Source organism: Musca domestica, unplaced genomic scaffold (assembly GCF_030504385.1).
Source record: "Musca domestica strain aabys unplaced genomic scaffold, Musca_domestica.polishedcontigs.V.1.1 6, whole genome shotgun sequence".
Classification (NCBI taxonomy): Eukaryota; Metazoa; Arthropoda; class Insecta; order Diptera; family Muscidae; genus Musca; species Musca domestica.
This window is the reverse complement of record NW_026712363.1, coordinates 11,064,418-11,352,775: the sequence shown is the minus strand read 5'-3', so window position 1 is coordinate 11,352,775 and position 288,358 is coordinate 11,064,418. Positions and strand designations below refer to the sequence as shown.

At 34.3% G+C, this 288,358-nt stretch overlaps 9 protein-coding genes and 2 long non-coding RNA genes across 12 annotated transcripts in view; 7 read left to right on the top strand and 4 right to left on the bottom strand.

Moving 5' to 3' along the window:
* The first annotated feature begins 15,673 nt into the window (after positions 1-15,673).
* On the top strand, positions 15,674-18,432 carry LOC131805646 (uncharacterized). The gene is made up of 4 exons (XR_009343739.1): positions 15,674-16,052; positions 16,117-16,205; positions 16,286-16,630; positions 17,185-18,432. It is a non-coding gene; the product is annotated as an uncharacterized LOC131805646 (long non-coding RNA).
* An 838-nt stretch (positions 18,433-19,270) lies between these two features.
* Positions 19,271-19,884, top strand: LOC131805722 (uncharacterized). Its single transcript, XM_059129271.1, has 2 exons — positions 19,271-19,775; positions 19,874-19,884. The coding sequence occupies exons 1-2, from the start codon at positions 19,271-19,273 to the stop codon at positions 19,882-19,884; spliced, it is 516 nt and encodes a 171-aa protein (XP_058985254.1).
* A 7,122-nt stretch (positions 19,885-27,006) lies between these two features.
* On the bottom strand, positions 27,007-33,974 carry LOC131805721 (uncharacterized). The gene is made up of 2 exons (XM_059129270.1): positions 32,819-33,974; positions 27,007-28,134 (listed from the first exon to the last, which is right to left on the bottom strand). The coding sequence occupies exon 2, from the start codon at positions 28,132-28,134 to the stop codon at positions 27,007-27,009; it is 1,128 nt and encodes a 375-aa protein (XP_058985253.1). The 5' UTR covers positions 32,819-33,974.
* Positions 33,975-70,438: 36,464 nt separating this feature from the next.
* On the top strand, positions 70,439-195,128 carry LOC101896528 (MOB kinase activator-like 2). Of its 2 annotated transcripts, none has more exons than XM_059129080.1 (5): positions 70,439-71,234; positions 121,934-123,471; positions 186,498-186,658; positions 193,444-193,540; positions 193,611-195,128. In XM_059129080.1, exons 2-5 carry the CDS (start codon positions 122,168-122,170, stop codon positions 194,623-194,625), a joined length of 2,577 nt encoding a protein of 858 aa, XP_058985063.1. In that variant the 5' UTR covers positions 70,439-71,234; positions 121,934-122,167; the 3' UTR covers positions 194,626-195,128. The 2 variants fall into 2 exon arrangements, with proteins under 2 accessions (XP_058985063.1, XP_058985064.1); XM_059129081.1 differs by having other exon boundaries at positions 121,916-123,471.
* Positions 140,694-142,224, top strand: LOC101896883 (uncharacterized). Its single transcript, XM_059129083.1, has 2 exons — positions 140,694-141,345; positions 141,574-142,224. The coding sequence occupies exons 1-2, from the start codon at positions 141,208-141,210 to the stop codon at positions 142,147-142,149; spliced, it is 714 nt and encodes a 237-aa protein (XP_058985066.1). The 5' UTR covers positions 140,694-141,207; the 3' UTR covers positions 142,150-142,224.
* An 18,236-nt stretch (positions 195,129-213,364) lies between the features above and the next one.
* LOC101897410 (aminopeptidase N) lies at positions 213,365-219,805 on the top strand. Its single transcript, XM_005184018.4, has 2 exons — positions 213,365-213,878; positions 216,906-219,805. Exon 2 carries the CDS (start codon positions 216,920-216,922, stop codon positions 219,722-219,724), a length of 2,805 nt encoding a protein of 934 aa, XP_005184075.2. The 5' UTR covers positions 213,365-213,878; positions 216,906-216,919; the 3' UTR covers positions 219,725-219,805.
* Positions 219,806-233,253: 13,448 nt separating this feature from the next.
* LOC101897230 (glutamyl aminopeptidase-like) lies at positions 233,254-236,212 on the bottom strand. The gene has a single exon (XM_005184017.4). It carries the CDS (start codon positions 236,094-236,096, stop codon positions 233,304-233,306), a length of 2,793 nt encoding a protein of 930 aa, XP_005184074.3. The 5' UTR covers positions 236,097-236,212; the 3' UTR covers positions 233,254-233,303.
* Positions 236,213-237,763: 1,551 nt separating this feature from the next.
* LOC131805720 (uncharacterized) lies at positions 237,764-240,555 on the top strand. The gene is made up of 9 exons (XM_059129269.1): positions 237,764-237,799; positions 238,244-238,439; positions 238,838-239,037; positions 239,104-239,225; positions 239,288-239,484; positions 239,544-239,758; positions 239,825-239,975; positions 240,033-240,136; positions 240,207-240,555. The coding sequence occupies exons 1-9, from the start codon at positions 237,764-237,766 to the stop codon at positions 240,540-240,542; spliced, it is 1,557 nt and encodes a 518-aa protein (XP_058985252.1). The 3' UTR covers positions 240,543-240,555.
* A 7,221-nt stretch (positions 240,556-247,776) lies between these two features.
* Positions 247,777-252,269, bottom strand: LOC101897053 (aminopeptidase N). Its single transcript, XM_005184016.4, has 2 exons — positions 252,113-252,269; positions 247,777-252,052 (listed from the first exon to the last, which is right to left on the bottom strand). The coding sequence occupies exons 1-2, from the start codon at positions 252,115-252,117 to the stop codon at positions 249,253-249,255; spliced, it is 2,805 nt and encodes a 934-aa protein (XP_005184073.3). The 5' UTR covers positions 252,118-252,269; the 3' UTR covers positions 247,777-249,252.
* Positions 252,270-280,781: 28,512 nt separating this feature from the next.
* Positions 280,782-288,358, bottom strand: part of LOC101895419 (protein charybde) — a 10,498-nt gene continuing 2,921 nt past the window's right edge. The window contains exons 3-5 of the mRNA XM_059129267.1: positions 286,316-286,426; positions 286,180-286,250; positions 280,782-281,347 (exon numbers count right to left, since the gene is read on the bottom strand). Of these exons, the coding sequence (XP_058985250.1) occupies positions 281,325-281,347; positions 286,180-286,250; positions 286,316-286,426 (205 nt within the window). The 3' untranslated portion in view covers positions 280,782-281,324. The remainder of the gene's footprint in view (positions 281,348-286,179; positions 286,251-286,315; positions 286,427-288,358) is intronic.
* Positions 287,644-288,263, top strand: LOC131805645 (uncharacterized). Its single transcript, XR_009343738.1, has 2 exons — positions 287,644-287,878; positions 287,938-288,263. It is a non-coding gene; the product is annotated as an uncharacterized LOC131805645 (long non-coding RNA).

Below are 288,358 nucleotides of genomic sequence, written 5' to 3'. Positions count from 1 at the left end.
CACCAGCAGCGGAGAAGAGAGAAGATAATTCGAAGGATGTTGGAATTGCTGCAGAATATTCTGTTGCAGACAAATGAATATTCAATGAAATGTTCGTCATTTCAAAATGGGCTGGCGGGGCTGTCTGTTGTGGCTCACGTTCGTTAGTTCCATAGTTCTTTCTCATTCACAAGTTTTGTTTTAAGATTTCGCGTATATGACAGCACGTAATCAGGGAATGCAAGTAACATCCACAACGCAGGTCCAACACCTATAAACTGGAGGAAAACAGCGCGAACACCAACAACAACAAGTAGTATTGCCAACACCATTATTGCCCCTTACATTGGCCTTGTTGCATATTTTCATATTGCAACTCATTGCTGCGCCATCCATCGTTTTGTGTTGATTTGACTCACTCATGCTGTCACTCGTTGGCTCACTGTCTAAGTGGCTGACTAGTGCGAACCAGGCAAACAGCCAGCCAGTCATACTCCTCTACACTTCGACACTACCAACTATTATTAGCTTTTATTGTAATTGTAACATTTGTTTTTGTTCGTTCCTCATTTTTTTTTGCCAAGGCAAGCTCACAATAAAGGAACGTCAAAGACATGGGCTTAATGCTTACCACACATCTGTGCTCGTGTGCTTACCACCCTCCTTAAGGGTATGTATTGGGGCCAAGTGTTGGAGCACAGTGGCTCAAAATGGAAATAAAGCTTATATTTGGTTCGAGTTATCTTAATTCTTATGAAACTATAGCACGAAATTAACATCAGATTCCATTCAACATCTCAATATTTCTATCAACACACGATCTGTTATAAAGATAGTAGAGATCGGACTATTCCATTTGGTACCTCCTCCACAAAGGGACAACGTTTTGAATGACCAAAACGATCATAAAATCCGAAATAAGCATCCACTTCTCTTCAAATTACACACATTGCAATATTTTTATTAAACCAAGGTCTGGTGTGAAGATGGGATGTATCGGTGCACTTCTTCTGGTACCTCATTCACAAATGGTCAAAATTTTGAAAAACCATGAAGCTCATAAAGCACGAATTAACATCCAATTCCATTTAGACTTGGCACATCTCAATATTTCCATCGACACAAGATTTTTTATAAAGATGGGAGGGATCGGATTATTATTATTCTTTTGGAACCTTCCCCGCATAGGTCTCAAGATTTTGAAAAATAAAACGCTCTAAGAAAGCGAAAAAAGCATCCAACTCTTTTCAAATTCCACACATCCAAATATATGCCAATCCCTTCTGGTATCTCAGCCGGGTCACAATTTCCAATACTTAAATCTGTCATAACTTGCGAAACCAGTCGGCGATTCTTTACAACTTGCTATATCTAAATATTTTTCTCAACCAGAACTCTGGTATTTATCGAAATTTATGATTTCGCATAAAATTGGATATAAATGTTAGATTCTCTTGTAATTTTGCAAATAATAATGGAATAATTCGGGTCGCTATATCTTGTACCTCTGGTACATTTCACATTTTCCAAGAATTTGCACATATTTCATATAAATTATAGGAAGTAGCATGGTACAGTGAAGAGAAGGTAGGTCAACTTTGAAAAAATTGCAAGTATAGAGGCTTGGCTTGTAATGTCAGAATTACTACCAAAACAATAAAAAAGCAAACAACTTGTTGCATTGATTTTGAATAAATAATTTAAAACAGCGAAAACTGAATGAATGGTCAAAATTTCTTTTCAATATCATGTTCTATATATCTCTTATGGTTTATTTCGCGACAAAAACTGTAGATTTTGTCGATGCATTCGTTGCAATAAGCATTTTGAAAACACCCGAATTTGAATATTTTCTGAACAATTTGTTATTATTGAAAAGAAGACACACACATAAGCAAATAAAGTTGACATATTAAGCCAGAAAAATAAAAAAAATTAAATTATATGGTAGTTCTGCCCTACCTTGAATTCATTGTACCATGGGAAGTAGTATTTAGTCCAAATCTGGCACGTTGTAATATTTATATCCGTCTTAGGGCAGATACGAATTGCTCAATATTGGTTTGAATAATCATAACTTAAGGCTGGGTGTAACATCTGTCGGCAAAACCGACTGATGCTATTTCACTTGTTCTATACCACTCGAGTATACTTTGACCGTTTTCGAGTTAAATTCGCTCGAAATTGGTCAGATTCTACTCTTGCCGAGTACTTCTTTGTTTGTATGTATGTGTATTTTTTGGACCCACTGCCGGCAACGAAACTAAAACAAATAACTTGAAGGGCATGGTCGGCAAACCAATCCAACCAATAAAACATATGATGACCCGTTGCTTCTGCTGTGGTTCTTTTCCTGGCTCTTGAAAACAATCTCACTCAGTCAACAGCAACAACAAAACTTGCTTGCTTTCCTAAAAAAATCCACTCTAATCCACTTAAATGTCATAGTCTAATGTTTCTTAACTTAAATCTCTAATTTTTTAATGTTTCAAACAGGAGAAAATTTCGCTCTCGTCCATATAAAAGAAATGAGTGGAGAGTAAAATTCAGATAAAAGTCGTACTTTTATAATAATCCCGCTCGCGAGTAAAAACACGACTGGCACGAACGATAACGTAAGATAATCCTTGTTAATGTCAGATACAGATCTGACATGTGACCTGCCACATAGATCTGATGTGACCTGCCACATAGATGTCTTGGAGCGCTTTATTGCAGCTGATTTATTTTAATATATATTTAATAAATTCCATCGATCATAATTACAATTCGCCACATTCAGTTGAAATGTCATTCCAACTTTCTTTCAAATGCGATTTTCTGCCCACAGTGCAGTATTTGTGTGTCCGTTTTATTATTACCAACAATGCATGCTGCTGCCTCCTCCTCCTCCTGATGCTTATTTTACTATTTTTGCAATATTGCTGCTGCTTTTGTTGTTGTTGTTGCTGCTGCCAGTTCTTGTCATCATCGTCGTTTGCCCCCATCACAGTTCTCTAGTTATTTTTCAAGTCATTCACATGGCTTCAGTTGCAATTTGACATTCTTGGCTAGTGCATGGTTTTGGGCCAGAAACAAAAAATAATAATCGTTTATTAAAAAAAAAAAAAGAAAACACAACAACAGCATAAACATGAAACAAATCCGTAGTTCCTCCGAGTGATATACAAAAATAGTGTTAAGGATATACAAAAAATAGAACGAAAACTAACTGCAATTTTTTGACAAGCTTTCGTGAGTTGTACAACAGAGCGTCGTAGAGTAGCGAGTTTATGTGCTTTGAAATTTTGTATTTCCGCCATGAATTGGGCCATATCAAATTTAACCGGAAGTAATCGCGTTAGTCGCGCTATACTCGTACGTTATTCACAAGTTCCTTTGGCTGAGGCCGAGTCAACACCGCAAACACCTTCGTCGTCGTCTTCCTCGAAGAGCCACGAGACCTCATCATCTTCCTTTGCTGCAACATTTTTGCATGCATCACGACATGTTCCTGGTCGCGCAGTACCGCGCGGCGGCCACAACAATGGCCACCACAACAACAACAATAATCATCATACCAATGCAGCAGCAACATCATCGGCTGCAACTGCGGCCGCTGCCGCTCAAATATCCTTGCCGTTGGATGTTGAAGAAACAGTAACCTGTTTTTGTAGGTAATTACAAGAAATTCAATATCGAAAGTAGGATGAACGAAGAGGAAGAAAGAAATGCACAACAAAGCAACAAAATACAAACGAATTGTTTTCGTATCCTTACAACAACTATCGACCTGTTGTTGTTCAATGATGTTGACGGTTGGTTCGTCGGCTGGTGGGACGCGCGGAATTCGGGAAAAAGTGGCAGCCTGTGGCTGTGAAGGATAATTAATTTTGCAAAGTAGATTAATAACTTTTTAAGTCATGTACGGGTTGTTTCTCATTTCTTTCGGGGCTGGGATTTGTAATTTCTTGGCTGAAAAAGAAATACGTGCATTTCTGGGGCGGTAAGAGAATTAATTACTGCATTTAAGGGATTTTCGTTTCGAAATGTTAAATTAAAAAATTATGCATGAGGATTGCATAAATTAATTATAAGTTTTCACATGTCTGGAATGAATTTTATTTCATAATAAAATAAAATAAATGATACTAAATTAATAATAAAAATCAAAAAAAAAAAAAAAAAAAAAAAATTATACAAAATATGGTTATTTAAATCACCATTTTTTATAGTTTTTTTTTGTATATGGCCGAAAAGTGTATGTCTTAGTCGAGAGAAATTGGCAAAATAATTATATATAAAACAAATGTTAACAAATGCCAGAATAGCAATGTAAGCATGTTGTTCGAAATATTTCTGGCCCAATATCCCGTATTTTTTGACAGTTTCTAGGCTCTAGTTTAAATATACTTTAAAGTAATCTACCCACAGAGAACTGACATTAAAAATTACAGCAGATATGGTTGGATACTGGGCCGTTACCGAACCGGAAAGGCTACATCAAAAAGGATTGAATTTACATAGCTTTCTTTGGAGGATTTAAACTACCCACTGAAAGTTCGTAATGTATAAAAACTGCCCACTTGGTTGGAAGTTTTAACCGAAACCTTCAAAATACCAAAAATCAGAAGACACCTGAGGCGTTTGAATAAAAATAAACCTACTTTGAATATTTTTGAGAGGAGTAGATCTACCCACAGAGAATCCAAAAGTATTTAATTTTACTGGTTTGGTTGAAGATTTTCAACAAACCAACAAAACTATGAGTGAGGTTATACTAAAAAGTGGTCCTACTTTAAATATACATTTGAGAGGAGTAGATCTACCAACAGAGAACCCTAAAAATTTAAAAAAAAACTCGTAGTAACACTATAATAGGGGGATATACCAAAAAAACCACCCTGATGATTAATACGAGCGGAGAGCGACCATCGGCTGTTATGGCGGCCCACACCATCACCTTGGCCGGCGCTTGAGTTCTGGTGACCAACCGAAGGTGCACATTTTATGCTGACCTCTTTGGCAAATAAACACGATCATTTTGTTTGTTTGCAAACTGCTGGACAACGAATGTTTTCTCATCGAAGAAAACCAAATTCGGCAGTTCACCACTTTGGGCCAACTTCGAAGCAACTCTATAGCTCTTTTGAGTCTATTTTCTTTCTGTTGCGGTGTAATTTCTTGCATTTGTTGGAATTTCAATGGCTTTACCCTGAGCTCATTTTTCAATATTTTCCGAATGGAATATTGCGATATGTTCAGCTCACAAGTCATTTTTCGGCAACTGAGACGTGGGTTTCGATCAAGTCGCTTCTTTACTTTTTCGAACCATTTCTGCTAAATTTTGCTTTTTTCTTCCGTCCATTTCCTTGAACTACGGGCTACGCTAACAGTATCAACGAGCGATGCACGAAAAACTTTTTTCTGGAAAATCCTCGCCAAAATGCTTTTATACGCTTGTAAACAATATAATGAGCTGTCACTGGAATAATTTTAACAGCTTTCGGACGAATGGCTTAGAAATGACAGCAGTCTGAAATTGGTTGTAGTTTTTTCATCTCATCCTGTATATGTTGTGGTCTCACCAAGAAAGATACCTATTCATTTGGTCTTGACCTGATAATGTATGGGTCCGAAATCGGTCCAAAAATAGACAAAGTTCTTTTTCCAATATTTTAGCTTCTAAAGGAAAGGAGTGGAGTGCGCATATAGTGGAGTGTCTCAAACATGGTGTAGCTCAAAAAATCCTGAGAGAGAGGGTTAAATTCCAACAGGCATCAACTGTTGACAATTTTAGACAACCATTTTTTAGATGCCGTTACATGTTAAGTAGCTGGTATATCTTAAATGGGTAAAAATGTAGATAATTAAAACGGTAATTTTTAAAATTCCAATAATGAACAATTTAGCTAACATGGAGCTGGTATTCCGGCTTTGGAGACATACGGATTTATGCGGATGGAATTCTTTTTTTATACTGGTCGAATATCATAATAAAATTGCTGTTTTTTTTCTATAGATATTTAAGATGTCGTGGTCGGCCTCGTCTGCTCATAAAATTATTCGGAGTTCATAATTACTGGTAATATTATTGAACTTTTTCGATTAAATTCTCTGGAACCTTAAATCCATCCATTTTCACATTGTCTAAATTTTACGTCAGCTTTAAACCGTGTATTCCCCCCATAATTTTATTTATTTTCAAATCTTGCTCAACTATGTGCCACCGACTGAAATTTTCAACATAGAATCGAATAAACATTTACTCGAAAGAGAGAAAAAATCATTCAATGCGATAAAAAAAAACAATCATTAAAATTTATTGAGGATTTAAACATAAAAAAACTGGATACACAAAGATATAAATTACAGCAAAAAATTAGCAATAAAATTGGCTTTATTTCTCATTCTCTGCCACATGTTGTCATAAAATGTCAAGCCTGTTTCGCCCTTCGCGCTTTCGCATAAATGTCATTACAATGTTATTTTGAAGTAGTCTTTGGCTTTTTGCTGACATTATGACATTTTAATTTAACAATCATTGATTGACAATTGTTGAGATGGAGCGAAAAGTGCAAAACGAATTATGAAAAAATACAATCCCTATCCATTTCAAATGACATGGCGCAATGATGTGGACTTCCTGGTTATCTAAAATATAACTAGTAGTCATAATTGAGAATTAATTAAATAGCCTTTGTTGATATATTTAAATTTGTTAACATTAAATGACTTGAAAATAATATATTTAACGAATAAAAGCGTTAAGACCCCTAAGGATTGAATTGTAAAGAAAGGAGAAAATGAAAAAAAAAACGTCTATTATGAAGAGGTAAAAATGTCGATTTTTAACAGTTTTTGTTTAAAAATAAATGTAATATGTACGTGTTTTTTAGGATGGGCGTCCGAAATCATTTTGGGTTTCATTTGCAATTCCGATTCTTCCACCACAGCTTGTCCTTGTGCTTTTTAATGGTTCTAAACCAGGCCTCGATTGGTTTCTTTGTTGAGCTGTTGACTTTGTCCATGCTTCAAATTCAGATTTAATTTAAGACTTAGCCATAGTTCCATGAGATACCTTCCACAAATATGTCTCTAAAATTTTCTTTCAATTTGACATTTTTGAGACTTTTGTGAACAATTACATTATAGTATTATAACTATAATTTAATATTTTAATGACAAAGGAAAATCTGTTCGTGTTAAATTTTTAAAATGATTGCGAAATAAGAGAAAACAACCGACTCTTTGTGTTATGGTGGAGAGAAATTTCAAATAAAACCAGTGAAGAACGTCTTAAAGTCGGGCGGCCCTACACCACTTTGCACAGCTTCACATAATAAAAAGTTTTTATGAGGAAGTTGTGAATATTAAATCAGATCAACTATGATTATAGTTATAATTTGAAGTCCAAAGGAACTAATATATGAGATGAATATCTTACTCTGAATCAATTTCTACTAAATTTGCCGAGGCATTTGTGCCTTTTCAATTCGGACTTGTATTACCCATTTGGTGCACAATTAACTTGAAAAATCGGATAAAGATATATATGGGAGCTATATCCAAATCTGAACCGATCTCGAGAATATTTGGCATAGTTGTATCTCAGCTGTATTTCATATATTTCCCCGATTGTGGAGAACAAATAAAACAAATCTGTGTAACAATAATTATGGGAGCTATAGCTATATTTGAACTGATTTTCATCAAATTTGACATACTTGTTTCTAGACTCGATTTGGTCGTAGATACCAAATTCCATCCCATTTGGGCCAGTATTATGCGCTTGGTGCACAATAAAAGGCAAATCTGAATCGATCTCGGTAATATTTAGTAAAAACGTTTCTTAGTTTTATTTGATATATTTTCCCAAATATCGTTGTTACAGAGTGCATATTGCGGCAGCGGAGGACAAAAAAATGTTGTTTACAAAAATACATGGACAGACGGAAGGACATGCATATATCGACTTAGAATATGATTCTATGCAGATCATCAAAATGAACTATGGGTCCCTCTCGTTTTCTTTGTAGATTTTAAATCTCTATAACTGGGGAAAAAAATCCTTCAAACTCTAGGGAGGTGCAAAATAATATTCTTTTCAATATTATTGATTGCTTTTGATGGCCAGGTGGTATATTGACAATTCAAGATAATAAATTATGGCAGGTATAAAAAGTTTGTCCCAATAGAACTTAATTGATTTTTTACTTGTTTTTTTTATTTAGAAAAATAACAAAAATATAAATCAATACTTCGCTTTTTATAACCTCCGATATATTATGGAGGTTATATTAAGCTAACCATTCCGTTTTTAACACCTCGAAGTAAACATTTATATAAAACAGTATAAAATTCTGTGTCGATTTAGCGATGTCCTTCCGTTTTTGGAAATCATTTTAGATTCCGAACGAAATGAAGTAGGTTGATCAAATTTTAGTCATGTTATTTCTGCAGGACTTCTGGTATTGAAAGTGGGCTACATTTTCCCAAGTTATACATAAAAGTACCGGCAGGTCTTTTAGTAGTTTTAGTCAAGATTTAAATCCGGATTTGCTGTGAATTGGCATTTAGTGTTCCCATTGTGTGGGAATCTTCCTTACATATAACTGTGTATTTAGGTCAAAGTTTTAGTAGAGTCCCCATATAAATGTCTGGAGGCATTCGGTATTTTGATGATTTGTGTAACACTTTCCACCAGAATTGTTTCAAGTTCGGAACTGGAGGTTCGTAATGGATACTACCTCCTTTGACAGAAAATTGTCTTGCCTTCGTATAGCCCCCATATAACGGCAACTCCCGATATTAGGTAGTTTGATGATTTTAGCGACATTATTCACCGGAATTGTTTCAAATTCGGTAGTTCGTAAGTTCGTAAAGGATACTACAGCCTATGACAGAAAATTGTCTGTGCAGGTCCACGTCTTCGTATTGCCCAATATAACAGTACCTTCCGATATTTGGTATTTTGATGATTTAAGCGACGTTATTCACCGATTTTTTTCAAGTTTCGCATTTGAATATTTTAATGGCTTATTCGGTATTTTATTTTTAAGATTCGGTATTTTTAAGATTTTAACAGAATTTTTAACGTATTTTATTTTTTTGAAAATTGCCAAATTCGTTCCAAATGGTGGAGGGTATTCAAAATTCGACCTGGCCGTACTTACATGTTTTTACTTGTTTTTTTTATTATTGGAAGCATGCAATGTCTCGTTAGTGTTAAAGGGTCCTCACCGACCAAAATGTAAATATCAATGTAATAAATCACTTTTCTTAACGAAATTCACAAAATCAAATTACATGGTCACTTTACTTTCTTTTCCGGGGGATTAAAGTGATTCAAACTGAGTGCTCGATTCCAACCGTTGTGCAGCCATTTGTGCAGACCAAACAAAACGAATGCGTCAAGAAAAATTGAGTCAGTAAGCGGACATACACAGTTATGTCACAGTTATGTTTAGGATCTTTGCATTTCTCTGAACCCCATCTTAGACGGTTGGAAAGCAATGTCTTGATATTGATACAAACGGGAAATGGCAGAATTTTGGCCCACTGAAAATCAGACGGCGAGGATCCTCAAAATCGCAGTCAAATATAACCCCAATTGAGTTGAGCTACGCTATTCAGTTTTTTTGTTTAGTAAAAAAATATCGGGGCGCTCCTTGTTCATAAGTTTTAACATTTGTATTTACTTTTAATTATTCAGGTTTATATAGTCGATTTTTATTCCATCACATCATATTCTCCACCACTGTGTCGTTTCTTTATAAAAATCGCCTCGAACTACAAATTTTCAAATTTCTTGTTCGAGCAAGGAAGCTCCTGAAAATGTTGGAATAAAACCAACGACATGTTGAGTGAAAAGTGATATTAACTAAGAAAAACTCTTGACCGATAATAACCGGTTTATGTACCAAATCCCAAAGGGAAAGCATTTCTGATTTTAATATTACATCAATTAGGGTTTGTTTTCTAATTCAAAAAACGTAGCAGCAAAAGGTCATAAAATTAGATTTGCACTTAATAACAGTTTTGACAACATATAATTGTTTTAGACCCAAAAGACATTTTTTTTTCTAGCTACTACTACACCCCGACAGATTTTCATTTCTCTACGGCTTTAAGTGAGGTACAATTTCCAGCAAGTTTCTTGAATTCAATTTATTTCTACACACAAACTTGTGTTTGATTTCATTTTTGACCTCATGACCATCATCATCATCTTCTCTGTACATAAAAATGCTCCCCAGGGAATAAGCCTTGTACAACTACTGACATTTGGCTTTAGGCCACAGTTTCAAATTATGCATCATTCTTTGCTAGACAAGTAGCGTTAATACAGCAAATAACTCCAGTAGCACAGCAGCCTCAGCGCACCAAGTACATTAAAAATACTTTCCGGAAGCACTATAAAAGTGACCAACAGCAGCATACACCCGTTCTCTGCGCCCATAGGAGGAGAGAAACGTTTATCTTCAATATCATTCCAAGTGTATTTGAAAGCTATAAAAATGTTCATTATTCACATAAGAAATGAGTGAACAACAACGTAATTTTTTCTTCCATGGATGTTTTCTTTAACTTATTTTTCGTAACATGCATAGCTAGCTGACTGGGCTGTGATACCCTTCCGCTTTTGGGTATTTCCCTTGCAGACTTGGTCAAAAATGTTGTGTGTGTTAGATGTTGGCTAATAGAATGTTATTTATATGTATGTATGCACATATATACTCTCTGCCCAATTCCTTTGTGGCCTACTAAAAGCCAAGGAAATTTCTTGCCCCCCCACATCCATAGCTACAGCATGTATCCTTGCCCATGATGTTTTGTTTGTGTCCATTTCGTCGTTATGTTTATGGCTTCTTGGAACTTAACTGGACTGCTGAAATGAATGTAAATGCGAAAGGAATTGAAACGATGCATGCAGAGATAGTTTAACACAATCATAAACATACACAAAAAACGGAAAAATGGAAGAAGAAAAGAAAAAAAAGAACGATGACTACGAAGGAGGACACTATGCATGCTGCTGATGGGCATTTGTACACAAGGTCCTGGGAGGATGCAAAATAGGGTAAACACCAGCACCAACAACAATAACTGCAAACAAATATACAATGCCACCAAGAAAAGGAGTATAAACCAAGACAAGACTAGAAGGGTCATCTTCTTCAGAGTTACCGTTTTCGAATAATTCAGTTATAAAATGGATGTATTAGGTACAGAGACAATAGCTTCTGACACAGGTTTGAGGATCTAGTAAATTTTTTGCAACTTTCTACTAGAAAAAATGTGGATAAGGAAAAACCAGTAAAAAAGTCGAATGGTCAGGCGGGGCTAATTTTATGATACCCCACACCTCTCTGCATATTTAGTAGAGCTTCTTCATATAACAAATAATCTAAAATTTAGGAAAGGCATGTCTGTGCTGTATTTCATATATTTCCCCAAATATCGTTGTTACAGAGTGCATATTATGGCTGCGGAGGACAAAAATATCAAATCAGATGAATATGGCAAAGACCTAAAATGGTAAAGACTAGACAAAATGCATTCTGAGTAGATGGTTTGTGTCTATACTACCTAGAATAACAGTTCATGACAGGAGCAAGTTAATATAAAAACCACATTTATGGAGAAAAATGACAAATAAAAGTTTGAAAATTCCAAAAATAGGATTTCAAAATTCTATTCCATCGACTTTCACAATTAATTACATATTTCCTAAGCGGTTTAAATCGCTTGACATTGCTAACTATGTTGTTATCATATCATAACAACAGAGGTATTTTCACAGGGTTGCCATATTTTGACTCTGTCTTGTCCCATCTTTATACTTCTATGTCTTTGAATATGGGAGCTATAGCTAAATCTGATATCCGATCAAATTTGGCATACTTATTTCCATGCTTAATTCGGTTGTATGTGCAAAAATTCATACTATTTGGGCTGATATTACAATAAAAGGCAAATCGGACGGATGAGATAAAAAAAACTGCAAGAAAGCCAAACGCCATAATTTTTATTTTTTTTAATTTTATTGAATAAGAGCTGAAAATGTCGGAAATAGAATCAAATTTTAGAATAAGTTTAGATTTGTTCGAATTGGTCACCTTTGGCACGAATTATGGCCTTCAGACGGCCAATGAAACTGTCACACGCTGCCTGAATGTTGCTCTGCGGTATATTGGTCTATTCTCTGCGAAGCGCTTGCTTGAGGTGATCGACACTTTGGTATTTTTAGTGCCAACCTTGCTTTCCAAAATACTCCAGACACAATATTCCAAAGGATTGGTATCCCGAGATTTTGGTGGCTATTGTGCGATGGAAATGAAGCGAGGAACCTCATTTTGTAAACATTCTAGGATGGCTTGTGCATTCATGTTGTAATGTCAAAGGTATGCGGCCAAAAGTTTTGCATGCCCAAGGCTTGATTACACCCTCCAGAATATTTTCGCGATAATATTCGGCATTCATTCTGATGCCACGGTCGATTAATACGAGCGGAGAGCGACCATCGGCTGTTGTGGCGGCCCACACCATCACCATGACCGGCGCTTGAGTTCTGGTGAAATCTTTGGCAAGTAAACACGATAATTTTGCTTGTTTACAAACTGCTGGACAACGAATGTTTTCTCATCGGAGAAAACCAAATTCGACAGTTCACAACTTTCGGCCAATCGAAGCAACTCTTTAGGTCTTTTGAGTCTAATTTCTTTCTGTTGCGGTGTTCTTGCACTTTTTGTAATTTCAATGGCTTTACCCCGAGCTCATTTTTTCAATATTTGCCGAATGGAATATTGCGATATGTTCAGCTCACGAGCCATTTTTCGACCACTGCGACGCGGGTTTCAATCCAGTCGCTTCTTTACTTTTCGAACCATTTCTGCTGATGTTGCTGTTTTCTTCCGTCCACTTCCTTGACTTCGGGCTTACCAGTATCACGGTATCACACAAACGATTTATTCACATTGTAATGCTGGAGTGCTCTAAACATAGCCAGTTGTAGTTTTCCAGCCAAATACAGGGTTGCCGATTTTCGACGGACCCACCTGGCAACGCCATAACTTTTGACAGAGATGTCACATCGCTTAATGACATACCGCGTTTGAAGCGTCAGTCCAAGCAGATTTTTACCATGAACCAATACAAGCCGCGCGAGCGCGTGAAAACTCAACGTGCTTTTAAAACATTAAAAAATGTGAGAAGTGCGCCTTCTAAGAACACCATTAAGCGTTTATACGAAAAATTTTCGACTGGTAAGACTCTTTCTAATCCGAAGAGGCCATATAAAAGTCGACCAAGACGATCGGCCGAGAATATCGCTGCCGTACGAGCCAGTGTTGAGAGGTCCCCAAGAACATCCCAAAAACGCCGTTCTCAGCAGTTGGGCATGGCTCGGTCCACTTTACAACGGATTATTCGCATTGATTTGCATTTGTTCCCGTTCAAAATTCAATTGACGCAAAGAATGTTGCCTGCGGACAAACCTCGTCGATTGGAATTGCCCAAAGAGCGCAAAGGTCCGTCGAATATGGGCAACCCTGTATAAAGAAATCACACTATCACGCTTGAATTCCATCACGAATAACTTTTTTTCAGGAGAATTCTCACCAAAATGCTTTTGTACGCTTGTTAACAATGTCGGATGAGTAGCTTAGAAATGACAGCAGTCTGAAGTTGGTTGCTGTATTTTCAATATGAATTCACTATTTGGTACAGCCCTATTTTGCGAATTTTTCTAATATCCGGTTCCTGACCCGATCTGGGATGTAATTCGTTATTTTTTGGATCCCGTTGGATGTAAATTCATCCTATGAAATATGTTTGTTGTTTTTTTTTATAGTGGTGGTGTTCATATTGAGGAGTTTCTCGCAAAAATATACATTAGTGTTTACAGATTTGTGTAATGTACCTATAGATAGAGGTATATTAAATTTATTTTTACGTGTCTGTAAAATATTATATTATGGAGTGGCCAATCTACGAGCTTTATCCTCTTTGGGTACAGTGTATAAATTTTGTGAATCTTAGCAGCAGTTATACACAAATCGCGTTAGAGTGTGTGCGTGTGTGATTGTTGTAGGCAAATCAATTAAGGGGTAACTTGGTAGACAAAATTCGCCGTAAGTTTATTTGTGTGTTAGTGCCATTGTAAATGTAAACAATGTAACAGCTGTTAGTTTCAGGTTTTCTTCTTCTCTTTTTCCTTTTCCAATATACAAAACTACTGAGAGAATTTTTTGTTTACTTGGCATTACTGTTATTTTTTCACAAGTGTACTCTCTATCTCTCTGTTCTTCTCTGTGTACAAATTCTCATTCTCTTAATTCCAATCACTTTGGCAGTCAGCTGTTCTGTTACTGTGCTGCGAACGCTGGCAGCGCAGCAAACGCAATGCCAATGTTTTTCATCTTGTCCAACCCCCCATTGGTGTGTGTTGTTATTCAGAAACAGCTGATTTTTTGCCTTTAACTTACTTTACTGAACATCTGTTGGAATTTATTTTGTTGTGCACACCACCAAATGGCTGGCAAACGAATAACCAGAGAAATCTGGCTAGAGAAAAAAGAGTAAACGAAAAATAGAGAAAAAGAGACACCGAAACCAACGTGACCAATATTTCGTACACACACAAAATGATGGTGTGGGAGAGTTTGATATAAAATCTGTATTTATGTGTGTATGTGTGCGGCTGTGAAAATTATTGATTGATTTTATGGAGGAAAGAAAAAACCGAAGATGATTTATTTTTATTTATTTTTTTTTAATATAATTTATCTTCTCATTCTCCTTTAGGGAGACTGAAGTGAGATTTAGACTTTTATTTGCGGAAAAAACTTTGACTAAAAAAAAGACGTTTGGTGTGGTTTGAAATTATAACTTGCTTTCTTTATTTTTCACTGGCTTATATACTAAAATTCTGTTTATTGCTGCATTTTCGTTGTCGGAAATGCAGCAGAAAAGAAAATACAGTTTTAGGCTAATATTAATATTTAAGTAAACAATTCTTTGGAAATTTGTCTGGAATAAAATGTTGAATTGCATATCAATATTTTAATAAACAATTCTTACAAATAAAGTATTAATGAATATTTATTCTTTGGAAATTTATTTTATAAAAATGCTGGATTTGCATATTAATATTTTGGTAAACAATTCTTTGGAATAATAAAATGTGGAACGATTCTCATTAAGGGAATAACGGGAGACACTATCGTTGAGGGGAATTAGTAGTTGATACTATAACACCCCCACCCTTAGTTTGAGGCTCCGACGAAATTATATTATCTTTGCCGGATTGTTTATAATAGTTTGGTTTTTTAATTGTACATTTGGAACATAGGTTTGTTTATTCTTAAAGAGATATATAAATATAATTAAGATACATATTGATGTACCGATTAAAATATCTATACTATAGCCAATTATTTTTGAGTTTTTATCTGTATATAGTACTTGTTTCAGTGTTTCCTCGTATTCTATTTGTTTTAGATATAAATTTTCAAGTTTTATGTCTGCAAGTGTTGTGTTACTGGTATCTTTAATTTTTGTTGTAAGGTTAGGTAGGATAAACTTGTCTTGTATTTTTATTTTAAAATTCGTAAAGGTTTTGTTTAACGTGTTTACTTCACAATTTTCGAATTTGATTAAGTAATTTCCTGAAATTTTTAATTTATCTTTGTTACAATTATGTGTAGTGGCGCTTGCCCTACTGGATTGTTTCTTCATTCTTTTGTTTTTTTTTGGAATTAAAACCAAACTTAAAAATACCTACTGTAACGTATTTTGAAATGCCACCTGGATATGAAGTTGTTATAAGGCAACACTTTATCCATAAGCGCATTCGTTTCTCGCTACTATTTGTGTGCTACATTTTTACTCAAATACTGGAATTAACTCGCTAGCATTTGTAATTGCCGAGGGTTCAAGCTGATAAAGATTAGATAGAATCGTCCATTTTGTCATCTAACCCTTAAGAGGAAGAATATAGTTCATCCAAAAATTTCTAAAAATAACCTTGTTCACCTTCAGAAAGTCATTAAATCAGTTCAAGTTGCGGTTATAATTTTGGTTGTGTGACTGTAAGAAAATCTAAATTTGCAAATATTATTAAATAATATTTATCAAAGCATACAATTTATTTAGTGGCCACATAATTTTATGCATTTGGATGATAGCCTTTGAATCTCTTTAACAATTACCCTATGGAATAAAATCCATAGTCAAAGAGGAAGGTAAATCAAACATTATTTCCTAAAAGTTCTAAGAAACCCTATTTAGTTTCTCTCCTCAATCATTTATTTCTTTCTACTAGACTCGCATTTGATTACAACAATTGTTTTGTGAAGGAAGAGATCTTATTGAACAAAAGCTTTTGTTCTCACAAAACACATTTTTCGGCCTCACATATTCCCAAACCGCAACGCAGCGTCAGTGTGATTATTAACTTTTACTCCAACAGCGTCGATTACATCAAGACGGGCAAATGCCCTGTGTCAATCAATAACCAGAAATATGGGAGAAATGTGAAATTTGATGTATTATTACAAACTGCTTTGTTTTCAAGATATGAAGAAAAAACCAATTTCGGCACGAATCGGGATATATTCAACCAGATCAGCTAGATATCACCTTGTGAATCTGGTGGAAGTTTTTTATGGTAGGATCAAATGTGTAAAGAGATCAGTTATCAAACATAAATCATAAGCAATTAATTTGTTTTAAAACGAAAACTTCAAATCAAACAATATTAATAGTGTTATACCCCAGTGATTAAGAAAAATTACGCGAGATTATTTGTCTACCACATCAGTAAAAATAATTAGAATATAATTTTAAAGTGATTGTGATTCTTTAAATATTCATATTTAATTATATTTTATATTTATAAAATCAAAAGTTTAATTTATTGGTTTGTTAAGTGATACAGTTATAATCCATCAAAGATCATCATCTACATCAATTACCACATGTTTTTTTTTCACTTACATGGTCTAATGATCATTACTAAAATTATTCCATTCTTCTTTATTACATGGTGTAAGTGATGTAGAAGATAGTCTTTGATGAGACAGAAAAACGCTGGTCATGATTAATTGAGAACCATTCAGGGACGACTCTCATTATCAACATCAATATTCAGCAACCGATCTCGAACACATTCTCATTTATTCTAAATCACATACTGTTAACTTAACATGCCTCTCTTGCCAGCATAACATCATCATTAACATTACCCTGTAAAGGTCAGTAATTACACCCTGAATTCGCCGAAAGTACTTTCTGCGTGGGAGCCACAAAATGACCAAGTAAGTTTTTATTATCATTTTTGTTTTGATTACATACTATGAACAACTGTTGGTATCATGGAGGTATCGTCAAAGAAATAAAGCAAAAGAATACACCAATTGAGTTCTTTGGCTTCTATCTATCTCTGCTACATTATTTACATTTTTGTTTTCTGTTTTTTTTTATTTTTGTGATCGGGTTTGAAAGTGATACCCTGAAGAAGGTTTTGTTGATTGATGAAAGTCATAATCAGTTCGACTCAACTATCTTTGGGATCATAATATTTTGAGTTGCTGTGTAAGAAGTTGATAAGCAATAATAGTAACTGGTTCAAACATAAACAGCTTTTGGATTTATATTATAAAAAATTACGTTTCTTATTCTAAATTGTTTATTTAGTTTTTGCATGCATAATTGATAGATATTATTTTTTCCATTGTTAGAACAAATACTTATATTGAGCTCATCGCAATGCAAGTTACATTTTTGGCGTTCGCAAATGTGTACTTTCATAAATCTAAGTTACAATTTAATTTTATTTTTAATTTGAAACTCTAGTTATGATTAAGGTTAAGGATTCTGTTTTTTTTTTTTGTTTTTGTAAAATCCTTTAATATGAAAATAAAATTAATTATGAATTCTGAGTAGATCACTTTTTTTTAACTTTTTGATTTCCCCGTATAAAGTTGCTTGCTTCATGAGGTCCTGGGGGTCACTAAAATGTCTTTTATCTCCGTTTGGATTAGTTATTAATGTGACCATGGTTGGGAGGGCGCAAGAGCACATCAACAGCTGTAGCTCTGGATCATTTGTAGTGTCGTCTTTCTCACTCATCAGTTTGTCTCCTACCTTTTTACTTCCTCTCCTTCCCCTTTGGGAAATATCTAGCTCTATTTTAATTTTTATCACCAAATTGTATCTTCGAGTTTAGAAATCATGGTGTATCTTTTCGTTCAATCATTAACAAGTACACTCGAAGAAAAATTTTAGTGCACGCAATTTGTTTTATGTATTTATTATGTTCAGTGGATTTACAAACATGACAGTAGATGAACCCAACCCCACCGGCGAGCTAATAAGGCCGTGTATCTGCGTGCCACTGTCACAAAAAGTTTGTTGTCAACATCAGCCACAATAATTCAACCGTTATATGTTACATAATAAATAAAATGGCGCCCAACGTGGGGCCCGAACATCAATATACTATCAAAAAAATCTATCATTTAGAGTGCAGTTCTTGTACCTAAAACCCATGTTCGGCCTCAAACTATTTTCAATATACTTTTTTATGTCTGTTTACTATCTTTCCTTATCTTTTAGCTTTTCCTTTCCAAGAAAATTTTTCAAATTAATTGGATTTTGTTTTTGGTCCCAGATATCCTCTAACAACCAATAATTAGAAAATTTTCGTCTATATTTGTTTTTGGAATTTCTTGTTTGTACTAGTTTGCATCTTTTGGAATACGGATTCTGGGTATTACCATAAACTAGATCTGGCCAAGATATAAAACAAGTCAATCAGAATTCTCTCTTGTATACTTCCGTGGATTTATAGAAGCGTTGACCTATACCACGGAGTAATAAATATCACCTGTTCTGTATTTTTTTCTTATTCTATAAACTTTAAATGATCGATCTTTGGTAGCAAGCACTTTTATTATGGGGAAGAATCAAAAAGTTATAAATAAATTGAAAATTTTGGCCATCCGATTTTCCTACAACAAATAAATTACATTAACTTATTTAAACTTATTAAATTATTATCAAATTCAGTATTCATTTTGCTATCGTTTGAAATCTTTGAAACTCAATTTCGAAACTATTGTTGAACACCGAAATTTTATTTTGTTCTTTTTCCATTGGATCTGAAATACATAATCATATTCCACTATTACGGGATCTTTTGGCGTAATATCATTCGAATCCGAAATTTTGATTATTCTGTTTTGGTTCTTAGGGATTTACATACTTATATCCTTTCCGTTGTTGTATTGGTTCGAAAGCTTCGAAAATGTCCTTAGAATCTGCTCTGGGTGAATTTAACAATGAGGTCTCCGACAATCCTGCATGTGGGGTATGCGGACAGAGTTTCTCTGATGCCGCTCAGGGTAGACGTACCAATTGTGGACATTGCTTTCACAAGTCGTGCTTAGAAAAGTGCCTAAAGTTGAGACCATACTGTCCAACGTGCAACACACGCCTATTTAGTGAACCACCCCCAACACCCTCAGGTGCGAAAACTAGATCTCAATCTAAGCAATCAGCTAGTGCTCAGCATGCGCCTAAAGCTTCAGGTAGCACTGCGATATCCCAAAGTGGATCTAGTGGTGCTGTCGGTGGATCTAGTGGTGCTGTCGGTGGATCTAGTGGTGCCTGTGGTGGTAGTGATCATGCTAGTGTAGATCCCGACAGTCTTACAGAGATGATAATGAGTAGAGTTGCAGCTCAGCAAATGCAATTGTTTTCTGCCTTTAGTAGTCAAGTGGCCAAGCTTGTGCAAACGAACATTGAAGCTGGTTTGTCTCGCTTAAGCGTTCAGGAACCACATAGAACACCTACGACATCGCATGCTCATACTCAATACACTCCTCCTCAAATTCCTCCTGTTGATCAGCTCGCACTTAGGGATTTGTTAGGTATTCCGGTTTACAACTCTGGGAATCCAACTAGGTCGAATAGTATTCGGAGAGATCCATTAGCAGAGACCACTCTGTCAAACGTGTCATCCTCTTCGGATCTAACCTCTAGGCCCGATAAGGTACTCCATATAATAACCAACTGGAAGCTGAAATTTTCGGGTAGTTCCAGCGGGTTATCAATAGAAAATTTCATTTACCGCGTCGAGGCTCTTACGGTGCAGACGTTGCAGGGCAACTACGATCTTTTATGTAGAAATGCCAGCCTCCTGTTCGATGGTAAAGCGGCAGATTGGTTCTGGCGATACCATCGTTCAGTGAGAAATCTATCTTGGCAAGATTTATGTAGTGGCTTAAGGAAGCAATATGGAGATTCACGAACTGACGTGGATATTCGTGAATTAATTCGCGACAGAAAGCAGAGGAATAGCGAGAATTTTGATACTTTTTACGAATCTGTCGTGGAGCTGACAGATCGTCTTAAAGAGCCACTTACTGAAGACACCCTTGTTGAGATCCTCAGAAGAAATTTGCTGCCTGAGATCCAGCATGAAATCTTGAATCTCAAGATTTCATCCCTTCAGGATTTAAGAGATATATGCCGGAGACGGGAATTCTTTTTACAGGATATACGTCGAAAGCATGGCTCCTTTGTTTCAAAACCCCCTGTATTTTCCAAAAGAGTCTCCGAGGTTAACGAAGTTGTAGATCAGGATGAGGTTAATCAATCCATACATGGAGGCGAGGAGATCTTTGCTTTCGGCTTGGTCTGCTGGAACTGCAGAAAGGAGGGTCACCGCTATCAGGATTGTTTGTCCAACAGAACCATATTCTGTTATGGATGCGGCACCCCCGATGTTTATAAACCCAACTGTAGGAAATGCAGTTCAAAAAACGAGAGAGTAGGTGCACATCTGAGTGCACAGAATCAAGGGAAGGTTCAGGAATTGGACCTCGAATAAATATTTTAAAAAGGCATGCCTTTAATAATCCCGAATCCGATATAGATTCAAAAACACCCACTTTAGATACAGACATACCTAATACCAATAAGTTCGTTATAAAACCACTACATATACGTTTACGAGAATACTACAAGGCAAGAGATAGAATATTTGGGGAAAATGTCAGAACTTCGAGATCGGCAGAGCGGATGAGGTCCTTCTGGAAGAGTGTGCGTAATATGAGGAAACAATTCGTGAGTTCGGTGTTCGATAGACCCTCAGATGTTCGTCCTTACGCTGAGGTTACCTTGTTCGGAAGAAAAATGTTAGGGCTAATGGACACAGGAGCCTCTTTAAGTTGCCTTGGTGGCAAAGCAGCTGAAGAGTTTCTACGTTCTGGTAAACCATTTAAAAGAATCAGTTCTATTGTGAGAACTGCAGATGGAAGTAGCCAGGAGGTTGTAGGTTTTATTAAAGAGAACATAACTTTTAAGGGCATTGACAAGTTGATCACTATTTTCATAATTCCCAGTCTGGATAAAGAATTGTTTTTGGGTGTAGATTTTTGGGAGTTATTTGATTTGCTTCCCAAAGGTTTAGTGAAGGGTAATTACCTTTCCGACAACTTGTCATATGTCTCCACTGTATCCACTAAAGTTTCACTTTCACCTATTGAACTTCAACGTCTCGAACAGGTTGTAAGATTGTTTCCTTCATTTTCCAAGGAAGGACTTGGCAGGACTAGTGTTTTGTGCCATTCAATTGACACTGGTTCTGTCAAGCCCATTAAACAAAGACATTTCCCTGTGTCACCTGCAGTTGAAAAACTGATTTATAGCGAATTAGACAGGATGTTGGAACTAGGCGTTATTGAGGAATCCAATAGCCCTTGGTCCTCACCTGTTGTCCTCCATCGCAAACCCGGAAAGAACCGTCTTTGCTTGGACAGCCGTAAACTTAACTCCGTCACAGTGGGTGATGCTTACCCGCTGCCACACATTGACGGCATACTCAGTAGACTGCCCAAAGCTAGTTTTATTACCGCCTTGGACCTCAAAGATGCCTTTTGGCAGATTCCTCTTGACCAACAATCGAAAGAAAAGACAGCATTCACCGTTCCTGGGAGGCCGCTGTATCACTATACAGTGATGCCATTCGGGCTTTGTAATGCCCCACAAACTATGTCCAGATTAATGGACAGAGTGATACCCCCGGCTCTCAGGACGGAGGTGTTTGTTTATTTGGACGATTTGCTGGTAGTTTCGGAATCATTTGAGAGGCATCTTGAGGTTCTAAGGTTGGTTGCTCAGAGGATCAGAGAGTCAGGTTTGACTATTAATATTGAAAAATCTAATTTCTGCGTTGAAGAGGTAAAATATCTTGGACACCTGGTAGGAGGTGGCGTTATACGGACGGATCCTGAAAAGGTATCCGCTATTTCTGAGTTCCCGGTACCTCGATCTATTAAGCAGGTCCGTCGATTTTTGGGTATGACGGGTTGGTACCGGAAATTTATCCGGGGCTACGCTACTATTGCCACACCCTTAACTGACCTAACTAAAACTAAGCGCAAATTTGTATGGTCCGAAGAGGCCCAAACCGCCTTTGAGACTTTAAAGACCCACTTGAGCACCGCTCCAGTTCTACATAGTCCAAACTTCTCACAGCCGTTCTTTATACACTGTGATGCAAGTAGAACTGGTATAGGAGGTGTTTTGGTGCAGAAAGATGCGGAGGGTGAAGAGGTTCCTATCGCCTTTATGTCGAAGAAGCTCAATCAAGCCCAACGTAATTACTCTGTCACCGAACAAGAATGCTTGGCAGCAATGCTGAGCATCAAGAAGTTTAGAGCTTATGTTGAGGGGCATGAGTTCACTGTCATCACTGACCATGCGTCTTTGAAGTGGCTCATGTCCCAGACGGACTTAAGCACACGGCTAGCTCGGTGGGCCCTAAAGCTTCAGGGGTATAAGTTTAAAATTGAACATAGGCGTGGCAATCTTAATGTAGTACCGGATACTCTCTCCAGGGCCAATTCTGATGACCTGTCTGAGCTGGAGATAGGTAGTTTGTTTTCCTTAGAAGACCAGTCCGGAATGTTCGTGGACTTAAATTCAGCTTGTTTCAAATCTAAAGAGTATTCCCAGCTTCTAAAAAAAATAGAGGAGAATTCGTCACAAATACCGGATTTAAAAGTCATTGATGGTTATGTTTATCGGCGAACCGAGCATGCCTCTGGCGACCAAACCGTTGATGATTTATGCTGGAAACTTTGGATTCCGAAGGATCTTGTTCCCGAGGTCCTGCGTAGGGCTCATGATGACCCTTTGGCATCTCACGGTGGTATAAACAAAACACTGTGCCGGATTAGGAAGTTTTATTTTTGGCCAAACCTAGTAGTTGACGTACGAGATTACGTCAACAATTGTGAGATATGCAAGTCCTCAAAGCACCCGAACACTTCTCTTAGACCACCAATGGGGAAGACAACCGAAACCCAACGCTTTTTCCAAAAAATTTACGTTGACTTTCTGGGACCATATCCTAGGTCCCGTTCTGGCAACATTGGGATCTTTGTCGTTCTTGACCACTTTTCGAAGTTCCCTTACCTCAAGGCCGTTAAGAAATTCTCGTCGGATATTGTGGTACAGTACCTAGAGCAGGATTTATTTCATACTTTTGGCGTTCCAGAGTTGTTGGTATCGGATAATGGGTCGCAATTTCGCTCTCATCACTTTGGCCAGTTTTTAAAACGTTACGGGGTACGGCATATATTTACAGCATCACATGCTCCGCAGGCTAACGCCTCGGAGCGTGTCAATAGATCAATACTATCTGCCATAAAATCATATATTCATACGGATCAGAAGAACTGGGACGAACTGTTAAGTAGCATTGCTTGTTCCCTAAGATCTTCTAATCACGCTGCCATCGGAACCTCTCCATACTACCTAGCCTTTGGCCAGTCAATGGTGACGAATGCCTCGACGTACCCTTTATTACGCCAGCTGGAGGTACTTGAAGATAGGTCAGTTCGATTTGACAAAAACGATTCTCTTGCCTTAATGGGTGACCGTGCCAGGAAGCATATGCAAAAACAACATGAGCGTAATGAGCGGACTTATAATCTCCGATCACGGGAGGTGTCCTACAGAGAAGGCCAAGAAGTTTTCCGACGCAACTTCAAGCAAAGTAACTTCGCCCAAGGTTTTAACTCGAAGTTGGCGCCTACTTTTATAAAGGCCAGAGTTCGGCGTAAAATCGGAAACTGTAATTACGAGCTGGAAGATTTGAGCGGTAATTTAATAGGAGTCTACCACGCTAAGGATATACGCCAATGAGTCCTCTTTAAGGGCAAGCGGAATCAGCTTTGTTGGACAAGTCTATTCCCCAAAGTCTGATCTTGCCAGGGGGGTGTTGTAGTGGCGCTTGCCCTACTGGATTGTTTCTTCATTCTTTTGTTTTTTTTTGGAATTAAAACCAAACTTAAAAATACCTACTGTAACGTATTTTGAAATGCCACCTGGATATGAAGTTGTTATAAGGCAACACTTTATCCATAAGCGCATTCGTTTCTCGCTACTATTTGTGTGCTACATTTTTACTCAAATACTGGAATTAACTCGCTAGCATTTGTAATTGCCGAGGGTTCAAGCTGATAAAGATTAGATAGAATCGTCCATTTTGTCATCTAACCCTTAAGAGGAAGAATATAGTTCATCCAAAAATTTCTAAAAATAACCTTGTTCACCTTCAGAAAGTCATTAAATCAGTTCAAGTTGCGGTTATAATTTTGGTTGTGTGACTGTAAGAAAATCTAAATTTGCAAATATTATTAAATAATATTTATCAAAGCATACAATTTATTTAGTGGCCACATAATTTTATGCATTTGGATGATAGCCTTTGAATCTCTTTAACAATTACCCTATGGAATAAAATCCATAGTCAAAGAGGAAGGTAAATCAAACATTATTTCCTAAAAGTTCTAAGAAACCCTATTTAGTTTCTCTCCTCAATCATTTATTTCTTTCTACTAGACTCGCATTTGATTACAACAATTGTTTTGTGAAGGAAGAGATCTTATTGAACAAAAGCTTTTGTTCTCACAAAACACATTTTTCGGCCTCACATATTCCCAAACCGCAACGCAGCGTCAGTGTGATTATTAACTTTTACTCCAACAGCGTCGATTACATCAAGACGGGCAAATGCCCTGTGTCAATCAATAACCAGAAATATGGGAGAAATGTGAAATTTGATGTATTATTACAAACTGCTTTGTTTTCAAGATATGAAGAAAAAACCAATTTCGGCACGAATCGGGATATATTCAACCAGATCAGCTAGATATCACCTTGTGAATCTGGTGGAAGTTTTTTATGGTAGGATCAAATGTGTAAAGAGATCAGTTATCAAACATAAATCATAAGCAAGTAATTTGTTTTAAAACGAAAACTTCAAATCAAACAATATTAATAGTGTTATACCCCAGTGATTAAGAAAAATTACGCGAGATTATTTGTCTACCACATCAGTAAAAATAATTAGAATATAATTTTAAAGTGATTGTGATTCTTTAAATATTCATATTTAATTATATTTTATATTTATAAAATCAAAAGTTTAATTTATTGGTTTGTTAAGTGATACAGTTATAATCCATCAAAGATCATCATCTACATCAATTACCACATGTTTTTTTTTCACTTACATGGTCTAATGATCATTACTAAAATTATTCCATTCTTCTTTATTACATGGTGTAAGTGATGTAGAAGATAGTCTTTGATGAGACAGAAAAACGCTGGTCATGATTAATTGAGAACCATTCAGGGACGACTCTCATTATCAACATCAATATTCAGCAACCGATCTCGAACACATTCTCATTTATTCTAAATCACATACTGTTAACTTAACATGCCTCTCTTGCCAGCATAACATCATCATTAACATTACCCTGTAAAGGTCAGTAATTACACCCTGAATTCGCCGAAAGTACTTTCTGCGTGGGAGCCACAAAATGACCAAGTAAGTTTTTATTATCATTTTTGTTTTGATTACATACTATGAACAACTGTTGGTATCATGGAGGTATCGTCAAAGAAATAAAGCAAAAGAATACACCAATTGAGTTCTTTGGCTTCTATCTATCTCTGCTACATTATTTACATTTTTGTTTTCTGTTTTTTTTTATTTTTGTGATCGGGTTTGAAAGTGATACCCTGAAGAAGGTTTTGTTGATTGATGAAAGTCATAATCAGTTCGACTCAACTATCTTTGGGATCATAATATTTTGAGTTGCTGTGTAAGAAGTTGATAAGCAATAATAGTAACTGGTTCAAACATAAACAGCTTTTGGATTTATATTATAAAAAATTACGTTTCTTATTCTAAATTGTTTATTTAGTTTTTGCATGCATAATTGATAGATATTATTTTTTCCATTGTTAGAACAAATACTTATATTGAGCTCATCGCAATGCAAGTTACATTTTTGGCGTTCGCAAATGTGTACTTTCATAAATCTAAGTTACAATTTAATTTTATTTTTAATTTGAAACTCTAGTTATGATTAAGGTTAAGGATTCTGTTTTTTTTTTTTGTTTTTGTAAAATCCTTTAATATGAAAATAAAATTAATTATGAATTCTGAGTAGATCACTTTTTTTTAACTTTTTGATTTCCCCGTATAAAGTTGCTTGCTTCATGAGGTCCTGGGGGTCACTAAAATGTCTTTTATCTCCGTTTGGATTAGTTATTAATGTGACCATGGTTGGGAGGGCGCAAGAGCACATCAACAGCTGTAGCTCTGGATCATTTGTAGTGTCGTCTTTCTCACTCATCAGTTTGTCTCCTACCTTTTTACTTCCTCTCCTTCCCCTTTGGGAAATATCTAGCTCTATTTTAATTTTTATCACCAAATTGTATCTTCGAGTTTAGAAATCATGGTGTATCTTTTCGTTCAATCATTAACAAGTACACTCGAAGAAAAATTTTAGTGCACGCAATTTGTTTTATGTATTTATTATGTTCAGTGGATTTACAAACATGACAGTAGATGAACCCAACCCCACCGGCGAGCTAATAAGGCCGTGTATCTGCGTGCCACTGTCACAAAAAGTTTGTTGTCAACATCAGCCACAATAATTCAACCGTTATATGTTACATATGTGATATCGTACTGTTAAAGTGTTTAAGGATTAATACTCCTGGAATTATTTCGCTAATTTCTTGTGTATTTAATGTTTGCGTTTTGCAATTAGCTTCTTCAAAGTTTAGTATATTGTTCAAACAATTATCATTAATTTTTATAAGATTTCTTTTTAGGTTATCTTTAATATACGTGCTATAAATATTTCTTTCTAAATCTATAAGAACATCAGAATGATTAACCATTATGGATTTATTATTTTTGTCAGGAATGGGTACGAATGTTACCTTGGATAGTGAATCTTGGGAATATTGTGGTATAGAGAGAATTATTATAACGTTCCCTTCATTACGTGCTATGGCTACTTTTATATTGGTATAGCTGTCAAAGCTTGTGATTAAATCGAGTTCTGTTTGGGTGAGAATATCTGTGGGAATTATTCCCAGTTTCCCGGAGAAAATAATCTGTCCTATGTCGTCTACGTGATGCCGTAGGAGTGAGATGTCGTTGTTAATCTGGTATATGTGTTCTATAAATGTTATCTCGTCCTCTATCGTTGAAATTTTATTCCCTATAATATTCTTGAATTTGACTAAGTAGTCCCCGATAATGTTTTGCTGATAGTTTATATGGTTAGTTATGTTCTGGATTTGGGAGTTCATGACATTGTTTATATAAGTTAGTTTGTTCATTTTGTTAGTTAAGTTTTCTTCGTTCGAATGTAGAGATTTGAGAGCTTCAGTTATTTGTTCTTCATCATCGCTGTCCATTGTACCTGCAATCATTTTTAAGCCTTTTCCTATAATGTTTAAGAGTGCCCGTTTCTTTCTAAAATGTGGGTTAAGATTTTCTATTTTCGCTTTTAGTAGCATAAAGTTCTTGTTTATTGTACTGATTAATGTTTTTGATTCGCTACTGGATGTCTTTAGGGTGTCAATGTTGGTTTTAATTATCTCCATAGTTCGTTCGAATTCTGTAGTGTTTATTATGTGCAGTACTTTTATGTAGTGTTCTACGGTATTGGTCTCTCCTGTTTTTATCGGTATGTAACCATTATTGTTCGATAAGTCTTGTATGTCGAGGGTTTGGGCCTTGGTTGCTGTAGTAAATGCAACCATTATTATGATCCAGTTAATCATCTGAAAGGGGATGGTAATTATCTAGATTTTGCTTTAATTTTTGGGTTATTCTTGTCTTGATATTTCTTTTGAGGTCTTATATGTGCTTTGTAATATTTATGCCCTGTTTTTGTGTTTTCAATATGATCTTCATCGACTTTCTTAGATTCTATCTTTCTGTACCTCCTATGATTTTTACCCCCTCGAATTTCTCTTATATAGTTTGTACCTTCCTCTATCACTATATCGGTTCTATTTTTGTTAAGTTTATTAATATAGTTATTTTTCTTCTTTAATATTAGATCATGTATTTCGGGATATTTATCCTCATATACTTTGCCATTTATAAAGTCTATAGGTTTGATTTGTGTGGTGCTATGAATAGTATTATTATAAAATCCAATGATACGTGATATTTTTTCCTCTGTCGTTTCGTCTTTGGATTGTTCGTCATGTCGTAGTAATCTTAAGTGTTCGTTCAATGTATTGTGAAGTCGTTCGATATCTGCGTTGGATGTATGGTTACTGTTTGATGTGTAGTGTATATTAATGTTCTCTTTCCTTAAATATTCTTGAATCGGAATGGCTTTAAATCCTAACTCGTTGTCGACAACAATTTTTTCTATTCTTCCAAATGTGCTGGTATATTGCATTAATTTTGATTTAAACTCTATCCATGATCTTCCATTAATTTTGTATGCTGTGGCGTGTTTTGAAAATTTGTCAATTATAGTTAAGTAAAGTTGTTTCTCTAGTGTATAGAAAACGTCTAAGTGTAATATTTCTCTGGGTTTTGTGGGTGTTTCCGTTAGTTTGTAGGGTAGTCTAGGTGGTCTTCTGTCATACTTTTCCAATGTGCATATTTCGCAATTGTTAATGAACTGGGTTATCCTTAATTTAAGTTTGGGGTTATAAATTTTTGTTTTTAGTTCCTCGAACACTACCTGAATTCCTCTGTGATTTTTGCTTAGATGTTCTTCCTCAATTATGTTTGTTAGTTGGAGTTCGTCTTCTATATCGTCTAGTTTCTTAAAAGTCCTGATTAATTTGAATCCGTTATTATTTGAAAAGAATTCCCTACAAGTGTCTCTGAAAGTGTCGTAAAATTCATTGTCTATCAGAACTGCATTTATTTGTGTTGGGTGACAGTGGGTTTTTAAAATCATAATTGCATACTCTTTATCTAGTTCTTTTATTGTTACAGTTTTTCTAATATTCTGAAAGATGTTTTCGGTTTTTATCCTTGCTGATCCGGAATGAATTTTTTTTACGATGAGTTGGTTTTTAAATAAATTTATAGGTGAATCGCTCTCTTTAAGAATGGGTTGGATGTTTTCTAATGAATTGATCTCAACAATTTTATTTTCGATCCTTGATAATGCATCTGCATTACTGTTTTTTGTTCCCTTTTTGTATTTAATCTCATAATCGAATTCTGACAACTTGAGCCTCCATCTGACTAGTTTTGAGTTGGGTTCTTTAATCGAAAAGAGCCATGTTAGCGGTTTGTGATCTGTCTCGATTATGAACTTGCGTCCGAAAAGGTATGGGCGAAAGTATTTTGTGGCCCAAATAATTGCTAGAAGTTCTTTTTCTATCGTACTGTAATTGATCTCGTGATCATTTAGGGTACGACTAGCATAGCAAATCGGGTGGTTATCTTGAGATAGTATCGCTCCAAGGGCAAAATTACTAGCGTCTGTTGTTAGGGTGAATTTCTTAGTAAAGTCGGGGTAAGCGAGGATTGGGTCGTGTATTAGTAAGTTTCTTAGCGTATTAAAGCTTTCCTGATATTCTGGATTGGATATGTTTATTTTGGCATCCTTTTTAAGACACTTTGTCATGGGTTTAGCTATTAGCGAATAATCTTTTATAAATTTTCGATAATAACCAGTTAACCCTAGGAACTGTTTAATTTGTTTGGGTGATTTGGGGATGGGGAAGTTAACTATGCACTCGATTTTTTTTGGGTTAGGTTTTATACCTTCTAATGTCACGACATGGCCAAGGAATTCAGTTTCCTTTTTTAAAAATTCCGATTTGTCCAATTGGACCTTGAGGTTGGCTTCTTGCAAACGGTTAAAAACAAGTTTTAATGAATTTATGTGTTCCTGCAGTGAGGTGGAAAATATTATCACATCGTCTAGATAAACCAGACAGATTTTGTTGATATAGTCTCTAAGGACGTAGTTCATCAACCTTTGGAATGTCGCTGGGGCTGTCTTTAGCCCAAACGGCATTCGTAAAAACTCGTAATGGCCTCCTTCTACACTGAAGGCAGTTTTATGGATGTCCTCCTCTTCGATTTCAATCTGATGAAATCCTTTTGCGAGGTCAAGTGTTGTAAAATACTGGCATCTTCCCAGTTTGTCGAGTATTTCGTCAATGTTAGGTATGGGGTACTTATCATCGATTGTAACTTCATTTAATTTACGGTAATCAATGACAAGTCTCCATTTGTTCTTCCCACTTGCATCGGCTTTTTTTGGCACAATCCAAATAGGGGCAGAATAAGGCGAATTGCTATGCCTTATTATATTATTTTGCAACATTTCTTGTATCTGTCCTTCGACTTCTCTTTTATGTATGTAAGGATATCTATAGGATTTACTAATTATTGGAACATTGTTTGTTGTCCGAATTTTATGCTTTATAACGTTGGTAAAACTCAATCGAGTATTTTCTTGGAAGAAGATTGAAGAGTATTTTTTTATTAGCTGTAAGAGACATCTTTTCTCTTCAGAATTAAGGTGTTGTGTCCTAATTTGTTGTTCCAAGCTATGATATTGCTTCATATCCTTGGTATCATCGCCTACCTTCTGCGTGGGCATGATTTTACTTAAATTTTTGTTATATTGTTCTTCAAAAAATATTGGTTTGTCATTTGTTTCTTCTCTATTTTCGCTATTTTTATTGTCAAAAAGTATTGACATGTCCTGTCCGTTTATTTGTATGGAATTGTTTTTATAATTTATGCAAGTATTGTATGTTTTAAGTATATCGTTGCCTAGTAATCCATCATAGTGATTGTGAAATTTTAAAACATAAAACTCTAACGCATTATTAGTTATATTAAATTCTTGAAATGCTGGAATTACTGCCTTTTCTGTTATGGTAACTTGGTGTTGGAGAGTTTTAATAACAAGAGGTTTTATTTGGTGTATCCATTTCGGATGACAAATTCCTGGATTAATAATTGAATTAGTGGCTCCAGTATCCACTATCAGTCTCAAATGACCTAACTTGGTTTTTACCATTATATATGGTAATTGCCTGTCGAGGCTCTGTCCCGAAAATTTTCGGCTGTGCCTATTTCCATGGGTTCAGGCTGATTTCTAGTGTTTTGTCTGTTTGCATGGAAAGGGTTTTGGAAATTTCCTTCGTGGTTTGGGAATGGTTGTTGGTAATTTCTTCCTTGGTTTATGAATTGTGGTTGGTGATTTCTTCCTTGATTTGCGAATGGTGGTTGGTGATTTCTTCCTTGGTTTGGGAATGGTTGTTGGTAATTTCTTCCTTGGTTTGGGAATGGTTGTTGGTAATTTCTTCCTTGGTTTGGGAATGGTTGTTGGTAATTTCTTCCTTGGTTTACGAATGGTTGTTGGTAATTTCTTCGTTTACTAGATTGTGCATTGGTCTGTGCTCTATTTTCATTGTTTCCGGTGTATGCGTAGCCGGCTTGAAATAATATGTCCATGGCCTGTTCCAAGTCTCCTGGGTTCCTACAGAGCAGGATGGATTTCATAGGCTCTGGAATTTTGCTTTTAAAAATGTTTAAAGCGGTGCGTTTATTATTAATCGCACTTTGCCTAGTTGCTTCACCTTCTCCTAGTATAACTACCAGTTTGTTGTTTAGTCTGTGCAATTTGTCCTTTACGTCATTATAGAAGTCTAGTGTGTTCGTCCTGAAAGTCACACTCCTTAGTTCGTCGAAAAGTTCTTCACTAGAACGTCTGTCCCCAAAATTGTTTTGCAACATGTTTTTTATGTCAGTCCATGAAATCGCGTGGCAGTTTATCTCAATTGCCTGCCTAGCTTTTCCTTTGAGTTTGGACTTTATAATGTCGGAGAAAAGTAATTGGGACAATTCGTCGTATGTGCGTAAGTGTGGGTAAATTCGGTCAACGAGGGTAGTAAAAGTCTGTAAGTTTTTTGAATCCCCATAGAACTCCGGTAAGTTGTTTAAGTATTTTAGCGGGTCTATGATTAGTCTATTAATCTGATTTTCGGCCTGTTCTGCCATTTTAGTTATTTATTTTCCTTTATATTTTGGGTTATAGTCCTGTTTAGTTTTTTTTTTTTTTTTTTTTTTTTTTTTTTTTTTTTGTTTATCTACGTCTAAAATATTGTCTGAGTTTCTTTCTAAAAATGCGTCTGTTTCTGCTACTTCTTATGTCACGAATGTAATGTTCTGTTCTTTCGTCAGTCAGGTATCCATCATTCGATTCAATCCCTGAGTCAAGTTCTAATGCTGTCGACCCGTTATTAGAGTTTCTTGGTATGTATTCAAAGTCTGATGGGTACTCTGATAATGAGTCACTATCGCTCATTGAAATGGGAAAGAGGGAGGAGAGGAAAAAAAAAAAATTTCAACAATTGCTTGTAGGGAATTATTTTCCTACACGATTTTTTCACAAAGGTATGTTAAATATTTTCTTATAAAATATACAAGTTATTCTTAATTATAGATTTCTAGAGATAGTCTTACTTTGTAATTTGGTTGTTGGTGCTAAGGATTGCAGGTTTACTTTCTTCTTAGTAGTAGGGTCTTCCACGGTGCAGTTCTCGGCATGAACTGTTCCTTATTGGTTTGTTGGTAATGTTATTTCTTTACAATATTGCTCCAATAGTTGCTGTTGTTTTATTACTTCTCCTTGTTGTTGTTTGCTTGTATTAGACCCGTATTTTAAATTTTATTTTGTTTTGTTGTTGTATTGGTTTCTTGTTTTTTGTTTAATATAGTTTTAATCAGTCTTTATATTATGGTTGTTGTTTTTTTTGAAGTTTATAATCCACTGAAGGAATATCCTTTTTTTTTTTCACTAGGTTTCCTTCTGACACAAGGATGTTCACCAAAAGGATAGATCTTTATATCCTTTCTGGTTCCACTAATATTTTTTTTAGTCACAGGGATATTTCTTAATATCCTTTTTTTTTTTTTTTTTTTTCACTAGGTTTCCTTCTGACACAAGGATGTTCACCAAAAGGATAGATCTTTATATCCTTTCTGGTTCCACTAATATTTTTTTAGTCACAGGGATATTTCTTAATATCCTTTTTATTTTTTTCCTTCATAAAATTTGTGTATCCTTTAATCTTATAAAGGATATTTCGAATACCGCACTAAGGATTAAAATCCTAGTTCTATCGCGCACAATAAAATCTGTTTTATTATTTTTATACGTTGGATAGGACTTTGCGGTATCCTACCGACTGCGCCACTTTTATTTGCGGAAAAAACTTTGACTAAAAAAAAGACGTTTGGTGTGGTTTGAAATTATAACTTGCTTTCTTTATTTTTCACTGGCTTATATACTAAAATTCTGTTTATTGCTGCATTTTCGTTGTCGGAAATGCAGCAGAAAAGAAAATACAGTTTTAGGCTAATATTAATATTTAAGTAAACAATTCTTTGGAAATTTGTCTGGAATAAAATGTTGAATTGCATATCAATATTTTAATAAACAATTCTTACAAATAAAGTATTAATGAATATTTATTCTTTGGAAATTTATTTTATAAAAATGCTGGATTTGCATATTAATATTTTGGTAAACAATTCTTTGGAATAATAAAATGTGGAACGATTCTCATTAAGGGAATAACGGGAGACACTATCGTTGAGGGGAATTAGTAGTTGATACTATAACAATTTAGCATCAATCAATTGCTATTTGGTCATCGCCATTTGTGGTTTCCCATTTCTCTTCTTAATGGAGTTTTTCTTTTCAAGGTTTATTAGTTTAAACGTCAATTACGTGTTTTAATGGATTTTTTAAGATTTAAATGGGATATTGTATAAACATTAATAGTTATTTAATAAACGGAGCAAAGTGTCGATTTTCTGGAATAAATTGATACCAAGAGAACTAAGAGCACTACTCTGAATACAAAGATGGAAATACGGGACCATTTTAATCCGCAAATTATTCAAATCTGGATACAAGTTCAAAACAAAAATAAAAATGTATTTGAAAGACTGAGAATAACTTATTTACGCCAGGCATGGCCTTCTAAAGACTCTGACGCATATGACTTAAAATGTTTTCATATGGTATGAAGATGGTAGAGATCGGACCATTTATTTTGGTGACACCCGCACATAGGGTTCAAGATTTGAAAAATAAAACGCTCCATGAACGCGAAATAAGCATTCAACTCTCAACATACAAACATTTTTGATATCACAAGGTCTGTTGTGAAGGTAATATATATCTTCGAACCCCTTCTGGTTCCTCATCCACAAAGGGTCACAATTTTCAAAATTTTTATCTGTAAACAATATTGTCCAAAACTGGCAGCTCGCAATATTTATATCATATTCATTTAGTACCATTACCAAATGGACAATATTGGGCCATCCCTTCGGAATCTATTCCATAGAGGGTCAAAAATATGAATAATTATAACACAAGTCAAAGCATATTTAAATAATCGAACATTGGCTGAGGGTATACATCTGTTGGCTAAACCGACTGATACTTTTTAACTTGTTTTTGTACAGATATATATTAATTGATCAACTCCGAATATTTTAAAACGGAACGGGTTTTGTCAAAGGGTCTAACACCGTTATTCCAATGATATACATTTTAGATGTATTAGGTAATATACAGGGTGAGATAAAAAACTGCAACAAAGTCAAACGCCATGGTTTTTTCATGACCTTCAAACGGCCAATGAAACCGTCACACGCTGCCCGAATGTTGCTTTGCGGTATTTTGGCCCATTCCCGACTAAGCGCTTGGTTAAGGTACTAGACACGTTGGTATTTTTTAGTGCCAACCTTGCTTTCCAAAATACACCAGACACAAGAGAGAGATTTTGGTGGTCATAATGGTGGAAATAAAGCGTGGAACCTCATTTTGTAACCATTCTTGGGTGGCGCGTGCTGAGTGCGATGGTGCTGAGTCCTGTTGGAATGTTTAAGGTCTGCAGCCAAAATGTTTGCGTGCCCAAGGCTTTAATACACCCTCTAAAATATTTTCGCGATAATATTTGACATGTATTTTGATGCCACGGTCGATTAATACGAACGGAAACCGACCATTGGCTGTTATGGCGGCCCACACCATCACCATGGCCGGCGCTTGAGTTCTGGTGACCAACCGAAGGAGCACATTTTCAGCTTACCACTATGGCAAGAAAACACGATAATTTTGTTTGTTTACAAAGTGCTGGACAACGAATGTTTTCTCATCGGAGAAAACCAAATTCGGCAGTTCACCACTTTCGGCCAAGCGAAGCAACTTTTTAGCCCTTTTGAGTCTATTTTCTTTCTATTGCTTTACCCCGATCTGATTTTTCAATATTTGCCGAATGGAATATTGCGATATCTTCAGCTCACGAGCCATTTTTCGGCCACTAAGACGCGGGTTTCGATCTAGTCGCTTCGTTACTTTTCGAACCATTTCTGCTGATGTTGCTGTTTTCTTCCGTCCATTTCCTTGACGTCGGGCTTCGCTACAAGTATCACGGTAACGAGCGATGGTACGAAACACAAACGATTTATTCACATTATAATGCTGGAGTGCTCTAAAGATAGCCACTTGTGGTTTTCCGGGCAAATATAAAGAAATCACACTATCACGCTTGAATTCCATCACGAATAAGTTTTTTTCCGGAAAATTCTCACCAAAATACTTTTGTACGCTTGTAAACAATATAATGAGCTGTCACTGGAATAATTTTAACAGCTGTCGGACGAGTGGCTTAGAAATGACAGTTGGTTGCAGTTGTTGCATCTCACCCTGTACACACTCAGTAGGCACACTAAAGAGGGCATAACGAATCCGTAGTGTAGGCTCGTTGTACCAACATAGAACATTCATTTCATTTTGTATTTCAAAATTCATGGCTACATATTTTACCACATTAGCCATTTAAACATTATCTTGTGTTCATAAAATATTTATGAGAGTGATAAACAATTTACTGTGGGATGGACCATTTAAAAAAATGTATGTGTACGCTGCAAATTTATCAGTGTAAACACCTGTTTCCTTCCGTCCTTCTTACGAATTACAGCTAGGTATTTGTATGAAAGACAACAACAGATAAATATTCGTCTTCTTCAATGGAAATTAAGTCAAATGTTATCTACGTTGTCAATGGATTTCCTTCTAAATGTCTCAAGGCCAGTGAAGACAACCGTCATTCTCGAGCATTTGCTTCTATGTACAAATTTTCCATTTTGCTGTGATAACAACGCGGGCATCTCTAGGAGATGCTGATTTGTGTGTGTGAATGAGGAGTACACGTGTCCTCTCCTTCTCTGTATCGTCGATGCTGGTAGTAGTTTAAAACAAAACAACTCTGTAATTTAATTCATTGCTCACACTTTTTTAAAAAACACACCGCCACTGCTGTTGTGGTAAAGCGGTGTAAAATTGCTCGCTATAAAATTGGTATTAACATTAATCTCTTTCCGTAATGGATTTTATTTGTTTGTCTTCCGATGTGAACACATCCCTACACATGTACAAAGCGTACATATGTATGTATATTAACTGGGTGTGTACGTCCGTGTATGAGTGTACCTGTATGCCAAAATGGACGTGATGTTATTGTTGCTGAAGTTGTTGTTTTATTGTTCTTGCGTTGTTTTTTATGTTCAGATCAATGACAGTGGCGTGATTTAAGTAGGGCTTGCAAATTTCACCATCCGGTGAAAATAACAAACAAATGAATAAAAGTTTTTGAGGTTGTACCCAACGAAACTTCAGAATATTTATGAGGAATTACAAAGTCCTTAATATTATTGAAATTAAAATAGGGTCTAAAGGTCTAATTGGGCCGAATTTCAGAAATAATTTGATAGTTACACGTTTTGCATTATTATGTCAACATTTTCAAGATGCATTACCAGGAGGTCAAGATAATGGCAGCGATATACTCAATACATTACCAGTAAGCTAAAAAGTAATGATAAATAAATAATAACTTACTTTTATCGTAGCAAGTAATGAATGAGTAACGGCAGCAGAGAGAGAGAGAGAAAGCATGTTCGACTATAAAACCTTAGGCCACTGATTTGAATCTCCGCGCCAGCAGAATAAGGAAATACATATTCTTTAACTACGATTTATGTTTGTAACAGTGGCTTTAACACGATATGTCCAAATACACACTACTACTATCAAAACAAAATGGAGTTTAAGATTTTCATCTATGAACAGATTGTATCACTACCTATAAAATCGGCCTTTTAAATAAACGACTATGACAAGAATTGATATAATTGTAATCATACCATAGAGAGCTTTACATTGACACCTATATTGTTTGAAATTTGGCAATCCCGGTAATTATGGATCTTAAACTTTAAAATTCTAAACTAGCGTAAGTTATCTAGACTACGTTCGATCGGTTATATCTATGAATACACTCCACCATTTGGAAAGTAAGTTTTTTTATTGAAAATACCGTATATGATTGACTACAATTTTTAAAATTCCGCAAATCGGAAGTTATAAAAACGTGGACCGATATAACCTATTTTTAATTCAATACAATATGCGCATGATCCACATTTAAGTCATTTAAGGGATCGACCCTTTAAGAGTTAGATTGATTATCACACAGAAATCTCTTCTATCTGAATGTAGATCAATTCAGCGTCTGTCACCTGCTGCGTAAATATTCAATCTTCTCTATTGTTTCCTCGAAGAGATACAATGATAAACATATTGTCTCCTCAATAAAAAAATTACCAAAAATTAAAAAAAAAATACTGTAGTTTTCGTCCATATCTTGTTAAGAGATAGAAGACGTATTGTTCCAATCAGGCCTCCAGAAAACTCGCTCGAATTTGCACAATGAGTGAAACTCTCTCGAGTTCGAGCGAGCAGAAAAACAGTTGAGCAAACTAAAATTTTCAATGTCGCTGAAATATAAGCATATTTTCCTCGTTTTTGAGATTCTACTCTTGCCGAGCACTCTTTTAGTTTTTTCATACCTTCTTTGTTTTTCTATGTATGTGTATGTTTCTGTACAAGATCGCCCTCCTCTTCTCCCCTCTCACCTCTGTACACAGCAACATCAAACCCCGTTTGCTGCTACACACAAATCAGATAACAAAATATTTTTATACTCTCCACCGATATTCCGTATTTTCATGTAGCCAAATTTTTCAACGGAATTGTCTTAAAATGCACAAAAGGATTTCCTTGTGAGTACATTACCCCCTCGAAGTTACTTGTTTATATAGATCTACTATATCGTATCACCCTATACACCAAGGAATTCTTTGTGAGACTTAAACCCTGGAATTGAATTTTCGATATGGGTCTACGATATCGTATATCGCCATGTAACGGTACCCCTGATATTCGGTATTTTATTATTCAGTATTTTATTATTTTATTCGGTATTTTGATGACTACAGTCAAATTTTTCAATAGAATTGTCTTCAAGTCCACAAAAGGAGATCCTTGTGAGTGCATTACCCCCTTGAAAAGAATTGTCTATATAGGTCCAAGAATCGTTATCCCCCATGTAACGGTGCCTCCCGATATTCGGCATGTGGATAATTATAGCCAAATGTTTCAATGAAATTGTCTGAAAATCCACACAAGGAGTTCCTTCGGAGATGATCTGTTTAACAGGTTTTTAGGTTTACGGCTGTCGAAAAGTTGTAAACGTCATATGCTTGTATAAAACGTAGAAAAAGTATAAAACTTCTAAAATACTGTAATATCCCACATAATGCATCCCAAGTTGGTTGATAAACGTTTGAGTTGTATTATTGAAACCACGCTGATCTTCATTAGGATAGTTTCCTTGTGTAAGTCGTCACAATCTGGCAAAGTTACTGCAGAGAGCATAAAACCTCGAGCTGGAGGTTTGTTCCAAAGACATTAACTGTGAAAATTGTGCAAATTGCATATTGACTTTTAATGTCTCGATCAGGCAAGAGATGGCCGACGACATGCCAAGAATGCATTAGAAAATGTACAGAAATATGTTATGCTGATGTCGCGAAATGGCGTTAAATTGCGGAGAAAAGCAGAGAAAGAGACAACAACGTATTCCAGAGCATTTGGGGGATTGTACCTTTAATCGATAAAAATCTGAGAACATCCTTTTAAAGTATCCGTTATGTTACATTATAACATAAAGATATGCCACGATATAGTGTCATAACATATTTTTCCACTACCGAAATAATGGTACAAAGTACTCTATATTTACACTGGATCTAACATTGAAATGCGCAAAGTTTAGAGGCAAATTACGAGCCACTCCTGTATGAAAACGGTTCCACTATAATTTTTTTTAGGGTCCATTTTTAGAACATTTAAGGGCATGCAAGTCCCCTCTTTTTGATACTACGAATACAAAGGGTATACAAAAATTAATGGTCATTTGATCTTAGTGAATCTCCATCTGTAAGGTAAACCCTATAGATTGCTGACGCACGTAGTGAGGTCAATCAAAATAAAACAAAAGAATAGGAAGAGGAAGGGCAAAGTAAAGAATGAAAAAAAAACTACTAACGAACTCAAGAAGAACAAGACTAAAACAAACAAATGCCGACAAACTGAAGTTTGACTGCATCATCATCATCATCGCCGCCATCCTCGGCAGAAATGAAAAATGAAAATTGTTTTAAATGATAGCAAATCGCAATTATGATGAATGGCACAATGGAATGGTGAAACAAAAAAAAAAAAGAAAAAGAATACAAATAAAAGAAGAATGAACGAGCGAGCGAACGAACCTACCAAGCAACAAACTAACAACGTAACCCAATGGACGGATGGCTGGAAGTGCATGGTGCATGGCAGGCACGGAAGATTGAATGAATGAATATAGGAATGAAAACGGCAAAATGAAATTTATCTGATGGCACCAGAGTTCCGACATCGGCACCATCACCACTGAGATAATAACGAATGAATTGATGAACAGTTATCTTCGTCAGCTCTTAACATTTTCTCGTTCTCGATGACTGCTGCCGACTACTATTCACCAGTTATCTTTTATATATTTTTCTATATTTTTTTTGCTTTGCTTTTTTAGTTTAGCCAGCCCAACCACTCAGTCAGTCGGCATCACAGGCCGCCTGAGATCGACCAGCCATTTGTTTGCTTTTGCCGTTGTTCTAATGATTCGATTCCAACTTTGTTGGAATTGTTGTGACGTCGTTTGTTGATAATGATTTAACAGGTACAGAGAAGGCAGGGAAATTGTTAGTCCCAACCTCCATCTTAATGAACAATTCACTGGCATTAAATGTTATTTTCACACAATTTAACGAGGAAACAGCAGACGAACGGACGGACGAACAGAACGAGTTGTCATTGCAAAAAGCCTGCAATTTTTCTTATATGATCGATCAGTTGTTGTTGTTGCTGGCTACTGCTGCCGTTGTTCGAATAATTACTAATATTAATTGTTTTAAATTAAATTTTAAAAATACAAACTTTCTAAATACCCACCAGTCACGAATGGCAACAAAACAACTTTCTAAGTTTCATGCGTAGAACATAAATGAATTGTGGTTGTTGCCTTGAAGAACGATGGATGATAGGGAAGTTAGATTAATTTCTAATTTCTGGGACACTTAACAATAATCTGAATTTGTTAATGGATGTTGAAAAATATCTGCGTAGTATTTAAACATGCTTTTATATAATTAAGTCGATTTTGTAAACAATGTTACTACTAGCAAAATATTGCAGAAATGGTTCGAAAAGTAAAGAAGTGACTTGATCGAAATCCGCGTCGCAGTGGCCGAAAAATGGCTCGTGAGCTGTACATATCGCAATATTCCGTTAGGCAAATATTGAAAAATGAGCTCGGGGTAAAGCCATTTAAATACCAAAAAGTGCAAGAACTTACACCGCGCCATAAAGAAAATAGACTTAAAAGAGCTAAAGAGTTGCTACGCTTGAGCGAAAGTGGCGAACTGCCGAATTTGCTTTTCTCCGATGAGAAAACATTTGTTGTCCAGCAGTTTGTAAACAAACAAAATAATCATGTTTACTTGCCAATGAGGTCAGCTGAAAATGTGCACCTTCGGTTGGCCGCCAGAACTCAAGCCAAGTTGTGCCGTCATAGCTGCCGATAATCGACCGTGACATCAGAATAAATGCCGAATATTATCGCAAAAATATTTTGGATGGTGTATTAAAGCCTTGGGCACGCAAACCTTTTGGCCGCAGACCTTTGACATTCAAACAGGACTCAGCAACATCGCACCCAGGACGCGCCACCCAAGTATGGTTATAAAATTAGGTTCCTCGCTTCATTTCCAGCGCACAATGGCCACCAAAAACTCCGGATACCAATCCGATGGACTATTGTGTCTGGATGATTTTGAAAGCAAGGTTGGCACTAAAAAATACCAAAGTGTCGATCACCTCAAGCAAGCGCTTCGCCGGGAATGGGCCGAAATGCCGCAGAGCAACATTCGGGCAGCGTGTGAAGTACCCATTAGGATCTTCCAGTACGATATTTAAAACGATTCCGTTGAATAATGTTGCTGAAATCATCAAAATACCGATTATCGGGAGGTACCGTTATATGGGGGCTATACAAAGACTGGACCTGCATACAAACATTTTTGCCTGTAATGAACTTCAAATACTAAATTTAAAATAATTCCGGTAAATAATGTCGCTAAAATCATGGAAATACTGAATATCGGGAGGTACCGTTATATGGGGGGATATACAAAGACTGGACCTGCATACAAACATTTTTGTCATAAGCTGTAGTGTCTATAACGAACTTCAAATACGAAATTTGAAATATTTCCAGTAAATAATGTCTCTAAAATCATGAAAATATCGAATATCGGGAGGTACCGTTATATGGAGGCTATACGAAGATCTTTACCTGCATACAACATTTTTTGTCATAGGTTGTAGTACCCATTAGGATCTTCCAGTACGATATTTAAAACGATTCCGGCGAATAATGTTGCTGAAATCATCAAAATACCGATTATCGGGAGGTACCGTTATATGGGGGCTATACATAGACTGGACCTGCATACAAACATTTTTGTCATAGGCTGTCGTACATATAACGAACTACAAATACGAAATTTAAAATAATGTATGCAAAATTTTAGCCTTCTATCTCAATTCGTTCGAAAGATAGCGTGATTACAACAGACAGACGGACGGACATCGGTGGCGTTTGTCATTGTTGCAGTTTTTTTTTATATCACCCTGTATTAGATTATCACACTGGTAAGGAAAGGTAGTCGGGGTCGACTATATGATATGAACTTCCATAACAAAAAAAGACTATATTGGGAATTTATTTAAATTAAAATAATAAACCTGGAATATGTCGAAGATATTTATGGGAGCTATATCTATATCCAAATCTGAACCGAAATCGATAAAGTATTTCTGAGCTCTATTAAATATCTGACATCAAATAGCATTGTTGTACAGTGCATATTACGAAAGTGAGGGATTTAAACATCAAATCGAATGAAACATACATAGCCGATTTTCACCAAATTTGAAGTACTTGTTTCTATACTGAATTCAGTCGAATGTGCCAAAATTCGGGTCATTTGGGCAGATATTGGCCAATTGATGCACAATTAAACCTAAATCGGTTGAAGATATATATAGGAGCTATATCTAAATTTAAACCGATTCTCACCAATTTCAATGGGTCAAACAAATATTTGCAAAATTTCATCTCAATCGGATAATAAATGCGACCTGCATTTTGTTCACAATAATACACGGACGGACGGACTGACATGCATACTCGAAAAATCGACTAAGAAAGTGATTCTATGAAGATCCTCAAAAGTAACTATGGGTCTATCTCGCTTCCTTCTCCACATCACAAACAAATGCACAAAGACATAATACCCTTACCACTATGTGGTGCAGGGTATAAAAATTGGAGCATCAATTATCAGGCAAATTATTTAAGGCACTACTATACGTCTAAAATGCAAGAATTCCAAGGCATCTCAATCCAAAAATTTCCTAAAACGTGGAAGAGGGGAGATATAAACTTTCGAAACGCCAAACACGTATTTTCTATTTTTAACTTTTTACTCTACTTTTTCCTCTAAATATTTTATGTGTTGCACTGTGTTATAAGCAGACCTACGAAAAAGTCGCTCGAATTCGAGCGTGTGATCTCCTTTGACCAAAAAAAAAAAAAAAAAAAAAGAGCAAACTTTATTTTTTTTTGGTTTCGGTTGACTGATTGCGAACATGATTCGTTAGTTTTAGAGTGCGAGTAAATTCGTTTGAAAACGAGCAGATTCTATTCTACTCTTCTAATCTGTTCTACTTTTACTCTACTCTGACTCGGGGGTACTATACAAAATAAAAGAGTCCCGCTCGCGAGCAAGTATCACTTCCGAGTACATATCAATTTTCGTTTGTGGTTATAAACGCCTAGAAAGCGATATCATAACAAATTTTTTTAAATCAGTGCAGACATATATCGGGGACATATTGTCCACGTAACCACTATCCCAAATTTTCAACAAATTAAGTTATGACTGCAATCCGCAGCCATGGTTGTGCTCCCAGTTTAATATCCCAGTTGGTTGAAATAAATAAAAAACAACAGCAAAAGAGGAATATTTGCCGATTACACAGAATATCAACAACGTTATTGGTTCGTTTAATCCGCTAACCACTGAATAAGTTAAAACAACAAAAACAAAGCTTAACTGTGTAAACGGAAATAATTGTTTCTTAACTTCCTTTGTAAATTGTGCAAAAAAAAACACAAATGTAAAGGTAAAGGCAAAACGAAAGGACTAAAATTGAATTCAAGCACAACAGCTTCATCGATACGGGATACAGATTACCAACAACAAAAAAACATAACCAAACCAAACTAAATGAAACAAGTGTAATTTCCTACCACCTTCGTAAACTTTACCTCCTGCTGCTGTTGTTCAAATTACTCCATTTTGCCTTTGGCTTGTAATTCCTAAACCAAATCAAAAGGGGTTGTGTGTGTATTTCCCCTATTTGCTTCCGTTTGTTAGTTTTTTATTTTTGTTTTATCGAGTCTGCAGGTGTTCCCATGCACTTCTTATATTTGATCTACATATTAGAGAATTGTACAAACAATTCCGGTTTTTTGTAACATCTTCTGGTTGTCTCTTCCTGGTTTAACCAGCGCCAGCATACATTGGTCTGGTAGTTCGGTTCGTTTATGTCAATGACAAGGCTTTGATTGTTTAATTTTTTTCTCATTTTATTTTATTCTGTTCTATTCCTCTTTTGTGTGCCATTCTGTATTCTATGCTGGTTGTTACCTCTAAATTGCATGGTTAGTTTAGAGTGTGTTGGTTCTATGCGATTTTTTTATATTTTTATTGTCTTTGATTGTGCCTGATTTTGCATAATTGTTTTCCATTAAATATCTTTGCCAATATCAATTTAGTTTCATTACTCTTTTTTTTGTCTTTCAAAATCAGCTCTCGAACTTTGCTTCTTCCTGTCCATTGTTGTTGGGTACGATGTTAGTACATTGTCATAGAACATTACAAATTCAGATAGATCAAATCTAATACAGTGATACTAAGAATAATTGATGTTTAAAATTCATAGGGATAATATTGCTATCCACAATATTTTCTATAGAAAAGATTGTTATTCACAAGGTGTTCAATGGAAAATATTGCTATTCACAATGTTCTTATGGAAATATACCTCTCCACAACATTTTCTCTAGGTACTATTGTTATCCACACTATTTTCTATAGAAAATATTGTTATCCACCGATTTTTCTCTAGGAAATATTGTTATACGCATGATTTACTATAAAAAATATTGTTATCCGTAAGATTTCCTATAGAAAATATTGTTATCCGCAGGATAACGGATAACAACATTTTCTATAGAAAGGATTATTATCCGCAACATTTTCTATTGTTATCCGCAAGGATTTCTATAGAAAATATTGTTATCCCCAAGATTTTCTATAGAAAATATTGTTATCCCCAAGATTTTCTATAGAAAATATTGTTATCCGCAAGATTTTCTGTAGAAAAATATTGTTATCCGCAAGATTTTCTGTAGAAAATATTGTTATCCGCAAGATTTTCCGTAAAAAATATTGTTATCCGCAAGATTTTCTGTAGAAAATATTGTTATCCTCAAGATTTTCTAAAGAATATATTGTTATCCGCAAGATTTTCTATAGAAAATATTATTATCCGCTACATTATCTATAGAAAAGAATATTATCCGCAACATTTTCTATTGTTTTCCGCAAGATTTTCTATTGAGAATATTGTTTTCCGCAAGATTTTCTATAGAAAATATTGTTTTCTGCAAGATTTTCTATAGAAAATATTGTAATCCGCAAGATTTTCTATAGAAAATATTGTAATCCGCAAGATTTTCTATAGAAAATATTGTAATCCGCAAGATTTTCTATAGAAAATATTGTTATCCGCAAGATTTTGTATAGAAAATATTGTTATCCGCAAGATTTTGTATAGAAAATATTGTTATCCGCAAGATTTTCTATAGAAAATATTGTTTTCCGCAAGATTTTCTATAGAAAACATTGTTATCCGCAAGATTTTCTATAGAAAAGATTGTAATCCGCAGGATTTTCTTTAGAAAATCTTGTTATCCGCAGGATTTTCTTTAGAAAATCTTGTTATCCGCAAGATTTTCTAACGAAAATATTGTTATCCGAAAATATTGTCATCCGCAAGATTTTCTAACGAAAATATTGCTATCCGCAAGATTTTCTATAGAAAAAATTGTTATCCGCAAGATTTTCTATAGAAAATATTGTTATCCGCAAGATTTTCTAAGAAAATATTGTTATCCGCAAGATTTTCTATAGAAAATATTTTAATCCGCAAGATTTTCTATGGAAAATATTTTTATCCGCAAGATTTTCTATAGAAGAGTTTCTATAGAAAATATTGTTATCCGCAAGATTTTCCATAGAAAATATTATTATCCACAACATGTTCTATGGAAGATCTTGTTATCCACAACTTTTTTCAAGGAAAATCTAGTTATCCACAATATTTTCTATGGAAAATCTTGTTATCCACAACATTTTCTATAGCAACTGCAATAATCCACTGGAATAATCCACTATAATAATACTGTTGTATTTTAGAGCTTTTCTCCCCGAACATGTATCTCCATTGCGCAGCAGTTGTGTTGTTTTCCTCGGCTACCTTTACCCCTTGAATACTGCGTGTAGCGAGCAGCATTTGGTTGCTGTTTCGATCAATGCCACAACGGCAAACATCGTTGCCACTCCCTCACTTCATTTAAAATGCACATGAAATTAACCTTTTTTATTGTTTAAAATTTTATCATAGCATTTAGCGTTATTATGTGTTCTGTTCATCAATGGCATCGCCTGCGTCATGGTCATCGAACGAAAGACAAAGCCCAAAAGAGTTTGGATTAAACAAAAAAGAATGGTGGCGTTATATCGTTGCCCACCGGAGTTGAACCAAGTTATTGTTCTCAACGCCCTCATTATATATCCTCCCTCTCCTCTCTGTCTCTCTCTCTCTTCAGAAGGCCACCAACTTTTACAATGTTTTACCCACTCTCCTTCGTTGAACTTCCTTTGGCATTTCCTTTCGAAATTTGTTCTTTTTGATTTCCTTGAACTTCCCGTGCTGCTTACTTGGAGAACACGTTTTTTTGTTTTCTTCTTCTTCGTTGTCATGCCTTCCGCTTTTTGGTGTTACTTCCTGAAAAACTAAAACAATTTCGTTTCTTAACTTGCAATTCAACTTCAAATCAATTACGTGCTGGAGATGGAGATGTTGGTGTTCCAGCCAAAACGACGACAATGAGCGTCGATACTCGTTGTAACGTGAGAAGTATAAAATTTGCTCAAGTTCCTGCTGAAGGACATGACTGTCGTCGTCTTCGTCGTAAACTCTGTTAGGATTGTTGCTGTAACGGAAAGTATGTGTCAGTGTGTCTTTCTTGTTTTTTTTTTTTTGTTTGCTTTCAATGACGGTGATATCGATTATTGGATCTCTGCTTAAATAATAGTGTCCGGAGAAGTTTATCAATAAACAGTTTGCATAATTTTCCGTGGCTGTTTCAGGAACTTGTAAAGAACAGGAAAGAATAAGTAAATGTAGGATTTGTTGGATAAAAATAAAAGGATAACTTTCAAATGCAATGTTGAAAATTAAATATTTGCTTGAAAGGATTTCAGAGACTCTTGGGGAATACTATATTTTATAGAGATAAATTGATTTTGTGGATAACAGAACATTTTCTATAGAAAATGTTGCGGATAACAGAACATTTTCTATAGAAAATGTTGCGGATGACAGAACATTTTCTATAGAAAATGTTGCGGATAACAGAACGTTTCTATAGAAAATGTTGCGGATAACAGAACATTTTCTATAGAAAATGTTGCGGATAACAGGATTTTCTATAGAAAATGTTGTGGATAGCAGGATTTTCCTGCTGTCCTGTTATCCACAAAATTGTATATAGAAAATTTCAGAATTTTCTATAGAAAATGTTGTGGATAACAGGATTTTCTATAGAAAATGTTGTGGATAACTGGAGTTTCTATAGAAAATGTTGTGGACAACAGGATTTTCTATAGAAAATGTTGTGGATAGCAGGATTTTCTACAGAAAATGTTGTGGATAGCAGGATTTTCTATAGAATATGTTGTGGATAACAGGATTTTCTATAGAAAATGTTGTGGATAACAGGATTTTCTATAGAAAATGTTGTGGATAACAGGATTTTCTATATAAAATGTTGTGAATAACAGGATTTTCTATAGAAAATGTTGTGGATAACAGGATTTTTTGTAGAAAATGTTGTGGATAACAGGATTTTCTGTAGAAAATGTTGTGGATAACAGGATTTTCTGTAGAAAATGTTGTGGATAACAGGATTTTCTGTAGAAAATGTTGTGGATAACAGGATTTTCTATAGAAAATGTTGTGGATAACAGGATTTTCTGTAGAAAATGTTGTGGATAACGGAATTTTCTGTAGAAAATGTTGTGGATAACAATATTTCTTAGAGACAATGTTGCGGATAACAGGAGAAAATATTCTTATCTGCAAGATTTTCTATAGAAAATATTCTTAACCACAACATTTTCTATAGAAAATCCTAATATCCACAACAATTTCTATAGAAAATCCTGTTATCCATAACATTTTCCATAAAAAACCCTGTTATCCGCAACATTTTTATAGAAAATGTGCTGTTATCCACAAAATTTTTTTGCGGATAACAATATTTTCTACAGAAAATTTTGCGAATAACAATATTCTCTATAGAAAATTTTGTGGATAACAATATTTTCTATAAAAAATATTGCGGATAACAATATAATACAATATAATTTTGTGGATAACAGAATTTTCTATTTTTTTGTCGATAACAGGATTCTCTACAGAAAATGTTGCGGATAAACTTATTTTCTATAGAAAATCTTACGGATAACAATACTTTCTGAAGAAAATGTTGTGGATAACAATATTTTGTATAGAAAATCTTGCGGATAACAATATTTTCTATAGAAAATGTAGCGACAACAATATTTTCTATAGAAAATGTAGCGGACAACAATATTTTCTATAGAAAATGTAGCGGACAACAATATAGAAAATCTTGCGGGTAAGCATATTTTCCATAGAAAATCTTGCGGAAAACCATATTTCCTATAGAAAGTCTGGCGGAAAACGATATTTTCTATGGAAAGTCTTGCGGATAACCATATTTTCTATAGAAAATCTTGCGGATAACCACATTTTCTATAGAAAATCTTGCGGATAACCATATTTTCTATAGAAAGTCTGGCGGAAAACCATATTTTCTATGGAAAGTCTTGCGGATAACCATATTTTCTATAGAAAGTCTGGCGGAAAACCATATTTTCTATGGAAAGTCTTGCGGATAACCATATTTTCTATAGAAAATCTTGAGGATAAGAATATTTTCTATCGAAAATCTTGTGGATAAGACTATTGTCTATAGAAGTGTTGTTTGAATAAAATGTTCACTTTTTTTGAACAGCAATAGAAATTCTAGCGAATTAAAATGTTTTCTATTGAAAATATTGTGAATAACAAGATTTTCCTATAAATTCGGCACATAAAAATATTCCACGTGCGTTTGTGGAAATAAGAGACATTTTTGAAACATCCTTGATCTTTTAGAAACTTTAATGCCACATTCTAAATGCATATCCTTGACATTACCATGTCCATGCTCAAATTCACACCTTGTTGTGTGTATATGACAGACAAACAGCATATCCATACCTATAAGTTCCTCGAATATCAAACACCACAAACATTTTGCGTCTATACAGTTTTTGCACATATTTTTGGAAAATGAATTTTTGTTCCAAGGACAATGCAAATATTTGTCATCATGATGAGTTGAATGTTTGATGCTTTAAGTGACCATTTAACCTTGTTCTCCTTGGATAAATACACAAAACATCCAAAGGCTTAATAATACTGTTTTTTTTTTTTGGTTCATCATGCTGTTAATAAATAACTCCTTAAATATTTACTCTGCAGTAGGTCTTTGTTGCTGCTGCTGTTGTTGTTGTTGTTGGCAGTATAATTCAAACTTGGCCTTTACAAAACGATGCGTTAACACTTTATTTACTTTAGTTTTAATTGAAGTTTATTTATGTTTCAGACAAAAGACTCACGCACTAAAAGATAGCCAGGCATCTCTTCCTCCTTTGGCATTAAATGCAGGAATGGAATGTTGTTCAGTGAGGATTGTGGATGATGGCGGTACATGGAGCCAGGGGGTCAGTGGCATAGTGTAAAACTTGCTGGCATTCCTGATGGAATTCCTTATGTTTATAATTGCAAACAAACACAAATACACATACAGATACAGATACATTTTTCCACAATTTATGTAACCCTATTCCATTACTTGCAAGACTTCGGAACAGCTGTTGTAATTGGTATTCATTAGCCAGTTTTTGTCCCTTTATTTCATTGCTTTACTCTTTATTTTTTGCTTTCATGTTTGTTCTCTCTTTCTCTGTGTTGTCCATCCCCCATGGATTTGTTGCATTTTGTTAGTTTTTCTCTTTCCTGGTAGGGGTCAGTCAGTCAATATTTTGTAGAGAACGGCAGGTGTCTTGACAGGTTCAATACCAACCATACCCCGAGGAAGAAGAGTGAGGCCTACAAATATTGTTTTTTTTCTTCTGCTTCTTACAAACATTACACACATTCATACAATGTATGTATGTGCAGTGTAGTACTAATTGCTCACTTGCTTACCTTGCCTACCTCGCTTTGTTCCATTTTGCTCCCATGACGTATGGCGTGCCTCATATCACACCAATGCGGCAATTGTTTTTTGGTTGTTGCTGCTGCTACATTCATGCCACAGAGCAAAACGGATGGACTGGACCGTAGCGCGGACCACTGACGGTGTATTTGTTTCTCGTTGTTGTTGTTTTTTGGTTTTGGCCCTGTTTTGGGTGTTTTTATTGTTTTGGCTTATTTCTTTCATTCAGGTATTTGTTGTTGCATCTTTGTTTCGGTGAAAGAGACCGTGACCGTTTGTATTGAATTTTCTATTTGAGCAAAGAGTGTTCGTACATATATACGTATGGGGATTTTCAGATATTAGTTATTTTTCCGTCTCTACACAACTCCCTATTGATAGGAAAACAGTGGTTGTAAAATTTTGAAGAAAATATAGTCTTTCTTTAAAAATCAAAATTTATTTACTTTTAAAATATAAAATTTCACTATTATAATACTTGCAAATGGATCTCTAAACACTGTTATCATTTACAAACTATATCGAAATACCACGGTCTCAATTTATTCAGATTCGTAGGACTATACATTTTAAGCCATAAGCTATAGCCTTAGCCATATGGCTACAGAGGGTATATATCATTTAATAAGGCCAAAACGTGTTTCATCGAAATAATATTTTAGACCATACGTCTCTTTGGACCAAATCCGTTTCAGGACATTTGGAGTCGATCTAGCTATGTTCGTCCGTCCGTCCGTCTGTCTGTCTGGTTGGTTCGAACAATAACTCTCGAAGGGAGCATCCGATTTGGTACATCATAATATTGTTATCAAACTTAGATCGAGTTCGGAGATGGGCAATATCGGTTCACTCCTTCCGGTCCCTCCGCCAAAAAAATTGGAATTTTCAAAAAAAAAAAAAAAAAAAAATACTGCCCAGAATGGTAAAGGATAATCCGATGTTGCTCTAACTTTGAATATATCGGTCCACTCCTTCTGGTACCTTCTCCACAAAGGGTCAACATTTTGGATATCCATGAAGTTCACAAAACGCGAAATTAACATCCAACTCCTTTAAACTGGGCACATATCAATATTTTCATAAACATAAGATTTGACAAAAGTGTGGTAGAGATCGGACCATTCCTTCTGGTCCCCTTCAAAGGGGAAAACAAAATGATGAAACAAAATGATCATTAAATCCCCCAGAAAGGGTCGAAGTTTGAAATAACAAAAACAATCATAACATCTGAAATAAGAATCTGGTTCTTTTCAAATTACACATATCACAATATTTTTTTTAACTCAAATTCTGGTGTGAAAATGGAATATATCGGTCCACTCTTTCTGGTTCCTCCCCCACAAAGGGTCAACATATTAAATATCCATGAAGCTCATAAAGCACGAAATTAACATCCGATTCCATTCAGACTTGGTATATCTCAATATTTCTATCAGCACAAGATCCGCTATAAAGATGGTGAAGATCGGACCAATCTTTCTGGTACCTCCCCCACAAAGGGTTAACATTTTGAATAAACAAAATGATCATAATATCCCAAATAAGCATCCGGTTCTCTTCAAATTACACACATCACAATATTTTTATTAGCCCAAGGTATGGTGTGAAGATAGGAAATGTCGGCGCATTATCTCTGGTACCTTACCCTACAAAGGGTCAAAGTTTTGAGTATCCATGAAGCTCATAAAACGCGAAAATAACGTCCGATTCCATTCAGACTTGATACATCTCAATATTTTAATCAACACATAATCTGTTATAAAGTTGGTAGAGATCCGACCATTCCTTCTGGTACCTCGCCTACAAAGGGTCAAAGTGTTGATTAATCAAAACTATCATAAAATCCGAAAAAAAAAATTTGAAACACAAACACAAAAGAAAGCGAATTAAGCAATCGAATCCATCCATCCATCTCCTCAAATCTCCCACACACAAACATTTTTTCTATCACAAGGTCTGTTGTGAAGATGATATACATCTGCCAATCCCTTCTGGTACCTCACCTACAAAGGGTCACAATTTCCAATACATATATCTGTCATAACTTGCGGAACAAGTCGGCGATTCTTTAACAACTTGCTATATCTTAATATTTCTCTTAAATCGGAATTTATGATTTCGCATAAAATTGGATACAATTGTTCGATTTACTTCAAATTATATTATATTTTTATCTGTTTTAGAGGAAGTATGAAAATCGGTTCGCTATATCTGTTTCCTCACGCATATTTCCACATTTTCCAAAAAATTGCAGTTTCATTACATTTGGAGTCGATCTAGCGTTGTCCGTCCGTATGTCTGTCTGCCTAGTGCGCTCTTGAAGAGAGTATCCGATTTTGTTAAACTTGGTACATCGTAATATTATTATCAAAGTTAGATCGAGTTCGGAGATGGGCAATGTCCATCCCCTCCTTCCTGTATCTCCCCACAAAAAATCGAAACTTTGAAAAAAAAATTGTATGCACATAAAGAGACAGTATAATCAGATTTTGCGTCAACTTTGCAAATCCTAATATATGCGTCAGTGCTAGATCAGGTGCGAAAATGGATCATATCGGTCCACTCCATCAAGTGCCTCCCCCACAAAGGGTCAACATTTTGAAAAATTATAACACTTATAAATGTGTTATAAAAGTGTGATCGTCTTCAACTTTCATACATCCCAATATTTTTATTGAGCCACAGTCTGGTGTTAAGATAGTCCATAGGTCCACTCCTTCTGGTAACTCCCCCACAAAAGGTCGAAATTTCCAAAAAAATATTTTACTGCACAGAAAGTGACAGGATCCGATTTTGCTCCAACTTTGCAAATTCTAATATTTCCATCAGTGCTACGTTAGGTGCGATAATATCGGTCCACTCCATCAAGTAACTCCTCTACAAAGGGTCAAAGTTTTGAATAATAATAACTCTTATAAAATATGATGTAAGAGTCCGATTGTCTTTAAATGACACTGTTCACAATATTATTATTACCCCAAGGTCTGGTGTGAAGATAGGATATATCGGTCCACTCCTTCTGGTACCTCCCCTACAAAGGGTTAAAAATTAGAATATCACTTTGCAATATTTATATCACATTTATTTAGGTCCAATTCGAAATGGACAATATTGGACCATTCCTTCGGAACCTACTCCATAGAGGGTTAACAATTTCAATAATCATAACAGAAGTCAAAATATATTTAAATCGAAATCGAACATTGGCTGAGGGTATACATCTGTTGGTAAAACCGACGGATACTTTTTAACTTGTTTTTACCAAATTTAATGGAATTCGGTATGATTCTAAGTGTGTACTTCCAAAACCACCGTCTTATATCGCGCATATTTTCCAACTTTGATTTGGCCCATCTAACATATACAACATCGAATACCCTCATTACGAATTCCAGATTTCCAGCGCTATATCTTCCCCCAAATACCAAATTTAATACAATTTAGCACATTCAAGTTATATCAATGACTATAACCAATCCAATCTATCCCATTAATATATTTAACGGTACTAATTGTATTAAGGTACTAATTGTATTGATTAGGAAGCGTATAATAATGTTTAGCTCCTATATTTTTTTATAAAAAAAAATCAATCAATTTTTTTTCACCTGCCAACATCACTGTGAACACCTTACCTGCCGTTGTAAAAAGCTTTTTCTAGCTATAAATTTCTACGTGATTACACCGTCCAACTTGGCTAGTCTGCCGGCCGGCTCTTTGACTATTCGACTAAATGACTATTTGCCTTCATCGCCACTTGGCTACTTTTTGTCTAGTGTGGTGCGGTTCGCATCACATCGCTTTAGTTCTTAACAATTCTCAGTGGGCCTGAACTTTAGCGTAATATTCTTATTTTTCGGCCTTTCTGCTTTCCATTTTTTGTAGCTCTTGGAGCAACAACAGCAGCAGCGGTATTTAATGGCTATTTGTAATTTACTTCCATGCGTTGTGGTGTGTTGTACATGCGAATGCGCTGAGAATACAAAAGAAAAATGATTTATGAAGTTGTCGTAGCATGATGAAACCAAGAATAAAGCATAGCAAAGAAAAAAGAAAAGAAAACCAAGAAACGGGAAGAAGATTCTCTTGGTGGTAATAGTCATTCAGTTAGTCGGTATGGCAGGAGCAGCAGCAGTTATAATTGGTATATGGCCGACCATGAAGTCGTCGTTTTTATATATCTAAGTTATGACTCAAGCAGGCCCGCTAGATAGCATTCTGTCCCGACCGACTGCCAAGTGAGTAAGTTAGATTTCTTGCTGATGATTTGCCACCCATGTACGTACGTTCCATAAATTGTCTGGCTGTCTCTCTGTGTGTCTGCTTCGGCTCTGTGATCTGTAATTACACATGAAGCGGGATTTGAATGCGTTTGTGCGGTTAATTTTGAACTTTGTATGGCTGTAATAATGTACGCAAGATCAAATAGAAGAAATAAAAAACTCATTTTATCGGGAAACCCCACTGGCCATAAAGAAGAGTTTTCTTCTATGATTTTTTATTTATTCTCATTTGTCTCTAATGATATTTTCATATCAAGTAGGCGATTCTTTGCACTATTCATTTACTCTAAATTAGATTTTGAGGCGGAAAGAAACCATCACAACACAATAATGCATTCGAATGTAGGAAGTTTTGCTGATGCTGTAACACACATTAAGAATGGTCATTAATGCCTCGGGTCATCTTTGGAGGAAGATGGAAACAAGAAACGATATTATGCAATAAACAATGTGGCGGTAGACAGGTCATGGGTGGTATATTCCTTGAAAGTCGGTAGATCGCTAGATGTATGGGAGTGGAACCAATAATTAATTACGTTAGCATTAATTAATTGTGTGTTTTGATAGGAAAATTCCACAAAAAAATAAATCTATTCTTAAATTTTTAAAAAAAAAATACTTGCGTAAAAACATATGGTTTTTGGAATTTGTGTTTTAATTTTTATCTCCTACACCACATACAGGGTGAAATAAAAAATTGCAACAAAGTCAAACGCCATAATTTTTACATTTATTTTATTATATTGAATGAAAGCAAAAAATGTCGGAAAGAGCATCAATGAAACCGTCACCCGCTGCCCGAATGTTGCTGTGGGGTATTATGGCTCCTTCCTGACGAATCTCTTGCTTGCTTTCCAAAATTCTCCAGGCACAATAGTCCAACGGATTGGTATCCAAAGATTTTGGCGGCCATTCTTAGGTGGCGCGTGATGAGTGCGATGGTGCTGAGTCCTGTTGGAATGTCCAAGGTCTGCGGCCAAAATACGCGATAATATTCGGCATTAATTCTGATGCAACGGTCCATTAATACGAGTCTTTGTACATTTGTTTGTAACATAGAGAAGGAAGTGAGATAGACCCATAGCTACTTTTGAGAATCTTTATAGAATCCCTTTCTGAGTCGATTAATGCGAGGTAGTCGGTCTGTTTGTCCATGTATTTTTGTGAACAAAATGCAGGTCGCATTTATAATCCGATTGAGATGAATTTTTGACCCAGTTATTTGGCTCAAGGACGAATCTTATTGAAATTGGTAAGAGTCGGTTCAAATTAAAATATAGCTCCCATATATATCTTTATCCGATTTCAGGTTTATTGTGCACCAAATGGCAAATATCAGCCCAAATGGGCTTCATTTTGGTGTTTCGACGGAATTCAGCCTAAAAGAAAGTACATAAAATTTGGTGAAAATCAGTTCAGATATAGCTATAGCTCCCTTATATACGTTTCATCCGATCTGGGGTGTTAAGTCCCTCACATGCGTAATATGCACTCCACAAGAATGATATAATATAAAATAATGGGATGTGAGAAATATAAAGAGAACAGGATGCTCATTTCGGCTTTTATAATCGTTTTGGTAATTCCAAACTTTGACTCTTTGTGGGGGACGTACCAGAAGGAATGTTCCGGTCTCTACCATCTCTTTAACATATCTTGTGTTGATTGAAATATTGAGATGGGGCGAGTTTAGATGGAATCGGATGTTAATTTTGTGTTTTATGAGCTTCATTGATATGCAAAATTTTGACCCTTTGTGGGGGAGGTACCAGAAGGAGTGGATTTTGCACAGTTAGATCAAAATTAGATAGTACTTTCTCCTTCTGTACAGTTAAATATTTTCTTTGAATATTTCCACTTTTTGTGGGAGATGTACCAGGAGAAGTGGACCGATATTTTCCATCTCCGAACTCGATCTATGTTTGATAATTAAGTTACGATGTACCAAGTTTGGACTAAATCGGATGCTCCCTTCGAGAGTTGTTGTGCGCACCACCAGCCAGACTGACGGACGGACATCGCTAGATCGACTTCAAATATCCTGAAACGAATTTGGTCCAAAAAGACCTGGGGTCTTAATCCGTTATTTCGATGAGACACGTTTTGGCCGTATCAAATGATATGTAGCCATATGGCTGAGGGTATACAAATTGTTTGTTAATCGACTCTTAAAATTTGTAAAAATCTATTATTAAGCCTTTCAGAGCTGTCATGATATGCATATGTTATATCTCTCTGGTTTTATTTCCTTAAAGAATCTTAGAAAATTAATATTTCCTTCTTTATATTAATTAATTATTTTCATATACTTTCTCTCTCTCTCTCTCTTTCATTTAGGTAAGTGTTTTTCACCAGGCTTAGTTTGACTCCATGAATTACAGCGGCTGATTGTTGTAAGTATTTAGTTATGCCACATAGGCACGTTTAATGCCTCGTTACCATGCACAAGGATAATGGAGAAAATATTTCCTCAAATCAAGGTTAGCAAAGACTCATTAAGAGAAAAATTAGAACAATTTTCCTCCAAGACATTCAAATGAATTTCAATAAAAAAATAACACGACCGCACACAATATATAAGTAATCAACATAATCTTCAAGGACTTTTCTGTTTGGCATACTCTCTCTCTCTCAAGCCTGTACCAGCCAAGTGTGTGTGGATAATGTGCTGCACCACATTTTAATGAAATATTTAAGAAATCTCAAAAACTGCAGAACTTCTTCCGTGATTTCCCTGCTGCATCTTATTCATATTTAATTCATTTCATTTTCATTTCGAAACGAAGAACTTCACTGCACTGCAATAAAGTTGGATATAATGAAAGTCCTTTTTGAAAAGGAAGGAAGTTTTGCCCGCAAGGAAAGTAAGAAGGTGAAATGATTCATTAAAATGCATAAGAGGCCGTTCCATTTTCATTTCTTGCGGAATTTGGCAAACGATTCTATTTCGAGTTGATGGTCAAACGATGAGAACGATAAATGCATTTTCCGTGTACCATTCATCGTGAAGTGAAATCCTTCCAATTTACTCGCAAAGAAAAGTGTTTTAAGTAATTAATCTTCTTCCAAAAATGGATAGTTTATTGTCTCCATAATGACCTAGAAGAGAAAACTTAAATTAACAAGAGATTATCTTGGGATTTCCAATTTAATCACTTCACTTCTACGACAACGCCAACAATAACAACAACTCTGGGGCGAAGGACGTTTCTACGTTACTTTCTTTAAATGAGTGATGAACCTGTAATGCTGTTGTCGTCGTCATTTGTTCTGTTGCCAAATGCTTACCAAAATGCGAGCTGCAGAAAGAAGCCATTTGACATAATTAAAAATATAAAAGAAAATTTTAATTAAAAAGTCAATTAAAGATGGCTTAAAACATTTCGTTGCTTTGTTCGAAATGTTTATCATCCTGGGATGTATTTAAGTAAGTCATACGCTGCTATGATTTGTTCAGATATTTTTTTATTATAAATTCATGAAATTGTTGAATCGCTCTGTTTGAAAGGCAAATCCTTGCCCTAAGTCAAAATAAATTACTTTGGTTTAAGTTGAACATCTGTGCAAAAATGCCAAAATTTCAGGAAGTTAATAATAATCTGGATTTTATTTTTATCCAGTAAGGCAAGTATTTGAATAGGCCATAAACTATTAAATATATATTTTATTTTAAATAACAAGCAATTAAAAGTATCTTTATTCACAATGTGCGATTTATTATTGTCTAACAAAATTTCAAAAGCTTATATATGATAAGTATAAATGCAGCTACCCTCTAATACCCCATTTCGAAGAAACTTGCAAAATGTAAAAAAGAAATCGTTGAAAGATGCTATTTTAATTTTTAAAATTCGGACCTTCACAGCCAAATATCAGGTAGAAAGTGTGGTTTCCATTACGAACTCCAATTACCAAATTTAAGAAATTTCTTGAATTTGTATGAGCAATTTTCCGTCATAGGAATTATTACCCGTTGCGAACTCCAAACTCCAAGTTTGAAATAATTCGGTCGAAAGTGCGACACAAATCATCAAAATGCCGAATACCTGGAGGTACAGTTATATGGGTCATACACAAAAACGTGGACCTCTGTAGCCCATTACGTGCCAGATAAGGCGGCGCCTATTACGAACACCAAACACCAAGTTTGACATAATTCTGTTGAAAAACTTAGCTGAAATGCTTAGAATACCGAATATCGGGAGGTACAATAATATGGGTACTAAAGGAAAAAGTGGTCCTAAAAAGATAAACAAAAAGACAAACTTCAAATGCTATATTATAAGCTATTCCGCAGGAAACTGAGGCTAAAATGATTAAAATGTGGAATATCTGAAGGTACAGTTGTACCTGCAGGGACTATACCAAAACTTGGATCTATATAGACATTTCTATGCAAGCAAGTCTACCTGATGGGAACACAAAATGTAAACTGCAAATAAGTTGTTGGTAGACCGGAAAAGTTGCTATCTTCTAGGACATTTTTAAGGCTTGTTTCGTGTCTGAGTCCGAGAAGAGAGGTAGGTAGCAGTAACCTATATTTCCAAAGCTAGGAATCCGAGACACATATTGTCCAAGGAGTACAAAGCGATTAGATATTCTTCCTTTCTGATGTTGATGACTTTAAAAAGGTTACTGGACCTGTTAATACGCTTAAATCTAAATACCCTTATGCACGTGTATGGCAAAGTGGGACAGCGGAGATTGAATACATTGAAAAAATTCCATTGGAAAACTCCAACTCTACGTCGACAGCTTTTCTTGATATACAGGGTGAGATAAAAAAAAAACTGCAACAAAGTCAAACGCAAATAATTTTTACATATTTTTTACATTTTATTGAATGAAAGCAAAAAATTTCGGAAATAGCATTAAATATTAGAATAAGTTTAGATTTGTTCAAATTGGTCACCTTCGGCACGAATTATGGCCTTCAAACGGCCAATGAAACCGTCACACGCTGCCCGAATGTTGATCTGCGGTATTTTGGCCCATTCCGGTCGAAGCGCAAGCTTGAGATGATCGACACTTTGGTATTTTTTTGCCAACCTTGCTTTCCAAAATACTCCAGACACAATAGTCCAAAGGATTGGTATCCGGAGATTTTGGTGGCCATTGTGCGCTGGAAATGAAGCGAGGAACCTTATTTTATAACCATTCTTGGGTGGCGCGTGCTGAGTGCGATGGTGCTGAGTCCTGTTGGAATGTCCAAGGTCTGCGGCCAAAATGATTGCGTGCACGAGGCTTTAATAAACTCTCCAGAATCTTTTCGAGATAATATCCGGATTTTTTTCTAATGCCACGGTCGATTAATACGAGCGGTGAGCGACCATCGGCTGTTATGGCGGCTGACACCATCACCATTGCCGGCGCTTGAGTTCTTCAGTTCGAATTCGGCAGTTCACCACTTTCGGCCAAGCGAAGCAACACTTTAGCTCTTTTGAGTCTATTTTCTTTCTGTTGCGGTGTAAGTTCTTTCACTTTTTTGGAATTTCAATGGCTCTACCCCGAGCTCATTTTGAATATTTGCCGAATGGAATATTACGATATGTTCAGCTCACGAGCTATTTGTGGGCCACTGCGACGCGTATTTTGATAAAGTCGCTTCGTTACTTTTCGAACCCTTTCTGCTGATGTTGCTGTTTTCTTCCGTCCAATTCCTTGACGTCGGGCTACGCTACCAGTATCAGGGTAAAGAGCGATGGTACGAGACACAAAAGATTTATTCACATTTAAATGGTGGAGTACTCTAACCATAGCCACTTGTGGTTTTCCAACCAAATATAAAGAGATCCCGCTTGAATTCCATCATGAATAACTTTTTTTCTAGAAAATTGCTCACCAAAATACTTTTGTACGCTTGTAAACAATATAAAGAGCTGGCACTGGAATAATTTTAACAGCTATCGGACGAGTGGTTTAGAATAACAGCAGCCTGAAGTAGGTTGCAGTTTTTTCATCTCACCCTGTAGATGGAGCTTTCGACAATGTGAAACTCGAGTCGATCCATGATGCTCTCTACGCCTCTGGTATTTCTTCTAAACTAATTGAATGGATTGATAGAATGCTAAAATCAATCCAAGATTGCGAGTGGGTTCCATAAGAAAACTGTCAGAAGGGGCAGTGGTTCTCTCACTCCTGCTTTGGCTTTTGAACTAAGTAAAAGTAGTCGTCTAATGCCAATGACGTAGTGGTGATGAATGGTAAATTTTTTCCATATATTTCAGACCTAATGCTACTAGTGAATTAGGTCCAGTTGTCTACTTGGGACTATGACCATGGTCCAGGAGCAAACCCTGCAAAGACTGAACAAGTTCTATTCATACAAATGCGAAAAGTGGATAAGTTCTCGCTGCCATTACTGAATGGAGTAACCCTGGATACTTCTTTCCTAATTTAAATTAAATTCAGTTCCTTCCCCAAAAAGGTTTGCCTCGAGATATGGGCTTTCTAGGAATATGTACCACTACCAACTTCATTGCAGCCACATGATTGTCAAAAAACTCTACCAGATATTTTCGGGAGCTTTCGAACAAGTGTTTTTGACACAGGAAGAAACAGTGCCAATCATTTCGGTTTGCACCCAACCAGCAAAAAATACAATTTTTCATATCAAAAATACCAAGAACTTCAGAAAATCTGTTTTTAGACACATAGGACGAATGTAGCCCCCCAACAATCATTCTCTTCAATGTCCAGTGGTTTCCTTGCAGAAGAATCAATCAGTAAAGGACGAATACAGAAATGCATTTCGGAACCATTTCCGTTGGTGCCCACCCAAAAGTCAGCAAAAAAGTCAAATTTTTATATTAAATGTATCAAAAATGTCAGAAAGGCTGGTTTTAGGCACATAGGACGAATGTAGCCCCGCAACAATCATTCTTGTCAGTGTTTCCAGGGATTTCCTTGCAGAAGACCCCATAAAGAAATGTAGGAAACCCCTTTGACTACACGGTTTTATTGAGTTTCCGATTCATTCTCAAGTGTCAAAGCTTGTCTTTCAGATATTTCCAGATGGCACACTTCGATAGATCCAAATCAATTTGAAACTTCATTAGTAAATTTGTATTAACAAAATATTCTTCGTTTCGACCTTGTTTCTTAGAGATTTTTTTTCGAATGTTATCTCATTAGGTTCTCTACCTGCACAATATTTACCATAATGACCTACACTTTAAATGATGAGAAACGCCTTTTCACAAAGTTGGAATCTCAAAGAAACTTGTTACATGCGATCATATAGAACAAATGAGGTAATAATGGCAGCAATCAAAATAAACGACCACCTAAATGATCTGTCTATTTCGAGGTTGTTGCTTTCTTTCTTTGTTTTTTTTTTTTTTCATCTCAAATTCCCACAACATTTACCCAACTAATTCACTGACAAAATGCAATCTGAGCCTTGTGTGGGGCGAAAGAGATTCAAACTGTAAACATGGCCTATTCTTTGTTATCGTTGCCCAAAAATAGAAGCGATTCCCAAGAACAACAACATCTTTACTTCTTCAAGTGTATTCAAAATTAGGTAAGGCTCCAAAAACATGATCCACAAGCAGGTGTAGAGAACAACAACAAGTTTGGTCCGTTTGTCAAACGCTAAACGCAACGGGATAGCTTTAACCAGTTTGAAAAAGAAGAATGAAATAAGAAAACACGATGACACACAAAACAAATCGAGATATCCCCCAGCCACCAAAATATTACAAATACCACCAGCAACAATAATAACAACAATGACATGAGAGATTGTTGTCAAACAACAACAATACCAAAATCGGAAAAAACAACAACAACTTGTAGGAGATCTCCACAAATAGGAATAACAAACTACACAATCTCCATGAGATAGGTCATCATCATCGCCATCGCCATCACCGTCATCATCTGGAATCATTTCAAGTTTGCAACGAAACACAATTAGAAGGAACAAACTCCCCATATAATCCTCGCTTGCATTCGAAGACGAAGATAGACTCTCTTCATAACAAAGATGTTAAGTCGTTTGTCTCAGTTTTTGTCCATTCGTTGAAGAGCATTATCTACCAGCAGTGACATATATTTTAGAGGGGGCTATCAAATTCAATAGTGGGTATTAGGTCACAATGGAAATAAAAGAAGTAATCTGATTATGTCCAACTTATGACAAATTGACTTCGAAACAAGTGTCACTGAGTTCGGGTTGCAATCTAAGGTACAATCAAGCGAAGAGCTTTGTAGATACAAGAGCATACGTTTAGACCTTCTTTGAATGGTAGTCCTGCTACCGATCATGTTTCTTTAGAAGACCTATAGAAGATCTTGTATACAGAAGAGGATTGTGAGACAGTTGAATGTCTTCGACCTATAAGAGAGACAATTAGGAGTTATTCTATGAATAGAATTCTTCCAAAAGATCTTGGATATATACGGTTGTAAGAAGACCTGCACCACCCTGTAAATTTAAAAGACTTGTTAAAGGTGTAGGGTAACATCTAATCAAGTTAAAAAGTACATACTCCAATTCATTTCGATCGATATATTTTATACCCTCAGCCATATGCCTGGAGAGGGTATATATCATTTGATACGACCAAAACGTGCCTCATCGAAATAACGGTTTTGGACCCTATGTCTCTTTGGACCGAAACCATTTCAGTATATTTGGAGTCAATCTAGGAATGTCCGCCCGTCTGTCTGTCTGGCTGGCTGGTGCGCACGATAACTCTTTAAGGGAGTATCCGGTTGGGTCCAAACTTGGTACTTCGTAATATTATTGTCAAACTTAGATCGATTTCGGAGAAGGGAAATATCGGTCCAATCCTTCTGGTACATCCCCAAAAAAGGCCGAAATATATATATATATAAGGTTCGATATATATATATATATATATATGTAAATGTTCGATTTCCTTCAAATTTTGGACATATCATTTTTAGATGAATTATGAAAATGGAATACTTCGGTCCGCTATATCTGTTACCTCACGCATATTTCCACATTTTCCAAAAAAGTATAGGAAAAAAATTTCACAAAATATTTCTTGAAAATATTAGCTAATGGATTTTTGGACATTTCATTCTGAAGTGGTTTACCTCTTTGTTATAAGCTATGAAATTGACGTCCTTGCCTTGAATGACCTTCACATGAAATTCTCAGACCCTTCTTCAATTGACCAAATATTTGTTTTATTGTCAGACATAAAAGTACCTGTCTATTTATTTTTCAATGGTTATCAACTTGTCTGTCAATACTCAAAACCCCAACCAACTATCGGCGGTTCTGTGACACCTCCTTTATCACTACCACCACCACCACAACCACTATAATTCACATTAACATTTTTATTAGATTCTTTACAGAAAAGAATTTCCATTTAATTATAATTTATTTATGTACAGACAATTGTCGGTGTACGACAATACGACGACGTTGACGACACCGACGACAAGAATATTATTTGATAATTTTATGACATTTTCTACACCCTCTTCTGGGGCTGTGTTTGGACATGTGTTTGTTTGGGTGTGCGTGCGTCTGGGTTTGCGTTACAACAAACGGCGTCTATAACGGTAATTCAATTAAATTTTCATATCCTCTTGAAGGAAGGAACAAATGCCGGTTTTAGATATCTATATGTATGTTTTCGAGACTTATATTTTCCGTTTGCTTTTGCAAGGATTTCTTAAACCCAAAATTCATTCTCTCTCTCGCTCGCTCACTCTAACACAATCATTCTCGCATAAAACATTTAATATTCTCATTAGAACACCTAGTATCCTCATTTACCACCAAATTTATTTTTTTTTCTTTCCCAAATTGTGTTTGCCTCGTTCATACCCACGAAACATGCAAAGGAATAATCAACCACAAATGCAACAACAACAAACAAGGACATGAGCTTATGCGGTAGTAGGGTAGTCAGGTGGTGGTTAAATGGTAAGGGTGTCCTTCTAAAATAAATTTAGTGCCCAAAATATTTGATTTACAATTTCCTTGCTGAAATTACCTGAAACGTTTGAAGCCGTCGGAGGTTGTTATTTTAATTAAAAATAAAATATGTTAATGGCTATTGTTCTAAAACTAGTTTGGTTTTCATAAATTTGAAGACTTGTCAAAATGTCTTCCTTATAAGCAAATGCCAGGCGAGATTCAATTTTGTGGGTTGTTCTGCTTAAATTAGAAACAAGAACGTAGAGATTGGCCGCATACAGGTATTTTTATCCATAAAAGACCTCCAAAACATCATGATGTGTATAGAATATTATCTGTGTTTTGTGCAAAGATCCCAACAATGCAAAAGGGCATAGTTTGCTCAATTTTTTGGAAAACTTTTAACAGATTTTCTAAATATATTCTAAGAATGTCTTCGTGTATGACTCATATTTTTAAGTTTCTCTGGGGGTGTTCCGTAAAAACTAGTCTATATTCTTATATAAGGCGAAATTGGGGAGCGTTCACCTAAGCCTGAAAGTTCATTAACAAAAATTGTTCGATCGGACCGAATTATGTAACCCGAAATCACTATGTAACTATATATACTAGTTAGAACTCCTGAACTCAACTGGTAGCACTTTAATGGGTTTATGGTAAAGAATGAATTTCCTAACAAAGCAAAGGACCTTCAGGGCGTTAGCTGAACCGCCTTTAGGTTTTCTACGAATAAAATTAATTTTTAGTATCAGGTGACATAATTATCGCTCGTTACCGTGATACTGGTAGCATAGCTCGACGTCACGGAAGTGGACGGAGAAAAACAGCAACATTCAAACTTCGCAACAACTTCGAAAAGTGAAGAAGCGACTTGATCGAAACCCGCGTCGAAGTGGCCTACAAATGGCTCATGAGTTGAACATATCGCAATATTCCATTCGGCAAATATTGAAAAATGAGCTGCCATTGAAATTCCAAAAATTACAAGAACTTACACCGCAACAGAAAGAAAATCGACCCAAAGGAGCTAAAGAGTTGCTTCGCTTGGCCGAATGTGGTGAACTACCGAATTTGGGTTTCTCCGATTAGAAAACATTCGTTGTCCAGCAGTTTGTAAAAAAAAAAAAAAAGATCGTGTTTACTTGCCAAAGAGGTCAGCTGAAAATGTGCACCTCCGGTTGGCCACCAAAACTCAAGCACCGGCCATGATGATGTGTGGTCCGCCATAACAGCCGCTGGTCGCTCTCCGCTCGTATTAATCGAACGTGGCATCAGAGTGAATGCCGAATATATTATCGCGAAAATATTCTAAATGGCGTATAAAAGCCTTGGCCACGCAAACATTTTGGCCGCAGACTTTGGACATTCAAACAGAACTCAGCACGCGTCACCCAAGAATGGTTACAAAATGAGGTTACTAGCTTAATTTCCAGCACACAATGACAACCAAAATCTCCGGATACCAATCCGCTGGACTATTGTGTCTGGAGTATTTTGGAAAGCAAGGTTGGTACTAAAAACCCAAAGTGTCGAACACCTCAAACAAGCGCTTCGCCGGGAATGGGCCAAAATACCGCAGAGCAACATTCCGGCAGCGTGTGGCGGTTTCGTTTGAAGGCCAAAATTCGTGACCAATTCGAACAAATCTAAACTTATTCTTAAATTTGATGTTATTTCCAACATTTTGGATTTCATTCAATAAAATTAAAAAAAGTGTAAAAATTATGGCGTTTGACTTTGTTGCAGTTTTTTATCACCCGCCGATTGTTCTTACACTCACATGCGCATACAAATCAGAAAACAAAACAAACACTATTTTTAACTAACTCTTAGAAAAATCTCTTCCTCTATTTCGAGCATTTCGACTCCCACAGTAATTTTTAAATAGGAGTATCTCGGGAGCTCTAATAGAGTGGAGAGTGAACTTCGTGAAAAGTTCATCCTCTTCAAATCTGAGTTTTGAAACATATGTCGCTGGATTTTTAGTAAGGATGTGGTTTTTATAATGGTGGATTATCGGGGAACACAATGCACCCAAGCTCAGTCACATGTTCATGATCAGTAACCGAATATCGCAATGCCGGTAGTCAATGGTTGACGCACTAATCACATCAGAAAATACGCAGAAATGCATTTGATATATACACAACATGATAAAAATAGCCATTGTCAAAGTTTTAACTGCACTCCAACCAGCACCGGAAACTTACACTACATCAATATCTTTGGCTTATAGGGATAGAGTGGATAGTGCAGGTTTCTAGGCATTAAAATTATACATATCTGGTATTGAAAGTGTATTGCCAAACTTTTTTTTTTGCATTAGAAACTAACCTAACCCTACTAATGGCCCGAGTTCGTAATTTATGTTATAATTTCCCCTTTTTGAATCACTATTTCTACTCCCTTAGCCTCTTGCTCTAATAACCATGGCTACAACGTATGCATGATTGTGTTTCTTGGCTTCTCAAACTATTCTCCACTATTAAAATGCACCTAACATAGCCGAGAGAATGTTTGTTGGTCACAAACATGACGTTAATAATAGTTGTGTTTGATTTCTAATAGGGGGACGGACGGACCTTCTGTCATCTATCGAATCGACTACAAATGTGGTTTGCGTTGTTGTTGCTGCTGTTGGGGACAACACATGTGCTAACGAAGTAAAAAAATGTATTAATAAAAACTAAAATTGTGAACAAACAACAGAAGTTGACAACAGCAGCCACGACAAGGCATCAAAAGGGAAATGATGTTGGCTGGTTAGTTGGCTGTTTGGCTTTATTGTTGTTGTTGTTGTTATAGAGAGGATGGCCAAGTTCGTTCTCATGTAGTAGGTACCGACATAGTTTATGATGGCTCCATGTGGACCACATTATAGATTCTAATCACGTAGTGATTGCCTCGGAAAAAAACCTCAAAAGTTTCCTTGCCATGAGAAAGAAAAAATATATATTGACAGCGAAGCCAATGTTCGATTTCGATCATGGTGAAATTAAATGAAGAGAAAAAACACCAACAACATTAAATCATGGATAGAATTATGTTAATAAATTGAAAAAAAGGCTATGTCATCATCGTCAAATGGTGCAGTTGTCAACTAACACACATACACACACTCTCTGAGAAATCCTCAAACCTGCCCCCATATCCAATGACAAGTGTGTTTGGCAACAAAGAACATGTGATGAAATTCAAAATCATATGGTTGGTTGTTGTGGGAGAATCGATGATACTAAGAGTTTATTGCTCTCTATTTTGGTAGGGGCTTTTTTGCCAATAGAGAACTAAAGAGAAGTAACTCAGACTTAGTTTTGTTGTTTTTAGGTTATTCAAAATCATATGTTTTGTAGTTTCCAAACTGGGAGAGAGCCAACAGTTTGTGTTGCCAACCATGCTCTCTTCAATATGAATGTTGCCAGATTTAATGGTTTCATTTTGGTTTTGGTTGAAGTCGTTGTTCCGGATTTGCATTTAAACACGCTACGATTTCGAGTTTTCAAGTTTTTTAACTCCAAAAAGAAGACATGATATTTCTTAATTTTTGTCTTCTTTTGCCGACGATGAGTTTCGAACTCAAAATTTTTTATTTTGTAGACGGACGCGGACTATCTGTACTGACGTTACTCATTACTCAGTAATAAACCAATAAAGTTAAAAAGTATCAGTCGGTGTTGCATTCAGATTTATACCCTCAGCCAATGTTCGATTATTTAAATATATTTTGACTTCTATTATGAGATATGTGATAATTTTTAGAACCCTTGAACCCAATGTGGGAGAGGTGACCGAAAAAATGGTTCGATCTAAACAATCTTTATAACAGATTATGTGTTGATGGAAATCTGAATGAAATCGGATTTTAATTTCGTGTTGGGGGGTACCAGAAGGAGTGGGCCGATATATTCCTTCTTCACACCAGACTTTGAGTTAACAAAATTATTGTGATGTGTGTAATTTGAAGAAAATACATCACATTTAACAAGAGTTCGAATTATTCAAAATTTTGACACTTTTCGCACCTGACCTAGCACTTATGCAAATATTAAGATTTGCAAAGTTGGAGCAACGTCGCAGTGCCCTATCTGTGCAGTAAATATTTTTTTTTTAAATGTCGACCTTTTGTGGAGGAGGTACCAGAAGGAGTTCACCGATATTGTCCACTTTCGAACTCGATCTAAGTTTTGTAATAATATTACGATGTACTATGTTTGGACCATATCGGATACTCCCTTCGAGAGTTCTGTACAGAAAATATTTTTTGAAAATGTCGACCTTTATGGAGAAGGTACCAAAAAGAGTTGACCGATATTGTCCACTTCCGAACTCAATCTAAGTTTGATAATAATATTACGATGTACCATGTTTGGACCATATCGGATACTCCCTTCGAGAGTTTTGCGCACCAGCCAGATAGACAGACGGACATCGCTATCTGCACTTCAAATGTCCTGAAACGGATTTGGTCCAATAGAACTAGGGTCTAAAACCGTTGTGCCGTTGAGGCACATTTTGACCGTATCAAATGATGTATACCCTCTCTAGCCATATGTCTGAGGGTATACAAATGAGCACAAAAACAAAATATTTACATGTAAACTGAGAAATAAGCTAACATTGCTTTTTGAAAGCGGAAAACCCCAAAATGCAGGTAAACCAAATACAGTATATAATATTGTTTTGGAGAACAAAACACTGCAAGTGTTATTCTTTGGGCACCATTTCGTCATCTGACTGAAAATTTTAGTTTTTGTCACGGACATAATGGATCGTGGTAAGTATAAAATCTTATTGGAATCCAGTGTAGCCTGTAGACATCATGGACCTAGGAATCATTATAATTCTAGCATAATAATGATCACATGCAAACTGGGGCACGTTGTTTATATTGGAATCTAGATTCATCTGTTGATATTATAGATCCAGCATTATAATGATCATACTGCAGACGTTGTTCAAGAATGTGCATCATCTCAATTGGGTTTAAAATTGTGAGGTACGGTAACATGAGACCTGTACCAAATAGTGGAACAATCTTAAATCTTTTTAGCATGAAGAAATTATATCTATTCAGAACTCCAAAAGTCAAGTTATACATGATTTAAGTTAGCTAGAGGTTATATAAATGTCTGAGCAAAATATCAAAGCTATAGAATGCTTCCCTGAATTAAACTCAATAATCTCAAAAAAATAGCACACGTTGCACAAATCATAAGATTTAAATTCGATAGGACATATACAAGCCGTTGGAAAAAATTGGTGCTTCGATCGTTTGAAATTAAAAAAAAATGGGTGCTTCGATCGTTTGAAATTAAACCGATATTAATAAGAATTGGAGGAATTAATTGTCCCTTACGATGTGGGACCTTAAAAAGAATGAATTTTAAACTCTTTAAGACTCCATGTCCTATAAAGTTTGCCACATTTATCTGGCAACAGTGCCTTAGCTTTTTTGTGATACCCGTTTCCGAAAAAATATCTGGCAACTATTTGTTTATTTTTCTATTCAAAACATCTCTCAAGAGTGCATTTTAAAGAGTCTCATGAGTCAGCAGCCATGAACATCGAAGTGTTTACTTTCTTCGTGTAGCATTTGTTTTTGTATTATGTGTGTGTGTGCTTGTTTTTGCTTGTGTAAAGTGGTTGTTGCTGTTGTGGCTTTTTTTGCTGACTGGTTTTGTGGCAACAACATAATGCACAATACACAACCACCGGCTCTGAGTATCTCCACTGTGTTCGGTGTCTCTCTGCCAGCGATGTCTGTTTGCTGAGAGCATCGGACGTCAACGTTGGCAGAACTGAGGCCGAACGAACGGCACATCCGTAAACAGAAACAACAGAACAAGACGAGAGCCAGTCAGTCAGCCAGCCAGGCAGCCAAGTCACTTCAGTATGAAATCTTCTTTTGGCATGTTTGGGTCATAACGGTTTGGAAATATAGGGTTACGTACGCGCGGAATCTTAACGTAACGTGACGTATACGTGTGCAGCCACTATTGTTCTGCTCAACGTTTTCAAATTGTTTTATTTTTCGTGTGTGTGAGCGCGACGATGATTGAAGACAACAAAAAACGATAGTTTTTTGCTTTGATTTTTTTAGTTTTGTTTTGAAATAAAGAAAAAATAAAAACTTTGTTTTTGTTTTTTAACTTGATTTTTGTGAAAATTTCGTTAAACGAAAGTTGTTATTTTTTGGAAATAAAGAAAACCAAAAAACGATAATTACAAAATTACCTACCAACAGTGAAACAATTATTCTGAAAAAAAAAAAAAAAAAAAAATACAATTTACACTGTGTGAATAATATGAAAACACAAAGAAGAATATAAATAGAAGAGAAAGAAAAATAAATAAATACAAATACTGTGAGATTTCTGCAGACCAAGAAATAAAAAAAAAATATTTAAAAATAAATAAAATAAAATTCTGCTAGTTTAAAATCATATTTTGTGGTAATTAAAGTGTTCAAAGTTCTTCAATTTATTTATAACAACAAAAAACCGACAACCTCTTGGGATAAAAATAACCTATACCTCTAAAATTATATATTCCACTTCGAAAGAACACACAAAAAAAGAAGTAGATTAAGGCTTATTTAACTAAGCTGGAAAACGAGTCTTTGTTGTGTGTTTGTAAAGTTTTATAAATAGATAGGTATCAAATTATTGTGGGTACCTATCCCTCTGTATACGTTAATGTTGATAACCTGATTACACCTATATTGTTTTTGTGTTATATTTTGTGACGGTTCCTTGATGTGCAGTTAAATAAACAGTTTCTAAATTTAATCCGCTGCCTCGAAAGCGGCACAATTTATAATTGGGAAGCAAGTTCCAATTATAAGTTATCATTTTGCCAAAACAATAAAATTTTGCGTGCCAAACCATCCAACCGGAGCAAGTCAACCTAAATCAAACGCCAGAGAATTCCTTTCTTTACGTTTCATATAACGTCATAAGTTTGTTTTTTTTTTTATTTCTCTTTAAGTTTAGCTTGAGACTTCATCATGTGTTGCCACCTCGTAATCGTGCATCCATCCACCCATCCATCCAACCAACCATCCGTGTCCATGTATTCATCACAGTTTTATCAGTGCACAGTGGCTCTTAATGAGTTAGGAATAATTGAATAATTTTATTTTTGATTAATACATACAGAATTTGTACCCAATTAGGGTATCGTAAAATAATGGTTCCCATAACTGGACTTTAACAACAAATTAGTGAATGTTGTGGGAGTGCCCATAATATGCGTAACAGAAACTGTCCTTTTTTATTGATATGGGGTGGAGGTGTCTTTTTAAATACGTTATATTACGATAGGTTTGCTTCCTAGTCAAATAAATTGTAATGGGTTAAAGGACGTACTATTTTTTCTAAAAAAACAGGAACATGAAAAATGTCAAAACTAGATGGCACTCTTTCCAAAATTCAGATATCGAAAAATGGGATACTGATACAACAAAAAAACTTCCATTTTTTAAAAGTGTATTTTTTACGATCTTTCAGAAAGTGGTCAGTTTTCGATATATACTGTAAATTTTGAGATATCTACACAAAAAAGTTATCATAAAAAAGTTAAGAAATAAAAAAAATCGTTTGAAAATTGGAATATTTTTTTGACTTAGAAATAAACAATTCATAATCTGAGAGATGATTTGTTTCATGCAATATAAAATATTTTGTAATTGTGTCAGAAGTGTGGATATGGAACAAATTTAAAAAATCATTTTTGAGTTTTTCGTTTTTGCAAAATAGATTTAATCCCATTATTATTGCTTTTATAAAAACAACGTTTGTTTATTAGTGGAAAACGATGGGGTAATGTTTGCCAGGGGGTAAGGCAGGGAATACTTAGGTTTCAGGAAGAGCCAACAATTCTCATCAGTTCCCTTCCTTTTTGTCGTGGATAATCATCTCAGAAGTTATTTTAAAATAACTCCCATGACAAAAAAAAAACCTTATACCTTTAAAATAAGGTTTCACACTAGACCAATTGTTGGCAAAAGTTTGATTACCTTAGCATAAAGTACCAATAAATTAAAGTCTAAAAGTCACTTCAACATTGGTGTTAGGTTTCCCCGATTTAAAGAAAGTATTTGAAAGAGAAAAATACAAATACTCGTAAAATTTCTGTTTTACTTTTTTTTATAATTCGACTCAGAACGTGTGACACACCACATAAACAAATCGACTTCTGCCCGGACTCTACGTCAATTCGACTATAGAGAGCGCTATTATAGTGATATCGAATAATTAACTTTGTTATTGAATTTGTTAAAATATTTTGAAAGAATATATTCACAAAGATTTATATCAATTTCGGGGGTCAGATTTCTTCGCAGAAATTTATTTCTCTCAGCGACTGGACTAAGGAAAATACGATGGGGGTTACCCCCGTTTATTTTAAGCATATAATTTACACGGCGATTATTGGTGCATGGACCCATACCTGAACGGTTTTCGGGTTGGTTGTCGGGGAGAATTCTTCACCAAACACTGCGGTTTATGGTCTGAAAGCTGCAGTTTATCTCTGTTCGTTAAAAAAAATGGGTGAATATAGGCATGTAACGTATTTCACACGCAACCATTTCTGGGCAAATTTTTTTCGAGGCCATGGTTTTCGATGCAGCCGTTTTATTTTAACGGGATGACTGATTTTATCCAATTAATCCACAAACATTTCATGATCCCATTGTTATTCGGTGATATCTCATGTCTCGGATAAAATATTATACCCATTTTTAGTCAATTCAGAGCAAAAAACAGTAAGGTTTCATAACTATTAATTTCCTTAAGGATAGAGCGCGCAAAGGTCAACCTTGACCGATGTATGTATCCTCAGTTTCGCCAACTTTTCGAACCGACTATACCCTAATTGACATATTTGATAACATTTCAAAATATGTGACAAATAATGAGAACGGGATTTATTGGTTTGAATTTGGTTGTTAAAAAATCTAAACCACTGACTTATAAAAATCATAATTTTAATTAATTGTTGATATTTTAATGTTCTATAATAAGTCCCTGTCAATATTTTCTTTAGTGACTTCAGTCACATATTCATATGCAAGGGTATATAAAATGAATGGCGTCCAACGTGGACTAAAAAGTATCATCGGACATATAAATCAAATAATCATTTTACTCTTTTATACATGTTCCAAGGGTTTGTAAATTAGCTGGTACTGGTCAATACTTTGACTAAAAAAACGTTCACTTTTGTTCAGTCGTTTCATTTTATCTCTATCAGTTCCTTTATTATCATCAATCCGTCCTTTAGTTCTGTATTTCTTATTACTTCAATCGTTTATTCATAGAACATATTCATTAAACTAAAAGAACTAAAACTGGAGTGGAATTCTCTAACTCATTTTTTGAGTTACCGACAAAAGCCGGTAAAATTAAAATGCTTATAATTTCGGTAATGAACGAAATTTGTTGTTTTCCACCTCAACTTCTTTTTTATATAAAAATTTTGGTTTTCAAAGTTAACACTACTGAAATTTTGAACTAACTAGAACTAAACTAAGAACTAATATTTGAACTAAACGAATTAGATGAACGAAAAGGGCTGGATATAGTTTTGAAGGCCTGATCACACCTCTAGTATTTTTGCTCATCATAAAACTTCTGGAAATGTAAAACCTTTAAATTCCTAGTATGAAACCTCTGTATCTCAACCATTTAATGGTTTTCGAAATGTTTCGCTCTACAACAAACCTAACTTACTGATATGTCATTTGCATTGTACCACTGTACCAGCCATACATGGTTGCATTTTTGTTGTTGTTGCTGCTGTTATTCGTTACCTTTGAGTCAACCAAGCGCAACATATTGCTGCTCACTAACTGCATACCGTTGCAGTTTTTATTTTGAGTCGCTGTTGTTTTTCTCTATCGTTATTTTTCTACATTTGTTAGAATTACTTTTCAAAGGCAATAGCAACAACAACAACAACAATAGCAACGATAAAACTTAAAAGTGTCGGCAACAACGGCGTTCTTGTTGCTGCTGCAAATAATCCAAACAAAAAAAAGAGGTTGCGGTGGTGGTGTTGCTCGTCTCAAATGTAGCACACTTTTGTTTTGTTCAAATATTAGATGTTTGCTGATATTGTTGCTGTCGTTACAGTGGCTGTTGTTGTTGCTTTTATTGTTTTTGCTGCATCATCAAATAGTGGCGGTGATGTGTTGCGTTGTTGCCATGGTTAGTAGTTTATGTGGGCCTGTATCAGCAGCTCTCACATTCTCTTTATGGCTGCTGTTGTTGTTTTGTTTTTGCTATTCTTGCCGAGAAGTTTACTTTGCATTACTTTGTTGTTGTTGGTTGTGTTTTTTTATGTTTATCAATGCATACAAGTTTGTGTGTGTTTGTATTTCTGCTGACACGCTTACTTGCCTTGCAATAATTTTTCCATGACTTCATTCCCACTGCAAAAGTTTGTTGTTGTTTGTTATTTTTTCTGCTTTGGTTTCTACTTTTTTTTACAGCAGCAACAACTACATCCAACTAACTAACATAGGAACTTAGTTAGCAACAACAATATGACACAGTCTCAACCGAACGAGCTATTACAAACACTCACCGACCGAGTCTCAAACACAAAATAAAAACATCCACATCATTGGTTTTTTTTATCGTTGGTGTCGTTGTTGCTGCTGCTGCAGCCTGCTCTCTATCTCTGTTTCTCTCACGAGAAAAAACAATCAGCAACAACAAAACTGACCGAATGATGACAATATGGTGGAAGAAGAACAAGAGCTGACTGCAGTTATCTTGCCTTGCATTTGCAAAACAGATGGTGCTGTCTGTCATTGAAGAGAGCTTTTTTTCAACTTCTAATGTAGTTGTTGTTTGTGTTGTTATTTGGTTGTGCTCGGACCAATGCAAATGTTACGAAAGTATTTATAAGAGGTACCGAAATTAAAAAGAGAACCCAGCCCACCTATATACATTTTTGTGCCCGCTGTTTAGGGTCGTTGAGGGGGAAGTTTGTGATATGGTGGTAAAAAGGTATTTGTTGCAACAGCTGGCCCTTATTTCTTTGTTGAAAATTTGGAAAAAGGATTGCCAGATTTTAAGGTTAGCATAAAGAGCTTTTTATACCCTAAAGTATATATAATCATGATCAGCATAAAATTCTAAGTCGATTTAAAGATGTCTGTCTATCCGTCTGTCTGTCTGTCTGTCTGGTATCCGGAGATTTTGTTGGCCATTGTGCGCTGGAAATGAAGCGATCATCATTTTGTTTGTTTTTCAATATTTGCCGAATGTTGATATTTTCGATATGTTCAGGGTTTTCCAGCCAAATATAAAGAAATCACACTATCACGCTTGAATTCCATCAGGAATAACTTTTCTTTAGCCAATGGTGGAGGGTAGTATTAAAAGTTCGTCCCGGCCGAACTTAATTTTTACTTGTGTTTGCTGGCTTAGGCCATTGGATGGCATCTTCATAAAAGAACAAAGAAGGTTCATATTTAATTCAATTTTGGCCCAAAATGTATACTTGTTCACCCTACCCTCCGCTCCTTTAGTTAAAATTTATCAAAAAATCGGTATAGTTCTTGACCATAGAATTTGATTTGCTTTGGTATAGTAGGGGGAAAATACCTGCTCAGCTCCAGAAAATTTAATGCTCAGTTCGGTTCTTCAAAAAGTACAAAAATTGCTATTGTAAGCAGTATATTCTGGAACAAGTCATGTGTAAAATACTTTCCTTTGCACTTTTTCGCCCAGACGCTTTTATCACACACAGACGCATGGAGTAACATTTTGAATATACTCTGTAGTGATTATGTGACCTTTACATGCTGGAAGCAGATTTTATGCATTTCTTTCAATAAAAAAACATGCAACCTTAAAAAATTTATCGCATGTGGTGCAGCATTGTGTTATCTTCCAGAAAACAACCACAATAAACATTAAAAATAAAAATGGTGGATAAAAGGTTAAGGATTTTTTAATGTGGGGGACAATCGCATTTTTTGCACTGAAAACAAAATTCCCAAGTTATTTTTAAAAATTCAAAATCAAGATCACAACAAAGAAACAGAAGCAATTCATATTTGTGCCAAAAAATATATATATTAATAATAATTTAAGTGATAAAAAACATTTTCGGAAAGAGAAAACCACGTCATGTCATAAAAATTTGGCAAAAATTTGTTGCTCCGGTCAAAATGCTAAAACAACAAATTAATATTATTATATATTATTTGCTGTCACAGAGGGCGATAAACGTGCACCATTCGGGTTTTCTTAAAATTGTGTGACAATCTTTTTTATGCCTCAAACATTTTGTTCTAATTTTCATTTTGACATTTTATGTCATTTTCCAAAAACAAATTTAGATCAAACATTTCGAATGTTTGAGGCAAATGTGTTTTTAGTATAAAAACGTGTCAAACAAATTATAAAAAATTTTTAGGAATTTTAGGCCTTTTAGGCAGGCTCTTTGGAAAATAGGTAATTATGTAGCGTACAATTTTTGTTTTATACTTAAAAAAACAGCAGTGGATTTAAGCTAAACTATCTTAAGATATCCCAATGGACAAACACCAACTCTATTCAATGCTAAAAATTTAATTTTATATACACAAAGTATTTATTATAAACAGAGTCATACATTGTTATTTCAAAGTGTTATAAATGGGATGACAAAATTCCAAAACATTTTCATAAAAATATATATATTACGCAAATTTCACTTCATTTAAGTGGTTAGCTTATATTTCCCAATTTTTGTTGTTTGTTCGGCGAAAGTGAAATACAATGGATTAATGGTTAAGTCGTTCAAGTGCTCTTCAATGATGTGCAAGATTTAACAAGTCAATAAAAAAACTACCTTTGGTTTTTTCCTGTTTAATACATAAATGATTCAGCGGTTTTAGAGTTGTTGTTGTTCGTAATTAATAGCTATGTATGAAATAAAATTGTTGAAGAGGGAGATACATATAACATTAAAAATATTGGGTCTGTCTGGCAGCTAGAATTTCCAAATAATTTCTTTTTCAGAGAGAGGTAGAAAATCAGCTGATTTGTCAGAACAAAATAAGATGTCTGTCATATAAACAAAAAAAAAAAAAAATTAATTAATAAATAAATAAAATAAAAAACAAGTAAAAAAGCTGTAAGTTGGCCGGACCGAACTTTGAATATTCCCTACCATTTGGAACGAATTTGGCAAATTTTCAAAAAAATAAAATCCATTAAAAATTCTGTTAAAATCTTAAAAATACCAAATGTAGCCGTCATATTAGGGTCTAAAAGACGACGTGGACCTGCATAGGCAAATTTTGTCATAAGCCATTACAATATTCAAATGCGAAACCAGCTAAAAACATCAATATAGGAAGGTACCATTATAGGGGGCTATACCAAAATGTGGTCCTGCACAGACAATTTTCTGCCTTAGGCGGCAGTATCTATTACGAACTTCAAATACCAAATTTAAAACAATTCCGATGAATAATGGCGCTAAATCATCAAAATACCTAATATAGGCAGATGCCGTTATATGGGAGCTATACCAAAACGTGGACCTACATGGCCCATTTTCAATACCAAAAGTCCTGCAGACATTATATACATTTAAGTAAAATTTTATCAATCTACTTCATTTCGTTCGGAAGCTAGAGTGATTTCCACGGACGGACAGAATTTTATGCTGATCAAGAATATACAGGGTGAGATAAAAACGCCATAATTTTTACATTTTTAAACTTTATTGAATAAAAGCAAAAAAATGTCGGAAATAGCATCAAATTCTAGAATAAGTTTAGATTTGTTTAAATTGGTCACCTTTGTCACGAATTATGGCCTTCAAAACGCCAATGAAACCGTAGCACGCTGCCCGAATGTGGCTCTGCGGTATTTTGGCCCATTCCCACCGAAGCCCGTGTTTGAGGTGATCGATAATTTGGTATTTTTTAGTGCCAACCTTGCTTTCCAAAATACACCAGACACAATAGTCTAACGGATTGGTATCCGAAGATTTTGATGGCCATTGTGCGCTGGAAATTAGGCGAAGAACCTCATTTTGTAACCATTCTTGGGTGGCGCGTGATGAGTACGATTGTGCTGAGTCCTGTTGGAATATCCAAGGTCTGCGGCCAAAATGTTTGCGTGCCCATGGCTTTAATACACCCTCCAGAAAAATTTCGCGATAATATTCGGCATTTATTCTGATGCCACAACCGATTAATACGAGCGGAGACCGACAATCGGCTGTTATGGCGGCCCACACCATCACCATGGTCGGCGCTTGATTTCTGGTGGTCAACCGAAGGTGCACATTTTCAGCTGACCTCTTCGGCAAGTAAACACGATCAATTTGTTTTTTTACAAACTGCTGGACAACGAATGTTTTCTCATCAGAGAAAACCAAATTTGGCAGTTCACCACATTCGGCCAAGCGAAGCAATTCTTTAGCTCTTTTGAGTCTATTTTTTTCTGTTGCGGTGAAAGTCCTTGCACTTTTTGGAATTTCAATGGCTCAGGGGTAACCGAGCTCATTTTTCAATATTTGCCGAATGGGATATTGCGATATGTTCAGCTGACGAGCCTTTTTTTGGCCACTGCGACGCGGGTTTCGATGAAGTAGTTTTATTGTCTATCAAACGTGTAATATTTTCCTAAATGGGAAGGAATTTGGCACTTTCTACCAAATTGAGTGTAGAAACAAGTATGTCAAAATCGGTTCAGGTATAGCCATAGCTCCCATATATATATTGTTTGTCCGATTTGTTATATTTGCTCTCCACAGCCGTAACGATATTCGGGGAAATATTTCAAATATAGCTCAGAAATACATTTGCCAAATTTTATCGGGATTGGTTCAGATTTGGATATAGCCATTTATCCGATGGTAAAAGCAAGCCTGAATTAAAAAGCACAAATGTTTCGCCAAATTTATTAGATTCAGAGGAGGATATTCCTCTCATATATTCGTACCTTTGGGATTTAAATTATAACTGCAGTTGGTATGATTAAATTCTCACAAATTCCCCATAAAAACTTTTATTTTTTATGTGCAGCTCTACTAAATATGTGAAGTGGTGTAGGGTATCATAAAGTCGGTTCTGGTTCTATCTTAGATATCTGTCATTGTGGAAAGTTCTATTTCACAGATAGATTTACGGCATCCTATATTTTCACAAATTAGGTTTTTATTAAAAAAAACCTAATTTTTTGGAACTTTGATTAAACTTTCATATTTATGTGACCAAACTCATCATGCTCAGGAAATCTGACCATTATCTCCATTCAGGTGTGACCACTATTCTATCTAACCTCACTCTGAGTTTCTATTTATTCCTGCTATGTGCTTCCTTAAAAAAGCAAACTTTTGTAATTTTCCCTGATGGTCATTTGCCGAACAAACTTAAATTGCTACCAAATTGCCAGTATATTTTTAATGAGGCATGCACAATAAGGCCGCAGTAAATGCGTATGTGTGTGTGTAAGCATATAGTTCTGCCAATGACTTCTCCTTAATAGACATAATAAATTATGTTACTACAACGTACATTAACATAAAAATATTTCTTAATTTCTGGGCCACAAGAAATTGCTGTTGAGATTGGGGTACTCGTAAAATTGCACTTTCATGTTAATTTCTTGGGAATATGGCAACCCTTATGAAAGAGCAACTGTTATGTGGGGTTTGTGCTTAATTTCCTTTACAAAAACACAGGGACATGTACACTGTGTGTTTGTGTGAATGATTTTTGTTGTTGCTAACGGGAGAGATTTATTCTCACAAAACGGCTGTTCCATATCAGCTGTTTCCTAATTTTGGAAATCGTTCCAGCAATTTCGTTTAATAAATCCTTAAATTATTTAAAGTATTTTTTTGCTTGATTGATGTTTTGCAGACAAAGGCCCATCATCGTCGCAATCTTATCAAAATTGTTTATCATTCCAATAAATCAAAATTTTGTATTTTTGTTAATAAACTTTACAATTGTTTATCAAATGGTCAGGTTTTACCTTGAACTGTAAATCAAAATTTTCCATTGGTTAAATGTCATTGCAGGCATCATCATTTTTACTTTCTTTATCGTTTTTTTTTTTTCATTAAATTTTATGTCAATTTTTTATTATTATTTTTATGTGTGTGTGTGTTTTTTGTGTGATCCATCATACAATATGTTCCCACTACCACATATGCACAGATGTATGTAGACCATAATTTTTTCGGGTCTTTTTTTATAACCATTTTACCAACAATTACTATGTGGCTTTACTGATGGTTTTTCTGAATCTGTTGTGATTTTTCGTTTGTGACAGCTTGAGTTTGTGTAGCTGAAAAAAATAGATATTTTTGTCTGTTTGACCTTTACGCTTCATTTTTTATTGAAAAAAAAAGAAAAATGTGTATTTTGAGGACATATGAACTTAAGTAGACTTTTTTTAAACATTTTTTACATGATCTTCTGTCATTATGCAGAGATGAATGTGTCTAAGTAATATTGGCTACTAAATAAGTGTAAATTGAATTTTGGAAGGTTGTCATCAAAAATCACTAATTTTTTGGCCATGATATTTAATATTTTTCTATTATCTGGACAAATAAAATGACTCTATGTAAAAAATAATGTTCGTATCGTTTTAATTCTTTATATCCTCCACCATGCATAGTATGGGGGGTATATTAAATTCGTCATTCCGTTTGTAACTCATCGTAATAATAATTTATGACATAACAAAGTATATATACAGGGTGTGATATAAAAAAACTGCAACAAAGGCAAACGTCATCATTTTTCCATTTTTTTTTTAATTTTACTGAATGAAAGCAAAACATTTCGGAAATAGCTTCAAATTTTAGAATAAGTTTAGATTTTTTCGAATTGGCCACCTTTGGCACGAATTATGGCCTTCAAACGGCTGCCCCAATGTTGCTTTGCGGTATTTTGGCTCATTCCCGCCGAAGCACTTGCTTGAGGTGATCGACACATTAGTATTTTTTAGTGCCAGTCTTGCTTTCTAGAATACTCCAGACACAACAGTCTAACGGATTGCTATCCGGAGAATTTGGTGGCCATTGTGCGATGGAAATGTAGCGAGGAACCTCATTTTGTAACCATTCTTGGGTGGCGCGTGCTGAGTGCGATGGTGCTGAGTCCTGTTGGAATGTCCAAGGTCTGCAGCCAAAATGTTTGCGTGCCCAAGGCTTTAATACACCCTACAGAATATTGTCGCCGTAATATTCGGCATTTTTTCTGATGCCACGGTCGGTTAATACGAGCGGAGAGCGACCATCGGCTGTTATGGCGGCTCACACCATCACCATGGCTTGATTTCTGGTTGCCAACCGAAGTTGCACATTTTCAGCTGACTTCATTGGCAAGTAAACACGATCAAAATGCTGGACAACGAATGTCTTCTCATCGGAAAAAACCAAATTCGGCAGTTCACCACTTTCGGCCAAGCAACTCTTTAGCTCTCTTGAGTCAATTTTCTTTCTGTTGCGGTGGAGGTTCTTTAACTTTTTGAAATTTCAATGGCTTCACCCCGAGCTCATTTTTCAATATTTGTCGAATGGAATATTCCCTGAATATCGTTGTTACGGAGTGCATGTTACTGCTGTGAAGGGCAAAAATAACAAAGCGTATGAATAATATGTATGGGAGCTATAGCTATACGGACGAGTGGCTTATAAATGACAGCAGTCTAAAGTTGGTTGCAGTTTCTTCATCTCACCCTGTAGTTCCCTGAATATCGTTGTTACGGAGTGCCTATTACAGCTGTAGAGGACAAAAATAACAAAACGTATGAACAATATGTATGGGAGCTATAGCTATAACTGAACCGATTTACACCAAATTTGACATACTTGTTTCTAGGCTCAGTTTGGTCGTCAGTGCCAAATCCGATTTGGCCAATTATTACACATCGGGTACACAATAAAAGGCATTCGGACGAAGATAGTATACGTGGGAGCAATATCTAAATTTCCAGCGATTATCTCCTTTTTCCATAGGGGTTTTCCTTGGGCCAAACTAATGATTTATGCACATTTTAATCTCGATCGCACAATAAATGCGGCCTGGATTTTGTTTACAAAAATACATGGACAGACGTATGGACGGGTGGACGTGCATAAATCGACTTTTGCAGAAAAAGTACTATGGGTCTGTCTCGCTTTCTTCTCCATGTTACAAACAAATGGACAAAGACGTTATCCTATAATGTCAGCCATCTAGACTTCAATTTCACAATTTTTCGTGTTTTTGGACGCCATCTCTTGGTGGATTCAACCGGGAGTAAATGTTGTCACAGTGAACTGTGTAAAATGGATCGCATTTTAACTTCGCCCTGTTGTGTATTTTATGACTGACATTAACATATCCTTGGGTCTGGCTCTAGGAATTTTCTGAAAAATCCTAATTACGAAAATCCCAAGTTTACGAAAAATACTTAGTTGCAATACCTAAAGGTTGTATTTGAAACGTATCTTTCTAAATGCGGCCTTTCCGTGACAAGAAGTCAAAATACAAGGCGCATATTTCATAACCTGTATATAAAAACGCTATTAAAACAATAAAAAAATGGACTGGAAAATGACCTACAATAAAACCACCGACCGACCGGCCAGCACATGTTGGTCATAAATAAATGATGGTATGTGGGATTTTCCGATTTGTTGGTCCGCAGTGTATGACTTTTATGTTATATTCAATAGACCGCATCACCGCCATCATCCTCATGGACATTGGCAACGAACAAAAAGAGGAAGCTTAGCCACCACATTGGGCAATAACATTATCAATGTCAGTGGCTGTGTGGCATGGTTGTAAATCACTTAAAATCAGTGAGTGAGCGAGTGAGCAAGCGAGCGAGTGAATGAGCAGCAGCATAGCGCGCATTTTCTGTTGTCATTCATTCATGGCGATGCTGTTGTTGATCAGATGACTAGACATATCGTCACATTTCGAAAAACCAAAAAAATACATTCATATATATTTGATTTTGTTTTTGGTTTTGGTTTGGTTTGTGATGAACAAATGATCGACATCATCATGCTCATTATCATCATCTTCTCCGTCCGTCGTCATTGGCGTCATTATGATGTGTTTGATAATGAAAGACGACAAAAGCACGGACAAACGAACCAAAATAACAAACTATTAATGTGTTGCTTTTTAAGAACATTTTCATAGCAATCATCAAGATGAAGGTTAAAAAGATACGGAAATATATATTTGAGAAACTGAAAAAAAAAAGAATTGAAACAAAAACACAAATGTTGACATTAATGTTTACACAATACCAAAAATCACTAGAAAAATTTAAAAAAAAAAAAATGTTTTTTATTTACCAAAAAAAAAAAAAAAAAAAAAAAAATCACAAAACAAAGACAAAATATGAGCAATGTATCACCAATATTATTACCGTTCAGTCTGCTGTTTTTTGTTTGTTATTTATTTTGTTTTATGGTCAGTTATGTTGTTTGTATGCCTCTGAAGAGGGTTTAGAATTTATGGGTTTTTTTGTTTTGTTTCCATACTTTACATTAAAATGGAACTTTAGTATTTAACTGTAAATATGTCGCCTTCTATATGGCCGGTAATTATTGCGAGAACTCAGTTAAACTATCAGCAGGCTATGTAATTATTTGTTTCAGTTTTTTAAACATCAAACGCACAGTTTTCTGGACGCTTTACTTTAACGACTTTTTCAAATTACAGAGCCACTTTTGTTAAGTGTCGACGATATTGACAAATGTTCTATTTCTTATCGATATTTTGCAAAACAATTTGGGCCGCCAGTCTTAGCACCGTTTGGGATTTCAGATACTGCGCCTCAACAGAGTCATCGTTTTTGGGTTACTTCCGCCATTTGTCCTTAAGTCCTTGGACCTACAGTAGCACTTGGTTTTGTTCTTTATGGCAGTATCGATCTTCGGACCCAGTGCCGACATCCTCTCGAGTTTTCGACTTTAATGTGGAGTTGCTACTGCCCCATAAAAAAAACAAGAGTATAACATGGTACTCCGCTCCACACTGCATTTGATAGGAAAATTGCGGAATCCTTAGAATTATTGTCTGAGCGATTGGTAAATAAATTGGGAAGACTCTGCCAAATTTTATCGAAGTCAGTTCAGATTTTTTATATCTTCGATGTACATCTTCATCCGATTTTACGGTTATTGTTCGTCATATACAGGGTAAGAAAAAAACTGCAAAAAAGTTAAACGCCATGATTTTTCCTTTTTTTCGAATTGGTCACCTTTGGCACGAATTATGGTCTTCAAACGGCCAATGAAACCGTCACACACTGCCTGAATGTTGCTCTGCGGTATTTCGGCCCATTCCCGGAAACGCGCTTGCTTGAGGTGATCGACACTTCGTTATTTTTTAGTGCCAACCTTGTTTTCCAAAATACTCCAGACACAATAGTCCAACGGATTGGTATCCGGAGATTTTGGTGGTCATTGTGCGCTGGAAATGAAGCGAAGAATCTCATTTGCGATGGTGCTGAGTCCTGGCCTGCGGCCAAAATGTTTGCGTGCCTAAGGCTTTAATGCACCCTCCAGAATATTGTCGCGATAATATTCGGCATTTATTCTGATGCCACGGTCGATTAATACAAGCAGAAAGCTACCATCGGCTGTTATGGCAGCATACACCTCACCATGGCCGGCGCTTGAGTTCTGGTAGCCAACCGAAGGTGCACATTTTGTTTGTTTACAAACTGCTGGACAACGAATGTTTTCTCATCAGAGAACACCAAATTCGGCAGTTCACCACTCTCGGCCAAGCGAAGCAACTCTTTAGCTCTTTTGAGTCTATTTTCTTTCTGTTAGGTGTAAGTTCTTGCACTTTTTGGAATTTCAATGGCTTTACCTCGAGCTAATTTTTCAACATTTGCGAATGGAATATTGCGATATATTAAGCTCACGAGCCATTTTTCGGTCCCTTCGACGTGGGTTTCGATCAAGTCGCTTCTTCACTTTTGGAACCATTTCTGCTGATGTTGCTGTTTTCTTCCGTCCAACGAGGTAACGAGCGATAATACGAGACACAAAAGTTTTATTCACATTTAAATGCTGGAGTGCTCTAACGATAGCCACTTGTGGTTTTCCAAACAAATATAAAGAAATCACACTATCACGCTTGAATTCCATCACGAATAAATTTTTTTTCTGGAAAATTCTCACCAAAATGCTTTTGTACGCTTGTAAACAATATAATGAACTGTCATTGGAATAATTTTAACAGCTGTCGGACAAGTGGCTTAGAAGTGAAGTTGGTTGCAGTTTTTCCATCTCACCCTGCATATACCTAAACCTTGAATGATATATTTCATTTTTATTACCAAATGCCCAAGGTATACTAACAATCGACGGCAGAAAACGTTTGTTTGCAGAATATTAAAAATTTTAAATCCAATTAAACTTTGGTTTGTGGGGCAAAAAACGAATTTAACTGAGTGAAAAAGAGTAAAATTTATTTCCAATTCTCGAAAAACCTGTATGCTTAATTAACCTGATATTCAATTAAAAATAGAAACAATTTTTCCTCACAAACTTCTTTCAAACAAATGCCAAACAAACACAATATTTTTCTAACATTTTAACTCTCACGAAAAAAAAACCCGGTGATTATAAACATTCAAATAATGATTTGCAACAGATTTTCCTATTTGGCATTTTTCACATTTCATATTTTTAAATGTGGAAAACAGATGAAGAAAACCAAAACTGACACAATGAAATTTTCAAGAATAGAGAAACAACATCCGATGTCCGATGACGTCGGTTGGTTGGTGCTGTTTGGTCGCCATCATTTGATGTATTTGCTTGGTTAATGTTGCGTGTTTTATATTAGATTTCATGCCAACAGCCAACGTCAGGTTCAAGACAAAATGATTTGATTGGAGGCGAACAGGAATTTTCGAATAATACGAAACGTGTAGTATAAAATATATTTGTGTTTTCAAATAGATAGCAAACGGAAAATATTGACACAGAAGAAGGAAGGTGGGGAGCGCAACAAATCATTAAAATAGATCACAAATGGTAATAATTGTTGGTATTCCAATAGCAACAACAACAAAACATTATTAAATACACGTTTAGCTGAATGGTCAACACCATTAGGTTTTAACCATTTACTACACAATGGACTTGTGTGACTTTAGCCACAAAAAGCTGCTTAAAAATAGAATGAAAGGGAAATTAACGTGGGTTTGAGAAAAACATGCCACAAAAGGAGGGAGATGCAGAGCAAAAGAAACCAAAAAAAAAAAAAATATCACATCACCATGTCCCTTCCCCCCTTTCCCGAAAAATATTTTAACATTGTGTTGCTGAATTGTTTTCTCGCAGTCACCGATAGGCCATTCAAACCCATCACTGGACGCTAATGAAGATAAATGAACCGAACGACGAAGTGACATTGACACTTGGATGTCATTTGGACACGTCGAAAAAGAAGAAGAGAGATGAAATGGGGACAAAATACATTGCAATAGTCGCATTACCCAGCAAAAATTGAGGAGCCGTATAAGTTGGATAAAGTAAAAGACTAAAAACAGCAGCATATTGGAAATTAATCGATTATTCCATAAATATTTTCGAGTTCGAAACTCGACGCGGACAAAAAAAAAAAAAAAATATTAATAAACAGCCGTGCCGCAGCCTCTGAAATTCCGAATATGAGGTTTGGTTATATGGGGATATAATAAAACATGGACCTCTACTGCCAATTAACTCCGAGCCAGGGAGGTACCTGTTACGAAATCCGAATATCAAGTTTGGGATTACTTTATCGAAGAAGGTTTTTAAATAATTCCGTTAAATAGTGGATCTAAAATTAAAAAAAAAAACAATATAGGACCTGTATAAGCAATTTTTCGACATTGTAGGTGCTACACATTACGAACTCCTAATACCAAATTTCATGTATTACAGTTATATGGGGGCCATACTACCAATTTTCATCAAATTCTGTTTAAAAAATATCACAATCCGCCAAAACACCTTCAATCTGGCAATCATATGGGGGTTATATCAAAACGTGGATCTATATGGCACAGTTTCAATACCAAAAAAATCTACAGACCTAAAAGTATATCTCAATGAATTTTATCAATCTACTTCATTTCGTTCGGAAGCTAGAGCGTCTTCCACAGATGGACAGACAGACAGACAGACGGCTAGACATGGCTAAATCGATGTAGAATCCTATGCTGATTATGAATATATGTACTTAGTGAGGTCTAAAATGCTTATTTCGGGGAGTTACAAACGGAATGACAAATTTTATATACCCTCCATACTATGTATGGCGGATAGTATAGAAAATGCAAGCTGTTAGAGTATTGTAAGTAGCTGATAACTGCCAAATATTAGCTGGGTAACCCATTATTTGCTAATGATTTTTCGAAGTTTATTTTGTAACTAAAAACCAGTAGGGAATATCAAAAGTCGGGTGGGTCCGTCTGATATGAAAACCTTCAGCACTAAGCGTATTTAGCAGAGCTCTCGTAACAAAAAAAGTTTATATTCGGGATTTATGCGAAGTATATCACAGATATATATGGGAGTTATATCAAAATCTGAACTGATCTTGATAAAACTTGGCAGAGGAATTTCTGGTATTTCTTATCTGATATCTGGTATCAAATATCATTGTTGTGGAGTGCATATTATGAATGTGAGAGACTTTAGCACCAAATCGGATGAAACATATACATGGGAGCTATAGCTGTATGTGAACCGAATTTCACGAAATTTGAAGTACATTCCGCTAGGATGAATTCGGTCGGAAGTTCCGCAATTCACTCCATTTGGGCTGATATTATGCAATTGGTGTACAATAAACCTGAAATCGGTTAAAGGTATATATGGGACCTATATCCAAATCTGAACCGATCTTGAAAATTTGGCACATGTATTTCTGGACTGTATCTGATATCTGGTAGCAAAAATCATTGTTGTGGACTGCATATTACGAATATGATGGACTTTAAACCCCAAATCGGATGAAACATATATATGGGAGCTATAGCTATAGCTATATCTGAACCGATTTTCACCAGAATTTGAAGTACATGCTTGTATGCTGAATTCGGAAGTGCCACCATTTATTCCATTTGGGCTGATATTAGCCATTTGGTGCACAAAAAACCTGAAATCGGATATAGAAGCTATATCCAAATCTGAACCGATCTTGATAAAATCTGTCGGAGGAATTTCAGGGCTGTATTTGATATCTGGTACCAAAGATCATTGTTGTGGAGTGCATATTATGCATGCGAGGGACTTAAAACCACAAATCAGATGAAACATATATATGGGAGCTATACCAATATCTGAACCGATTTTCACGAAAATTTGAAATACATGCTAGCCTGAATTCGGTGTGATTTCCCAAATTCAGGTCATTTGGTCTGATATTGGCCATTTGATTCACAATTAGCCTGAAATCGGTTGAAGACTCTCACCAATTTCAATAGGATTCGTCTTTGGACCAAATAACTATTGTTTGGAAAATGTTTATCTCAATCGGATAATAAATGATATCTCGCTTCCTTCTCCATGTTTCAAACAAATGTTCAATGACATAATTACTATTACTAGTTTGGAAATGTAGGGAAATTCTTCTATAAAGGGTGTTTCAAAGAAAAACTCGAAATATGCTGTCTTTTAACTTTAGAAGATTTCTAAAAAGGCCTTCTATCTGCAGAGGACTCCCAAAATACTTTATGGATTTTTCCTCTTTTTTCAATGAAACTATTTAGTAAATGCAAATGCCCATGAGGCCTACTCACTAAATTCTAAGATATCAAAGATATTGAACTAGTTCTCAAAAAAAAAAAACCATGTTTCTTTTACCATTTCCATTTATATGACACTTCTTGCCATTGAAAATGCTATAAATTTCCTAAAAAATAAATTTCCGAATTTGTAGCATTTTTATTTATCCAGTTTTTTTTTTAATATGGAGTTATGACTTAGACCGGCCGTCCCAAACCCGAATATGATCAAACAAGTAATTGGCACAATTTATAAGAAAACAGTCCAGTTTTTTTCGGTTATATTTATTTATTTCTTTTATTTTTTTAATACGTCAATAGAAAATCATAAATATATTAAAATTAATTACCTGTCGCCTGTTGCTGTGGTCCAAGGCGAAGCAGATCTTCTTTCTTGGCGGCGTATATACCGGTCTTAGAAGTGTGAGATCATATTTGATTTTTGTTTATTTTGTTTTTGATTCTTTGTGAAGAATGCATTAATCATCGGCAAAGTTTCAGAATTGCATGTATATGCATGTATAAAGGGCAGCAAAATAGAAAGAATTTTATATACTATTATAGAATGCCATTTTATTGTTTATTTTGAATAAAAACAATAACTCGTTCATTGTAGCTTATCTCGCTATTGTAATTTTCCTTTGAATTGTCTTTTCAATGCAATTTTTTTCAAGGATTCTCACCATTCTCCATTCCATAACTAGATTTATTTGTCTAGATTAATAGACATAAAAAACGACATAAATTAATCATCGCTAAAAATTTAATTGTTTAAGAATTAATTTCTTTTTTTTTTCTTTCAAAAAATCCCAAAATCCGTTTCATTAAAAAGTAATTTCTTTGGCTTGCATGACTCATTGGAGTAAAGAAGAAGAATTCAATTGACTACGTGACTACTTGTGTAATGCAATCTTTTTAAAACCTGTTTTAATCGAAACAAAATAAGACGACTTTGATTTTAATATATATATTTTTTATTTTGTTGAGGCCGAATAAGGCCTGAAGTGATAAATTTTGACAAAGTGTAGGACATCTAATTTCTGAATCAAAGAAGAACAAATTTTTAGCATATTGCAAAAATACATATAATAAAATCTGTAATTAAATACTCGCAGGTATATTGTGACCGTGGACAAGGACAACATTTATCGGTGGTACAAAATGTCTTAGAGTATCGAAGAGAAGGGAACGATAAACAGCGTGGCGGACGATTCATTCGGTCATATATAAAGTCTTAGCACCCAGCTTACGTTGCTAATCATAGATCAAAGTGGGGTCGCTGGCACCATAATAGACCAGACCTTAGAGGATATGTACAGGGTGAGATAAAAAAACTCCAACAAAGTCAACCGCCACAATTTAACCATAACCATTCTTGGGTGGCGCGTGCTATGTGCGATGGTGCTGAGTCCTGTTGGAATGTCCAAGGTTTGCGGCCAAAATGTTTGCGTGCCCAAGGCGTTAATACACTCTCCAGAATATTTTCGCTATAAAATTCGGCATTTATTCTGATTGATACGAGTGGAGAGCGACCATCGGCTGTTATGGCGGCCCACACCATCACCATGGCCGGCGGTTGAGTTCTGATGGCCAACCGAAGGTGCACATTTTCAGCTGACCACTTTGGCAAGTAAACACGATAATTTTGTTTGTTTACAAACTGCTGGATAACCAATTTTTTTTCATCGGAGAAAACCATATTCGGCAGTTCACCACTTTCGGCCAAGCGAATCAACTCTTTAGCACTTTTGAGTCAATTTTTTTCTGTTGCGGTGTAAGTTCTTGCACTTTTTGGAATTTCAATGGCTTTACCTCGAGCTCATTTTTCAATATTTGCCGAATGGAATATTGCGATATGTTCAGCTCACGAGCCATTTTTCGGCCACTACGACGCGGTTTTCGATCCAGTCGCTTCTTTACTTTTCGAACCATTTCTGCTGATGTTGCTGTTTTCCATGACGCCGGGCTATGCTACCAGTATCACGGTAACGAGCGATGGTACGAGACACCATAGATTTATTCACATTTAAATGCTGGAGTGCTCTAACGATAGCCACATGTGGTTTTTCAGCCAAATGAATTCCATCACGAATAACTTTTTTCTGGAAAATTTCACCAAAATGCTTTTGTACGCTTGTAAACAATATAATGAGCTGTCACTGGAATAATTTTAACATTTGTCGGACGGGTGGCATAGAAATGACAGCAGTTTGAAGTTGGTTGCAGTTTTTTCATCTCACCCTGTACTTTTTTTAACAATACAGATTCAATTAACTTAGAATTTTTGTTAGAAACATTATCCCGTTCAATTCTCTCGTTTTGCCTCCACAACATCAATTCTATTAATGCCTCCCAGCTTGAGAACAAACTTTTTTTTTTGCAAAACGTTGTTTGAAACTTTTTCTATTCTTCTTCGTATTTGGAAAATCGAAGCAATCACCACTAATTACCTCACGTCCAGTGCATGTGTGTCACGTTGATGATTACCACATCATTATCCCTTATTGGTGGCACATTTTTTCCTCTTCATTAACCCATCCCTTCGTCCTGCAAAGATTGAACATTTTGAACTTAAAATGAAAAACAAATTTCCACCCATTAGCAAGAACAAGTGGTGGGTGCATTATCAACAACATATCGACCGCAGGCAGTTACGGATAATCCATCAAATATCACAGAAAGGATACCAGTAACAGTAATTTTTGCAAAAAAAAAAAACGGAACATTTTCATGTCGTTAGCAGTTTTATTTGGTCTTTCACATGAGAAAGAATGCCAGGGTTTTGTGTTCTCACTCCTTCAAAGTGTTGAGCCCTTTGGTCTGGTGCTTTGTTCTGTTATCTTCTTCTTCTAATTGTATGTGTCTCCAAAACCAGGACTTTATAAGCCCTTGGTATTTGAGAAGTGATTTATTGTCTTACATTGTTGTTGTTGTTTGGGTTTGGATAATTTTATGTTGTTTGATTCATATTCGGACTCAAAATTGATTAGTAATTAAACGATTTATTGCTTGCCAATATATTATGTAGGAAATTCCTGTAGAAGAATTACAAAATATCTCCAAACTCTGAATAAGATATAGACAAATCGACCTTAGTTTACCCGACTTTATATAGTGAATCTTCATAAAAGTCGACTTTTGTCTTTTATAGAAATTTCATAGTCGATTTTCACGCTCGATTTTGGGATTATTATAGGGGCATTTCAAGCAAAAAAAAAAAAAAAAAACAAAAAAAAAGAAGTCGATTTTTTTTAATTTCCTAGCATCAAAAAAAAAAAAGTTGATACTTCGATATTTTCCACAAAAAAATTAACCATAGTCGATGTAGATTTTATATTTCTTTGATGTGTAGTTTTGTCAACAGACAATATGAAGGGGTTTCCAACTTTTTGGTCGACTCATTGGACGTCGCAATTTATTTAAAGTCCAGAAATCATAAATAAATGTTGCGAAAACCCTTTGTATCACGAAAGTCTGAAATGAAAATCGACTCTACTCGACATTGCCAGGTAAAATCGACAATTATAAAAATTCGAAAGACCGGGAGTCCTCCTATTTTTTTTTTTTTTTTTTTTTTGAAAACGAAAAATTGAAAATTTCATTTTTTTTGCTTTAATATAAGCCATAAATAAATGTTGGCAACGAAGGCAAGTAAAAAAGCTGTATGTTCGGCCGGGCCGAATTTTGAATACTTTCTACCATTTGGAAAAAATTTGGCAATTTTCAAAAAAAAAAAAAAAAAAAACAAAACGTTAAAATCTTAAAAATACCGAATGTGTCCGTTATATTAGGACCTATATGAAGAGGTGGACCTGCATAGGCAGCTTTTGTCATAAGCCATTACAATATTCAAATGCGAAACAAACAAATTCGGTGAATAATGTAGCTATAATCATCAAAATGCCGAATATAGGGAGGTACCATTATATAGGGGCTATACCAAAACGTGGATCTGCACAGACAATTTTCTGTCATAGGCTGTAGTATCCATTACGAACTTCAAATACCAAATTTGAAACAATTCCGGTGAAAAATGTGGCATGAATCACCAAAATACCGAAAATGGGAGGCTATGGGGGGGGGGGGGGGGGGGGGGGCTATGCCAAAACGTAGACCTACTGACCCACTTTCAATACCAAAAGTCCTGCAGACATAATATACATTTGAGTAAAATTTTATCAAACTTCTTTATTTCGTTCGGAAGCTAGAGTGGTTTCCAAAGACGGAATGACTAACTTAATATGACTTCCATACTATGGTGGAGGGTATCAAGATGCTGACAATACATAAACTCAACTTCACAACTGAGAACCAATTTTTGGCTGATAGATCTGAAAAGTCGATTGTTTCTTTGAAGGCAACAATGGTAAGTTCTCACAGTCGACTTCTGCTTTCAACTACATATCTACATCATTGATTATTTTTCGGAAAATCGACTCTTCGTAAACGAAAACAGTTTGAATATAGAAATCGACTACCTACCTCACAACCTGTCTTGTTGTGTTTTTTTTAATACAATTTTCTACACTTAGCTCTGACACATTTTCCATTTTATAAATTATCCTTATCATCATTATCCCCATTCTTCTTGAAAGGCATTTGAGTTGAAGGGACCTCAATTTCAAATTCTAAATATAAAATGTCGTGTATTTTGAATAACAAAATGTTTATGAAATATGGAGATATTTGTGAAAGTGATTCATATACGTGTGCTACACACACATACCTACACATATGTTGGCATACATTTTTCATGTGCATGTGTGTTGACAAAAAAATGTATATTCCCTCACAAAAAAATTGTGAAATATCCCAACATTTCCCCTCGAAATTTAAGTAATGCTTCAAGCCATATTAGAAGTCCTCTGACATGGAAAAGAAAGAAAATCGTTCCATTTTTTCTTGGTTCAAGTCACATGTTTTCTCAAAAAAAAAAAAAAGCCAAAGATCTTGAATATTAGCACCCTGCTGCCACGTGCCCGCTTTTGTATATTCTGCTTGTTTTCTTTTTCAAATGCAAATTAGAATATTAAAAATCTGTTTATACGGCAAATGTGTGTGCGTGTTTTGTTTTTCTTATATATATTTTTTTGGTGCTATGAATTCTTGGAAAAAGGCGCAAGAAACGAAAAAAAATATTTTGAATGTATTTGCTGGCAAAATACTTGCATGTTCTTTCCATATATTATTATTATTTTCATATACTTTCTCACCACTGCCATTGAGTTTGTTGGGGCCTAAGGGCCAATAGAATATTAAGTTAGCTTCATTATGCGAAATTTGTGTCCTTCATGGTATTTGGCGTTATTTTCTTCTGGAGGGTGGGGGTTAGGAAGGGAATGCAAAAATTATTTTTGGTTTGTTGGCCGTCGACTCATTGAAATGTTATAAGCCTCTATTATGGATGACTCATTCAAGTTGAGTAGACAGTTAAGCGGGTTTTTCTACGCACAACATATTTTGTAAAGCTCTTAGGTAGACAAAGGGCATTTTTAAAGGTGTGCAATATACCGGAGACCGATATAAAGGTTCTTTAGGATTCTATGCGTTTTAATTTTGCGAAATTCACAAAATTACCGCAGATTATAAAAAAAGAAGGTAAACATGGAGGACACGTGTATCGTCGCATTGATATTTCATTTCGGGTGGATATGAAAATGGGGGGACAAAATCCACATTTTCCCCATTTTTTTGTTGAATAGTTCACATAAGTTCTTTTTTTTCCAATACCATCGGCAGGGAAATGAAAAAAAAAAAAAAATGGAAAACTACAAACTACTACTACATATTTTTTTCTAATTACGCTGTGCGACAATTCCTGGGTCATGAAGGAAAGGTGATAGTATTAGAGTAGTTGATCAAAAGCGCAAACGGGTTTTGGGTAACCAGACTAAACTTTTTTAAGACCCATACAAAGGAAGCCTCAAATATTTTGCTCTATGCCTCGCAAAATTTAATATGGACCTCAAAATTTGGTACAGGCTTTTCTTCTTGTTTTTTTTTTTTTTTGTAGAATTATTTGTACAAAATATGGGTCATGCCGCCGGTCCACGTATTTATGTAACAGCCGATAGTTGCTCTTCGCTCGCATTAATCGACCGTGGTATTAGAATAAATGCCGAATATTATCGCGAAAATATTCTGGAGGGTGTATTAAAGCCTTGGGCACGCAAACATTTTGGCCACAGACCTTGTACATTCCAACAGGACTTAGCACCATGGCACTCAGCACGCGCCACACAAGAGTGGTTACAAAATGAGGTTCCTCGCTTCATTTCCAGCGCGCAATGTCCACCAAAATCTTCAGATACCAATCCGTTGGACTTTTGTGTCTGGAGTATTTTGGAAAGCAAGGTTGGCATTAAAAATTACAAAGTGTCGATCACCTCAAGCAAGTGCCTCGCCGGGAATGGGCCAAAATACAGCAGAGCAACATTCGGGCAGCGGGTGACGGTCTCATTGGCCGTTTGAAGGCCATAATTCGTGTCAAAGGTGACCAATTCAAATATATCTAAACTTATTCTAAAATTCTGTTTCAAGGATGAATTCAGTCGGAATTGCCAAAATTCAATCCATTTAAGCTGATATTATCCATTTGGTGCACAATAAACCTGGTATCGGATAAAGATATATACATGGGATCTATATCCTACTCTGATCCGATCTCGATCAAAGAGGTATTTTTGAGCTCCATAAGTTATCCGGTAGCAAATATAATTCATGAAGAGTGCATATTACGCATGTGAGGCACATAAACAGCAAATCGAATGAAACAAATATATGGGAGCTATGACTATATCTGAACAGAATTTCAACAAATTTGAAGTACTTGTTTCTAGACTGAATTCGGTCAGATATGCCACAATTCAATCCATTTAAGCTGATATTATCCATTTTTTTGCACAATAAACCTGAATTCGGATAAATATATGGGAGCTATATTCAAATCTGAACCGATATTTATTAAATTGGGCAGAGGTATTTCTGGGCTGTATCTGATGCCTGGAACCAAATACCATTGTTGTGGAGTTGACATTACTTAATGCGGTCGGATGTTCAAAAATTCAGGTCATTTTATAATTAAAATTATTAATTATTTTAATTAAATTTGTCAATGACCTATGCTGGAAAAATATCGTCCTATTTACTTAGGCTTATTCTGGAATCCAATAACAAAACGGCTTTGCTCCCTTCCAAGATTTTATCAATGCCTACATTTTTTTTAATTCCATTAGCATCAATTCCAAATTGTTAACATCAGATAAATACCAAAAAATCGAAAAGAATCTATTCAATTATCTTCTCTAGCTTTTCATTAACTTTAAATATCCTTCAATGTCATTTTAAACTCGGCTGGGAAAATGAAATTTTCTCTTCAAGAAAAAGGAAAACAACAAATAATTCGAGTACATTTTCCCAATGAGTTTCCCAAAGACATTATTTCGCAAAACGAAAAAAAAAAAACAAACTTGTAGGAGGAAATGAAGTAAAGAGTAACTAATAAGCCATGTACAGATATTGTAGACAGACAGGCCGACAGACAGACAGACACATTGCCATTATTTCTATTATAAGTTAACGCCAAATGTCTATTACCAAGCTGTGTGTTACAATTTTGGTAGTGTGGCGCTTTTTTGACTTAGTTTAGCAGACAGGCAAGTCAATCAACCAACCAACCAGCCCCAGTCAGTCAGCAGTCATCCGCCCATCCATCCATTCATCCAACTGTTGTTGTTGTTGTTGGTTAGTTGATATTCTGGTATTGCAACAACTCAAATGTGTAACAGCGTGTGAAATATTTTTCTTTTTGCTATAAATTGTTAAACTCTTCAAGTTGCGGCAATACCGCAACAACCGCTACCGCCGCCGCCATCATCATCGTCGTCGTCACCATCTTCTGAACCACCTACAAGGCAATTCAATACCACCAGCCATTGACGTCTCTGCGAAGGAAAAGGCAAATAAATGTAAAGCAAAATTGGCAAAAATAGGAACAACAACAGTCGTCATGAAGACAGACAATAGACGACGACGGCCAATAATGGAGGAAAATCACCACCAATACAACAGTAAATTTAAAAAGGAAAAACAATCTTAAAACCGACAAACAATGTACCACTAACAACGTTGAGAAAAAATCAGTTTTGTTGTAATTCAATTCGTCTCTGTTTTAAGTCGAACTAACAAACAAACAGACAAACAACATCGTCAACGTCAGACAACCATCCACATCCACAGCCGCAATAAAGGAAACGCTGGCAACCAGCAACAAATGCTAACATCAGAAATAGCAACATGGCCAAGTCTTTAATTTAATTTTCACAATTTTCCATTATTAAGCCAACAAGATGGTAATGCTTTGGGGTGGGAGGAAGTGGTAGGTAGATAGTGGGGAAACTGGTCGGGTTGTTTGTTCGTGTTTAAGATTCGTCTTTAACGTTTGCAAACAACCCCTCTCTCAGGAAACTTGGGGAGGCCCATTGTTTTGGGGGGTTTTCTTTCCTGGCCATTCCCATTAGCATTTGTGTTGCCTTTGATGTCATTTGTTTTTTTTGCCCTGATTTCTACTCTTTGTTGTTAGGGGCCTTGTCAGTGGGCCTGAAACAAACAATTCTCAGCTACTACGTCAAACCCACCATACTTGGTAACTCGAACCCCATACACACCTCACTAATGACGTTAACCAGTGGTGTTGTAACAAAGAAGACCAGCAAACAACATTAGTAGCAGCAGCAGTAAAAACAACACCCCCAACCTTGTAACAAACTAGCTTTGTTGTTTTGTTGTTGCTAAAGCATAATTTCAATGATTACATTGTAGTTGTTGTTGTTGTATTATAGTTTTTTTGCTTCATCGTCGTCTTTATTGTTTTGTATTCTTCTGTTGGGCAGAGCAAAGATTTCCCTCTGTAGACTCTGTTGCTTTTTTTTCCTCTTCTTGCCATTTCTACCGTTATTGTTGCTTTTTCCTCTGCGCCTTCTTCTTCTTCTTATTGCTCTACCACTTCCACTTCAATGCTTTCGTTTTATATTTTTCCTTTGGTGTGAGAAAATTGCATTAGTTGGCATTTTTATTTACCCATCGCATTGAAATAGCAAAGATTTTTTCATAAAATCATTAAAAGGGTAAATTGCATGGGAATGATGGGAATTTGAGGTAATCATTTTAAGCGATCAGGAAGAATAATTTTCGAAAACAACGAGGAGTCCATGGGATGGCGTCTTAGGTGAGCTAAAGGAAGGAATGCTGAATAAATCTTTTTTGGACTGTCTAAAGACAGTCTTTTGAAGAAGTGCTGAAGAGGGCGTCTTGAAAATTCGAGATGAACTGGGAGTCTTTTTAGACGAGTTGGAGAGGGAGTCTTTTTGGACGAGCATGAGAGGAAGTATTTTTTAGACGAGCTGAACTGGGATTCTTTTTTAGATGAACCGAATTAGTCTTCAAAGACGAACTGAAGGGACAGTCTTCAGAGACCAAGGCTGAAAAGGCAGTATTTATAGATGAGCTGAAAAGGCATTCTTCAAAGGCGAGCTGAAGAGGCGGTCTTTAGAGACGAGCAGCAGGAGCAGGAGGTTGTTTTTGTGGGTGAGTTGGAAAGGGAGACTTTTTTAGATGAGCTGAAAAGAACCTCTTCATAGGCTGAAAAGTCGTTGTTTATAGACTGAAGACAGTCTTTTGAAGACGAGTCTTCTTTAGACGAGCTGGAGAGGGAGTCTTCTTTAGACGAGCTGGACAGGGAGTCTTTTTTTAGACGAGCTGAACTGAAAGTCTTTTTTAAGTGTAAAGCCAGTCTTCAGAGACGAGCAGCAGGAGCAAGAGTAGGCAGTCGTTAAAGACAATTGAGGAAGTAGTTTTTGTGGGTGCCCTGGAAAGGGAGTCTTTTGTAGTTGAGCTGAAAATGACCTCTTCATAGACGAAGTGGGGTTTATAGACTTGCCAAAGAGACAGTCTTTAAAGTGGAGCTACTAAAGAGGACCTCAGCAATAACTTCCATTACCAAATAATGAGTTTTCTAACCATTTGTTTTGCAATCAAAACTACTTACAATTGTACATTCTAACCCATTATTTTTCAAGAGCATGTCACCCAAAATAAGTGATCATTAGTTGGCGACTAAAAGTCGACGAAATGGTAGAAAAAAGATTTTGTCTCTTTTTTCGAAACCGCTTTCCTGCTTTTTTATTTTGTCCACTATTCTATGGAATGTATTAGAATTGTCATTCCGTTTGTTACTCCTCGTATTCGTATTCGAAGTTTGTAAGGAGTACTACAGCCTATGCCTAAAAATTTCGTATGCAGGTCCGCGTCTTCGTATAGCCCCCATATAACGGTACCTCCCGTTATTCTGTATTTTGATAATTTTAGCCACATTATTCGCCGGAATTGTTTTAAATTTCGTATTTGAAGATCTTATTGGGTACTACAGGCTATGACAATAAATTTCTTATGCAGGTCAGCGTCTTCGTACAGCCCCCGTATAAAGCTCATCATTTAAACATTCTTTCGAAGTTTGTTGAAAAATTTCAAGTTCATTCCAACTGGTGGAGGGTATTAAAAGTTCGGCGGGCCGAACTTAGTTGCTTTTTTAATTGTTTAAAACCGTACATCTAAATCACCAATCAAATACTATGAGACTATTTTTTCTCCTTTTGCCGAGTCCCGACTTAACAACGTTCGAATTTGTAGTCCAAAGCTCACATTTTGTGGCAACGTTACTCCTTATTTAGTAATGAAAAAAGTAGATTCTTTTGTTTTTTTAAAACCATTATTTTCAACTTACTGGTAATGCAGAACTTAGCTTGTTTTACATTGCTTTTAAATACGAATCTTTAGAAATGATCGGAAAGAAGTCTTAAATGGAAATGATTTTTACCAGAGATTTTCATACACTTTGAACATATTGTAGCTCTTGGATATAAGCTAAAATATACTTAAAATTTTGATTTGATTATTAAACATATTGACCTTAGATTCAGTATTTATATATAGATGTTCGGATGAGAATCTTAAAAAAACGGCGACTTTCCTAACTCTTGGTCCAATGTCCTCCTTCGAGTGTTTCCATTTTGTGCCTCAATATTTGTTGCTTTCCTAAAGATCACATTTTCAGTACAATTTGCTTATCGAACTCCATTTTCCGTTAATTTTAATAAATTTTTTAGAATTTTAATTATAAATTTGATACTTAATAAGGCAATTTGGAAACTTTGTTTGAAATAACTTATCGATTAATTGAACAATATGATTTAAACAAATGAATAATTTGCCCTATAAATATCACTAACCCCATTTAGTTTTGGATATATTACCATCATATGGAGTAATGTGTTCAAATGAATATCATGCCGAGAAATTATTGCTGTTGTTGTTACGTTGTTTTTATTTTTGTAATTAGTTTATGTCCCGTTGCGAATTGTATTTGTAACTTAATTGGATATTTTCACTGTTTACATGGCCTCAATCAAATATCATCAACCTTAATTTTGTTACATTTGGCCCATTTCATATCATTCACTCGTTCCCCACTTTCTCTGTTTAGTTTTACGTTTTTTTTTTTGCACAAACATTGACAAACTATCATCACACCGCCCACTAGTTTTCCGTACATATCAAATTTGTTTAAGCAGTTGCTTTGCTACCCCACTACCACCTTCCGCTAGCTCATTCACACACTCCGTATCGCCTCATCGCCGCATAACGTTAATGTGAAATTTTTGCATATGGCGGCATTTCCTATTTTCTAGCCGAATAACATTTTTGTGATTAGATATAATTTCGTAGCTTCCTAAGGGCGTACTTTTTTCGCTCGCCTGTCTTGTTGAGAAATAATGTGTTTTAGTTTTGCTGCTACAGGTAAACAAGGTTATAATGAACTAGATAATGAGTTTGTTTCCAATAATTATCTATTTGTATAAGATCTTGGCGTTCTGGATCTAAAAGATTAATGTTAGGCTCATGAGGTAGAATGTTGAACGATAGGATGAGAAGAGAGGATTGTCATTAGAACTAACTCCAGACATTAAAAATTCCATACCGAATTCGATAAGTAAGTCCATGAAACTTTACTTATGAGAAATATAAGATGAGTTTTAAGCAGGCTTTCTTTTCAATATCTGCAAAATGGTTTTATCTCTTAGCAAATTAAGTGGCCAAGGACAGAAAATATGTCTTCAAGAATTTCCATTTCTAACTCCTCGTGAGAAAGAATTTTTTAATGGTCATTTGGGAAATCCTTTGTTAATAATCTGTCGTTTAAACACTCATTAATCATCAGATCGATGTACTCGGAACCACAACGAACTAGTACTTTATTTCCTCTTTTATTACTTTAAAACTGATGTAAATTTGAATTATATGCGCTATTCCATGTTGTGTCAAACAGTATAACATTATGTGACATCTGACCAACTGTTCACTGTGTAACCATGTCATGCCAACACAAATGCATGGACATTGCCAACAATTATCCGACAATGTGAATTCCAAATAATGTGGCACATAAATATATTCAACTAAACAATGTAACAACATGGCATCCAATCCTGTTGCATGACATGGTACGCTGTCATCGTAGCATCGACAAAAACGCTATCATGAATGACACCAAAATAAATGGTCCTTCGAGCTAAGGTAAAATTTATATTAAGTCCTTCTGCCGGACTTACTTACGGAACACATTGACCACATTAAAACTATTTGAATCGAACCCAACTATTTTGAAAAATCGGTATTTCGATGTATAAATGAAATAGTACATAACACTCCTTCCCCAACTTCGTCATGGATCTCATAAAGTATAAATATATTTATGATCAGCATAAATTCGATTTAACGATGCCCGTCTGTCTGTTAAAATCACGATACGGCTCACATTATTTGATGTAGAGCTTTAAAATTTGGCACCGTTGTTTGCTTTGTGTCTAGGATGATTGGTATTGAAAATGAGATATATCGGTCCATGTTTTGGGATAGCCCCCATATAACGGTACCTGCCGATATTTGGTAATTTTAATGTTTTAACCACATATTTCCACCTATTTGTCTAAAAATTGGTATTTGTCGTTCGTTATGGGTTCTAGCTCTAGTGGCGGAATAATGTACATATAGGTCCACGTTTTTTTATATCTCCCATATAAGGGTATTTTTATGGTTTTACCCACATTTATGTATGGATTTGTTTATGAATTGGTATTTGTAACTCGTTATGGGTTCTAGCTCCGATTGCAGAACAGTGTATATATAAGTCCACGTTTTCGTATAGCCCCCATATAAGGGTACCTCTCGATATTCGGTATTTTTATGTTTTACCCACATTTTGCTATGGATTTATCTAAAAATTGGTATTTGTAGCTCGTAATTGGTTCTATCACAGAACATTGAATATTTAGGTCCACGTTTTCGTATAGCGCCCATATAACGGTTCCAATGCATTTTGACGATTTAAGACACATTTTTCAATTGATTTTATGTGAAATTTGGTGTTTGTATTTCATAATGGGGTTTTAGTACGGCCCCCATATAACGGTTCCAACAATTCTCCTACCGATCTTACTGGAGTTTAAACACATTTGAATCCAGATACTTTTGATAAAAATGTTTTCTTTACCCAATGGTGGAGGGTATTAGAAGTTCGGCCCGACCGAATTTAATGTCTTTTCACTTGTTTCTTGGTCCTTCGAGCTAATTACTTTGGATTATTTTTGTTTTGTAAAATAAAAAGTTTTTTTTTACGCGGTCGTATCTGTATCGGTCCTTCGAGCTGCAGTAAAATTTTTGTTAAATTTTTAAACCGGTATAACCAAGATAATAATACGTTGTCCTTCTTTTGTCAAAGTAGGCCAAATGACATTTTTTAACGTTAATGTGCCATTTCCATTGGTTGATTTGTCAGTCGATCTTATTATTTTCATATTCTTGTGGGCAAAAAAATGATCCTTCCACGGACTATTGAATTCTTTTGCTGAATAGAAATATTGGTCCTTTGAGCAACAATAAAATACCGGTGAAAGTCTCTTTTTGCCCAGAAACATAGACAGCATTGCGTTTGTTTAATATAGATATAGATGTACCTCCTCGGCAAAGGTAGAATTCTATATACATAAATCGAGGAAATAATTTGAAACAATGCATAATTGTAAGCGATATAACATTAATCCTGCAAACCCTCGCAAATATTCGCTTAGATGGTCCTTCGCGCAACATACTTTGATCTCTTTCCTTTTCTTGAGGCGTTGATCCCTCGAGCTTGGACAATATTTTACTTAAAGTCTATCTACTGCCATATGTAGACAGGAGGAGATAAAATTCTTCGTTCCTAGGTCGAAGGACCAACTTCAAGAGATTTCCATGCTTCATTATGAAGATATTTCCCTTGCATGTTGGTTTCCATTGAAACTCCCTTCCTACATATACTCCTCCCCCTTAAGTTTCGTAACAATTGACATCCATTCAAACCCTGTTCCCCTGTACTTACTAACTGACAAAATCATTGTAATTTTTTGGCTTAACTTTAATGGGTTAGTATTATAACTTTTCAAGCACTGGAAAATATTATTTGTGCAACTAAAAATTAGGCCAATTCATGAGAGTTATAATTTGGCTGGGTGGAAAAATTTTCCTTTTCATTCATTACTAATTTAAGGCAACTGAAGTAAAACGAAGACAATTTCGGGCTGTAATACTCTTTTGGTAATGCCTGTAGATATTATGTTTAAGTGTGTGTTTGTATGTTTGTGTGGTTTTCTTAAATTATGTGGTTTCAACATTTTTTTCTGTTTTCTTAAATGTGTGTGTTTTCCATTCATAATAATTTTAACTTACTTTGCATTATTGTTATTGTTACTATTATGCTGCTGATGAAGATGATGATGGTTGTTGGTTAGTTGGCCTATTACACAGCTGGAAATTTTCTTTGGCTTGTTCGTTTTGCTACTTTGCACAACTTCAACGAAAACAATTTGTTAACAAACTTTAGAAAAAGATGAAGAAAAAACGAATATTTGACCTCAATTTCTTTAAAAGAATTTGCATAAGTTAAACTGGCAACAAAACAAAACATAATAATAATGATAGCAATCGCCCACACAGAGAATTGGTATTATTCCGCAAATCCATTTCATTTTTGGAAAGGAAATCATTCGGAAATAAATTTGAAAGCGGCAAAAATTATATATTGAGGGATTATTTTATGGGTGGATAATAGTGGGTGAATGAAATGCAGTTCACAACAATTTCCCCCAAAGCAGTGGTTTACTGTTCCGATTGCCATCGTTGAATGTGAACTTTTGAACTATGAAGTTATTCTCACTTCTTTCACCCGTGGCTGTTAAACATACTTGGCAATTTTTATTTTAAAATAGTCTTAACCGCTATTTTGTTTTTGTTTTATAAAATTCAACTAAAAATTAATTTTTCTTGGCTTAAGGGTTTAATTACTAAATTATGACGCACATACATACCCACACACACACACACAAAACCCCCTCTGTAATTTTCTGCCTTATGAAATAACAACTTATTTTAGTTTGAAAAAAATCTATTGTTAAGTTTTCACTCCCGCCTTTCTTTTGTATTCAAATGAATTGTCGGAGCCTTGAAACCCTACAATACACCACCACCCTATCCCAAAGTAATTAAACACTTCTCTATTTTTTCTTCTTCTTTTATACAATAATTGCAGGGTAATTTGTTAAAGGGAATTATGAAACCATCACCCCATCATGCAATCAACCACTGCCATTGTTGTGCAATGTAAAATAGGAAGTTTTGGGAAATATAAAATTTTGACAAAATATTGAATTTTAAAGGCATTTTTTTCGATACTTCTCTGAATATTTATGCTAAGGACTTTTGTTTTTGGTAAGAAATGGAAACCCTGAGCCTAGAATTTTTTCGAGAAAACTTAATTTTTTTTTCTGAAAATTATTTTGTTTATGATTTTCAAAGCATTATCTTAAACTTCGTAAAACTGAGAATTAGTTAAACCTGTTTTAGAATTTATTTTGTAAACTCTTTGTTGCTATTACTTCGATTTAATATAACTTATCAATATGGTGCCTTTGGAAGCTTGCTGACAAATCCGATTGATTAACGTCAAAAGTCCTGGTATACTAAAAGATGTAAATAGCTCCTTTTCTTTATTTTTATACCCTCAGCCATAAGGCTGGTCATATAGCATGTACCCTCTATACATCATTTGATACGGTCAAAACGTTCCTCATCAAAAATAACGGTTTTGGACCCTAGGTATATTTGGATAAATTCCGTTTCAAATGGACAATATCGATCCACTCCATGAAGTACCTTCGCCACAAAGGGTTAGAATTTTGGATAATTATAACCCTCATAAGGTCTGATGTGAATATGGAACATATCGGTCCACTCCTTACGGTACCTCTCCCACAAAGGGTCAACATTTTGAATATTCATGAAGGTCATAAAACACGAATTAACATCCGATTCCATTCAGACTTAGAACATCTCAATATTTCTATCAACACAAATTTTTTATTAAGATTGTTCAGATCGGGCCATTTTTTCTGCTACATCCCCCACAAAGGGTCAAAATTTTGGATAACCATAATGGTCATAAAAGCCGAAATAAGTATCCGGTTCTCTTCAAATTACACACATCACAATATTTTCATTAGCCCAAGGTCGGGTGTGAATATCGAATATATCGGTCCACTCCTTACGGTACCTCTCCCACAAAGGGTCAACATTTTGAATATTCAAAAACACGAATTAACATCGGATTCCATTAAGACTTGGCACATCTAAATATTTTTATAAACACAAGATCTGTTATAAAGATGGTAGAGATCGGAACACACCTTCTGGTACATCCCCCACAAAAGCTCAAAGTTTTAAATAACGGAAACGATGATAAAATACAAAATAAGCATCCGGTTCTCTTCAAATTACACACATCACAATATTTGTATTAACCCAAGGCCTGGTGTAAAATTGGGATACATCGGCGTACTCCTACCGGTACTTCCCCCACAAAGCTCATAAAACACGAAATTAACATCCGATTCCATTAGGACTTGGTACATCTCAATGTTTCCAACAACACAAAATCTGCTATAAAGATGGAACAGATCGAACCATTTCTTCTGCTACATCCCCCACAAAGGGTCAAAATTTGGGAAAGCCAAAACGATCATAAAATCCGAAATAAATATCCGGTTCTCTTCAAATTACACACATGCCATTATTTTTATTGAGACAAGATCTGCTTTGATACGAATTTGACAATATTGGCCAACTACTTCGGAACCTTCCCTATAAGGAGTCAAAAATGTAAATAATCAAAACTTATGGATGGGGGTATACACCAGTCGGCAAAACCGACTGATACTATTTAACTTGTTTTGTAAGAATTAGCCACGCAAGCGATTTAGAATTTGATTTTATATTTAATCGGAGAACTATTTGCCCTTTTCTTCTAATTTTTTTATGAAGTTTAAGAAGTTCTAGAAGTTTGTTGTGAAAAGAAAAGGTTGAACTTGGTACGTTCTATAATTAATTTTGTCAACGCTTTGACTCAATCACTTCAATCGGCTATTTGTAAGCCCGGCTGGCAAAGCCGCTTGATTAAAGGTGAAGGACCTCGTGTACTTGTAGTTGCAGATATCTCCCTATCTTTATCTTTCTCTCTAAATTTTATATTATTAATCCCGTATTGTGTCAGAAAGAAAACACTCCAATTAATTTCAATATTGTTTTCCAAAGAAAATCTCTTGTCATAAATAATGAGAACTTAAGACAATTGATTAATTCTTAGGTATGGGAACCAAGGAAAGTTTTTTTAAGGATATTTTCCTTTCTAATATTCCAAGGAAATATTAATTAATTTTCCCTTCCTTTTTCCTTGTGACGTCAAAATTTGACAATAGGTGATTTTTAAAAGGAAATCCTCAAATCTTCGCTATATCCTTTTTTTCTATGGCTATAAAGAAATTTGCTTTTTTGTGGTCTATAAAAAATGGGAAAATCCCCACTTAAATGTTGGTTATTTAATTAAACCTACCCAAAACAGAGAGATAGACATAAAGGGCTTTAGGGTGATTGTTTGGTTAAAATGTTAAGTGAAAACAAAGAAAGACAAGTTAAAAACATCAATTAATAAAACTTTTAACAACATTTAGGTGACCAGAAATAGAGAGTGAGAGAGGGGGAGAGAGAAAAAGGCAACAACCCTTCAAAGGTTATTCAGCTGAGGGTTATTTTTCCACAGAATGTACAAACAGAAAATCAAATAGAAAGCCAAATAGGAAATAAACTTGGGAAAAGGTTAAAAGATCCGTAAAAGTTCCCTAAGGGTAAATCAAATAAATACAACTACCACATTTTCTATTTTCTTGTCTGAAAAACCCATAAAGTTTTTGTGGTCAGTGGAAAGTGGAAGCCGACAGCAAGCAGATGATGACGAACAGACAAACATGAAAATGAAAATTGGTTATGCCCTCATAAGTTTTTCAAACATGAGTGTCAAGTCACAATTTCAAAGAAAACAAAGAAACCGGGTAGCAAAAAGGAAGGAGCCAACACTTGTCTTTGGGCAATTAAAAGGCAAAATCTTCAGTTTCAGCTACCCGTATAGAGTTAGCTTATTTGTCATGGTTCTATGAAAATCATAAACTATCCAAGGCATGCTGTCATAGTTTTTGGGGGGGAAAACCATGACCAACAAGTAACCCTTGTATTATAACGAAACATAGAATTATCAAATTAGATGGATCTCTGTTTTGTTTCGGAAGTGTTGTATCATTGCTTTCGGGGTATCCAACAGAATTTAGAATATAGCATTTTCAGATTAAATGAAACCTTTTGCAATTCAAATGAAACTTTTTGCAGCGGAAATGAAACCTTTTGCAGTGGAATTGAAACCTTTTGCAGTGGAAATGAAACCTTTTGCAGTGGAAATGAAACCTTTTGCAGCGGAAATGAAACCTTTTCCAACCGAAATGAAACCATTTGCAACCGAAATGAAACTTTTTGCAAATCAAATGAAACTTTTAAATTTATAGAAGGAAACATGACAAAACATTTTTATTTTTAGTAGTTCTTAAATTAAATCAATTAATTATAACTAATATATTGACAAAGAGGAATTTTTATTGATTATAAATATCTACATTTATTCATATTATTTCTTAAATTTTCAATTATTGTAATAACAAATGGTTCTTTATTGATTTGATATAAAATGCTTCCATGTTATTAAATTCCAAATGCTTAACGCTAAAAAGAGAAATTTAAACAAATTTTGGCCTTTATAGATATGGCCAGGACTGAAATGTGAAATTAAGCTTTACCACAATTTTTTATAGTTATAGTATACTACTAATCTTACCTAATAAAGGATTCCCGCTTCGCAGCTTTATTGATTATGGAGATAGAGCAGTCGTGATTTCAATAGACAGATAAGTGGAAATCTTTAAATCAACTATGATCATGATTGTATATACTTTATGGGGTCTACGACGAATATTTAATACGAATGACAAATTTAATATATTCTCCTTTCCATGGAGGAGATTATAAAATGGTACCTAATTCGGGTCCTTTGAAAAAAAAACCTTGAAAAACTTTTTTCAATCTTTCTGCATCTACACTTGTGTTTTATGGAAGCTTTAAGAAAAAAATTATAAAAACATAGATATTAATAATCAATAAAATTCCTCTTTAGCTATATATTAGTTATAATTAGTTGATTTAATTTTAATCCTACTAAAAATAAAAATGTTTTGCTATTTTTCCTTCTAAAAATTTAAAAGTTTCATTTGATTTGCAAAATGTTTCATTTCGATTGCAAAAGGTTTCATTTCGGTTGCAAAAGGTTTCATTCCCGCTGCAAAAGGTTTCATTTCCACTGCAAAAGGTTTCATTTCCACTGCAAAAGGTTTCATTCCCGCTGCAAAAAGTTTCATTTGAATTGCAAAAGGTTTCATTTAATCTGAAAATGCTATAACTTTTCCGTAGAAATTTCACGAATTTTAGAAACTTGCCATACAATTTTCTCCACAAAAATCTCCCTCCTCCTCCCCCATGGCGAATAACAATTAACAACATCTCTTTGCCAGGGCCAACGCTATCATTATCACCATTTTAATCTTCAAAATCATCATGATAACGACCATGAATTGGCCGTGTGCCATCATTTACCGCCAACGTTTTTTTTTCTGTTTTCTTTCCACTCATTTAAATACAAAACAAACTTTCTTTTCTTCTTTTTGAGAATTCTTAAAACGTAAGAAACAGATAACCAAAAGCCACCAAGAAATCAACAACAATAAGTCAAGCTTAAATCCATATGTCTTGTCTTGATAACAGGTGGCAGTAGTTAAAATACAACACCACCTCCGACAGTTGTTGTCATATGTGTTTTCTGCATGTTGTTACTGTTGTTGTTGTTATGGCTCCGTGTCTTTCTCCGGAATTGTATAGAGGTAACACCCAACTTATGGATAATCCAATATAAAATCTACCTCAACTCAATTACTTTGCTGTGGCATTGAGCACTGGAAGAATAAGAAACAAAGAAAGAAAACTAAAAAGCAGCCAAAAAAAACTGAAATATATATTCAAACAACGAAACAAGCAACAAGTTTTCTTGTTATTGTTGTTTTTTAAGGAGAGTGGTGTGTTATGTTAAAATTAGTTTTTCTAGAGGAACTTTTAAAGATTTTTTTGCAGATTGGACCTACAAAAGATAAAAGGGCAATAAAAAATTATTTTCACTAGATATAGATCAAGGGAATTAGCATCGATACCGAGTATAAAATCACGATATAGCCCTCATTGTTTAACGTAGAGCTTCAAAAATTGGCACAACTATTTGTATTGTGTCATGGGATGATTGGTTTTGAAAATGAGATATATCGTTCCACGTTTTTGTATAGCCCCCATATAACGGCACATTCAGATATTCGGTATTTTGATGATTTTTGCCAGATTTTCCACAGATTTGTCTAAAAATTTGTATTTGAAAGTCATAATGGATTCTAGCTCCTGTGGCGAAACATTGTATGTATAAGTCCACGTTTTTGTATAGACCCCATACAACAATACCTCCCGATATTGGTTATTTTGATGATTTTTGCCACATTTTTCCACGGTCTGGTTCAAAAATTGGTTTTTGTAGTTCGTAATAGGTTCTAGCTCCGGTGGCAGGGCATTGAATATTTAGGATCACATTTTCCGATAGCGCACGATACCCACCGATATTCAGTATTTTTATAATTTTAGTCACATTTACCCACGATTTTTTTCAAATATGGTAATTAAGAACATTTGGTAGATGACAACTCTTAAAGTTTGAATTCAGATACTTTTAAAAAAAATTGTTTTCTTTTTTCCTATGGTGGAGGGTATTAAAAGTTCGACAGCATGATTTTTTTAAAGTTATTACCAGTTTTCACTTTCCATTTTTCAGTGGAATAAGTTTTCTAACAGTGAATTGATAGATTTTTTTCCAAAATTGCCTATGAGGTCCAATCGTACTTTGCCGAGAAAAAAGTTGTAGCTTGATTTTTATTATCTCCATCATCAGATGTTTTATGAATGCCATCTAGTTTTGATTTTTTTACTAATTTTCCGTTCTCTAAATTTCTTTGCAAATCCGTTCTCTCAGAGCGGATTGCAGTTTTTCGTAATAAAGGGACAAATCAAATTTGACGAGTCGGATTTGAAAAGAATAGTTACAGATAATTCTGATGCCAGCCTGCCCCTCTCATCGTCAGCTTTGTTCCTTTGCTTCAATAGGAGAATAATGAAATGTAAAATTCGCTCTGAGAGAAATGCTCTTCTTATACCCTACAACACTATGTGTTGGTGGTATTATAAGTTTAATTGGGCCAACAATTATGTAACACCTCGAAATAACGGTTTCCAAAATAGGAAACTATATATGAATCTTCGTATTTCGCCGAGCTTGTCAAAAAGCTAAGGATAGGGCTCTATGACATCATATCAAAAACGAAATCTTCCAAAATGGATTTGGACATAAGGGGCCTTTTAACATATTGTAGTGTTGTAGGGTCTGCCCCGCACGACCATAGCCTTTTTTTACATTTAAAAATATTTTTGGAGAGGTTTTTAAATAATCTTCCTCTCAGGAATTCCTGATACTGTTTATGAAAATCGATATTTTATTAAAGATCAAAATTACTCCACACTATGAACCCAATTATTATACCCACCTCATAGATTTGAGCGGTAAACTGTCATTAAAATCCAGAGGAACAGAGGTATGCTTTGCATACCAAAATATATGTTCTTTATTACCGATTTGTTATTGTCTTCCACTAGCATGGTAATTTACTATCATTTCTTTATGCTTCACGATCCTTGAGTCTGCTGATGACCACCTCCACCTCTCCCACTTTATTTACCATTCAACGAGTGAACCAAATACGAATACCGAAAAGACGACCCCTTGGGGATACCCCTTTGTGATCGGCTCACTTAAACAAACAGAATGTATTGGTTTGCTCTCATTAACGAATGGTTGAATGATAGTTATATGTCATCGAGAAGATGGCGAAGAAGAACAAGAAACAATGGCGTTTCACCACCAAACAGACTGTATTCGAAAAATATCAAAGAAAGAGAAACATGTCATCACATGTCAAATTAATGTAAATGAAGAACATAAAAATAAAGACAATTGTTTGCCACTTGGACAAATAATGCTCATTTGCTCTGCTGGAAGGTAGTCCGTCAGCTCGTCTGTCTTTGTGGCTTATTTTCTTTGTTGGGTTTTATTCTAGAAAAAAAGACGCATTGAAATGCACAAGTGTCAAGCATAGTTAATGTTTGTATTTCGTTCGGAACATATAAATTAGTGATGGTTATTATTGGAGCAAGTGCGTGGGGGCCACAATAACTTCAGCAGCAGCAGAAAAAAGGGTTATTGGAGTATGTCGGAGCAAAGTAACACACATTTGAATAGCCATGCTATAAAAATACCGTTTGAATTACTCTGCTGAGTCATACACATGTTAATCTTAGGCCATTTAATATCGCTCACCTTATGAACCATACATGTGATGAGGTTAAGTCCCGCTGGGAGGTTAGAATTAACAGCTTATAAATTGTGATGAGCTTTTCTCCTCTTTGTTCGTTTCCAGTGAAAGGCAGAATATCTAACGGTCTCAGGGTTAGATTTACTGCTCCAAAGACACTTGTAATTAGAGCTGGCACTTAGTTCAACACTGGTGACACTTTTTCCCAACAAATTTGAAATGCGCGGTGGTGATGTCATGTCGATTGGGTTGGAGATTAGATATAAAGCTGTTATGAAAACAGGTTAGATAAAACCAAAAAAGTTATTTTGGTTTAGGTTAAAAAAAAGAAAATGTCATTGCCTGGCAGAATGTGGCCTTGGATAAAAACCAAATTAGTAGATGGGAGCTATTAACCGATATAAGCCCCTAACTATTTTTATGGATATATTTTTTCATATCTTCAGGCTAAAAACGAATTATTGAGGATGAGACTGGTGAACAATTGTGAATTGCAGTAGTAAAGACGTAAGTAGTCGTGAGTTGCTAAGCTCCCAATTGAATGCAGAGCTATTCGGAGTTTACCGATTCGAAAGAAACGTCTATAGGGCATTATCGACTATTTGAGAAAGTTCCACAAATATCAGTAGCAGTATTTGGACTCACTTTAAAAGAAGAATCCCGATGACTTTTGTAGAATAGATTTAGTGCCAATCTTACTTTTAAAAATACTCCCCACACAATAGTCCAACGGATTGGTATTCGGAGATTTTGGTGCCCATTGTGCGCTGAAAATGAAGCGCATTTGGTAACCATTCTTGGGTGGCGCGTGCTAAGTGCGATGGTGCTAAGTCCTGGTGGAATGTCCAAGTTCTGCCAATATCATTCCAAATGACCTGCATTTTGCACATCCGACCGAATTTTGTCTAGAAGCAAATGCATCAAATTTGAAGAAAATCGGTTCAGATAAAGATATTTTTCCCATATATAATTTTCGTCCGATTTGGAATGATATGATATGAGTACCGGGCATCAAATACCGCTCGAAAATTTTATCGAGATTGGTTCAGATTAGGATATAACTCCCAAATATATCTTTATTCGATATCAGGTTTATTGTGCATCAAATTGCTTATATAAGCCCAAGTGGACTGAATTCTGGCAAATACGACTGCATTCATCCTAGAAACCAGCACTTAAAATTTCAGTCTAGAAGCAAGTGCATCAAATATGGAGAAAATCGGTTCAGATTTAGCTATAGCTTCAATCTGTTTTATACGATTTGGGTTTTAGGTCCATCACACGCGTAATATGCACTCCTCAACAATGACATTTGATACCGGGCATCAGATACCGCTCGAAACTACCTCTGCCAAATTTTATCAGGATCGGTTCGGATTTTTATATAGCTTTGCGATATACATATTCATCTGATTTTACTTATTATTGGTCACCATATATATTTTTTCATATTCAACCGAATTTTACTATTTGGTAAAACTCGTTCTGGTATATCTATTGCTCCAATATTTTTCAATATAATCCTTATCGAAGTCCTATCATGCGCTATACAGCAATGTTATAGCCGTCATAGTCGTTTAATTGTCATAGCCGTTTAATTGCCTCCCCAGCCGACAAAGAATATAGAATTTGTAAATTTATTATTCAATTATTTTCTTAATTTTTTATTCGTCCTCTCTTTCTTTCCCTCCATTCTAATGATAATTCATTGTGTTCACTTCAAAGACGAAAGATTCTAATAATTTATTTTTCTAATAAATCTTTCACGAATAAGATTTAATGAAGATAAAAACAAAAACAAAAGAATACATTTTGAACAAATACAAATGTATGACATAATAACAACAAATGAGCCGTTTCATGTTTTTAATGTCAAAAGTATCAAAACGTTAATAAATACAACATTATCTATTCTGTTTCTCTCTCTCGGTTTGCTTCTCTTTGGTTTCTATTTAATTCTCACTGGGAAGTCTCATTTATAACAAACTGTGCTCAACAGTTGATCACCTCTCACTCTGGTTTTTGAAAACAGCAGTGGGGCCATGGTGTTGACACAATTTCTTCGTAGAGATGAAGAGAAAAATGAAGTGAGAAAGAGCGAACAAACATTTGTGTTGTTCATTAGCCAAAGAAATATTCGAAACAATGAATTAATTCTAGATTTCAAAATACATGTTTATTTGTTGCTGCTTCTTTTTTTATTATTTAAAGTCGAAGTTGTTGTTATTGTTTTTGTTTTTGGTTATCAGTGTCGTTGTTAATATTCCCCAAAATGATTACGGCAACTTTCGTTGAGGTTGGCTGAGCTGGGTTGGCTTGGCTTGGCTTTGGTTGGCCTATTAACACATTATAATGCTAATGAAATGCAAATTAACCTTAGAAGCAGCAACAGAAACACAAGAAGCCACAACAAATTGTACTAGTCATAGAATTGAAATCATCTAGCCATGGGCTTGTGTATTCGACTGACTGACTGACTGACTAGGCAAGCAGGGAGGTCTTAAAAATCGTATGATGTGATCATGCCGGATTTCATGACGTTAATAATAATGATGATGTTCACCATGAATTAACTTGAAACAAAAAGCCTACCCATCGAATTAATATGGAAATCAATCTTGATTTTCTAGCTGACACTCACACAGATGGCTGGACCGGCCCCTCTCCACCTCTCTGCTTAATCGTTATTTTTTTGTGGAAAAAGAACTCTATTTTTAATTGATAAATTATACCATTCAAAACACACATATAATTTATGTCTGTGTTCATGGATTATTAGAATGTTATTTGTCAGTCACTTAAATGACCATTAATGCGATAACTTCTGGAACATGACATGTGATGTGGATGATAACAGCGATGATTTGTAAAAATTTTGAAGTGAATCGAAATTGGGGGGAGGAAAGCCAAATTATTAAGTTGTTCTATTTTAAGCTTCAACGAAATTGGAAGTATGAAGAAATTATTTTTTGTGAGTCTTTTACAACAGGAAACTGATAGTTCTTGTTTCTAGTCTAGTTAAGCGAGGAAGAAGAACTTGAAGAATTAATCGTAATTAGAAAATTATTTAATTGTACAGAATATTTTCTTTATTATATTTTAAATAAATTCACGATCAGCTGAGTGTCGAGGAGTCGAAAAAAGATGGCGCTATTCCCCAAAAAGAACCCCCAAGGAAAGATTTGACATGAAATAGGTTAGTTGATCGTGGATCTAAATCAGGCATGCTCACTAACGAAAATTTGATTTTTAAGCATCAACAAGTCTACAATGTAGTTCGATAAGTAAGCTTAGAAGATTAAAGGTACAGAGCCATCATTCCGATACCTTCAATAAAATGTAGTTTTGGAAGACTGTATTGAAAAAAATCAAAAATTCGGGGCTTTTTTCCCAAAAAGTATTTTTCCATCACCCAGGCTTTAAGCTCCATACCGGCGCACAAACTTATTAACGACACCTATATAGCGGTCGTTTTGAACACGTTTCCATATCAAAGGCTTTAGATGTAATTTTTATTAACGACATCTATACGTGAATATTAGTAGAGTATTTAATAGTTTTTGGCGTACAGAGAATAATCTTAAGCGTTAGAAATATTCAATTTTAGGTATAGCTCCCATATATATCTTCGTCCCATTTGACTTTTACTGTGCATCAAATGTGCAATATTAGCTCTCATAAGTTGGAATTTAACAGAAGCTACCAAATTGATCCTAGAAGCAAATTTTGTGAAAATCGTTTCAGATATTGTCATTGTAGATATTTAACCTCCAAAGCCATAATATGCAGTCCATAACAAAGATATCCAGGAAAAGATGTCAAATAAAGCTCAGAAATATATTTGGCAAATTTAATCTATATTTATTCAGATTTAGGTATAGCCCCTTACAGCCACAAAATGCACTCCATAATAACCATAATTGGTGCCAGCTATCAGATGCAGCGTGTAATTACCTCTGCTAAATTCTATAGAGATCGGTTTAGGTTTGAATATAGCTCCATATATTTCAGAGTACGATGTACCTCTCATATATTAGTTCCTCTTGTCGCTCCACGTTTTCGAATAGCCCCCAAATAACGGTACCTCCCGATATTCGGTATTTTGATAATTTTACCAACATCATTCAACCGAATTGTTTCAAATTATGTATTCGAGTTTTGTAATGGGTATTACAGCCTAAGCCTAAAAATTTCGTATGCGGACTTTCGTCTTCGGATAACCCCCATATAACGGTACCCCCCGATATTCGGTTATTTAATGATTTTAGCGACATTATTTACCCGAAATGTTTCAAATTTCCTATTCGAAGTTTATAAAGGGTACTACAGCCTATGCCTAAAAAATTTCGTATGCAGGTCCAGTACGGTACCTCTCCAAATTCGGTATTATGATAATTTTTTTTTTCAAAATTGTTTCAAATTTCGTATTCGAACTTTGTAATGGGTACTGCAGCTTGTGTTCGTATGTGAACTTTGTAATGGGTACTGCAGCTTGTGTTCGTATGTGAACTTTGTAATGGGTACTGCAGCTTGTGTTCGCATGCGAATTGTTTCAAATTTCTTATTCGAAGTTTTTCATGGGTACTACAGCCTATGACAAAAAGTTACTCTTCATACAGCCCCGGAATCATTTCCAGTTTCGTATTCAAAGTTCGTAACGGGTAGTACAGCCTATTTTTGAAATTTTCAAGTTCCTTCCAAATGATGTAGGATATTAAAAGTTTGGCCTGACCGAACATAGTTGCTTTTTTACATGTTTATTTTGCCCTCTGCTGGAAATAAACACAAAATCTTCTGATTTGTACCACAATTTACAACATTCTGGGCTGTTTAATGCCTTGAAGCTCAACAGTCCATATGTACCTAACATTCCTTGATTTAGTACTCCTCACATACATGCTCCGTGTTACTCATTACTCATTATTTGGTAATGATTTTATGATTTTTTAAGAAATAAACTGTTAGTTCACAACCTACATTTTACATTTCCTTGTAATGCATTATTCGGTCTAACAGATTAGGGCATTAATTCTAGGCTATACGCCCGATTTGAGATCTCCATCCAGCATTTTATAAGGTGTTAATAATTGTTAATTATCGGATTGTTTATTAAATGTCATAACGAAAGGTTATGTTATTTTGCCATTAAAATAACAGTAAACACTCTAGGAGTATCTACAGATGACTTTTTTAAATTTTTTTACAGAAAACTAGCTTTAAATCATTTAAATAAATTTAAAAGCCTATAAAATATTTATGTGTTAATTCAATTAAGTCCCAGGTGATATGTTGTAGATTAAATGTCAAAACAGCATATGTTGTGATATTTTTTTTACAAACAGAGGGCACTGAAAATGTTCTTAAACCGCACACATGTGGCATGTTTACACTGTGTTCGCTTTCTCCCCCATTTTGAAAATATTTTTGCAATTTATTTCTAAATAGTTCATTGGGACATAGAACAAGCGCAAAACCAACGAACTTTTCACGATACTAGGAAATATGACATGATATCACGCAATTGCGTGATGGTGTGATTTTAGAAATACAAAAAAACGCGAGAGTGTTGTTTATTTGATTTACCGTGTTAGCGGCGGTTGCTAACACTTATATTCGTTTTGAATTACTATAAGTAATGTATTAGATGGGATGATGGGATTTTCCTACCAGTATGCCAAAACAATTAAATATAAATTTATATATTTTTTTGCTGCTACTACTATTTACCAAAGTTATAATGAGAATTTTGAGTATAATTTTTCCGTCTTTAACAATGGAATTAAATTCAAGGTTATAACTCTAATAACCACAAGGTATTTCCATTAAAATGTTGCCGACAACGAAAAAAATATCATTGTCTTCTTTTTCTGTTACAATAATTTGGTGTATTCTTTAGTATTTTATTTCGGTTACCTAAAAGTCGTGGCTAGTTAGGCTATTAAATTACAAAAAAAAAAAAAAAAAAAAAACTCATTAACTAAAACAAAAACAAAACAGCATCAAAGCCATGCCACCTTAACCATCGTGAAAACTTGAACTAAATATTATTACCATTTTTTATATTTGTATAAAACTTTAAACAAACACACGTACACACAACAAAGACTCGATCAACAGCTAGCCAACCTCTACTTGAGATTCTAAAAACAAAAAGTCGAATGTAAAGTTCCCACGAAAACTGGGAATTAAGATGAAAAAATCTGAGTTGTCGCCAACTCAGTTTTGTTTTTGTTTGTTTTAATTTTAGTTTCAGTTTCAAAATATCTCTGCACTGCCGCCCTACCGATTCGGTCTGCTCTCTTGGCATTGTTAAAATATTTATTTTACCACAATTCTTTTTAATCATCTATCCATTCATCCTCTGCTTTAAGTACTTATTCTTTTTTGGGTGTTTGCATTTTGCATGGCCCTTGAAGTAAGCATTGGATATTTTTATTTATTACAACAAAACAAGTAAACACGGACAACTTCTAAAATAAAATAAATATTTTAATAATGATTAAAATAATGGGAGCAGATGGCAAACCGACGAAGTATTAACTCTATAATGTATTAAGTGAAATAGTATATATGTATGTCTTTATTTACGAGAGTAAATATGAAGTGGAAATATAGAAAAAAAAAAAAAAAAAAAAACAATTAATGACTCTACTTCCGCCCCTACTGCCCAAGTTATTTACACCATTTTAATATTGTAAGACGAAACAAGGTCAAGAAATAAAAGAAGTAAACGATGCACGACTGACCTGATTTAAGAGATCTTAGGGTAATATATTTCTTGTTGGAGTTCAGTAAAATACAAAGAAGATTATTATCGCGTTTTAAGTTTTACTTTTCAAAATAATATATGCTTTAAAAAATTTTATAAAATATATATTACATATTTAGATTTATAGCTCTTTGAAAAAAGGATAGGTTATTCCTGGTTTTGCCGACAGATGTATACCTTCAGTCAATGTTCGATTATTTAAATATATTTTGAATTCTGTTAAGATTATTCAAATTATTGACCCTTTATGGAGTTGGTTCCGAAGTAATGGACCAATATTGTTCATTTCGTTTCGGACCTAAATAAACATGATATAAATATTGCGACATGCCAGGTTCGGACCTTATTGGTTACTTAACTTTATAACAGATATGATAATTTTTAGAAAATGTTTAAAACTGCGTGAGATATCTAATATAAACAATAAATAAAAATATTTGGCAAAATTAAAGGGAAATCGAATTTTCTTAAGCCCAATTTTATGCGAAATCATAAATTTCATATTCATCTCGGGTTCCTGGTTGGGTGAAATATTTAGATACATATAGCAAGTTGTTAAGAGTAGCTGAATTATTTCCCAAGTTATGACAGATAAAAGTATTTAACAATTTGTGACCCTTTGAGGGTGAGGCTCCAGAAGGGTGAGTTTAGCAAAAATGTTTGTATGTGAGCTTTTTGTTTTCAAAATCTTGAGCCCTATTTGGTCGAGGTTTCAGAAGAAATGGTCCGATATCTACCATCTTTATAATAGATCTTGCGTTGATGGAAATATTGAGTTGTGCCAAGTCTGAATGTAATCGGATCTTAATTTCGCGTTTTATGAGCTTCATGGGTGAGGTGCCAGAAGGAGTGGAAGGATGGAACGTTAGTAGAAATAATGGGATGTGTGAAATATGGAGATAACCGGATGCTTATTTCGTTTTGGATATTCAAAACCTGGACCCTTTGTGGGGGAGACACCAGAGGAAATGGTCCGATCTCTTCCATCTTTATAACAGATCTTGTGTTCATGGAAATATTGAGATGTACCAAGTCAGAATAGAATAGGATGTAAATTTCGCGATTTATGAGCTTCGTGGATATTCAAAATTTTGACCCTTTGTGGGGGAGACACCAGAGGAAATGGTCCGATCTCTTCCATCTTTATAACAGATCTTGTGTTCATGGAAATATTGAGATGTACCAAGTCAGAATAGAATAGGATGTAAATTTCGCGATTTATGAGCTTCGTGGATATTCAAAATTTTGACCCGTTGTGGGCGAGATACCAGAAGGAGTGGACCGAAGTATGCCATCTTTGCGTCCGATCTTGGGTCAATAAAAATATTGTGATGTTTGAAATATGAAGAGAACCGGATGCTTATTTCAGATTTTATCATTGTTTTGGTTATTCAAAGCATAAACACTTTGTGGGGTAGGTACCAGAAGGAGTGGACCGATATTGCACATCTCCGATCTCGATCTAAGTTTTATAATAATATTACGATGTACCAAGTTTCGACCAAATCGGATATTCCTTTCGAGATTTATCGTGCGCATCAGCCGGCCAGACAAACGGACGGACATTTCTAGATCGGCTTCAAACGTCCTGAAACGGATTTGGTCAAACGACTAATAGGGTCTAAAACCATTATTTCGATGTGGCACGTTTTGGCCGTATCAAATTACATATACCCTCTGTAGCCGGCCCGTATGGGTCATACCAAAAGTAGGTGGTTGTTATTGCCTTGTAACACGGAAAACAAGCCATGTGACCATTTAAAATTCCAATTGAAGACCTTATAGTAGTTTTCCTATGTGTTCCATATATGGTTTGGATCAAAATATTTAACAAAAGATCGTAAAGCGTCAATACTGTTCTGAAAATATTCTTTAATAAAAACTAATATAGATAATATCTTCTAAAAAACTCTTTTTTTTTCGATAGTCATCCCAAACGACTCAAAACCAGAGTTCAGGAAAGCTACATTCACTCTCTACTCAAATTCGAACGAGAGTACACCTGCGGGTAAAGAAATAAATCTAATATTCTGTATTTTCCTATGCCTCTTGAAGAGGATCGAGTATGCTTCGTTCAAATAAGTGGGAGTAAAATTCGCTCGAAATTGAGCAGAGTCTTCTCTTGCCGAGTACTTTTTTAAAATTTTTTATTATACCCTTTTTCAAATAGGAATAACCCATGAGCGCTCCCACACAAAACAAAATGAAGAAGTAAACTTCGTGAAGAGTAAACTTCGCGTAAAAGCCGTAATCTTCGAGCTCTCCCGCTCGCGAGTGAAAAAGAGAAAATCTTGTGCCCTGCTGTTTCAACACTTTTGCGATTATATATTACTTTTTCCTTCAAAACTACATTGTAAAAATCAGTTATTGGGGACTTCAGTGTACTAAATGATTCCTGATTCGGATAGTCTTGTCAATTTTTTCCTTACTTTATAGACCATCAGTTTTGTTCGCAGTACAAAAGCAAATCTTCTTCAACCTTGTTTCGCCTTACAATATTAACGTTTTGAAAAAAGACAAATACAAATCGATTTACAAATTCACAACAACAACAGTTTATTTATAATTTACAGAAAAGAAATTAGTGGAAAATTACAGACAATTTTCTTCAGCTTAAGAAAAATAAAAACAAAAAACACAAAAACATTTAAAAACATATTTTTGTGAATTATTACCAAAGAATCTAAAAACAAAATAAAGAAGGGAAAAGTGCAGAAAAATTAAGCACACAAGAAAAGCAACAAAATATAAATAAAGACATATTTCTTGAACACACACACCCGCACATAACCAATGACGCTGAGATAATGTTGAGGACACCTACGCATTTTGTTGAGATCGGTACGAATTCAACAAAATCAAGCACACCGCTCATACAAAAACTACAACATCATCATCATCACCAGCAGCAGCAGCAGCATCATCCAACGATTACCGGTACCAAGTACCAGTATCATGAGCAATATTCAAAAATTGTCGACAACAATCATCACCAGCAGCAGTCAGCCAGCAAAGTGGTGGAGTATCAACAAACAACAAAGAAACTGAAATCGTCTTCAAAAAGCGCCACAAAATTAAAACAGAAAAAGAACAAATCATCAACATCATCGTCGACATCGACCTCAACTTCCATTTCGTCGTCGGGTACCAGTGACGATTCCTCATCATCGAGCGTCGGTACTGCGGCCACAATTTCTTCACCCACCCCCTCGTTGACGTTCAAAGAACATTTTCTGAGCCGGGGTCTGTTATCGGGTTCGCCTTTTTCTTTTATGCGCTTGAGAAAGGCCAAAACTATTGGCAATACCAGTACACCAACGGCGGGCAAAAACCATCCAGAGCTAAGAAAATCATCTAAGCGTTTTGTGGATTTTGTTGATTGCAGCAGCACCAACAACAACAACAGCAGCAGCAACAAGAGCAGTGGTAAAGACAATAACAGTTATTATAAAATTAGCAAAACGGGTGCTAGTTTAGCAACGACGGAAAAAGAAAACTGTGCTGCAGCGAGTATAACGCCGTTATTAGATAAAACGGCAACTGGAGCACCATCACCAGGCACAGGCACAGCCGCAGCAGCAGCCACAGCACCGCCAACTAAGTCAGGCAACAATACACGCACAACAACGGGTTATTTTGCCAATATTCTTAACAGTAGCAGTAATAATAGTAGTTCCAGCACTAATACCAAAAACATTTACAACAATAACAACAACAACAACAACAACAATTATTTAAGTTCATTAACCACCGATAGAAAAAAGGAGCGGACAACAGCAACAGACTCAAACGACAAGTTGTCAACAACAACAACTGATTACAACAGTGTTGCCAATCAACCAGAACATCCTAGCACCATCTTGCCGTTTGTCTCCTTTTCCAATACTGTTGTGGCACCGCCTACCCTAATAGCCGTAGCCGTTGCCTCGCCGCCACCACCTCCAACACCCACACCAAATTCATCAATAACCATTACGACGACGACAACAACAACCATGTCACCCACAACACAGACACCACCAGCCGCACGTACTTCACTCTTTGATTCCTGTCATCGGAAGATACGCCTAATTGGCGGTGGTCCAGTTGCATTTTTGGGCGGTTTAGTTGCGTAAGTGTTAATGACCTAATTATGTGTGTTCGTATTTTATACCGTTAATAATTGAACTTTAAATGTTAAATGGTGTTATTCTTCTATATTTTATATTTAATTAACAGTCTCAGGGAAGAAATCCAATTTTCTTAGCTAAGGTCATTTGCCGAACTGTAGCAGTGAGGTTATTTTTTTTTCTGCTAAACTATTTTTAGTTTCCATTTTCTACTTCTTTTTTCAATTTTGCTCTATTTCCTCTTTCGACAGCCATTAAATTTAATTTATGACAGTTTTAATATTTAAACCATAAATTTTAAAGCTCTGTATTAGATTTCAACCATCTTTGGACAGCATTCATTGACCATGATGATGGTCAATGAACGATCGTTCCATGGTTGCGAGTTGTGACCACCCACCTACATAAGTCACGCTTTTCTCATAAAATGTTAGTTAAATAAACTAGTTTTATTTTTGCGATTGCTCTATTTTTAGTGGAGTTATAAAAAAATAATAATAAAAAAAACAAAGCACACATGGTCAGGGACATATATAGGGCAAACTTTGGATGCCATGAATTCGATTTCCGGATCTTTTGTAGATGTTTGGTAAGGAGAAAATTAAATCTTGCCAGACCAACTTTTTATATACTCCGCCAATTTTAAAATTAAATGACGAATTGATTATCTTTAAAGTCCTTGAAATTCGAAAATGGGCGGTTAAATGCTGGAGTCTGAATGGTGACGAAAGTTGTGCACCGGATATATTTCGATCTGTAGCAAAAATTAATTTTAGGATGTATATAATGCTTTATACCAAATATATAATAAAATATCGGGAGCATATAAAAGCCTTACAGGTGGTTCAATCAGCGCTATATCTACATCTGAAATTATGGGATATTTACTTATGGGTTTAATTCGGCCTTGTGTGCTTATGTTTACGCATTTCGTTCACAATAAACGTGAAATCGGAGGAAGTTTTATGCAGGAACTATATTTAAAACTTAACCATTAAACAACCGAGCATAAAATGTTTTCTAAAAACAACTTTGGAATTGATCTATATAAGTGGAATCAGGATCATATAATGCAATTTTTTTTAAATTGGACCAGAGTCTAATACAAAATGACCCGTCTTCGAACCCCTCACAATCAGAATATACCGTTCCATAGGACTTTATTTTCTGGAAGGCAATTTCTGTCGATCATAGTGGCAAATAGCGAACAATTAGGTTGGAATTTCACGAGGTTTCACAAAGGTAATGACAAACAAAAAATACAAATATGCTCTCTTACTTCTCTCTCTCCCCCTCTCTTTCGTGAAGTGCCGCTATAAAAGACCTATCCAAAGTATTCTCTATATAGAATATTTGTTATGATATTATATACGTAGGAGACCCTTAAAACTCGTATCTTTAAAGGCCTTCAAAAGATTTTTTTGTGCTTAGGAAACCATTAGGAATCAATTTTGTCAAGACTTTAGAGATTGCTTCGTTGAATTGTGGCGGACAAAGAATACATCTGTATGGATTTTTTTTTTAAAGACCTTCAATATGTTTTCGATCTTTGGAAGTTCTCAAAAATGTTTTACACATAGAAAATCTTTAAGGTGCCTCGATACAGCCTGTTGACAATATTTAGGATGTTCCCTACGAAAATCTTTGACTTTTGACAAACTTAAAGAAGAAAAACCTTTAATTGGTCTTTGATCTTAAAAAGACATTTCATTAAAAACTTGGGAGGAATTTTACCCCTTGTTTATAGAAGACCGTCATATGCATAACTCTTTTTAAAGGGGGTCTGGCTAAGGACCTTGAGGATGTCTCAATTTCATAGAATTTTTAAGTGTTATTTGTTAGTTCTTTTATCTAGAAGACCACTCAAGATGTCTCTTATCTACAGACGACCTTCAAGAAATGTCTGTCTGTAAAAGTCATATAATATTTTTTCAATATATTTGGAAGAGCCTTGAAAACGGGCTCGACCGATAAGAAGTCTTCTATCTACAGGAGTTTTTTTAAGAGGCTCTCGACTTATAGCAGAATTTAATAAGGTCTTTGATTTAAAATAAAACTTTAAAGGGATTTTCAAAAGATTTGGGATCTATAGAAGCTTTTATGGTATTATAAAGATTCGGGCATTTGATCAATAAAACACTATAAAAAGTACTTCAATCTAAAGAAGCTAATAAGATCCTTACAAAATCCTGGATTTACAGCAGAACGTAATGGAGTTTCTAACAGGCATTCGATATACATAAGATTTTAGAGTCACGTCATTGTTATACCCTACGCCACAAGGTGGTCAGGGTATTATGTCTTTGTACATTTGTTTGTAACAGGTAAAAGGAAATGAGATAGACCCATAGTTCCTTTTGATGATCTGCATAGAATCCCATTCTGAGTCGATTTATGTATGTCCGTCCGTCTGTCCATGTATTTTTGTAAGCAAAGTACAGGTCGCATTTATTGTCTGATCCAGATGAAATTTTGCACAAGTTATTTGTTTAACCCAAGGACGAACTCTATTGACATTGGTGATAATCGGATCAGATTTAGATATACCTCCTCCAATTTTTGCACATCCAGTTTGGAAGCAAGTACATCAAATTTGGTGAAAATCGGTTCAGATATAGCAATAGCTCCCATATATTTGTTTCATCCGATTTGGTGTTCAACCCCCAGAAATACCTCTGCCAAATTTTATCAAGATCAGTTCAGATTAAATAAAGCTCCCATATATATCTTCAACCGATTTAGGGTTAATTGTGCACCAAATGGCCAATATAAGTCCATATGACCTGAATTTTGGCACATCCTATTGAATCCAGTTTAGAAGCTAGTCCATCAAATTTGGTGAAAATCAGTTCAGATATAGTTATAGCTCCCATATATATGTTTCATCCGATTTGATGTTTAAGTCCCTCACATTCGTTCAAGAATGACATTTGGTACCAGATATCTTATAGAGCTCGGAAATACCTCTGCCAAATTTTATCAAGATCAGTTCAGATTTAGATATAGCTCTCATATATATCCTTAATGCGATTTCAGGTTTATTGTGCAAATAATGTCTAATATCTGCCTAAATGGAGTGAATTTCGGGACGTACGTTTCCATTTTGTGGAACTCAGCTCCGATATATACATTTTTTAATATAATCCTTCTCGAAGTGATATCATGTACTCTATAACAATGTTATTTGCTATAAAAGATTAAATTATCTCCGTCAAGTTTAGTAAAAATCGATCCAGAATTGGATATGCCCTTCTTATATTGGTTCCCTCTAAAACCAGACTATAACTGATCTAAAGCCAAATGTTTATAAGTGGTATGATTTACTTTAAATAAATTATTTTGATAAATGAGCTCTACTAAATATGCATCGTGGTGTGGAGTATCATATAGTCGGACCCGCCCTACTTTTTTATTTTCCTTACTGTTTTTATACCCTATACCACAAGGTGGTCAGTGTATTATGTCTTTGTACATTTGTTTGTAACAGGCAAAAGGAAACGAGATAGACCCATAGTTCCTTTTGATGATCTGCATAGAATCACATTCTGAGTCGATTTATGCATATCCGTCCGTCCGTCTGTCTGTCTGTCCATGTATTTTTGTAAACAAGGTAATGGTCGCATTTATTGTCCGATCCAGATGAAATTTTGCACAGATAATTTGTTTGGTCCAAGGACGGACCCTATTGAAATTGGAGATAATCGGTCAGAATTTAGATATATGTAGCTCCCGATTTACCTTTTATTGTGCACCAAACGTGTAATATCAACCCAAATTGTATGGAATTTTGCATATACACCCAATTAGGCCTGAAAATAAGTATGCCAAATTTGATCGAAATCGGTTCAGATATAGCTATAGCCCCCATATATATTGTTCATCCGATTTGTTATTTTTGTCCTCCGCAGCCGTAATATGCACTCTGCAACAACAATATTTGGGGAAATATATCAAATACAGCTTAGAAATATATTTGCCAAAATTTATCGATATCGGCTATAGCTTCAATATATATTTTGTTCATCCGATTTGTTGTATTTGTTACCCCCAACAGTGATATGCACACCGTAACAACGATATTCAGGGAAATATATCAAATACAGCTCAGAAATATCTCTGCCAAATTTTATCGAGATCGGTTCAGATTTGGATATAGCTCCCATATATATTTTTATCCGATTTTAAATTATTGGTGGACAACACAAGTCCGAATTTAAAAGATACAAATACTTCGGCATAACTTTAAATTATAATTATAATCATAGCGCGTATGATTGAATTCTCCCATAAAAATTTTTAATTGTTATGCGGTGCTCTACTAAATGAGCAAAGTGGTGTAGGGTATCATAAAGTCGGCCCGCCCGACTTTAAGACTTTCCTTACTGGCTTATTTTCTTGTTATAGGAAGAACTTAAAGAAGAACTTCTTTATATAGAAGACCTCTTAAATCGGTTTATAAATGATTTTTAGGAAGTCCTCTGCCTATAGATGACCTTTAAGAGGTGTTCTGTCTTTGGCGAACCTTTGAAAGGATTTTGATCCATAGTAGACCTTAAAGGTTCTTAGTCTAAAATAAACCTTAAAAAGGTCTTCTTAACATGGAAGACTTGGAAGAGGACATTGAGAAATCTTCTGTCTAGGAGACCATAACAAGGCTGAAAAGAGGTCTTCTCTCTATAAAATGCCTAAAGCGGTCTATTATTTGTAAAATCCCTTTAAATGCAGGACGTCTTTTATCTTAAACGAACTATAAGAAGTCTTCTATCTATAGCAGACAATTTAGCGGCCCTTAACTTTTGAAGACTTAAGAAGCCAAAAGGAAATCCAATTGGGATTTTAAGAAGATCTAATTTAAAGGGATTTAAAGCGGATATTTTTTTCGATGACAAAACGGTTTCCTTTAGCAACTCCTTTCTTATCTACCATTTTTCAAACTCTTCGATATATGCTTACGTTCTAAAATAGGTTAATGATATTCTAATGTCAAAGTGGTGTGGTGAATGTAGAAATAGATGAAAAAAAGTTGTGGAAAATTTCTTATGTTTTAATTAATCAAACACCAAGCAATTGAGTTGATAATAAATTTCCTGCTAAACATATCCATATCTCTAGAGGAAACAGCTTAAGAATTATTTTGTCCCTGTACTGCCAACTGGTCGAATCGAAAAAAAGAAAGAAGCCATGGCCATCACAAAGTTTGATGTGTTTGTTTGAGACGAATGTGTGTGTTTGGTAGGTTTTTTATATGGACTTCCTGTAATTCTAGGTTGTTGCGTTGGTTGTTTGGCACATACGCCTGTCCAGTGGTTTACTTTTTTTCTTCTTCATCATCGTTATGAGGACAAACAAATAAACAACAACAACTACACCAAAAACAAAAAAAAAACATACAATATGAACTGTCTAGTTGCTCCCACTGGCAAATGTTGGCTGACCGACTGGCTGGTTGTCCTGTTTTGACCATCCATCCACAATCCAGTCTCCAATGAGTTCAAACATAATATTTGTGTTGTTGCACACTCGCCTCCAATGCCTTCGGGAGAGAGAGAGAAAAAAAGTATGTCTATTCGTGGCAGTGTGGCATGTAAGTTGTAGTTGCCAGTAGTATCTAGTTTGTTGGAGCAGGTCAATGTGACACAGTTAGTTAAATAACATGAAGGACGGACAGATCGACGGACGGACAAACTTGTCTCCAATAAATAAGCCAATGTATGTACCAAACTTTGAACGACTTATTCACTCACTCACTTAGTCAGTCAGCCAGCCAGCTAGCCAGTCATTCAGTTAGTAAGTGTACTGGTTTTTGTTTATGTTGCCAGGCAGCCAGCCACTTAATGCAACAGCGACAGTGGCAGCAAAAACCAGGTAAACAGCAATGTCAACTTGAGCATTTACAACAACGGGCAACAACGACAAACCAATTGCCAACAATATCCCCAAACAAAACAAACAGGAACCTCTCACTTACAGTGGCTGGCAACAGCTGTGGAACGGTTTTACGGTACGAAGGCTCAAAACACGGACGGATGGATGAATGATGATTATATGGCGATAGATAGCTTTAACCAAAGAAACAGGAAATTCTCACTCAAAGCGAACGACAAAAACATCGAAACACACAACAAAACAAAACAACACTTCTCGTCTGCCATAAAGGTAAAGTAAACAAAACTTAGCGTTTGGCGAAGGAGTTCAAGATATCAGAGGGAGAGATATGTGACACTAGTCAGCCAGCCAGCCAACCAACCAGGCACTAAGTCAGCCAACTAGGTTTTCAAAACAACAACAGTTCACAAAACTGGTATTTGAATTGTCCACAAAATTTTAGCATTGCCTACAAGAATGATGACAACCGCACCGCACACTCACACGCATGCACACACGGTATGACAGCAATGAATGATTGATGTCTCATCAAAGGTGTTTACACACTTTTGTGTGCCAGTGTATTTGATGAGTAAAGAAATTTTTATAATTTATTTTATATTTTTTTGTACTTATTAAAGAAACAACAACACCAAAGACAAAACAATTATCATTAGTTGTGGTTTTTCATGCCATTTCACAATTATACTTACAAACGAGAGATGACATATGATGTGTGGTGTGGTAGAGACAGCAAAAAATACCACAAATCGGATTTAGAAATAGTTTTTTGTTGTTGTTGCTATAATAAGCTATAGTAAACAGAAAAAACTAGCATTCTGATGAGTTGGAAGAATGTAGAATAAATGGCTTTTTAATAAGTGAAAGATTTTCTAAGACAAAAAACACACAAGATAATTGCTTGGATTTGAAGCGGATAATTGGAGAAGTGTGTGTGTGTGTGTGTGCTTCTTTGAAGCTTTGTATATGGAATATTTGGTCCTTCGAGTTGGTTCTGGAAATGAGGTGATGGTAAAAAAAATATAATTCATGGAAAAAATTGTCTTAGTCTAGACTAATGAGGGGTACCTTGCTTTTCGAACAACGCCTTGCTTACCATGGTACAATAAAATCGAGGAAGGGCTGTGATACTATATGATTTTAATTTTTTTTCTTTTCTTGGCTTATAATGTCAACTTTATTTGTTTATGTATGTGTATTCTTTTCAATAATAAAAATTTGTTCAGAACATATTCAAATTCGGGTGTTTTCTTTGTAGCGAAATAAAGCTTTGAGATATATAGAACATGATTTTGAAAAGAAAATTTGTCTTTTCATTCAGTTTTCGCGGTTTTCAATTATTTATTCAAAATCAATGCAACAAGATGTTTGTTTTTTGATTGTTTTGTTAGTAATTCTGATATTACAAGGCAAATAGTAGATCTCTATACTTGGAATTTTTTCAAAGTTAGCCTACCTTGTCTTGTACATGGTACATTGTACCATGTTGCTAACCAGTTTGTCGTACATGCCAATCCTTGGTTCTGCTTTATTTTGAAAAATATTAACGGATAAATATGAGGTCAGATTGCTGAGCCATATGAGGTCCTTGAGAAATATAAACATGGTAATAAGATTTATTCCGCAGGAAAAACGTTCGAGTTTTTAACTCCCATTTACCGAAAGACATTTTTACCCCTTCTTCGTTCTTCTTCCACCATCTGGAGGAAAGGAAACTGGATGTACTCACATTTTTGAATTACAAACTCATTTAATTGATTTAAATCTCAATTACATTATTATTATTATCAACACTCTCTTAGAAAGGGTTCCAATTGTCCGAGAACAACCTCGAGCTAGTTCATCGGTCGCCTAATTCTTCAAGATATAACTCAACAGGGCATAGAGTATAGTATGGTACTCGAAATAAATAATTTCATTAAATGTGTGAGTGAAAAATGCCTCAGGCTAAGAAACAAGGCAAAATAACTTAATTTTATCACAACTAGTGATGACTAACGGCGGATCAGAGTGAGCTCGTTGAACTACAAAAACAAACAAAGGAATAACAAAATACAAAGTGTTTGTCGGCACATTTTGCCTCTCCTCGATCTTGTTGAAGGTGATTTTTAAGAGCTGCGGGAATGTTTGGCCTGGCCGAACTTTGAATACCCTCAACCAATTGAAGCGAATTTGTAAATTTAAAAACATAAAAAATAGAATCCGTTAAAAAATCTGCTAAAATCTTAAAACTACCGAATATAGGGAGTTGCGTTATTTTTGGGTCTATACGAAGACGTGGACCTGCATAGACAATTTTCTGTCACAGGCTATAGTACCCATTGCGAATGTATCTAAAAGCATCAATGTGCCGAATATAGTGAGGTACCTATTCAGGGGCTATACGAAGACCGTAGACTGCAGAACCCATTGGGAACTTGAAGTACGAAATTTGAAACAATTCCGGTGAATAATGTCGCTTAAAACCTCAAAATAACGAATATAGGGAGGTACGGTTTTATAGGGGCTATACAAAGATCTGGACCTGTATGTGAAATTTTCTGTCACAGTCTCATTACGAACTTCTAATACGATATTTGAAACAGATCCTGTGAATAATGTCGCTAAAATCATATGATGGGGGCTATACGTTAACTTTGTCTTGCATATGCAATTTTCTGTCACAGACTGTAGTTCCCATTACGAAATTTTGAAACGATTCCGGTGATCTATGTCACTGTAATCATCAAAATACAGAATATAAGGAGATAAAGTTATATAAAGGCTATACCTATGATTAAATTATAGACCCAATGAAGAAGATTGACAGTGAAGCAAAACACGAAGTGTGCGTGAACTGTTTAAGCCAGTGTCGCCAAAAGATTATTTTCGCCTCCTTTCCACCACAACACGAGGTAATTCTTTGAAATTACTAATGACGTCATCTTACATCGTACTTTGACCATATAATTACTATTTCAAATATTCAAATATATGATTTGAGCATCAAAGTGTTAAGTAGACACGATCATTTTATTTGTTTATAAGCTGCTGGACAACGAATGTTTTCTCATCGGAGAAAACCAAATTTGGCAGTTCACCACTTTTAGCCAAGCGAAGCAACTCTTTAGCTCTTTTGAGTCTATTTTCTTTCTGTTGCGGTGTAAGTTCTTGCACGTTTTGGAATTTTTATTGCTTTACCCCGAGTTCATTTTTCAATGTTGGCCGAATGGTTGTAAACAATGTAATGAGCTGCCACTGGAACAATTTTAACAGCTGTCGGACGAGTGGCTTAGAAATGACAGCAGTCTGAAGTTGGTTGCAGTTTTTTCATCTTACCCTGTATATGAAGTTTTGTTGAATTTCGACTAATTTATTTAAAATTGGTTACCTTACGCTATATATTAAATTTGCCAATAATAGATCTGTGTATTAAAACACTTCGTTATGGACTCATTATGCCGGAAATTTTGTAAAAATTAACATTCTAATCCCTTCTAAGAGTTATTTGCTCATTTTGCGCCAAGGACTGTCATTAACCGATTACATACACTTATTGCTCTTAATTATCAAAAAATATGGCCGCTTATAAATACATATTAATCGGTGAATAAGTGGGGTCACAATTAATTTAAGATATTTTATTTCAAATATTGCATGACCTTGTTTAATTAGCCCCAAAATTATTACCCCCGAAATTATGTACGCAGTTATTTGTACCAGTCATTAATTCTTCGCTCATTCGCTCATTCATTCATTGTTCTTTTTGAAGCGTGTTCAATTTTAAGTCACTGAACTATAAAGATTTGAAATCAGAATAAAAACAAAACAAAAAAAATGATTTTATTTGAGTGATGTTGATGGAGAACAGAGGAACAAAAAATAAAAAACGACAACGACAATTTATTTTAAAATTTATGTCTGCTTATTTTTCAAAAGGAAACAAATTACGTATGTTGCTGAAAAAAAAACTATGTGTTGCTGAAAGTCAAGGTTATTTTATAGAGCAACAATGAATATAAATTTTATCTACAATTTATATAAAAAAGAAGCAAATTGCGAAGCAAAAAAAAAATAATAATTTAAAATAAATGTATGAAAATAAAATATTTTTTTACAAATTATTTATTTTGTACAGTTTTTACTCTATATATCTACGACTGATTTGCAATTCTAGGCATAAAGTTAAATAAATAGTAAAAAAATCTTGGTTTAAAATAAATATAATTTTTTTCTACCATCAAACTATTTTGAAAACTTACCAAGTCATAGAAGTCCCCGTCCCTTCTTTATTCTCCGTTACTTAGTCAACTAACCAATTTATCGATCAAACAATCAATGACCGTTTAAAAATTAATAAAGGAACTGATGTCAATCAATTCTCTATTGTTGTTATTATTGTTGCCGCTGCTTTCCGGAGTACCAACCTACCTATATATCTACCTACAACTTTCGTAACAATAACAATAAACTATGAACGTATTAAATTCAATAAAAAAAGAAATATAAAATAAAAAACAAACCAATTGTAATTTTTTCTATTGTTTCGTCGAGGGGTAATTGATAATTATGGTATACAAAAATAAGTTGATTGCCTAGAATGCCTAGAACTATGCTAAGAAATATGTTCATAATAAGTCATTAGAACGTATGGTCCTTCGATGATATCACTTGGGTCATAGGATGTAGTACCCACTGCCAACTTCAAAATTTCGAGTCTGGTGAAAAGTGTGTTCGTCGCTGTACGAACTCCAAATACCAAGTTCAAGATAAGTCCGTCGATGTGATAGAAAGGAAAGCTAGAGTGATTTCCACAGACGAACGGACATAGCTAAATCAACTAAGAAATTTATGAAATAGAAACATTTTGGGTTCCGATTACGATAAAATTTTCCAAACAATATTTGTTTGGCCCAAGGACGAACCCTATTGAGATTGATGAGAATTGGTTCAAATTTTGATATAGGTCCCATATATTTCGGGTTATCGTGTACCAAATGGTTAATATCAGTCCATATGATCTGAATTTTGACACTTCCGACCGAATTTAGTCTAGAAGCAAGTACAAATTTGGTGAAAATCGGTTCAAATATATCTATAGGTCTCATATATATGTTTCATCCAATTTGGTGCTAAAGTCCCTCACATTCGTAATATTCACTTCACAAGAATTATATTTGGTACCAGATATCACATACAGCGCAGAAATACTCTGTCAAATTTTATCAAGATCGAAAAAGATTTGGGTATAGCTCCCATATATACTTTTATCCGATCTCAGGTTTATTGTGCACCAAATGGCTAGAATCCGCCCGAATGGATTGAATTGTGACACTTCCGACCGAATTCAGCCTAGAATTAGGTACATCAAATTCGGTGGAAATCGGTTCAGATATAGCTTCAGTTCCCATATACAGGGTGAGATAAAAAAACCGCAACATTTTTTTACATTTGTTTAAATTTTATTGAATGAAAGCAAAAAATGTCGGAAATAGCATCAAATTTTAGAATAAGTTTAGTTTTGTTCGAATTGGCCACGCACGAATTTGGCACGAATTATGGCCCTCAAATTGCCCGAATGTTGCTCTGTGGTATTTTTGCCCATTCCCGGCGAAGCGCTTGCTTGAAGTGATCGACACTTTGGTATTTTTTTAGTGTCAACCTTGCTTTCCAAAACACTCCAGACACAATAGTCCAACGGATTGTTATCCGGAGATTTTAGTGGTCATTGTGCGCTGGAAATGAAGCGAGGAACCTCATCTTGGATGACGCGCGTTGATTGCGATGGTGCTGAGTCCTGTTGGAATGTCCAAGGTCTGCGGCCAAAATGTTTTCGTGCCCAAGGCTTTAATACACCCTCCAGAATATTTTCGCGACAATATTTGGCATTTGGTGTCACCATCGATTAATACGAGCGGAGAGCGACCATCGGCTGTTATGGCGGCCCACACCATCACCATGGCCGGCGCTTGAGTTCTGGTGGCCAACCGCAGGTGCATATTTTTAGCTGGCCTCTTTGGCAAGTAAACACGATCATTTTGTTTGTTTACAAACTTCTACACAAGGAATGTTTTTTCATCGGAGAAAACCAAATTCAGCAGTTCACCACTTTCGGCCAAGCGAAGCAACTGCTTAGCTCTTTTGAGTCTATTTCTTTCTGTTGCGGTGCAAGTTCTTGCACTTTTTGGAATTTCAATGGCTTTACCCCGAACTCATTTTTCAATATTTGCCGAATGGAATATTGCGATATGTTCTGCTCACGTGTCATTTTTCGGCCACTCCGACGCGGGTTTCGATCAAGTCACTTCTTTACTTTTCGAACCATTTCTTTTGATGTTGCTGCTGTTTTCTTCCGTCCACTTCCTTGACGTCGGGCTACGCTACCAATATCACGGTAACGAGCGATGGTACGAGACACAAAAGATTTATTAACAATTCAATGCTGGAGTGCTGTAACGATATCAACTTGTGGTTTTCCAGCCAAATATAAAGAAATCACACTATCACGCTTGAATTCTATCACGAATAACTTTTTTTCTGGAAAATTCTCACCAAAACGCTTTTGTACGCTTGTAAACAAAATAATGAGCTGTCACTAGAATAATTTTAACAGCTGGCGGACGAGTGGTTTAGAAATTACAGCAGTCTGAATTTGGTTGCAGTTTTTTTATCTCATCCTGAATTTGCTAAATATTTTCCCTTCTCAACTGAATGCCCCTCCTTCATTCAATAGCTAGTTTGCCTATTAAAAACCAATCGGTTTATAATAGAACAATTTTTTTTTACTCATTGTTCCTTTCCATGTACAATAACAAATAATAATGGCACAAAATGAATGGCGGTTGAAATTGTTTTATTAATTCATTTATTGGTTATTTCGCTATTGTTGTTGTTGCTGCTTTCATTATTTGCCTTCACTTTACAGTGATGACAGGTCGGTCATTGCATTATACATAACAAAAAAGTTTATATGTATATGCTGACAAATTTTGTTGTATTTTTGTTTCCAATATTTTACTTTTATGGAAACTTTTTGTTCAATATCCCATGGCACGATTTAATTTGAAATAAATAAATTTATTGTCAATTGTTTGAAAGAAATAGACAAAACATTTCTTTGCACAGGCCATATAAATAACAAGGAAGTTCATTTCATTTTAATTGAAGGTCATAAATTTATTGTCTTATTTTATTGAATAATAGGTGTGATAATATTTTTTGGAAAACACATATTTATCCTTCGGCCGTAAAACACATATGCTCTCTCGAAATAGAATTTACAGCTTGAATATTAATTTTCGACGAAAATGGGTCCTTTGATTTCGGAGCCCTGAATGGTAATTTAATGTAATTTCCAAAAAATAAAAAAAAAACTGCAAATAACAATCTAAATTCCTCTGCAATTTCCTTGGATTCACCTTGAAATTGAATTTTCATAAATTACCTGGCGAGCCGACCTCTTTCCGTCCTCTATTAGTCATTTGGAGAAAATTTGATTGCAACAAACTGTGTTTCCATGACAAAAAGAAAGAAAGAAAGAACGGAAAAAAATAAAATTTTATTTCCGTCATATGTAGGCCTCTGAGAGTTGTTGTCGTTGTTGTTGTAGCTGTGCGGTTGTTTTCTATTCTCAATTTAATTAAATCAACCACGCCAACCATTTGTTGTAAGTAGTAGCAGCAGCAGCAGCAGACAATTCAGGGCCAAAAAAAGAGGCAAAACACCTGAAATTGTTGGAAAATAGCCAGCCACAAAATGCCCTGCTTGTTCGAAATAGAAAGAGTAGCAAAGGTTGCCATAAATTTCTGGCCATGTTACATCTATGATTTACACGCTTTTCTACATGAAACACACAAAATGGGTTATACTCTCAGAAAGCTAGAGAAAAGAATGAAAAAAAACTTATATAGAAATAAAATCTTTGCCAGATACAAGAGAAATATTAATCAAAATAAAACATGGACAGTTGGCGAATAGAAGTGAATTACAGCTGGTGCATGTCAGAAAGCGAAAGGGGGGACATTTTGAACAATATTCTGGCAAAGAGCTTTAAATTCGACTTTTTTATATTCAAAGAAGTTTTTCAGTATGTATTAGTGCAGGATTGTTACAGATGAGGTGTGCGATTGCGGCCTACTCCTCTTAGCTTTGACGATAACGTCATTTATCATTATATTTTAATTTCAGGTATTTTTCATTGATTTCCAATAGGAACGTGGTCAGTTATAACCACGGTAAGACACAACAGTCTCGGTTGACTTAAGTTAATCAGGGATGACATGCTTAAAGTTATATTATAGGCAGGCATACATCATATTTTAATAGGTTCCCATCTCAACCCAGCAACAATCTCATTACCTAGTAATGGATTTTTAATTACATTTTGGCACCGGTTTCCTCTTACATAGAAATAAGTAACTAAAAAACTGCCAGTAAGAACCTATAGGTAAATGTAAAAATTTGGCGTTATATTTCGCCATATTAATTTTTTTGTTATGTTATTTATTGTTTTGTCGATAGAGAACAGATTTTTACTGGAACCCACTTCAAGCATTAATCGTAATGACAACCACATACCTTATGCATTACTAGTATCCTAAAAAAATAACGACTACACTATCAGCATGGTAACAAAAATATAAATAATATTACAAATATTTACAAAGCAAAATAATTTACTTTTATCTGACCAAGTTATGGTCGAATTAGTAACAGCCGACATCAACACCTAGGGTAGCTGGTTCGTAGCAAACAAACAAAATACCTTAGATCTTGTGTTAGTGGAAAAATAGAACGTATGAAGCTTAGAATGAAACGTATGCATATTTCGCATTTTTCGAAGAATTTGAGTTATTCGAAATGTTGACCCATTGTGGGGGAGATATTAGAAGAAGAGGTCCGATATATCCCATTTTTGCATCAGATATTGTGCTAATGGAAATATTGGGATACGTGAAATTTGAAAACAATCTGGCTATTGTCCATTTTCACACTTGACAATATTTTGGATAGCACTGACAATATTTTGGATTTGCAAAGTTTATCTTTCGAAGATGTAAATTATTTTCTTTAAAAATATTAACTAGACGGAGTGGACTGGTGTTGCCCATCTCTGAACTCGATCTACGTTGGACAACAATATTAAGATGTACCAAGTTTGGACCAAAACGGATACTCCCTTCCTGAGTTGTCGTGCGATCGATTCTAAATGTCCTAAAACGGTTTTGGTTCAAAGAGGCTCAGGGTCTAAAATTTTCATTTCGATAAGCCACGTTTTGGCCGTATCAAATGATATACAGGGTGAGAGAAAAAACTGCAACAAGTCAAACGCCACAATTTTTACTTTTTTTTATTAAAGGAAACAAAAAATGTCGGAAGTAACATCAAATTTTAGAATAAGTTTAGATTTGTCACAAATTATGGCCTTCAAACGGCCAATGAAGCCATCACACGCTGCCCGAATGTTGCTCTGCGGTATTTTGGCCCATTCCCGGCGAAGCACTTGCTTGAGTTGATCGACACTTTGGTATTTTTTAGTGCCAACCTTGCTTTCCAAAATACTCCAGACAAAATAGTGCAACGGATTGGTATCCGGAGATTTTGGTGGTTATTTTGCGCTGGAAATGAAGCGAGGAATGAGGTTCCTCGCTAACCATTCTTGAGCGGCTCGTGCTAAGTACGATGGTGCTGAGCATGGGTGGGAGCCAATGCCCATTACGAACTCAAATACCAAATTTAAAACAATTCCGGTGAAAACTGTAACACAAATCATCAAAATACCGAATATCTGGAGGTACATTTGTATGGTGCCCATACCAAAAGCGGAATCTAAATAATCCAATTTTTAATACAAAAAAAAAATACTTAATTTCATTCGGAAGCAGACATCAGACGGACGAAACGGACATCGTTTAATCGACATTGAATTTTATGCTGATCAAGAATATATGTACTTTATGGGGTCGGGGTGTTACAAACGAAATGATAAACATAATATACCCTCCATTGTGGAGGATAAAGAAACTACCCGTCCTTTCTATTTCAAATTAGAAATAAAATATTAAATATCTCTTTCCTTTGAAAAGTTACATATTTTTAGCCAGAAAAATTGATTTGGAATCCCTGCGACGTTGGAAGAGAATCCAGCCGTTCGTTGAATTTGACTTCATTTGGAATTCTGAGAGGATCTTCAAAATGCAAATAAATGGGGATAGCATTATATGGAGGTTATTTCAAAATCTGAATAAAAATAGGATGGTCTCAAATTACTTAGATCTAAATATATCTATTTAAATCAACTTCGTGTGCGAAATGTCGCTCAAAACACCCAAAATTTTAAGGTGCCTTATGTCAAAACGAGGAAAAATATTGAAAAAATTTCCTTGACCAAATATTCATTCAACAAGAACACAAAATGTAACATCGAGATGATTTGGTTAAACAATTGAGGTTGAAACACATAAAGTAACGAAAATGAAGAGGTCTCCAAACAGCGAACCCTATTTAATCCGCAGTTTTATGGAAGCAGTTCCTAAACATGAAAAAACACAATCAACCAAGACAATCAAAAAATAATATTTTCAAGCATTTCGACCTCCTTCTCCTGGCTACGTCGGTGGTCTATTTCCAATATCATTCTATTGTGTCATAATACCGTCAAAAACAAATATTGTGGAAATATCACTACTTGACATAAAATATTTTGATTCCCACAGTTAAAGATAAGAGCAGATGGACCGAAAACTGGACATGCCAACGAACAAGATTTTATACTTTATGGGGAAGAATTTTTATACTATATGGTGTCTCCGACGAATATATTAAAGTGTTGTTAATGAAATGACTAAGTTAATAGAGGGTATAAAATCTCACATTTTGATATGAATGTCCGGAACTCGGAACGTCCAATTTGAAATATTATTTTTTTCCATATCCATTATTTGTATATCTTTGTAAATTGCCAAAATGCACTTGGGAAACTTGGAATTACCTCTCCATTCGTCACTTTTCCGGCATAACTGTTCTACAACTTTGGGTGAAAGTGTTATATCTATGCTAATCGTTTGTTGTTCTCACATCCCACTAGTACTTCTTCTTCTTCTCTGTCTTCTGCAAAAATAAATAATTAGCATAATGATGGATCATTAGGCTTTCAAAGTAAACCGTATGTCTTCCATCATGCTTATGATGACGGACGGCCCTTGATATCTCTTTCGCCTGATTACCTCCCCATTTAGGCCATAATGTGCTGCCGTTGTTGTTATTACTTTTTTGCCATTGTGTCGTTGTTGTTTCTATTTTTTGTCCATAATTCCAAATCCATCAGTAGCAGATTAATGTTAATTTGTTTGTTTTTTTTTGTGAGTTATTGTTGACAGTAATTTGAAATTGCCAGTTTGATCCATTGGCGAAAAGAAAGATATTCATCAGCTCTCTGCTTCTTCGATAATTGCTAATAATGGTGTCGGTGGCTGGGATTTTCACTTTGTCATTATTAAACCATTAGTTGTGCTAAATTGGCAGTGTTTTGTGTGTGTGTGTTATTTTGGCAAAGCTTGGGTTTCGAATCACTGCGTGTTTTTTTTTTCTGGTGTCTCTGCAATAATTGATTTTTGAGAACTTCTGTGATTAGCGGCAAGTGAACGAGTTAGTTTCGAATTTATTGGCCACTCGTTATTTATAACTTGCGTTCGACAGTTCTTCTACAACAACATTGTATTATTTTTTGATTTGGCCAAAAGTTCCTGAAATACAGACAACTTCTCTTCTTTTTTTGCTTTCAACGATTTGTGGCCCAGGCTTGGAAGTACCCGAACGAACGAAACAAAAATTGAGACCATCTTTGAAAGTTGCCCAGCACCAGCATCAGCAACATGTTTAACGCCTTCGAAACAAAGTTTGGCTATAATAAATTACTGTTATTAGTTGTGTTATTAGACTTTTCACCTTTAAGCCAAGCGTTGAAATCGTCCAAAGCACTATCGTCCGCCACAGATAATCTCATAGGAAAGGTAAAACACTTTGACATACATTTTGCCTACTCTGCTCTGAAGCCAGCTGACTGCTTGGTTGTTATACTGATTTCCTTCATCTTCTTTTTTCGTTTAATCTTTGTTGTAAATCTAGATAAATTGTTTTATATTTTTTCATTTCTTCTTCTCCGTCTTTTGCATGGTTTTTCCTCTTTCTACTCCCCGTAACATTCATTTATCGCTATCGTTGCTGCTGTTGTTGTGTAGCGTGATTTTGATTTAATTTTTGAAAGTTTCATTTGTACCACAAACGAAGACGACGACAATGTTGCTGCCACCGCCAAAACCCCGGCACCACCATCATCGCCAAAACGTGCCAAGCTACTGAAGAAACTCGCCTGTCACTTGAGCCGTAATGTTAAGCGACGTTATTTGCAAATGGAAATGTCATTTGAACGTCAAATAAATCAATTTGATTTCGATATTTCCATTACCATGCAACGGCCGCCGCATGCCCCAGAACCCGAATTTGTCCTCCTGAATTTCACCGCCCTCAATGGCTGTGAGTTTTTGGCCAACCGAAATCAAGTGGTCTTAATGAATTTGGTACGCAAATCATTGGAGCGTTATAGCAACATACCCAGCCATTGTCCTTTTTCGCCACAAATTTCGTACTATATTCGAAACTATCGCTGGGATATGGAGCAGATGCCAGCCTTTTATGTTGAGGCTCCGGTGCGTGTGGATTTCGCCTATACTTTTGAGAAGACGACACGTGTCCGGGGTACCATTGAAGCTAAATTGGAATTGAGATCGAATAAGAAATTTGCAGCAGTACAATAGGGTGAAGCGAGGAACGAGAGAACGAACTCTACGGCAATTAATACCAAAGTAAAGAAGAATTTTCAATGTTAAAAAAATGTGGGCCAAAAATAAAATTAAATGTATTTACATTGGTCTATCATCGGTTTGTTTTGTTTTGAAAGGGAGAAGGGGCTCTAAGCCATATAAACATATAACATAATTTTTCACCGGAATTGTCTCAAATTTCGTATTTTAAGCTTGTAATGGATGCTACAGCCTGTGACCGAAAATTGAATATGCATATATAGCTCCAGATATTCGGTATTTTTATGACTTTAGAGACATTTTTCATAGGAAGTGTATCAAATTTCGAATTTGAAGTTCCTGATGGGTACTATAGCCTATGATAGGCAGGCCCGGGTCTGCGTATAACCCCCATATAACGGTACCTCCCTATATTCGGTATTGTGATAATTTAAGCTACATTATTCACCGGAAATCTTTTCAGTTTCGTAGTTGCATTTCGTAATGGCCCATTACGAAAAATGCATTTACAGGTCCTCGGTTTCGACTAGTCCCCTTGTAACGTTAGCTCTATCGGTATTTTTGTGTTTTTAGCAGTTTTTTCAGTTTGGCCCTCTATGGAGTAGGTTCCGAAGGAAGGGGCCAATATTGTCAATTTCGTATCGGACCTAAATCAATATCATATAAATATTGCGACGTACCAGGTTTGGACTATATAGACTGCTGCCTTCACTTTATAATTTTTAGAAAATGTTGAAATGTGCGTGAGGGTCCAGATATAATCGACCTAAGTATTCTATTTTCATACTTCATCTAATGTAGAGAAAAATATTGTTAATGGCAAAATTACAAAAAAATCGAACATTTATCTATAATTTAATGCGAAATCATAAATTCCATATTGGTCGCAAGTTTCTAGTTCAGAAAAATATTTAGATATAGCAAGTTGTAAAGAATTGCAGACTTGTTTTGCAAGTTTTAACAGATAAAAGTACTGAAAATTCACCACAGATCTTTTGGTAGCAAAATGTTTGGACTTGTGAACTTCGAGGAGAGCCGGATGCTTTATTTCGCTTTCTTTGAGCGTTTTGTTTTTCAAAATCTTGAACCCTATGTGGGGGAGGTACCAGAAGGAATAGTCCGATCTCTACGATCTTTATCACAAATCTTGTGTTTATGGAAATTTTGAGATGTACCAAGTCTGAATTGAATCGGATCTTAATATCGCATTTTATTAGCTTTATGGATATTCAAAAATTTGAACTCTTGTGGGGGAAGTACTAGAAGGAGTGGATCGATATATCCCACCTTCACAGCAGATCTCGTGTTAGTAGAAATAATGGGATGTGTGAAATATAAAGAGAACCGGATGCATATTTCAGGTTTTTATAATAGTTTTGGTTATTCAAAACTTTGACCCTTTGTGGGACAGGTACCAGAAGGAATGATCCAATCTCTACCACCTTTATAACAGATCTTGTGTTTATGGAAATATTGAGATGTGTCAAGTCTTAATGAAATAATAAAAAGATATTAATTTAGTGTTTTATGAACTTCATGGATATTCGAAATTTTGAACCTTTGTAGGGGAGGTACTAGAAGGAGTGGGCCGTAATATTCCATCTTCACATCAGACCTTGGATTTATAAAAATATTGTGATGTGTGTATTTTGAAGACAATCAGACTCTTACATCACATTTTATAAGAGGTATAATTATTCCAAATGTTGACCCTTTGTGGGGGAGGTACTTGATGGAGTGTACCGTATTGTCCATTTTCGCACCTAACCTAGCACTGATGCAAATATAAGGATTTGCAAAGTTGGAGCAAAATCGGATTATCCTTTTTCTTTCTGTGCAGTAAATTAATTTCTTTGAAAATATTGCCATTTTATGGGGGAGATACCAAAAGGAGTGGACCGATATTGTCCATCTTCGAACTCGATCTAAGTTTGACAATAATGTTACGATGTATCAAGTTTGGATCAAATTAGATACTCCCTTCGAGAGTTATCGTGCACACCAGCCAGCCAGCAGACAGACAAATGGACGGACGCATGTCGACTCCAAATGGCCTGAAACCGATTTGGTGCAAATCAAAGCTAAAACATTCTCTCCTCCTTATTAAGTAGAGAGTAACGTTTGCAAATAGATTGCGCGTCCAACTCCAAAATTTAAGATTGTGAGGTCGCGACTCGGCAAATGAAGCAAACCTAAAATTCAATGAATTATAAGACATTAAATCAGAATATATAAAAATTGCCAGTTCAAAATTCAAAAAATTAATTAATTTAATTAATTCTTATATGAGAAAGAAAACGTAAATTAAAAATTAAGAAGAAAGAAGCATTTGTATAATTTTTTGAATTTTGATCTAACAATTTTAGTGAAGCCCTTTTTTGCGCAAAACGAGCATGACAAATGTTTGGTAAGTTATGGGATTCGTAATTAGATATGACTGCCAAGTTTTGCTTAGGAAACCCATTATCTTGGATTGGAATTTTTTGCTGAGTAAATTTCTTTCAGTTCACTGCACATATTTTTTATTCCCATAATCCACACTTTGCTAGACTAGAGCTAAGATCTTCCACAGTTAAAGGACTTAAAATAATTTCGATATATTTTTTTATTCGTGTAGAGAAGTTTTGTGTCAAACTGTATATAACGAACAAAATACAACCCTGCTCTGTCATTTGCTCTGCCTGTCTATCAACGCACACAACTTATAGTTGACAGTTGACAGTTTTTCCCAACACAGATCAAATGTCATCGATATCAGTTGTTGGAGCTTTTCTGACACATGTCAACTCAATCAGAACCCAATATGTTATATTTTAATTTTTATTCACTTCAACGAAATTTCCCTCACTTTAATCCAATATTTGAAAGCTTACACAAAAAAAAAAAAAAAAATACAAAAATATCGTAAGTGTATGTGCATATATGTGTGTGTGTGCGAACTATGGTTGATTGTTTGCTGAACTTAAATCGTACGATTTGTAAATTAATTTTATATTCAGCCATGACTCACGCCCTTTCCAATGCGAATAGGCCGGCTGGCGGACTGGCAGGCCGGGTATATTTGCTCTTAGTTGAAGCGTATTTGAGTGGATTGGATTATTGTGGTACGTGCCGTAGCACGTTGCTACAAAAATTCAAACATTAAAAAAAATGGGGGGTATTAAAGCTTTTATTGAAACCTACAATTCTGCTGTTGTTTTATTATTATTTTTTTAATGTTGTTTTTCTTTTATTATTTTCACATAATTGTTGTCAATATTGTTAAAAGTGATGCCATCAACACAAATTATATATCCACCATCACATTTAAAATAAAATTGCCAAAAAGAACTGGAACACCAAACAAAAAAATGGGTAGGAAAGGGGGAAATATTATTTAACTTCTCCGATGATAGCATGAATCATTTTACGGTTCATTTACAAAAATTCCCATTAACTTGCTGGGATTCGCAGTTTTTTTATTGGTTGGCTGACTGGCTGGTTCTCTGGCTGGCTGTATGCTTCATATTGCGCTAATTCATCAGATTTTGTCTTTGTGTTTTTTTTTTTTTGTTCTTTGTGATTCTTAAGCTGAGTTTTCAAGAATTAATGCTTATTGTTCACAATTGTATGTGATGAGATGTGGATAAATCTTAAAAAGAAGTTAAGATTTTGAATTATAGAAATTCTTTTTTAAAAAAGTTGATTTATTTTAACAAAGGGCGTTCATATTCGCATACAAGTTGATTCATGATATTAATAAGAACTTAGGAAAATTGCCAGATGATATTAATTTTCTTTGAAACTTCTATTAACATTACATCCCGTTTGTAAATTTCATTGAGAATAGCCCGTAATTTTTTCAAAAACCGCATTACCAAATAATAGGTTTCCAGTCGAATTTTCGGCAGTCGTAGCTATTAACAGTTATTTCGTCGTAGCTATAAACCATTATTTTTACAGGGTCATGTCAGCCACATGGCTAATTATACCCTCGGCCATATGACTAGTTACACCCTCAGACATATGGCTAAAGAGGGTATATATCATTTGATACGGCCAAAACGTGCCTTATCGAAATAACGGTTTTGGACCCTTGGTCCTCTTGGACCAAATCCGTTGCAGGACATTTGGTGTCGACCTAGAGATGTCCTGGCTGGCTGGTGCGCACGATAAATCTCGGATGGAGTATCCAATTTGATCCAAACTTGGTACATGATAATATTATTAACAAACTTAGATAGAGTTCGGAGATGGGCAATATCGGTCTACATCTTCTGGTATCTTTCCTTACAAAATGTCAACATTTTCAAAGAAAATAATTTAATGCACAGAAAGAGAAAGTATAATCCGATTTTGCTCCAAGTTTGCAAATCCTAATATTTACATCAGTGCTTGGTCAGTTGCAAAAATGGACATTATCGGTTCTTTCCATCAAGTACCTTTCCCATAAAGGGTCAAAATTTTTCAATAATTTAAACTCTTGTAAAATGTGATGTAAGGCTCCAATTCAAATTACACCTACTCCATAGAGGGTCAACAATTCGAATAATCATAACTCAATTCAAAATATATTTAAACAATCGAACATAGGTTGAGGATATACATCTGTCGGCTAAACCGACTGATACTTTTTAACTTGTTAAATCTTTTTTTTACCTCCTCTTGAAACCAGTTTTGCGCAGGCAATCTTTTAATCTTTAGAAAATCAACAAATGTTGTTCAAACCAAGTTTTATTCACATCCATTTGTAGCAATTTTTAACACCATTTTCCGATTTTCCTATTTCTACAAAGCGTGTCAAATATTCATAAAACTTTTTATTTCCATTGAAGAAGAAAAAAACAACTTTGCTATAGTATTGCATCATTTATATGGCTATTTTGTGATATTCCAATAACCATAAATAAATGACTGACTGACTGACACTGTTATCCGACCTACCGCTGCTTCTTCATCATTCAGTTACCACTTTGTATTTTCATGTCTCGGGATATTATGTTTTTTGTTATTTGATTTCCTTTATTTGAAATTCAACCAATCAACTGGCCAAATCATCTCCCAACATAACCATCGCAATCCTTTTTTATGTGTCATTCCACGATGATTATGATGTTGTTGTTGTTTTTTTTTTCATTCTTCTTTTGTATCATTTTCCTTTTCGCCCATCACTTCACATGATGACCTCATTTATTTTATGGCCTTGGTAACCCTGAGAGATAACGGGAATCATATATATTTTTTTTAATATCTCCTTAAATATGTATATATTTATGTATGTGTGTATGTAGGAATGTTGTTTCAACGATTGAATACTGCATCTGTGTCAATTGAATCCATCATAATTGAATAATAATCCATTTCAGTTGCCAAGTTTATACATGTGAACACATACATACATATGTGCAATTACGTTTTTTTTTTTGCATAGTAATTCCATAATGTCATTTTGCATAATTGGGTTTGTGGGGAAAACTTCCAAGGCCGTTCAAGGAAATTCAAGAGAGGGAGAATATGTTTTGTATGAAAATGCAAAATTTGTTTATGAGATTTTCGTGATTATACCTTTATTTATTTGAGCAAAAGTTTTAAATAAAGCATATACAGGTCGAGATAAAAAATGCAATAAAATCAACGACATACTTTTTAAATTTTGTTTTTTTTTTTTAATTTTATTGAATGAAAGCAAAAAATGTCGGAAATAGCGTCAAATTTCAGAATATGTTTAGATTTGTTTGAGTTTGTCACCTTTGGCACGAATTATGGGCAATGAAACCGTCACACGCTGCCCGAATGTTGCTCTGCGGTATTTTGGCCCATTCCCGGCGAAGCGATTGCTTGAGGTGATCGACACTTTGGTATTTTTTAGTGCCAACCTTGCTTTCCGTAATACTCCAGACATAATTGTCCAACGGATTGGTATCCAGATATTTTGGAGCCATTGTACGCTGGAAATGAAGCGAGGAACCTCATTTTGTAACCATTCATGGGTGGCGCGTGCTGAGTCCTGTTGGAATGTTCAAGGTGTGCGGCCAAAATGTTTGCGTGCCCTAGGCTTAAAACACCTCCAGAATATTTTCGCGATAATATTCGGCATTTATTCCGATGCCACGGTCGATTAATACGAGCGACCATTGGTTGTTATGGCGGCCCACACCATCACCATGGCCGTCGTTTAAGTTTTGGTGACCAACCGAACCGAAGGTGCACATTTTCAGCTGACCTCTTCGGCAAGTAAACACGATCATTTTGTTTGTTTAAAAACTGCTGGACAACGAATGTTTTCTCATCGGAGAAAATCAAATTCGTCAGTTCACCACTTTCGGTCATTTGATTCTATTTTCTTTCAGTTGCGGTGTAAGTTCTTGCACTTTTTGGAATTTCAATGGCTTTACCCCGAGCTTATTTTTCATTATTTGCCGAATGGAATATTGCGATATGTTCAATTTTTTGGCCATTTTTCGGCCACTGCGACGTGGGTTTCGATCAAGTCGCTTCTTTACTTTTCGAACCGTTTCTGCTGATGTAGCTGTTTTCGGTAACGAGCGATGATACGAGACACAAAAGATTTATTCACATTTAAATGCTGGAGTGCTCTAACGATAGGCACTTGTGGTTTTCCAAACAAACATAAAGAAATCACACTATCACGCTTGAATTCCATCACGAATGTCTTTTCTGGAAAATTCTCACCAAAATGCTTTTGTACGCTTGTAAACAATAAAATGAGCTGTCACTGCATAATTTTAACAGCTGTCGGACGAATGGCTTAGAAATTACAGCAGTCTGAAGTTGGTTGCAGTTTTTTTCATCTCATCCTGTATAATCGTCATTTGCAAAATTCGCATAGATATTGACACTTGACCTATAATTTATCCATTAAAGACAGGACATTCCGATCCACATTATAATAAATTGTACCATTTCAATTCAATATTTACTAATTAATTTCTCTGTTATTTTTCTTCTCATTTTAGGTAAGTGTTATTCTCAAATATTTTACATCTCGAAATATTGAACACAGAAAATTCGTAAGTAAAAAAAAAGATTAATTTTAGTTAGCTTTAAACTATTGCTAAGAACCTGCGAGAATCTTCTAGTTTTGATTTTTTTCTTCGAATCAGAAAGGAAATATAGGTTATCGTAGTAAAATTCTTTACATTTTTGCAGTTCTGGAACAGAACACCTGTAATATAACAGATTTTTGCATACCTAAATAAAAAATCTTCTGTTCAAATAGTTCTAATTTTTTTTTAGTTTGAGTCACTTGACAGGGTAATAGTTGAGTAGTTCTTCGTTTATACATTTATTAGATACAAATATCTGCTTGAAAAATATTGCTTGCAAAATATTAGTTATAAAATATGTAAAAGCCCCACTTTATCCTAATTCAATTCTGTTAATTAGCCCTGCCTACGCATATATTCTGTCAATAAAAGGAAATCGGAGAAAGTTAAATGATAAGTCTACTTTACCAAAACATAATTGCAGAAAAATTAAATTGAGAGCAGAATGTTCATCTTTTCTCCAATTATTTACATTTCCTTGCAAAAAACGTATTTAAGTTTAGCAAAAAATCTGATACATTTTATCTAGACTTTACCCAATTTTATACCAGTTGTATATTCAAATAGTTTATTTACCCTAAAAATTGAGGCGTTTGATGATTGAAGAGCATACGTAAAATCTAGATACATCAAATGTGTTGTTTTTTTTTATTTGCGGAACATCGTCATTCTCTTTACAGACGTATTTAGTGCAGCCAGTCAGCATGCCACAAAGATTAGCAACAATATCAATGGTCATAATGCAAAGCTGTATGCAACAACAACAACAGCAAAAGAAAACAGAGACAGGCATCCTTTCTGGCAGACGTAAGAGAAGAAAAAATCTAAATATTGGCAATTTGCAAATATTGTGTTTGGGCGTAAATTGTTGTTGCAGTTTTTATTTCTGAAATTAATTTCAAAGAATACCACAATAACAACAAAAAAAAAATCTATATAACAAATTATGAGGAAAAATATACAACACGGAATTGTTTATCGTTCGTTCGCAGACGTGGTCGGTGGGTTGCGTTGTGTTATTGCACTCGGACCGATTCAGACAGACGTTCACTCATAATCTCATTGTGTGCCGTTGTAGTTGTTGTTGTAATCCATAGTTTATTTATTAATTGCTACAGATTCAATTATTCATTGTTGAACTTGGCACATAGACACATTGATGAAGAAGAAGCAGAAAATGGCAACGGCAACAACAACCATATAAATAAACAACTTTTCAAATGAATGGATAAACGTACCGTCCAAATGTATTCGACAAACGCACGAAGCAGCATTGAACAAAAAAACTGTTTGTTTTCATAAATAATAGGTTATGGATTAAAAACAGCTGTTAGCAGTTTAACTGTTTTCCTTGATATGCCCCCTGCTTGAGAGCAGCAAATGTGCAAAAACCCCACTCTCTTCTCTCAATTTTCAGTTAGATGAGACAATCTGTTGTAAGAGCGTCGATTTACATGGTGCCGTATACTTAATACATTTGTTTTGCATTCTATTTACAATCGAGCTCCTCCCTCTTCCCCTCCCACTATACATACATTCCACTCGTACAATTGATCAGACATCTGTCTCTTTGCACACAATTGATCATTAGCAGGAATTACGTCAATATGTATCGTTGAAATGTTATTCTCAGTGATTGTTGAAAAAATTAGAGAAAGAAATAAATGAACACATTTGACATCGGTCAAATGTCAGCGAAGCATGTGGAGGTAGGTTTGAAAATTCAGGGAAATTGTATTAAACATGGATATATTTAAAAATCCGAAGATGTAGCTTAAAAAGTTCTGCAAAAAATATTCTTAACAGAGTAAAAAAATATCAGCCGGCTCTACCGAAGTAAATACAATTAGTTTTTTTTTTCAGATTTCAAATGAGCTCTTAAATGAAATTCAGAATTTTTATAATATAACGATTTTTATGATTTCCATTATCCAAACGCTATATTAAAGAGTAGCTTCCTTTGAAATGAGCGGAGTCAAAACACCAAATTCTTCTTTTAAGTATTAAAGAACATCACTTCAGATCTTATGTGGTTGAAATATTTAGATGTGGAAAGTTTGGAGAATTTTAGGGAGTCATTTCGTAATTTGTATGTGTTACGATTATTCAAAGTTTCTACATTTGTGAAATATGAGCCAATCCTGTTAAAATATTACCATGTGGGAAGTTTTTGTGAATATTTGTGGCGCTAGTCGAGAAAATTCGGAAAATCCCGATTGTAGATCTGCTTGTCCTTCAAATATCGTGCAAAAAAATCCATAACTTTAGCTAAAATATTTGTCTTTAAAAGACGCAATTATTGCTTTGACATTCCATAGAATAATGGGAAAACTCATGGATAGAGTTCAAATAATTCTTCAAAATTAGATTTCAAAAAATTAATGGTAATACCTGGAATATTTTATTAAAAATTGGTGAATAAATGGAAAAAATAACTATAAAAGAAACTGCAATTTTTATACCCTCAGCCATATGGCTAGAGAGATTATATATCATTTGATACGACCAATACGTGCCTAATCGATATAACCGTTTTTGAACTTAGGTCTCTTTGGAACAAATCCGTTTCAGGACATTTGGAGTCGATCTAGCGATATCTGTCCGTCTGTCGGGCTAGTGCGCACGATAAACTCTCTTAGGGAATATCCGATTTGGTCCAAACTTTGTACATCGAAATATTATTGTCAATCATCGAGTTCGAAGATGGGCAATATCGACCCACTCCTTCTAATACCTCCCCACAAAAGGTCGAAATATTCACAAAAATATTTTACTGCACAGAAAGAGGAAGGATAATTGCTCCAACTTTGCAAATCCTAATATTTGAATCAGTGCTAGGTCAGGCGCAAAAATCGACAGTGTTGGTCAAGTACCTCCCCCAAAAAGGGTCAAAATTTTGAATAATTTTAACTCTTATAAAAAGTGATGTAAGAGTCTGATTGCCTATGATTTGAAATCAGTTCTTCCTTGACTTTAATGAAACCACCCCATTGTCATTGAACCGATAATGCTTCGAAATTTAGGATATCTATCTTCAACAAATTTGTTAAAAATCCACAACTATTTCTCGATATTAATTTTTAAATCTAAAGAAAACACACGGTTATAGTTGAACAGTTCTTAAAAATTTGTAGCTATACTTCTGCGCTTATTACAGAATGATATGGAAAACACACGGAGTTTAGATCTAATTGCCTTTCAAAAAATATTGAAAAAATCAATAATTATAACTCAAATAGTATTTCAGATCTTTTTTATGAAACAATGACTTCTCCTATTGTTCTTCAGAAATTTAAGAAGAAATTCGGAATAAGATCATTCGTCCAAAAAAGTTATTAAGAATTGTCAACTATAACTACAATAAATTTTTAATTGGTTTGGAATCCATAATTATTGCTATTTTTTCATGAAAAAATTGGAAATTTTCTTGAAGAATCCACGATTACGAACCAGTAAAATTTTCAAAAGTACCTCCCACAATATGCAATATTGCGAGGCCAACTGGAGCTAACAAATCTTCCCAATTCGTCTTCAATTTTTGAAATAACCATTATTTCGATACGATTTTTTCCAATAACTGTTATCGTCATGTATTTTTTTATAAAAGAAAAGGAGATCACATTATACTTGAAGACGACGCATACATTTTCATCGTAAAACCTCTAGAATTGAATTCGTGCTTAAAACACGGATTTCAAATAAATCTTATGTGACTGTGACTATGGAAATGAATAAAAACACTGATTCGAATCATGACTCAGAAAGTTTTAGTTTTGTCTGTCTGTGTCTACTGAATGTGGTGATGATATTTCCCTGGGGGTTTCTTTGTTTCGAAATTGAATCACGTTTCAATTCTAATGTATATATCACTCACTTATTCACAACAATAAAAAAATAAGGTCAAGGTGAATGAAGTTTTGAAAAAAACACACACACAACAAACAACTGAAAACAATATTCACTCACGGGGGCTGTTCTCTTTTGGAAAGTTGTTTTATTGCTTTTATTTTCTTTAACCACCCGCCGTTACTTTTGGGCGTTGGAAATAAAAGATCTAATAGTTGTTGTCGTTGCTGCTGCCATTGTCACTTTAGTTAGAATGGATGGGCTTTTTTTGGCCACATTATGTAGATTGTCAATTTAGTTGTTCAATTCGTTGCCATTCTCACAGCCAGCTAGCCAGCCAGCCCACCGCTCCACTCGAGTCTCACAATAATTATTTTGTTGTAAAATTTCAAACAGTAAACGCGTCATTTGTTTAATGAACTAAATGTTCTCACAAAAACAACAACCCGCAGAGAGACAAAAGAAATAATATAACCAAAAACAACAGCAGGTTGATTACCCAAGCTATTACACTAGGCTACAGGTTATTAATCTATAATATTATAGATCAGATCAAGTATTTGAAATTCTTTGCGGAGATAATGGAGTTCGTGGAAATCATCATTTGAATTATTGCGTCATGCAATGTAAGAAAATAGATGAAAAAACAATGAGCCTTTAGAAAATACAAGGCAAAATAAATTATTTGCCACACTACAAAGTAATGAGCAAAGGTGGCACAACAACAACTTGGAAGCTGGATGAGCGAAATAATCTATTAAAAGGGAATGTAAACAAACTATTTTTTGCATTACCAGTTGATTAAAAATGATGAGTTATTCAAAAAAAAAAAAAAAAAAAAAAAAAAAAAAAATACATACATAATAAAAAAAAAAATACTTTTGTCATTACCAAGCAATGAGTAACGGCGACACAGTGTGGACATATGGCTACAAAACCGATGGTTGTGAGTTTGAGTCAGGAAGTTCTTAGCATGTAGCCAGTCCCTGGTTTTAAGAGGTCATTATTTGTATACCCTCCTCCAAATTTTTGACTGCAGGCAGGTCAAATTCTATGACGGCCTATATAGATCCACGATATTGTGTAGCAACCAAATAACGGTACCCCCCGATATTCGATATTTTGATGATTTAAGCCATATTTTCCAATGGAATTGTCTGAAATTCTACACAAGGTGTTCCTTGTTAGTACTGTACCCCCTGAAAAAGAATAGTCAATATATGTTTATGATATCGCATATTTCCCATATAACGGTACCACTTGATATTCGGTATTTTGATGATTGTAGCCAAATCATTCAATGAAATTGTGAAAATCCACACAAGGAGTTCCTTCTGAGTACTTTACTCTCTGGAAGATAATTGTTTATATACGTCCACGATATTGTATAGCTCCCATACAGTGGTGACCCCCAATATTCGGTATTTGATGATATTAGCCACATTTTTCAACGTCTGAAAGGAGTTCCTTGTGAATACTTTACCCCCTGGAAGAGAATTATCTATATACCGGGTGAGATAAAAAAACTGCAACAAAGTCAAACGCCATAATTTTTGCATTTTTTTTTTAATTTTATTGAATGAAAGCAGAAATGTCGGAAATAGCATCACATTTTAGAATAAGTTTAGATTTGTTCGAATTTGTCACCTTTGGCACGAATTAAGGCCTTCAAAAGGCCAATGAAACCGCCACACGCTGCCCGAATGTTGCTCTGTGGTATTTTGGACCATTCCCGGCGAAGCGCTTGCTTGAAGTGGTCGACACTTTGGTACTTTTTAGTTTCAATCTTGCTTTCCAAATTACTACAGACACAAAAGTCCAACGGATTGGTATCCGGAGATTTTGATGGCCATTGTGCGCTTGAAATGAAGCGAGGAACCTCATATTGTAACCATTCTTGGGTGGTGCGTGCTGAGTGCGATGGTGCTAAGTCCCGTTGGAATGTCCAAGGTCTGCGGCCAAAATGTTTGCGTGCCCAACGCTTTAATACACCCTCCAGAATATTTTCGCGATAATATTAATACGAGCGAAGAGCGACCATTGGCTGTTATGGTGGCCCACACCATCACCATGGCCGGCGCTTGTGTTCTGGTGGTCAACCGAAGATGCACATTTTCAGCTGACCTCTTTGGCAAGTAAACACGATAATTTTGTTTGTTTACAAACTGCTGGACAACGAATGTTTGCTCATCGGAGAAAACCAAATTCGGCAGTTCCCCACTTTCGACCAAGCGAAGCAACTTTTGAGTCTATTTTCTTTCTGTTGCGGTGTAAGTTCTTGGACTTTTTGGAATTTCAATGGCTTTATCCCGAGCTCATTTTTCAATATTTGCCGAATGGAATATTGCGATATGTTCAGCTCACGAACCATTTTTCGGCCACTGCGACGCGGTTTTCGTTCAAGTCGTTTCCTTAATTTTCGAGCCATTTCTGCTGATATTGCTGTTTTCTTCCGTCCTCTTCCTTGACGTCGGGTTATACTATCAGTATCACGGTAACGAGCGATGGTACAAGACACAAAAGTTTTATTCACATTTAATTGCTGGAGTACTCCAACTATAGCCACCTGTGGTTTTCCAGCCAAATATAAAGAAATCACACTATCACGCTTGAATTCCATCACGAATAACTTTTTTTCTGGAAAATTCTTATCAAAATGCTTTTGTGCGCTTGTAAACAATATAATGAGCTCACACTCACATTTTAACAGCTGTCGGACGAGTGGCTTAGAAATGACAGCAGTCTGAAGTTGGTTACAGTTTTTTCATCTCACCCTGTATGTGTATTTTCTCAACCATGCTCGCTGTGTTTTCGGTGTCATTGAAAAATAGATTTTGGACCTATTTTTTTCTACTCCCACTGGAATTCGAGTAGAATGTGAAACACGAGAATTTCGTAGGTATGGTTTAAACCATTGTCACTGGAATTGATACTTAGTACTCATTGTTTTGCCCTCTCCTTGCTCCAACAGATTCTGTTGTCAAACTTAGTTGTGGACCTACAATGCTAGTTCCCTGGCTATGGGGTTGGTAGGATTGGATCGTCAAAGCTCACCGCGACTATTCGTCCGCAGCAAATATATAGTGAGCTTGCCAGAGCATTATAGAGTTTGATTAATTTTGTAAAGAGCCATCCAACGTCAGGATGTTTTAGTTTGGCGAATTTTAGAACCCTTATCTCTATAGCTGCGTCCTCATTGATGATGTAAAATGAGGACACATAAGGAATTTCCATTCCGAAGAGTAAGCGACGCAGATTACATATGAACTCAAAATTGTTCTCTTTTTGTAGATTAGTGTTATTTAAAATTCAGTTATTTATTTACATTATATGACGGAAGGTTTGTGCATTTTTCGTTTATATTGTCTGTCTGCCGGTCTCTGCCTGCCTGCTGCCTTGTCACCATATCAGGGTAAAATGCCACCATTCTTCTTCAGTAGCTAATGTCGTTGCTTGTTTGTTGGGTTGGCGGTAGTTTAAATTCAAAAGCTCCCAATCTACCTCTCCCTCTCCACTGCCCACTGACACAATGAATAAAGCAAAGTAGCTACAGCTGGCTACGTCACAATTGTGATAACAACAAAAGTCGACAGCGAACGAATCAAGTGTTTTGTGTGTGTTTTTGTTGGTGTTGTTGTCATCGGGTTTTTCGATAACTTTACATTGCTCTTCATGAGTATAATATAAAAGTTCTTGAGGAGGGGACAAAAACCCACCGAATGAATGAATTAACAGAGTGTGGACGATGGTGACGGTGGTGGTGGCGGCAGTGGGAGATGTTGAGGCAGGATGGAGAGTGAGCGGGGGTGCGGTGGCACATTAAAGGCGATAGGTAGCGGCGCAGAGGTGTTGCCAGCGGCCAACTATCAAAATCAACCAGGCGACAGAGTTCCCGTCGTAATGAGTAGCATTATTATTTACCAACCAACCCAACGTCGCTCTATCGACGCGACTCAATTCACTCAACCCATATCTAGGCATTGCAAGAAAAATATGATTTTTAGTTGAACGGCACGCGAAGTACCTGAGAGACGACCACGACCACAATACGCCGCCGAGCTCAGCGAAATTTTTCTTTTATTTGTACAAAAAGAGATTAATTAAAAAGAAAAAAAATATTGTGGTATTTTATAAAAATTGCTCTATTGTCTTGTTTGTTTGTTTTTTTTTTCTTTACGTAAAACGGGAGATATTTAAATTACAAAACGAAAAAAAATAAAAAAAAGAAAATTCGAAAAACAAACCGCTAGTCTCTCATCATTCTCAAATGTGTGTTGAAATTAATGCTAGTCATTCTCCGATGAAATTATCAAAAGAAATAAAAAATTATTAATCATATTTTGGAACTTCTGTGAATTTCATAATTTTTGTAACGCGTGTGTTGTGTCAAGAACCAGTGCAAACATTTCGTTTATTTGCTGCTGTAACCATTCTAACTTAAAATTGTAAAGATTTCTTTTTTTTCAAATGAAATTCTTATGAAAGTAATAAAAAATAACGCACACACACCACCAACAACAACACCCCTATTTTGCTAATCTGTAAAAAATAAAATTGATGAGCAGAAAAAAAATGTTAATTAAAAAAAATAAAATAAAACAATATGGAATCTATAAAAATGATTGTATCTTCTTACACAATGCAATCAATCAAGCCGTTTACACCATTTCCATGTGTGTTTTTATTTTGTTTAAATAATGCAACACGATCAGCAACAATTTAATAAGATATGAATAAAAATTAAGAAAAAAATGCAAACTGAAATCGAAAAAAAAAATAAAATTGAATTTAAGATTTGGGTTTGGTCACGTGCTCGCTAATATTTATGTGAATAGTCTTGGAATAGTTATGTACTGAATATGAGTCAATTATTTAAAAGGATTTTACATGAAATATTAAAACATATGGGATTTTTTTGGTTCCACGTCAAGCCCCCATTTTTAGCTTTTATTGACTTAAAAAGGTCGATTGTAAATACATTAAGGTTTTTTGTTCCATAATTTTATTGTCATTTCCTAAATCAAATGCAAAACAAATCAAATATTGTCTCCAAATGTCCTGTAACGGATTTTGTCCAAGGAGACTTTGAGTAACGGAAGTTTAAATTCACATATTAATGGACCAGAACTTCCAGTCAGGCTTAATCTCATTGTTGTTGTTTTTTTTTTTTTTTTTTTTTGTATAAAACAACGTTTATTTAAAAATATTCCGAAACTATGATCTTCCTCGCCTTACCCCATTAGAAACATTTACAGGGTGAGATAAAAAACTGCAACAAAGTCAAACGCCGTAATTTTTACATTTTTTTTAATTTTTTTTTTTTTTTGAATGAAAGAAAAAATGTCGGAAAAAGCATTAAATTTTAGAATAAGTTTAACTTTGTTGGAATTGGTCACCTTTGGCACGAATTATGGCCTTCAAACGGCCAGTGAAACGTCACACGCTGACCGAATGTTGCTCTGCGGTTTTTTGGCCCATTCCCGGCGAAGCGCTTGCTTGATTTGATCGACACTTTGGTATTTTTTAGTACCAAACCTTGTTTTCCAAAATACTCTAGAAACAAAAGTCCAGCGTGCGCTGGACATTTTGCAACCATTCTTGGGTGTCACGTGCTGAGTGCGATGGTGCTGAGTCCTGTTGGAATGTCCAAGGTTTGCGGCCAAAATGTTTGCGTGCCCAAAGCTGTAATGAACCCTCCAGAATATTTTCGCGAGAATATTTGGGATATTTGGGATATATTAATACGAGCGGAGAGGGACCATCGGCCCACACCATCACCATGGCCGGCGCTTGAGTTCTGGTGAACAACCGAACAGAAGGTGCACATTTTCAGCTGACCTCATTGGCAAGTAAACAAGATCATTTCGTTTGTTTACAAAATGTTGGACAACGAAAGTTTTCTCATCGGAGAAAACCAAATTTGGCAGTTCACCACTTTCGACCAAGCGAAGCAACTCTTTAGCTCTCATGAGACTATTTTCTTTCTGTTGCGGTGTGAATTCTTGCACTTTTTGGAATTTCAATGGCTTTACCCCGAGCTCATTTTTACAATATTTTTCGAATGGAATATTGCGATATGTTCAGCTCACGAGGCATTTTTTGGCCACTGCGATCAAGTCGCTCCTTTACTTTTCGAAGCGTTTCTGCTGATGTTGCTGATTTCTTCCCTCCACTTCATTGATGTCGGGCTACGTTACCAGTATCACGGTAACGATCGATGGTACGAGATACAAAAGATTTATTCACATTTAAATGCTGGAGTGCTCTAACGAAAGCCACTTTTGGTTTTCCAACAACCATAACAATCAAAAAATGTCCAAAAAGTGTTAATGTCGAACGGGTGTGGTAATAGTTTAGGGTCCGTATAGTGAAACAGGTCAGATTTGGTCAGGTCATTTAATGATACTTTCTCTAAACAGCACTTTCTTGACATAGTAAACGACTACCTTTAGGGTGGTGCAGCTGTCTCAATTCATATTTGGTGTTTATTGAGGACAACATATACTCTAGAGGTCATGATATTAAATTGACTTTCCAAAACAATCCGATATTGCTAAACATTTTTGACGTAGACGGATTTCAAATTTTGAATTTCAGACAGAAACTTATGTTCGTATAATCTCGAGAGAGAGCTTCGTATGGCTACAAAATTTCCTCCCAAAAATGTTAGATAATATCCAAGCATTAATATTATATAAATAAATATTTGCTGGATAGTGATTAAATTTCCGTCATCGCAAAAAAAAAAACAACAACAACAACATTTACCTTTTTCGATTTCAGTTTGCATTTCTTAATAACAACTATTCAATTTCTCCATGAAATGGTGTAGACTACAACACAATCCAACACTTGACTTAATTTTATCTACAAATATAGATACTTGCAATGCACCCTTACTTTATTCCCTTGTCCTACCCTCAAATGAATGTCACGTTCTTTTTCTTCTTCTTTATTCTTCTGCTAATATTATACATTTTAAAATTTTGATTTCCCCTTTTAATTGCTTCGCGCCTTTTTTTAACCTTTAGCCTTTTGCAAATTAGTTGCCTAACTTAACCTACTGCATGAGGAGGAGGGTGGGTGGCTGGCTGGTGGTCGCGATTAGCAAATCTTCTTTTTTTCTGATTCATGCTGAAATCTATAATTTTTATGACTCCCTTAATGCGATTATGTAGCGACAAGAATCATGACGAATACATTGAATTTTATGATGTGTGTATGCGTGTGAGTAATACAAAAATAATGTGTTCATGACAACAAAATCTAATGAAAAAAATTACAAGTTATTTTCATCATCATGGTACGCTCTCATATAGTTTTGATTTATAAAATAAATGAATATTTTTTTTTATTTTATTTTTTGTGGTAGATTTGTTTTTGTCCATATTTTGTAAGTGGGGTTGCCCTTTTTCATATTTTTATCGTATTGTTTTTGTTATCTCTCTACATTTCTTCCGTATTTAATAATTAAAGCTTTTTTCGTTTGTATGGGTATTTATTTTGTCATAATTGTTGCTATTGTATTGCCATTGTCAATAACGTAAGGAAAGGGTGTGTGCGAGTGTGGTTTAGCTCGCCAAATATTAGGGGTAAGAATTTGTTATTGCTTACAAATAAAAAATATATTTTTGATATTTATTTAAATTTTCGCACCTATTTCCTAATCTGTATTTATGTCTAGACATTAATGGAGTGTAGTTGTTTTTCATTAGTATTAGTATGTTGTTTATTATTATATTTCAATATTTTGACATAAAAAAGAAGTAATAACAATGTTATGTTTGAAAACATCTGAGTCTTCCATCAAAACGAAAAAAATTAAATATATTAAATCATAGTTAGTTATAAAATTTTTGAGAAGAGCAAAAAAAAAATCATTTATTGTCATGAGAAACATGTCAAAGCCCCCAAATTTTCAACTTTTTAATATTACAAAAATTAACCCATAAAGAAATTATTTAAAAACTGTGGGTTTTTTGCAATACATCCTCGATCCATTTTATTCATCCGGGATGTTTGGGAAAATATAAGGACACTATTCAATAACGGAAATTTTTCAATCTCTATAATTTTTTTTATAAAAAACCCCAGTCAAATGTTGAACACTTTGATTGAAAATTTTCAATTTATTCTAAAATCAACTTCATTTAAATCAAATAAAATCGAAGGAACTGATACTTTTCCCCCAAATGCCTGTCACTAGCCGAAGTATCGATATGTCTAAATCAATAAATCTTCTGTGTAACACAAAAAATGTATGACCTATTTGTTCCGAATCCTTAATCCTAAAGAATATTGGATTGGGCCGTAAAAATACACTGACCTGCATCCTTTACCAGCTCAAATTGTGCAATTTGATACCAACTTCTCCCAGACTATTGTCCTATGTTCTGTCTAACAGGTCGTCAATTCTGCCGATTCTTGCAGGGATGCACCCATGGAAAGACTCGAAATTACATATTGAAGTCTGTCCCTATTTCGAAGTAGTCTGGCAGTGTAAAGTTGAACTTATCTTAATTCTTCTCCCTTATTTATTAAGAATTCCCGTATTTCAAATGCAGTAACTTAATTTTTACAAGATCACATAATTTTCCTGCAAAGTAGCTGGTATTATAGCGGCAGGTAGTCAGTGACCGTAAATACTTACACAACAGCTTACTAATTCCTTATTTGAACATGGTAATGGAATAGGAAGAAATGTCTTACCAAACTATCATCAATAGCCAAAAGCCATGGAGAAGGAAGGGAGACAGATCCATAGTTACTTTTGAGGATCTTCATAGAAGCACTTTTTGAGTCGATTTATGCATGTCCATCCGTTTGTCCATGTATTTTTGTGAACAAAATGCAAGTCGCATTTATTATCCAATTGAGATGAAATTTTCCACAAATCAATTGCTTGGTCCAAGGACAAATTTTATTGAAATTAGTGAGAATCAGTTCAAATTTAGATATAGGTCCCATATATATCTTTAACCAAATTTGGGTTAATTGTGAACCAAATAGCCAATAGCAGTCCAAATAACCTGAATTTCGGCACATCCGACTGAATTCAGTCTGGAAGAAAGTACATCAAATTTGGAGAAAATCGGTTCATATGTAGCTATAGCTCCCATACATATGTTTCATCCGATTTAGAGTTTAAAGTCCCTCACATGCGTAACATGCAGTCCACAAGAATGATATGTGGTACCAGATAACTTATGGAGCTCAAAAATACCTTTGTTAAATTTTATCGAGATTGGATCAAATTAGGATACAGCCCCCATTTATATGTTTCATCCGATATGGGGTTTATTGCGCACCAAATGTTGGTAATATTCCGTCTGAATCGTTTTTGGAAACAAGTACTTAAAATTTGGTGAAAATCGGTTCAGATATAGCTATAGCTCCCATATATATGTTTCATCCGATTTGGTCTTAAAGTCTCGTATTGCCTAATATGCACTCCACAACAATAACCTTTGATACCAGATATCAGATACAGTTCCGAAATGAGTGTTTAAAATTTTTTCAAGATCGGTTCAGATTTAGATACAGCACCCATAAATTCCTTATCCGATTTCATGTTTTTGTGCACCAAATAGTTAATATTGGCCCAAATGGACTGAATGAAAATGAATATGCACTCCACAAGAATAATTTTATAGAGATAGGTTCAGATTTTATAAAGCTTCGATACACATCTTCATCCGATTTTACGGTTGTTGCTCATCATATATACAATATTAGCACAAATTGAATAGATTTTTATCAAATTCAAGCGAATTTTACCGTTTGGTGAAACTCGGCCTATTATAACCTCATCGAAGTCGAATAATGCACCATACAGCAATGTTATTTGGATCATAGTTGGTGTGATCTACTCCATATAAATTCCCAACATAAACTTTTTTGTTACGGGAGCTCTACTGAATACGCATAGTAGTGTAGGCTATCATATAGTCGGCACTGGCCGACTTTTGACCTTTCTTTACTGGTTTTCTATTTTATGTTTGTTAGTTGAAGAGGGGATTCGAACTAGTACACATTTCGTGGTATAAGCTATTTTACCTTGTACTTTTTTTATCTATCTTGTAATGGAAAGGATATGTAGTTGTCATTATTTTTAACATACTGGCAATGCAGAGGGTACATATTTGTCATTATTTTTAACGCTAAAAGTGGCACATATCGCTCATTTACTCAGTGTGTCACATCTAAAAAAAGTTCCAAGAAAAATCCATTTTAAGTTATAAATTAAAATTTGTCTTCCGGAATTAAAAAGATTATTACACAGAAAATTTTTAGTGTCCTATTAAGTTAGTATATTGTTTTCTTGATTTATGTCAAACACCAAGTGAAATAGATGTAACTCCTTGAATGCTACGGATATGAGCATGAAGATTTGATATAGAGACGAATTAAGATTCACAGAAAAAATAGAAATCAAAATACACATTTTTGAGTTAGGCTACTCTTTGAGTAAATGAGCGATGTGACCACCATGTAACCTTGCTGAGGTCTCACTACGCAATTTTATGCACTTTGCTTGTATTTTATTACAATTTGCCCTAATTGTAAACTTTAAGATATACAATCCCTTCGTTTGAAGACAATTCAAAATTTTGAAAACTTGTTTCCCCCAATATTTATATTTTATATTCATTATTGCATTGGCTATTTTTTGTTTGTTTGTTTGCTTGTAATATTCCTCCAAGACAACTGTGTCAATTGCTGTTAATTAAACTTTATAAATAGTTAGATTTTGTTCACAGCAATAATTTATTCATTGAATTTAATTACAAAGGAATACGAAAACAACTATGAATCAAAAGTGCTGAAAGTAGTGGTTTGCAATTTGTGCAAATAATGGAAAAACAATATTCATTTGAATTTGTTTTCAGGCAATCTTTTTCATTTTTAATTTAGAATTTAATTAAAATTGGGATCATTTTTTTTTGCAAACAGCAACGAACGTATAATGACACGATATTGTAATTTATTAAAAAATTCAAACGGATTGCACCCAAATAGCCTTGTAATGAGTTCATATTTCGTATAGAGGCAAATTCTTTTTTCTTTTTCTGTTTCACTTTTTTCTGTTTCATTTGGATGTATTGGTGTTTAATTATTCAATCGATAAAGAAGAGTTTCTTCCAATGACAAAAAATTGAAGGGAATTGCAGCTGCTATGCTTCCCAGTTAACTTTTTCCATTCTACGGGTGTCAGTTATAATTGCAGGCCTATTTCTATAAAAAAAGTTTTGCGAATATGACAATTTCAAAGGGAAAAAGTTCAATATTTGTCAAATAGTAAATAATGGAGCAGGAGTAAATCCCTTGTAGTGGTATTCAAGGGGAAATTGATTATCTTGTTTTTAGTTTGAAATTATGGAATTATTTTTATTTTCCGTCCCTATCAGTTTGTTTTTTTTTTTCATATTCTACTTAAATTTTACTGTATCAGGTTAGGTTTATCAGTCAGGAGGCATAATCTCAGTATAGTTGTTTCTAGATTTTTTTCTGTGTACTTATTTCTTCTAAGACAATTCATTGGAAAAAACGCAACATCCAGTAAAAATAAATTAGAAAATTGAAACATGTTTTCACTGAAATCAGAAATTACAATAATCAAGTAAAAGAGTAGTAAGTTCCGCCCTCCACCATTTAGAACTAATTTGGAAATTTTAAAAAATAAATAAAATCCGTTAAAAATTCTGTTAAAATCTTAAAAATACCGAACGTATTCGTTAGATTTAAGTCTATTCGAAGACGTACAGGGTTGCCCATATTCGACGGGCCTTTGGGCCCATTCCAATCGACGAGCTTGTCCGCAGGCAACATTCTTTGCGTCAATTGAATTTTGTACTGGAACAAATGCAAATCAATGCGAATAATCCGTTGTAAAGTGGACCGAGCCATGCCCAACTGCTGAGAACGGCGTTTTTGGGATGTTCTTGGGGACCTCTCAACACTGGCTTGGTCGACTTTTATATTTTTCGTATAAACGCTTAATGGTTCATGTAAAAAATCTGCTTGGACTGACGCTTCAAACGCGGTATGTCATTAAGCGATGTGACATCTCTGTCAAAAGTTATGGCGTTGCCAGATGGGTCCGTCGAATATGGGCATCCCTGTAGACCTGCATAGGCAACTTTTATCAAAAGCCATTACAATATTCAAATACGAAACTTTAAAATACGGAATATAGGGAGTTACCGTTATATCGGGGCTATAAGAAGGTCTGGATCTGCATAAACAACTTTCGGTCACAGGCTGTAGTACCTATTAGGAACTTAAAATACGAAAGTTTAGAAAATTTCGTTGAATACTGTACCTAAAATCATCAAAATACCGAATATTGGGAGGTACTTTTACAAGGAGGCTACACGAAAACGTGGGCCTGCATAGACAATTTTTTGTCATAGGCTGTAGCAACCACTACGCATTCTAAAAACTAATTTTGAAACAACTCCGTCGAATAATGTCCCCAAAGTCGTCAAAATATCGAATATTGGGGGGTTCCGTTATATAGGGGCTATACGATATCGTGGAACTATATAGACATTTCTCAACAGGGGTAAAATTTTTAGAAAGAATTTCTTGTATGGATTTTTAGACAATTCCTTGAAAAATGTAGCAAAAATCATCAACTCATTCATGCCAGAACTGTAGCTAGACAAAAAAAAAAAACAACAGTTTTGTTTTCAAATTGTTTTTTTTTTTAATATGCCTCCCAAAGTCAAATCTAATTATGATGTCAGTCAATAAAGAAAATAAATTGGCATTTTCCATTGTGTGCACCAGCGAACTTCGTATTACATTTCTTCACTGCAGTTGGCATGATGTAATAGTGACCGAAAAGAAAAAAAAAAAACAAATTTATGACAGTTATTATTAGCCTCAAGGCTCAATAAAATTTTTTTGGAGGAAATATGAAAAATATTATTTATATGCTCGTATTGGCAGAAATTGTTTTCATTTCCAAGAACCATTTGTAGGTACTTTAATTTTTTTTTAAAGATCTCAGCAAATTGAATCTTACATGCTATTTGACGTAACGTAAGTGTGATAAATTACCCAGGGACATCCAATGTTCCTATCAATACCTGGCAGTCATTGAATATTAAATAACAATGCCCTGAAGATTGAATTATTGGCTTCTTTTAAAACGTAAATTATTATTTCCAGTTCACTGAACTTTCAACGCGTTTTCTCTCGCCTCTTTGTCATATTTAAGTCAATTTGTCAATAAGTAAATTAGTAAATAACGATAATGGCTTCAGTAAAGAAAAAAAAACAAATACTCTTAGTAAAACAAAAACAACGCAAACAATAATAACAATAATGAAGCAATTGATAAAAGTTTTATTACTCAAGCAATTACATTTGGTTCTCTTCCCTTATGTGTCTCCCTATAGTATATATACTATCGTCGTTAAGTTTTATCATTTCACATACTACATACATATACATTTTCATTTACATCATTCGTTTTTTTGGTTATGACACCTCAGGGTCATATTTTGCGAAACTATTTATTATCTCTTAGCGTGTGTTCTTTTATATGGGGAAAACTTTAAAGGTTTTCTTTGTTTTCCAACGTGACATATTGCCTCCACAATGTCAAAATCAATGACAAAAAAGAACACAACAACAATGATAAAAAATCAGGTGTCAAGTGCATCAAGAAATTCGTCATGATTATTTCATATTTACAGTGTAAAAAAATTATGGAATATATCTCGAGCTCACCACTAAATATTTGACGGGTCATAAATATCATTGATCATTTACGAGTTGAGTTAAAGGAAAGACACATTTTTTGAAAACTGAAATTCGAAATAAAATTTTCAAATGTTTACTTGAATAACGATCGATTTTAAATATTTTAGAAATTTTTCACACTGTTGGCCGGGGCTCGAATGACTCAGATGGTCATGAGTTCGATACTCTCGAATTTCGTGAGTTCGATCCTCCACCCTACTATGAAGGTATATTAAGTTTGTCATTTCATTCGTAACGCATCGAAGTAATCATGTTGGAACCAAAAAAGTAAAGTATTAAGCAGCGTAGCTTAGTTAAGGCATTTTGATGATTTTTCCCGTCTACCCATTTGGTCAGATCTTTTTTGATTTATGCGTAACTTCTCTGGTGGGATGCCATTGAATCCAGCTCACATATGTTTAAATTTACCACCACGCAAAGGGCTGTGTCCTTACTAATAATCGAAGCACTTGGGATCACCCTTCAAGCTGCATTTGGCCCAGATCCAATAAGTGCGCTGAGGCTGTGGAAAGTGAGAGGTTGATATTTTTCGGCTTTTGAACATGCCCGATCCTGGGAATAAGAATAAGTGGTAATATCTTATTTATAGGTGAGAATTAGTGATTACATGTCCACCTTTTCCGACTTTAGTCACAAAAATTTAATAATACCTAATATGGGCTTGTGGAATGGCGAACCTCCTAGGAATGGTCGAGCTATTTTCGCAGACGATTTCAAGATGGACGAAGACCCCGGAACTGGCATATCCTACCCTAATCCATCTATCAGTAGCTGATATAAACTTATTGAAATTGTAAAGTTTTTGGGCAGAGATTCCTGCCAGTAGAGATAATAATGCTTGATATGGACTTGTGGACTGGCGAAAATCCTCGGACGGTCGTGCTGTTTTTACAGACGGCTTGAAATGAATGAAGACACCGGGGCTGGCGTATCCTGCCCTAATTAATTTCTAGAAGTTCATATAAACATAAACATAAGAGTCGAATTAATCCTGGACGCAAATACGGCATTTGTTGAAATTAGGTTCCCATATATCTATAGCTCCGACATATGTAATTTTAAGTCATTTTGAAATCATACGATGCACTCTATAGCAATGTTATTGGTACGAGAGTACAAATACCTCCGTAAAATTTGGTGCGAATCCATTTAGCGTTGGTTATACCTCTCATATGGGTCATAGTTGGATTTGCTCGTTTTTTGCTCGAGTAAAATCCGATCTAGTACTTTTTAGACATTGCCACACCGCTACTTTACTTGTAAGTATGTGTTTTTTTCCAAATAGGATTAAAAAAGTTAAAGAGAAGCGTAGAGATTTAGAGAGAACTTATACTTTTCGTCCACTCCCGCTCGTGAGTAAAAATGACTAAATCAGAGCTCTGCTTCCTGGTTCGAATACCTAAACACAATAAAACGTGGTGAGGGCACCCACCGAACTTAACACTTTTTAACATGTTTTTTTTTTTCTTTTTATTTATTCGCAATCACATGGCTCCCCTCCTAGTATATTTCCAACTTTGATTTTCATACCTTTTTTCTAATAATATTTGCCATTATTTGGCAATCAATCAAACCGACACGGAGGAGATTGACTGATACGCAGCGCAAACGCTAATATGAATGTGATATTCTTGTGTCTTATCTTATCGCCGCAGTTTTTGTGGTTTATTTGTGGGTGTTTTTCTGGGTTAGTCCAAATTGGAGAATTAGTTTTTGTTTCTTTTTGTTTTTTTCCTTTTCTCTGTTTTTACTTTTCTATTAGTTTTTGCCACTAACACCACACCGTTTGTTTTTCAATCGCACTGTCAATGAGTTTGTAGTAATAGTTGTTGTGCTCATTTCTTTGCAGCTATTTACTTTTTTATGGTACTTTAATGACTTTGCCAGTTCTTATTTCAAGCTCCACATTTTGTGATTTGGTTTTTTGCTAAAAGTTTGTAAACAAAAAACTTGTTCTTGGCAATTGAGCTATAATCGATATTACCACACAGAGAATTGTTAGCTCTAGGTAGTTAGTTTTACAATTTGTTCTTTTCTTAAACGAAAACGTGGCAACGCCAAACGCTCACGTGCTAGCCATGAAAAAACGAAATGTTGTGTTGTTTTTCTTGTTCTGAAGGTTGTGTTGTTTTCGATGACTGGTTATCAGTCGAAATGGATGTGTCTACTTTTATTCGGGGAATTATGTATTTTTATTGGACTATTGGAAAAACAAGGTAAAATTACACATATGTGTAATAGGGTGCGCCAAAAATACACGCATTACTAATAGAATTCTAATAAAATTGCTGAAAAATTTTTGGACTTAGACGATAACAGATGCATCACATCATTATATCCTCAGCCATATGGCTTAAGAGGGTATACATCATTTGATACGACCAAAACGTACCTAATCGAAATATCGGGTTTAGACCCTATGTCTCTTTGGACCAAATCCGTTTCAGTATATTTGGAGTCGATCTAGCGATGTCCGTCCGTATTTCTGGGTGGCTGGTGCGCACGATAACTCTGGAAGGGAGTGTCCGATTTGGTCCAAACTTGGTACATCGGAATATTATTATCAAACTTAAATCGAGTTCGGAGATGGGCAATATCGGTCCAACCTTCTGGTACCTCCCACACAAAACGTCGACATTTTCCAAACAAATATTTTATTGCGCAGAAAGAGAAAGTATAATCCGATTTTGCTCTAACTTTGCAAATCCTAATATTTGCATCAGTTTTAGTTCAGGTGGATGTTATCGGTCCACTCCATCACGTACCTCCCCCACAAAGGATCCACATTTTGAATAATTATTACATATAAAATGTGATGTAAGCGTCCGGTTGTCTTGAAACTACACACATCACAATATTGTTATTAATCCAAGGTCTAGTGTGAAGATGGAGTACATCGGTTAACTCCTTCTGGTACCTCAGCCAAAATAATTTGGGTCAATTGAATACGATTTGAATACCCATGAAGCTCATAAAACGCGAAATTAACATCCGATTCCATCCAGTCTTGGAACATCTGAATATTTCTATTAACACAAAATCTGTTATATAGATGGTAGAGATCGGACCACTCCAAATTGTCAAAATTTTGAATAACCAAACGTCTCTAAAATCCGTAATAAGCATCCGGTTCTCTTCATATTTCACACATCCCAATATTTCTTCTAACGCAAGATCTAATGTGATCTCCTTCTGATGCCCTCCCCACATGGGGTCAGAATTTTCAATATTCATTAAGTTCATAAAGCCCGAAATTATCGTCCGATTCCATTCAGACTTGATACATCTCAATATTTCCATCAACACAAGATCTGTTCTACCATCTTTATGGTAGATATCGGACCATTCCTTCTTGTACCTCCCCCTCTACATTTATGATTTCGCATAAAATTGGACATAATAAAATTCTATTTCCCTTTAATTTTGCCACATATTTTTATCTGTATTCGATGAAGTATGAAAATGGAATATTTCGGTTATTTATATCAGATACCTCACGCAGATTTTAACATTTTCTAAAAATTATCATATCTCTTATAAAGTTAAGTAACCAATATAGTCCGAACCTGGCACGTCGCAATATTTATATCATATTTAGTTAGGTCCGTGGCGAAACAGACAATATTGGTCCATTCCTTCGGAACCTACACCCTAGAAGGGACAACAATTTGAATAATCGTAACAGAAGTTAAAATATATTTAAATAATCGAACATTGGCCGTGGGAGGGTATACATCTGTCAGCAAAACCAACTGATACGTTTAACTTGTTTTGCATCCATATCAGAACCACAGTAAAAGCCGTTGTCACATTAAACGTATTTCGGAATGGGGCTTTCTTCCCACTTTTATATGTTAAAATTGGTTGAGAAACTTCAAAATATTAAAAATTACAAATTTCAGGTTAGTTGCTTCGAAAAGAGTTTGTTGGGTTTAGAAGGCAAATCCGGCCTAACAATGTTACGTACAATATTTTAACCAAGCTTTTTCATGTATGCGAAAAATACAAGAATCTAAAGTTCATTTACCTGCACATCAAAGCAGATATCTTAAATATTGCTTATGTGCCAATGTGGTTGGCGGCTTGTATAAAACACGACGATACTGATAACAATGTAGTATATGAACGCTGAACAATTCTCATTTGATTTTCTGATAGGCATTTATACAATTTGTGTGCTAACATTTTTTTATTTTTATACCCTACAACACTATGTGTTGGGGGTATTATAAGTTTGATTGGGCCAGAATTTATGTAACACCTCGAAATATTGGTTTCCCATATAGGAAAGTATATATGGATCTTCCTAGCTCGCCGAGCTGAGTCGATCTAGCTATGTATGTCCGTCCGTCCGTCTGTCCGTCTGTCCATGTTAATTTGTAATCACTCTACAGGTCGCAATTATGGCCCGATCTTCACGAAATTTAAAATGTGGGTTTAATGTCAGAATAGAACCCTATTTCTTTTGGAGCCGATCGCCAAATGTTTAGGGGTTGAAATGGACCAAATACTGAAAAAATGTCGGATTTTGCAGTAGCTATACAGGTCGCAATTATAGACCAATCGACGCGGAATTTCGAATGTAGCTAGAGTTTAGGGCGGGGAAGAAGCCTACCAATTTGGGTGGTCATCGGATAATATTTAGAGGGTAAAATAAACCACATCTTTTTTGTTGAAAAAATTCAACATTTTTCATTAAACCGCGAATATTTTAAATCCCAGCGAAATCACAAAGCCATGACAAGGTTACTTCTGATCTTTACATTGATGTTAACATCCAACAAAACGGATATATAGCAAAATATGTGCGATATATATGTCTATCAAAGAAGATATGCTTGAAAGATCTCTTATATGTCGAGAACGGCTGAACTGATTTCGACAGTTCTCATTAATTCAGAATGGCCTCTTGGCAGGAAAGAAAAAACGTCTAAAAAATCGCATAAAAATATCTCTCTAAAGATGAAAATATTGATTTTGTAATATTTTCTCATATTTTTTCAATTTTGTCATATTTTTAGCATATTTTCATTTTGAATTAAACATTTGGTAATATTTCTACAGCTAACAAAACTAAGTAGTTAGGATATCAGGATATCATATACATATCGCATTTATGGCCCGATCCTTACGAAATTTTGCATGGGGATAAGATGATGGTCAGAATAGAAGCCTACTCTTTTTGGAGATGATCGCCCTATAATTAGGGGTTGAAATGGACAAAAAAACTGCAAAATTTTCAGCAGGTCGTAATTATCGCCCGATCCTCGCGCACATTTGAATGGGGATTACCGGACATTGCAAAAGCCAAGCAGTTTTGGATGGCCATCCAAAAATATTCAATGTGTGAAGGAGTTTGCCAACTTTTGTAGACAAAATACGAAAATGTCCATTCCAGTGACTTTTTGGAGAATTCACAAATACAGGAAAGACGCACTTCTGACTATTTCATTAACGCTGATTTCGTTGAAGAATATAGTCAAATGTCTGTATCTCATATGGATGCGTTTCAGTCAAAAACCAATAATAAATGTTAATCTTTTGCCACTTCTGAGAGATTATAGGTCTTTGGGAAATATTGGTTCCAGATCTAGGAAGACCATTTAAGTGCAACATCTACCAATAAATAGGAAATGAGCAAATTCGTTTAAGTTGCAATTAATCGAAAATTAGAGAACTATATATTAGAATTAGATATCTTGTGGAATTCTTTCGAGTATCTCGCCTTTATAAACTGTATCGTTTTTTGTAGTGTTGTAGGGTATTCAACGGTCGGCCCGCTCGACTGTAGCCTTTGCTTACTTGTTTTAAATAAATTATATAAAAAATGAAAACTATTTGTTTTCATAGAAAGCTATAAAAATAATCTAAAGAAAGTGCTGATTGGCAACTTTCTTCGTGACCGATCTATAACCCTTTACGTCCTTGGCCTTATGACGACTAAAACACACCAACCATAATCGCTTGATACAAAAATTCAGATTTTGTTTATTAAAAATCGGCCATTACTATTTGTGTTATCTCTCAATCGATTGCTCGCTCAAACGCCCGCTCGCTTTTGCTACTACGATTATTCTAGTTTACAATTTGTGTGAATGTAGAATCAAAATAAATTAAGACGCCTTGAGTAATTAAATTTCGCGTTATGGCAATCTGGCTGCTAGCTTGTTGTTTATTACAACTACTTTACAGGAGGAAGGTTGAAAAATATTTCGATTCTAGCAATTAGTAAAGCGTGTTCATAATAAACTGCTGTTACAAATAAATCAATCACGTGATGTCCGATACGAGGGTAGTTTAAAAAGTTTATGTTCCAAATGTTTGGCCGAAACTCGTAATGGCTATTTAAACAAAATGACAGCTGATATCAATCTGGAAGAAGAGCAAATTAAAATTTTTTCAAATAAAAAAATCATACTGCATTTAATTAGATTTTTTAATTTTTAACTCGAAAATGCACACTTGCAATTTGAGAATTCTAATTGAATTTCAAGATATTTCTTGTGTAGTTGGAAAACCTCATTCAATATTTGAATAATATTTTTTTTTAAATTATTATTTCGAATTATGACTGAACAAATGTGAATTTTCTTCAAATTTTTACTCAAAACTATTCACTTGTAATTTGAGGTTTCGATTTTTGAATTAATTCATGTTGTTGTCTGATTATATTTTTTGTTGTAAATTTTGAAGCAATTCGAATTATAGCAAATATCAAATTTGGCTTTTAAGCATATTTCCTAAATGTTGAATAAAATGTTTCTTGATCTTTGATGAAACCATGCTTCTTGTTCCGTTTTTCATTACTACCAAATATATCTTCGCCCGGTTTAAATTTTATTATACGCCATATGTGTAATATTCAGCTTGGAATCAGGTGTGTCAAATTTGGTGAAAATAGGTTCAGATTTAACTATAGGTTCTATATATAAATATTACACGATTTAGTGCTAGTTAAGTCCTTCACATTCATTATACGCACTCCATAACAATGATATTTTGGTATCAGATACAGCTCAGAAATACCTATGTAAATTTTATTCAGATCGATTCTGATTTGGATATAGCTTCCATATATATATTTGATTTCACGTTTTTTGCACCAAATGTGTAATGTCAGCCCAAATTGAACATATTTTGAAACATATGACCGAAACCAGTCTAGAAGTGTATCAAATTTTATGAAAATCAGTTCAGACATGTTCAAAGCTTGATATATACCGGGTGAGATTAAAATCTGTAACAAAGTCAAAAGCCATAATTTTTACATTTTTTTAGATTTTATTGAATGAAATCAAAAAATGTCGGAAATAGCATCAAATTTTAGAATAAGTTTAGATATGTTCGAATTAGTCACCTTTGGCACGAATTATGGCCTTCAAACGGCCAATGAAACCGTCACACGCTGCCCGAATGTTGCTCTGCGGTATTTTAGCCCATTCCCGGCGAAGCGCTTGCTTAAAGTGATCGACACTTTGGTATTTTTTAGTGCCAACCTTGCTTTCCAAAATACTTCAGACACAGCAGTCCAACGGATTGGTATCCGGAGATTTTGGTAGCCATTATGCGCTGGGAATAAAGCGAGAAACCTTCTTGGGTGGCGAGTGCTGAATGCGATGGTGCTGACTACTGTTGGAATGTCCAAGGTCTGCGGCCAAAATGTTTGCGTGCCCAAGGCTTTAATACACCCTCCAGAATATTTTCGTGATAATATTCGACATTTATTCTGATGCCACGGTCGATTAATACGAGCGGCCATCACCATGGCTGGCGCTTGAGTTCTGGTGGCCAACCGAAGGTGCACATTTTCAGCTGACCTTTTTGCTAAGTAAACACGATCATTTTGTTTGTTTACAAACTGCTGGACAATGAATGTTTTCTCGTAGAAGAAAACCAAATTCGGCAGTTCACCACTTTCGGCCAAGCGAGTTAAGCGGTGTAAGTTCTTGCACTTTTTACGAGTTTTAGAGAACTTGTTCTGCTTTTGCAACATAATAATAATGGGATAGTAAGTTGATCTGCAAGTAGTTACGCCAACAATTTGTTCGGAGATCCATTATAATAATTGAACAACAATGATACGACATATAATACGTCTATCCTGACGATTTCAGATCATTTATTCTAGTTGTCATTGTCATTTGTTTACATTCGATTATTTTAAATATATATTTTCCCTCCATTATTTTTATTACTTCAATCATACTTTCAATGTGATGGAAATTATTGACACATCTGTTGGAATATGGTCTGATTCTGTTTTTGATTCGTCATCATAGGTAGTTGTTGTTATGTAGCTTGTTTTTTATTATCTTGGAAATATTGATTTTTTTTTTGAATATTCGCAGCTTTTACTGGCGTTATAGTCAATATTTGTTATGATGCCAGTTTATTTGTACAGTTGGTATGAAATCGAGCTCTGTGTGTGCTACACTTCTGAATTGTTGCCTCTCTAAAAAAAGGAAAAAACTACGCAAACAGTTGATGGTGTCGGGGGTTTCCAGTATTTTTTTCTCGAACCATTCAATTAAATAGATTTCTTTTAAATTTAATTTATATTTATGTGTTAGAGTGAGTGTGTGCGCGTGTATGTGTTTATTTTTATTAAACAGAATAATAATTGTTTTATGGCCCCAAGTGGCGGAATGGGATAGATGAATGGCTAGCTGGCTGGCTGGGTGCCACAGACAGTCTAGTTTATTTATTATTTAAAAAATGACCGAACAGAGGAAGGAGTTGTTTATGCTGGCAATAGAACTACATCGAACTATAGACACTACAACTGCGTAGCTAGAAATGGGATGGGCCGACAGAATTCTGTTGTTACTTTTTTTTCGTTTCAATACTTGGAGCTCTTGGCTGGCTGATTGTGGTCTACATATGCAGTGAATTTTTGCTGAGTTGATAAACTAACTCAATTGTTGTAGGTCAATGTTTATTTTGTTTGTTAGGTCAAGGTTTTTTCTTCTGGTTGTTTTCAAATGAACGCATAAAGGGAATAAAATTAATTAAAGTGTATACTGATATTGGGAGTACAGAAAGAATGAAAGAAAGAGGTGACCTGAAAAAGGGGTAAATCACTTAAGGCATTTAAAAGTATTATGAAACTAGGGATGCCATAAATAGATCAGTGGTATTTCGTGAGGATCACTCAAGATGGTTTTACTGAAGATTTAATTTTCTATGGGTAGGATAGTGCAGAGAAAATCAATTTTAATCAGTTCAATTCTTTTTATGACAAAAGTAAACAGAGTTCTCTGCAGAAACCCGAATTTTCTAATCTCGAACTAGAAATATACGAAGTATTTTTTTGTTTTTGATATTGAAATTGGTTACTCTTTATCAAGTGGGTGACGATATGGAAATACATAGAGACAAATACATCTATTCGTTCAAAGGAAGTTATTAAATTTGTACTATGAAATTAAATATTTGTGTTACAAAAATCTAAACAATTTTGTTTAGTTGTAATAAAGGTATAATAGTTATATAAAATTAAATACTCACCTAACTAAAAATCAGAAAAGTAAATACTCGCCTTCAAATCAGCAATCAATTTTATATATTGGGCTCGGTGTCATTGCCAACCATGAGCAGCACCACAATTAAATCATCCCAGGTTCCATTGTAATACAACTTAAATGCTAATCTCCAAAAATCTTAAATGTGTAAACAATATTGAATTACAAACCTGAAATGAGACTTTATATTTAATTTTAACTGAATAATCAAAATTAACGAACTATCATGGACGGCATTTAAAACATACACACACACAAAATGAGATAAATACTGATATAACCAACAATGAGGTTCCAAACATTACATTGTCTGATACACAAACACGTTTACAACAGTAGGGGACAAATATTTTTTCACAAAAAAATTATATTTCTACTTATGTTATTTTTCACAGCTTTAAACATCTGATAGATTGATGAATCGGAGAATTTTGTCTATTTATAATATGGAATACTAACACAAAAACCCAAATCCGTTCGTTCCATTAGAGGGTGAGATAAAAAACTGCAACAAAGTCAAACTAATTATAGCCGTCAAACGAACTATGAAACCGTCACACGCTGCCGAAATGTTGCTCTGCGGTATTTTAGCCCATTCCCGGCGAAGCACTTGCTTGAGGTGATCGCCACTTTGGTATTTTTGAGTGGCAACCTTGCTTCCCAAAATACTACAGACACAATAGTCTAACGGATCGGTATCCGGAGATTTTTGTGACCATTGTGCGCTGAAAATGAAGCGAGGAACCTCATTTTTTAACCATTCTTGGGTGCTGAGTGCAATGGTGCTGAGTCCTATTGGAATGTCCAAGGTCTGCGGCCAAAATGTTTGCGTGCCCAAGGCTTTAATACACCCTCCAGAATATTTTCGCGATAATATTCGGCATTTATTCTGATGCCACGGTCGATTAATACGAGCGGAGAGCGACCATCGGCTGTTATGGCGGCCCACACCATCGCCATAGCCGGCGCTTGAATTCTGGTAGCCAACCAAAGGCGTACATTTTCAGCTGACCTCCTTGGCAAGTAAACACGTTCATTTTGTTTGTTTGGCTTTTTTAAGTCTATTTTCTTTCTGTTGCGGTGTAAGTTCTTGCACTTTTTGGAATTTCAATAGCTTTACCTCCAGCTCATTTTTCAATATTTGCCAAATGGAATGTTATGATATGTTCAGCTCACGAGCCATTTTTCAGCCACGGCGACGCGGGTTTCGATCAAGGCGCTTCTTTATTTTTCGAAACATTTCTGCTGATGTTGCTATTTTCTTCCGTCCACTTCCTTGGCGTCGGGCTACGCTACCACTATCACGGTAACGAGCGATGGTACGAGACACAAAAGATTTATTCACATTTAAATGCTGGAGTGCTCTAACGATAGCCACTTGTGATTTTCCAGCCAAATATAAAGAAATCACACTATCACGCTTGAATTCCATCACGAATAAGTTTTTTTCTGGAAAATTCTCACCAAAATGCTTTTGTACGCTTGTAAGCAATATAATGAGCTCTCACTGGAATAATTTTAACAGCTATCGGAGTGGCTTGGAAATGACAGCTGTCTGAAGTTAGTTGCAGTTTTTTCATCTCACCCTGTATAACTATTCTGATTGATTGATGGGGTAAAGCTGCATGAAATTCAAAATTTATTGAAAAAAATTAATGTAACCTCTATTCCGTGCCAGATTTACCTGAAGTTTGAATTATTATAACTCACTATTTAAATATCTGTTAAGAATTATATAACCAGAGAGTAACTAAATTTTCAATATTACTAAATTTGGTATCTTCTAATTCTATCCTGTTTCGGTTTCCTTAAACTCGTTATTTTTGCATAGCATGATACCATGCAAATGCTTTTATGAATTTATTTTAAATTTTATGATTATGTCATAATATAATTAACAATCAACTCAAACTTGCATTTGTTTTTCAATTTAATTTTATAGAAAAATTAACACATAATTTTTTTAAATTTCAAAATCATTCACATACATATTTGGACATGAATTCATCACGAAATCATTGCTGAAACAAATAAATCACCTTCAAAAGAAAATGAGTTTTAGCGAAATATTGTCAAACGATTAGTTGTTTCTTCTGCCATTTTGTTTCATTTCATTTCATCTACGCTATAGACTTGAAATAAACGCTAATAACTAAATATATAGACAATCACGAAGCTAACAATCCGGTGGCGGCATATCGGCAATTTGCAATGGCAAATTTTTGTTTTTAACAAAGGCCATCAATTCAGTAGCTCTAAAGAAGCCCCCATAAAAAACCAGTCAAAACAAACACCATCCAAAACGAGCCAGCGAGCGGGCAGGCGAATTTGTTTTTAACCCCATACAAACAAATGTTTTGTGGCTTCATTGAAGTGGAAATATATAAAAAGGTTTCCTTGAGAAGGTGTTATTGCATTTTTCATGGATACATTTATAGTTTTGTTTTATTTTTAAGTTTTGTTTGACTTGAGCAAATTTGCTTTGGAAATAAGTCAAAGGGGTTATATTACATATTGGCAATGAAAATAGCTAAGGCCCATAATTGCCTTACAAAGTATACACATAAAATGTTGAGCGGGAGCATTTTATGGTTACATGTGGAATATTCCATGCCATTGTAAATGCGGAATCCTTGATTTCTCCACTTTAGATAAGATAAAATAACTCCAATTTGTTACCCCTAACAAATGTGAACATTTTGCAATAAATAAACTTCAAAACTCATAATGCCATAACAAATGGCTCCACAATATGCAAAAAAATTGTCTATCATTTATTAAACGGAAAATAAACTTTTATTCATTCAATTAAATCCTTATATTAAGCCTAGCAATATGGCAGAGATACAAACAAACCACTCGCACTGATATCGATGATAATGGGCCGGTTGGCTGGCTAGCTGGCAGGCATACTATATGCCTCAACACCCAAACGTAATAAAGGGTGAACAAAGAACAAGGCTAACTCTGCTGCCTGCCACCACGCACCACTCTATTAGTTGATAATGGCTCTTGCTGACTAGATTTCAAATATAAATTGTGACATCATTTGGCCAGTAATTTTATGGCTTTTGAAATAGACAACAATGGTGGTTAGGGCCATATAACAAAGCCATTACATTGTGTCCTAAGTAGGAAATTCATTAAACCAATTATATGATAAGACTATACCAACATAGTTGACTTCATTGCCAATGCAAACATAATACAAATAGCTAAGAATAGTCATTAATTATCGATAATAATGTCCACAAGTGATAGGTTGTTCTACACAAAGAAGAGGGAAATGTTGGTACAAACTAAACGAAATGCGTCCACAAATGGACAGGGAAATTATATTAATCTACATACGTATAAAAACATACACATAAGTTACTGATTAATTGACAAAGATCATTAAGGCCTAGGACAAATAGGATAAAACACGAAATTTTCGAGGGCATCATTGGTGCAGAATGTCGATAACTTTTTGGTTGTTCGGCCTGGATAAATGTGTCCCATGTACTCAGAATCAACACAATTTACGCATTGATGATGATGGTGTTAATAGGTTTTTCTTTCATTAATCGATATTCAACAAGTAAAAAAGCAGCTAAGTTCGGCCGGGCCGAACTTTTACATTTTGAAGATACTTGAAAATTGAAAAATTTGTAAAAAAAAATACCTCTCAAATGAAACCCCTTATATATGGGCACTATTCCAAGACGTTTTCCTTCAAAAGAAATTTTTTGTCATAGGCTGTAGAACCCACTACGAACATCATTTACGAAATTTGAAACAATTCTGGTAAATAATACCGCTAAAATCATCAAAATACCGAATATAGGGATGTATCGTTATATAGGGGCTATACGAAGACTTTACTTTAAATTCGAAATTTGAAATAATTCCATTAAAAATGTTGCTAAAATCATTAAAATACCGACTATCGGGAGGTCCATTATATGGGGTCTATATGAAAACGTGAACCCACACGGTCCATTTACGAACTTAACCCCCGCCTACTGGCAAAATACACATATGTGCAAAATTTTAGCCTTCTATCTCAATTCGTTCGAAAGATAGCATGTTTACAACAGACAGACGAACAGACACACTGACACATGGACATCGATAAATCCACTTAGAATTTTGCGCTGATCCAGAATATATACACTTTGTAGGGTCTATCATGTATACTTCGAGGAGTTACAAACGGAATGACAAAATGTACTTTCCATAGAATATTGGAATGTATAAAAAGGTGAAGTTCAGGGGATTTTTATATCCGGAACCTACAGATTTTTGGGTATTTTAAGGTTTTTGGTTTCAATGTCGTAGCAATCATCTCTAATTTTATGTTTCGGGTTATTTCTGGGTGGATTAACTCCTCTTAAAATACTCCATTTAAGTATAGCCTTCATATTGCATAAATTGCACATTTATGGATTTTTAAGCCAATAACCAAGCTATTTAAAGCAGTTTCTACTTCTTTTATTCAATTTTCTAAATCTTTAATATTCAGGATTTTGGGAGACTGTCAAACTTCTAAAAGTGAGAATACATAACACGCTTTTTTGACTGGCTTAAAATTTAACAGTTTTATTCGGGAAGTATTGTATATTGGTAGAGTTAGCATTTATACCGGCATTATTTTGAAATAAATGTAGTTTTATATTCATGCAGATCTCAAAATTTCTTGACGATAATCATATTCACAAATACAGCCCACAATATTTGAATAAGTGTTCCCATACCTCGTAATCTCTCATTAATATTTATTTAAACAAAACATGCGCTCTTCACTAAAACCCCTAATCTTGTAAACTTTCATTTATTGACAATTAGAAAATAATAAATATTTAAATAAATTTTTATTTATGTCCATAATTTCATCCCCCAGATGTCAACAAAATCGAGGCTATAGCAATTAATCGCTTGTGCGACAGGGAATCAATGATTAATTGTGCGGTATTGTAAAGCAGCGGAAGATTTTTCATTCAGTGTAAATAGAAAATAATAATAATAATAATATTAAATAAAATTAACTATGACAACAACAACAGCAGTTTCATAGAGAGCTAACTACAATAGGCGTGTTAACGTAGTTAAATATAGAATTTTTTTCTTATTTAAACTAGTCAAGATTTTATTAAATCGTCTTTGTTTTAATTGTGAGCAAACAAACTAGTTGTTGTTGTTTTTCTTTTCTGTGGCAAAAAAAAATACTGAACAATTATCCACCTAACTAACAATCTCGACGATCTTATGTGGCGGTATTTACTATGCACACAAATAATTAAATGTAATTTTATTTAAATTGTTTGTTGCAAACTACAACAACATACAGGCTTGTTTTCAAAACGACATGATCATGATGATGATGATGATTTTGTCGCTCTCAATTTGTGTTTATGTCTCTCGAGTAGTGCTATTTCAAAGGTCACTGGAGCATTAAAAAAGACCGAACAGAACATTAACATAATTATGTTGATTTCATTTGTTTTTTTTTAAATGGGTTTCTAATCAAAATTTAAATATCTCTGGAAAAACAACAGAAGCTACCACAGACATGTTGTAATTAAAACAAATAATGATGTTTGTAACGAACTGCAAGTGGCAAAAGCACGTGCGTTAATGCTCCACATGGACTGCTAAGGAAGCTCAGTGTCTCATGTGTTCCGTCAATCACAAAGAAATCCATTTATGTCTCTGAGCAAATGAGTGTCTAATGCGTGAAAGAGTTGTCTGAAATGATATATTTGGGGTAGGATTGTTTATTTGGGGGACTATTGTGATACAAGGCCAATTAATTTTGTATTGTGTTGCGTCGCGTCGAATTTCATTATTTATGGTGTTAAATGTCAAGCCTTCTGCTATAATGAATACTTTTTATGGATATAATGAATACAATGTCTGTTTTGCAAACTGAAAACGTGTCTCTGACTTTTGCTAACAAACTGAAACAATATAAATGGGCAATTTCATCCTTTTAAAATGGCCTTCATAAAACATTTTGTGGTTCCCATATTGAAAAACGATAGAAGTTCGTGGAATACCCTGACAATAACATGCAAATTACTCGTAAAAAAATTCTTGCCAATGAAGGGCTATGAAATTTTCTATTTAGGATAAAAAAAAACTGATATTGTTGGGTCCACAATATACAAAATAGGTTTAATGCTTAAATAAACATACTATGGTTAGCTTTTGATGATTATCGGAAGAGAAATTGTGGATTCCATGCAAAAGAATTAATCCGGTAGTGAATCGAAGCAATTTCTAATCGCTGGCTTTTAAAGTCGGGAGATGCCGAGATTTCCTATTTATAGTTGTTTAAATAATTTTTGACTAATCGATCATTGTTACAAGTGAAGCTTATGAAGATTTTCGGATACAGATCCATTGATCGTCTGCTCCTTTTTCAACAGCTCAGTCAATCAAAAACCATTGTGAATATTCGGTTCCGATATTGAATTAGATAATTGTCTTCTATATCTATAAAGGAGGAAAATGTTTGTTTGTAATTTATAGACTCAAAAACTGCTGAACAGATTTTTTTGAAAAATTCCAAATATACTACAGCATCGCCTGAACGTAACATAGGCTATAAACATTTTTGAAATTCCATTTAGGACTGGAGATATAGCATTGATCACTTATAGACACGGTCTTTAAATTTGGAATTTGTAACGGAATTTGGTACAAAAATAAATTTGCCAAATTATACTGAAATAGGTTCGAATTTGGATATAGCTCCCATATATATTTTCGTCCAATTTCGCATATTTCCAAATACGATGTGCATGTCCGATTCCAATGAAATTCGGTATGTATAACTTAATTTGGTGCCAAAACAAATTTCAAAATTAAATTGAAATCGATATAGATATGAATATATCTCCCATATATACCTTGGGCCGATTTTACATATTTGATGCACCACACAAGCTACGTATTCCTGATTTCTATTTGGAATGAGTGATGGAATTTGGTACCTAAATAAATTTGCCAATTATATTGTTGTTTATTAGTGAAGAACGATATTAAAGTCTGGGATATTCTCCCCAGGAGTTATTTTAAAATAACTCCTATGACAAAACACAAATTATATTAAAATCGGTTCAGATTTGAATATAGCTCTCATATATATATTTTCGGCTGATTTCATATGTTTGATGTACAAAACACGATATGTACGTCTGATTCCAATGACATTCGGAACGGGTAACGGATTTTGGAATAAAAATAAAATTTTCAAATTATATTAAAATCGGTTCAGATTTGAATATACTTCCTTATACATTTTCGGACGATTTCAAATATTTTATGCACCAAACACGATATGTATGACCAAAAAACTAAATGGTATAGCGAAGCGCACCGGGTTCACCTAGTGTTATATATTCTTATAATCTCCATCATATATATCCACTCCGCTATAATTGTACCTCCCCATATTTGACATTAATGGATTATATTTCCTGCGGCAGAGCATTGTCCATACAGATACACGTTTTTCCATAGCCCCATATAACGGTACTTTCCGATATTCGGATTATAGCTAAATTTTCTAAGGGAATTACTTAAAATTCGGTATTTTGATTTCGTAAAGGGTTTTACTCGTGTAGCAGATCAATCCATATATAAGTCAACGTTTCTCAATAGCCCTAATCCCTACATTCTAAATGGAGGGGAGTTGAAAAATTCGTCCCGACTGAATTTAACTACTTTTTACTTGTTCTCTCTTAAGTACACAAAGTACTTTATAAGTATGTAAAAAATTAGCATATATGTCCTAGTTTTACTTGTTTTAACTATTTTTGATAAATTTCTAAATATTAACCCAGGGGAAACCTCTGAATAAAATGAGCTTAGTCTTTGTTTCCGCAGAGCAGGTCCAATATTTTATTTCATAGCTTTTGTGAAATAGTTCCCCTTGGTCAGTAATGAAACACAACGGGTTCTCAATGGGTTAATATTTAGAAATTCATCGAAAATAGTCAAAACAGGTAAAACTAGGACATATATTGCTAATTTTATATATTTTTTTAAAATACTTGTTCCTACTAGATAATTTGGAATACCGAATTCTTCGCTGTTAACGAAATTCCTTACAGAAATATGACCACTTAATTTTCAGATATTGATAGATAAATTTAATAATCAACAAATTATTCACTCGATTTTGGTTGTTCTATTTATTTTCAATGTCTCTTGTGAACAAAATTTCACTTGGTCGAACAAAATGCTTTTGTTACTATGGTCCTGAGAGGGTTAAATTAAATTCTTCGCATTATGAAATTTACCGAAAAGGTATTATGAAATGTTTTTAGCATGTTTATGATATGGTGTGTGTTCACTCATATCAGCAAAATGTGTACAAAAATCTTGGTTTGTTTTGGACTTGGACTACAACATGAAAGATTTACCCCCCAGAACATACCTACGAACACCCTCGAGATTTCGACATTTCAAACAATAAGAGGAACACTAATCAGCAGCGGAGTTAATTGTTAGTGGCAGAGGGAGCGGTAGACGATAGACGATAGGTAAAGTAACGTCAGTCAGCCCATTACCTAGTCACCCATACAAAAGCAATTTGTTTTTTTTTTTTCTTTCACTTTGGGTTTGAGTTATTGTTTTTTGTTCTCTACTGTTGCCGTTTCATTTAACTGATAACAGAAAGCGAAAAAAGGCAACAACAACAACAAAACCATCAGATTACAATTTCATTGTTATTATTTTTGTTGTTTATACCTCAACCAACCAACCAATTCTAAGGCAAAAACGGTCTGTCTGCTAGCGAAAAGGCTAGACACTCATTTGTAGGGAAACCTCTCCGTAAAAGCAACGTTTTTTTTATATTAATTTTTATACTCTTTTCGAAGTTATTTCAATTTTACAAAACACCTTGAAACATTTTTGAAACTATCGCAGAAGTATTAAATAACGTGGCGTGTAGTGTAACCAAAGATATTCTACTCCAAATGGCTGTGCTAAGAACTGTATAACAATCAGAAGAAAACTAAATAAAAAGTTAAAAATACTATGTAAATTATGTAAAAAAAACACATAAAATGTAACAAAAAACTCTTCCACAAGAAATGAAGCACAAACTATACCAAAGAAGTATTATTTAATCTAAGGAAAAAAGCAAAAAACCAAAGCAAAAAGAAAAACAAAACAAATTATAAACCAAATATAGAAAATCACCACAAAAACAAAACAACAACAACAATTTACCTCAACTTCTCTCATTGCACTTTGGGAAACGTTAACCCCAAACAGTTTTGTTATAAAAAAAAAACGATCCCAAAATATTTCACAATAAAACCAAAAGCAAAGCATCAACTTTTTTATGAACCGTGGATTTTGCTTTGCCACAAATAAGCCGACAAAAAAAAAACAAAACACAATTGCATTCACACAACCAAGCAAACAGCAGCCCACCCACCCACTCACTCACCTCTCTTCTTCTTGCTTCATCACTTGAGACGACTGTTAAATCCACCAAATGAAAGATATTGATGTGAACGCTTCCATAACTGCAGACAGCATCTCCGTCGACACAAGTGCTACCAGCCTCAGTTCCAATACAAACAACAGCAACAACAATAATAATAATTGTATCAAAAACAACAACAACAATAGCCATAACACAAAACCAGCAGCAGCAACAGCTAATGCAACAACAACCAATAATACAACCAGCACCTCATCGCCGACAAATAGTTCGACTTCGTTCGTTTATAAATGCCTGATAAAGACGGTGCGCTTTATGTGGCAAGTTACGGCATTACCGACAAAAATCGGTGAAACAATAGGTACTTTATACCGTTATGCACAGACCTCAGTCGATACTATATTGTGTGTAGCTGGGTAAGAATTCAAAACCAAAACACAACAATTTCATAAATTCTAAAGAAAAAACAAACTAATTGTAATACATATAGACACACATAAATATTTGTTTATGTAAAACATCCTAAACCGTTTCGGAACTTTGTCTATTGTCTTTAGTCGGTACTTGAGAAACACATATAGTTAGTTAGTCCACGCTATTTCAGAATCCACCCTATTATGAATTATAAGATGTAGTTACCTAGATTTACTTTATATTTCAATTGGCACTAATTTTGACTTCATGTTTCTCTCTTTTTGTGTATTATTACAGAAAAGCTCGTCGCAAAGAACGAGATGGCGATCAAAATTCAACAGATACCAAACTATATTTGGAGGAGAGTGTTTTAGAACGTAAATTACCTGAAGCTGATCTCAAAGCTCTAGTTGATCTACCAGCTGGCTTAGATTATAATGAATGGCTTGCATCACATAGTAAGTAAATGATGATTTATTTTGTGTATAGACTTGGGGAAGATTAGAAGGGAAAATTGAAATAAATCTAATATGGACACACGGAAAACCTCGTAACACGGAAAAAATCGTATGCTCCCCATGTAACTGTACCTCCCTATATTCGGTATTTTCAGACTTTAGCCACATTTTTCAATGAAATTTTCTAAAATTCTACCCAAGGAATTCTTTGTGGGTACTTTACCGCCTGTAAGAGAATTGTCTATATAGGTTCACGATATCGTATGGCCCCCATATAACGGTACCGCCCGATATTCGATATTTTGATAATTTTAGGAACATTATTCAATGGAATTGTCTGAAATTCTACACATGAAGTTCTTTGTGGTTTTGATGATTGTAGCCATATTTTTCAATAGAATTGTCTTAAAATCCACATTAGGAGTTCCTTCTGTGAATTTTACCCTCTGGAAGAAAATTGTCTATATAGGTCCACGATATCGTATAGTCCCTATATAACGGCACGCCCGATATTCGGTATTTTATGATTTTAGCGACATCTTTGACCGGAATTGTTTCCAATTTCGTATTTAAAATTTGAAGCTCGTAATGAGTTACTACAACCTAGGCCAGAAAATTGTCTATGCAGGCCCAAATCTTCGTATAGCCCACATATAACGGTACCTCCCTTTATCCTGTATTATGATGATATTAGCAACATTATTCACCGGAATTTTTTTTCGACGGTTTTTTTTTTTTTTTTTTTTGAAATTATTCCAGATCCTTCAAAATGGTAGAAGGTATAAAAAGTTCGGCCCGTCCGAACTTAGCTTCTTTTTTACTTATTATTTCTTAAAACAAGGAATTTATGCCGAGGGGTTTGACCACAGCCAAAAATGTGCGATGTTCTACCTAAAGTGTAAACTACAGTGATCGTCCTAGGCATGCTAACCACAATTTACCATTAGAAATAAGTCTGAAACATTCTTGTTTGCTAACAATTCGGTCAAAATTGTGGTGAAACTCATTAAAATTTCAAATGTCAGTTATTTCAGAATATTAGGTGTCAATTAAAAATTCCATTGAAAAATCTGACTAAAATTCTCAAAATACTGAAAACATGAAACCAAAAATACCATTCTCAGCCAGATTTGCACCTTTTGCCACCAAAACGGTGGCTAAAATTATCAAAATACTGAATACGGAGGTCTGTATACAATAGCAATGACAATGTTCTGCTACGAACTCTAAGTACTGAATTAACAAACAACCTCTTTTAGAAAAAGTACCCAATATCGGACTGAAATACCCAATGTAAGGTGGTACCGAACTTAAACTTTCTGCAGATAACATTTTAGTTCCTTATTACAAATCGTTTGGAAGCTAACGTGATGGAAGGTATGAAAAAATCCAATGGACGACATATAACTTTCTCGTCTGTTTCGACCCATACGGAATAAATTTTCAGCGTTGCAACCATTCTTTCTTTGAACAAAGAGAGCAATGAAATACTGAAATTTTAAAAGCATTTGTGTTTTCTCTATATGTAAGTTAGGTTCGAAGATAGACTTGTTTTTTTCGAACTCATGTTAGGTTACCATCCAATTTCGTCAAAATATTCTATAAATCGTCATATTTAGCTTCCAAAACGAACGAAACTTTAATACATATTTGCCAGTATAGGTCCACTCTGACGACATTTGTTATTCTTTTTTGTCAAAAATTTCACCTGTTGCTCCTCAAACGTTTCAATAGTTTTAAATATTATAACAAAACTTATTTTTTTAATTATCAGGTATTATTTTTTTGCAATCTTTCAAAGTGGACAAGTTCATCTTATAACAATCCGTTAAGAAAGGAACCTAACATCGAAACTCCGATACAATATGATCTCAATATAAGCTGACATTCTGCAGAAGATGACAACTAATTTACAATTTGTTTACAAACAAACAGATTTTAGCGAATATAACCAACAATTTTTTCAATTAAATGTAGTTATTTGATGTAGATTGTGAAAGGTTTTAAGAGGAAATTAAAAAGGCTTAAGGTTTGCTATTACTTTCATAATTTTTCATTTTATGTCTCATTGATTTTTTTTATATTTGTATACCCCTCACCTTGAAAAGGAGGTGTCATTCCTTTGTTTTGACACCTCGTAGACCCCATAAAGTATATATATTCATAATCAGCATAAAATCTAAGTCGATTTAACGACGTCTGTCTGTTGAAATCACGATACATACAGCCCACATTTTTTTGACGTAGAGCTTAAAAATTTGATAGAACAATTTGTATTGTGTCAAGGATGGTTGGTATTGAAATTGAGATATATCGGTCCACGTTTTGGTATAGCCGCCATGCCACATTTATGCCACATTTTTCCACGGATTTGTCTAAAAATTGGAATTTGAATGGGCTCCGGTAGCGCAACATTGTATGTATAGGTGCACGTTTTTGTATAGCCCCCATATAACGGTGGCTCTTGATATTCGGTATTTTGATGATTTTTGCCACAAATTTCCGCGGATTTGTCCAAAAATTGGTATTTGTAGTTCGCAATGGGTTCTAGATCCGGTGGTAGAACATAATATATATAGGTCCACGTTTTCGTATAGACCCCACAAAATGGTACCTCAGTATTTTGATAATTTCCTCCACATTTTCATACGGATTTACCTAAAAATTGGCATTTTCAGTTCATAATGGATTCTAGCTCTGGTGGCAGAACATTGAATATTTAGGTCTACGTTTTCCTGTAGCGCACATATATCGATACCCACCGATATTCGGTATTTTTATAATCTTAGTCACATTTACCCACGAAATTGTTTCAAATTTGGTATTTAAGAAGAATTGGTAGATGCCAATCCTTGAAGTATAAAATTGTCTATAGAGATTCCCTTTTTAGTATGGCCCCCATATAACGGCCTCAGCCACTTTATGGTTTTTTGAAAAGTTTAACAGCATTATCCAAACGGTCTTGCTGGCATTTGTAGTTTAAAGTGGAACACGTTTGAATTCAGATACTTGTTTTTATATATATATTTTTTACTCAAAGTGGAGGTTATTAAAAATTCGACCCGGCCGAACTTAATGTTTTTTTTTTACTTGTTTACTTAATCTACACTTTTATGAAATAAGTATTATATTCTAATATTGCAAAAACACTTCCTATTTTTCTTTTTCTATTAAGGTTGTTATTCCCCTCATACCTCTATGTGAATCTACTTGAAAAATACTCCGCATTAAAATTGTCTGTCTAAAGAGGCCTTATGACGAATCTGCTGAAATTCTCTGTTAAAAATCAAATCCCGTTTTATAAAATAATCATAAAATATCAAAAATTGTTCATCAGCGCTTCTTTGCTCTCAATTTAAATACTTTAAAAATTGTCTAACCCTGTTATTTCTTTTACCGATTTACAGGGGAATTTTAGTTTAAAATACTTATGAGACATGTAGTTAAAATTACACCTATTTCGGAGATAGTTACAATCGTGAAACTCATAATGTGAGGCATCATTGAAATTCGACGATAACTATCCTTCCAACATTATTTTCGAAACCGATTTCAACACGTGCATCGATATAATATTAGATGATCATACCATGAAACCCCTATACATTATCTTCAACCCCTTGTCCCATTCAGGTTTGCTGATATAATATTATTTCAGTACACATAACCTCTAATAATCCCCAACGGACGACAAAGTCCCACATCATGCCATTTTAATGTGTTTTTAATCATGTAAATTACGTATAAATTATCTTGAAATATTTGCGTGTTTAAACATGTCTGTTTGTTTTACACTCACAGTTTTTTTTGATAAATTAATTTAAATTCGCGTTTTTCTACATTTATATGTGTATATATATTTAATAAAGATTAACAGTCAGATTATGACGGAATCATTGCAACCTACATATACATTTTCACTATAGTGTTCCTCTCCCAAATAGAAAGTGTTTGCGATAGTGACACATGGCCTAAATGCTAATATATTCGTACCTTATGGTAATATATCATGGCTTGTGAGATGTTTTGATTTTCTTTTTTAATATTAAGGTGGGTGGGAAGTTTTTACAATTTTGAAACTTCTCTTTTTTCTCGGTGGAAAAATTCTTGTATTCATATAAAATAGTTTAATTGAAAAATACAATATCATGTAGCAAATATATGATTTTTCTTAAAACTTCCCATTTCCTATATTTTATTTTAAATGCAAACCAAATTATTGGTCGTTGGAATTGTTTTAAAAATTCCATATTAAATACATTGATTTTGTTAATGTCTTTTAAGATTACATCACTTCTGCGACGAAATTGGCCTAAAGCTATAATCTTTTATAAGCCCAGCACTCTTTATTGCCACAGCCAAAACAAAACAGAAAGAAACAATATTAGCGTTAAGTTATTCTTTTCTTTTCTTTTTTCTCTCGCCAAACTGTCAATAATATGTATATACCAACAATTGCACTATCATCAATACCATCCACCTCACCCAATGTCGATATTAATTTGTTTTTTATTTGTTTATTTTCACTTTCTTCTTTGCAAATAACCCAAAAAAAATAAGAAAGAATAGTCAATGAAAAATAGCCGTTAAAAAGAAGATTCGCCAAAGTTGTTTGTATCGAAATCGAATTAACATTTATGCAAATTATTGTGTTTTTGTTTCCGTATAATGGTTTTTGGGTATTAGTCATTCTTGTTTTGCGTCCATACCATCAGCTCTTCGTTTCTTCTCTCTTGTGGCCCATGATTTTTATTTCAGTCCAAAAAAAAGAAAGGAGATTTTTTACGCAGTTATTGTTGTTTAATGAAATTGATTAATTTAAATTGTTTAACCCATTTGTTGATGCAAGAGAGTCTTTTCGCCTGATTATTAGATTGTTGGGTAGTTGATTTTCTTTTGGGCATATAAAATTATCTGTTAGTGATCAATCATAGTTATGATTTAACAGTAAAAGTCTACGTCTGATTAATTGTGAAATTTCATTTGAACAAACGGGGTGTTACATTCTTCAATCCGGATATAAAACTAAATGTGGTTACGTTACGCTTCCATATCACGGACCTCATATGGAAGCGTAACGAATGTTTAAATATCTGTTTCTACTTTTCTCAAATTTAATTCCATATAACATCATCTTTACTTTTTAATTTTTATGAAATAACGCTAAATGAACTCGAAAACCTATTCTTATTTATTTTGTCGTCAAGATACATTTTTACAACAGCTTCTGATCTCGATCCTACACTGACCGACTTATGATACCCTACACCACTATGCATATTTAGTAGAGCTCCCGTAACAAAAGAATTTATTTGAAGTAGACCATACCACCTATCAACATTTGGCTTTAGAGCAGTTATAGCTTGGTTTCAAGCTATATGGCCCCCCCCCCATATATTAGGGGGGCCATATTCAATCGGAATCGATTTTTACTAAATTTGACGGAGGCATTTTAATCTATTATACCAAATAACATTGCTATAAAGTGCATGATATAATTTCGAGTATAATTGTATTAAATAAATATATATCGGAGCCGAGTTCCACAATTTGGCATTATTTGCACAATAAACCTGAAATCGGATTAAGGATATATATAGGAGCTATATCCAAATCTTAGCCGTTCTAGATAAAATTTGGCAAAGGTATTTCCGACCTCTATAAGTTATCTGGTACCAAAAAATCATTGTTTTCGAATGCATATTACGAATGTGAGGGACTTAAACACCAAATCCGATGAAATATATATATGGGAGCTATAGCTATGTCTGAACCGATTTACACCAAATTTGATGTACTTACTTCTAGACTGAATTCGGTTGGATGTGCCAAAATTCAGGTCATTTGGACTGATATTGGACTGATATTTGTGCACAATTTACCCGAAATCGGTTTAAGATATATATGGGAGCTATATCTAAATCTGAACCAATCTTGATACAATTTGGCAGAGGTATTCCTGGGCTGTATCTGATATCTGATACGAAATATCATTCTTGTGGGGGTGCATGTTACGAATGTGAGGGACTTAAACCCCCAAATCGGATGAAAAATATATATGTGAGCTATAACTATATCTGAATCGATTATCTTCAAATTTGATATACTTGCTTCCTGACTGAATTCGGTGGGATGTACCAAAATTCAAGTAATTTGGACTTATATTGGTCATTTGGTGCACAATTAAGCCGAAATTGGTTGAAGATATATGGGAGCTATATCTAAATCTGATCCGATTATCATCAATTTCAATATTGTTCGTCCTTGGGCCAAACTAATATTGTTTTGAAAATTTCATCTCAATCGGATAATAAATGCGACCTGCATTTTGTTCACAAAAATACATGGACAGACGGACTGACATGCATAAATCGATTCAGAAAGTGCATAATACCCTTACCAACAAAGACATAACACCCTTACCACTATGGTGATGTAGGGTATAAAAATTAATTCCACTCTGACTGCATCGTATAATGTAAACAGAATACAAACATAACAAAGATTATTTATTCCACTTGCGTAGCAAAGTCTACAAAAAATGGCTAATGGAACTGAAGTATTTACTATTTCAACCTCCCATTTCTATGTTTTTTTTTTTGTTTGATGTTAACTTGATTAATAAAAACCTCTACGATTTTTAAAAACACATTCTTTGTGTATTTTACATACTCTTAAATAAGTATTTTTTAAAATTAATTTCTACAATAAAATATTTCTTAATCAATTCTAATATATATCGAAACATGTTCCTATTTTAAACAATTGTTCTTTTGTCTTTTCAGCACTGGCTCTATTCGAGCATGTGAATTTGGTATATGGCACTATCAGTGAATTTTGTACCACATCGGGTTGTCCCGATATGACGGGACCGGGCAATAGGTAAGTTCAATGAGTTCAATAGTACCTACTGGGCCAACATTAATCTATTTATGTTTTCCCCCCATTTTAGAACGTACTTATGGTTTGACGAAAAAGGTAAAAAGACACGCGTAGCGGCTCCACAATATATCGATTATGTGATGACGTTTACACAAAAAACGGTTAGCGATGAATCGATATTTCCTACCAAATATGCCAACGAATTTCCCAGTTCGTTTGAATCGATTGCCCGTAAAATTTTACGCTTGCAATTTCATGTGATAGCACATCTCTATGCGGCCCATTTCAGAGAAATTGCGCTGCTGGGATTGCATACGCACCTTAATTTAACATTTGCCCATTTGACCGCCCTGCACAGGCGTTTCAATTTAATCGATGAAAAGGAGACGGACGTATTGCGTGATCTAGAAGTGGCTTTAAGATTGACCGATGACACAACCAGTAGCGCTGGTGGTGGCGATGGTTCGTCGCAGAGTGAGTCGGGCGGCTCAATTATGTCGTCATCGACCGCTGCAGGTGATAGTGGGAAGCAGTGTGGGGAAGATGTCAATTCAGTGCAACACAATAATATAGCAACGTCAGCATCGCTGATAGATGGTGGCGGTCCGATTTGCACCCAGCCAGAGGCTGGAACAAAGTCACAACAGTTTGGTGTGGGCGGCGGTGGAGGCCTTATTGGCGGTATTTTAGGTGATTTAAGCAGTGGTGAATTTGGTGATACTATGCATTATTGTACTTCGGCAGTTCCTGCTTCCTCCACTAACTGTTCGGTAACAAATCCCCTGCAGAATACGACACCTTCCTCCTGCAATTCCATGAATGGCACCTGCAGTGCGGCAGACGGTGGCGGCGGCGGCGGAGGAGTTACGGCAAATGGTAATAATGGCGCGGGCGCTTTTCACCAACACAACAATAACAACCATGTAACACAACACCATCACCATCATCATCCACATCATCATCATGCGGTGCACCATCACCATCATCATCCGAATCATTTTGCGCAAAATACAGGCCTCATACAGTGCAATGCTAGTAATGCTCCTACAGCAACGGCTGCAACTACGTCAACAACAACAGCATAGCTGCTCTAGATTAATCCTCAACAACAACAAACAACAACCTTTTCCTACAACTGCAACAACAACTATAATTATAATAATAATAACAACAACAACAAATGTACTATCCTTACCCTAAGTTTTCTGTTTTGAAATTAACACAACAACAACAAAGTAAATAAAATTTAATTTAGTTTTAAACGAATAATGAAAAGTTGAAAAATTCAAATAAAAACAAATTAATGTTAATATATTTAAAAAGTAAAACAAAACAACAAATACAATGTTTTATTAGTTCGTAATGCAACAAAACAAAAACCACAACAACAAAGTAAATAAGTTTTTTCTTTATTATTTTTATTTTTAATTTAAAAATTTTATTTTTTATTTCCAACAAAACCAAACCACAAGAAAATACTTTCTTGGCAAAAAAAAAAAAAACATCCACTGTAAAAAAAAGGAAAACATAACACAAAAGAAGTTAATCGTTTTAATAAATTTGAAATCACTTTTAAAGCTCTCAATAACTGTTCGTGTCCATGTATTCCATAATCAATCTAGGGTATTATGAATGTAGAACTTGCAAATAAACTTCCAACCCAATCTAGTTAATATTGTATATAGACCAAGGCACAAGACGTTTGTCTATATTTTTCTCAAAATGGACTTAGTGGTTCAAATCCCAAGTCCTTGAGTTTTAGGAAAAACTGTTCAAATATTGACATTTTTTAAGCAAATTTGCCAACGCCCCATTCGTTAATGTTAAAAAATATCAAATTGACTTTATGTCGTAGATATCTGTCTCTGAAAAATTGCTTTAGAAAAATCTTTTGTCTGCACTTTTAGGTCCGTTCTCTTCTCTGTTATACGATATAGCCTTTTCGTTACTAATAAATTATACAATCTTTTAAGGGAACAGTGATTTGAAAATTTTACAGATCGGTCCATTAGTACTTACTAGAGTGTCGTCAGAGTAGCAACATACCTAAAACAGAATTATTTGGACTAACAGCCTGTTTTTGTAAAAAAGATTGCTTTCACTCGAACCGTTCATATTCAAAGGTATTCATTTTAATTTGGGGTTTTATATAAATGTTGAAAGCTCACATCCATTGCCGAAAAGCTTTGATATGTCATTGTTTTCGTAAGCATTATTTTGTTAAGTTTTTTATTTAATTTCACTATGAGTTGTGCTGCTTGTGGCATCCCCAAATTAAAAAAACCTATCAAAAAATTGTAAAGAAGTAAAAAAAAATAAAAACAATTGACTTTTATGGACCTGTTTCTGTTCAAAACGATAGGTCTATGCAGCCTAAAAAATTGCTTTTACTCGAATCATTCATGTTCAAACGTATTCGTCTTAATTTGGCTTTTTATAAATATTTTGGAATCTCTCGTCCCTTCTCGAAAAGCTTTGATATGTCAGTGTTTCTATAACTATTATTTATTTTTTGTATTTCATTTCATTAGGAGTTGTGCTGGTTGTGGCAAACCCCAATGAATTTAAAATTTATCAAAAAATTGTAAAATAAAATCGAAAAATCTCAAAAAAAAAAAAACATTTAAAGAATACGATCCTGCAAAATCCGCTAACAAAAAGTTGATGTGTAAAAATAGTTCATGTATATATTCCCCGTCATACACATACAATTTTGGCGAGATTCTATAACAAACAGCCAATTTCTGTTCAAAACTATGGGTATCCTTCTATGGTTTTTTCTGACATTTTCGTTTCTATCTTTTTCGTTACAAAAAAAAAAAAAAAAAAAAAAAAAAAAAAATACTGGGGAAAAAGGCTTTATTGTGTTTGTTTGTCACTCACAGAAAAAACATGCACCACAAAATCCCAAAATTTATTTTCTTTCGATTAAATTCCAAAGAAAGGAAAAAATAATGTAATGTTGTTTGAAAACTAGGCTTCAATTTATGCTGATATATATTTATATTTGTGAGAACTTCTGCTGTAGATTATTTTCTAAATCGGAGTATGAATGAATGAATTTAAAATTTATCAAAAAGTTGTAAAATAAAATTGAAAAATCTCAAAAAAAACATTTAAAGAATACGATCCTGCAAAATCCGCTAACAAAAAGTTGATGTGAAAAAATAGTTCATGTATAAATTCCCCGTCATACACATACAATTTTGGCGAGATTCTATAACAAACAGCCAATTTCTGTTCAAAACTATGGGTATCCTTCTATGGTTTTTTCTGACATTTTCGTTTCTATCTTTTTCCTTAACAAAAAAAAAATACTGGGGAAAAGGCTTTATTGTGTTTGTTTGTCACTCACAGAAAAAACATGCACCACAAAATCCAAAAATTTATTTTCTTTCGATAAAATTCCAAAGAAAGGAAAAAATAATGTTACAAAAACAGGCAGAAAGAAAATTTGGAAAAGTAAAAGAAAATTTATTTTTATTCAAAACTAAGTAACTTTGTTAAATTACCAAGTATTTGGCACAATTAAGTTTGAAAACTAGGCTTCAATTTATGCTGATATGTATTTATATTTGTCACGAGAATTCGAATTCACATTCGAACATTGCCATTTGGCAATGCATAATAATAACAATGGGAAATGGGAACAAAATGTATGGGAAATTATTTTCATAATGGGGGTGAATATGATCCAGAGTTTAGAAAAGTAAAATTTATATCACACTGTTTTCCTAAACGGATATGCTGGCTTTCAAATCGCAAACATTAGGCTCTATTCTCGGCCGACCATTAGGGCTGTATTATCATTTCTGTGTTGGAGTAGTTTGATTTTCCTTACAAAGAGAACATCTGACACTATGTAATGGAGATATATATGTAACCCAATTCTAAATGCTATCTTGTGGGGAATTTCTCACTTGCGCCAAATCAAAGAAGAAGAATATTTTTTAAATCCAGATATGAAACAATACGTCGTGGTTATTATTCATAATTTTATATTTAAAATGTCCTTGTTTCACATTATTCCTAGTTCTTAAGAATAGTGCATTGATCTTTATACATCGAATATGACATATGATTTAAGAAGTTAGAAGTGTTTTCTCCAAGCCTATATAAGGTAGGCCAAGAAGTCTATATTTGACAAAATTTTGCAATAAATTTATTAGTTTGTACACCATTGTGATTTGACTTTCTGGAACTTAAAATCAGAACTGGACATGGAAAGCTCTCAGAATGTACAACTACTCAAAGTTGACAAAGAATTGTCATTGTCCTTTAAAATTTGGGGCTGTTGTTTCTCTTCAAAAAATATGGTTGGCCTAAATAAAAAAGTTGTATAAAATAACTCTTCTTTAACAATTTCAGACGTACATGAAATTATCTAACTAAGCAAAGGCAAGTTCCCTTGTTACCAAGGTGATTCACATAATGTTAATGCAATTGAGAGAAGTTGTATATTATTCATACATAACTGTCTTACACAGATAAAAACAATAATATTTTTATTAATACAAACCAAGGTCTATTTAATAAGGTCATACAGCGGGTGAATTCAGACCCTAATCTTATTATCAACAAAGAAAAATATATTAAAATATTATATTTTCGTTAAAACAAAACCATTCGTTTTTTATTTTTATTTAAAAAAATGTGTTTTGGCAGCAAAAGAAAATGAAAATAATGTTGTTTCCTTTCATTATTAAAGATTAGTTTTTCGAAAATAACAAGAATATTTTGTTTGAATCTCTATATCGTAATACAAAGTGTATTATAACTTCAAACTATTTACTATTTACTTTTATTTTTCTGGACAATTCCAATATTTGGTCTGTTATGTGTAGATAGTCAAAAAAATATCCAAGTTTCTTACCAAAAAAATGTAGTCTTAAAAATCAAAGAATGACAGGTTGTCTCCAAAATTCGGTCTCGAAGCAAAATATTATTTGTAGTCTTTCTTCTATAATGTAAAACCAAGAGGTTCTTGTATCATTAATTCATTCATGGGAATATTTTTAATTATTCTGGCGTTGAAACACTATATAAATGTTGGTATTGCTAATGGGGTTTAAACTCTATATAAATGTATTGCTAATAACTTGTCTTGGGGAATATAATTATATTCACAATATAATTTTGTATTTCCCTATAGGTTTGAATGTACCCTAAGATTTTATTCAATTTTGGCATTTACAATTTCCTAGACTTGATAAATGGATGCATAAGGCACATGGTGATAAACTCTATTACATAATTAGACATAAAAACAACACAAACATAAAAATATCAACATTACACATAGATCTGAAACTATTTTCCTTTTTTCCTCTTTTATTCCAGAGAGAAATTCTTCTGTTTATGATGATGATGATGTAAAAGTTAGATGAAATATATGACGTGACCTGTTTATATAAAGGGTTTAAACAGGACACAGTGACACGCTTAAAATGCTTTATATTTATATAAATCTACACATTATATATATAAACGAAACATATGTATAACAAATAATGAATAATGTAACAAACACATTATAAGCTACAAACATCTATACACTAGTACTCTACCACATACATACATACATACATAAACACCTCTATATAATAATAACAAAATAAGAACACTTTATATAGTTTTTTAGATTTTAATTGTAAAAAGAAATGAAAGGATAATGGATTGAAAGGCAAAAAAGTTCTCTTATACAATTATAAAAGAACAAAACAATTATTTAAAAATCATACTTATTACAATACACACAAAAACCAAAATTCTTTTAACCCAACATGTTTGAAAGGAGAAACACAAAAAAGTAATAAAAATGTTGATGTAAAACAAAACAAAAAAAAAAATAGAAAAGAAAAAATGTTATTCAATTTCCCCTCTTCCCAAAGGTATGCAAGAAACAAATGATGAGCATAAACCCCACAAATAAACAAGAAATGACCCTGTTCTCCTATTGTAAAGTAAAATAATATTATTATGAACATTACAAAAAAGTAGTCTGATTATAGCCTAAAAAATGATTAATTATAATAAATTTAAAAATGCAAATAAAAAACAAACAAACAAATCACTAAATCCTTAAATTTAATGAAAAAACAAAGCTCCTCTTACAAAGCACTTTAACAAAGGATTAATGATGAAAGCATAATAAAAACACACTCTACCTTACAAAAAATAATTAAAACTACAATTTTTGATTTTATTTTTCAATTATTGGTTATTGTTTGGGTAAACAATGGTAAATTATATCAATTTTGAAAATCGGTGTATTATTAGGTCGAATCAAAGTTTTGCTTTAGCACAAGCGTAAAAAGAAAACATTTTACCATTTCATTTGTATGCAGTATCTGGCTGTTTGTTACAAGCTGTAATTTGTCAGTTATATTTATGGCCACATTTTTTATTATAAAATTATTCAATTAAACTGGATTAAAAGTAGGTCATATTAAATGGAAAATATAAATTAAAAAAAATTAAAATTGCTTCAGTCCTCCTCGTTAACGACTTACCGAGGTCCCTAAATAACGAACCTTTTATATTAGTCAGACTTCGTGATCTACAATAGTGTTTATGTAATTTTTTTTAAACCTAAGTATATGGGTTTTTTCAATTGGTTCGGTTGATTAAATAATACCCTTTAAATAAACATTTTTAAATATTGCCCTAGAGACAGTGTTTTATCTCTTCTTTGTTTATAATGGAAATTTCCATTATACCCATTATCGTCCAAAATTTATATGGAAGCACAAGTTCGCCCTAAGTTTATCGTATCTTGCATTAACAAAAAACTATCTATCAAATGCAAGCAAATACAACTGACGGTAAAATATGTTGATGTTTACAAACCGATATTTATTGGAGTTTCAATAAATTTATGATTTTGTCTTTATTTTTGTTTTTGATTTATTTGAGTTTACCTTGCGCATAAGGTAAAAACAGGTGAATGAAAAGTTAATTACAACCAATTTTATAAAAGTTGGTTTTTAATTTTTAAAATACCGTACGAAAGAATTGTACATAATTATAAAGTTTTCTTTTTGCTAATTTTTCCCATTAACATTCAACAATCTACGTATGGCAATGCTGCTGATACTTAGAGAATTACTTTAAGAATTGAAGCATGCTTTAGGGGTTAAACATTTTATAAGTAATTACTATCGTGCGAGAAATATATAGTCTATTCATATATTTCTCGCACGATAGTAATTATTTATAAATATTTTTAACCCTTAAAGCATGCTTCAATTCTTAAAGTAAATCTTAAAGTATCAACAGCATTGCCATAAATAGCTTGTTACCACAAAGCAGTAATAAAATAAAGTTTCATGCTACAAATGTATTGCACTCGTATGTTTAATAAAACTAGCAAGCGCAAATTTTTTAGAATCAGAATAAAAATTCATACTACAAATTTGGTATAGTAGGAAAATATTATGATATAATAGTAATATTATGATATACAATTATTTCTGTTGTATTAAAATGTGAAGCATATTTTACGGGGTTAACATTTTATATGGACAATGGAAATAGATTAAGTGAACTTTAGGAATGTTGGAGCAAAATAATTTTTTTTATAATTTTTAACATTTATAATAGTCCAAATTAAAGGTTTGTATGTTATGTGTACTGCACACTAAATTACGTGAATAATAGTCACCGCTCCTTTCCGATTATTTTCTAGAAAATAAATGCTATAGAAAATAAATGAACAGAATAAACGAAAAATATCATATATTTAAATTCTCCGACTTGACTCTAGTTTAGTAAAAATTCTTAATATTTTTATAATTTTATCACGGGACCCCCACATTCCCGGTCTAGACCCGGATCTACTTACCCAATATATACAATGTAGGTATCGCTGATGAAAATACCTATCCATCAAGTGGTCACTTGATGGGGTTATTGAAAGCATTGCCTATGTTATAGTTTTCAAATAATTGACTTTTTAGACCAGGATTTTTTATAAAACCCCCAAATAATCGAAAAAGGACCCATTATGGGAAATTAAATCTACGAAGGATTAGCAATAATAAAAGGGCACTAGTAGATTCTAAAGCGCTGGCATTTGGTGATTGCCCTTATAAATACAGATTGATGTTGCATTAAGATTAAAGGTCCTTGATTCCGAAATATTAGTTAAAAACGTAGCAGAATTAAAAAACCAAAAAAGGACATAAACTCCAAATTTAAAACGAATTTTGATAAAACTTTATTGTTGGGCCCTAATTCAGAAAAAGAAAAGTTACGAATCTCTGATCAAATATTCACCAATAATTAGAAGTTCTTCACGTGAAAATAATATTTTGGACAAAATATGGTAGAAAATAAAATCAGGTACTAAATGCATTTTGCAAATAAGATTTACAATACAGGGTGAGATAAAAAACTGCAACAAGGTCAAACCGTCACACACTGCGCGAATGTTGCTCTGCTGTATTTTGGCCCATTCCCGGCGAAGTGCTTGCTTGAGGTGAACGACACTTTGGTTTTTTTAGTGCCAACCTTGCTTACAATAGTCCAACGAATTGGTATACGGAGATTTTTGTGGCCATTGTGCGCTGCAAAAGAAAAGCTAGGAACCTCATTTTCTAACCATTCTTGGGTGGCGCGTGCTGAGTGCGATGGTGCTGAGTCCTGTTAAAATGTCCAAAGTCTGCGGGCAAAATGTTTGCGTGACCAAGGCTTTAATACACCCTCTAGAATGTTTTCGCTATAATATTCGCCATTTATTCTGATGCCACGGTCGATTAATACGAGCGGAGAGGACCATCGGCCCACACCATCACACCATCACCAAGGCCGGCGCTTGAGTTCTGGTGGCCAACCGAAGGTGCACATTTTCAGCTAACCTCTTTGCCAAGTAAACGCGATCATTTTGTTTGTTTACAAACTGCTGGACAAGGAATGTTTTCTCATCGAAGGAAACTAAATTCGACAGTTCATCAGTTTCGGCCAAGCAAAGTAACTTTTTAGCTCTTTTGAGTCTATTTTCTTTCTGTTGCGGTCTAAGTTCTTGCACTTTTTGGAATTTCAATGGCTTTACCCCGAACTCATTTTTCAATATTTGCCGAATGGAATATTGCGATATGTTCAGTTCACGAGTCATTTTTCGGCCACTGCGACGCGGGTTTCGATCAAGTCGCTTCTTTACTTTTCGAACCATTTCTGCTGATGTTGCTGTTTTCTTCCGTCCACTTCTTTGACGTCGGGCTACGCTACCAGTATCACGGAACGAGCGATGTTACGAGACACAAAAGATTTATTCACGTTTAAATGCTGGAGTGTTCTAACGACAGCTCTTTGTAGTTTCCAGCCAAATATAATGAAATAATGCTATCACGCTTGAATTCCATCACGAATACCTTTTTTCTGAAAAATACGCTCCAAAATGCTTTTGTACGCTTGTAAACAATATAATGAGCTGTCACTAGAATAATTTTAACAGCTATCGGACGAGTAGCTTAGAAATGACAGAAGTCTGAAGTTGTTTGCAGTTTTTTCAACTCACCCTGTATAGAACATGATTTTGAAAATAAATTTCGACCTTTCATTCAGTTTTCGTGGTTTTCAATTATTTATTCAAAATCAATGCAACAAGTTGTTTATTTTCCGATTGTTTTGATAGTAATTCTGACATTACAAGCCAAACAGGAAGAGGTCTACAAGAGGTATACTTGCAATTTTTTCCAAGAACCATAGTTCCTTTTTGTGATCTTCATAGAATCACATTTAAGCCGTTTTAAAGCCTTAATATGCTAATAATATTTAAATTGTTAATAATAACGTTTTTTTTGCTAAAGGTGCCTTTCATTACTGGTTTTTTGTTGCCTATTTCTCCTTCGAGACCAGCTTAATGATCCAAAATTTGGGAGCTATACTCGAAATGTAAATTTTGATTTTTTGAAAAACGTGAAAAGTACCAAAAATCTGGAGATGCTTATATGGGGTTTACAGCAAATACAGACACTATATATGATATATGATATCCGATTGAGATGAAATTTTTCAAACAACCAATTTTTCAAATTGGTGAGAAACGGTTGAAATTTAGATATAGCTTCCATATATATCTTCGACTGACTTTGGGTTAATTGTGCACCAAATGGTCTATATCAGTCCAAATTACCTGAATTTTGGCACATCCGACCGAATTCAATCAGAAGCAAGTACATCAAATTAGGAGGAAATTGGTTAGATATATCAATAGCTCCCAATAATTATGTTTCATCCGATTTGGGGTTTTAAGTCCCTCACATGCGTAATATGTACTCCACAAGAATGGTGGAACTCAAAATACTTTTGTCAAATTTTATAGAGATCGGATCAGATTTGGATATGGCTCCCATATATATATATTTATTCGATTTCAAGTTTTTTTTTGTGCACCAACTGGCTAATATAAGCCCAAATGGACTGAATTGTGGCACTTCCAGCGGCATTCAGCCTAAAAGCAAGTGCTTAAAATTTTGGTGAAAATCGTTTTTAAGTTCCTCATATGCGTAATATGCAATCCACGACAATAATCGTTTGTACCAGATATCAGATACAGCTCAGAAATAAGTGTTTAAAATGATGTCAAGATCGGTTCAGACTTGGATATAGCTCCCATTTATATGTTTATCTGAGATGAGTTTTTATACCCTCCTACTTGGAAAGGAGGGTATATTAATTTGGTCATATTCGTCGTAGACCCCATAATGTATATATATATTCATAATCAGCATAAAATCCCATATAACGGTACCTCCCGTTATTCTGTATTTTGATCATTTTAGCCACACTTTTTCACGGATTTGTCTGAAAATTGGTATTTGTAGTTCATAATGGGTCCTAGTTCGTGTGGCGAAGCTCTGTATGCCCACGCTTTTATAAAGCCCCCATATAACGGTACCTCCCGATATTCGGTATTTTGGTGGTTTTTGTCAATTTTTTTTCACGGATTTGTCTTAAAATTGGAATTTGTTGGTCATAATAGGTTCTAGCTCCGTTGGCGAAATATTGTTTTTGTATATCCCTATATAGCGGTACCTCCCGATGTTCGGAATTTTGATGATTTTTGCCACATTTTCCCACGAATATGTCTAAAAATTGGTATTTGTGGGTCATAATTGGTTCTAATGTTTTCATCACCCTAAGGTGGAGGGTATTAAATGTTCGGCCCGGCTGAATTTAATGTTTTTTTTTACTTGTTTTGTGCTCTAAATGGCTAATATCAGCCCAAATGGACTGCATTTATTGCACTTCCGACGGAATTCAGCCCAAAAGCAAGAGCTTCAAATTTTGGTGAAAATCAGTTCAGATATAGCTCCCATATATATGTTTCATCCGATTTGGTGTGCTCCAATAAATATTTTTTAATGTAATCCTTATCGAAGTCATATCATGCACTACACAGCAATGTTATTTGATTCGTATGATCTACTTCACATAAATTCCCAACATAATATTTGTTTTTGTTACGGGAGCTGTACTAATAGTGGTGTGGTGTAGGGTATTATATAGTCTCCCCTGCCCGATTTTTGACCTTTCCTTACTGGTTTTAGATTAAAAATTGGTTGGGAAAGCTTGAAAATATGCCGTGAAAACCTGAATATAAATGAGAAAAATAATTTTACATATGTATGATTCTGATTCGGTTCGAAATGGCTTGATTTCTTAAGTTTTCTTATGGTCACGAGGATGATTTATATGTTGAAAATTTATTTAGGTCTTTCAGGCTTATTTCTCTTATTTTGGAGAGTTTTTTTTTTTTTTTTTTTTTTGAGCGCATGACACTTATAGAGGAAGTATCCATATTTTTATGATAGTTTTAGGCACATTACAAGGTTCCATATAAGATATAAATAAATTTGGCCGATTCTGCTGCTTAAGGTATGGTTACGTTATGTATTTGAAGTCGTCTTGTAAAAATACTTCAATATGTGACTTGTTTCGATTGGATCTCCTCCAATTATTACTTGTGCATAAGAGTTAATATGTTCCTTTTAACTTCCTTTAAAGAGGGTCCAGCTCTAAACGGTTCATCTGTTTTTTTCGTCCAAGTGGGAACTAGTTTTGGCAAACGAAATTACACAGTGAACTTTAATTAATCGATATAGATTTGCTCAACCTGCTTCATTATCTCTTCATTCCAGCATTGTATTAAGATACAATTATATAATATAATAGCCTACATATTTTTATATTTTCAACATTTTAGACATCTGCCGATCCTATTTTTTTGAAGGTAATTAAATCTCTTGCCAGTAACTAAAGACCGTGTTTTAAAATTGAAATAGTTTCTTTGTTTACCTTAACAAAAATGTATGTTTTTTTAATATATATTTTTATTTTCCAATTTCCGAACACCTTTCACTATTCACTTTTAAATATAAGCAAATCACTTAAAGGTTAAAACTTCAACACCAAACTCTTGGCAAACATACACATGACATGTACTTATGTTAAATAAATTCAAAAAATAAAAAAAAATATAACTATAACTATTTTTCTATCAAAATTATTAAAGAATGATTGTATTGTTATATATAAGAAAAATATGTAGAAATCCCAAAAAGTTTGATTAGACTAATTGTAAGAGAAAAAATGCCTAAAAATCCACAATTAAAATTGGATACAAATAATAAATATCGGCAAATTTATTCAAAAATAATTTACACAAAAAATATTATTAAAAAAATACAAGGAACTTTTTTAATTATTATTTCTTTAACAAACACAAAATTATAAACTTGTTCGCTCCGATTGAACCCAGAACAGCCTGAAAGCACGCAATACTTTTGCATTTAATAAATTAACTAAATACAGTACCCAGCCAACAAAAGATACACACAATTCTTGTAATCTTTCCATTGGAAAGTTGGCATATAGAATGAAATGTGTAAAGGTTTTCTAAATAATTTAAAATTGCGATCACGTTTAACTTTCATTTTTTGACGGGGAATTAAAATGCATGTTCTAATCCACTAAACGCAAGTACTAACCAGTACAGAAAACATAGAAATCGGGGGAGACCATGTGACAATCTATGTCCATTTTTTGCGGAATTTCTTTACATAACTATATAACACTTTCAGATATAATTCGAAACATTTTCATTGAAATTGGTAATATTTCATATGTAATTCGAGACTTCCATTTGTAATTCTTAAAATTCCAGTAGATATTAGAGACTTTGTAATATGAAACATTTCAATTGTAGTTTGAGAACTTCATTTGTAATTCGTGAAATTTCATTTGAAATTCGAAATATTGTATTTGGAATTCGATTTTTTATTCAATCCATTTGAAATTCGAATTATTTCACTTGTAATGCGAATTTTTTTATTTGTAGTTCGAAAAAAAAAACAATGAAAAAATTATTTTTATACCGTCCACCATACATAGTATAAAGGGTATATTAAGTTCGCTATTCCGTTTGTAACTCATCGAAATAATAACTTTAGGCCATCCGTCTGTTGTAATCGCGCTAGAGTCAAAGATAGGAAGCTAACATTTTGCACAGATCAGTCTTTTGTCTGTAAGTTTGAAAATGGGTTATATCGGACAACGATATCGTATAGCCCCCATATAACAGTACCTCCCGATATTCGGTATTTTGATGATTGTAGCCAAATCTTTCAATGAAATTGTTCGATAATCCACAAAAGGAGTTCCTTCTGGCAAAAGGAATCGAGATAGACCCACAGTTCCTTTTGATGAATCGCATTCTGAGTCGATTTATGCATGTCCGTCTGTCCGTCCATGTATTTTTGTGAACAAATTACAGTTCGCACCATGGTACAATGAATTCAAGGTAGGGCAGAACTACCATATGATTTCAATTTTTTTATTTTCTTGGCTTAATATGTCATCTTTATTTGTTTATGTATGTGTTTTATTTTCAATAACAAAAAATTGTTCAGAAAATATTCAAATTCGGGTGTTTTCAAAATGTTTATTTCAACGTATGCATCTACAAAATCTAGAGTTTTTGTAGCGAAATAAACCTTTAGAGATATATAGTACATGATTTTGAAAAGAAGTTTTGACCTTTCATTCAGTTATCGCGTTTTTCAATCATTTATTCAAAATAAAAGCAACAAGTTGTTTGATTTTTTATTGTTTTGATACTAATTCTGACATTACAAGCCAAACAGGTAGACCTCTATACTTGCAATTTTTTCAAAGTTGACCTACCTTCTCTTCATTGTACCATGGTTCGCACTTATTTTATTTATATTTGTTTGACCCAAGGACGAACCCTATTGAAATTGGGGATATTCAGTAAAAAATTAGATATAGCTCCCATATATATCTTCGTCCGATTTGCCTTTTATTGTGCACCAAACGTGTAATATCAGCCGGAATAGTATGAAATTTTGCACATACAACCAAACTAGGCCTGAAAATAAGTATGCCAAATTTGATCGAAATCGGTTCAGATATAGATATAACTACAATATATATTGTTCACCCGATTTGTTATTTTAGTTCTCCGCAGCCGTAATATGCACTCTGTGACAACAATATTTGGGGAAATATATCAAATATAGCTCAGAAATACCTTTGCTAAATTTCATCGAGATCGGTTCGGATTTGGATATATCTCACATATATAACTTCGTCCGATTTACTTTTTAATGTGCACCAAACGTCTAACATTTGCCCAAATGGGATGAAATTTAGCACTTACGACTGAATTGAGTCTAGAAGCTCGTATGTCAAATTTGGTGAAGATCGGTTCAAATATAGCTACAGCTCCCTTATATATTGTTCATCCGATTTGTTATATTTGTTACCCACAGCCGTAATATGCGCTCCGTAATAACGAAATTCAGGGAAATATGTGAAATACAGCTCAGAAATATCTTTGCCAAATTTTATCAAGGTCGGTTCAGATTTGGATATAGCTCCCATATATATCAAATGGGCAATACAATTCCGAATTTAAAAGATACAAAAGCTTCGGCATATTTAGTCTATTATAATTATAATTATAATTAAATATGTGAAATACAGCTCAGAAATATCTTTGCCAAATTTTATCAAGGTCGGTTCAGATTTGGATATAGCTCCCATATATATCAAATGGGCAATACAATTCCGAATTTAAAAGATACAAAAGCTTCGGCATATTTAGTCTATTGAACTTTTAATTATAATTATAATTATAATTGTAATATGAAAATATCATAAAGTCGGTCCTGCCCGACTTCTGATCTTACTTTACTGGGTGCTAATTTTATATTGAAAATGTTTCATTTTTAACCGTCATAATCGTGTTGGCAAAGTTTGAAGGTACCAAGCTTTTTGAAATATTGTTAAAAATTTTTAATATTTTACATTAACATTTTTTGTTCTAAATATCAACATATTATTATTGAATTTTTATAAATTTTCGAGATATTTAGCCATAACTTCAATTGCAAGCTTAATGTCTTGACAACCGTCGATATGAATGATTACATGAACTGTGTGTGTGAATCTCCGCTAATGAAACCTGCAATAAAGATCAACTTACTTTATAAATACTAAAACTGTACAAAAGCCTCAAAATTTGTATTCAAAATGCAATCTCGGAATTAATAAATTTTAAATAGCTAAAATATAAAGAATTTATTGCATTCAACAATATAAATTTAAAAACATTACCCCATACAATCGTTTGAAATTGTCCTTATAAAAAAGTCAACCTATAAAACTGAAATCTTTTAGCATTTGCCGTTTATATTAAGTGTTATTAAGTGATATAAAACAAAAGAAGAAACAGATAATAACTTAAATAATTATTAAGATAATATACATTGCAGAACGATTTATAAACACAAAACATAGTTTATTAATATTTCGTATCATTTGCCAACAAACACACATGCAACAGTTGTTTAAGAAAAATGTTTGTGTGAGATTTTCGCAAAAAAAAAAAAAGATAAATAAATAAATAAAATTCCAAACAAACCAAAAGAAAAAAATTGAAAATTCTAAAGAAAAATAATTGAATACAATAATTATAATAACAGCATATATTTATAGTTAAATCACAGAAATATGGCCCATAGATTTAAAATAGTTTCAAATTAAGAAAACAAATCAATTAACAGACACACATATAAACATACACAGCAGCGAATCTTAATTCGTCTATATGTATGAAAAATAAAAATGATATGTTAAATATTTTATTAATAATAAAAAAATTACAATAAAAATCCACAACAAATAAAACGATAATGGTTGCAAAATAAAAACCGTAAATTAAAATTGAAAAACACATTGCTGAGTTTTAATAAAACAAAATAAAGTTGCAAATAAAATGAAATATAAGAAAATTAAAGAAAACTAAAAATAAAAATGAGAAATGTGTTATTTTAAAAAATATATTAAAATGTGTTTTATTGAAAAGAAAATGGGTGATTCGGCAGAGCCGAACTTTGAATACGAACGAATTTGGATTTGTTAAAATCTTAAAAATACCGAATATAGGGAGTCTATACGAAGACCTGGACCTGCATAGAAAATTTTTAGTTATAGGCTGTAGTTCCCGTTAAGAAATGAAAATACGAAATTTGAAAAAATTTCGTTGAATAATGTAGCTTAAATCATCAAAATACCTAATATAGGGATGTATCGTTGTATGGAGGCTATACGAAGACGTAGACCTGCACTCGCAGTTTTCTGTCACAGGCTGTAGTACCCATTACGAACTTCAAATACGAAATTTGAAACAATGCCGATGAATAGTGCAGCCAAAATAAAAAAAAAAAAAACAGGTTTAGAAATGTAGCGTATAGTCAAATTTCTGTTATAGCTTGAAGTACCCATTAAGAACTTTAAATATTATTCTATTCCGGTGAATAATGTCGCTGAAGTCATCAAAATATCCATTATAGAGAGGTACCGTTATATGGGGGCTATACAAACACATGGACCTGCATAGAAAATTTCCTGTCATAGCCTGTAGTACCCGTTACGAACTTCAAATACGAAATTTGAATATGGGGAGATAGCGTTATTTGGGGGCTATACGAAAATGTGGACATGCATAGTCAGATTTCTGTTATAGCTTGCAGTATCCATTAGGAACTTCAAGTACGAAATTTGAAACAATTCCGGTGAATAATGTTGCTAAAATCATCAAAATACCGAATGTAGGAAGGTTCCGTTATATGGGGGCTATACCAAAACGTAGGTGCACGTTAACCCATTTTTAACACCAAAAGTTCTTCGGAACAAACACACATCTCAGTTAAATTTTATCAACCTATTTCAATTCGTTCGGAAGCTACAGTGATTTCCACAGACAGACAGATAGACAGTCGGACGGTCATCATTGAAAGACATCGAATATTATGCTGATCAAGAATATATATACTTTGTGGGGTCTAAAATATATATTTCGAGTAGTTACAAATGAAATGACAAACTGAATATGTCCTCCATAACATAGTGGGGGGTAAATTATTCATTATTTTTATTACGATTCGCAGCATCTTTAAAGAAGTCTAATATCCATCTGCCCCAACGATGCAACCAACCCATAAACCGCAACATATTATGATATTTTGGATTCACTGGTAACTTTGCAATGGTCTTGACTGATCTTCACTCTAAAAACGTCAATTCTGCTTATTATCGTACCAATTGGGCAAAAAACAAAAACACTATCCACTATTTTACGATTTAACGTCTTTTGATTATTTTTTATTATTTTTTTGTAGGGCTATTTAAATGCTCATGTTTATATAGACGAGCCCATATTAATTGGTGCATTGGAAGTCATCATTGAATCATTCAATCGTGAGATACAGTCTGAAAATATTAGAAAGAGTATGCCAAAATTAGACTAAGTAAAGGCAATTTGAGGCGAAGGTACTCATACCTTCAAAGGTACTCACACTTCATTCTTAAATGCCAAAATATTTACTACAGCCCAGCAAGCAAAAAATATTCCCCAAATCACTTAGAAGTCACGCCTAAGCGATAGATATCATCGCGTTTGATATCGCTTTCTCACATTTTTTTAGGCATCTTAAAATGGAAGTGAGTTACTCATTTCCAAATGCTTGCAGAGAGTGTTCAAAGAAATCAATTTATATTAAAATTACGATGAATAATAATAATGAATAAATCATCGATAATAAAATGGAAGTTTAAAATTGAAAACACGTTCGTCGAAGGCAATGTGCTCTTATTATAGGAAGCATGTAGCGTCAATCATTGCAGTTTTTTCGTACCCTTTTCCAGCAATGATTAAAAACATTAGCAATAAAACCAATATTCAAAATCCCCTGTTTTAAATTGAACTCTATACAATATTTATCGTCGATTAGTCTATATTTTTATATATTGACTTATATTAGAGAAAATGTGAAAATCGAATGATTGGATCAATCTCTTCTGGTATCTCCTTCACAAAGGGACAATTTTTCCAACACCAAAATCACATGTTGAGCGATGGGAGATACAGTTTAAACATCAACACAAACACATCGTAAGAGATAATACTTAGATCACGTCATGATACAATAATAACAAGGTAGGGCGGATTGATTAAATATGAAAAGTGCAACCCAAATTTATCAACAAATGCAACAAACTGCTTTGTTTATTTGACACTTTTCTGAATATTTTGAATTAAGAGAAAGTCGAGAAAAATGAATGGAATAATACGGATCAATCACAATATAGAGTTTCTAATATAAGTAAGTTTTCTTTCATCCATATACTCTATAAATTTTCAAGACACCATAAAGTGCACGGTTACATTATATGGAGGCTCGACAAAAGAAGCTGTAGCAAAAGAATTTAAAAATGTTTAAAAAAATTGTCTATATAAACTATGTTCTGGACGACATAAACATTTTCAAAACAATACATACACGGACAAATCAGTGTATGTGTTTTCACCAGCGTTCGAAAATAAACCATACACGATGATAGTGTACTGTACCGGAACACAACGATAATCCTAGTGTACCGCAGTCGGAGCACTAAAAAATCGTTGTGTACCGCAGTCGGAGGACTAATAAATCGTAGTGTACCGGAGTCGGATTTTTATGATTCGCAAAAAATATATATTAGATGTGTGATTTTTTGGTATAATCTGATTGAACATCCTATCCGACTTTGCTAAATTATATAAAATTCGATATGAGAATCACTGGTTGTATAAGTGGAAATTAAAGAAGAAATAAAACAACATACTATGTGTTCATGAAACATACACAATACTGATTTATTTATAAGTATTAAATTTTTATTACATAAATGTTTTTTTTTTAAATAAAAATGTAATTATATTTTTAATAATTCTTGACTTCCATCGGATAAAACTGCGATAGATTGCAGTTAGTTTTTAATTGGACATAAATAAGACTTTTTTCTATCTGAGAAATATATATATATATATATATATATATATATATATATATATATATATATATATATATATATATATATATATATATATATATCATCGCGTTTGATATCGCTTTCTCACCCCGGGAGGAGCATCCTTCGGGAAGAAATGATCCACGCCCGCGATACTTTTAAGTATGGCTAAAAAGCGCATACAGCGTTACTTCTAATAATCGTGGAAGTTACTTCCTCGACAGTTATTGGAAATGAAATATATGTATATATATATATATATATTTCATTTCCAATAACTGTCGAGGAAGTAACTTCCACGATTATTAGAAGTAACGCTGTATGCGCTATTTAGCCATACTTAAAAGTATCGCGGGCGTGGATCCTTTCTTCCCGAAGGATGCTCCTCCCGGGGTGAGAAAGCGATATCAAACGCGATGATTTCTTTCGCTTAAATGTGGCTTCTAGGTTATTTGCGGGATATTTTTTGCTTGCTGGGAAATTCTTAATGTATATACATGTTTATATTAAGTAGCGATTTGTGCGAAATCCTAACAAAAATTTAAAATTAAATGTCATTCAATTCACCTGTGAGACAGACATTCATCTTAATTTATTTATTTATTTATTTTTTTTTTTTTGAGATTTCAACGTCTGTATTCAAAATTGAGCATCTTTTGCAGATGGTGCCTGAATTGGGGCTTTCATTTGCATTTCAGAATTAGTCTTCACGTAGCATTCTCAAGAAACGAATCAAGTTGTCGGTTATATTAATTTAATTTTTTCCTTCAATTGTGTTAATTATATTGCGTTGGTGATCTTGTTGATGGTTGAATGACTAACGTTCGGATGTTCACTGATATGACAAAAGACAGAGCTGGAATGTCGTAATCGCAGTATTTTTGATGTGCATTTTTACAAAACAAAGATCGATAACGATCGGGGCAGTATTTAGATTCAATCAAGAGTGTGAATTAAGGTGAAGACTAGAAATGTGCTTTAAACAAAAGAAGAAAACTTCTTACATCTTCTGTGTATTATAAAACTCTAAAATTGACAGCGTTTTTACAAGATAGCTTTCAGCCAATAGAGAGCCAAAACCCCAAAATTATCCGTCTAGGAAAGTTAAAAACGTGTTGTAAAACCCCTTAAAATACCTAAAATTCGAGGGTACCCTTCCAGGGGGTTATGACAAATTTCTACTATTGTCACCAAGATTCTCTATGTTTGTTAACATGTGACTTGTTATTGAATGTCTCGTCAGATATAATTTTTGTTTAATTACAAACTTTAGCGTATTAGATGTTTCAAAGTTCAAGGAGATATTACACCTATCCGTTCAAAATCATTTTTAAATGCATTGCTCTAGTAATATTTATCTTTAAAGAAAAATCTATAAATTAAAATAAATGACTTTATATAATCTCCACCCATGCCCGTATTTAGCAAAGCTACCCATAACAAATAAACCAGTAAAGAAAGTCTTAAAGTCGGGCGGGGCCGACTTTATGATACCCTACACCACTTTGCTAATTTAGTAGAGCTGCGCATAACAATTAAAAGTTTTTATGGGAGAATTTAATCATACACGCTATGATTATAATTATAATTTAAAGTTCAAAAGACTAAATATGCCGAAGCTTTTGTATCTTTTAAATTCGGACTTGTATTGTCCATTTGGTGCACAATTAATTTGAAATCGGATAAAAACATATATGGGAGCTATATACAAATAGGAACTGATCTCGATAAAATTTGGCAAAGATATTTTAGAGCTGTATTTGATATATTTCCCTGAATATCGTTGTTACGAAGTGCATATTACGGCTGTGGGAACAAATATAACAAATCGAATGAACAGTATATATGGGAGCTATAGCTATATCTAAACCGATCTTCACCAAATTTGACATACTAGTTTCTAGACTCAATTCGGTCGTAAGTGCCAAATTTCATCCAATTTGGGCAAATATTAGACGTTAGACGTGCACAATCAAATTTAAATCGAACGAAGTTATATATGGGAGCTATATCCAAATCTGAACCGATCTCGATAAAATTTAGCAAATATATTTCTGAGCTGTATTTGATATATTTCCCCAAATATTGTTGTTACAGAATGCATATTACCGGAGGACAAAAATAACAAATCGGGTAAACAATATATATGGGAGCTATAGCTATATCTGAACCGATTTAGATCAAATTTGGCATACTTATCTTCAGGTCCAATCTGATCGTACGTGCAAAATTCCATACTATTCGGACTGATGGTGCACAATAAAAGGCAAATCGGAAAAATATATATATGGGAGCTATATCTAAATTTTTACCGATCATCTCCAATTTATAGGGGTCGTCCTTGGGCCAAACAAATCATTTGTGCAAAATTTCATCTGGATAGGGAAATAAATGCGAACTGTACTTTGTTTACAAAAATACATGGACAGACGGATGGACTTACGCACGGACGGACGGACGAACATGCATAAATCGACTCAGAATGTGATTCTATGCAGATCATCAAAAGGAACTATGGGTCTATCTCGTTTCCTTTTGCCTGTTACAAACAAATGCACAAAGACATAATACCCTGGCCAACTTGTGGTGTAGGGTATAATTAATGTGAAGTAGATCATACCAACTATGATCTTTTTATACCCTGCTCCATAATAAGAAGGTAATCAGAAGGTTACAACAAGTATGAATAATTCAATCACACTCGATGTCATGCGTGATTTTTGTTGATGCCGTCGTTTGGTTTGATCTGAACGAAAGGATCGTTCGCACCGGATTGTATCGAACATTCAGTCTGCATCACTTCACTTATGATCAAACATGCTAGTTTTTTTTTTCAAGAATATGAGTTGATCGTACACGTGAATTGAAGTGAGCAATCACAACTGTTTTCTGTTTCTTTCAATTGAGTTTGCTCGGCATCATTGTTTATTCAACCATTTAATTAAGTCGGTGCAGTTTTTTTTTACTTTTATAATATTTGAAATTGAAGCAAGCTGTAAAACTGTTGCAAGTGGAAACTACACACTGTCTGGTAAACGAAAATGAGAATCAAACCGATCATACTCCTCCGAGACGATCGTCCCGTTTTGAACAATTCAGCATTAGTTCGTAAACAAATCGCTCAAGTGAGCTGTTTGATTGCAAACACAGAGCATCGATCAATTCGTGTTTGCTCACAACTTTTTCGTTTCGTATGAGCAACTCGAATAAACATGTTGCATCTGACCAGCTTATTGAGTTTGTTTGAATTTCTACTTTATCGAAGTATTCATTTTAGACCCAACAAAGTATATATATTCATAATCTGAGTTAAATTCTATTCCGATTTAGCCATGTCTAAAATGTATGTATATTTCGAGGTGTTACAAACGGTGGAGGGTACTATGGTGGAGGGTATAAAATATATCGAAGCAGTATTTATATGAGAACCGAGTTTCACCAAATGTCTTATTTGTTTCCCAGATAAATTCGGTTAAATGTGCCAAAATCCATCTGATTGGGACTGATATTAATCATTTGGTGCACAATAAATCGTATGAAGATATATATGGAAGCTATATCCAAATCTGAATTCATATCGATAAAATTTGGCAGAGGTTTTCCTGAGCTGTATCTGATATCTGGTACCAAATATCACTGTTCTGGAGTGCATATTACGAAAATATGTATACATATGTACTTGACAGACATTCCGATGTTTTTTTTTTGACTGTAATTGTTAAATTTCGTTAAATTTATAGAATCGTTAAATTTATAGAATTTGCTGATAGGAGGACTACTTTTGCGTCACCTTGTATTTATCCACTATGACTCCTTCGATATGTATGTAGAAATTCTATTCTGTTGTAAAACACATAATATCCAATTATTTTGGTGTTGAGTCGTCCTCGACCGATTATAACCTTTGTTTAGTCGTTCAAACGTTTTAGTTATTAGTTAGTTAGTTATTTATTAATAATGGTATTTTCTTTGCTACTGTTTTTAGCTTAAAATCCCAGGATGGCTGCTAACATTTTACATACATTCATTATCCTTGTGGCCATAGTTTCCTGTTCGCATGGTGTGGATGTTGTGCGCAATAAGAACTTCCGTTTACCCTCAACAATAAACCCTGAACGTTATCATCTCAAAATAATCACCCATTTGGAAAATCCAAAAAATTTTACATTCGAGGGTCAAGTTGAGATAGTATTCAAAGTTTCAGCGGATACCGATAACATAACATTACATGCCAACAATTTGAATATCAATGAAACTAGTATACAATTAAAATCTTCTAATATCGACGGTTTTCAAATTTGTCTAAAAGATGTGAAGAAAGTTGAAGAAAATGATTTTTTCATTCTAATGCTATGCCAAACGCTTCTAAAGGGTATTAACTATGAACTACGATTGGATTTTTCTGGAAATTTGAGCGATACATTATTTGGATACTATCGTAGTTCTTATCAGAATGTAGATACAAATGAAACAAAGTGGTTATCGGTTACAAAATTTGAACCTGCCCATGCCCGATCTGCATTTCCATGTCTGGATGAACCAAATTATAAGGCTAATTTTACTATTTGGCTGGGTCACCATAAGGCCTTGAAAGCTCTAAGCAATATGCCGCTGGAAAAACAAGTGCCAATGGAAAATATTCCAGATTTTGTGTGGAGTATATTCGAGGAGTCACCTCCAATGTCCACTTATTTGGTGGCTTATACTATAAACGATTTTGATTACAAAGAATCGAAATCAGAAACAACGAATGTTTTAATGAGAACTTGGACCAGATCAAATTGCATTGAGGAAGCAAGTTATGCTGCAGAAATGGTGGCTAAAGTTTTGAATTTCTACGAAAGTTTGCTGGGACCTTTTCCACTCAAAAAATTGGATCAAATAGCAATTCCCGATTTCTATAAAGGCGGTATGGAAAACTGGGGTCTCGTCACATATCGTCATACCGCCTTACTTTATAATCCAAACTCTACAATTGGCTGGAACAAATACGACACGGCCAGACTTATATCACACGAAGTGGCACATCAATGGTTTGGAGACTTGGTAACTATGAAATGGTGGAATGACTTGTGGTTGAACGAAGGGTTTGCCACATACATTGCCATTTGGGGTGTGCAGCATTTACACCCAGAATTTGAAGCTCATCAGATTGACCCTTTACTTAGCTTAGTTTCGACCTTTGAAAGAGACGCCAAACTGGATAGTCACCCATTGTCGGCTGAAATTTTGAATGTTACTGCAATCCGTAATCATTTCGACAGCATATCCTACAGGAAAGGTTCTTCAATTTTAAGGATGGTGCATATGTTGATGGGCCATGAACCATTCTTTGAAGCTGTGCGGGATTATTTGACAAAATACAAATTTCGCAATGCCGACCAAAGAGATTTATGGTCAGTATTCAATGAAGTGGGTCATAGACATAAGCGTCTAGATTTCAGTTACGATATGAACACAATTATGGATACTTGGACTACACAAACCGGATTTCCATTGATAAAAGTAAAACGCAACATGGATACGGGATGTTTGGAAATAACGCAACAAAGATTTCTTGAAAGTTCGACTGCGCTGAATGAAGATGGAAAGAAATGCTGGTGGGTTCCGCTAAGCTTCACAACATCTTCGGAAATAAATTTCAATGCAACCGACCCAAGAGTTTGGCTAGAATGTGATGAAACGGAAAATGTTCTACCTCTGGAATTGTGTAATGTAACAGAACCCCATGAATGGATAATACTTAATGTTCAATTTTCTGGAATCTATCGGATTATGTATGACCCCATTAGCTGGCAATTGATTGGAGAAGCACTAAAGAGTAAAAAATTTCAGGAAATTCACATCCTTAATCGTGGTCAAATAATAAATGATGCATTAGCTCTGGCATGGTGTGGTTACCAACAATACGATATTGCATTGGATATTATGGAGTATTTGCACCAGGAACGTGAATATTTACCCTGGAGTTTGGTGTTTCGCAGTCTACCCGATATTACTTCTATGATGGAACCATTTCCACAGCATTATCATCTATTCCGGAAATTTATGCGTTATATAATTGCTCCAGTTTATCATCACTTGGGTGGCCTAAACAATTCTGATTCCTTTGATATCCCTAGACCTTTTCAAAGCCGACTAAAATATCGCGCAATACAATGGGCTTGTCGTGTACATTTAGACGATTGTATTCAATCGGCCATTTCGTATTTCAAACAATGGAAATCATCCCAAACCCCAGACGATGGCAACGAAATAAATATTATGCCACCAAATTTGAGAGAGACAATTTACTGTACCTCCATCCGCCATGGATTTAAGGATGATTGGTTATTTTTATGGCAACGTTTCAAACAATCTCAAGATCATGCTCTGCTTGAGGCTCTTGCCTGTTCTATAAGTGAAGATATGATCAACGAATATTTGAGTTTAATTTTTGATCCAGAAAATCAAATGACAAATCATTCTAGAATGCATGCCTTTAAGGCGGTAGCAGAAAGTGAAATTGGTTCACACTTGGCTCGAAAATATTTTATTGAGAATTTTGAAGAACTATGCAAAGTGTATGATGTAGGTCGATTGGTCACAGCATTGGTGGCACGAATCTACAGCCGAGAAGAACAACGACAGTTAAACGATGTCATCGATGCCATGAAAATCCAGTGTAAAAAGATGGTTACTCTCCTGCCCACAGCAATGGATACCATCAATTTTAATATTCAGTGGATAGAAGCTAATTTGGAAATTATAAAAATTCATCTGTCGCGAAGTCTGCCAAAACTTGGTATTCCAGTAAATGATTAAATGAATTTTAATAATTTAATATTATATTATATATATTGTAAAAAAATAATAATTTCATAAAAATAAAAAAACGCATAATTTTTCAATGTGTTTCAATTTTCCTAATGTAGTATATAGGTGTGTATTTATGTAAGTATAGATCATTTCTTTTGTCGCCTATTCCAAATAATAAATCTATATCTATAATAGAGGAAAATGTTTGTATGTTTGTTTGTAATTTATGGACTCGAAAACCGCTGAATAGATTTTCCTGAAAACATCGCCTGAAAGTAACATAGGCTATATACATTTTTGAATTTCCACTTGGAACTGGAGATATAGCATCAGAATCGGAGGTACCTCCCAAAAATTTAGATTTTATATGCACATATCTATTGATTGGTTGAAGATACAGTCTCCAAATTTGGAATACGTAACGGAATTTGGAACAAAAATAAGTTTGCTAAATTATATTGTAATCGGTTCAGATTTGGATATAGCCCCCATATATATTTTCGACCGATTTCGTTCATTTGAAATTTGGAATGTGTGACGGGATTTAATCCGAAAATAAATTTGTCAAATTAAATTTAAATCGGTTCAGATTTGGATATAGCTCCCATATATATTTTCGACCGATTTCATGTATTTGATGCACCAAACACGCTATGTATCTCTAATTTCAATGAAATTTGGAATGTGTAGCGGAAATTAAAACAAGTATACATTTGTCAAATTATATTAAAATCGGTTCAGATTTGGATATAGCTCTCATATATATTTTCGACCGATTTCATGTATTTTATGCACCATACACGAAATTTGGAATATGTAACGGAATTTTGATTAGAAAATAAATTAGTCAAATTATATTAAAATCGGTTCAGATTTGGATATAGCTCCCATATATATTTTCCGCCCATTTCACATATTTGATGCACAAAACACGATACGAATTTCCGATTCCAACGAAATTCGGCATGAGTGGCTAAATTTGGTACAAAAATAAATTTGACAAATTATATTCAAATACGCTCAGATGTGATTATAGCTCCCATATATATACTCAGCCGATTTCACATATTTGACGTATTTGGTGTAAAAGTAATTTTTTAAAATGATATTTAAATCGGATCAGATTGGGATATGATTTTAATAAGAACCATTGACCCACAACGCCTCAGGCTAACACTAAAAAACAACAAAACAATTTATTTGAAATACGCTTATTACGGCGAAGTATGTTGCTATCTCGAATTCACTAATTGCAATAGAAATGCCACTCTATTTAAAAAAAATTGCAGTTTCCTGCACGCTTGGTATTTTCTATGAAATAAATAAATCCAAAGGACAAACCCTTCGTGTATGCATGTCATGTTACTGCTTTTGTAATGATTTTAGTGAAATTAGTGCAATTAATTTTTTTTTTTAATTTTTAAATTTGTTTTTCTTTATCCAACATATATTCGTAAATAAAATTTTGAATGCATATAAAATCAAAAGGGGTAGCGAAGCGCACCGGGTTCAGCTAGTAAGATATAAAATTGTTATTTGGAGGAGTTAAAATTACGTATTTAATGCACCCTTCAGAGTATGGTTGAGATTTGAGTTTGGAATTAAATTCCTTACGTTTTTTAAGAGAAATTATGACTTTCACATTTTATTAGAGTTATGATTACTAAAAACTGAGGGGGAGCTACCGAAAGGAGTGAACCGATAATTTCCACCATATCTGAAGTAGCTGCAAGTATTACGTCGAGCGAAGTTAAATGAAATATCGGAGAGTTACGTAGCTGCAAGTATTACGTCGAGCGAAGTTAAATGAAATATCGGAGAGTTACGCATATAAATTTGAAAAATATGTTATTAGTGAGGGAAGTACAAGTGTTATTGGCTCTCTGGTGCGCACAATAACTCTCGAAGGATTTAGTCTAAACTTGGTACATCGTAATATTATTATAAAACTCTATGTGGTACCTCCACAAAAAAGTCAACATTTGCACAGAAATTATTTACCTTAATAGTAAGAAAAATGATCAGCCAATTTATTTCAGAGTTCGCAAATTCTAATATTTGCATCAGAAAAGAGATTTTGCATATCCCAATACTTCTACCACCAGAAGATCTGGTGTCAAATCACCACATTCATCATCGAGTTCTGTTTCGTATAGAGAAACATTTCCATTTTTGGATAACCGCATTCGACGTAATTTATTTTGTTTACTACTTTTTTATACCCTCCACCTTGGAAAGGAGAATATATTAAATTTGTCATTCCGTTTGTAACATCCCTAAATATTCATCGTAGACCCCATAAAGTATATATATTCATAATCGGTTGAAATCACGACGTTTTTTGATGTAGAGATTTAGCAGAATAATTTGTATTGTGCCTAGGATGGTTGTTATTGAAAATGAGATATATCGGTACAGGTTTTAGTATAGTCCCCATATAACGGTACCTCCCGATATTCGGTATTTTGTGACTGTTGCCACATTTTTCCATGGATTTGTCTAAAAATTGTTATTTGTAGGGTACAATGGGTTCTAGTTCGTGTGACGTAACATTGAATGTATGGTTCCACATTTTGGTATAGCCCCCATACAAGTGTACTCCCGATACTCGGTATTTTGATAATTTTTTGCCACATTTTTTCATGGAAAAAAAAATTGAAAATTGGAATTTGTTGGCCATGATGGGTCCTAGCTTGTGTGGCGAAACATTGAATGTATATGACCACATTTTGGTATAATTGGTATTTGTAGTTCGTAATGGGTTCTAGCCCTGTGGCAGAACATTGATTATTTAGTTTCACGTTTTCCTATAGCACACATATAACGATACCCACCGATATTCGGTATTTGGATAATCCTAGTCAAATTTACCCACATAATTGTTTCAAATTTGTTATTTTAGAAGATTTGATATATGACAATCCTTGAAGTTTAAAATTGTCTATAGAGGTTCTCGTTTTGGTATGGCCCCATATAACGGCATTACTCGCTTTATGGTTTTTTGATGAGTTTAACTGCATTATCCATACGATCTAAATGGTATATGAAGTTTAAAGTGAAACACGCTTGAATTCGGATACTTTTATATAAAAATGTTTCATTTACCCTTAGGTGGAATGTATTAAAAGTTTGTTCCGGCCGAACTTAATGTTTTTTACTTGTTCACTCTAACAATGGAAAATACCGATTTGCCAATTTTTGCCACAAAAATGACAATATTTTAAAAATCGACCCAAATTGTCCCAAATTTTACTCGTTTGCAAAGTCAATTTTGTACATCTAAACGAAGCAAATAAAATGTACCTGTCAATTGACGAAACATATTATCAACGTTATTAATTACCATGGATGGTCCTTCAGAAATTGTGACGTATATGACATACTTTTCCGATGTATCATACATACGTAGAAAAAAACGTAAACATAGGAAAATAATAAAAGTTTTTGACGGAAACAAGGTGGCAGAATATTTGTCAAGCTAATTATAATACAAGGTGGCGCAAAAATAATCCTCTTATCAGAAAATGCTATTTCAGGTTTATCATCTGGGAAATCATTCCACACATTTCATAAACAACAGCCTTCTGCTTGGTTACAGGGAGTAAAGGTAGAACGACAAGTAACATACGGCTTTTATTACAACAACTAAACGCAGGTGATCAATTCTTGTTCTATGATAATCTGAAATGAAAGCTTTAGTTAAGTCGAAAAAGTGAAATAAAAAATTTTATAAAGAAAAATGTTCATTTCATATTTTTATAGAACAAAAGTCCAATCTTAGATTTTAAGCTCTCTGATATAACTTTGGCAGATTTGGAATATTTACACATGGAAACTATCATCATTATGCTCAGCAAGGTTTCAATAATAACCAACTCTGGATGTATTATGTGGGATATTACAATATTTTGGAAGTTTATATATGACGTTGTTACAGAGCGCATATTACGGCTGCGGAGGAAAAAAATAATAAATCAGTTGAACAATATGTATGGGATCGAAATCGGTTCAGATATAAATATAGCATCTATATCTGAACCGAGTTCGATCAAATTTGGCATAATTATTTCAGTCCAATCTGGTCGTACGTGCAAAATACTATTTGGGTTCATATTACAAGTTTGGTGTACAATATAAGGCAAATTGGACGAAATATATATGGGAGCTATACCTAAATTTTGACCGATTACCTCGAATTACAAAGGGTTCGTCCTTGGGCCAAACAAATGATTTGTGGAAAATTTCATCTGGACCGGGCAATAAATGGGAACTGTACTTTGTTTACAAAAATACATGGACAGACGGACGGACATGCATAAATCGACAAAGAATGTGATTCTATGCAGACCACCAAAAGGAACTATGGATCTATCTAGTTTCCTTTTGCCTGTTACAAACAAATGCACATAGACATAATACCCTGGCCACCTTGAAGATGAACCACGTAGTGGACGTCAAAAAACAGCAACAACAACAGAAATTGTAGCTGAAGTGCATGATATAGTATTAAATGATCGACGAATAAAAGTGCGTGAAATTGCTAATATCATGAGCATCTCAAAAGATCGAGTCCATTTAATTTTGCATGAAGAACTACAGATGAAACCAGTAAAGAAAGACGTAAAGTCGGGCGGGCCGACTTTATGATACCCTTCACCACTTTGCTAATTTACTGGAGCTCCATATAACAATTACAAATTTTTATAGGAGACTTCAATCATACATGCTATGATTATAATTATAATTTAAAGTTAAAAGGACTAAATATGCCGAAGGATTTGTATATTTTAAATTCGGACTTGTATTGCCCATTTGGTGCAAAATTATTTTGAAATCAGATAAAGATATATGGGAGCTATATCCAACCCTTAACCGATCTCTATAATATTTGGCAAATATATTTCTGAGCTGTTTTTGATATATTTCCCTGAATATCGTTGTAACGGAGTGCATATTACGGCTGTGGGTAACAAATATAACAAATCACAAACAAACAGTATATATGGGAGCTATAGCTATATCTGAACCGATCTTCAACAAATTTGACATACTAGCTACTAGACGTTTGGTGCACAATCAAAGGTAAATCGGACGAAGTTATATATGGGAGCTACATCCAAATCTGAACCGATCTCGATAAAATTTAGCAAATGTATTTCTGAGCTATATTTGATATATTTCCTCAAATATTGTTGTTACAGAGTGCATATTACGGCTGCGGAGGACAAAAATAACAAATCGGATGAACAATATATATGGGAGCTATAGCTATATCTGAACCGATTTCGATCAAATTTGGAATATTTATTTTCAGGTCCAATCTGATCATACGTGCAAAATTCCATACTATTCGGGCTGATATTACACGTTTGGTGCACAATAAAAGGCAAATCGGACGAAGATATATATGGGAGCTATATCTAAATTTTGACCGATTATCTCCAATTTCAATAGGGTTCGTCCTTGGGCCAAACAAATGATTTGTGAAAAATTTCATCTGGATAGGGCAATAAATGCGAGCTGTACTTTCTTTACAAAAATACATGGACAGACGGACAGACAGACAGACGGACGGACTGACGGATATGCATAAATCGTCTCAGAATGTGCATAAAAACTTACTGCAAGATGGGTGCCGCATTTGTTAACAGTCGATCAAAAACGCATAAGGATGAACATTTCTCAAGCTTGTATGGATAGTTTTAAGCGAAATAAAATGGATTTTAAGCGCCGTTTCATAACTGCTGGTGAGACATGGATCCCCCACTATACTCCAGAGACAAAAGAGTAATCCAAACAATGGGCTGAAGCTGAAGGAAGTGCCACAGAGGAGGCAAAAACAATTCAATCGGCTGGTAAAGTTATTCAATCGGTTTTTTTTTTGGACTTCAAGTGTATTTTATTGATTAACTCCTGACTATCGCACAAGAGTGTTTTAACAATGGCTAAAATCAACGAATTAAAGTACGAGTTGCTTGGCCGCCCCCCTTATTTTTCTGATTTTGCTCCCAGTGACCTTTACTTGTTCTCAATCTAAAAAAATCAAGCAAGCGTTTCACCTCAAATATTCCTTCATTTTACAGTTGTAAATCATATTTTGAAGACCTTGAGGAAATCTATTTTAATCAAGGGATAGAATTGCTAGAAAAGCGTTGGACTAAGTGTATTGAAGTTTCAAAGATTGAAAAATAAAAATATTTTTGAAAAACTAACTATTCTCTTTCATTGATAGGCTAAGAAGTTTCCGAACCGCCTTCGTAATATTCATAAACTGACTTTATGGACACTAAATTAGAATATGATGAAGTATTGGTTTATATACAAGGAGTATTATTTTCTAAACAACTTAAAAAAAAAAAACATTAATTGACCAAAATAGCCGGCACTTACATTATTATTTATATAGAACTTGCAAATTAAATATTGAAACTATTCGATATTAATTTAAATTAAGGATCCGGAAATGTTAAAACAGAAGAGAAATAATTCTATGTTAGATATTTGAAAAGCTTTCCCCACTTGTTTTGGAAAAGGAGGACAATATTTAGAATCCGAAATTGGGGTCAATGGCTTACACAAAATGTAATTAGAGTTAATTATAAAAAATTACTATATATTGACATAACTACCTGATAAACTATCAAAATAATTACCCGTTCCTAATACGTAGTCCTGTGCACGTAGTATAATTTTTCCATGAAAAATATGTACTCAATATTGTTATTTTTTTATGCAAAACAGAATTTGTTGTCTAATTTTTATTGAAATCCACAGTTGTGCATATATACCGAATATCGGATGGTACAATTATATGGAGGCTTTATGAAGACGTGGACCTACACAGACAATTTTCTATCTTAGGCTGTACTATCCATTATGAACTTCAAATAACAAAATTTGAAACATTTCTGGCGAATAATGTCGCTTAAATCACAAAAATACCGAAAAAAGGGAGGTACAATTATATGGGGGCTATACCAAAACGTGGACCTACATGACCCATTTTCAAGTTCTGCAGACATAATACATATTTGAATAAAATTTCATCAACCTATTTTATTTCGTTCGGAAGCTAGAGTGATTTCCACAGACGGTCGGACACCGCTAAATCGACATAGAATTTTATGCTGATAAGGAATATATATACTTTGGGGGGTTTAAAATGTATATTTCGTGGTGTTACAAACGGAATGACAAACTTAATATACCCTCCAATTATGGTGGCAGCCCTGCTTAACATCATCGACAGAAACTGATTGAGTGAGAAGGCAATTCAACAATGGAAGGAAATGAAATGCAAACTAAAACAAGTAAGAAAGCTGTAAGTTCAGCCGGGCCGAACTTTGAATACCCTCCACCATTTGGAACAAATTTGGCAATTCTCAAAAATTCCAATTCAAAAATTCTGTTAAAATCTTAAAAATACTGAATGTAGCTGTTATATGAGGGTCTTTACGACGACATAGACCTGAAAAGGTAACTTTTGTCACAGGCCATTACAATATTCAAATGCGAAACTTAAAAAAATCGGTGAATAATGTAGCTTAAATCATCAAAATACCGAATATCGGGAGGTATATGGGGCTTTATTAGGGTCTATACGACGACATGGACCTGCACAAACAAATTTCTGTCTTAGGCTGTAGAATCCATTACGAAATTCAAATACCAAATTTGAAACAATTCCGGTGAATAATGTCTCTAAAATCATAAAATACCGAATATCGGGAGATACCGTTATATGGGGGATATACCAAAACGTGGCCCATTTTCAATACCAAAAGTCCTGCAGACATAATAAAATTTTATCAACCTATTTTATTTCGTTCGGAAGCTAGAGTGATTTCCACAGACAGACATACGGACGGACATCGCTAAATCGACATAGAATTTTATGCTGATCAAGATATATATACTTTGTGGGGTCTAAAATGTATATTTCGAGGTGTTACAAACGGAATGACAAACTTAATATACCCTCTATACTATGGTGGAGGGTATAAAAAATGGATAAGCTAAGAGGCGATAGAGCAAAATCAAATATGAAGGGCTCACAGCTATACCGAACTAAGTCATAAAAACATAATTCCAAGATATTTAGAGGTAAAGTAAATGTACTGCAATTAATTTCTGGAAGCAATATTTTAGTCTACCAAAAGAAAATGTAAAAGTCTATATTCAAAATTAACTAATGATATAAAGTTAAAAGAAAAATAATTTAAATATATTACTAAAAAAATATTCAAAAACAAAAAACCTGCTTTGGTTCGTTATTACTCTGAATAAAATTTGAAGGTTTTACAGCTAAAGCGAACCAAGTCAAAAAAAATAAATAAATTGTTCATTTTATGACTAAATATAGTTGATGTTCCGCTTGTAATAAGCAACTGATGTTGATAGCTTTGGAAAAGGCAATGCTTTTTGAATGTCGAAAGTACAGAAATAGTGCTCATCAGATGGCACTTCTGTATTCAGTGAGTCTCGAGCTAGCTGTGCTGCTTTTAAGTGAAGTTCCTTTTGCCAAATTAAATTTGTATTTTCGTCTTCATCGAATTTTGTTTTCATGTTAAGTTCATTACATACTCGAAAGGTATCCTTATTCGGTCAGTGCTCCAGTGGTCCATTCCAACAAGTACCTCCCCCACAAAGGGTAAAAATTTTGAATAATTATAACTTCTATAAAATGTGATGAAATTTTCCGATTGTGTTCAAATTACACAGATCAGAATATTTTTATTAACCCACGCTCTGCTGTGAATATGGAATATATCGCTCCACTACCTCTGGTATCATCCCCTCAAAGGGTCAACATTTTGAATATCCATGAAGCTCATAAGACGCGATATTATTCGATTTCATTCAGATTGGGTACATTTCAAAATTTCCTTCAACACAAGATCTGTTATAAAGATGGTAGAGATCGGACCATTTCTTCTAGTACCTTCCCACACAGGGTTTAAGATTTTGAAAAACAAAACTGAAAGAAAACGAAATAATCATCCAACTCCCTTTAGATTTCACACATACAAACATTTTCGCTAACACAATATTTGTTGTGAAGATGGAATATATCTGCGAACCCCTTCCGGTACATCACCCACAAGGGGTCACAATTTTCAATGCCTTTATCTGTCATAACTTGCGAAACAAGTCGATGATTCTTTACAACTTGCTATATCTAAATATTTCTCTCAACCAGAAACATGAGATGAATATGGAATAATGTACAATTTTCTTGTAATTGTGCCCATACTAATATTTAATGTGTATTAGGTAAAGTATATCAAATAAAAAAGCAGTAAGTTCGGTCGGGCCGAGCTTTGAATACCCTCTACCATTTGGAAAGGATTTGGATATAAAAAAATACTTTTAAAAATCATAAAAATACCGAATATAGAGAGTTATCGTAATATGGGGGTATATACGAAAATGTGGACCTGCACAGCCAAGTTTTGTCATAGTCCATTACAATATTCAAATAGGAAACTTGAAAAAATCCGGTAAATAATATCGCAAAAACATCATAATACCGAATACGAAATATGAAAAAAATTGGTGAATAATGTCATTAAAGTCATCAAAATACCGACCATTTCCAATACCAAAAGCCCTGTAGACCAAACACACATCTGAGTAAATTTTATCAACCTACTACAAACGCCTCGGAAGCTAGAGTGATTTCCACAGGTGGACAGACAGACGGATGGACATCACTAAATCGACCTTGAATCAGTGCTGATATCTATATATACGCTGATTCAAAGTGAAACACACTGACTTGGTTCATTTTTGCTTTGAATAAAAACGAAAATGACAGTCGTGGACTTAGGTTTTTTAACGTTATCTTTGGAACGAAACACTTTTTGACATTGTGCTTTACAGAGTAAACAGAGTTGCCATATGCGGGGACATTGGCACTAGTTTCGGCATTTTTTATTTTTCATGACTTGGTTCGGTATAGCAGTGAGCCCTCCATATGTGATGCAGTCGCTTGAAGATTTGAAATCATAAGAGGAGTGTGAAGTGCCTGCGCAAACTTATCGCAAAATTGAAAATAATTTTCTGTGAGATTTTATGATTGCAAACCGAACAAACACAGTTTAAGATATTGGACCATTGAAATGTTGCCTAAATCTCGCTCCAATACGCCAACTTTGTCGTAACACCCTTGAACGCTGTAGGCGCAGCGATCATTATTTTCATTTCCGATCTTTCGCCGATACTGTAGCCCGCTCTCCATATTCTCCGTTGTTGTTTCTTCTTTGCGACTTACCCTTCTGATCACTTAATTTTGTATGACACGAAAAAGGACCTGTTTTTATACACCACTTTGCAGTCACAAAAAAATGAATAAATAAAATATAAAAGGAAATATTATTACAATATATCTGACATCATAGCTGTCATATATATGAACCTATTTTCCCAAAATTCCATGAACTTGTTTTTATCTGAATTCAGTCGAATGTGCCGTAATCTTTTCTATTTGAAAATATACGAGACCTTCATGTAAATTTGAACTAATTAATGCAATTTAAGTAGGTCCAAGTAAATAAACTGTTAGAAATTTTAATATCTAACAAGTAAAAAAGCTGTAACTTCGGCCGGGCCGAACTTTTAATACCCTCCACCATTTGGTACAAATTTGACAATTTCCAAAAAAAAAAAAAAAAAAAAAAAAAAAAAAAAAATAAAATACGTTAAAAATTCTGTTAAAATCTTTAAAATACCGAATGCCTATACGACGACGTGGAACTGCATAGGCAACTTTTGTCATAAGTTATTACAATATTTTAATGCGAAACTTGAAGAAAAATCTGTTTATAATGTAGCTAAAATTATCAAAACTCCGAATATCGGGGGGTACGGTATATGGGGGCTATACGAAGACGTGGACCTGCACAGACAATTTTCTGGCATGGGCTGAAGTATCCATTACAAACTTCATATGCGAAATTTGAAACAATCCTGGTAAATAATGTCGCTAAAATCATCAAAATACCGAATATCGGGGGGTACGGTATATGGGGGCTATACGAAGACGTGGACCTACACAGATTATTTTCTGGCTCAGGCTGTAGTATCCATTACGAACTTCAAATGCCAAATTTGAAACAATTCCGGTGAATAATGTCGCTAAAATCATCAAAATACCGAATATCGGGAGGTACCGTTATAGGGGGGCTATATGAAGACGTGAACCTACATGGTTCATTTACGAACTTAACCTGCCTACTGGCAAAATATGCATGTGTGCAAAATTTTAGCCTTCTATCTCAATTTGTTCGAAAGATAGCGTGATTACAACAGACAGACGGGCATGGCTAAATCGTCTTAGAATTTTACGCTGATCAAGAATATATATACTTTGTTGTGTCTGACATGAGTATTTCGAGGAGGAGTTCCATAGTATGGTGGAGGGTATAAAAATTCCAATATCCATGCAAGTAAAAATATCTTAAAAACAAGTAAGCAAAGGCTACAGTCGAGCGGGGCCGACCGTTGAATACCCTACAACACTATAATAAACGATACAGTTTATATAGGCAAGATACTCGAAAGAATTCCACAAGATATTGTGACAAATAATAAAAGAAAACCATCAGGTTTCGTTCTCTAATTTTCGAATAATAGCAACCTAAACTAATTTGCTCATTTCTAATTTATTGGTAGATGTTGCACTTAAATGGTCTTCCCATGGTACAATGAATTCAAGGTAGGGCAGAACTACCATATGATTTAAATTTTTTCATTTTTCTGGCTTAATATGTCAACTTCATTTGCTTATGTGTGTGTCTTCTTCTCAATAATAAAAAATTGTTCAGAAAATATTCAAATTCGGGTGTTTTTAAAATGCTTATTGCAACGAATGCATCGACAAAGTCTACAGTTTTTGTCGCGAAATAAACCATAAGATATATATAGAACATGATATTGAAAAGAAATTTTAACCATTCATTCAGTTTTCGCTGTTTTCAATTATTTATTCAAAATAAATGCAACAAGTTATTTGATTTTTTATTGTTTTGATACTAATTCTGACATTACAAGCCAAACAGGTAGACCTCTCTACTTGCAATTTTTTCAAAGTTGACCTACCTTCTCTTCATTGTACCATGGGTCTTCCTAGATCTGGAAGCAATATTTCCCAAAGACTTATAATCTCTCAGAAGTGGCAAAAGATTAACATTTATTATAGGTTTTTGACTGAAACGCATCTATATGAGATACAGACATTTGACCATATTCTTCAACGAAATCAGCGTTAACGAAATAGTCAGAAGTGCGTCTTTCCTGTATTTGTGAATTCTCCAAAAAGTCACTGGAATGGACATTTTCGTATTTTGTCTACAAAAGTTGGCAAACTATTCACACAGTGAATATTTTTGGATGGCCATCCAAAACTGCTTGGCTTTTGCAATGTCCGGTAACCTCATTCAAATTTGCGTGAGGATCGGGCGATAATTACGACCTGCTGACAATTTTGCTCTTTTTGGTCCATTTCAACCCCTAAATACACGGCGATCATCTCCAAAAAAGAGTAGGCTTCTATTCTGACACTCATCTTATCCCCATGCAAAATTTCGTAAGGATCGGGCCATAAATGCGATCTGTATATGACATCCTGATATCCTAACTACTTAGTTTTGTTAGCTGTAGAAATATTACCAAATGTTTAATTCAAAATGAAAATATGCCAAAAATATGACAAAATTGAAAAAATATGAGAAAATGTTACAAAATCAATATTTTCATCTTAAGAGAGATATTTTTATGCGATTTTTTTAGACGTTTTTTCTTTCCTGCCAAGAGGCCATTCTGAATTAATGAGAACTGTTGAAATCAGTTCAGCCGTTCTCGACATATAAGAGATCTTTCAAGCATATCTTCTTTGATAGACATATATATCGCACATATTTTGCTATATATCCGATTTGTTGGATGTTAACATCAATATAAAGATCAGAAGTAACCTTGTCATGGCTTTGTGATTTCGCCGGGATTTAAAATATTCGCGGTTTAATGAAAAATTTTGAATTTTTTCAACAAAAAAGATATGGTCTATTTTACCCGCTAAATATTATCCGATGACCACCCAAATTGGTAGGCTTCTTCCCCGCCCTAAACTCTAGCTGCATGCGAAAATCCGCGTCGATTGGTCTATAATTGCGACCTATATAGCTACTGCAAAATCCGACATTTTTTCAGTATTTGGTCCATTTCAACCCCTAAACATTTGGCGATCATCTCCAAAAGAAATAGGCTTCTATTCTGACCCTAACCCCACCTTCGTGCAAAATTTCGTAAGGATCGGGCCATAATTGCGACCTGTAGCCTGATTACAAATTAACATGGACAGACGGACAGACGGACGGACGGACATACATAGCTAGATCGACTCAGCTCGGCGAGCTAGGAAGATCCATATATACTTTCCTATGCGGGAAATCAATATTTCGTGGTGTTACATAATTTTTGGCCCAATCAAACTTATAATACCCCCAACACATAGTGTTGTAGGGTATAACAAGCTATTTCATGAAGTAAATGTGTCCTTTATTAAACGATATTTTAAACAAAATTTTCAATTAACTTCATTAGCAATTTCTACACCCATTCGGGAGAGACGTTTATCCAAATACGATATGATTTTATCCAAGTTGTCCTCAATCCATTGAATTTTTGATAGATTATTTTCACGAATCATATTAATTTTGTCATCGGCATTTTCAAAATATTTACGATGGTTTTGAATAAATTGTATGTGTGTGTTCAAGTCCTCCATGGTGTTGATTTTGCTGGCCATTTGGTCGAATAAGAAGTTGACATCCGTTTTTGTGTGTAACTCCTCGATATGTTTCATGCAAAATTCCCTGGCTAATCTGAGCCCAGATTCGTTGTTTATGATTGTAATAAATGCATACTGCTTTTCATCGTTTTCCAAGGCACATTCATTACTGAAGATTACGTGTAAATAGCTTTTTAACAGATTTTCATTGCTTGTGCAATTTAATGATTGAAGTATGGTTTTTCTTTCGCCGCTATTGCCGGAGTTGTATTGGAGTCGTTGCCAAAGAAAATTCCATTCGCTTGCGTTGCCAAACTTTAATGCCTGGCAGTAAATGCGTTTTCTAGAATAAACTTGAATTGGGTTAACAATATCAGGATCTGGGAGAGATTTCCATTTTTGGAATGATTCGATATCTTTTTGCGATTTCTTTTCAAGATCAACATTTACAGCCCAATTTGATATAAGAACTCTAAGCAACGTTCTTTCATGGCCCTCGTCAGTTGTATTAGAGTGGCTGACGTGATTAAAAACTGGCTTCAGGATGTTACGCATAAAGGCGTTGTAATAAATTCTATATTTCGGTATTGTTTTTAATATGGATTCGCAAGAGCCTTTCTCCAGTTCATCCCATGCTGATTTCCACGGTGGATATTCGTATTCATGGCTTAAATATTCTAAAATACCAAATGCTATGTCATACTCCTGATGACCATTGCAGGCTAATGCTATGGCATCGCCAACTAATTGGGCTCGATTGAAAACGTGAATTTTTGTATATTGATCACTGAGAAGGGTGTTGGTAATAAGTTGCCAGTTTTTCGGGTCATACATGACTCTATAGAAACCTGATAATTGAATGTTAAATATGATCCAATCATTTGATTCTGCCACATTATACAGTCGAAGGGGTTTATTCTTCGTTCGTTCATCACATTCAAGCCAGGATTTTATAGTATTATTTGCAAAATCGGATTCCGATGACGACGTATAGCTTAATGGTATCCACCAGCATTTATCAGCATCTTCAGAATTCTGCCTGGGTTCTGTGAGGAATCTTTGCTGGGAAATGTCGACAGAACCGTCTTCGTAATTACGCCAAATCTTTACAAGTGGATATCCTGGTTGTAGGGTCCATGAATATAAAATAGTTTCCATGTTTGGGCCTATATCTCGTGATTTTTTACTAAACTCCTTAAACAGATCACTTTGTTCGACATTTCGATACTGGTACTTCTCTAAATATGCTTGAAGTGCCTGAAAGAATGCCTCATGACCCAAGACAATATGAACCATTCTCAATATCAACCAGCCTTTAATATAGCTCACAGCATCGAAACTTTGTTCTAATTCTGTGGCATTTGTAACCAATAGAGATACAGGGTGCGTCTGTAACTTGGAATCAAAATGAACAATTTCCAAATAATGTAAAAATAAATTATAGTCGGTGTTTTGGTCGGCCAGAAAATCTTTTGCAGCCAAGAAGCCAAAATATTTTGCAAATCCTTCGTTGAGCCAAGTATCTGTCCACCATTTCATGGTAACAATATTTCCAAACCATTGGTGAACCAATTCGTGAGCAATTAAGTTAACTAAATACTCCCTAAGGAACTGTTTTTCAATACTTTCGGAGTCGATGTAAACGTAGCTTTCCGAGTACACTACAAGGCCCCAATTCTCCATACCCTCACTGGGGTAATTTGGAACAGCTATCTGATCTATTATTTTCAAAGGATTTGGCAATTTTAATTTTTCTTCTAAGTATTTTAGAATTTTTGGACTCACTTCAGCAGCATACTCACAGCTTGCAGATTTGTCTTTTCGGCACCATATACGAAATTCTGTCTCACTGGCATTGTCTCCGGACTTCAGAGAAACAAACTCATTAATACTAAATGCTACCAGATATGTGGACATAACTACAGACTCTTGAAATTTGCTCCAAACATAGTTGTCCAAACCCTCTAAAGGAGTTTCTTGGTCTAAAGGCATATTACTCAAGGCATTAAGGGATTTACTGTGACCTAACCATATTGTAAATGTCGCCTTATAATTCGGTTCATCCCAGCAGGGAAATGCCATACGAGCATATGTCGGCTGGAAATCAGTTGCTGCCATCCACTTTGTTTCATTTGTACTCTCATCTTCGTAGGTTGTGACAAAATAGCCCTGGATGTTTTCATTAAGAGTACTACCAAAATTTAAATGCAATTCATATTTGCCTCCACCCAGCAACGCTTCACACAATAATATAATGTAGTAATCGTGTTCCGATACTATTTCAATACCTTCTAGGCACCAATGAAAATCTCCATCCAGTCGTTTCAAATCGATTTGAGTTTCATTGATGGTTAAATTTTTGGCATGTAGGGTAATATTCTTAGTATCTTCCAGTATATCGAGCTCTATGGACACTTCTCCATTGAATGTGGCATTTTCAGGACTTTCCAAGTGTGTTATGATTTTAAGATCATAATGTTTCGGTTTTATGGCCGTAGGCAGACGATAATGTGTATAGCCGCCATTGATCACAGTGGCGAAATCAGCACAAAACAGGCAAATAAAACATAGTTTCCGGAGGAGATCCATCACTTTGTGGATTTTGAATGTAAAATAAATATTTAATAGATTTGCAATGTTCTCTACCTCTATGAGGTAGAACTATCAACTAATTGCAATCACACATTAAGACTATTAGAGCTGTCCCATTGATTGCAATATATTCAATCATTTATTGAATTATCAATTATCAAATCAGGAAAAAAAAAATGTGAAGTAATTAAAAAATGCAAATCAGCTATTTTTATAACATAAGTCTACATAAGAGTGTATATACGACACTGGGTTACAATTTTATTTTCTAAATCAATTTTAATGCTTGGGTCCTGATTCAGTTCAACTAACGCTTAGATTAGGGCTGGCAAGCTATCGATGTAAAATCCATACTACATTTTAAAACAACAGAAACACCCACACATTTTTGCACAACGATAAAAAGGCCATATCAAGGAGAAAATAATAAATTAAACACTGATAAAACAAGTAAGCAAAGGCTACAGTCGAGCGGGGCCGACCGTTGAATACCCTACAACACTATAATAAACGATACAGTTTATATAGGCGAGATACTCGAAAGAATTCCACAAGATATTGTGACAAATAATAAAAGGAAACCATCAGGTTTCGTTCTCTAATTTTCGAATAATAGCAACTTAAACTAATTTGCTCATTTCCAATTTATTGGTAGATGTTGCACTTAAATGGTCTTCCTAGATCTGGAACCAATATTTCCCAAAGACCTATAATCTCTCAGAAGTGGCAAAAGATTAACATTTATTATTGGTTTTTGACTGAAACGCATCTATAGCATTTTCAGATTAAATGAAACCTTTTGCAATTCAAATGAAACTTTTTGCTGCGGAAATGAAACCTTTTGCAGTGGAATTGAAACCTTTTGCAGTGGAAATGAAACCTTTTGCAGTGGAAATGAAACCGTTTGCAGCGGAAATGAAACCTTTTGCAACCGAAATGAAACCATTTGCAACCGAAATGAAACTTTTTGCAAATCAAATGAAACTTTTAAATTTATAGAAGGAAAAATAACAAAATATTTTTATTTTTAGTAGTTTTTAAATGAAATCAATTAATAATTAATAATAATATAACTAATATATTGACAAATAGGATTTTTTATTGATTATAAATATCTACATTTATTTATATTATTTCTTAAATTTTCAATTATTGTAATAACAAATGGTTCTTTATTGATTTGATATAAAATGCTTCCATATTATTTAATTCCAAATGCTTATCGCTAAAAAGAGAAATTTAAACAAATTTTGCCCTTTATACACGCAGAGAAAAAATATTTTTCACTATGGTTGCAGAAACCATAACTATTGTTGCCACAACTTTTATATGTTTGTAGCAAACATGTGAATTGCATATTTGAAAATACTATGTTCCCTGCAACCATAATTTCCAAAATTTAAATCGAATTTTTGTAATATGATAAAAATAATTTACAATACCAATGGTCTTCACAATCATGTTGCTAATAAATTTACAATACATTTTGTAGAATTTTAAAATAATATTGTAAATTGTATGCGCTTGAGAGCTGAGCGTGTCAAAACATGTTAGTTTGATTGGAGAGTTCGAAGAAGTACTACGTGCGTAAATTTAAGAGTGATATAAAAGTGAACATTTAAAAGTTTTACTTAATACAATAAATATTAAAGAGTCATAAAATAATGACACATGCTATCTATAAATACAATAAAAATAAAGTGAGTTTATTTCGCGTTCGCTTACAACTATTTTGAATGTGACTTTTTCTGAAAAAGAAAAGTAAAAGTTCTATTTAATGGCAAAAAATAATTAAAAGTACATATATGTAACTAAGTCACTGAAGTACAATTAGCTTCAAGGAAAAGTACAACATTGAAAATGTATAAAACACGTGTTTTCAGAAAATTCAAAACATGTGCACTTTTTAATATATATTTGTTTAGTTCGAAAATACATATTTTCAATTTTAACAATATATATTTTCAATTTTAACAATACATATTTTCAAATTTAACAATACATATTTTCAAACTTAACAATACATATTTTCAAATTTAACAATATATATTTTCAAACTAAGAATATATATTGTCCAATTTTAAAATATGTATTTTAAAAAATTACAATATCTTGTTTTGGATTGAAAATATGTATTGTTAAAGTTTACAATATTTTGTGTTGAGTGTTGTGATCCCGTTATATTTCGGAGCATTTGCATTAGCTTCTGCATTCACTGCCTCTCGCTAGTTTTTGTTCAAATTTTTAACAAGAAATTTTTAATAAAACCAAACATATTCACCGATTTGGTGGAACAGTATCTATCGTCAACGGATTTTATATTGGACGTAAATTTAATAAGTGAGTATCCACAAATTAAATATATTTAAAGTTGTGGTCACGTAATTAGAACATGAACTGTGGTAAGCATTTTTTGAAGTGTTTAAAAAAAAAAAATAATTCTGAGCTCTTAGATATACTAATTTTTTTTTCATCTGTAAACTATTTTCAAAAAAAGCAGTAAAGTAAATATTTCCACGTTATTTTATAAAAATTTTTATTTATTAAAAATTGCATAAAATAATTTTCTATTTTCACACTAAACCTCTTAAGTGCAGTATATCTAAGTGTTCAGAATTATATTATTTTTAAAAAATACTTCAAAAAATGTTCACCACAGTTCATGTTCTAATTAGGTGACCACCACTGTATATGTATGTAAATATAATGTGTAATTTCTAAACTAATTTTCGTTGTAGATGATAATTCTTCTTATTCCACCTCAGACTCGAATGATGAATTGGAATCACAGGCTTCCAGTTCACAAAATATAATATTTGGAAGTACACAGCCTCAGGTTATTAGAACTTTAACATGTATAACCGATGATATTTTTAACCAAAGCCAGGGGAATATTTTTATTGACAAAAATGCTTATCCTTCTGTTCCATCAACGGAGGTATGTAAAAATGTTTCTTAATTTAAAATCTTTTCAGTCATTATTAACCCCTTTTTATTCCCGAAGGAAATAAAAGAATATCCTGAAATTAAGCAATTATTGCAATGTAATAGTCTGCAAAATAAGGATAGAACAATTATAGCAAAGAGTATAGTGTCAAATATCCTGAGCCAAAATGTGAATAGACGGTATGTAAATCCTAAACACTTAACAATTTGTTTATATTCAGAGATTCTTTTTCAATTTGCAGTTTATATAAAGATGATTTGTTACAACTTTCCCGATCAATAATAGAAGTATTTCCATCGGAAGTTAGAGAAACTTATTACGTACCCTTTACAAAAGGTCATTTGGCAAATGGTAAATTGTTTGACGCATACAATAATAAGAGAACACAATTAAGTGCAGCAGGACTGATAAATATACGTGAAAACGTGAAAAAGAAATGTGAGTATGCTTAAATATAAGAATATTTATATGTTTTGAAAAACAATACGTTCTTTTAGCAAATCATACGCAATTGTCGGAAGATCACGAAACTGGCATATCAGCAGATGAATTGAAAATTCTTGAAACAACGAATGTAGATTGGAACAAAACAAGAGAACTTTGGATTAAATCTCATTCCTATCGACAAAACGAATTACAAAACAACGAGTTAAGTACTATTGACTATATACAAAAATACAACATTCATCTTAATGAGAACTTTCATGAATTGGTAAGTCTTTGAATTATTAATATTATGTAAATTTCGATTAATATTGTTCATATACTTCTCGCCTAGCTTCAAATCGATTTCAAAATACTGTACCCAAATTCCAAAAGCATTTACCAATGGAAACAATTCTATGGAAAACTAATATTGAAAGCCGAACAATCAAAAGAGAATAGCGTTTTACAAATTTTAGCGAATATCGACAGAACTGAGGACGAAGGTATGTATGAATATAAGAATATGCTATACATAATCATCCACATTTTTTTTACAATAGATTGCAAAATTGCTCTTTCGTTGATGATTATTCCATTTATTCTACCACACTACAGGAAGAACAGCAAGTTAGAATCGCTGGAATCATTCATTTATTACTGCAAGGTCGGTTCATATATATACTTTTATTCCACAATACCTCATATATTAATAAAAAAATGTATCATCCTAACAGAATATTCAAGTGGCAGATGACGAAACAAGAAACCGAATAAAACGACTAAAAAAGGATACTCAACCCAAAATTTATTTTGTTGGCGATACGACAAAACCAATTTCCATTGCATACGTGGATATATGTGGAAATCGTTTGAAATTTGAAAATCCTTTAAAAGCTGTTGAAGCCTGCTTTTACTCTTTTATGAGTATGAATATTAAATACCCAAGTGCATGCCTACACGTATGGACATTTATACAATATATTATTTATGAAATTAACACTCCATGGGATACGACAATACCTGCTGTAAGTACCTTAATCAATGAACTTCGTATGGAAAATCTGGAATAGATTTGTTTTTTTTAGTTTCGAAGAGAATTATTTTATGTTCGTCCAAAAAAATTAATTATTTTATTATTATTTCATTATATAAGACTTTTATATATAAATTTATATCTACAAATGGATTATATTAAATGTTTTTGTTCATCTCATTTATTTATTTCAATTAATGAATTAATCCGACATATGAGAAGGCATCATAAACATATAACGTCAATATCTTGTTGTTTTCCTAATTGCAATCGCAGATACGATCGGTTTGATTCATATAAGTTTCATTTGCAAAGACATTTTCCTAAAAATGTCTTTAATAACTCTTTGGATAGTTCATCAGAATACTCAAACATAAATAGTGAACCTTTAGGAAGAATTTTCCCCTTAGATACAAATATTGACGATAATAGTTCGCGATCTCAGATAGAATTAGTTACAAATATGAAAACTGATCTATTGAAACAAATTGTGAAAGCTTATTGTAATGAAAGTATTCCTCGAAATAAGTGTTTAGAAATTATAAGAAATGTTGCAAATGGTTTCTTAAAGTACCTGAAAATTCTAAGAAATAAATTAGTAGATAATGTAGTGGAACCTGAAATAATAGCGTTTCTTGAAGATATTATTAATAGTTGTATTATTAAATCAGAATATAAATTACTGAACGAATTTAAGAAAACAGGCTACTTTGTTGAAGCCAAATACCTTTTGCTACATCGTGAGCCTCAAGAGGTTTTAACTACAGGAAGACAAATTACTTTAAAAAATATTGACTACTCCATCGCAATATTATCATTGCAGTCTTTTTTCTTTATACTTTTTAATAAAACTAAATTTTTGACTGAAGTTGTATCTTACATAAGTTGTTTAAAACTACGTGATCCGAATGTTATATATAATTTTGTTCAAAGTAAGCTTTGGCGTGAGAAACTAAATTGTAATGACAAGTCAGATACATTGTTTTTACCCCTTTTCGTATATTTCGATGAATTTGAGCCAGATAACGCATTAGGTTCTCACGCTGGCTTTCAAAAACTTGGTGGGGTTTACATTAAAATTCCTTGTATTCCCGAATATCTTCAGTCAAAATTGTCTCATATGTTTGTAGGAATGCTATTATTTTCTGAAGATAGAAAAAAAATCGGTAACAAACGCGTATTTGAGGCATTTATAAATGAACTTAATAGTTTGCAAGAAATTGGAATAGATATTCATGAAGAAATCTCATTTGAAGGAAATCTTATAAAAAATTAAATTAATTTCTTCTCTAATTTTGGGAGACAACCTTGGACTCAATACAATTCTTGGCTTTTCTGAAACATTTTCCAGCAATTTTTACTGTCGTTTTTGTAAACAGCATCGAGAAGTTAACAAAGTGGCAGTTTCTGAAAATAGTGAAATGTTACGAAATCCTCATAATTATAGTTCTGATGTAGGTCTTAATGATTTTAAGACCACCGGTATAAAAGAAAATTCTATTTGGAATAATTTAAAACAATTTCATGTAATAAGGAATTATAGTGTCGACGTTATGCATGATTTATTAGAAGGAGTATGTCATTACGTTTTAATTTTTATATTGACTCGTTTCATAAAGGATTACGAATTCTTTAGTTTAGACCAACTAAATTATAGATTGCTAACTTTCAATTATGGTCCAATCAATAGCAGGAGCAAGCCACCTATACTGAGTCAAGATTTCCAGAAAAAAATTAAATTGAAATTATCTTCTTCTGAAACATTAGTTTTCGTAAGGTGCCTAAATTTAATTATAGGAGATTTAGTGCCTGATTGTCAAGAATGGTCGCTATTTTTGTTATTAAAAAAAATAGTTTTTATAGCATGTGAATCAGATTCATTTCAAACTGGTGTTCCTGAACATTTTCAACAGCTAGTGTGCGAACACAACGATTTGTACATGCAACTTACAAAATCAACATTGCAACCAAAATTTCATAACTTGTTACACTATGCAAATATTATGAAACAAATTGGACCTTTGAAACATATTTCTTCAATGAGATTTGAATCTCTTCATAAGGAATTAAAAAAAATATGTAACAGCTCTAATAATAAAATTAATCTCCTGAAAACTATATACACAAAATATGAAGTTAAATTATTTGACTTTTTAATTAACTATTCAGATATTTTAGATGCTAAAATAGAATTAGGTCATTCTGTGGAAATGACCAGCGATACTTTCCGAAAATATAATATTTTGTCTACAGTACCATTGCGTGTCTTATCCAATCTTCAATACAATGAAATTTATTTTAAACCTGGAATGGTTATTCAAATTGGAGAATATGATGATAACATTCCATTATTTGGACTCATTATTCATATTTGTTGTTTCGACGATAGTTTTTCCTGTGCGTTCAAAGACTTTTAACACATGGATTTGATTCGCACTACCATGCTTTTGGAGTAGAATATGAAAATGTTTTTCTTTCTGTCAATGTATTATATTCAGAATCAAATTATACGGGATATATTTGTACATCCAAAGAAGACTGCTTTTATATAAAATAAATGCAATTCCATTTTCGTAATATTAATAATTGTATACTATATGTTAGATTTAATATGTTAATTTATATTATTACCTGTAAAATTAAATAAAATTTGATTTATAGAACACTATCCAAGATGTTTTTAATAATATACATAATATTAAAAAGGTAGAGTATAAGAAATGGTTGGGGCAAACATATATATTGTAACTTTTTAAAATATATATTTTAAGGCCAAAAAAAGTTTGGTAAAATCTTACCAATCAAATTATTGGGACAAACAAGTAAATGGTTGGGGCAAACATATATATTGTAACTTTTTAAAAATATATATTTTCAGGCCAAAAAAAGTTTAGTAAAATCTTACCAATCAAATTATTGGGGCAAACAAGTAAATGGTTGGGGCAAACATATATATTGTAACTTTTTAAAAATATATATTTTCAGGCCAAAAAAAAAGTTTGATAAAGTCTTACCAATCAAATTATTGGGACAAACAAGTAAATGGTTGGGGAAAACATATATATTGTAACTTTTTAAAAATATATATTTTCAGGCCAAAAAAAAGTTTGGTAAAGTCTTATCAATCAAATGATGGGGACAAACATGTAAATGGTTGCCGAAAACATATATATTGTAAATTTTTAAAAATATATATTTTCAGGCCAAGAAAACATTTGATAAAATCTTACCAATCAAATGATTGGGACAAACATGTAAATCGTTACAGAAAACATATATATTGTACCTTTTTAAAATATATATTTTCAGGCTAAAAGAACGTTTTATAAAATCTTACCAATCAAATGATTGGGACAACCATGAAACTGGTTGGGGCAAACATTTATATGTATACAGTTTACACAGCCTAACCAAAAACATGTTTGCAGCGACAATATTACATAATAGAATCCAACCATATATTTACCATATATATTTTGCTCTTCGAATATTGTTGGCTGAACCATATTTTTTTCTCTGCGTGTAGGTATGGCCACGACTGAAATGTGAAATTAAGCTTTACCACAATTTTTTATAGTTATAGTATACTATTAATCTTATCTAATAAAGGATTCCCGCTTCGCAGCTTTATTGATTATGGAGATAGAGCAGTCGTGATTTCAAAAGACAGATAAGTGGAAATCATTAAATCAACTATGATCATGATTGTATATTCTTTATGGGGTCTACGACGAATATTTAGAGGTGTTACAAACCGAATGACAAATTTAATATATCTTCCTTTCCATAGAGGAGATTATAAAAAGATACCTAATTCGGGTCCTTTGAAAAAAATACCTTGAAAAACTTTTTTCAATCTTTCTGCATCTACACTTGTGTATTATGCAAGCTTTAAGAAAAAATTTTATAAAAACATAAATGTTAATAATCAATAAAAATTCCTCTTTAACTATATATTAGTTATAATTAGTTAATTTAATTTTAAACGTACTAAAAATAAAAATGTTTTGTTATTTTTCCTTCTAAAAATCTAAAAGTTTCATTTGATTTGCAAAAAGTTTCATTTCGGTTGTAAAAGGTTTCATTTCGGTTGCAAAAGGTTTCATTCCCGCTGCAAACGGTTTCATTTCCACTGCAAAAGGTTTCATTTCCACTGCAAAAGGTTTCAATTCCACTGCAAAAGGTTTCATTCCCGCTGCAAAAAGTTTCATTTGAATTGCAAAAGGTTTCATTTAATCTGAAAATGCTATATATGAGATACAGACATTTGACAATATTCTTCAACGAAATCAGCGTTTACGAAATAGTCAGAAGTGCGTCTTTCCTGTATTTGTGAATTCTCCAAAAAGTCACTGGAATGGACATTTTCGTATTTTGTCTATAAAAGTTGGCAAACTATTCACACAGTGAATATTTTTGGATGGCCATCCAAAACTGCTTGTCTTTTGCAATGTCCGATAACCCCCATAATTACGACCTGCCGACAATTTTGCACTTTTTGGTCCATTTCACCCCCTAAATATATGGCGATCATCTCCAAAAAGAGTAGGCTTCTATTCTGACCCTCATCTTATCCCCATGCAAAATTTCGTATGGATCGGGCCATAAATTGGATCTGTATATGATATCCTGTTATCCTAACTACTTAGTTTTGTTAGCTGTAAAAATATTACCAAATGTTTAATTCAATATGAAAATATGCCAAAAATATGACAAAATTGAAAAAACATGAGAAAATTTTAACAAATCAATATTTTCATCTAGAGAGATATTCTTATGCGATTTTTTTAGACGTTTTATGTTTCCTGCCAAGAGGCCATTCTAAATTAATGAGAACTGTCGAAATCAGTTCTGCCGTTCTCGACATATAAGAGATTTTTCAAGCATATCTTCTTTGATAAACATACATATCGCACATATTTTGCTATATATCCGTTTTGTTGGATGTTAACATCAATGTAAAGATCAGAAGTAACCTTGTCATGGCTTTGTGATTTCACCGGGATTTAAAATATTCGCGGTTTAATGAAAAATTTTGATTTTTTTTTAACACAAAAGATATGGTCTATTTTACCCGCTAAATATTATCCGATGACCACCCAAATTGGTAGGCTTCTTCCCCGCCCTAAACTCTAGCTGCATGCGAAAATCCGCGTCGATTGGTCTATAATTGCGACCTATATAGCTACTGCAAAATCCGACATTTTTTCAGTATTTGGTCCATTTCAACCCCTAAGCATTTGGCGATCATCTCCAAAAGAAATAGGCTTCTATTCTGACCCTAACCCCACCTTCGTGCAAAATTTCGTAAGGATCGGGCCATAATTGCGACCTGTAGCGTGATTACAAATTAACATGGACAGACGGAAGGACGGACATACATAGCTAGATCGACTCAGCTCGGCGAGCTAGGAAGATCCATATATATTTTCCTATATGGGAAACCAATATTTCGAGGTGTTACATAAATTCTGGCCCAATCAAACTTATAATACCCCCAACACATAGTGTTGTAGGGTATAAAAATATTAATAGACCCTCCACCATTTGGAAGGAACTTTAAAATTTTTAAACATTTTCTGTCGCAAAATACTACTTGAATGAAACCCGTTATATGGGGCCTATACGAAGACGTGGGATGCAATGCCATTTTTCGTCATATGTTACAGCACCCATTACGATCTTCAAATACGAAATTTGAAACAATTCTCTTAAATTATGACGCTAAAATCATAAAAATACCGAATATCGAAAGGTATCGTTATATGGGGGCTATAGAAAACGTGGACCTGAATACGCAATTTTGTGTTATAGAATGCAGTTCCCATTACGAACACGATAATTGCAACTATAATGTCTCTAGAATCACTAAAATACCGAATATTGAGATGTACTGTTATATGGGGGCTATATCTCAATTCGATCGAAAGATGTGCGTTACGCATGCCCGGCGTGCGATACAGGACCGCACAATACGCTACACCTTTTTAATTGATCAGCCAAACCTACCCAACTCACTCAGCCGAATTTTTCCAAAAAAAAAAAAAAAAAAAAATAAATAAATAAATAACATTGTCTGAAAATGCACAAAAGGAGTCCGGTCTGAGTACTTTACTTCCTGGAATAGTATATATTGGACCACGATATCGTATATCCTCCATATTACGGTACATCCATATATTCGCTATTTTAACGTACATTTTTCGATGGAATTGAATAAAAATCCATATTAGAAGTTCTTTCCAAGCACTGTACTCCCTGGAAGAGATTTCTCTATATCTACGATATCGTATAGCAAACATACAATGGTACCCCCCGATGTTCGATATTTTTTTGACGATTATAGAGACATTATTCATCGGAGTTGTTTCAAATTTCGTATTTAGAATTCGTAATGGGTACTACAGTCTAGGACAAAAAATTGCGTATGCAGGCCCACGTATTCGTATACCCTCCACTTTAGGTAAAATTATCCACTGAAATTATTTGAAATCTCGTATTTGAAGTGAAGTGACAGAAAATTGTTTATGCAGGTCCACGTCTTCGTGTAGACCCGATATAACGGGAAATCCGTATATTCGGTATTTTGATGATTTTAGCTACATTATTCACCGGATTTGTTTCGGATGAAGTTTCGTTTTTTGAATATTGTACTGGCTTATGACAAAAGTGATTTATGCAGGCCCACGTCTTCGTATAGACCCAAATATAACGGCTCTATTCGGCATTTTTAAAATTTCAACAGAATTTTTAACGGATTTTATTTGTTTGAAAATGTCCAAAATCGTTCCAAATGGTGGAGGGTATTCAAAGTTCGGCCCTGTGTTTTACTTGTTTATTTAACACTTTTCTGCCAATATTTTTTTATAAAAGAAAATCAAGGAAAAAATATTTCGTTTATATTTGAATACAATGCGTACACAATGTGTATACAAAACCTGTATAAATTTCTTGACATTACAAGACTACCAAAAGCAAAGATTGTATTCAGGTGATTTCTATCGCCTACCTTGTCTTCATTGTACCAGTACCATTACGAACTCCAAATACCAAATATAAAACAAATTTGGTGAACACAAATACTCAAAATATTGAATATCTGGAGGTACAGTTATATGGGGACTATACAAACATACATAAAGCACAAAAAATCTCAAAAAAGTTGAACAAATTCATAAATTTGTTGTTCCGACATACATAGGCCTGTAAGTTTTAAAAATACAAAAACCAATTTTTTAAATAATTTTATTAAATACAATTTAGCTAACTAATTTTTGGAAGACCATGCGAAGTTTTATTTTAATTTCTAGCTAAAATCTTATATTGTAAAGCAAACTATAAATGCATTCATATTTATGTATCGACTTGTACTCTCGTTGGATGGCAGTCTTTGCATCTCCAAAGACTGCTAATTTGTAATTGTTTTATGAGACAAAGATTTATTTTCGACAAAACAAAGTTGCCGAATGTGTCGTGAGATACACGTTTATCTTTGATGGAAAAATAATTGTAAGGGTATTGCGATTAGTTTTTGTTCCTGAGAAGTATGTATATATACAGGGTGTGATGAAAAACTGCAACCAACTTCAGACTGCTGTCATTTCTAAGCCACTCGTCCGACAGCTGTTAAAATTATTCCAGTGACAGATCATTATAAGCGAACAAAAGAATTTTCCATAAAAAAGTTATTCGTGGTTGAATTCAAGCGTGATAGTGTGATTTCTTTATATTTGGCTGGAAACCCACAAATTAGCCGTTGGGGCACTCCAGCATTTAAATGTGAATAGATCTTTTGTGTCTCGTACCATTGCTCGTTACCGTGATACTGGTAGCGCAGCCCGACGTCAAGCAAGTGGACGGAAGAAAGCAGCAATATCAGCATAAATAATTCGAAAAGCAAAGAAGCGAATTGATCGAAACCCGCGTCGTAGTGGCCGAAAAATGGCTCGTGGGCTGAACATATCGCAATATTCCATTCGGCAAATATTCAAGAATGAAATTCCAAAAAGTGCAAAAACTTACGACGCCAGGGAAAGAAAATAGACTCAAAAGTGAAAGTGGTGAACTGCCGAATTTGGTTTTCTCCGATGAGAGAACATACGTTGTCCAGAAGTTTGTTAACAAACAAAATTATCGTGTTTACTTGCCAAAGAGGTTAGCTGAAAATGTGTATGTAAAAATGTGCCACGCTCTCCGCTCGTATTAATCGACCGTGGCATCAAAATAAAAGCCAAAATATTCTGGAGGGTGTATTAAAGCCTTGAGCACGCAAACATTTTGGCCGCAGACCTTGGACATTCCAAAAGGACTCAGCACACGCCAACCAACACCCAAGAATGGTTACAAAATGAGGTTCCTCGCTTCATTTCCACACAATGGCCACCAAAATCTCCGGATACCAATGCGTTGGACTTTTGTGTCTGGAGTATTTTGGAAAGCAAGGTTGGCACTAAAAAGTACCATGGTGTCTATCATCTCAAGCAAGCTCTTGGCCGAGAATAGGCCAAAATACGCAGAGCAACATTCGGGCAGCGTGTGACGGCTTCATTGGTCGTTTGAAGGCCATAATTCGTACCAAAGGTGACCAATACGAACAATTCTAAACTTATGCTAAAATGTGATGCTATTTCCGACATTTTTTTGCTTACATTCAATAAAATTAAAAAAAATAAAAATTATGGCATTTGACTTTGTTGCAATTTTTTTTATCTCACCCTGTATGTCAAAATTCAGTGTTTCTCTAAGTGTCAGCTGTTATTATCGTCGACATTATTCTCAAGAATCCCCATTTGTGTCAGACGCTTATGTAAATATGATTTAATAACTTCAAGATTGTGCTCAATCCATTGTACTTTGGAGTTGATGGTACTGCGAGTGTACTCCACCATTTCTTCGTAGTCCTTAAAATAATCCGGATTCAGATTGATCAAATCCTCGAACGTATTCAAATCATTGGGAAGAACTAAATTAAAACTACATAACAAAAGTGTATTCACATCCGTCATAGCCGTGGAATTAGTTATGGCGTCTATAAAATTTTCGCGAATAATTTTCACGCCTGTTACACTTCTAAATATGTAATAAAAAACATCGTGTGTTCCGTTTTCAGACCCATTTGTCAAATCCAGATAATTTTTAACAAATCTTCTCAGTACTGTTTCGCTTGCAGAACAACCCAAACCTAGGAGCATTTCTTCTTCACGCGACTCCACGTATTGTTGCCATAGGAAATCCCAGTTATCCACAGGACCAAATCGAACAGCCGTGCAGAAGACAATGACTTTCAATTCGCTTGACAAAGCATTAATCTCGGTGGTGTTAAATATACTTTTCCATTGTTCAAAATAATTTAGGGCGGTTTGAACACAATGTTCCGTTTCCAATAGGCAAGCAATCATAATAAGTTGGCTGTGAATTTCGGACATATCGACTGCGTCATTCAATCCGCCAATATGATGATAGTAGGGTTCTATTATGTAGCGCATGAATTTATTTAGATATTTACTCACCAATGGGAATGGTGCCAAAATTGCGGAAAGTTCTTTTAGGCCGACCACAGCTGGTTCCCATGGCCATGTTTCTTGTTCCCGCTGCAAGTATTCTAATATCTCAAAATAAAGTTCATAGCTTTGTTCGCCTTGCTTGGCCACAGCATAGATATCCTCAAGAATTTGCATGCGATTTATTACGTGGATGTTCTCGAAGAGCTCACTATTTAAGGTGGCTGCCAAGAGACGCCAATTTTGATGGTCGTATGAAACTCGGTAAACACCAACCATTTGAATATTAAATATTATCCAATCAGTAGGGGCCACGCCATTGGGAGGATTTAAACTTAAACTACTGCTACCAGACTGCAAATCACATTCCAGCCATACTTTAGCTTCGGTGGAATTGAAATCCAATTCCGCAGCTGTTGTATAGCTCAGGGGTATCCACCAACATTGGTTGGAATTTTCTTCCGGTTTGGTCTGGTTTACGTCATGTGCCAAAAATCTTTTTTGGGAAATTTCTACAACGCCCGTTTCATAATTACGTTTGACTTGAAGCAACGGATAGCCCGCCTGCAGAGTCCAAGAATCCATAATGGTTTTTATGTCCGTTGGAGGTTTTAAGCTACTCGACGATTTTAGAAACGCCTCCCTAAACGACTGCCACAGATCATCCTGTTCGGCATTCGCATATTTATGTTTATTTAAATAACCACATACCCCAGCAAAGAACCAATCAGGGCCCATAGACTTGTGGGTCATCCGCAATACAGCAGCTCCTTTTCGATACGCTATGGCATCAAAACTTTGCATTATCTCGCTTGAGTTACATTTGTTTTTTGATATGGCATGACTGCTTGGTTCGGCATCGGCTATAAAGAATTCCTTGAAATTGTCATAGGTATCAAATGCGTACCATGGCAGGTCGGGATAGAGGCTACCCACCCCCAATGTTGAAATGTATGTGGCAAATCCTTCATTTAACCAAATATCATTCCACCATTCCATAGTAACCAAATTGCCAAACCACTGATGAGCCAATTCATGGGCTACAGTGATGGCTATCATTAGTTTTTCCTCACTGCCAATACTGCTACCATTGGTCTTGGTAAGCAGTATCGCTTCATAGTAAGTGATAAGGCCCCAATTTTCCATGGCATTTTGGGAAAAGTCCGGCACTGCAATTTGATCGACTTTTGTCAGTGGAAATGGTATGTCAAACATGACCTCATAGAACCTAAGGATATCCGGAGCGATTTTGGCTGCATACAAACAACGTCCATAACAATCTGGTCTACACCAGGTAAGGAAAATAACATCGGAATCATTGTGTTTCGATTCGATACTCTCAAAATCATTGATGCTAAATGCCACCAAATAAGTGGACATGACCAGCGATTCCTTAAATATGCTCCATACAAAATCCTCCACATCATCTAAGGGGATCTGTGTCTCTACAGGCATGTTACTCAAGGCTTTAAGGGACTTATGATGTCCCAACCATATGGTGAAATTCGCCTTGTAATTGGGTTCGTCGAAACATGGAAAGGCCGATCGAGCATAAGTAGGTTCAAATTGTGTTACCGACAGCCAAGTAGTTTCGTTTCTGCCATTCACATACGAACTGCGATAATAACCATTTAGTTCATCGTTTAAAGTCCCCGAAAATCGTAATGTCAAATTGTATTTCTGGCCAGAGTGTAGGTCTTCGCACAGTTGTATTATGAAATAGTCAAGGTCGGGTACCTTATCTATATTTCTTAGACAAAATGTGAAATTCTCCCCATCATCTCCGGTGCTATAAAGTTCAATTCGGCTTTCCTCCACCGTCAAATTCCGTAGGTGTAGTGTTATATTTGAGGTATCCTCTAGAACGTCGAATTGTATTGAAACTAGACCATTGAATGTAAAGTTTTTGCTCTCTTCCAAATAAGAAACGATCTTCAGATTATAGTGGTCCGGTTTTATGGAGGTAGGCAAACGATAATGGGTATACGCCGACGTTGTCACAAAAGAAATCATTAAAGACAGAGCGATTGAGACGAACTTGTATGATCTGTAAACAGAAATACATTTAAATATCAGAAACAATTACAGTTTTAAGTTTAAAACTTGCCCCATATCCGCTATATGTGCATTATAAACAAGAAATATCGAATAAAACAACTTTAAACATGCTTTCGTGTAGCTAATCTTCGACTGAAAATTATATTATATTTCGCTGTGAGATGCTCAAGTCGCCTACAGCTTCGAATGTTTTTAATTTTGACGATTTAAAAATTTGATAAGAAACGTTTTATATTTCTAGGTCGTTGTCAATGACGAAATAAATATATTGATAATCATTTTCTTTTAATACATTACACTGGTCAACACAAAATTAGTTTTGGTTCCAAGTTCTTTGTTGTTTCCATCTGTAATCCATTTTTTATACCCTGAGCCACAGGGCTAGAGAGGTTATACGGGGTGAGATGAAAAAACTTCAACCAAGTTCAGACTGCTGTCATTTCTAAGCAACTTGTCCGACAGCTGTTAAAATTTTTCCAGTGACAGCTCATTACATTATTTACAAGCGTACAAAAGCATTTTGGTGAAAATTTTGCAGAAAATTTTATTCGTAATGGAATTCAAGCGTGATAGTGTGATTTCTTTATATTTGGCTGAAAAACCACATGTGGCTATCCAGCATTTAAATGTGAATGAATCTATTTTGTCTCCTAACTTCGCTCCTTACCGTGATACTGGTAGCGTAGTCCAACGTCAAGGAAGAGGAAGGAAGAAAACAGTAACATCAGCAGAAATGGATCGAAGAGTAAACAAGCGACTTTATCGAAACCCACGTCACAGTGGCAGAAAAATGGCTCGTGAGCTGAACATATCGCAATATTCTATGCGGCAAATATTGAAAAATGAGCTCGGGATAAAGCCATTGAAATTCCAAAAAGTGCAAGAACCTACACTGCAACAGAAAGAAAATAGATTCGATAGAGCTAAAGAGTTGCTTCGCTTGGCCGAAAGTGGTGAATGTCGAATTTGGTTTCCCCCGATGAGAAAAAATTCGATGTCCAGCAGTTTGTAAACAAATAAAATGATCGTGTTTACTTGCCAAAGAGGTCAGCAGAAAATGTGCACCTTCGGTCGGCCACCAGAACTCATGCGCCGGCCATGGTGATGGTGTGGGCCGCCATGTACTAAAACCTTGGGCACGCAAACATTTTGGCCGCAGACCTTGCACGTTCCAACAGGACTCAATACCATCGCAATCAGCACGCACCACACAAGAAAGGTTACAAACTGAGGTTCCTCGCTTCATTTCCAGCGCACAATGACCACCAAAATCACCAGAATCAATACGTTGGACTATTGTGTCTGGAGTATTTTGGAAAGCAAAGTTGTCACTAAAAAATACCAAAGTGTCGATCACCTCAAGCAAGCGCTTCGCCGGGAAATACCACAGAGTAACATTCGGGCAGCGTTTGACGGTTTCATTGGCCGTTTGATACGGTCTCATCGAAATAACGATTTTAGACCCTAGGTTTATTTAATCCAAATCCGTTTCAGGACCTTTGGAGCCCTTCTGTCTGGCTGGCTGGTGGTCCAAACTTGGTACATAGTAATATTATTATCAAACTTAGATCGAGTTCGGAGATGTGCAATATCGGTTCACTCTTTATGTGACCACAACAAAAGTTCGAAATTTTCAAAAAAAAAAAAAAAAAAAATAAATAAAATATTTTACTGCACAGAAAGAGAAAGAATGATCCGATCTTGCTCCAACTTTGCAAATCCTAATATTTCTATCAGTGCTACGTGCGAAAATGGACAATATCGGTCCACTCCATTAAGTACCTCACCCACAAAGGGTAAACATTTAGAATAATTATACCTCTTATAAAATGTGATGTAGGAGTTCGATTGTCTTCAAATTACACACATCACAATATTTTTAACACAAGGTTGGGTGTGATGGTGTAATCTATCGGTCCACCCCTTCTGGTACCACCCCACAAAGGATTCAAATTTTGAATATTCATGAATCTCATAAAACCCGAAATTAATATCCGATTCAATTCAGACTTGGTACATCTCAATATTTATATTAACACAAGATCAAGTATGAATATGGAATATATCGGACCATTCCTTTGGTACGTCCCCCCAAAACGGAGAACAATTTTGAATAATAAAATGTCTCCTAAAATACGATAAAGCATCCGATTCTCCTCAAATTTCATACATAACAATGTTTCTAACAACAAGATCTGGAGTCAAAATGGTAGATATTGAACCACCTCTTCTGATACCTTTCTCACAAAGGGTCAAATTTTAAATTTTATATCTCTCATAACTTGCGAAACAAGTCAGCGATTCTATTCAAAATTGGTATATAATTTTTTCTTTCAACTAAAGATCTGATGTGAATATGGAATTTACCGTCTCACACCTTTTCGTACCACACCTACAAATTTTAATTTTTGAATAAAAATATTCCCATTAAATCGGTAATAGATGTCTGATTTTCAGAACAGTGTGGCTTGTTTGTTCGGGTTACCGTAGTATTTTGTTGTTGCAAAATGGTCAGGCTTATCCCTTTATTGTTGTTTTTATAAAAACAACGTTTGTTTATTAGTGGAGAACGATGGTAATGTTTACCATGGGGTAAGGCAGGGAATACCTAGGTTTCGGAAAGAGCCACCAATCCTCATCAGTTCCCTTGTTTTTTGTCTGGGATATTCTCCCCAGAAGTTATTTCAAAAATAACTTCTATGACAAAAAACATTTTTTACCCAAGTGACGAGATCGTAAGCTCAATAGAAGAGGAACCAAAGAATTAAATGAAACTAAAATTCTTTTGGAAAGTCTTCTAAATCTTACAACCGCACTTATAAACATTTTCATCTTTCTCCACTTGTTATGCTTTCGATCAACCTGAACGAAGTAGCATAACCATGTAAGTTGGTTTTGTCTGTTACAACAAAAACCCCTTCGTCGACCGTGCCTTGTCTATAAATAGAACAGTGTGGCTTGTTTGTTCGGGATACCGTAGTATTTTGTTGTTGCAAAATGGTCAGGCTTATCCCTTTATTGTTGTTTTTATAAAAACAACGTTTGTTTATTAGTGGAGAACGATGGTAATGTTTACCAGGGGGTAAGGCAGGGAATACCTAGGTTTCGGAAAGAGCCACCAAACCTCATCAGTTCCCTTGATTTTTTGTCTGGGATATTCTCCCCAGAAGTTATTTCAAAAATAACTTCTATGACAAAAAACATTTTTAAATTTTGCCCATTTATCCGTATATCTGGTTTACTATATCTGGAACGTCACGCATGTTTCAACATTCATCACATGTCTCATATAAAGTTAAGTCAATTTATTCGAAACCGGTAAAGTTGTGTATTCATATCCGATTTAGTTTAGATAATATTGGTCCACTTCTACGAAATTTTCTCCATAAAGGATCAACATTTTGAATAATCATAAGTTAAGTCAAAATATCTATATATATAAAAGAAAGTTGTGTTATTTACTACGCTTATAACTCAAGAACCGCTGATCTGATTTTAACTTTAATTTCAGATAAATTCGGGATTGTCTCTTGTCGAAAAGGTTATTTTATCCTTTTCATGCGTTATAATGTGAAATTTGAAAATTTTCATTTTGACTTTTGAAATGTTTTTTTTATTCTAATATGGTGTGTTGTCTTTTTGGTGTGTATAAAGCGACAAAGAAACTGTTTTTAATTGATTTTATTTATATATTGGGTAAGAGGATAAGCTATGAACGAAAAAAATCAGTATTTTATAGTGTAGAACGGGTTTTTCGATTTGATAAACTTTATTTAATTGACTCGATTTATTGAGAAATAATATTGCAGGTCGGTTACATTGAATTGTAGTGCCGAATTATGTAGTGGCGAAACTGAGTAGATGATGTCGAAATATTTTAAGGCGGTTACACAAAAGATAATTACTTTTTCAAAATCGCTAAAAAATCAAAACAAGTAAAAAAGCTGTAAGTTCGGCCGGGCCGAATTTCGAATACCCTCCACCATTTGGTACAAATTTAAAAATCTTAAAAATACCGAATGTAGCCGTATATTGGACCTGCATAGGCAACTTTTGTCGAAAGCTATTACAATATTCAAATGCGAAACTTGAAAAAAAAAAAACTGTTTATAATGTAGCTAAAATCATCAAAATACCGAATATAGGGAGGTACCATGGGGGTTATAAATGGACTTGCCCAGATAATTTTCTGTCATAGGCTGTAGTATCCATTACGAACTTCAATTACAAAGTTTGAAATAATTCCGGTAAATAATGTCGCTAAAATCATCAAAATACCGAATATCGGGGGGTACCGTTATATGGGGGCTATACGAAGACGTGGACCTGCACAGACAATTTTCTCTCATAGGCTGTAGTATTCATTACGAACTTCAAATACTAAATTTGAAATAGTTCCGGTAAATAACATCTCTAAAACCATCAAAATATCCAATATCGGGAGGCACCGTTATATATGGGCTATACGAAGACGTGGACCTACATGGCTCATTTTTGGTCTTAGGCTGTATACGAAGACGTGGACCTACACAGCCCATTTTCAATACCAAAAGTCCTGCAGACATAATACATATTTGAGTACAATTTTATCAACCTACATCATTTCGTTCGGAAGCTAGAGTGATTTCCACAGACGGACGGACATTAATAAATCGACATAGAACGTTATGCTGATCAAGAATATGTAAACTTTTTGGCGTCTAAAATGTATATTTCGAGATTTTACATACGGAATGACAAACTTAATAAACCCTTCACGCTATGGTGGAGGGTATAAAAAGAGACTATCTCATTTTTCAATTTTTCAATGGAATCGAATTTCAAAATAATAGTACATCTACATCTTTAACATACTTAAATCGCAGGTATCGTTTTATACAACAGCGAGCAACGACATTGCGCAACAGCCAACCTGTGGGATGGAAAATTCGTAGTGGATAGTATTTGGTTAGTAGATCCAAATTCCAAAAAGGGTTTTGGGTTACCATGCTAGACTTTTTTAGAAACCATTATATATAGCCTTAACCATGCACAAAAGGCCTCAAATATTTTGCTCCATACTTTGAAAAATTTACGATAGATTTTTAGATTTAGATTTAGGTCTACGTTTTGATATTGGCCACATATGTATAAGGGTATATTCAGATTTCAAGTAATCTTTTTATGCCCTACAACACTATGTGTTGGGGATATTATAAGTTTGATTGGGCCAGAATTTATGTAACACCTCGAAATATTGGTTTCCCATATAGGAAAGTATATATGGATCTTCCTAGCTCGCCGAGCTGAGTCGATCTAGCTATGTATGTCCGTCCGTCCGTCTGTCCATGTTATTTTGTAATCACGCTACAGGTCGCAATTATGGCCCGATCCTTACGAAATTTTGCACGAAGGTGGGGTTAGGGTCAGAATAGAAGCCTATTTCTTATGGAGATGATCGCCAAATGCTTAGGGGTTGAAATGGACCAAATACTGAAAAAATGTCGGATTTTGCAGTAGATATACAGGTCGCAATTACTGACCAAGCGACACGGAATTTCGCATGTAGCTAGAGTTTAGGGCAGTGAAGAAGCCTACCAATTTGGGTGGTCATCGGACAATATTTAGCGGGTAAAATAGACCATATCTTTTGTGTTGAAAAAATTAAAATTTTTCATTAAACCGTGAATTTTTTAAACCCCGGCGAAATCACAAAGTCATGACAAGGTTACTTCTGATCTTTACATTAATGTTAACATCCAACAAATCGGATATATAGCAAAATATGTGCGATATATATGTCTATCAAAGAAGATATGCTTGAAAGGTCTCTTATATGTCGAGAACGGCTGAACTGATTTCGACATTTCTCATTAATTCAGAATGGCCTCTTGGCAGGAAAGAAAAAAACGTCTAAAAAAATCGCATAAAAATATCTCTCTAAAGATGAAAATATTGGTTTTGTAACATTTTCTCATATTTTTTCAATTTTGTCATATTTTTGGCATATTTTCATTTTGAATTAAACATTTGGTAATATTTCCACAGCTAACAAAACTAAGTAGTTAGGATATCAGGATATCATATACAGATCGTATTTATGGCCCGATCCTTACGAAATTTTGCATGGGGATAAGATGAGGGTCAGAATAGAAGCCTACTCTTTTTGGAGATGATCGCCATATATTTAGGGGTTTAAAAGGACCAAAAAACTGCAAAATTGTCAGCAGGTCATAATTATCGTCCGATCATCACGCACATTTGAATGAGGGTTACCGGACATTGCAAAAGCCAAGCAGTTTTGGATGGCCATCCAAAAATATTTAATGTGTGAAATAGTTTGCCAACTTTTGTAGACTAAATACGAAAATGTCCATTCCAGCGACTTTTTGGAGAATTCACAAATACAGAAAAGACGCACTTCTGACCATTTCGTTAACGCTGATTTCGTTGAAGAATATAGTCAAATGTCTGTATCTCATATAGATGCGTTTCAGTCAAAAACCAATAATAAATGTTAATATTTTGCCACTTCTGAGAGATTATAGGTCTTTGGGAAATATTGATTCCAGATCTAGGAAGACAATTTAATTACCAATAAATTAGAAATGAGCAAATTAGTTTAAGTTGCTATTATTTGAAAATTAGAGAACGAAACCTGATGGTTTTCTTTTATTAATTGTCACAATATCTTGTGGAATTTATTATAGTGTAGTAGGGTATTCAACGGTCGGCCCCGCTCGACTGTAGCCTTTGCTTACTTGTTTCCAACTTATTTCGACAAAATGTTGTAACTTGAGAATTTAGAAAAAAGAAAATGTCCTTTCAAAAATTTTAAGTATGGACCCACGTTTTGGTAGAACCCTCATATAAAGATATCCCCCTGATTTAAGCTTTCCGGGGCCTTGCCATATTTTTCAATTGATATTTGGCATCTTGGCTTCTAAGGGAATAGAAAACCTCTTCGCAATGAAGGTCAATGTTTTGCAGTAGCGTCTATATAAAGGAACCTCCTCATTTAACCTATTTCGAGGATTTGGTTAAAAATGTGTATTAAAGTGTAAAGTGTAGGTATATATTTTGGTGTAGCCCCTTAAAACAGTATCTCCCAGGTCCGCCGATGTATAAAGATTTTAACAGATTGGCGGACAGACAGACTGATATCGTTTAATTGTCACTGCATTTTACTATAATCAATAAACAGCCTCTAGCACACAGATTATAAACGGTTAATGTATACTTTTTAAGAGCTGTGCTTTATTATTTAGGTTTCTAATTCTCAAACTACAACCTATGACTGAAAATAGGATCAGGTTTTTAAAACACTTTAACTCGACGGATTCGAGTCATTATTTTTAACAAATATTTTTTTACAAATACGGCAACGCGGACCGGACCAGCTAGTATTTTAATAAAGTGACATAGACTGAGGGTACTGTTGCTTTCCGGTGTTTTGGCCCATTCCCGGCAAAACGCTTGTTTGAGATAATCGACACTTTGGTGTTTTTTAGTCCCAACCTTGCTTTCCAAAATACTCCAGACACAATAGTCCAACGGATTGATATCCGGAGATTTTGATGGCCATTGTGCGCTGGATATGAAGCGAGGAACCTCATTTTGTAACCATTCTTGAGTGGCGTGCTGAGTCCTGTTGGAATGTTCAAGGTCTGCGGCCAAAATGTTTGCGTGTCCAAGGCTTTAAGGATGTATTAAAGTATAAATATTTTCGCGATAATATTCGACATTTATTCTGATGCCACGGTCGATTAATACGAGAGGAGAGCGACCATCGGCTGTTATGGCGTCCCATACCATCACCATGGCCGGCGCTTGAGTTCTGGTGACCAACCGAAGGTGCATATTTTCAGCTGACCTCTTTGGCAAGTAAACAATCATTTTGTTTGTTTACAAACTGCTGGACAACGAATGTTTTCTCATCAGGGAAAACCAAATTCGGCAGTTCACCGCTTTCGGCCAAGCGCCTACTGCGACGCGGGTTTCGATCAAATCGCTTCTTTATTTTTCGAACCATTTCTGCTGATGTTGCTGTTTTCTTCCATCCACTTCCTTGACGTCGGGCGACGCTACCAGTATCACTGCAAAGATCGATGGTACGAGACACAAAAGATTTATTTGCATTTAAATGCTGGAGTGCTCTGACGATAGCCACTTGTGGTTTTCCAACCAAATATAAAGAAATTACAAAAATTATCACTAAAAAGCTTTTGTACGCTTGTAAACAATACAAGTGGCTTAGAAATGACAGCAGTCTGAAGTTTGTTGCAGTTTTTTCATCTCACCCTGTACTGCTAGGTATTCACATGGTACAATGAAGAGAAGGTAGGTCAACTTTGAAAAAATTGCAAGTATAGAGGTCTACCTGTTTGGCTTGTAATGTCAGAATTACTATCAAAACAATAAAAAAGCAAACAACTTGTTGCATTGATTTTGAATAAATAATTTAAAACCGCGAAAACTGAATGATAGTTCAAAATTTCTTTTCAAAATCATATTCTATATATCTCTTATGGTTTATTTCGCGACAAAAACTGTAGATTTTGTCGATGCATATTTTGTAATAAGCATTTTGAAAACACCCGAATTTGAATATTTTCTGAAAAGTTTTTTTATTATTGAAAAGAATACGCACACATAAACAAATTAAGTTGACATATTAAGCCAGAAAAATAAAAAAATTGAAATCATATGGTAGTTCTGCCCTACCTTGAATTCATTGTACCATGGGTATTCATAAAAATATTCACATGACTGAAGCTTTTAATAGCGCAGAAAAATATTTACTCACCTATTTATTGTGATAATATATTTTAGTAATAATTTTTCTATATTATCTGATTAATTCATTTTGTTATTCGTCACTTAAAAATTCTCAATAAATATGAAATTAAACTGTTTCTCACAGACTATCTCACTTCACTACCACAACCCTAGGATATAAAGGAAATATCTCAAATTGTGTTTGCAATTTCATTCATAATACTTACCGTTGAAATATATAATAATAGGTACTTTTTTGTAAAATGAAACACTTTGGGTATTGTTTAATTTTTTTATTCAGTATTACATTTGTTTCATCATCTGTCTTGTAGATTTGCTTTCCAATAAAAGTTTCCATTAATGTTCGTTATTTTTGCTAAAAATTTCTTCTTGCATTTTTGGTGTTTATTTTTTTTTCTTTTTTCCAATCGACATTTTTGGAATGGTATTTAAATTAAATTGTGTTTTTACTCGTATTTCATAACAGACACACAGATACTTAAATCCACATTTACTTTATGATAATTTTAGAGAAGTATTCATAATTTCTATGTGAGGGGTGCAGTGATTAGAAAATCCCCGATGTCATTGTCTTGCTTTAAGTAAAGAATTTGTTAGCGACTAAATAACATTTGTTAAAAGTTTTGTTAAGCTTACAACATTTTCAATTTATTTTTAAGTTTTAATAAAAATAATTAGAAAAATTGCAATTATTAATAAAAAATAAATGTAAATTTTTTTGAAATATTCTTGAAATAAACTACAAAGAAATACCAAAAGTCATAAACTTTAGTAACTCAAATGCTGTTATAAGAAAATAGTTTAAATAATTTATTAAGATTGTAATATAACAAATAAATACATGCGTCTCTAGTTGTAGTGTTTATAAAAATCTTAAATTGTTCTTCTATGCTTCTTGTAGTTTGTTTTCTTTTTTTGGTTATTCGTTTAAATAGACACTCAAATTTTAAAAATTGGAAAATCACTAGACTTACTAACTAATTTCTATTTGTTTTTAATTTTTGCTATTTGTTTGAATACCTTAAAAAATATTGTGAAGAAAAGTAACTAAAAACCTGTTTACATATTTTTTTTTCAGATATACACGATATACACGACGTTACACGATTTGCCGCCACATTAGATTATTGATAGAAGTTTTCTGCAACTCTTAATTTCATTCGGTCTTCAAAATGACAAAATTGAACTGAATATAACAAAAATTAAAAAAAGATGCGTATGACGGACATCAAACTAAGTATACAGCCGGGAGACGATGTTTTGTGACTACATTATTCCACGAGCCCCCTGTTTATAAACTAAACTTTTCCATGATGTGCATTTTTTGTGATATACACGAGATAGACAAAAAGTTCCTCTTGATGATCTCCATAGAATCGATTTCTGAGTCGATTTATGAATGTCCATCCGTCCCTCCATTTATTTTTGTAAGCAAGGTTCGGGTTGCATTATATCATATTAAACTTAATTCTTCTTTGGCTCTAGGCCAAAAAATTGACAATGGTAATTATGGGTCTACGTTTAGTTATTCCACCAAATATGTGCCCCAAATATGACCGAACCAAAGCTAGTAAAAATCGTTGCAGATATAGCTATGCCCCCAGTATATGTGTTTTCCCCGATTTGTTATTCAAGGCCAACAATATATCATATATTACTAAGAAATGAACTTGCCAATTTTTTTGAGGTTTCGAGATCGGTTCAGATTTGGTTATAGCTTCCATATATATATTAGGCTCGTTTGAAGTTTACTGTGTTTAATATCTAATAGGATGAATTGACGAGGTGATGTTTCAGCGCCCCTAAAATATCCAAACCCCTGTGCTGTTCCCCACTTAAGGGGACGTTCACGCGCCCATCAGAATATTAGGTTTAGTTACCGAGTCCTTGCCATTGTACGGATGCGATGATATGGCAGAGGCAATAGAGGTAGAAGGAGTGACATTGACAAAATGAAAGTGGGTGCTCTCGATACCAAAAACCTAAATCCAAAGAGGCATACGGCGCGCAGCTAACTACTGTAGTCGATATATCAATGGATTCCATCAAAATTCACTGATAAGGACATGCAGCTTATGAGGACGAACCGAAAGTTCGAGAGGACAAATTCTAACCAAAAAAACCCTTAACCTCAGCGGGTTTTTAACTGCTGAGGTGTCAATACCGATGGTAACTCCCTCCAGACCAGTAAAAAGGAAGCGGGAAAAAAGAAGAAAACGGAAGTCATGCTAAACCCCTGAGGCCGGTTTAGCCGAGCCCATCAGTTGATTCAACAACAAAACCCTTTACCACGTAAAAGGTGTAAGGAAGAAAGCGGGCGGACGTAAGATCGTTTTGTCTGCTGAGTTGCCAATCTTGCCAAAGGAAGCTGCCTTGAAGGCGACCAAACCCCCCCCTTCCAGTGGTTGTGAAGAGAATGCGGTCATCTGAGGAGCACCAATTCCACCAAGTGACGCAGACGGCAGAACCGTTTACAAGCATACAAAAGCATTCTGGTGCGAAGAAAAAAGTTATACTTGATGGAATTCAAGCGTGATAGTGTGATTTCTTTATATTTGGCTGGAAAACAACAAGTGGCTATCGCTGGAGCACTCCAACACTTAAATGTGAATAAATCTTTTGTGTCTCGTACTATCGCTCGTTACCGCGATACTGGTGTTTACTTGTTAAAGAGGTTAGCTGAAAATGTGCACCTTTGGTTGGCCACCAGAACTCAAGCGCCAGACATGGTGATAGTGTGGGCCGCCATTACAGCCGATGGTCGTTCTCCACTCTTATTAATCGACCGTGGCATCGGAATAAATGTCGAATATTATCGCGAAAATATTCAGGAGGGTGTATTCAAGCCTTGGGCACCCAAACATTTTGGCCGCAGACTTTGGACATTCCAACAGGACTCAGCACCATCGCACTAGCACGCGCCACCCAAGAATGGTTACAAAATGAGGTTCCTCGCTTTATTTCCAGCGCACAATGGCAACCAAAATATCCGGATACCAATCCGTTGGACTATTGTGTCTGGAGTATTTTGGAAAGCAGGGTTGGCACTAAAAAATACTACAGTGTCGACCACCTCAAGCAAACGCTTCGCCGGAAATGGGCCAAAATACCGCAGAGCAACATTCGGGCAGCGTGCAACGGTTTCATTGGCCGTTTGAAGGCCATAATTCCATCCAAGACAATATTGGTTGGAAACGTATATTTGGGATATACATCTATATGAAATAAATTGTGGAAACATGAACAAATTACAAATATATGAAATTAGCACGGGACCGAATATTTGTTGAATCGTCATTGAATTATACTATGATGAAAAATATGGTGGATAAAACTATTTTTACTCATTTAAATCACGCGAAATTTTTTTCAGTTGTTGTTGTTCTGCTATGTTTTTGATTTGGTCTCTATTTGTCATATTGGATTATAAGGGCTAAAAGAATGTTTTCAATATAGGTCGATGTCTCGGAGTAATGCCCATATAAAAGTACCTCCTGATTTTACCATATTTCAAAGGATTTGGCTAAAAATGTGTATTTGGGGGTGAAAATCTTACACAGTAAGTAAAGTAATTTACTTTGGCTATTCTTAATTCATTCAACCCTCAATTATGAGGTGTACAAAATACAGTAAATTCCAAATTACTGCTCATTTGAATGGAAAATTATGCTACGATTTTTACCATACTAAAAATTAATTTGATCCCTTACATGGGGATAAGATTGATATATACATTTTAATAGATTTGTATAGCACATCCACACCTTTGAAGTCCACGGTTTAAATATTGAAGCCCACGGCTTAAATATGGGTACAGGTATTTAAAAAGCCTTTTAATCGACCAGTACGCGAACACTTATATCATTCATATCTTTGAATAATTATGCTTTGACAAATATGTATAATAGACAAAAACTACGGGCCGGCAACGCGGACCGGGCCAGCTAGTATAATTATAATTTAATGTTCAAAGGACTAAATATGCCGAAGCATTTGAATCTTTTTTAAATTCGGACTTGTGTTGCCCATTTGGTGCACAAATAATTTAAAATCGAATAAAAATATATATGGGAGCTATATCCAAATCTGAACCGATCTCGATAAAATTTGGCAAAGATATTTCTGAGCTGTATTTTATATATTTCTCTGAATATTGTTGTTACGGAGTGCATATTACGGCTGAGGGTAACAAATACAACAAATCGGATGAACAATGTATATGCGAGCTATAGCTATATATGAACCGATCTTCACCAAATTTGACATACTAGCTTCTAGACTCAATTCGGTCGTAAGTGGTCCATCCCATTTAGACAAATATTAGACGTTTGCGTGCACGTGCACAATAAAAGGTAAATCAGACGAATTTATATATGGGAGCTATATCCAAATCTGAACCTATATCCAAATCTGAATCTTTGACAAATGTATTTCTGAGCAGTATTTGATATATTTCTCCAAATATTGTTGTTGCAGAGTACATATATCTGAACCGATTTCGATCAAATTTGGCATATTTATTTTCAGGCCTAATTTGGGTGTATATGCAAAATTCCATACAATTCGGGCTGATATTACACGTTTGGTGCACAATAAAAGGCAAATCGGACGAAGATATATATGGGAGCTATATCTAAATTTTGACCGATTATCTCCAATTTCAATAGGGTTCGTCCTTGGGCCAAACAAATGATCTATGCAAAATTTCATCTGGATCGGGCAATAAATGCGGCCTGTACTTTGTTTACAAAAGTACATGGACAGACGGACGGACAGACAGACGGACGGACAGACGGACAGACGGACGGACAGACGGACATACATAAATCGACTCAGAATGTTATTCTATGCAGATAATCAAAAGGAACTATGGGTCTATCTCGTTTCCTCTTGCCTGTTACAAACAAATGCACAAAGATATAATAGGGTGGTGTAGGGTATAAAAAGAGACTATCTAATTTTTCAATGGAATCGAATTTCAAAATAATAGTACATCTACATCTTTAACATACTTAAATCACAGGTATCGTTTTATGCAATAGCGAGTAACGACATTGCGCAAAAGCCAATCTGGGGGATGGGTATATTCCGATGTATAAGGGTATATTCCGATTTCAAGTAATTTTTTTTCGAACTTATTTCGACAAAATGTTGTAACTTGAGAATTTAGAAAGAAGAAAATGTCCTTTTAAAAATTTTAAGTGTGGACACACGTTTTGGTAGAACCTTGCCATATTTTCCAATTGATCGGCCCATATTTGCCATCTTGGTTTCTAAGGGGATAGAAAACCTCTTCACAATGAAGGTCAATGTTTTGCAGTAGCACCTATATTAAGGAACCTCCTCATTTAACCTATTTCGAGGATTTGGTTAAAAATGTGTATTAAAGTGTAAAGTGTAGGTATATATTTTGGTATAGCCCCTTAAAACAGTATCTCCCAGGTCTGGCGGACAGACAGACATTTTAATATAATCAAAAAAACAGCTTCTAGCCCACAAATTAGCAGCTGTGCTTCATTATTTAGGTTTCTAATTCTCAAATTACAACCTATGACTGAAAAATAGGATCAGTTTTTTAATAAAGTGTATTTTAATAAAGTACACATCTGTCGGAAAACCCGGCTGATACTTTTTAACTTGTCTATTTTATGTTTAATGATCGAAAAAAAGAACAGTAAGGAAATGTCAAATGTCGGAAAGGCCGACTATACTGGGTGAGATAACAAAACTGCAACAAAGTCAAACGCCATAATTTTTACATTTTTTCTTTTAATTGTATTGAATGAATGCAAAAATATCAGAAATAGCATCAAATGTTAGAATACATTTAGATTTGTTGAAATTGGTAACCTTTGGCACGAATTATAGCCTTCAAACGACAAGTGAAACCGTCGCATGCTGCCCGAATGTTGCTTTGTGGTATTTTGGCCCGTTCCCGGCGAAACGCTTGCTTGAGGTAATCGACACTTGCTTTCCCAAATACTCCAGACACAATAGTCCAATGGATTGATATCCGGAGATTTTGATGGCCATTGTGCGCTGGAAATGAAGCGAGGAACCTCATTTTGTAACCATTCTTGGGTGGCACGTGCTGAGTGCGATGATGCTGAGTCCTGTTGGAATGTCCAAGGTCTGCATCCAAAATGTTTGCGTGTCCAAGGCTTTAAGGGTGTATTAAAGTATAAATATTTTCGCGATAATATTCGGCATTTATTCTGGTTGGCAAGTAAACAATCATTTTGTTTGTTTAGAACTGCTGGACGAATGTTTTCTCATCAGGGAAAACCAAATTCGGCAGTTCACCACTTTCGGCCAAGCGGCCACTGCGACGCGGGTTTCAATTAAGTCGCTTCTTTACTTTTCGAACCATTTCTGCTGATGTTGCTGTTTTCTTCCATCCACTTCCTTGACGTCGGGCGACGCTACCAGTATCACGGCAACGATCGAAGGTACGATACACAAAAGATTTATTCACATTTAAATGCTGGAGTGCTCTGATGATAACCACTTGTGATTTTCCAGCCAAATATACAGAAATTACACTATCACGCTTCAATTTTTTCGGGAAAATTTTCACTAAAAAGCTTTTGTACGCTTGTAAACAATATAATGAGCTGGCACTGGAATAATTTTAACAGCTTAGAAACGACAGCAGTCTGAAGTTTGTTGCAGTTCTTTCATCTCACCCTGTACTGCTAGGTATTCATAAAAATATTCACATGACTGAAGCTTTTAATAGCGCAGAAAAATATTTACTCATCTATTTATTGTGATAATATATTTTAGTAATAATTTTTCTATATTATCTGATTAATTCATTTTGTTATTCGTCACTTAAAAATTCTCAATAAATATGAAATTAAACTGTTTCTCACAGACTATCTCACTTCACTACCACAATCCTAGGATATAAAGGAAATATCTCAAATTGTGTTTGCAATTTCATTCATAATACTTACCGTTGAAATATATAATAATAGGTACTTTTTTGTAAAATGAAACACTTTGGGTATTGTTTAATTTTTTTATTCAGTATTACATTTGTTTCATCATCTGTCTTGTAGATTTGCTTTCCAATAAAAGTTTCCATTAATGTTCGTTATTTTTGCTAAAAATTTCTTCTTGCATTTTTGGTGTTTATTTTTTTTTCTTTTTTCCAATCGACATTTTTGGAATGGTATTTAAATTAAATTGTGTTTTTACTCGTATTTCATAACAGACACACAGATACTTAAATCCACATTTACTTTATGATAATTTTAGAGAAGTATTCATAATTTCTATGTGAGGGGTGCAGTGATTAGAAAATCCCCGATGTCATTGTCTTGCTTTAAGTAAAGAATTTGTTAGCGACTAAATAACATTTGTTAAAAGTTTTGTTAAGCTTACAACATTTTCAATTTATTTTTAAGTTTTAATAAAAATAATTAGAAAAATTGCAATTATTAATAAAAAATAAATGTAAATTTTTTTGAAATATTCTTGAAATAAACTACAAAGAAATACCAAAAGTCATAAACTTTAGTAACTCAAATGCTGTTATAAGAAAATAGTTTAAATAATTTATTAAGATTGTAATATAACAAATAAATACATGCGTCTCTAGTTGTAGTGTTTATAAAAATCTTAAATTGTTCTTCTATGCTTCTTGTAGTTTGTTTTCTTTTTTTGGTTATTCGTTTAAATAGACACTCAAATTTTAAAAATTGGAAAATCACTAGACTTACTAACTAATTTCTATTTGTTTTTAATTTTTGCTATTTGTTTGAATACCTTAAAAAATATTGTGAAGAAAAGTAACTAAAAACCTGTTTATATATATTTTTCAGATATACAAAGAAAGCGTTAGTCGAATCACCGTTACACGATTTGCCGCCACATTAGATTATTGATAGAAGTTTTCTGCAACTCTTTTAATTTCATTCGGTCTTCAAAATGACAAAATTGAACTGAATATAACAAAAATTAAAAAAAAGATGCGTATGACGGACATCAAACTAAGTATACAGCCGGGAGACGATGTTTTGTGACTACATTATTCCACGAGCCCTCTGTTTATAAACTAAACTTTTCCATGATGTGCATTTTTTGTGATATACACGAGATAGACAAAAAGTTCCTCTTGATGATCTCCATAGAATCGCATTCTGAGTCGATTTATGAATGTCCATCCGTCCCTCCATTTATTTTTGTAAGCAAGGTTCGGGTTGCATTATATCATATTAAACTTAATTCTTCTTTGGCTCTAGGCCAAAAAATTGACAATGGTAATTATGGGTCTACGTTTAGTTATTCCACCAAATATGTGCCCCAAATATGACCGAACCAAAGCTAGTAAAAATCGTTGCAGAAATAGCTATACCCCCAGTATATATGATTTCACCGATTTGTTATTCAAGGCCAACAATATATCATATATCACTAAGAAATGAACTTGCCAAATTTTTTGAGGTTTCGAGATCGGTTTATATTTGGATATAGCTTCCATATATATATTAGGCTCGTTTTGAGTTTATTGTGTTTAATATCATCTAATAGGATGAATTGACGAGGTGATGTTTCAGCGCCCCTAAAATATCCAAACCCCTGTGCTGTTCCCCACGTAAAGGGGACGTTCACGCGCCACCAGAATATTAGGTTTAGTTACCGAGTCGTTGCCATGGTACGGATGCGATGATATGGCAGAGGCAATAGAGGTAGAAGGAGTGACATTGACAAAATGAAAGTGGGTGCTCTCGATACCAAAAACCTAAATCCAAAGAGGCATACCGGCGCGCAGCTAACTACTGTAGTCGATATGTCAATGGATTCCATCAAAATTCACTGATAAGGACCTGCAGCTTATGAGAACGAACCGAAAGTTCGAGAGGACAAATTCTAACCAAAAAAACCTTTAAAGTTAAAAAACCGCTAAAAAATACCACAGTGTCGATCACCTCAAGCAAACGCTTCGCCGGAAATGGGCCAAAATACCGCAGAGCAACATTCGGGCAGCGTGCAACGGTTTCATTGGCCGTTTGAAGGCCATAATTCGTGCCAAAGGTGAAAAATTCGAACAAATTAAAAACAAATGTAAAAATTATGGAGTTTGACTTTGTTGCAGTTTTTTTATCCCACCCTTTATACACAATACTCTTCCAGGAGGTAAAGTACTCAGAAGGACCTCCTTTTGTGGATCTTCAGACAATTTCATTTCGCCACAATCATCAAAATACCGAATATTGGGGGGTACCGTTGTATGGGGGCTATACGTTATCCTGAATCGATATAGCCCACTTTCGAACTTGATCTGCCTGCACTCAAAAGACTGAAATTTTAGCTTTATATCATTATTTTTTTTGAACCAAGCGTGATAGACGTACGGACGGACAGGGCTAAATCGTCTTAGAATTTTACGCTGATCAAGAATATATATATATGTATGGTGAAGGGTATAAAAAGGGTAAAAACGTGTTTGGCCTTTTTTCGTGGTATTTATCTGAAACATTTTCAGAATATCCAACATATTATGTGACACTGACCTACCCCTCTTTTGTGCAAAGTAACAGGGTTTGTTCATTCCCTACTTGGCGGATAATTGTGCAGCGAGTAACAAATCGGAAGCAAAATCATGGTTTATTTTTATTATTGAATAATTTTAAAGTGAGCTTTAGACATGAAATTTTGTATTCTGGTATAAAATTATTTTATTTATTTATATGTAATCACATGGTGGGTTAGACACATAATTGAATTTGTTAAATTTTTGTTCTTTTGTAATAGATATATATTTATATTTGTTATTTTTTTAAGCTACATAGAAAAATTCTTTTTCTTTTTTGTCATTGGTAATTTTTATGAGTTTTATTAGTTGTTTGTTATTTTGCGTTGTTCTCAAAACCATAAGTCAATATCATTTGTAGTATTTATTTGTTATTTAAATATACTTTTCAGTGTTTAATATTTTTATATAAAAATCTTTTGGTTGTCCTATCCTTACAAAATTTTCTTGCATTCATAATTTCTGTTTTTGTTTTTTTTTTTGCATTTCATATAAAAAATGATAAGATTGTTTCTTCATTTATTCTTAAATATATTATTTGCGATTTTTTTTCTGATATCTTTATATACCAAGTTTGGTTGCTTTAAATAAATATATATATTTTTTGAAATGTGGAGTAGCAACTTTGGTTTGGTGTTACATATGCTGTTGGATATAACATAGGCTAAAACGTATCGCTGACACGATTTTGAAATTTAATACTCTGCTCACCTTGAAATGTTCGGTAATACGAAAAGTAATTCTCAGTGTTTTCAGAAAATACGCATCGTTCAGTATGTATGTTAGCCTATGCTTCAAGACATTATTTAAAGGAAAAACGCATAATATTGTGTGTTATTTGTTAATTGTTGCTATTGTTGCATATGACATACAGAACTATACACATAAGATGGTTGCAATTGTTTGTTGAAGCCTATTGATATAAAGAAAACTTGTTTGCTTGTGGTTTCGACTATTTTGTAATTTTTGATTTTTTATTAATTTTAATTTATTTTTATTGAATTTGTTTTTGTTTAATATTATTTAAATATTTGTTCTTACCGATAGTTGCTTACAGTAAACTTTGAGGAGCCACTGGACGTGTATGCGATCTTATATATTTTTTTATGAATATATTAAAATGAAATTTCTAAATATTTATTTATTATATGTGATTTGTTTTTGTATTTCATTTTTGAAGAGAAAATATTGTTATTTTGCTGTTGTTGTTGTATTTTTTTTTTGTTTCTGTTTATTTGCAACATAACATTACAGAGAAAGCGCACTTACTATTGTGTTGAGTTAGAAGTTCCTTTATTTATAGGTTATTGTTTTGCTTGGTGTACATATTCTTTGTTGTTGATGATTTATAAATGACGTGTAAAATTCTTTTCAATTAGATTTCTTTATACAATTTTTAAAAAAATACCTACTTTTGGTTTGTCTACATCACAATTATATTTGTTATTTGGTTTATTTGAAAGAACTCTACAATGTGTTTTTTTGGGTATTATCTAAAGTTCAGAGTTTTATTTCTTATGCCTAGTTATATTAAAAAACTTTAATTGTTAATTATTATAGATCACATTTATTGTTCTGATGTTGTTAATATTTGCATTTAACGTTCACGAAGAAATGTAATAAAAGAGAATTTAAATCGAGCTTAAATGGGGATGTAGTGAAATTTAAATTGTATACCAAATCTCGACTCGACATTTGTCTTCAGAAAGTCACTTAAAGAAAACAAAATTCTAAGGAATCGGATTTATTCGTGAGAAGTTCTGAATGTGTTGTTGTTCTTTTTTTTTTGTTGACTTGTTGTATATGAAATCTTAATAACTTTATTTTGGTTTGAGGTCAATTGGAACCAGTAAAGAAAGTCTTAAAGTCGGGCGGGTCAAATTTATGATAGCCTACACCACTTTGCATATTCAGTAGAGCTTCAAATAAGAAATAAAATTAACAAATAAAATTCTTAAACGGATTTTGTGAGAATATGAATATATAATACCAACTATAATTATAGTTATAATTTAAAGTCCAAAGGACTAAATTTGCCGGGGCATTTGTGTCCATTCAATTCTGGCTTGTATTACCCATTTGGTGCACAATTTACTTGAAATCAGATAAAGATACTATACTATATGGGAGCTATTCCAAATCTCGATAAAATTTGACATCTGAATTTGATATGTTTCCCTGAATGTCAGGGAATATGTTACGGAGTGCATATTACGGCCGTGGCGAACAAATATAACAAATCGGATAAACAATATATATGGAAGCCATATCTATATCTTAACTGATATTCACCAAATTTAACATACTAGTTTCTAGACTCAATTTGGTTGTAATTGCCAAATTCCATCACATTTGGGATATTATTACTCGTTTGGTGCACAATAAAAGACAAATCAAGATATATATCGGAGCTATATCCAATTCTGAACCGAACTCGATAAAAGGTAAATTGGACGAAGATATATATGGGAGCTATATCTAAATTTTGACCGATTATCTCCAATTTCAATAGGGTTCGTCCTTGTTTCAAACAAATGATTTGTGCAAAATTTCATCTGGATCGGGCAATAAATGCAAACTGTACTTTGTTTACAAAAATACATGGACAGACGGACGGACGGACATTTATAAATCGACTCAGAATGTGATTCTATGCAGATCATCAAAAGGAACTATGGGTCTATCTCGTTTCCTTTTGCTGTTACAAACAAATGCACAAAGACATAATACCCTGACCACACTGTGGTGTAGGATATAAAAACTAAAACACTGACGTTTTCAATTGACCTTAGGACAAAATAAAGTTATTAACACTTTCAAATTTTTTAACAACATTTGAAATAATTGAAAAATTTGTTAGATTATTCATTTGAATGGCATATGGGGTTAGTTCGTGCCAGTCAAAAGGGCTTTAGATCTGGAGAAAGTTTAAAATTTCAATTATCTATCTCTTATAAAATAACTTTTTTGACTGTGTTTTAAACAATAGTTTTCTTTAAATTAATTCATTCTTATAAGTTATTTTTCTAGTAACTGGAAAAATAATTAAGTTCATGTATTTTTATAAAATGAAAATAATTTAAATATCCATTTTCATGCCATGGAAAGTAAAAATTCTTCATTCTCTTCGCTGCAGAGCATAAATGTTTTATTGTTTACACACACATATAAATATCTACAAATAAATGTTTAATAATTCATATTGAATATACTCATATCTATATAACATAATATTAAAACTTTTTTAACAATATTTGTACAAACAATATACACAAGATTGTGATGTTTATTATATTGCAATAATTGTGGTTTTATTTATTTCGTTTTGATTTTTGGTTTGAGTTTTTCTTTTCTTTGTTTATTTGCGATTAGTTTCCGCCATTTCACTTTTCAGAGAAAGATTAATTCTAAATTGATTTTGTTTCGTTTAATCTAGCATTATAAGTATTTATAGTTTTCTTTTAAATTTATTGCAGGCTTTATATATTTGTAATTTATTATAATTATAACACAGATTACTTTTTATCTCATTCATTTGCGAAATCATTTTATAACATTTAATTGTAATTTATTTTTTTTAGAATTTTTGTTTAAAATGTTTTCTTGTATTAATTTGATAAGTATTCGCAGTAAAGAATTGAATGGCTTGTTTTTTCACAATATCGAACGAAAATGAATGCAAAAAGAAAAACATTAATTTCAAACTGCATCTACAGGGTGAGATGAAAAAACTGCAACCAACTTCAGACTGCTGTCATTTCAAAGCCACTCGTCCGACAGCTGTTAAAATTATTCCAGTGACAGCTCATTATATTGTTTACAAGCGTACAAAAGCATTTTGGTGAGAATTATCCAGAAAAAAAGTTATTCGTAATGGAATTTAAGCGTGATAGTGTGATTTCTTTATATTTGGCTGGAAAACCAAAAGTGGCTATCGTTAGAGCGCTCTACACATCAACAGCAACATCAGCAGAAATGGTTCGAAAAGTAAAGAAGCTACTTGATCGAAACCCGCGTCACAGTGGTCGAAAAATGGATCGTGAGCTGAACATATTGCAATATTCCATTCCGCAAATATTGAAAAATGAAATTGCGATGAAGTCATTGGAATTCCAAAAAGTGCAAGAACTTACACTGTGACAGAAAGAAAATAGACTCAAAAGAGCTAAAGAGTTGCACCGCTTGGCTGAAAGTGGTGAACTGCCAAATTGTGTTTTCTCCGAGGAGAAACATTCGTTGTGAAGCAGTTTGTAAACAAACAAAATGATCGTGTTTACTTGCCAAAAAGGTCAGCAGAATATGTGAACTCGCCGGGAATGGGCCAAAATGTCGCAGAGCAACATTCGGGCAGCGTTTAACGGTTTCATTGGCCGTTTGAAGGCCATAATTCATGTCAAATCTAAACTTATTCTAATATTTGATGCTATTTCCGACATTTTTGCTTTCATTCAATAAAATTAAAAAAAGCAGTAAAGAAAGTCTTAAAGTCTTAATATAATAATATAATTATATATATAATTATAGCGTGTATGTTGAATTCTCCCATTAAAACGTTTATTTTTACTATAATTATAATTTGAAGTTCAAAGGACTATATATGCCGAAGCATTTGTATCTTTTAAATTCGGACTTGTATTGTCCATTTGGTGCACAATTAATTTGAAATCGGATAAATATATATGTGGGAGCTATATCCAAATCGGAACCGATTTCAATAAAATTTGGCAAAGATATTTCTGAGCTGTATCTATATATATAAATGTAAGTTGTGTTAGTTACTACGCTTATAACTTAAGAATCGCTGGACTGATTTTAACGATTCACACAAATTCGGAATTGTCTCCTCTCCGAAAAGGATAATATCCAAAAAAATCGCGTAAAAATGTGATATATTAACATTTTCATTTTGACTTTTCAAATGTACAATAGTAATGTTTTATTTTGCATGATTTTTTTTCCATTTTGACTTTCTTTTTTCTAATGTACATTTGTAGTGTTTTTTATAATTTATTTTTGAATTCGAATATTAACACCAATTTATTTAATTGACTTGATTTCTTGAGAACTGAAATTGATGGGGGTTACATGGAAGTGTAGTACCGAATTAGGTGGCGAAACGGAATAGATGATATCGAAATAATTTAACGCCGTCACACCAAAGTTAAAAGATAATTACTTTTTCAAAATCGCTAAAAAATCACGAAAAAAAAGATTTAATTGCAAAAATTGTCAAAACGGGAAAAAATCGAAAACAAATTTCAATGGAAGCGAATTTTAAAATAATAGCACATGCTATTGATAAACTTTGTAAGGATCTTTAAACATTTGCTGTAAAAAATCAGCGAACAAGTTGAAGATTTTTTCAATTTGTTATTATTCTTTTGTCAATTTTTTTCAATTTGTATTATCATATTGAATTCAGTGAATTTTTTGTGAACAAAATAAAGAATAATTTTTCACTACATACAATTTTTCACCAAAAAATGAAATAAGTGCGAAATACGATGTTAACTGACATCTACCTTTCAACTCCAGGGCCGACATCGTAGTTCAGCTGGAAGATGCGAACACATTTAAACAAATAAAAATTACCGAAAAAAAAATTACCGAATCCTAATGGGGCTCATTTCAAAGCGTGGACCTACTTCTTTCATGTGACAATAATCCGTCCAATGAGAGCTCAAAATGCAAAATTCTTTGGGAGTACAATCAGTACAATACCAAATTTAAAGGGTGCAAAATAGTAGAGCGAATGGGACTTTTAGTAAGAAAAGGATTTCTATCCTTCCAAAAATACTTCCCAAACATTCAAGATACCTTAAATCGCTTTCGCAGGTCATGATATCGATCATAACTCACTGATAAGGGTGCAACCCGATTTCCTATTTATATAACCATCGTATGATTTAAGCTACTTATTTAAGTAAAGTCCCCACTTTGGAATATCCCAAGTCCACTTTCACATCTAATGTGTGGTCAGAAAAGAAAATTTTGTATTCTATTGAATTTGTAACCCCCAAGAGAATATTGGTAGGGCCACGTTTTGGTATAACCCTCATATGAATGTATCCCTGATTCCAGCTATGACTGTGGTCTTGGCCACGTATTTCAAATGATTTGGCCATTACTTGGCATCTTGGCTTTTCTATTTCTTGACCACATTTTCCAATCGATTTTGCTGTATTTAGGCTACTTTGTGAGTAGAGAACCATCTTTTAGAAAAATGTCAACATACGTAAATATGTTGATACAGTCCCGATATAATCCCCTGGGCCGCCGATCTATAGTGATTTTTATCGATTGGCAGACGACAACACGGGCATTGTTTAATCGTCATTGAATTTTATTATGAAAAAGAACATAGACTTTTTGGGGACGCTAATGCACAATTTGAGGTGCTATGGTAATGGGTGTAAAAGCGTAATTAACTTTGACTATTCAGAAATTATTTTGGTATTTATTTCTATTTAGTCGGATCAATATTTATATTAAAATTTGTTCACCTTTATGAGCTAGATTTGTGAAAGATTATGCTATAAAATTTGCATTACAGACTAAAACTACGGGCCGGCAACGCGGACCGGGCCAGCTAGTTTAATATATTTCCCTGAATATCGTTGTTACGGAGTGCATATTACGGCTGTGGGTAACAAATTTAACAAATCGGATGAACAGGATATAGCTATATCTAAACCGATCTTCACCAAATTTGACATACTTGCTTCTAGACTCAATTCGGTCGTAATTGCCAAATTCCATCCCATTTGGACAAATATTATACGTTTGGTGCACAATAAAAAGTAAATCGGTCGAAGTTTTATATGGGAGCTATATCTAAATCTGAAGCAAATCTGAAATTTGGCATACTTATTTTCAGGCCTAATTTGGTTGTATGTGCAAAATTGCATACTATTCGGGCTGATATTACACGTTTGGTGCACAATAAAAAGCAAATCGGACGAAGATATATATGGGAGCTATATCTAAATTTTTACCGATTATCTCCAATTTCAATAGGGTTCGTCCTTGGGCCAAACAAATGATTTGTGCAAAATTGCATCTGGATAGGACAATAAATCCGAACTGTACTTTGTTTACATGGACAGACAGACGGACGGACGACCACACGGACGGACGGACATGCATAAATTGACTCAGAATGTGATTCTATGCAGATCATTAAAAGGAACTATGGGTCTATCTCGTTTCCTTTTGCCTGTTACAAACAAATGCACAAAGACATAATACCCTGACCACCTTGTGGTTTAGGGTAAAAAAAATTTAAAAATTATAGCGTTTGTTTTTGTTGCAGCTTTTTTATCTCAACCTGTAGAAGGTGATACGGAACAGCCAGCTAGTGTCTTTTCTGATGCGTCGCTACTATATTAATGGATTCCTCGCAGATAGCCTTTAAATAGCAATAGAAAACAATGACTGAATTCGCGTTCTGTGCGACCTTATTAAGTTCACCTTGACTCGTTCCAAGTGTGTTTCGATCTTATAATTTAATCAACAATTGGAGAACAAATATAAAAGAGTTAAGTTCTCCTCTACATGAAAAAGAAAACCTTTTAAAATAAAAGTATTGAGATTCAAAACTAGAGCAAACTTCATCTGAAATTAAAAATTCCTGGAAGAAAAATGGACTTAAAGCAACACTGCTCAAGAACAAGTGCCCGCTCACCAGACAATTGCTTTTAGATATCATCAACAAACCAGTTTTAAAAAATTATTTATTTATTGTTAATTATTAGCTTCATTAACACTTTTGGCCCAACATCATATTTAAAAATTATATAATTTTTAGAATAGAAAGAAAAACAGATATTGAGTTTTGCCTTGTTAAGGGCGAAGATCATATGTTTTATGATTTATGTGTTTGTTTTCTCTTTCGAGACGAGCTTAATGATCAGGAATTTGCAGTGAAAAGAAAGCCAGATAGACACTATCACACACTCACCACTATGCGACGCGTTTCGCCGTTGGTTAAGCGGCTCATCAGGCATATTTGGTGTGGATGATGGCTTACAAGGGCCGTTCTCTGGAAAGTAGTATATATTTCGAACTTATTGCAAATTAGCATATGCGAATTATACACTAGAAACTCTCCAGGTTCGACTCAAGTTCTATTGGCAGATCTTTTTCACAGCAAAGTTTTGTTTTTGTAGTGATGGATTTTTTGTCCACAACAACTACATTGCTTCCAATGCATACACTTGTTTTAGTGCTGCTTTAGGAAGACGGGTTAATGGCTCTGAACATAGAGACGGCAACTTCTAGTTGGCTGCACACCGAGGTCCGCGGTTCAAATCCCACAGCCAGGCTCGGCTGAATTTTTGAGTTTTGCCTTGTTAAGGGCGAAGATATTATTTTTCTCTTAATATTTTCTTTTGCGGACTCATGTGGAAATACAGGGTTTTGAGCAGTACTGATTTAAGAGCGCTCGTTACCTTTTCATGGAGATTTATATACACTTCCAATGGTCATTAACAACTTTAAATAGAGAATTGCAAACAATTCATTTGAAAAAATTTAATACTAAATATCGGAAAGTACTGTTATATGGGGGATATACCACGTCAAGTGAGAATAAGAAGTACCATACAAATTCGTTATAAATGTGACGAAGATACGGTATCTCACACTCTAAAAAATTCTTTTTTTCAATTTGTTTCTTAATATTTCACAACTAACGTTCCTCGCATAATTTTAATTCTGGATATTGTTTGCTAATGGTATGTTCCAGAACTGCAAGAATGTAAAAGTTTTTACTACGATTACCGATTTTCCCTTTATGAAATCGGCAACAATGTATAAGGCGGAAGAAATTCAAATTTATATAAATTAAATGCTAATTTACAACAAGAATTAAAACAACTACATTTCTTAGGAGTCAAAAAATACTTTACACAAATCACATTTTTCCTTCAGTTTCTGCAGAAACTCGTCGAAAAACGGTTCATTATCGGTAGCTAAGTTTTGTGTTGCTCTCTTTTATAGCTTTACAAGAACTTTTATCGTAAATTGTCGTTGTATCGATAAAAATACGGTACTGTACCAAGCGGACCTAAATTTTATACTTTAAAGGAGTTTTCCGAACACAATTTAGCAATCCAGGGAGTAAAAGTGTAGAAAACTTATAGAAAAGTAACGCATAAGACTTATTTGCAAGAGAACAAGTTAAAAAGTACTAAGTTCGAACTGGTCGAACTTTGAATACCCTCCACCATTTGGAACGAATTTGGAAATTTAAAAAATAAAAATAGAATCCGTTAACAATTCTATTAAAACTTAAAAATACCGAATATGAGGAGTTACCTCTATTTTGGGTTACATACGAAGATGTGGACCTGCACAGGCAATTTTTTGTCACAGGCTGTAATACCTATTAGGAACTTCAACTACGAAATTTGAAACAATTCCGGTGAATAATGTCGCTAAATAAAGCAAAATACCGAATATACGGATGTACCGTTGTTATATGGGGGCTATACAAAGACCTGGGCATAACCAATTTTCTGCACAGACTGCAGTACTCATTACGAAATTTGAAATAATTTCGGAGAACAATGTAGCTGAGGTAGGTTGATAAAATTTTACTCAAATGTATGTTTCGTCTGCTGGGCTTTTGGTATTAAAATATATAGGTCCACGTTTAGTTATAGCCCCTATATTCAATAGAATAAACGTGGACCCATATATTTCTAATACCAAAAGCCCTGCAGACGAAACATACATTTGAGTAAAATATTATCAACCTACTTCAATAGAATTTTATGCTGAGCAAGAATATATAATAATAAGACTAATAATAATATAATAATAAGTCTAAAACAAAAGTTGCTAGATAAGCGACTAATCACTAGTTTTAACAACAAAGTCCCACAAATATTTACAGGCACGAATACCAGGGACCACTAATAACCATATAATAACAATTTTTTACCATAAATTGTGAAATTTTAAGAAACCAAATAAAAAATATGAATTTTTATAGTGCGTAAAATAATATGTGACATACTGTATTTAAAATGCCTAAAAGAATTTCTAGAGTGGTTCAGCATTTAATTAACAAATTTTTGTAAAAGTAAAGACTTCACCTTTAACATTTTCAGATCACTGAAGCTAATTAAAACAACGGCGAAAAACATTCGTTACATAAAAAGTTTGAATAAATTAATAGGATAATTCAAAATGTCCTGTGACGAATCTACACTTTCAAAGGGTCTAATGTATTCATCGTATTTTTTCCTCTTTTCAATTTTCTAATTTGATACAAGTTTTCAACAAACAGTTTCATATTGTTTACCACGCAGGATATCTAGGCCCACTTTAAATCAGTATAACCTCAGACGTGTTCACCAAAGATATGCAAACAATGAAGTAAAACAAATATCACTTGATGAAATTCAGATTTCGTTCACAGTTTATATTTAAAAAAAGGAAAAATTAAATTAAAAAAATATAAGATCTATAAAGAACACATACAAAACGTTTTCCTAATTCTCTGCACGTACATTTCTTTTAAACATTTGCGCATAAATTAAATTATACTTAAGACTAATGGAATATATAAGAAAAAAAAATAAGAACTATAAATACTTAAAAACAATACATTTTCTATTGTGATTTGTTTTGCTTTAACATTAAATATATTAAATTTTTGAAATTTATTTTTATTATTTTATATTTTTATATTACTGTTTACTTAAACTATTAATATTATATTTTAATATCACATCAACTTTGTTTTTTCTTTCATTTTTATATTCAGTTTGTAGGTTTTTTTTTATTTTTTGGTTTCTTTTTTTTTTTTTTTGCATTTATGTTCTAATATGAATTGAATGAATGCATATTTCATTCTTGATCTTCTTCAGGATCCTGATCCTTATCCACATATTCACAAAAAACATCATCATTGTCTCTTTTTTTTCATCTTCAATCATTCTTCTTCGTCTGCGTCTACTACAAAATAAAAAGCAAACAAAAAACATAAAATAAAATTAATAAGAGTTCGTATGAACAACTTAAGGCAAGTAGTTATTGATATTGAATCTTGGAAAATATTCTAGTATTAATTGAATTAATTTTGCAATCTGTATTAATTTTTCATTCTGTTTTGCATTCTACATATTTGCAATTAATTTTGGGTTACTGTTTTTGTTTAAAGTTGTATTTTTGTCCATAATTTTAGTATAGTTTTTATAACATACACCACTTCTAAGTCTTAAATTATTATAATTGTATTATTTTCGAAATTATTTAAAAATCGAATTCCTTTGTATTTAAAGTGTGTTTACATTTAGTGAATGCCGTGAATTGCAATTCCAATGCTGGGATGGAGAGTCAATTTCGTTTAACGTATATGCCATGGAATTGTCAGTTGATAGTCCACTCGATTTAGTAAGTGCAAACGTACTTTATGGAAACCCAATGTATGATTCCCTACACCCTATTGAATATATAAGGTAGCTATAACTACATATGAACTCAGTGGACTGCAACGAGTAAAGTAAAAATTCAATCATACTCGGTTTCTTACATGATTTTTGTTGATACAGTCATTTGGTTTAATCGATCGATGATCGTTTTCGCATCGGATCGAATCGAACGCTCAGTTTGAATCACTTCACTCACTATCGAACATGAGTGTTCGAGAGCGTTTGATGTGTTCAGCAACATGAGTAGATCGAACACGTGAATTGAAGTGAGCAATCACAACTGTGATTCAACCATTCAAACAAGTTGGGACAGTTTGTTTTGACTTTTATTATATTTGAAATGGAAGAATATTGTGATAGTAACTACAAACTGTGTTGTTAAATGAAAAGGTCGAAGTTTTGTGTGATAAATATTGACCAACATTGTAAAATAAATAAAAATATTTAAATATTGATGTGTTTCTTTATTAAAAATATTAATTTTTTTAGAAATAAGTCACTGAAGTCTAAAATACCAAAAAACGCAAATAAAATTAAAAAAAATATATCTGTTTATTAAATATAATTTGTACCAATTTGGAAAATGGGGCCAGCTTTTCGTTATGAAATCCTTAGTAAAATTACAATCATGATTTCGCTAAGACTCGAACATTTGTGTTTTAATCAAATTACTCACTTAACTAGGATGAATCAAACCGATCAAACTTATCATAGATGATCGCCCCGATATGAACAACTCAACATAAGTTCGTAAACAAATAAATCATGTGAGCTGTTTGATTTCGAAAACAAAGCTTCGATCAATTCATGTTCGCTCACAACTTTTTCGTTTCGCATGAGCAACTCGAATAAGCACGTTACATCTGACCGACTGTTTGAGTTTGATTGTATTTCCACTAAGTGTAATCGCTTAATCAGTCATTGAGCCCTCTGATATGAACCGATTTTTACCAAATTGACATATTTGTTTCTATGCTCAATTTGGGGGTAAGTGCCAAATTACATCCCATTTGGTCTAATATTACGCGTTTGGTGCACAATAAAAGGCAAATCGGACGATGATATATACGGGAGCTATATCCAAATCTGAACCGATCTCGATAAAATTTGGGAAAGGAATTTCTGTGCTGTATTTGGATATATATCAAATATCGTACGGAGGATAAAAAATATCAAATCGGATGAACAATATATATGGGAGCTATAGCTATATCTGAACCGATTTCGATCAAATTTCCAGGCTTAATTTGGTCGTATATGTAAAATTCCATACTATTTGGGTTGATATTACACGTTTGGTGCACAATAAAAGGCCTATGGGACGAAGATATACAGGGTGAGATGAAAAAACTGCAAAAAAATTCAGACTGCTGTCATTTCGAAGCTACACGTCCGACAACTTTTAAAATTATTCCAGTGACAGCTAATTATATTGTTTACAAGCGTACAAAAGCATTTTGGTGAGAATTTTCCAGAAAAAAAGTTTTTCGTGATGTAATTCAAGCGTGATAGTGTGATTTCTCTATCTTTGGCTGGAAACCCAGAAGTTGCTATCGTTAAAGCACTCCAGCATTTAAATGTTAATAAATCTGGTAGCGTAGTCCAACGTCAAGGAAGTGGAAGGAAGAAAACAGCAACATCAGCAGAAATGGTTCGAAAAGTAAATAAGCGACTTGATCGAAACCCGCGTCACAGTTGCCGAAAAATGGCTTGTGATCTGAACACAGCGCTATATTCCATTCGTCAAATATTGAAAAATAACTCGGGGTAAAGCCATTGAAATTCCAAAAAGGGCAAAAGAGCTAAAGAGTTGCTTCGATTGACCGAAAGTGATGAACTGCCGAATTTGGTTTTCTCCGATGAGAAATCATTCGTTGTCCAGCTGTTTGTAAACAAACAAAATGGTCACATTCGGTTGGCCACCAGAACTCATGCGGCGGCCTTGGTGATGGTGTGGGCCGCCATAACAGCCGATGGTCGCTCTCCGCTAGTATTAATCGACCGTGGCATCAGAATAAATGCCGAATATTATCGCGAAATTATTTTGGAGGGTGTATTAAAAAAAATACCAAAGTGTCGATCACCTCAAGCAAGCGCTTCGCCGGGAATGGGCCAAAATACCGCAGAGCAACATTCAGTCAGCATGTGACGGTTTCATTGATCGTTTGAAGGCCATAATTCGTGCCAAAGGTGACCAATTCGAACAAATCTAAACATATTGTAAATTTTGATAATTTTTCCGACATTTTTTCTTTCATTCAATTAAATTAAAAAAAAAATGTAAAAATTATTGCGATTGACTTTGTTGAAGTTTTTTTTTATCTCATCCTGTATATACGAAGATGTCTACCTGTAAAGATAATTTTCTGTCATAGAAGTGGTTTTCATTACGAACTCGAAATAAAAACTTTGAAAATGCTATCTAAAAATACATTTCAAGTTTTGATGAAGTTCTCGTATAGAGACCTCTATATTCGGAGAATTTTGACGGACGAATTTAAAAGAACATAATCGAATAGATATTCAATCACATTAAATGTTAATATTTGGCTATTAAAAATCAAAATGAATGGTGGGAAACGTCTAAGCCATTAATGCTCGATTGGTAACATGACAGAAGAATACAGGTAGATGCATAAACACTTGAGAGCATTGATATGTCAAATATGAGTAGATTTTTAAATGTTTTCTTATACGACGTCATTCGGAGGTTGTTATTATTTGCGTTTTTCAAAAATTTTTACAAATTTAAATAATTTTTCATTTAACATTTTCAATTCCAAAATTGGTTTGACAGTTCATTGTCCCAGCCGCTGTGCCGATATATCTACCTATATTCTTCTACCATGATTGGCACCCAAGTGCTATCTATCTATGGTAAAACAAATAAATTATGTTGACAATTTGCAATTATATTATATGTGGCAAAGCACTATATGAAAACCACAATTTTGTTTATTTACTACTACAATTTTTTTGGAATTTGAGGCTCATAAAAACCCAAGAGAGATGAGGTCTTTTGAGTAGTACAGAAGGTGGTGTATGTTTCAAACTTTGCTTTATTTTTATTGATATTGATTTGGTTTCTATTTCAATTTTTTATTAGAAATTTGCCGATAGTAAGACGCGAAAATGGATTTTATAGTTTATGTATGTGTAGGAATATTGCTAGTTTTTTCATTCTGCCTTAACTTTAAGTAAAATAATTCTAATGTTATTTTGGTTTAATGTATGCTTTTGAGTTATTTATAATTGTTTTTTGTTTTTTATATTTAAGATAAATTCAATTTAATTTACTGTCAATTGTTGTTGGTTTTTTTACTTGTATGTAGTTTAGACAAGAAAAAATAACGAGTCAGTCAATTTCATTTGAATTTTTTACAAATTTGTCATGTTGTTTTATTTTCAAATGTTTGTTTGTTTTTCTTTTATGGTACATATTAAAGCAAAATTTTTTATTTTTATGTAGGGGGGTATATATTTAGAAATTGTAAATTGTCCAGTTGATGTTTAGTTATTTTCTAAAGGTATTTTTTGTTTTATTGTTGGTTATTTATGTTTGTCATATTCATTGTTTTTTTGCAATTAAGTCAGTTTAAAAAGGGGGGAAAACTGTGAAATGTATGTGGTCCAAAGTTTGTTTTGTATTTCATCGCATTATAAAACTATAGTTGTAAAATTATTTATATCTAGATTATACATAATATGTACGAAAGTATGTGCTATGCATGTATGTAGCTTATTTCTGTTCCCCAAAATGTTTTATAGTGAAGGGTGTGTATGTACGTATGCGAAACTCATTACTTAGTTATGATTTTTTTGTTTTGTTTGCCTCATTTTACATCATCACTGACTTTGTCAAATATAATACTCAAATATACAGTATTCATTCAGAAAGACTAAATGAAAATGTATAACAATTAAAAACTAAACTAAAAAACAACGAAAACTAACCATTATTAATTCTTCTTAATCGGAGGGAATAACTATTGGTTCATATTTTTATCATTTCATTACTTATGCTAATCTAACTAACACAATTGACACGCCCCATGTTAATTTTTGTTTTCGTCTTTTTTTTTCAGTAAGATTTTCTTAGTTTTCACTTTTAAAGATTTTTTTGTTTAAGTTTGAAATCACATTTCATACATTTAATATGTTTTGGTTTTACTTCTTTGTTTGTTCGATTTTCCTTGTTTAACATTTTGTCATATATAATTATATTTTTGTTTTTGTTGTGGTTGTTTGTTGTTAATATTTATGATTATTTTGTTTTTGTACATTTTAGGTGGATTTTTTCTTTATATTATATCATTTTGTTTGTTAAGAGAGAAAGAAAGAGAATTTCCTACTCACAGGCATAAAGCTTATGTTTATTTAATGTAAAATGTGGACTTATGAGTATGGTACTGCTGCGTGTTAGATTCCTGTTCAAAAAGCAAAGAAAAGAAAAAAATTAATATTTTAGAGTAAATTGATCATTGATACTCACTTGAGAAATTGTGGCAATAATGAAGTCCAGCCGCCCTTGTCTTGTTTTAGTGTTAAAAACAATTCAAATGTGGATACTGTATTTGGATCAATTTTGAAAGATGCAATGCGCCTGCAAGAGACATGAAAGAAAAATAAAAATTCATTAATATCAGCAATAATTGTAGTAAGAAACACATGAAAACTAAAAAAAATAAATTTTAATCGTTTTCAACATATTTTTATATCGTCCACCCTGAAAAAGAGGGTACATTAACTTTGTCATTCCGTTTGTAACATCCCTAAATATTCATCGGAGATCCCATAAAGTATATACACTGGTGGCCAAAACTAAAGCAACTGAAATCGCAAAATAAATGTCCTGTAACTTTTACAAAAAAAAAAAAAAAAAAAACAAAAAATAAAAATACAAAAATAATTTTGAATGAAAAATAATATATGGAAAATTAAAATGACCCAATTTTTGCTTGGTCAAAACTAAAGCAACTTTTTGATTTTTTATTTTGAAATAATTAAATTTTTGCTAGTAGTCGAAAGCGTAGCCATTATTTTTGATAGCAGCTGCACACCTACGAGGCATTGAATCTATAACACGCTCAGTTTGATCCTTGGGTATGCTTTCCCAGGCACCCTGAGTTCTTTGGAAAATGTTGTGTTTACTTGTTTCCGTGATTGGGTCACGACAAAACACCGATTTTTGACTCCCGCAACCAATTTTTGACAAGTTTTGATGCATGTTTGGGATCATTGTCTTGCTGAAACACCCAAATAAGCTGAATATTTTCCTCAGCGAAAGGGAACAAGGTGATGTCCAACACATCTTTGTAAACAAACCGATCCATAACTTCCATTATTTCATGACTGTGCCCAGGTCCATAGAAAGAAAAACAGCGTCACACCATTCTTGACCCTCCCTCATGCTTCACTGTACCCTTGCAACACTGTCGCTCGAGTCTTTCATTTTTTGGTCTTCTCACCGCCTGAAGTTTTTCACGGCCTTCATCCGTTATAGACGGTTATTACTGACCCAGTTACATAAAACCGACTTAGTATACGAATATTTCTCGGAAATTATTTTCTGCGATAGCTTGTTTTCGTAGTCACCGATAATTTGCTGTTTCTTTATAAAGTTTATATAAATGTTTGTTGGCATTTAAATGTACACTTTTCACAATAGTTTCGGAAATAAAAATGTTTAAAATATGGAACGGGAAAAACTTTGAAAGACATTGTGAAAGTGTAGATATTTGTAATAATTCAATATTGGATTTTTGTACATGGGTATGACCATGGTACAATGAATTCAAGGTAGGGCAGAACTACCATCCCAACATACCAAAAATACAATACAGCTTGAGAATAATATTATGAAAATAGTTTATCGTAAGAATTCCTCAACAATGCTAGAGAAAAACTTTTTTTGCACAAACTTTTCTCAAATCTGTCCTTTGTTGACAAATTTGTTTTGATTTTTTTTTGTGAAAATTGTCGACAAAAAAATATTTTCTTTGGTTAAAATCAAAATCACGCGAATTTAAGACCCATTTCTGGACGAAACTCTAAGGTAATGATGAATAATAAATCTGGGAATCTGTAGTGTATATTATTTCAATCTCATTTCAGAATAGAGGCGTCAAAAAGTTGCAAGAATTCAAGAGAAGTGAAGAATTAGTGGAGGAGATGCGAAAGCTCAAATAAGGGGAAAGAAATCATCTAGGTATCAATGCAACAGGAGGCTGCGACAGCTGGGATGGCGATCAATGAATGAAATGTGTAAAATAATTAAAAAATAAATATTTTATACCATTGAAAAAATAAGCTTGATATAATATTACTTTCGTAAGCTTATTCTGCAATTACAAGAATAAGCTTATGAATAAGGGTTCCCTTTCGATTATTCTATAATTGTTAAACAAGCATTTCTCAATACATTCTCAAGATTTTCTCAAGCTTAAGGCTTATTTTTGAAAGCTTATTAAAATATTATTCTCAAGTCAATTTGGTATGTTGGGATATGATTTTAATTTTTTTTTTTATTTTTCTG

What these genes read in the sequence shown, in the direction of transcription:
- LOC131805722 (XM_059129271.1), top strand. Translation starts at nt 19,271, where the DNA reads ATGTCCTTAGAATCTGCTCTGGGTGAATTTAACAATGAGGTCTCCGAC.
- LOC131805721 (XM_059129270.1), bottom strand. Translation starts at nt 28,134, where the DNA reads ATGATTAACTGGATCATAATAATGGTTGCATTTACTACAGCAACCAAG.
- LOC101896528 (XM_059129080.1), top strand. Translation starts at nt 122,168, where the DNA reads ATGTTGAGGACACCTACGCATTTTGTTGAGATCGGTACGAATTCAACA. An exon ending in TGAATGGCTTGCATCACATA is followed by an intron (nt 186,659 to 193,443) that starts GTAAGTAAATGA and finishes TTGTCTTTTCAG; the next exon opens with CACTGGCTCTATTCGAGCAT. An exon ending in ATGACGGGACCGGGCAATAG is followed by an intron (nt 193,541 to 193,610) that starts GTAAGTTCAATG and finishes CCCCCATTTTAG; the next exon opens with AACGTACTTATGGTTTGACG.
- LOC101896883 (XM_059129083.1), top strand. Translation starts at nt 141,208, where the DNA reads ATGTTTAACGCCTTCGAAACAAAGTTTGGCTATAATAAATTACTGTTA. An exon ending in CAGATAATCTCATAGGAAAG is followed by an intron (nt 141,346 to 141,573) that starts GTAAAACACTTT and finishes GTTGTTGTGTAG; the next exon opens with CGTGATTTTGATTTAATTTT.
- LOC101897410 (XM_005184018.4), top strand. Translation starts at nt 216,920, where the DNA reads ATGGCTGCTAACATTTTACATACATTCATTATCCTTGTGGCCATAGTT.
- LOC101897230 (XM_005184017.4), bottom strand. Translation starts at nt 236,096, where the DNA reads ATGGATCTCCTCCGGAAACTATGTTTTATTTGCCTGTTTTGTGCTGAT.
- LOC131805720 (XM_059129269.1), top strand. Translation starts at nt 237,764, where the DNA reads ATGACACATGCTATCTATAAATACAATAAAAATAAA. An exon ending in CGACAGAACTGAGGACGAAG is followed by an intron (nt 239,976 to 240,032) that starts GTATGTATGAAT and finishes TTTTTACAATAG; the next exon opens with ATTGCAAAATTGCTCTTTCG. An exon ending in CATTCATTTATTACTGCAAG is followed by an intron (nt 240,137 to 240,206) that starts GTCGGTTCATAT and finishes TCATCCTAACAG; the next exon opens with AATATTCAAGTGGCAGATGA.